The following is a 288,358-nucleotide window of genomic DNA, read 5'->3' as shown; positions in this document are numbered from 1 at the left end:
AGACTGGCTGCTGCTGAAAAATAGAAGGGTCTTAGAAAGAAATGATGTCAGATTTGTGTGTAATGGATATTTGTGATATCAGAAAGTCAAGGTTACTGTGAATTCTAAAAATCATTGTTAGGGGTGTCATATGGAGCATATGGAATAGTTATCAAGCCTGAAACACTTTTGTGACTCTCAGTACAAGACAGTTTATAGACAAACAAAAACGGTTAACAGATCATGAGATACATGTCAATTTACAACTACAGTTGAATCAATTGTGTGGATGGCAACAATGGATGTAAACTAAGCAAGAAGAGAAGCAACTTAGAACTAAGGAAAAATTTCCTAACAGTGAGAACAATTAAGTAGTGGAACAGCTTGCCTTCAAAAGTTGTGAGTGCTTCATCACTGGAGGCTTTTAAGAAGAGACTGGACAGCTATTTGTCTGAAATGGTATAGGGTCTGCTGCTTGAACAATGATCTGGAGTAGAAGACCTCCAAGGTCCCTTCCAACTCTATTATTCTGTATTCTAAGTGTTTGAATTGTTAAATTATCCCGCAGCAAGTTGTCCCGCGGAGAGTTAGCCATGGCGAGTTGTCCTGTAGTGAGTTGGCCATAGCAAGTTAGCTGTGGCAAGTTTTCTTATTCCCATCTCAAGAGGGCCAGGATTGATTCCCACTTAAGATCTATAGAATCTTATCTATCAGTTCCCATGCTAAGACTGACAGTCAGGTGAGTTTATGTAATATAATAAAGTAGTGAAATATAATAAACTAGTGAGCTTGAACGTTTCACATGCGGGCCTGGTTGCTTGTGCCTGCTATGTAAGAATATAATTTATAATGAAGATAATGGAATTTTCTGAGATTGCTAAAATGACCTCTTTGATCAGAGAGAAGACAATATCTACATTTATTGCTGCCTGGAAATCCCTTATAGACATTTCTTGTAAAACAAGGGGGGAAATGGACTTGTATGGTTTTGATGATAAGATGAGATAGATTATAGAAAGAAGTGAGTTATTTTATAATCATACATTAAGAGATAAATTTATAATTGTACTTATAACTACTGTAAAGAAGATTGAAAATTGGTTTCTTTTTTTCCTTTTCCTTTTTCTTTTTTTCCCTGTCTTGCACTTTTAACGTTCTCTTTGGCTTCTTTTTTTTTTAATGTTAGTTTTGTTCATGATAATTGCAGCAAGATTATTTATTTAATTATTTTATTTACGCATAAATAAATTACGCAGGTAATTTCCCATACCTTTATATTAGTTTGTATTAGTTTTCATCTTTCTTTTTAAAAATCTGTATAAAAGTCTACTATGCCAGCATTAAAAGAATGTTCTGGTCTGCTTGCAAGCCATGTTGCATAAGAATGACACTAGACACACTGTTTGAAGAGGAGGTGGGGAATTTTATTTGAGAGCATAGAAACAGAACTTAAAAATAGCTGCAAATGGGAGTGCAGAGACTAGAACTATATATAGGAAAGGTATTTTTTTGTAGGTTATGGGTGCATGTGTGAATGTATTCTCTGTAAGGTTTAATTTGGTAGACATACAGCTCTGGTGGAAATGTTCTTATCTTACTTTACTGAATGGATAGATCTTTTCTCCTTGATGCATCTCTATGAGGGGGTGGGGGGGTTTGATGCCACGACATGACATTTCCCCAAAAAACAAATTTATTTAGATGCATCATGTTGGCACTATTGGTGAAAAACCAGTACTAATGTTCCTGGGCTTTTCACTCCAATATAAGTTTCAGTTTTCTCAAGTTTCCAAAACAACTGTCGCATTGTCCAACTGAAATGGGAGCTGGTTGTTCAGCGACATATCTCCTCCTTCTCCTCTGGTCAACCAGCAGTTGGAATGTGGCTGACTCACTGGTTAGGAATCCTGTTCCTAACATACTTCTCCCCCCCCCACCTAAAAGGGGGTGAAAATTTGGGTGTGTCTTATACACCGAATGTAGCCCCGTCCATCCACTCGCCCCCACCCTTTGGCCTCTGCCTCCCAGCAATTTACCTCCTTGCAGCAAGCAGCAAGAAGAAACAGCCCATTTCAGCTTCAGCCCAGCCTAATTAGCACAAGTTGATTGTCCGTTAGATCAGCCTCCCAACTCTCAGCTGTTTCAGGCTGCAGAGATTGTCATTGCCTATTGCTGCATGGGCCTGTGCTGCTTTCTGCAAGGAGGTAAATTGCTGGGAGAAGTATTTTTTTTCTTGTGCTAATCAAGCTATGCTGAAAATGAAAATGAAAATTAAAGTAAAGCAGGCTATTTGCTGTTTGCTGCAATGAGGCAAAATTGCTGGGAGGCAGAAGCAGAGGCAGAGGCAGATTTTTTTTTATTTTATTTATTTTATTTATTTTAATTTGATTTATATGCCGCCCTTCTCCGGAGACTCAGGGTGGCTTACAATGCGTTAAGCAATAGCCTTCATTCTTTTGTATATTTTATACAAAGTCAGCTTATTGCCCCCACAAACTGGGTCCTCATTTCACCTACCTTAGAAAGGATGGAAGGCTGAGTCAACCTTGAGCCTTGGAGAGATTCGAACCAGCAGAAATTGCAGGCAGCTGTGTTAATAACAGGGTGCACTAAACCCCTGTACTATCAAGGCTTTCTTGTTTTCCTCACCAAAAAAAGTAAGTGTGTCTTATAGTCCGGAGCATCTTATACTCCAAAAAATATGGTAGGTAAAATGTTTTAGAGCAAGTATACCAATTCTAGAGTTCTAGAATCCATGATGTAATAAATATAGCACTATAGTATCTGTTTGAAGTGAAGTGAAGAAAGTGAAGTGGAACCAAGAGTCTCTTGATGAGGATGATAGAGGAAAAATGCAAAAGCTGGCTTGAAATGCAACATTAAAAAATTAAGATCATGGCATTCAGTCCCATTCACTTCCTAGCAAATAGGAGAAGAAATGGAAGCAGTGAATATTTTATTTTATTGGGCTCCAAGATCACTGTAGATGTCGTGTATCAGGAAAGTCATTCTGGAACACTAAGAAAGTTGCTCTGTATCTTCTTCCTTAGAGAAGCTGACTGCAGCCATGAAATTAGAAAGTGCTTGCTCCTGAAAGATTTTGACAGCATGTTAAAAAGCAGAGACGTTATCTTGGTGACAAAGGTTCGTATGGTCAATGCTATGATCTTCCCAGGAGTAATATATGACTGCGAGAGTTGGACCATAAGGAAGGCTGCGTGCCAAAGAATTGATGCTTTTGAATTGTGATGTTGCAGAAGACTCTTGAGAGTCCCTTGGACTGCAAAGAGATCAGATCATCAATCTTAAAGGAAATTAACCCTGACTGTTCTTTGGAAGGACAGATACTGAAGATGTAGCTCAAATACTTTGGCCATCAAATGAGAAAAGAAGGCAGGTTGGAAAGGACCCTGAGATTGCAAAAGATTGAAGGGAAAAGAAGAATGGGATGGCAGAGGATGAGATGGTTAAATAGTGTAATAGAAAATTATCAGTTTAGGCTATTAATCAAGATTATCAGTTTTGGCAATTGGTCAAGACGATCCAATGTAATGTATTAGTTTCTTAAAATCTTGGCTTCAAAACCTGATTTGAAGTTTCTGTACCTTAAAAAACACATACAGCTTTGATTGAGTTTCAGTGGCTGAGATGGTTGCTTGTTGGGGAAAATATTCAAAAAATTCCGTACAAAATTCAAGAAAAACAGGAGTGGATAAGATGCACGTAGCATGAAAAATCGGCACTGAAACTAAGATTTCTGAAGACATCTAATGATTGTGTGAGTTTCCCAGGATACTTTGTAGGGATAAGAATCTGTAGGAATCTGAATAACATGAATTTTTCATTTTACGCTCAGTCATCTATTTCCCCTTTTTAGTAAAACTAAATGTTATACAGTTCTGATACTCCTGAAACTTCTCACTATTCTGACATTTCTAGATATTTTCAGGGGTCCTGACTATTTTGCCATCCAAAACATGAATGCTGCAACAAGTTAAGCATAGTTAAATAAGATCATCCTTTCCCAAATTTAGTTAAAGGAAGATTCATTGCCAATCTGGTATCAACATCTATAAAGCTTAAATGACTTGTTAATGAAAAATGTGTTTGAACTATTGTAGGGGTGGGTTTCAAAACCTGTTGCTACTGGTTCATTCATGGGTGTGCATGCACTTGCGCGCACGCGCGACACTTCCACGCATACACAGAAGCATCCGGGTGGGTGGGCGGAGCCTCACCGCTATTGGTTTGCCTGATCCGGTAGCAACCCACCACTGAACTATTGTCAGAAAAGTTGGATGACCTGAAGAAAATACAGCATCTATAGGAATATCATATAAAGGATTGCCAATTTTTATGTTTTTTTAAAAAATAGGAAGTTTAATATTGAGAAGCAATTTTAAGTTTGGGCCCCAGATGCAACCATATAAACATCAGCTAAAATGATAGGGGACCCTTATATAAATACTATGAATGTTTGCCTGTTTTGTTTTCTTTCCTGCTGCTGAATGCATCTTAGGATGAAGGTCCTGAATTTTAGAAATAACTTGGAAATCAGGAATCTTTTGTTATGAGAACAGAATTCATATCATTTGTACATGACTCTAATGGGTCAAACCTACTGTTTTGTAATGATTATTTCTTACAGTAGGACATTCCAGATTTTCATGTAATCAGTAACAAGTTACACTGTGAACAAGTTGGAGGGGTTATCCTTCCAAGCAGGCAATATTCCATTTTCCACATTTCAAGCCCATGGTGTGAAAGCTTAAATCTCTTTCTGTCCTCAAATTTAAGTTCCTTTTCCCTTCACAGTGTAATTCCTCTGCACTGTCAGGTAGGTGTGATTTGCCTTTCTTACTGAGATCAATTTCACATTAATTGGCATATAGCTCTTAATGCTATTATTTTGCTCGTCACGAGTGTCCTTTAGCATTTAAATCTCTCCCTTTCATCATAGAGCTATTTCAGCAATTCATAAATCTCTTTGCATGCTGCCTTGGAACAAAACAGTCATTTTACAGATGGGGAATTCAGGTTGACAGATAATTACTTCTCCCCAAGCTGCTCTCTGAGTTCTTAGATGATATAGTATTTGGACCAGACCACCCAGTTCCAAATCCAACAAACTCTCCAGAAGTAAGCAGTAATTACTTCTAAAGAAACACACAGAAGACTGGAGCTCAGCAAAATACATTGCTTTCCAATAAATAAGGAAAGGTATATTTATAGGATTTAGGCACTAAGATCTTAATGGCGCAGGCTAAACAGAGCTAAAATTTCTGTTGTTTTAATAGGATAGTTAAACAAATCTTTAAATCCCTTATGTTAAAATCAGTAAGAACTGAATGAAGTAAATCTGAAGATGATATAGTGCATTTATCAGATTTTTCCTGTCTCTCCTGATTAATAAAGTTGTTTCAGGATTGGGTTTATCCTTCTCTGGAAAATCCTCTCCAAATTATCAATATATAAATATATAGAGTAGGGCTGTCAAACTCCCAGCCCGCAGGCAAGACTGGCCACACCCACGCCTGGTTTAGGTGTCAAACTTATGTCACAGTGGCATCACATCATTGGTGGGTTGCTCCCGGTTCTGTCCGGTTCTTTAGAACCGGTAGTAAAAGCGGTGGGAGGCTCCGCCCACCTGCCTGGACATCATAATTGACAATCTGCGCATGCGAAGCAAGCGCAAGCATGCTCTTGTTGCGAACCAGTAGTAAAGGTAAATAGAACCCACCCCTGCATCACGGGACGTCCTGATACCACTATGACGACATGAGTTTGACACCCCTGATACAGAGTTTGAAAATATATTTTTTTGAGTATAGAAAATATTGACTTGCTGGATTTCAGAAAGTTCAACAATGATATTTATCAGGTTCTGGAAACCCCTTCTAGAGTCTTTTTGCTGGAAGAAGGAGAAATTTGAATAAGATTTATGGTTCAAAAATTAGAAAGAGTAATTTATGGAAAGAAGGAAATTATGGTGTAACACAAAGTTAAACTAAGCAGAGGGTAAAATATAAATTGTCAAAATTATTTAATTTATAAAATGCTATCAAAAAGATTAGAAGCCATTTACTGTACTATCCTATTAAAATAGTAGAAATTTAAAATAGTTTAGTTCTGATTAGGTTGCATCCCTCTCTCTGTCAAGTTTCTATCCATTGGCTCTTGCTCAATATACAAGACAAGCCCATATCTTCTCTCCAACAGTTAAGAAATAATGCAGTGAAATAGTTACCAAAACTATTTTTATTCATTCATTTATTTATTTATTCAGAAAAAACTTTATTGTACTTTATGTTGTATGCATTTCATGAGTAAGAAAGTGTTTACAACAAAATGAAACCAATGTGCAAAATTAGCATAATTTATATAAGAGGATTGAATTTTAGAGCACTCTGTATATCCCAATTATTATTGTGAATAAGAAAGGATCTTGCATATTGTTTTTTTTTCCTGAGGAAAAATGGGATATAAATCATGCTCCATTCATAATAATAAGATGGAATATGTGAAATACTTAGCTCATGTGAAAATTTATTTAACTGTGCAAAATTAAAAATAAACAATGAAATTACTGAGAAGTTTTTCTGGCTTTATGTTATAGCAAGGCATGCAACCTCTTTCCCTTCACTGTATTTCTTTGGATGTTTGAATTGATCCGGCTTCAAAGTTTCACAATTCAAGATCAAAGAGGTTTAGTAATACTCATGGCCCCATTAATCTGATAGGAAATTCATCGAAATTGTTATAATTTTATGATGTATAAGTCTATGTCTTATATATGGTTGATTTAAAAAATGGACCCTGCTCTTGGAGGAAACTAGGAAGATATTTATAATTTGTATGCAATATTTCCAATACACCTCTTTATGCAGCCTTCCATTTTATATATATGCATATCTGTATGTACACACACATCCTCATTATTAAGGATGTGAAAAAGACTAAAAAGAAATTCCTCAGAACAAATTTTAGCTTAAATTTGGCCCCGTCCATTAATGCTTTTTGTGTGCTTTTTATAGGTCCTTCAGTGACTTCTATGAAAGCTATATTTGCATACAACAAATCTAAACGAAACTCTCTGCATGTGCATGTACAGTGGAGACATCTGGGAACCATGTTGTAGCAACTGCATAGGTTTTAAAAAGACCAGGCTGCTTGTTATTTGTCCCTTCTAACGCACATTGTAAAATACCTTTTCAACTGCTTGACATTACCTGCAGAACATGATTGTGGATGCACTTTGTGTATCCATGTTTCCCGAATATGAGTAGTTTTCTATGATACGTTTGTGGCCAACATGAAGGACATTTATATACTGCATATATTATGGTTATGAAGTCAGTTTAGTGTGGTGATTAAGGCATTAGGATACAAACTGAAAGACTGTGACTTCTAGTCATGCCTAACTCGGTGATCTTGGGCCAGTTCCTCCCTCTCAACCCTAGAAACTACTTCTAAAGGACCTTGCTAAGAAAACTGTAGGGACACATCCAGGCAATTGCCAGGATTCAACATTGAATGAAAGAAAAAAGAGGTGGGGGGGGAGAAACAAGAAAAAGAAAAAATACTGTTGTCAGTAGTATGATGGAAATCAGGTTTTCCTACTTTTATCAGAGACATTCACAGACTATAGATGTGGCATTCTAATCAGCAAACTCATTGCCTTTATCAGCCATAATATTTCTATTTCTGTGATATATGTTATAATAATTTATATTTTGAAGATACCTTCAAGACACCGGCAATTCTGGTGATTCCAAATGTCAAAGTTTTGGACTTTTTTTTTAAAAAAAAAATTTTTATGTGTGGTGCCTAGTTTCCGGGAATAATTAAATAGAAAGTGAAGCATATCAAGTATGAAATGCTGCGACTTCCGGTTTCCTTGTCTTCGGCGTCGGCGGTGCTCTTTGAAGCTCCGCCAGCCCCGCCGCCTGTAGAGCCGCTTCGAGACGAAGAAGCGGCTCGAAAACTTCTAGATCCTAAAGGATTGAAGAAGAGAGATCGCAGGGCACAGGTTGAGCCCCTGTAACCCCCCAGGGAAGTTTCTGGGGAGAGAACAGGCGTGGCTCCCTTCCAGCCTGCTGAAACTCCGGGCGACGTGGGACAATTCTGCCTTTGCAGAACAAGCCGGCTGCAGGAAACTTAAAGCGAAAGAACCGGCTCTAATAAACAGCGAAACTACCTGAATCCTGAAATTTGGAAACGCAAGTATCAGCACTTTATTGACTTTCAATTTGAGAAATGTGAGTGAGTGAAAGTGCTTTGGAAAAAAAAATATGGCGCCTAGCCTCAGAGTTAACGAGCCAGTGAATGTGGATTGGTGAAGTTATCTTGTTTTGTTACAAAGTTTCCAAGTTGCTACAAAGTTGCCTTGCTTGTTATAAGAGAAACAACAATTTCTCCCCCTTTAATACTGGACTTTGCTTTATTTTAGTCTTTATTTGATCAAATCTGGGGGACTTTTTTAGAAGTCTTTGTGCAGGAGGGAAAGGAAAAGGAACTTCCCTCTTTAGAAAAACTAGATCACGAGCCAGGATGGCTTCAAAGAAGCAGGAAGGGAAGGCATCAGGGGGGGATCCCCCACACACAAACATGAAACGCAACCTCCCCCTGCTCAACAGTTACAAACTCAGAAAAAAGAATTTGATGTGGGAGATTTAAAAGAATTTATTTCTAAAACTTTGGATGATAAATTTCAAAAATCCCAACAGGAGATAGATGATAAACTTCAAAAATCACATCAAGAATTTATGCAGGAAATTAATGAAGTTAAAGATATGGTGAATCAGAATCAAAAAAAGGTGACCAAAAAAATATCAGAAGTGGCGTCTGGCCTGGTAGAATTTATTGGGAAAGTTGATTTTAAAGTTGAAGAATTTAAATCAGAAGTTAATGTTAAGATGAAAGACAATGATTATAAAATTGATGAAGTTGACAAGAAAATGCAGAGAATTGAAGATGAGATTGTTATGATACAATTTCGGGCGATGGAATTTGCCATACGGCTTCGGGGAATTCGAGAGGAGGAGAGACAGGATTTGAGACAAGTTTGGTCTGAAGCCTTGGCTAAGATTTTACAAGCTAATCCTGATTTGGTATTTCATAAAATAGATAAAATTTACAGAGTGAACTCTTGGGTGGCCAGACAAAGACAACTGCCTAGAGATGTGGTGATATATTTTACTGATAGAGAAATTAGAAATCATATCCTGCAAAAATCTTTTCACACTTCTGTACAAGTGGGGGGTTCACGACTTGAAATTTTTAAAGAATTACCTCCTAAAATGCTGAAAGCTAGAAAAGAATTTGGTTTTCTTGTTAAGGAATTGAAAAATTTACAGATACCCTTCCGGTGGGACGCACCAGCTGGGATAATTTTTAGATACAAGGGAGAAGGATATCGGTTGAATACCGTGGAGAAGGCACAACATTTTTATAGTACTATACTTAAGGAAAGAACTCCATCTCCACGTACATCTACAGTTTTGGAGATTAAGGAGAGTGAAGAGAGGCAATTGAAAGAACAGTCTAAGCAGGAATTAGAAACAGTGCAAGGTGCAGAAGGAGGTTTTCTGAGTGAGCCCTTGCTGGATTCTTCTCCAATTTTGGATTTGATTCAGTTGGCTGAAGTTAAAGATCAACGTATAACTAGAGCTCAATCCAAGCTATTTAAACAAAAGCAACAACAACAACAGGAAAGACAAGACAAGAAGGCAGTTAAGAGTACCGTACAAGAGAGTGGCGCTATGGGAGGAGCGAGATCGAAGCTTTCGGAGGAACTTCAAATATATTGCTCCGCGCTCCAGAAAGAGGCTGATGACCTTTAAGTGTCTATCTTGGAATGTCAATGGGTTGAATTCAGCACAGAAAAGGAAGAAATTATTTACATATTTGAAACAATTTAATAATGATATAATATGTTTACAAGAAACGCATATAACCACTCAAGATCAAAAATATTTGATAAACTCAAAACTAGGAGCACATTTTATATCTTCAACTTCGCAGAAAAAGAATGGTGTGGTTATTTATGTAAATAAAAAATTAACAGCGAAAGTTATAGAAGCAGATCAAGATGGTAGATTTGTAGCAATTGAATTGCTTACAGCAAATGGCCAAATTCTTTTGATTGGAATTTATGCTCCCAACCAACAACAGGACTATTTTTATAAGATGTTACATACTAAAATATTGCAATGGGACTATAGATCTATTTTAATTATGGGAGACTGGAATGGAGTAATTGATTCTAAACTAGATAAAAAGAGCTTGGCAAAGTCTAGAATTAGACTACCACAGACTTTTTTTGACATGAAAGAAGATATGGAATTAAAAGATGTTTGGAGAATACATAATTCAAATGTATTGGATTACACTTTTTTTTCTGATAGACATAGATCCTTTTCTAGGATTGATTTTATCCTGTTGTCAAATGATCTACTTGTTAAGACAAAAAGAACAAAGATTTTTCCAAGAACTTTGACTGACCATAGCCCTGTATGGATAGAAATTGAGATGGATAAGGTTGAGAGACGTTCTTGGAGATTAAATGAGAACTTGTTTAGATATGAAAAAAATACAATAGAACTTAAAAAGCATTTGAAAGAATTTTTTGAAATAAATTTGAATAAAGGTACTCCAATTGAAATTGTTTGGGACGCAAGTAAAGCTTATATGAGAGGGGTACTTATCTATATGAACTCTAAACATAGACAGTTTCGACAAAAGAAAAGAATTGAGTTGGAAATGGAAATAAAGAATAAAGAACAGCTATTTATTAAAAGTCCAACAGATGAAAGAATTCGAAGTGCTATAAAACTTTTGAAAGACCAATTTCAAATGCTTATGGCGGAACAAGTTGCAACAAGTCTACAATACGCGAAGCATAATACTTTTTGCAACGCTAACAAACCGGGCAGATGGTTGGCTTACACATTGAGGAAAAAACAAAGTATACGGACTATCGATAGTATTGTTATTGGCGGGAAAGAAATCTTTCAACAAAAATTAATTAAAGAAGCTTTTGTGGACTATTATACTAAATTATATGCTAAAGAAGAGGTGCAGAATGGACTTATAGAAAAATATTTAAATGATAAGAGAGTTACAAAAATTACTGATCAACAAAAGGAAAGAATGAATTATCCCATAACAGAGGAGGAGATAACAGCAGCAATTAAACAGTTAAAAACAGCCAAAGCTCCTGGCACGGATGACTGCAGTGTATTATAAAACTTTACAAGCTGAAATGGTGGGACAACTTAGAGATTTATTTTGTAACATTCAACAAGGGGGTAAAATACCCCCATCTTGGACAACTGCTTATATATCTTTGATACCAAAAGAACAAGTTGGTCCTAAAAAACCAGAGAATTATAGACCAATATCTCTTTTGAATACAGACTATAAAATTTATGCGAAGGTATTAGCCAACAGGTTGATGCCAGTAATCCAAAAGGTGATTCATGAGGACCAAGCGGGATTTATTGAAGGCAGATACATGAAGGACAATGTAAGGCAAGTAATAGATTTATTGGAATATCTTGATAAGAATAAACAGATTCCTGCAGTGCTGGCTTTTTTGGACGCAGAGAAGGCCTTTGATAGAGTGGATTGGAATTTTCTACTAAAGACTTTAAAAAAGATGGACTTTGGGGACCAATTTATACAGGCGATCTCAGCAATTTATCAAGAGCAAAAGGCACAAATTATTATTAATGGAAGTTTGACGACAGAGTTTAAAATTGAAAAAGGAACAAGACAGGGATGTCCGTTGTCCCCACTTTTATTTATTTTAACATTGGAAGTCTTGCTAAACACAATACGGGACTCTAAAACTTTGAAAGGCATAATGATAAGGCAAGAGGATTACAGAATAAAGGCATTTGCAGATGATCTGGTTGTTACCCTATCACAACCAATGGAATCAATAATCTTGATGAATGACATTATACAAGACTATGGTAGAGTCTCAGGCTTTAGACTGAATTCAAAAAAGACTAAAATGATAGTTAAAAATATGACACAAGATCGTAAACATGAGCTTGAAAGGAGGGCAGGTTTTGAAATTGTACCTAAGGTAAAATATCTTGGAGTTCAGGTTGCAGAATCAAATTTGAAATTGTTTCAAAATAATTATGAGGTGTTGTGGCGAGAGGTCCAGAAAGATATGGAGATTTGGAAAAAGCTGCAACTGTCTTTACTTGGAAGAATAGCAGCAGTTAAGATGAACATTTTGCCAAGATTTCTGTTTTTGTTTCAAATGATCCCGGTGCTTAAAAGTGATAAACAATTGAAAGTTTGGCAGTCTGGTGTGAATAAATTTGTCTGGAACGAGAAGAAGCCGAGAGTGAAACTGAAAATTATGCAAGATGTTCCAGAAAGAGGAGGTCTTAAACTTCCAAACCTACAGTTATATTATGATGCGGCAGCTTTAACTCTAACAAGTGATTGGTTTGGAAGTAAAAAGACTGGAATACTGAATGCAGAAAGTTTTGATCTTGAATTTGGATGGCATGCTTATTTATTTTATGACGACAAAGTAGATAAAGTATTTAAAAGTCATATACTTAGAGACTCCTTGATGAGAGTTTGGAAGAAGCACCGACTCAAATGGGATTACAAAATACCACTATGGCTGGATCTTGGTCATACTTTGTGGAATACAAATATAATGTCACTCGGGGGGTTTTTATACAAAGAGGTTCTTTTTACAGATGCGGGCAGATGGCAGCTGAAGACATTACAGACACTGTTGGATGAAGGGCTTAATCTAACTTGGCTACAATATAATCAATTACAATTGAGATGGAAAGAGGACCAAAAAACTGGTATTATGTTGCATGAGGAAGAATTGGTTAGACATATAAGAGAGAAAGGTCCAATGCATATTAAAAGGCTTTATAATGTTTTGCTAGAAAGGGATTCAGAAACTGAATTAGTTAAAGATTGTATGATTAAGTGGGCACAAAATTTTGAAGAACCAGTGATGTTGGAAACATGGGAAAATATTTGGGTTCAGAATGTTAAATTTACACAGTCCCAGAACTTGAGGGAAAATTTCTATAAAATGTTTTATAGATGGCATTTAGATCCCAAAAAGTTGTCATGTATGTACCCTAATGTTCAGCCAAAATGTTGGAGATGCGAATGTTTGGATGCTACGTATTATCATGTTTGGTGGACCTGTAGGAAAGTTAAGGCTTTTTGGATAAAAATTTGGTGGGTTATGCAGAATGTTTTGAAGAAAAAAATTCAATTTTCTCCACAACTGTTTTTATTGGGTATAGTTAAGGGTTTTACACGGGGTGAAACAAAACTAATATTGTATATGATAACAGCAGCAAGATTGTTGATAGGTAAATATTGGAAGAATGAAGCCTTGCCTACTATCGAGGAATGGACTTTGAAGATGGCTAGTTTTGCAGAGATGGCGAAGATTTCAGCGTATTTAAAAGACTGTTCACAAGAGACTTATGAATGGGAATGGAAAAGGTGGATAGAATATGTTCAGAACAAATATCAAACTAGAAAGTATCAAATAGCTTTTATTTGAAAATAATGTATTAGAAATATTTTAATGTAAAGAGATAAAGAGGAAAAATTATATAGGGGGAGGGACGGGTTCAGGCTTATATATTAGTGTTATTAGTTATGAGTATGTAATAGGGAAGTCTGGGGGGGAGGGTTAGGGAGGGTTAGGGAGGATGGGAAGTTTGGGGAGGGAGGTGGGGGGTGAAAAAGGGGGTGAAAATGTAATTGTAAAACTTTTGCAATAAAAAAAAAAAAAGTATGAAATGCTGCATCACAATTACTTTTTCTAATCTATCTTGTATCTTCACACCATGTGGAAACTTTTGATGAACAATATTGCTTGTAGGATAATATTGAGATAGTATTGCTTCTATTGTCTGTTTCTATTCCATTTCGAAGATTAAAACAAAAGAGCATTAGAGCAGGGGTGAAATCCAGCAGGGTCTGACAGGTTCTGGAAAACCGGTAGCAGAAATTTTGAGTAGTTCGGAGAACCGGCAGATACCACCTCTGGCTGGTAGTGGGGTGGGAATGGAGATTTTGCAATATCTTTCCCCCAGGAGTGGGGAGGGAATGGGGATTTTGCAGTATCCTTCCCCTGGAGTGGGGTAGGAATGGAGATTTTGTAGTATCCTTCCTCTGCCACACCCACCAAACCACACCACGCCCACCAAGCCACGCCCACAGAACTGGTAGTAAAAAAAAATTGGATTTCACCACTGCATTAGAGGCTTTGGCACAGGTCTGTTTTAAACTGTATCATGCAACAACATTGTTTAATTCAATAAGGTGTCATTTTAAAGAACAACAACAAAATCTGTGTGCTGAATTAACTATTATGTATTGTTTTCTTGGGTGCTGTGCTTAAGCAGATCTAATAACACATCTCTCCTCCCTGTTCCCATGTGTGTACCCACTAGTTTACACTCAGATGTATGTGATGCCTTTGAATTTCAATATTTAAGCCCTAAAGCTATTTTATTTTATTAGAGGAGAAATAATAAAAGATGTTGTGTTATTTGCTATCCTGTTGCTTCTGCTTGTTATTACTGAAATGTGATTGTGTAGTCATCACTATTTGTGAAGAGGTGGAAGGTAGCCTTGATGCTTGTTTATGTACATTTATGTGGCTATAGGGAGGAATGCACTTGCCTTATTATATAATTTCAGCCTTTGTTAGTACAGGCTTGGGAAATACCCTTTGTCTAGGATACTTAGAAGTATATGATTTTCTTCATTTTCGATGATATGCTTGTTGTCCAGTAAGTGTATGTCTTTGGCTTATCGAGTAATGTCAAACTTTACAGGAAGTGTTTTGGAAAATAATTCTCTGTATTTGTGTCCACCAGAATAGGTTTGGGTGGTAATGTTCATTTTATATATATTGAGCAGTTTCCTTCATCCCACTAAAATAAAGGTAAAGAATAGAACAGAGTATTTGAAGCTCAGGGTTGAACTATGGGGGCCTTGATGCTCTCTGAGTTTGATTACTTTCTTGCATTGATGATGTTACCTAGTTAGGTAATGACGGATCTGCAAGAAAACAACCAAACTTAGAGAGCACCAAGGATAAAGAATGGTTGGTTTTCTTCTATGTTGTAAAATAACAGCTTATCCTCAGGTAAATCCCAGCAAGTCACCAGATCTGAAGGGTCCTTGGTGCTCTCTGGCTTGGTTGTTTTCTTGCAGATGTTTTACTACCCAAACTAAGTAATGTTATCAGTGTTTTCAACACTGAGCTACAAATATTCTCTTTTATTGGCACCAGATCTATTGTTCTACTTTAAACACTGAAAAATGCCCTTGGAGGATTTCCTTTGAAGCAACAGGTTAGCAAGCTTTGGCAGATGTATAATTTTAACTGTTTGTTTGACTCCCCAACCCCTTTACCTGATGACTATGAAAAGTTACTTGACTGGCATATATTATCATCTATGGTGGATTTGTGCTAAAGCAAAAGCAAAAAAAAAAAAATGGGCAAAAATACACATGTGGCTAGAAAAGATATCAGGAAAACATGTCAATCTTAAACCTGAACTTTTTCTATTAGGTATAGTACCAGGAAAAAAAAGAGAAACAAGATGTATATTTAATATTGCAAGTATTTACAGCAGCAAGGATTGTATTTGTGCAGCATTGGAAAAATGAATAAGTACCACTAGATGAAGAGATAATTAAGAAAATATTGGCCTGTGCAGAAATGGACAGACTTACATTGAAGATTAAACAGAAAGAAGATATAGAATACTACCAAACATGGAATTTATTTTATCAATGGTTGTAAAAAAGGAATAAAGATTAGGAATATAATTTGTATTGTTACAAAATAACAAAGTAACCCAGACAACACAATGTTTATTAAGCACTAATTTAATGCAATAGTAGAAAATTAATAAAACTTTATTTTTAAAAAAATTACTTGACTTACCACTGGTCATGGACATTGGAAGTCAAATTATTGCCTGATCTAATTCCGTGTTGTCTGCAATGATTGGCAATAGCTTTCCAGAGGACTTGTAGAAAGCTAGTTTTCGTTTGAAAGACACTGTTGAGAAAGACTGCAGGTGCGTTGACAGGTGGAATGGGATGGTAAAATTTTAGATGAAGCTAATGTAAACTTTCATTAAGATGCTATCAGCACAATGAAGTTTTGAATTAGTTCTCCTGTATTTCATTTAAGATACAGGTAACAGAGCCAGGAAATAAAATTATAGCATATAAACCACCAAATTCTTCAGTAGAGATTTTACAAGAAAAAATATGCTAAGCCAGAAGTGTTCCACTTCAACTTAAATATTAAAAATGTTAAAAATTGAAGGAAAATTTGGCAACCCTATAAGCTATAGCTTTTCATTAGCTATACTACATGTCTCCTATGTACTTTCAATATTTCTCAGAATATAAAAGTTTCAAATAGAACTAATGTCATGAAAACAACTTAAAACTGAAAGAAATTGGTATCTTGCCATGGCATTTCCAAAATACATAAATATTGTGGGAACTTCTACCAATCAATAGTATACTATGGATTGGCAAGGAGACAGAGAAATGATAATAAAGAACTTTTAATTGATTGCTCTTCTAATCTTGTTTCTTTTTTGTCTGCCAAAAAGTTTTTGCACTGCTAGTGAATCTGTGTCCTAATTGATATTTTGGCTGCTTATTTTGGCTGCCTTACACTCTCCCCCACCCCCCAATGGATTAAGACTGAGCTTCAAGTTAGGATTATCAATTAATGGTTGACAACCACTGCAAATGTATATACTCACAATGTAATCACAAAGGTATTACACCAATCGATTTCATCCAAAATGGGCAAAAACTTTATGGACATGAGATTTTAACAGTAGTGATAGGCAAAAAAAGAACAAGAGCCCACTCTTCTTCTTGAATAAATAGTAAGTAGACACTGTGGAATACATAAGTATGACCTCGGTTCTATTTTACAGATCTTTCATGTAGCATCTTTAAAACAATCAACAATAAATATAGCACAAAGGGGAAATAGTGGAAATGGGGGATCACATTAAGGTGGAATTGTGAGAAGACAAACATGGAATACTGGAAGCATTTAAGAGTATCTGAGTGGCTTTTTCCTTTGTATCTGTAGTAATGATGGGGTTGTTAGATTTATCTTCTCTTCTAGTTGTATACATACTGTCACCCATATCAGAATAATTTCTGTTCAGGGGGAAAGGATTTCAGTTGCTTGAGATGGGGCAAAACACACACCTATAAATAACATTCCAATGCCTGAAGTTCATGTTCAAAAGTGACTGAATGATAGCAACAAGCAACAAGTCTTACATGGGAGTACATACATACATTTATATATACATATACATATACATATACATATACATATACATATACATATACATATACATATACATATACATATACATATACATATACATATACATACACATACACCAGTGGTAGGTTTCAAAATTTTTTACTACCGGTTCTGTGGTTATGGCTTGGTGGGAGTGGCATGGCTTGGTGGGAGTGGCTTGGTGGGCATGGCAGGGGAAGAATACTGTAAAATCTCCATTCCCTCCACAATCCAGGAGAAAGTTACTGCAAAATCCCCATTTCCTCCCAATCAGCTTGAACCTGGGAGGCAGAGAATAGATGGGGGTGGGGCCAGTCAGAATTTTTACTACCGGTTCTCCGAACTACTCAAAATTTCCGCTACCAGTTCTCCAGAACTGGTCAGAACCTGCTGAAACCCACCTCTGACATACACATACACATATACATACATATACTGTCTCTCTCTGTGTGTGTGCATGTACACACACACACACACACAGAGAGAGAGAGAGAGAGAGAGAGAGAGAGAGAGAGAGAGAGAGAGAGGCAAGTTTAGCAAAATAGTTATTTGTGGTTACAGCAGCTGTCAACACTTGTCCCATAATAAAGTTAATAACTTAGATCACCAAGTAAACAAAAGCAATTTAGAAAGAGCTATAATAACAAAACAAAAAAAAAATGGTTATGTTTTCATTAGGTTAAGCTAACTAAGGAAACAGGAAGAGGAGCTGGTAGAAAATTTTCAAAGAACTGTAGCACAATCGTGTTTTACTTCAAGACAGACAGTTTCTCAAAAAAATGGATTACTTGAAACCGCAATAGATTCTTATCTTAAACGTAACTTGAAGATGAGGAAAAATTTGATCAGGTTCAATAGCATGAGAGTAAGTTGGAAAAGCTATTAGCGACAAGTAGGTCTGAAAAATACAACATATACAATACATTTGCACAAGATAAATGCAAGTAGGCAATAAGGAAAGATAGTCAATCTGAAGCCTTAGGAATGAGTTATAGGTCACTCTATTGGTCATTGAAAGTGACCAAAAGACTGATATTGAATGTATCTGGGCATAGCATGCTGAATGATTGCCATGTAATTTCTCCACTTATACTACAGCTTTGCAGACAATGGAAAATTGATGCCAATAAAAGGCCAAGATAATACCTCTGCTTTTCATGTGGTTGCTGCATTTGTGCAGGATACATTTATTGGGATTTTATTTAATGGGCTTTACATGATGTTATAAATATGTCAATTAATGTTCATTAATTGTATCTTCTTGTTTTACCATGTACAAATTTCAAATATACCATTCATATTGGACTTAGCATAGTTTTACAAAAATAACATACAGTGGTACCTCAATACTCATCCTTAATTGGTTCCAGGAGGTGCAATGAATATCAAACATGATGAATACCAATTTTTCACATATAGAATAATGTACTGACTCACAAGACAACCAACTAGTTCTAGCTTATGTATTCAATACCAAACAATGAGTACTGAGATAAAATTTTCACAGTAAAATGTGTTGAGTAACAAATTTGATGAGTTTGTAGTAGTTGAGTACCAAGATGGCACTGCATCTATTTTCTTTCTTTTTTACATTTCATCTATTAATATCTATCCATGAATACCAACTGGCAGTTAGAAGACATGATGAAAATTCTTAAATTTCACAATGTGTAGATTTAACCATAGCTTCAATTGGAAAAATGTGACAATCTTAGACCTAGGTCAAGTCTAAAAATGCCGGGGAATTTCTAGAAGTCTGGCATTCTGACAAATCAGACATCAATAGACACTAACAACATCTATTGACTATGCAAAAGAGATAATCAACCAGCCCAAAAGAGAAAAAGGCTCAGCACCTTTCCACCAGTAATCAAGACTCAGATCACCAATATTTGTCTTAGAGTTGGAAGCGACCTTGGAAGTCTTCTAGTCCAACCCCCTGCCCAGGCAGGAAATCCTACATCACTTCAGACAAATGGTTATCCAACATCTTCTTAAAAATTTCCAGTGTTGGAGCATTCGCAACTTTTGCAGGCAAGTTGTTCCACTGATTAATTGTTCTAACTGTCAGGAAATTTCTCCTTAGTTCTAAATTGCTTCTCTCCTTGATTAGTTTCTACCCATTGCTTCTTGTTCTACCCTCAGATGCTTTGGAGAATAGCATGAGTCCCTCTTTTTTGTGGCATCCCCTGAGATATTGGAATACTGCTATCATGTCTCCCCTAGTCCTTCTTTTCATTAAACTAGACATACCCTGTTCCTGCAACTGTTCTTCATATGTTTTAGCCTCCAGTCCCTTGATCATCTTTGTTGCTCTTCTCTGCACTCTTTCTAGTGTCTCAGCATCTTTATTAGATATGGCGACCAAAACTGAATGCAGTATTCCAAGTGTGGCCTTACCAAGGCATTATAAAGTGGTATTAAGATTTTACGTGATCTTGATTCTTTCCCTCTGTTTATGCAGCCCAAAATGGTGTTGGTTTTTTTGGCAGCTGCTGCACACTGCTGGCTCAGCATAGCTGAGATCAGCATAGAGTAACTTCAAGGTTAACTTCAGACAACAATCAAGTCAGCAATACCCCAATCAAGAAATCATCAGTAAACAAGCCCAACCAAAGAATCTCTGAGACTACCTCCACCCACACAGACAGGCAAGATACCAAAATAGCAAACAGCACTCTTTACTAGCACTGATGACATTACCTAGTTAGGGTAATGAAATGTCTGCAAGGAAGCAAGCAAGCTCAGAGAGCACCAAGGACCCCTAATCCTGTATTTCTCCTTCTACAGTACTTCTCCTATATTTCAGTTCATAATCTTCACGCCCATCACAGGAAGGAGCCCTATATACTAATTTCCACTATTATTTATGTTTTAGTTATCCCCCTGATACCTCTGACAAAGTAGGTTATCAGCTGTGACCACACCTGTGTCATATGCAGCATTCCCTGATAACTATGAACACAGTGCTTGTCATTTTTTCCCATATTTTGACTCATAAAAATTATTTAAATAAATAAATGCATTTTTATACAAATACAATTAGTAATTCTTTTGTCCCTCTTGCACATACACCCCCACACACATCCATGCACACTGCCCCCTTGCCAAAATCCGTTAATTCAAAGAAGATCAGTATATCAGTGACACACAGTCACTCATGCCCTCGTTACTTCTCGTCTGGACTACTGCAACGCTCTCTACATGGGGCTCCCCTTGAGGTGCACTCGGAGGCTCCAACTGGTGCAGAGTGCGGCCGCGCGGGTGGTGATGGGAGCGACATGGAGTTCCCATGTGACACCTCTCCTGCGCGAGCTGCACTGGCTCCCGGTGGTCTTCCGAGTGCGCTTCAAGGTTCTGGTTATCACCTTTAAAGCACTCCATGGCTTAGGACCTGGTTATTTACGGGACCGCCTGCTACCACCAATAGCCTCCCACCGGCCAGTACGCTCCCATAGAGAGTGGGCTCCTCCGGGTGCCGTCGGCCAAACAATGTCGGCTGTCGGCCCCTAGGGGGAGAGCCTTCTCTGTGGGGGCACCTACGATTTGGAACGAGCTCCCCCCGGAGATACGTAGGATCCCGGATCTGCGCACCTTCCGCCGCGCGCTTAAGACTTTTCTATTTTATCAAGCTGGCCTGGCCTAAATCTTCCCCCTTTTTAAATGTGGAAATTTTAAATTTTTAAATTTTAAATTCGTCTTATTTATAGGGGTATGGGTAAGGCGTTTTAAATTGGGGAGCCATTTTAGATTTAATTCTGTTTTAAACGTATTTTAATTGTTTATACTGTATGTTTTTTAATTTTGGCTGTTCACCGCCCCGAGTCCTTCGGGAGAGGGGGAGGTATAAAAATCTAATAAATAAATAAATAAATAAATAAATAAATAAATAAATAAATAAATAAATATACCTGCGCGACTTGCATTGGTTGCCGGTTGCCCTCCGGGTGAGATTCAAGGTGCTGGTGATGACCTATAAAGCCCTACATGACTTAGGTCCAGGATATTTGTCGGACCATTTGCAACCAGCAACAGCTCCCCATCGCCCGGTGTGTTCTCACAGGGAGGGCCTACTCAGGGTGCCGTTGGCTAGACAGTGTCAACTAGCGACCCCTAGAGGCAAAGCTTTCTCTGTGGGTGTTCCCACCCTCTGGAACCAACTTCCTCTGGGGCTCCGGTTGGCCCCTGATCTCCCCACCTTCCGCCACGATTTAAAGACATGGTTGTTCAGTCTGGACTGGTGGGGGGGGGTTAACATGTATTTTAACACACTTTTATTCAGATATTTTGTTGTTGTGAGCTGCCCTGAGTCCTGCGGAGATGGGGCAGCATATAAATAAAAAAATAAAATAAAATAAAATAAAATAAAATAAAATAATAAAGTAAAATAAAATAAAATAAAATAAAATAAAATAACATAAAATAACATAAAATAACATAAAATAAAATAAATAAAATAAAATAAAATAAAATAATAAAATAAAATAAAATAATAAAATAAATAAATAAATAAATAAATAAATAAATAAATAAATAAATAAATAAATAAATATAGCAGGAACCATCTCATAAAGCCTGAGATTCTAACAAAAGGGGGAAGCTAAGTTGACATTATTCTTGTGTAACTATCAAAGAAACCTATGTTATATCTTAAGCAGCTTAGGCAATATGTGAGCATACAGTATGACTGCAGTAAAATATGTTCCTGAGAAGCTCTGTTGCATGGCTGAACTGTTCCTTGTGCTTGATACAACCACATTCAAAAGCTCATTTCAAAAGCACTGTTGCTTGTTATATTTATATTTGTGGTATGAATACTATTCAGTTCTGCATATTTCCCAGGTAGGTTGCTTATTTTTATCTCTTATTTTGTAAATGTGCTATAAAATTATTGAGACGTAACTTCTGCAAGAATTTTCAATTTTACAGCACCCTACAGAGGAAATATGTATTTTCCCTCTTCTTTTTTCATTATTGTATTCAAGCCAGTAGAGGGCACAAGCTGTTAAACCACATTATTATCAAAAAAACAATTTGTTATGACATGTAATACAGGCAACTCATATAGAAGAAAAATAAACAAGCCATTATATTTTTCACTATGAATGTATATTCAATGGGATTTGACTGTAGTACTTTCAAACTTATAATACTCCAATTAATTTCAATAGTATTATTTCTTCTTCCCCTTCCTCAACTGTACCTTGGATTTGCTTTGTGGTTATTTTAAAAAGTGCAACCATGAAACAATTGCTTTAGGACTGAATTTAGGATAGACCATAAATAAGTGTTAACGAGCTCAATTAAAGTAAAACAATTACATTTATTTCAAAGCTATAAAACACTTGTAGGCTTGTCCTTTAAATAATGGTTATTGAACATACCTTGTAGTAGCAGCAATTAGCATCCCAAAGTGAAAATTCAGAACATCAGACCTGTTAGATGATCCAGAGAGAAATTCCTTACAATTCTCCACTTCCAGAAAATTAAGATTGTTTATGGTGCTTTGAAACAGGCTTCTGACAAGACTATTCTTGTCCTTGGCGGCTTTCAGCAGGATATTAAAAACAAAACTGTTTCAGAAGGCATGCTAGTCAGTTAATGTGCTCCATCATTATTTTCTTCTTTATTTTTCTTGTCATTTTACTATCATTTTATTATTTTCTAGGGTTGGAGTATTATGGTACACTTTTGATCTTAAATTTATTTTAGACTTATGGTGGATGTTTTAATATAAACTTCATGTAAACCACCAAGAGTCACCAGATTACAGCAAGATACAAATATAACAATGTGCGAATACCTACAAAATTTTAAATACTTCTAGCAAATATATTTCCTGTGATGCTATATGGAAGTAAAAGCTAAACATTGAAGAAGCAGGGTGGAAAGAGTGTTTATTTATTTATTTATTTGTTTGTTTGTTTGTTTGTTTGTTTGTTTGATTGATTGTTTGATTATTTATTTATTTTATTTTATTTTATTTTATTTTATTTTATTTTATTTTATTTTATTTTATTTTATTTTATTATTTTATTTTATTTTATTTTATTTTATTTTATTTTATTTTATTTTATTTTATTTATATACCGCCCTTCTCCCAGAAGGGACTCAGGGAGGTGAACAGCCAAAATTAAAAAAACATACAAATACAAAAGTTAAGATAATTAAAAAGAATTAAATCACTAGCTTCCAATTTAAAACCCCCAAATCCATAAAATTTAAAATCCCAATTTAAAAACCATTTAGGCTAGGCCGGCTTGATGGAATAAAAATGTCTTCCGGGCTTTACGGAAGGTCCGGAGGTCCGGGATCAATCGTATTCCAGGAGGCAGTGTTGATACTTTTGAACTTTAATATTGGAGAAGATTCCTGAGAATATCATGGATAGCTAAGGAAACAAACAAATGGATAAGTGTCAGTCCTGTGTTCTGAATCAAGGCTCAAATTATCTTTCTTTGGACACATTATGTGTAGCCTAGCTCTCTGGAGAAGGCTGCAATGCTGGGAAAGATGGAAGAAAAGAGAAGAAGAGAAGACCAAAGACCAAAGTGGATAGATTCAGTTACAGTGGCAATGGGCGTATCTTTGGAAATGCCCATTGAAAGACCACAGTAGGAACAGATCATCCTGGAGAAGATCTGTGGTTGATAGCAGTTCAAACCAACTTGATGCCACATAATCATCAATTAATGGTAACAAACAAATTTAATCAGAAAACAAGATCGTTTATCAACTCCTTTGTATGGCCTGAATATTTCTAAACTATAATGATTCTAAGATTATCCTTTATCCTGGACTGTGTGTTACTGGGAGGGTGGAGGAAAGAGTGCAGGATAAAAAATATCCAGAAAAACTAGTTAGCTAATCATATGGATTTTAATTAATAAAATACAATCTATATTTTAATACTGGAAATATTGGAAGAGGCATTGTTTTCTGTACAAATTAAAATACCTTTTTAAATACAATTTAAACACATTTTTTAAAAATTGTGTCGTTCTGTTAGTTTGGTGACCCTTCTATATTTTATAGCTAGTTTATTTTAAGAACCTTTCTGTGTCTTTCTCAAGTTCTTTTGCATTATGGAAATCATCATCTGTGGCCAGAGTTTTTGTTAAGGAAGGTCAATCTCTTCCTTGATTCAACATACTCAACCAATAAAATAAAACCACATCACTGTAGTGAATGGAAACTGGTTTATTTTTAATTTTATTCCACTTTGTTACTATGTATTGTAGTAAATAAATAATAAAAATAGTAAAAAAGTAAAAAAAGTTAAAAAAAAGTAAAAGGTTAAAGCAGTATTAGATTGATTCACTTCCAGTAATTGTTAAATTGTTTTACAATTAAATAAAAATTTACCCTACTCGGTCCGCTGAGTCAGAATACAGAATAACAGAGTTGGAAGGGACTTTGAAGTCCCTTCTTCAACCCCCTGCTCAAGCAGGACCTTGATGGTGAACTTATGGCACGCATGCCACAGGTGGCATGTGGAGCCATATCTGTGGGCACACGAGTGTTGCCCTAACTCAGCTCCAGTGTCCATGCACGTGCCAGCCAGCTGATTTTCAGGCCTTCCAGGCCCACCAGAAGTCTGGAAATGGGCTGTTTCCAGCGTCAGGAGGGTCTCCGGGTGGGTGGGGAAGGCCGTTTTCATCCTCCCAGGCTCCAAGAAAGCCCACCGTGCCATTGCGTGCCAAAAGCGGGGTGAGTGTGTGTGTGTGTGTGTGTGTGTGTGTGTGTGTGTGTGTCATGTGCGCATGCACAGGGCACATTGAATTATGGGTGTGGGCATGCTCGCATGTGATCCTCCCGTGCTCCCCCCGCTTTTGGCACGCAACAGCAAACAGGTTAGCCATCACTGCCTTATACCATTTCAGACAAATGGCTGCCCAATCTATTCTTAAAAGCCTCCAATGATAATGCACCCATAATTTCTGAAGACAACCCATTCCACTGGTTAATTGTTCTCAATGTTAGGAAGTTTCTCCTTAGTTCCAGGTTGCTTCTCTCCTTGATTAGTTTCCATCAATTTTTTCTTGTCTTGCCTTCCGCTGCTTTGGAAAATAGGTTGACCTCTTCTTCTTTGTAGAAGAAGCGAACTGTACATCTTTTTATAATGAAGGGACCAAAACTGGATGCAGTATTCCAGATGTGGTTTTACTAACGTTTCCTAAAATGGTACTGATACTTCATGTGATCTTGATGCTACCCTTCTGTTCAGTAGTGGGTTTTAAATCCCGGCGCTACCAGTTCGCTATCGGTAGCGTGCAGGTGTGTGTAGTCGCTTCTGCGCATGCCCAGAGCATTTTTAATGACATCTAGGTGGGCGGGCGGAGTCTCCCATCACCGCCCCTACCAGTTCACCCAAACAAGGATGAACCAGGAGCAACCCACCACTGCCTCTGTTTATGCAACCAAAAAAGTATTGGCTTTTTTGGTGGCGGCTGCATATCACTACTCACTGTTTCATCTCTCTTTACTCTTTACCACAGTGAATGGAGGATTAGGCACAAAGGTTTATCTTTAATTGGCCAGCCTCATCATCTTTAGCTGGCAAATATTTGAAAGGCTTTTTACCATGGAGATTGAACCCTTATGGTCGCACTCTGTTGACTACTTTCCTATGCCTCTTCATTGGTTCATTGCCTTTCCTCACTCAGCCTCCTTAATTGCCCTTCTATTCTTAATAACTCATTGTCTTTTCCTTCCTTAATTGGTCCGGCTCTCTCTCCTCTCCATTACTCTTCTTTGTGTCTCCTTTTTACATCTTTCTCTTTGACTGGTCTCTCTCTTAGCTCCTTCTTTCATCTTGTCACTTCTTGCTCACCCATCTCTTGTCTTTTCTCTCTTGCTTTATTTTTCTTGCATCTTCATCTCAGAGTTTCTCTCCACTGTCCTTTCTGCTCTTTTCTTCTCATCAGTGTCTCATGTCACTTTGTCTCTTCTGTATCTCTCATTTGTCACATATTATTCTGACTTGTAATCTTACTTCCTTTTGACCCTTTCCTGCCTTTCTCTTTGCAGTCCACTGTTTTTCTCATCTCTCTCTTTCACATCGCTTTACTTTTGTTTTTTCTCAATATCTTTCATTTTCTTATCTAGTCTCTTGGTTTTTGGTTTCTTTAAAAGCTCTTTCTTAAAAATAATTTATGCAATTCCCAATAATAGATTGTATGCAGTACCTTCATAGATACTGTTTGAATTCGATTCATGTAACCATTTAATCAATTAAGTGTAGCAGTTCTATGATTTGTGAATGAACATATGAATATCTATAAAATGATTATAATCTAATGTAAGGCTGATTTTCCTTTAAGGGGTGTTTTATTATCTCCATAACTTTCCCCACATTCTCAAGTTCTTTGTTATCCTCAGAACAAGGACAACAACAAAAACTGCTAAGGTTAATTTAAAGTAGCACTTTTCCAGGATCTTGTTATTATTCTTGGGTTTAAATTCAAGTGTGATTCATTAGTGTAAGTAGCCATATATACATGAAATCAAAACACTTAAGATTTAATTATGTATTTAAAAGTGGCCTAATTCAATATGAACTGATAAGTATCTCTTGTAAAAAGGAGGAATTCATATATCATTATTTTCAATTTCACATTACAAAGAGAAGCACAAAAATATTCCCCTCATTGCATGAATGTTGTTGAAGCAGATGTAATTCAACTGGTTTTGATAATGTTTCATCAGCAGGAGATCAAGAGCTACAAAGGGTAAATTGGCCTCACCGGTCCAAAATTAATAAAAATAAGGCCACCACTGCATTTTATTAGTATGTTATGCCATTTACTCTCATTACAGTTTTAAAAGACACCAAATGGGATTGATTAAGGACTTAATTGCCAGTGTAAAACAACCAAGTAATTAACATGAAGAAAATAATGCTAAATAGTACCAGCTCCCATCAAATATAGAATATAAAAACAGTAACTCTTTTTTGGTTTAGTTTATAGACCAAAGCCTATATATGTTCACAGATATTTGGTGCTGTTTAAGGAAATACGATACAAGTGTGCTGATATAATGTCTTGAAAATTCCAGTGATCCAATAGAGCTGGAAACTCCATACTTCCATATAACTGCCAATGTAATATATTGTCATTGTGTTGCTGACCCTGGCCTAGCTCTTTTCATATCCTCTGGATGTTTGAATTACAACTCCTAGAACCTGTTGGACAACTTTTTTTATATAGCCTTCTTAAAGCCATAATTGCTTGCACCATTATATTTTAATTGTCATTGTCGTTATAACTACCTGGATTTACTTGTCACACCTGACTTCTTAATTTCAGATACCAAGGTAACAATTTATATTTCAAATGTATGTTTTTAGGTAATTTAAGATGGGAGAGCAGGTAGGAAGAAGACCTAATCTGAGCAGGAATCCTGACAAAAATGGCAGCAGGAATGAAAGCCAATAGAAAGAAAATGCTATTGGATTTGGCAATGGCAATGGGATGGAATGGGAACTGGAACTCAAAGTGAAGTCAGTATTAATCATATACTTCAAGGGTTTTGTAGTTTTGGCCCATTACAATTTTGGATAACATTAGATTATTATTTTCCCAAACATAAGCCATAGTTTGGTCTGTCAGTTTGGACTATGATTCATGCACTGAGGGGAATATTTTTATGCTTTATTATATATATTAGAAACCACCAGGAATCTCTGATTTTGTAACTCAGCCAACATGGAAAGCACCCAAATGATAGTTTATGATTTCATTAGCCATAGCAATAAATGAAAATATAACTCTTCAAATAAGAGTCAAGAGCTGACAGAGATCAGACAGAAATAAACAACTGTACCTCATACATGACCCTAAAGTGCCCAGTTCATTTAATAGTGCACATATAAATGTGGCTTGAATCAAGATTTGACCTTTGTAAGCATTAATATCGCCTAACAAAACAAGTCTTACTTCAACTTCCACACTTGCATTATGGACCTGCTGGTGTTCAGCTTCACCTATTAATGACTCCAAAGATGACACCCTTTGATGTTAGGTTGTTTTCTGAAAACAGCTAATTGGCATCATGATTTATCTTGAAGTGGTGAAGATACAGTATATCACCTTATGTTAGCACCTTAACAAAAAGCTGAAAACTTTTTCAAGGTCTTGAAATGTACCAACCATATGTACATTAACAGAAACATTATACAACAATGTCTCTGCTGAAAATGGTTCTGACAGATACCTAATCACAAGGACAACATTTGTTTGTTAATACAATATGACATTGTTAACTATTCATGTTGTTATACACTTTTAATACTGGAGTTCAGAATAATAGGAAGGGATCCAGTTTCTTGTCAAAAATTATATGATGACTTTGCAGAAAAATTCAACAAAAAAAACTTATCACAAGAGAACTGTTAGAGTTTGCAGCAATCCAGCCAGCACACTAGTAAATAATTCAACAGGATTCATGTAATAAAGAAACTTCTTTATGTACAATAATATAAAGCATGATGCATGTATATACTACCCATGCAGCAGAAGCCAGAACCAGAACTCACAGAAACACAGAATCAATATATTCACAGAAGCAATCTTAGATATACCGTCAGTCAAGCTAAGCCACGCCCATGTCTGAGCTGTCTGATATGGCTCTCAGTCACCAAACAGTTCCCATTGGCTGACTTGTTGTTATGGCTATCCCAGCTCATAATTACACTGACAAGAACTATAGTCCCTTCAAACACAAGCTGCTTAAACTATATCAATGATATGTTCATAGCAATTCTAGCAAACTGTAACTTAAAAACAAATGAACAAACAAGCATGACACCTGTTACCCTGTCAATCAACTTAGATCTAACACAAGTAAGATTGTTGGTCTCTTCAAGATGCTAACCTGGAGTTCATGCTGGCCCTTATCATAATAATGATTGATTTTATTTGATCTGTATTTGAACATTAATGGAATGGAGCATGGTGAAATCACAATAAAAGTCTTGTTATCAGTCTACACATAGCTGACTCATTTAAAACAAATATTTAAGAAAACACTGAAAGATAAGCTCATTGCCAGCCTGGACTACCTTATCCCAAACACCATCTGGTTTCTTGTCATCTATAGACAATTGCTGAATAGTATTAGACTGGCACACCAGCCATAGAAGCTAACATATTTGTTTGCTTGTTTAAAACATTGATATAGCCGCCCATCTTTCAACCAATTCTGGATGGTTTATTGAATAAGTTTGTGTAATGCATGAGGACCCAGATTGTTGGAGGCAATATGTTGACCCTGTAAACTGCTTAGAGACAGTTGTAGAGCACTGTGAAGCAGTATATAAGTCTAAGTGCTATTGCTATTACTATTTGCTAATTCTATATATAATGTCCAGATACACTATATTCACAGTCAATCACACTGGTTTCACAGTAGAACAATATACAGTATGTGCCCTAATTAGGTTACTAGGAAGGTGTTCTACTGATTTATTGTCAATTCCCATTGTCTTTAGGGACTGCATACTTCCAGTAATAAATTTTCTATTTTAAAATGGTCTCTCTCAAACTGCTGCAATTGAATTTCCTCATATGTTGTATGATCCTACAAAAATAAAGATTGAACTTTTTAATTACATTGACAGAATTCCTCAATAATTTGTTTTCAAAAAGAGGTTTTCATAATCTTCTAGCCTTTTCCTACTCTGTTGTAGCAATCCAATTTTTTAAAGAGATCATATATGTTTGTAGGTTTGTAGTTGTTTGTACATTATAAAAACTAATTATTTTGTGCAGTGTTTCTTTGTCAAATGAATTTCACCTCTCTTTGTATCTAATTACCTGGAAAACAACCTCTTTGCACTTCACAGTCAGTTAAAATCACAGCCAAAAACCTTGAGAAAAGATACATAAAACTCATTGTATTCGACTATCTAATACTTGCTGATGTCCAGGTTAAGCATTCATAACCAGGGTTAAAATTACATGGCCTGCTAATAAAGAAACGTTGAAGTAGAAATAGCACAAACCATTAAAAACTCATCAGTGAAAGTTCTTTCCTCAGTCACTTATCTCTGATATCCAAATGGCTGCAGAAAAAGAGAAAGAGAAAGACAGTGCTATCATCCTCTCTCCTCTTATAGTCGTCTGATTGCTTTTAAATTTCCATCTAACAGCCCATGAAATCATCCCACCATTTTCATTTATTTTTTTGTGTGCGATTTCATGGTGTCATATATCAGTTTTCAGCACAAGCCATCTTCTGGCATCATCTTTCTGTATCAAATTCATCTGCACATTATTCCAACCTTCTCATTTATTTTTATGGAAGCCACCCTGCCTTGCTCTATCATGTGTCTCCAGGAGGGACATTTCATCTTGTGCAGCTGTCTTGGCTTTCTACTTTTTTTTTTTTAGTACATCTAAGTATTTCAAAAATTGACTGTCTTCAGCTAGGACATTTATCCAATAGGTTCTTCATTATTTGCTCACTGGATGACTGTAGGCTACAGACAATGGAATGCTAGGCAATTGTTACATGTTTTTATGAAGACATTTGGCTTAAGGGGCATTTTGAAATCACATTTAGTCAAATGTGTGCAACATTTTCTGGATTGAGAGCCAGACTTGGCTTTGAATGGTACCTAGGACAAGCATAATCCCTAATAGTGGTTTGGAACAGGATGAAAATGAATTTAATTTCACTCTATTTGTCTTAAATTAAAATGGAAAACAATGATATTGTTATCATATATTTCATACAGCCATACATTTAATATTTACTCAGATTAAAAATTACAGGTTAGTACCACTTCTGAGAAATTGCTGAGGTTTGCATATGAAACTTATGAATAGGCCACATTTGCTCAGAGAATCCATTTTCAATTTCAGTATTTGTAAGTCAAATATATGTATCCACTTCTCAGTCAAGACGGCAACAGATGCCAACAGAAAGTGTTTTCACAAATTACTTTCTTGGTCTGGGTTCAGTTATCATTCACCCAACTTTTGCCTTGCTAGTGGATTTTTTCCTCTAGGGAGGAATAAAGAGGGCTATCCTCTTTATTCACCACATCCTTGAGTTTTTCCCTCAGGTTATCTTTGGCTTCCTTATGCTTGTGGAAGGAAAGCAAATATTATATTGTATCCCATATAATTAGGAGAGAGAGGGGGGAGGGAGGGAGAGGGGGAGGGAGAGGGAAAGGAGAGGGAGAGGGAGAGAGAAAGAGAAAGGAGAGAGAGAGAGAGAGATTCATGTGAAAAAGTAAGTACATCCTCTTTGACTTCTGTTATTAACCTACTTTAAGCTTCTGCTACTCACTGTACATTCTATGTGTTTATATCTTTGCAAACTGTACCTACATTCATTATCTATTATGTCAATGTCATTTCATATACTGCCTTCTGTGCTTTAATTTTCTAACCTCTTTCTTCTCAAGATCTCATCAAATTTTGCCAACCACCTTTTTCACACTTTCACCTCCTGTCAATCTATTCGCTTTTCTTTCATATATACGTTTTTCAGTTCAGTCTTCAATCTTTCTCTCTATATATCTCAACTTGCTTCATTTGTGTTGGCCATCCTCTTTTGTATTCATTCTGAATTCATTCACCCCACCTTCATTTTTGATCCTATCTCTTCTCACTCTACAGTAAAAGATTTCTTTTAAAATCCCATTCCTACTGCTTTCAACATACTTTCATGTTTCTGCTAGCACTTCTGTAGCAGAATTGCATGATTTAAACTTTCTCATTCATTTTCTCATCTTAGTAAATAGTTTACTAAGATACACAAATTTATCTTTTTGCTGTAGTTTTTTGCCATAACGTGCAATGTAAAATCTGCAATAATTCATTCCCTTTCCTACCACTTCCTTGGTCTCTGATACATTAATTTTCTTGTCCTATCATACAATCTATCTAACACTGGCTAACTGCAAATAACTTGGGTTTTCTGTCGCCAAAATATACAAATGCACATACAAATTCATTCACATCCCTAACCAGCAACCTGAATGTCAACTCAAATTTTTAATACATTTTTCCATATATTTATTAAACAATCAAGCAGACATCCACAATTTAACACTGAATGATTTCACAACATTCAACAGTCAACCTTTTGTAAAATATTCCATCAGCTAAATTTACTTTTTTTAAAATCTGTTTTATTGTTTTGTATTTATATTGTTTCTGGTAATGGGCAACTGCAATAAATTTTACTATTATTAATAATAATTTTCATTAGTTTTATCTGAATTTGCTTATTTCTTTTACTCACACAATCAAGAGATTCTTGGCAGCTTACAGTCTAATGATAAAATATTCATGATATAAACAATTTACATGACAGTAATAAAAATATAATAAACCTTTAGAGTTTCAAATATTTCTAACAATGTACCTCCCATGTTCAGTATGAACTTTGCTCATTGTCATTTATTCTATCCTTTCAGTCAGTATTTTCCCATTTTTAAAGATGTGATTTGGCGTCTTGACTTGTTATTGCACTGCATGCAGATTTTAGTCTCAGCCTGCATTTAAAAATGCAAAACAATCCAGCTGCTCTGATTTGATTGACTGCTGAGGTTGATGTTATTTATATTGCTTTTATGGCAGTCTATGACAATCTTATTCCTAGACTATACTGTAGAATAGGACCATCTTGCTTTCTATATCAGGAGCATGTTCCACCGTCTATGTTCTGCAATGTGTGAGTATATCCTTTTAGAAGCAAGGAAGCTAAATCACTGACAACTTTCCTTGTTCAACCTCCCATGACCACCATTTTTCTTTCTCTCATAATCCCTTGTGTCTCTAGGCCAGACACTTAATATTACATAGACCCTTATATCTTTAATTTCTGATTCTTGCTTCTGAAGCAACTTTGTTTCTTGTCAATAACCATTTTGCTCAAGGCACCAAGTGAGATTTTTCAGTCCATTGCTAATTCTGTCATCTCAGCATTTCTTCACCTCTGCAATTCTTCTCTACACAGTTTATCTTGTTAACACTTTCCACAAGTGTTGTTGTTGTTGTTATTGGTTAATCTTTAGTGAGATTCATAGCCTTTGAGGCTGGTTACTAGCTCAGCAGCTCGAGTCCTAACCAAGGACCTAGGAATTGTTAAGGTATCGTCGGAGGATGTAAGCTGTTCCGAGTAAGGTGGTTTTTTGTAGAGTCAAAATGTTAAGGTCCGGCAAACTTAGAATTTCTAAATAGCGGGGTAGCCCTTTGGATATTGCCCCAAGGGCTCTAATTACAATCGGGACAACACACAATTTCTTTTTCCACAGTTGCTCAACTTCAATTTGCAAGTCCCGCTACTTTGTGATTTTTTCTTGCTGCTTATCTTCAATCTGTGCATCACCAGGTTTTGCAATGTCAATGAACCATACTTTTTTCTTTTCAACTATTGTTATGTCAGGTGTGTTGTGGACCAAGTGCCTGCCAGTCTGAATCCTGAAGTCCCACAAGATCTTGTGTTGTTGTTGTTGTTGTTGTTATTGTTGTTGTTGTTGTTGTTGTTGTTCTTCTTCTTCTTCTTATTATTATTATTATTATTATTATTATTATTATTTAATTATTTTCCAAATTACTCTAGCCTACTTTAAGAATTATGGTCTAGAGCAGAATAAAATGTCTATGAAAACATTTTTCTGATTACATCTCTTCCATTTTGTCATCCATTCTGGAAAAAAAGAGACTATGCATAATTTTCATGAACATTCCTCCTCTTTTTTTTATTTGCTGTTTGTCATTTTCTCTCTATCAAATCCCAAAATGACATTAGATTCAGAAAAATATACAGAAATGCAAATGCTTCTGTTGCTATATCAGCAGAAAATAAATCTAAAAGAAAGAAAAACTGTCATACTGCTATTACTAATGAAGAACTCAAGTCTCCTGCCTGAAGTTTCTCTCCCTCTCTTTTTCTCTTTCTCTTTGGGAAAGTTTCAATGAATTTCTTTTGCATGCAGATTTATTTCATTCCCTTCTCATTCCAAAACATCCTAGAAATAAGTTATTACTGATGCTACTACAGGTAGTCCTCCACTTACAACAGTTCATTTAGTGACCATTCAAAGTTACAATGACATTGAAAAAAATGATTTTCACACTTACAACTGTTGCAGTAACCCAATAGTCACGTGATCAAAATCAGATGCTTGGCAATTGACTTATTATTATTTATTATGACTATATATCACCCATACTCCATACCATCCCCCATCCCAGTTTCCCACAGTAGTAAATGTGGCAGGTCTGAACGCCTAATAGAAAAGATAGCTTCCAGGTTTAACATGACTCATATTTATGACAGTTTCAATGTCCCGGGGTGATCACCTTTTTTGACTTTCTGACAAAACGGGGAAACCTGATTCACTAAATAACCAGCTTACTAGCTTAACAACTGCAGTGATTCACTTAACAAATTTGACAAGAAAAGTCGTAAAATGGGGCAAAACTCACTTCACACATTTCTCAATAACATAAATTTTAGGCTCAGTTGCTATCGTAAATTCAGGATTACCTGTAATCACAATTTTCTTCCACAGATATTGTCATGCTTTCCTATCCACCATCTTCTAAAACAGGCAAGTATATAAAAGTGATTTTAAAACAGCAATGACCTTGAAACTTAGGATTCTCTCATGTATATCCATTATCAAGTTTCATTGTTCTATCTTGATGTCAGTGGAAATCTTTTAAGGCATATAAGAAACTATGCTGAAAAAAGATTTTATGGGCTACATCTATATCATTTTTGAATGTGCTACATCTTGAAAGCACTTGTTCTATTGGATTTATATTAGTTTAATGTTAACAGTGAACTATCACATTACAAATAAATAAATCAGAAAACCTTGAATACAGTGCTTATACTTCAGTTTGCTATGAGAAAAAAAAACATTTTTCTATCAGCTTGGATAGAGTGATTTTTTTAAAAAAAAAATCTGGTGCTGTAATGCATTTGTAGCATAGGATGACATTGTTTAACGGCAATTATTACATGAAAAGAGAGCCAATTTGGTGTCATGATTAAGGCATCAGACTAGAAACCAGGAGAGTGTGAGTTCTAGTCCTACTTTAGGCATAAAAGCTGTCTTGGTGACCTTGGACTGGTCCTTCTCTCTCTCAGCCCTAGGAAGTAGGAAGTGACAATTCACTTCTGAAAAATCCAGCTAAGAAAACTGTAGGGATTTGTCCAGGCAGCTTCCAAAAAACATTCAGACAGACAGACAGACAGACAGACAGACAGACAGACAGACAGACAGAGAAAAAAATACATGAAAGCTATAGGGAGTGTAATTATCATTATAACAGAAATATAGGATGAGTAAAAAGAATAGTGATGGGTGAAAAAGTGAAAGTTGGATGCTTGAAAATTGAGTAAATAGAAATAACAGAACAGCTTGCAATTAGTTCCATAGAAATAGCAGTATTCACTGTCATTAAAGTTCTCTAATTATTTTATTGTTGTTCATTGTTTATTTCAGTATGCAAATTTACTTTTAAGAAGTATAAATGCATATAAAAGATGGATACAGCCACAATAATGATAAATGTGGTAATTTAAGAAATGGGGAGGAAAACAAGGCCCGGGAAATTATGCTTCCAAAAGAACAACTTTCAAACACTTGCCTTTATTGTGTGAAAATCTTCTTTTTTGCCCTTTGTTGAAAAAAGGCTAAATTAAATGAAAGTATAGCAAAAACATTGTTCCAAATTAAGTGAATATTTCTGCTTCTGGTGTATAATTATTTTAGCTAATCATTCGTGCTTCAAAAATCCATAAATCATATCATCTTGACAGATTCCAAATTAGCAGCATGTGCTGGTAGCAAGGGGCAAGATAATGGATACAGCATCATAACAAAACCCTCTTTTAAAAAAAATATGTATGTTATATTGATGTGAATACAAACAAGTGGTTCTTCAGTTGTGAACCATCTCCTACTGTAGATGACAATGTTCTAAATATCTAAACAAAGAGAAAAAAAAATCTTAAAATAGAGTGACAGACAGACAAGCCTGTTGATGTCAGCCCAACATACAACATTAATAGGAGAAGACAACAGCATAGAGCAGGGCTGACATTCAAAAATTTTCCCTACTGGTTCTGTGGGCGTGGCAGGGGAAAGATACTGCAAAATCTCCATTCCCACCCCAGTCCAGGGGAAGGATACTGCAAAATCTCCATTCCCACCCCACTCTGGGGCCAGCCAGAGGTGGTATTTGCTGGTTCTCCAAACTATTCAAAATTTCCGCTACTGGTTTTCCAGAACCTGTTAGAACCTGCTGGATTTCACCCCTAGCATAGAGGTTAGTGTTTCAGCTTCTCAATTACAATTACCTGAAGTAAAAATAACTTTATTAGATCATATCTGTGGCATCCAAAAGACACCTTTTTATTAACTTTATTTTATAGAAATCATGGAAAATTAGTTTGATTTACCAGAACATGACATTCAACTTGACCCTCCAAAGGTCAGATAAATAACAAGTATCAATCCCATCAAATTCTATCAGCTTTCCACAAAACTGGCTTGCCAGATCAGAACTCCATATATTTCTTTCAGAACCTCTCATCATTGAGGGCCTTCAGGCCAAATAAATCAAATTACAAATATTTACCTCCAGTATTTTGAAAAAAAGTACTATGAGGTAAATTAAATTATTTTTAAAAAAATTCTTCAGGAGTTTTTAAAACACCTTCTTGATAGTTGAGTTGATCCAAAATAATATATTTGAGCTTCAGACATGAAAGCTTTTATTGGGTATAAAGAGAGAACTACAATTCTACTTATCTTGCAGCATTAAGTATAGGAACCAAAGCTGATCCTAATAGAAATCCTATTACTTGCCATGTATTAGGATTTCAGCGGGATCAGATAATTCTTAATTTGAGACAAAAAGATGAGCTGATATAACCAATAACAATCAGGATTCTAAACTCTGAAATTGTATGCTCTGCCTTGCATAAAATAATAATCTAATATAACATAACAAGTTTTGTATAGTGATATTTTAGTTTAAATTTGAACCTTCCTTCTAACCATTAATAAAGTGTGTTTTTAACAGGGTTTTGATTGGCTAGTTTGAAAACTGTTTTTGCATGCATCAAATCAAAATGAAACTCTCTGCATGTGCACACACAGAGAAACATCCGGGTATGTTTCTAGCAGCTGCATAGCCCTGCAAAAGACCTATCTCAGGGGTCTGCAACCTTAAACACTTGAAGAGCCATTTGGACCCATTTCTCACAGAAAAGAAAACACTGGGAGCCACAAAACCCTTCCCATGCCTGACTGTTTCTTGAACGGCCACAAAATTAGCATATGTAGTTGAATTAAACGTTCTGTTTTCTACTGAAACTTTTATTTTCTTGGATTTATCCATGGTTGGCCTACTGGGGGTTAAAAGCTCAATAAATTGCATGCCGGTTAAGTGTTGCACATTGGTGCTTGTGACACATATTTTGAGTGACAGGGAGCCGCAGCAGAGACGTGAAAGAGCCACATGCGGCTCCAGAGCCACAGGTTGCTGACCCCTGACCTATTGTAATTTGCACCTTCCAATGCACACTGGGAAGCACCTTTTTCAACTGTTTGACACAACTTGAAGAAGACAAATATGCATATCTTATTGGTGGTATGCATGTTTCCCAAATATAAGCTGTTTTCTATGGCATGTTTGTGGCCATCATGAAGGACATTTACAGTATATGCTACATATATTATTGTTATGAAACCAGTTTAGTGTGGTAGTTAAGGCATCCTGATAGAAACTGGAAGATTGTGAATGTTAGTCATGCCTTAGGCATCAAAGCTGAATGATCTTGGGCCAGTTCCTCTCTCTCATCCCTAGGAAGCAATGGCAAACTACTTCTGAAAAACATTGCCAAGAAAACTGTATGGACTTGTCCAAGTAGTAGGATTCAGCACTGAGTGAAAGGCAGAAAGAAAGGAAAGGAAAGGAAAGGAAAGGAAAGGAAAGGAAAGGAAAGGAAAGGAAAGGAAAGGAAAGGAAAGGAAAGGAAAGGAAAGGAAAGGAAAGGAAAGGAAAGGAAAGGAAAGGAAAGGAAAGGAAAGGAAAGGAAAGGAAAGGAAAGGAAAGGAAAGGAAAAGGAAAGGAAAGGAAAAATACTATTATCAGTGGTATGATGGAATGTATGTGTACTTAATCAGAGACATTCACAGACTGTAGAAGTGGCATTCCAATAAGCAACCGCATTTCCTTTACCAGCCACAATATTTCTATTTCTGTGATATATGTTATAATTCATATATTCTAGATACTTTCAAGACACTGGTATAATTCTTGTGATTCCAAATGTCAATGTTTTGCAAAAAAACCAACAATAAACTTTTTTGTGGTTCCTAGTTTCTGTTTAAATAGAAAGTGAAGTATATAATGCTGCATCACAGCTGCTTTTTCAAATCCACTGTCTGTCTTCACAGTATGTGGAAACTTTCAATTAATAATATTGTTCATAGGATCCAAGGTATTGTTTCTAGGGTCTACTCTAACCCTACTTGGGTCCCATTCAGTGGTGGGTTGCCCCCGGTTCGCACGGTTCTGTAGAACCGGTAGTAAAACCGGCGGGAGGCTCCGCCCACTGACCCCGACATCATCAAAATGCTTCTGTGCATGCGCAGAAGCTTCTGCACAAGTGAAGCGAGTGCGCGAGCGCGGTCCCATTGCAAACCGGTAATAAAGGTAAGTAGAACCCACCCTTGGTCCAGTTGCTCTCCCTCAGCCTAACCCACTTCAATGGATGCTTGTTGTGGAGAAAATAGGTATGCTTGCAGTCTTGACTTATTTATAGAAATAATAAAGGCAAAATATAAATAAATAAATAATTCAATTGGTATTTTCACAAACTCTAATTATGTAAATAAAGAGTTCTAAAGCCAAATTAAAAAGTAAAGGTGAAAAAAGACATCAGAGAAATGTATCACATTATAAATTTAAACAAGCACAAAATAAGCAATAATAATTACTCATGATTTAGGAGTTAAATAAATCATACCAATACTAAATATAAAACCTTGGCTCCAAATAAATTTAAAGAAAACCTGCTTTAAAAATGTCAGGAGAACTTGTCAACGAAATCATCAACATTCAAATAATTTATAATTGTTAGTTTTGTCTGTTTTGAATTAAAATAAGAACATCAGTTAAAAACGGAAGCTTGGTGACCTATATAAATCCAGCCTTAGCTGGGTGCAGTATCTTATACTCTCTGCATCAAAGTACCAGTAACTTTAAAATCTATATTTAATCAAGAAAACAGATCTGTACAGGTAGTAAAGTAGTAAAAGCCTTTTCCAGTTTAAGAATAACTATAATATTTGCAATTCAGAAATATCTAATTAAAAGTGTTACAGTAGACCTCAAATTAAAATGTAAACCCAATATGTTTTATACTATTCAGCTGGGAAACCATCAGGAATCTTTCTCAATTTCATAAATTTAATAGTAGTTTACATTTTTGAAAAGAAACAGTGCAGTAAGATTCAAGAAGAAAATGTATTGATTAGTCATCCAAAATTCTAAAACTAATACAGAGAAAAAAGTAGGTTTTATAGTTTTTTAATGTAATCCAAAACAGTCATCTCTACAGTTAACCACAATCTGTTATAGGTAATTTTTGCTGCTCATTGACTGAATCAATAGGATTGTATTGTTCTAGATCACAGGTGTCAAACTTGCCACATCACATTGCTGTTATGTGATGCTTCATGATGTTTTTCCCATTCGTGGAGCTGGTGTGGGGGGTGGGCGCATGACACATCCTGCCCAATCCTATGACATGGTAGCCCTACCATTTGTGAAAAAGAATCTATCTTACTTTTGGTCTTGAAAAATTTGTATTACACAGTTTAGAATAAATATTAAAACCTGTTAATTGATAAGTCAATGTATGACTTACATCGGGGTGGGTTCTAAATTTTTTTACTACCGGTTCTGTGGGCATGGCTTATTTTGTGGGTGTGGCTTGGAGGTCATGTGGGCATGGCTAGCTGGTCAGAGTCATTTCTGGAAGGTCCTCGCACTTACGACCTGACTCATTTGTTTGCTTTTAACACTGATCAGCTGTAGGATGGCCCTTTGAAGCTCCGCGGCAAGAGTTTAAACAGTTTTTTTTCCCTCTAGTCATCAGCTGGGACTCAGGAGGCAGCAATAGATTGGGGGTGGGACCAAATAAAAGGTAAGAATAACATGGGTGGGGGGGTAAAACCGGTTCGGTGATGTCATATCGTCACCGCTACCAGCTCGGCCGAACCAGACCGAACCGGGAGGAACCCACCACTGACTTACATGAGTGTACCAAAAATGTCATTTCCCATAGTTAACAAAAATGGTTTAGCAGGAAATATCAGTGCTTTAACATTTCCTTAATGATCACCAGTAAACAACGTAAATGGCATATTGCATTATATATCCATCCATACCAAGGGTGGGTTGCACTTACTTTTACTACTGGTTCGCAACGGGGCCGTTTATTCTTACTTGTAAACTAAGAAAGTCCATAAAAAATGGGTGTGGATTAGCATATGAATAAAAAAGAAAATAAGGTTGGGTAATTTCAATAAATTTAAATAAATAAAATTAAAATTAATTTAAAAAAATTCCAGCAAAAATGGAATTAAATTTCTCTGAATTAAAGCTTTGATAAAATGAAGCAGTTGGCCTTTCTTGGTTTCCAGTTAGTAATTTAACCCACTGAAAGTAAGATCCCAAAGACATTATTTTAAATTGAAAACACTGAGCAATAAGTCAGGGGGTGTACCCAGTTACTTCCTATGGTTCAAGATATTCTGTTTTCTGTGGAAATCCATTTTGCAATGTATAGTGTTAAGACTGTCTTTAGGTGCTTTTATATAGTTTTTAACCTCAAGGAGAGCTATCGCATCTACCAATACTAGTGTCCTGAAAATTAAAAGACCTTGTAATCATTTGTTTTTGGCTCCATTAGCAACATTTATAAAGATTTATTCTAGGAGGTGCTAGACACTGCCAACAGCAATCTAACTATAGTATGATCCTAATGAGATGTTTTATTATGTTTGCTGAATTTTTGTGGATTAGTTTATATCTTATAATGCAAAAGAAGGAAAATTTAATGAAATGTTATATTGATTGGTGAAGAGGAGAAAGAAGAATCAATGCCTTATATGGTAAGGAACAATACAGAAGCAGCAGAAGTAACTGGTAATGAGTTGTTCTACTAAGAAAACAATGGACTGTCAGCATTAAATGTATTTTAATTATTGAAAATAAATAATAGTGCTGAAACTGAATGTTGTGGGTAATATAAAGAATAGCAATTCTAGGATAACAGTCCTATAAACATGGATGCAAACATATCAATTACAAAGTAGTAGTAATTTCAAAACCAGCTTCGCAATTGGTCTAAATTTCTCCTTAGAAAATGGATACATTTGGGGATAATTTCCTTGCTTTTATGTACATTCTCTATGGATATCCATTTTTTCTTTTGTTTCTTAAAATCAAAGCTTAACCCCAAGGGAGGGAGGGAGGGAGGGAGGAAGGGGGGGGAGGTGTGTGTGTGTTTTGCAAACTAGACTGGGCAAAAGATGGAATAAAAATCAATGGCACCTATTTAAATCACTTAAGATTTGCAGATGATGCAGATGATGTTGTTCTCTTCTTACAAGACCCAGAAGAGCTACAAGGACACATACAAGAATGGCACAAAGCAGGAGAACCATTTGGCTTAAAAATAAATCTGAAAAAGAGCCAGGCTACGTTTAATAAATTCACCAAAGAAAGAAAAAATATGTATCTGGAGAAGAACTAGATGTAGGAGGCCACCACATATATCTTGGCCAATGGATCTCAATGGAAGGTGATACAATAAAAGAATTTGAATGGCATGTTAAATGTGGTCGGTAGGCATTCGGCAAGCTAAGCATAATTTTCAAGAAGAACCTTCCCCTATGCCTGAAGAGAAAAGTTTTCTATCAGTGTGTGCTACAATTGATACAAAAACTAGGAGTGGTGCAAAGAGCCATGGAAAGATACATGCTCAGCATTACAAGACAAGATAGAAAGACCTGCACATGGATTAGAGACTAAACGAAGGTATATGATATCATCAAGAGAGCAAAACAATTGAAGTGGGCTGGTCACATAGCAAGAAGAATTGATGGTAGGTGGACCAAGACAGTCATAAAATGGATCCCAGTTGATAAAAAGTGTCCATGAAAGAGACCTAAAACAAGATGGATCTATGACATCAGCAAGTACTGCGGACCCAAATGGCAAAAGAAAGCCCAGGACCATATTGGTTGGAAACATGGGGAAGAGGCCTTCATCCTGCAGTGGACAGACAATGATGAGGAAGATGATCTATCTATCTCAAAATGTACAAAGTAAAACATGGGGGAGATATGAATAACACATTTATTATTTTCAGATTTCAACAACAAATAGAAAAATCTCATGTTGAGTAATTTAAAATGGGTTGTAAACAAACTCCCTTAAGAAATTCCCAATTTAGATTAATTTCTTTAGAGTATTCCCTTACAGCAACACAGTTTTAGTATCTTATATTTTACAAAGAATTAGTAAACTGCTGATCCTATGTATTCCTGAACCAGTTTCTCTGAGAATAATAGAATTTGCTTGGGCTAAATTTATAACCTACTCTCAGATTATATTCCTTCAATTCACACTTCCTAAACCCCACTCTTTCTGTTGGCATTCACTTTGAAATTTAATTATGAGATGTTTTATGTTACTATTCTTTGAGTGACAATTCTTGTACCCTGTTAACATTCCTTGATACACCTTTTTCAGTTCTTCTGATTCTACAGATGACAAACATAACTATTCAAAGGAGAAAAGAGATTTGAGATTAAATTTCCTAATTTGAAGTTAAATAAGTATCTCCAGTCCTGAAAGATAATGTCTGATCTGTCATCTGACTTCCCTAAGAACTAAGGCATCCTTTTAGTGACTGATTATTTGCTGTTAAAATCTAGGCTGAAGTTAACATAATTCCAGTTATCTTTTTATCTTTAAACTAGACAACTTGTAACCCATTGGGTCATCCTTTCAGAGGTGTTTCGTAAAAAGAAAAACAGAATGACCATCGTGAGGTCCTTATCCAAGTCTATAAGCTTCCCATGTCAAAACAGATTTGGAATATTGAATGTTTTTTTTTAATGTTACACAGAATATTTTCATTCATTTTGAGAAGTATCTTGAATCTGGTTGTGCTGTCCTTACCACTAGGCATCAATGTTGCTGCAATACCAGCAATACCAATATCACTATCTTCCCTAATTTTGTTGGTAACAAAATTGTGGTGTATCAGTGAAAATTATTGAAGAAAGATTGATTTTTAGGCATTTACAGACATAGTCATACACTATTCTTTGCTCATTTTTCAATAGGGGCTCATTGTGTAGTATAAATTTCAATTGTTTGTCTCTGTTGTATTGCAGTTCATGCAATAATTCCTGATTGGCACTAGTTTGATTAATTGTACCATTTGTTAGTTTTGACAGGTTATATTCCCCAAGTGCTTTTCCAAATTTCTCAGGAAATGCAGAAGAATCTGTTTACGTTGTCTCCCATTGATCGTACTAGGATCATTGATAGTTCTTCTCTTGATTTTGAAGGAAATTTTCAGACATTTCCTTCTTGAACTGGTTTCACAATTGCTGTGGTTTGTTGATTTCAGTGTTTGTTAGCAAGATGACAAACAAATCTATCATTGCTCTGGGGATTCTTCTTTCTGTGTCTTTCATACTTTGTTGCCAATGATCATCAGTTTGCAATAATTCTCTTGCTCTGCAGATATTCTTCAATAATGGAAGGATGTGTCCATTATGTGTCTTAATAATTTAAAAGATACTGACTCCTTTATGTGATGAACAAGCAGTCTCAAGTAGTAGAGATCACACCACTTCTTAGAGAATGATATACACTTAACTCAGAACATTAGTTGCAAAAATTCCAGATAACTTCTCCATTCTTTTTCCAATCCTCCTTCTTTCCCACCTCTTATTAGCCCAATTGTAGTATCTTGGAATATCTACATAGTACAGTGTTTTCTGTGCAAATGGATCGTGTTTGCAAAGGTTCATTAATTCTGTTAAAGTGGTTCTTGCCATATCATTACTCAGTTGCACAGCAGTATTATCTTGAAAGAATGCTTCATTCTGTTGTGGAAGGTGCACTTGAAGGTGAACAATGGCTGGTTCCCTCTCATGAATTTGAAATCCAAGTATTGATGCAACAGTTTCAGAGGGCCCAATATATCTGCCTGTCAAGTACTGTGTGATTTCATCTTCACCGCTCAATGCAAAAATTGCTTGATCATTCCACTTTATGCTATTCTTGATGGCAAATTTGATAGATTTGACAGATGAGCATATTTCTATATTGAGAAAGCAATTGAACACCTTCAATAGTTGTGCATTATAGGGTACTACCATTGAGAAGTTGTATTTTGACTCTGTCATTCTGCATGATGCCCTTCAAATCTTCCAATTTCTGAAGACAGTTTGTTGTAGATAGGATATGAATCATCACCACACCTTGCATGCTCATTGAATGGCTTTGGGTACTTCTTATTGTATGCATATGTATTTTCCAGTATACTGAACTTATGGTGCAGTAGGAACCATGGAACATGTTTTTCAATGCCAATTTATTCAGCTCTGGATCTTCATTGAAGATGGTCCTTCCTTCTTCAAATGATCTTCATTCATTTTGGTTTGCAGAAATGTATTATAATCTTGTGGCCTTGGCTTGAATCCTTACAAAGATTGCAAGCCACAGCAGAAAGTGCAAATGAGGCAGACCCCTCACACTAAACATGTAAGCAATAAATCTACCAAAAATATGATATGTTCCAGTGAGTTTCTTGATTAACAACTTTTTCTTCAAGTTGAATATTCTTGCCATTAAATCTAGGCAATCATTTTTTTTTTAAAATTTGATTTTTATGCCGCCCTTCTCCGGAGACTCAGGGTGGCTTACAATGCGCTAAGCAATAGCCTTCATTCTTTTGTATATTTATACAAAGTCAGCTTATTGCCCCCACAACTGGGTCCTCAAAGTAGTTTTTCCAATAATTCAACAAGTTCATGTTTAGTTCAATTATTGTGGAGTATACTCCTTCTCAATTTTATGCTGTCTTGAGGATCCATGAAGTAGACTTGAATAAAATTGGCTGCCTGCCTGGGAGTTTGATGTTAAATATCCAATGTAATGATGAATTTGCTCTTGAATAATCACAAAAGGATTCCAACCATTCTTCATTAGCACCAAAGAAGGTCATTTGGAAGAGGGAGTTATATTGTTGGATGTTCTTCCTGAATTTGTTTGCAATAGATTCATCATTGCTTTGTAAATTGAGGAGTTAATTAGGTAGGGGTGGCAAATTGCCTATCCTAACCTCTCCTTCATTCAGCAGAAATTGATGGTTTATCTAGGGAACAGGAATGCATAACGTTGAGGGCAGACTTTGGCCATGCACCAACTTCAGCGGAAATATTACATTGTGCAAGTCATGCATTTTGCCTTGCTCGTTCTCTGTTGGGGTCTTATTGTTGAAGGTGGGTATTTTTATGTTGAGGAACTCCCAGAATTTCCCAGCATTCTCAATCTTAATTTTGCTGAAGTTGAGAAACACTAGTGTAGACCTTTAACATTTACAACTTTCCATTATTGATTTGATACATTGTGAATAAGTTCTAGAAGGCAGTATTTTCAATACTAAACAAAAGTCAAGAACACAGGGGCATAACCTCAAACTGACAGAAGGGAAGTTCAAAAGTAATGTTAGAAAGTATTCACAGAAAGTGTAGTGGAAGCTTGAAACTAACTTCTAGTGGAGTAGTGGGTCAATCATCAGTAAACGAGTTTAAACATGTCTGGGATGTTTAAACACATGTCTATCATCTGACAAAAATTAAAAATATAAAATATAATAAAATTAAAAATAAATTAATAAAATTAAAAATAATCAAAATACAAAGACCTGCAAATAGAAATAGAACAACAGTGGCAAAAGAAAACAAAGATAGTAATAGTAATAGGTGTTTTACATGCAATCCCAAAACAACCGGAGCACCACTTGAACACCATCAACATTGAAAAATTCACCATCAGTCAATTGCAAATGGCAGCTTTACTCAGAATAGCTTACATCCTGGGACAATATATCTAACACCATAAACCATCAACCATAAACCATCAACATCTGCCTATTCCAGATTCTTGTGAAGGACTCTATAGATGGATAAAAATACCAAATCAAGTCTGAACTTGACTATGCAATGAGCAAAAATTAACAATTAAAATTAATAATAAAAAAAAGAAAACAAAAAAAGCAAACATAAAAACTCAAAGAGATTCAGTGGACCACTGGGTCTTTTTCTGCTATTTTCAATGTTTCTATGTTCCTCGGCCCTGACATATTTCTGGGATTTACTGAATAAGTAAGCTCTTTAAAAGAGCTACTATCATGGAACTTTTCTGGCAGATCTTAATTGTCATAGAACTTGCTGTAATAATGTACTATGAACTTTGAACACCAGATTTTATAAAAATCTTTATCTAGTTTTAACACCAAAGAGACATTATGAACTGGCATTTTTTTTCTCTTGGGCTTGCAGCCCAGAAATTGGTTAGAGTTCTCATTTATTCTCAAAAAGTGTGAACAATGTGTGTGTATGTATGCACAATTATGTATCCATGCTCAGTTAAGTGTGATTTTCAGATTTTCTTTGCAGTCTTTTAAGAAGTGATAAGTTTGATGCAGTAATGATAACCAGAGCAGATAGTCTTGTTCCTACAATATAAGCAAATGGTTTTTATCTTGGTATATAACTTTTGTTTATTGCATAGCTACAGCAGCAGGATTACTTTTTGAACTGATAAATTCTTACAAAGCTAAGACATCTGTGGCTACCAAATTTGCAATTGCATTAAATTCCTCCCAAGGCTAATCAGCTTTTCTCAGAGCACACAAGGCAAACAGCCACCAGCAGCCACCTCATTTTCCACACAGCTTAAGTTTTACTTTGTATTTCCCAGAAGGGCTAAGATCTCTCCCTCTTTTTAAAAATCTGTATTCTTCAATTGGCTCCATATAAATATTTGTTCAAAATTCAGGAAACAAGTCACAGCCTATAAATCTCAGGAGTGCTGCACTAAAGACTACTCAGACTGAAAGAGTGCCTCGTAGTATGGTATATGATAGATCGCTCTTGGTATAAAAAGGCAAATTTTCTCTTCCTAAACAGAGTATGTTATTCAGCACAGAGAAAAGACTTGTGCTGGATCAATAAACTATATCTGAGTTGTGTATCAGTCTGTAAAACAAAGCATGAAGTCTGATTTTTTAAAAATAATAGGTGGCAATCATGAAATCCAATAATCTAATACTAAATAATAGAAAGCAAGGCATTTTTTCCTCTATCCAATTGTACCACTGGATTTTAAGTAGTCTTTTAGGATTTGCAGCTTGCTTTCTTCCTTTATCCCTTCATCTCACGTACCCTCTTCATTCCTTTTCACCTGGACAGGTTTCTGCTTTCTTCTTCTTTTTCTCTCATATCTCATTACTTTAATTAGTGTTCCCATCACTTCTGTCCTATCACCCACAACTACTGCTTCCTCTATGATTCCTCCAGCTCTTCTCCTCCTCCTCCTCCTCCTCCTCCTCCTCCTCCTCCTCCTGTCATTGGACATTGCATACATCATCAGACATTGGCTCCTTACTATAGTTATATGAAAACAATGCTCTTTCAAATGTATTTATTTATTTATTATCTAATTTTAAAACTGCCCAAAACCGGGTTGACTCCTCTGCATGTGCTCCTCTGCATGCCCCATATTTTCACATCTTTCTGAAAGATCAGGACTGGGGCCTGCTCCCTTCTAGGAGCAACAGCAGAGAAGGCTCTCTTCCGGAACACCACAATTTGCTGATGGGGTCCGCAGCATACCTTCCTTGCCTAACCAAGTGCGATGGACTGATGTAATGGGATGAAGAAGTTAGATCAATCTGCAATGTAATTAACAGTGAAAGGTTACCTGGAAGAGTATCCAGAAGTTTCAGCCTCAGTGCTGAAACTTGAGTGCAGGCAATTCTTGAGGCTCCTAGAGCAGGGGTGTCAAACTCAAGGCCCGGGGGTCGGATCTGGCCCATGGGACCACCCTGGAAACAGTGAAGGACTGGCCCATGGTGCCTCTGCCAGTGAAAACGGAGCTCCCGAGCTCCGTTTTCACTGGTAGAGGGTTGCAGGAGGCCATTGCAGTTGAAAATGGAGCTTGGGAGCCCATTTTTGCTGGCAAAGTGCTCAGGCCACCACAAGCACCCCCAACATGAGTGACGTCAAGCTGGCCCTGGTCACACCCACCCTGGCCCCATGAGATCCAACACAACCCTGATGTGGCCCTCAATGAAATCAAGTTTGACATCCCTGTTCTAGAGTGTCCATGTTACACTGCTGTTCTACAAGCTGCACTGGCTGCCAATTTGCTTCTGGGTCCAATTCAAAATGTTGGTGATCAGCTTTAAAGCCCTTCATGGTATGGGTCCATGGCATCTGAGAATCCTGCTCTTTCTTTTTTCTTTTTTCCATTTTTCCAATTTACTTAACAATAAGCATTTTCTAACAGTACTATGTCATGTGTCTCTTACAGTTATCTACATTTATTTCTATACATTTTTGTTTCTCTGTTCTAACCACTTATACCACTTATCCCAAACCTCATAAAATTCTGTTTCTTCCTTGCCTTTTATTTCTAATGTGAGCTTCTACATCTCGGCACATTCTAATATCTTATGAATAATCCTCTCGTTGGCTGGTATATTTTCAAGTTTCCAACATTGGGCATAAACAATTTGTGCTGCTGTTATTATATGTAAAATGATATGTTGGAGTTGCTTCTTTATATTTTGATTAATTATTCCTAATAAAAATAATTCAGGTTTAAATTCAATTTGTTCTCCTGTTATCTCCTGTAACCATCTCCTTATCTATTCCCAATATTTCTTTGCTTTGGGGCATTGCCACCACATGTGATAAAATGTTCCGTCCTTATATTTACACTTCCAGCAGTCCGGTTTCATATTTGCATACATTTTAGCCAATATCGCCAGTGTTAAATGCCACCTATAAAACATTTTGTACTGATTTTCTTTATATGCGGTCAACAATGTTAATTTATAGTTTTTGATCCATAATTTTCCCCATTCCTCTAAATTTATATTACGGCCTACATTTTGTGCCCATGCTATCATTGGACCCTTCACTATTTCTTCTTCCATTTCTATCTCTAATGGATATTTATATGCTTTTGTTATATTTTTTTCTTCCTTGCCTGTCAATATTCTATCCAATTGTTGTGCTACCCCTTGAATTCCATATTCTTCCATATCTTTTCTATATCTCAACTGTGTCTGTAGATATGGCCACCAGTCTATAATTATACCCTGTTCTTTTAATTCTTCATTTGATTTAAGCTTCCCCTACTATCTAATAGTTCTTTATATCTTATCAACTTTTTTTTATCTAATGTGTTCGGATAAATTGTTGCCTCCATTGGTGAAACCCAGTTTGGCAATTTCATATAATGTTTTCTTTTAACATTTCCCCATGTCCATATCAATGCTAGAATCCTGCTCTTTCTTATAGGATTAGTCCGCTGGCAGAAGGGGGATGCTATGGATCACATCAATCAAGGAATTTTGGATCGCAAAATAAGAGCCTTTTCTGCCATGTCTCCCATCCTCTGGAACCTCTTGGTCCCAAAGGTAAGATCTGCTCCCACTTTTTTAGCCTTCCAAAAGGCATTGAAGATATGGCTATGCCAACTAGCCTGGGGCCCCAATGGGGTTGTTGCACATTGGAGGTGGCTAATGGAGTAGTGTACAACCCAACTCCTCCCTGTGCACACTTTGCTTCCCCCTCTCCATTCTGTTTTAGTTTTATTTTAATTGCATTTTTTAAATTTAAGATCTTTATTTAATGTTTTATACTGCATTTTATCCAATGTCTGTAAGCTACCTAGAGTAATCTTTGGTGAGATGGACAAGCTAGAAGTTTGATTGATAAAATAAGTAAGTAAGTAAGTAGGTAGGTAGGTAGGTTAGTTAGTTAGTTAGTTAGTTAGTTAGTTAGTTAGTTAGTTAGTTAGTTAGTTATGGCTCCTAGCTGCGTTTTATTCAATGTCTGTAAGCCATCTACGGTAATCTTTTTTTTTTTTTTAATTTGATTTATATGCCGCCCTTCTCTGGAGACTCAGGGCGGCTTACAGTGTGTTAAGCAATAGCCTTCATACTTTTGTATATTTATACAAAGTCAGCTTATTGCCCCCACAAACTGGGTCCTCAATTTACCTACCTTAGAAAGGATGGAAGGCTGAGTCAACCTTGAGCCTTGGCGAGATTCGATCTTACTTTAATTGCAGACAGCTGGTGTTAAATTACAGTGCTTCTGTCTGTTGAGCTACATCAGGCTCTTTGATCAGATGGACCAGGTAGAAGTTTGATTGATAAATAAAGTAAGTAAGTAAGTGAAGTAAATTTTGGCTCCTAGCTCAGGGATTCCAGATATGTGCCTAATGGTATGGGTCTAGCACTGGTTTAAGGAAAATAGAACATAGAATAATAGTGTTAGAAGGGACTTTGAGGTCTTCTAGTCCAAACTCTGCTCAAGCAGGAGACCCTATACCAGTGATGGCTAACCTTTTTGCCATCGCGTGCCAGGAGAGGGGGGTGGGGGAGGTTCGCGTGTGTGCATGCCCACACCCATAATTCTATGCGCCCTGCCCTGCGCATGCAACCCCCCTCCTCCCCCCACTCCTGGCACGTGATGGCCCAGTAGGCCTGTTTTTCTTTCTTATCTGGCCCCAGATCCTCTCTGGGCATCTGGGAAGAGCGAAAACAGCCTTTCCCACTCCCTCGGAGGCCCTCTGGAGGCCTGAAACGGTCCATTTCTGAACTCCCAGTGGGACAGGAAGTGACATTTTTTGCTGTCCCAAGCCTCCAGAGCCTCTCTAGTAGTCTACGCCCCCCCCAGGCCCTCCGGAGGCAGGAAACAGCCTGTTTCCCTATTTCTGGTGGGCCCAGAAGGCCCGAAAGTCAGCTGGCCAGCGCGCACGTGCATGCCAGAGCTAAGCTGGGATGACCACTGATATGGCTACGCATGCCACCTGTGGCACGCATGCCATAGGTTCGTCATCATGGCCCTATACCATTCCAGACAAATGTCTCTTCTTGAAAATCTCCACTGTATGGAATAATAATGAACAACGAAAATGACTCTGTGTTTACCCAGTATTCCCATCATTTAAAAGATTGGTCTTGAGGCTTACTTTCCTATCTGAATTTTTTTTTATATAAATTTCTGTTATAACTTCAACAATGCCACCCTGTTTCTTTTTTAAAAAAATATTTTTATTCCTGAATTTATCTTGCTTATAAAACAATAGTGTGAAAAACAAAATACATCTATACATTGATTTGTTGCCTAACATATATGATTGGAATACCAAAACTGGCATTTCAACTTTGGGGGGGGGAATCCCCCCATTTTCAGTATACGTTATTTGATTAAATAAATATAGCTCATTACTGATTTGATCTCATGGTTAATTCACATGGTAAAATTAGGATCAGAAGTAGGCCAGGCAATTAAGGAAATGCTTTTCTATGGAACCAAATTACTTTCTATTTCACAAATGATGGGCCTATTGCAAAAGTAGCCCAAATATGTTGCTCGGAATCACAATACATGTCATGGGGTAGCACCACAACTTTCCCAACAACTAAAACCACCTCAGCCTTGCAGCTAAATGACCTCTCCGATCAGGCAATGGGAATTATTTAATCTGTAAGATTTATGATTTCACAGAGACTGAAGCCATTAATGAGAAACGATGGTTTAATAACTAGAGAAGTGAGCATCTTATAGCTTTACGGTTTACATTCTGTGTTTAGAAATGCAAAATGAATCTGAAGCTGATATACTGCACACTGGTGGCTGCAGCAAGCCTAGCAGATTGCCTTCTGTAACTGTGTGGATGCAAGAATTCTTTTCAACTCCCTGGCTTTAGGCCAAGTCAAAGGCTATTGAAAGGTGGGAAGCTGCTGTTGCAAAAATGGAATATAGTTTATTTAAAGCAGTGCCCCCTTTCTCTAACCCTTCTCCCCAGCTCTCAGAGTGCAATCAGTACAAAGGGGAAAGATAGCACAGCTCAGCATCTCCAGACTGAAATGTAAGCCAAGGGAAAAAGAGAAATGCCCTGCAGCAACTCCTTGTCGATGAGTGCCAGTTACTAACAGGCTAAAAGGATGCTACTGAAAAGTGAGAAAGGGGAGGAGGACAACATCCCTCTACTTTCCTAAAGATTGCTCTGGATACAAAGAAACATTTTTCCTCTGGCCACGATCTTGGTCCTCCTCCCCCAAACCATGAAGTACCTGCAAGGATATGAAAAAGCAGCAGAAACAGCACAAAGACTGAGTCAATAACTGTTCTTCTGCAAATAAAGAAATCAAATAGATTGATGGGCCAGATTGTGTTGGTTTTATTTTTTAAAAAAAAGACATATGAAATGCAGCAAATTTAATGGGGCAAATCCTACCTGCATTTCATAAGGTCAGAATCCTACGTTTCTTAATGTCAAAATGCTTTCTTTCTGAATAGCTCAAGACTGGGTTTAAAGATGCTAAGAAAAGTCTGGTGGGCTTTTTAATTTTTACCTATTAGGAGGGGTAAGAAAGGAATGTCTGTAGGGATGAGAATTTGTCAAGCTGCAGACCAACTGTCATTCAGCACATATTTTACACATATTTGTAAATGTGTTTATTTTACACTTTTTACACATCTTAGAGCACATTTGCTTTGTTCCAATCATAAAAAAAAAAAATTGTTCCCGACTCTTAGGGGGCGGTGCTCATCTCAGTTTCAAAGCCGAAGAGCCAGCGCTGTCCGAAGAGGTCTCGTGGTCATGTGGCTGACATGACTCAACAGCAAAGGCGCACGGAACGCTGTTACCTTCCCACCAAAGATGGTCCCTATTTTTCTACTTGCATTTTTTATGTGCTTTTGAACTGCTAGGTTGGCAGAAGCTGGGACGAGTAATGGGAGCTCACCCTGTTATGCAGCACTAGGGATTCAAACTGCTGAACTGCTGACCTTTCGATCGACAGGCTCAGCGTCTTAGCCACTGAGCCACCGCACCCCTAATAATCATCAAAAAGGCAAGCCTAAATAAGAAGTTTACATATGTGTGTTCTGATCTAGGCTTCCTAAGTCAGTAAAACACCTTAGTCCCAAAAACCTCTTTTATTGCAACAGCTGTGAATTCTGTTCATTCACAGATGAGTCCCAAATAGTTGTAAACAGTCCTTCGGGATAAGGCTGATAATTACCCACCTTTATCTCCCTTGACACGCTGCCAAAGACCTAAGTGGCAAAGCTACACGGAGTCCAGAATCAAACAGAGCTTCAGACTTTAAACTGCACAGAAATAACAACATTGCTTCCTGCAAAGACTTATATGCCTTTGCTCCTCTTTTAAGTCTTACGGGAGGGGCCAATCATCTCCAAGCCCTACTCCTGAGTTGTCCCTTTTGTTTTAACTGTTCTTGCCTTCTGGTAGCTCTGCGCATTTGCGCACTGGGAACAGGCTCCCCCTGTTCCTCTGCCTTGCTGAGGTCCGACTCTGGAGGTTCCAGAGGCCGCACGTACCTCCCAGATGGCCCTTTCTCTGCCTCCAATGCAGAGCCCTCATCCGACCCTTCCCCAGACTCCAGGACTGGCCCATGTTCCTCCCCAACCTCCTTACTGTCAGACTCTGCTGCCAGCTCCGTAGGCCATTGGTGGACCACAACGTGTCTCTGCTGTGTTCCTCTGAATTGGGAGAAATGTGAGAAATGGCATACTATCCTACAAGATGAGAAACCAAAGCTTGCCTAGAAAAGTATGAACAAGTTTGGGGTAGAACACTAGTGGCATATTAGCCAAAATGTACCAGAGAATGCTTCATGGAGGGACAGATATGATTGATTCTGACAAATCTAGTCTACTTTTTCTCTATCTTATTAAAAGTATTACATGAAAGCTTTTATTGATGAAAACCATGATAGGCAGTGGAAATAAATATCCACAGTACATCTGGTATTTACTTTGACAAATAAAAGAATCAATAAAATTATCTTCCCACTAACCTTAAAAAACAAACATTTTTTGAATAATTTTATTAAGAATTATTTTAGATGCAATTCTAAAACAGATAAAACAAGTACATAATAGAAAATACATTAAAATATTTAAAAATGCAAACCCTTCTCTCCAAGTAAGAAAAAGAAACTTCCCTATTCATCCCCAGCAAGTATATTCAACATTAACAATGTATCATGTCTCTTAAAAACAAGAACAAAAATTAGGGTATTGGGTACGAATCTTCCCAGACATAAGAGGACAATGGGCACTCACTCTCTTGAACAAGTAACCATCTATTGATAATTCTGTCCCCTATTTACATTATCAGCCAACTGGTTGACTCATCACCACATACCCAAAATAAGATAGTTTCGCAATTCAATAATTGTTTAAATGGAAATATTCTGCTGGTGGTTACTTAATTCTATCAGCACTATGTTATATTAAAATAAAGCTTGCCCCATTTCTTATTTCTCCAGTGTTTAATTTGAAAATTTCAAAGCAATTTCTTAAGGTCCATCTTGACAAAAGTCAAAAAGGTATTCCCACACTTTCTTTGAGCAAAGACAGGCATTCAGTCTATCAGAACATCTATCTCTCTCAGAATTTTTAAATACTTGGTCAAATTCAAATCTCTTCTAGATTTTCATAACCCATCTGATTGAACAAATACTTCTATGATATATCCTTACTGGTTTACAATACTAAGAGGATATTTCTGCATGTGTGGACAGCCACTCAGTAGAGATTTTGACTCATGAGAGCAATTCAATAACTCTCCAGCCCTTAAAGAAAAGGGTAACAGATATTTCCATACAAGTTGATCTAAGTGCAATTGGAGATAACAAAGTAGCCCCTTGGTATGCATTAATAAAAAGCAGGGTGGAATGTGAGCAATACTTAAAATATATCACTATTCCCTCTTTGCTATTACCCTTAACAAAACTCTGGATGCAATATATGTCCTCTGCTATTTCTGAGAACATTATAAGAAATTCTTTATTCCAAGGGACTTTGCCCATGCTGGGATGGCAGTCTTGAAGACATTTCAAATTTTCTTCATTGTTCCATGTAGACTGATGCCTGCTCCAAACTTTTTGATCTTTTTCTTCAAATGAAAGCACACTGGCCAGATTGCTTTATGACTGAATTTTTGTTGAAAATTCAAGACCACTGTTCTCTGGCATTTGGGAGCTTTTGCCTGAAAAACAGCTCAGTGGTGTAAATGTTGTCTTCACTCCATTTGCAAAATCTAATTTTTGTCATCTATATGTGTTGGTGTGACCTTCAAATCAGTGTTGACTTTTGGAGATTGTCTGCAGTAGTCACTGCAGTTTCTTTTTTTAAAAAAAGTTTTTTTTTTATTTTTTTTTACAAAAGTATCAAATCAATGCGTGAACAGTGTGGCACCTGGGTGTCCAACATTCTAATATAAATAAAACTAGTAAAATTAATCATAATTATTAGATTCAATCAACTTATATATTTCTAATGATACACAATTATAAGTTGCAGTCTGTCATTATTCAATTATTCCATGTTTCTCTTTTTGTTACTTTTGTTTTATTATATAAGAGAGTATATACTAACATTCCCCTTTCTCTTATTTCTATCACTTATTCTAACTTTTAATTCTATCACCTTTTACTAAAAAGACCTATCTTTCTATCCTACCTAACTTCTAATCATGTCACCTATTCACTTATTCAGTCCTTAAGTTGCCCTTCAGGGAGTGCACTAGTGTCAGATGTTTACATCCCATAGATAAACAGTCAGTTCCATTTAGATAATCCCAAAAGTTATCAAAAGTCTCTTTACATCCCCTTTACAGGTTCAATCTTCTAGCATAACATTCAGAGGTCCCTTTAGTTAAGAAAACTTATTTTCATATTTGGATCTCCAGTATCAAAGGGTAGTTAAAAGTATTCCAATAGATATTTTAACAGTCCTTCATGTAGTTTTTCCTTTCGTCAGGAAGTGGCACTCTCAGCTTAAATTTCAGTATTGCCATTTTAGTTGTAGGACAATTATAAAAGCAAAATAAGTTTTGTAAGTAAATGATTCCAGCATTTTAAAATGCCTTCCCAGTACCTCTCCCCAAATTGAGAGTCAAATTTTCTGTACATTTCAAAGTTTGTTATTTTTTTCTTCTACACCCCTCACTGGTAGTTTATCAGAATGCTCTGACATTGCTTTAATAGATAATTCTGAGCAAATAGTTCTAAATTGTTCCTTGGGGTTGAATTTAAAGCAAAAGGAAATCCTCTCCCCCAGTTCCAGTCACTGTTCACCTACTTAGCACCAGCACCAGTCTTAGATCTTCATTGATTGTCCCAGCTTTGTAGCAGCCATCTTTAGCTGCCTCTTCTTCTTGCTCTGACTGAGAGGGAAAAGAAAACCCGGGTCAAACCGGAGAGCTGTGACTCGCCTCGACCTCACAGGGTGCCCCACTTTGCTTCACCACCCCTACAGGGCAGCTTTGGTTCCTCTCGGAGCCCACAAACAGGGAGAAGTCAGCACAGTGAACGCGGAGACCCGTTCACTGTGTCTGAGAGTGCTGCGACATCAACCGGAAGTCCCATCATTGCAGTTTCTTTAAGGGTTTCTTTTTGGAAGTGTCTTATTTCCAGGGCTGAAAGAGACTGACTGGCCTAAGGTCACCAAGTGTGCTTTGTACCTAAGGTAGGACTAGAACAAAAAGTGTCTTGGTTTCTAGCCTGATGCCTTAACCACTACACCAAGATGGTTCTCTTTGTAAATCTAACTCCCCTTGATTTTAATTACAACTTTTAAACAATTGCTAATTGCTACTTTTTAAATCCTTATAGCCTGAATTCTGTGCATTATTTTTTAATTACATATCTGAGAAAAAGTTCTAATAATTCTGTGTGCAATATGGAGTATTGTTTTTGACCCTTCATAGATGGGACCAGGCTATTTAAGGGATGCCTTTTCCCAATTATCTTTATACATCCCACCAGGTCAAGTGGCTATGCTGAAAATTATGTTCAGTTGTGGTATTCAGCCGATTCGGACTGGTTCAGGTGAACCGGTAGTGGTAACCTGCTGGTGAGCCCGGCCACCCACCCTGGCGCTATTCTGTCCTATTTAGCCACATTTTCTAAGCTGCGCACATGCGTGCAAGCCGCATGCATGAGCAAAGTGCACACTCACATGTTTGGTGCGTGGTGAACTGGTGGTAAAATGTGAAACCCATCTCTGGTTATGCTACAATTCCCATCACCAAAAGAGCTTTATCTGGGTCTCACCACCAAAAGAATTTCATCTGGTGGGATCCAGATGATGTGCCTTTTTTAATGTGGCTTCTATCTTCTGGAACTTCATTACCCTTGAAGTTGTTAGTCTTCCAGAAAGCCCTTAAAACATGGTTTTCCCATCAACCTTGAGATGAGGAGCCTGCGAGGTAGTTGTATGAAATTAAGTGGATGTTCTCTCCTTCAGTTTTGGGTTTTAATTCTTTTATTCCATTTTAAAAGTTTTTCCTGTCCAGTCATGATCTACTCAAGGGGGCAGTGCTCATCTCTTATCTCAGCCTAGAGAGCCTGTGTTTTCTGAGAGACACTTCCATCATCATGTCGCCTGCATGAAAAAATGGAACACACTAACCTTCCTTCCAAAGTGGTACCTATTTATCTACTCACATTTGCATGGTTTTTAACTGCTAGGTTAGCAGGAACTGGAGCAAATAATGGGAATAATTCACCCTGTTGTGCGATGCTGGGGTGCTGAACAAGGGCTGTCAACTTTCCAACTCATAAACTCAGCATCTTTAACTGCTGAGCCATTGCGCCACCCTTTATTTCAATGAAAGAGAAATAGATACGCTGTTGTGATTGTGAAACTAATAGAATGGAGAAAGCTTTCATACATCTGAATGGGGTAAATACCTGTTATTCTGAATCTGTTCTTGTGGGTTGGAGCATAGGAAGACATTCAGAGAAGTGAAGGTGTACATTCAGGGAAGTGAAGGTGTACATTCAATTGTAAGTGAAAGGACTAAATTTATTTTAAAGAGCATCAGCTGTTCCTATATAGATGGTTATGTTTTTGTTTATGAAAGAAGGAATCCATATGTTGGCAATATGCATGCAAGTAATAATCACAAAAGAACCAGACTGACTATGTGGGGAAAATATGCAATATTTTAAATGTGATCTGGGGCAAAATATTATTGTGGTAAATGATATGAATAGATGATTGCAAACCAGGTAAGATAATGCAGCTAGTTGGGCCATTCAGATAACCAAGGATGAAGAACAGTGACTGTTTAATAACTGCTTTGAAACAAGTCTAACACCAGCATTTTTAAAAGAAGTACGGTAAGTACTTCCATATGGGCATGTGGCAAATGAATATAAAACGATTGGAAGAAAGATATAAGGATGGAGAACCTGTATATGAGGTACGTTTTTTTGTAGTGTGAAGAATAATAAAGAGGTATGGAAGACATAAAAAAAAGTAAGTGTGAGGCTACAATATTTGCAGAAGAATACAATTGTTGTATGGAAAAATATATCGGTAGACAATAATATTCCATTGGAATGAATGAGAAATTAATGTAAGAAAATAAGATGTGACAGTTGCTTCCAATTAAATGAAGAAATATTTTAGTGTCATGAAGAACGTGTAGTTTGGCTGATAGGAAATATTAAAAAAGGTATTTTGGTGGACTGAATTTAAAAATCTCTTAGGTAAGAAAACGCTGAAAAAAATGAGAACGCACAACCTGGTTTGTCCTGAAAAGGGATTGCGTGACAAGTTATGACTTGTTTGCGCAGGGTTCATGGGTCGGGAAAGGGGAGGCAAATAGAGGCACGTTAATCACCAAACCGTCATATCAGTTGTACAATGATGTACGTGATATTATTTTGACGTCATCTTGGCTTCTTAAAGTTACTGGTGCGTGCAGAATGTACGTGTATTCCACACAGAAAGGCAAGAGCATAGAAAGGCAAGGTGCCTACGTGGAGAAAGGCTAGGATGCAGAATGCCTAGCACTTATTTAAGTAACTACAAAGATTCAGCCGACTGAGAAAGGCCCGTGGAAGAACTGCCGGGCTAGTCTCTTCAGAGGGAAAGAAGAACGCGCGCCTTGCCTCCCCCTACCCACAAACGCCACGGACTGGAGTTGTGTTACCTACACCCACACGCGCGTAGCGCGCTTCCTTCTCCTCTGCCAAATTTTCTTCGTGACAAGTGACACCACCTTGTGGAGGGGGTGGGGGGGGAGGCAAGGCACGTTGAGGGGCGGCGGCGCCCGCAAGACGGCGCGAAAAGAGAAGAAGCCGAGCTAGACGGGCGGCGCGCGTCAAGAAAGCCGGAGCTGCGCGAGGTGCATCAGGGAAGGCGGGCGCGCGAACGTGGGAGAGAAATTCCGGCGCGGCGCGAAAGCAGGTGCTTCCTCGCCCGCGCGCTCGTCCGCTCGCTCGCGGGTTTTGGAGGAGCTGGCTCCGCGCACTCCCGTCTCCGCCCCCGCTCGTCTTCCCTCCCGTCCCCTTGTTAATCTGCCAGCGCTGCGCTGCTTGAGGGCTCCAGAAGAGACGGCGGACGCCGCAAGGAAGAGCCGCTAGGATTATAAACTGCCCTTTGCGTAGTAGGGAAAGCAACGAAGACCCAGACGAGCCCAGCCGGAGGAGAGCAGGTGGGCGGCGGGAAAGGAGCAGAAGGGCAGGCGGAGAAGGGCTGAGAAGGCAAACTTTTTCCGAAGGGGCGACCCCTAGTGGGGGACGCTGTCCGAACCCGGGTTGCATTTTGCGTCCTGCGGGAGTGAGCACCTTACGGGGCTTCTTCTGGGTGAGTTGCATGGGTCGAGGGTGGGAAATCCAGGGTGAGGCGGATAGTACGTTTTATCACCTTCTCTCCCCCCCCCCCCATAAACTTTGAAAGTAAAGTTTTTTTGGGGAGGGACGGGGGCATTTACTGTTTGTTTTAATTAATTAATTCGTTTGCCCTATTTGGAGGCTGCCACCGCAGTCACTAGAGTTCAGAATGGGAGGCAGACTGCGAAACGTTTTCCCTCCCGACCTTATGCGACCGGCACGTACAGGGCAAACCCGTATCTTTAAAGCTGGGTCTTTAAATTAAAGGAGCTCAAGTTTTCTCTCCGCTGCATCTTTTCCTTCAGCCTGATCTTAATTTTCGGGAGGACCTGCGGATGCGTTATGCCTTGAAACGAGCGAATCGTTTTGAGTTCTGCCCCCCCCCCCGCCTCTTCTTTGGCTTCCGAAGCTCCCTTTTTAATATTGCCAAGGGAAAATGAAGGCTACCTAATTCCGTTCAGCAAGAAGGAAAAGACTGCAAGAGTGGTTCTTGGAGGCAGCATCTGAATGCAGCATTACAGTATCAGCTCTTGCTTTCTTCTCTTCCCCCCCCCACCCCTTGTCCTCACTTCATTATGTAAGAATAAATACCTGCAAAAACGAGATTCACCAAAGCTTTATATTGTCTTGAAGGTACAGTAGGCAGAGTATATAGAATGAGTCATATAAGAATGCCCAGATATCGTGGGCAGATGTCAATTGTAAAAGTACAATGGCATTTTGTCACTAAATGCCTTAGTAGTAAATCCCAAGGAAGCCCCATGAGGCGATACTTTTAATCAAATGTATGGTAGAGTGCAACTAATTCTATTTAATTGAAGGCATAAGATTTGGGGGACTTTTATCATTGGAATCCATCAGGGGGCTGAAATGCTACCCTGTTGTAAACAATGAAGTCCAGAAGGTTATGAATTTGAAATGGTACTCTGCGCTTTTACAGGCTACATTATCCTTATTCTTGTAAATAATGGCTGGAGTGTAGGGAAACTTAGTTAACTTGAAACCATAATGTACAGAGGAACATCTAACAACATGAAGAACCTTGATCATCTCTTGTTGCATTGTCAGTTTAAGCTCACCTAGAATTTAAGCTCACCTAGAACAGAATGGGAAAATTCTCTCTTCAAGTGTTTTTATCTTATCAGGAATTAGAAGTGAGAACTGTCCTTAGCCCATAGCATCATCTATGCATAAGAAGTGCTTGCTTTATTTTAAAACTTTAGAAGTGATTTATAAGGGAATAATAGTTCCCTCGTGGATGTATTTTTAATATTTATGATAAATAACAAGATTGCATTATCAAATATGTTTTATAAAAAACTTTTTTTAAAAAAATTCTCATTTCCTTATATACCACATTTTGCTAGCATGAGTTATACAGGAGGAAAATGTTGCTCTGCATGAATTCATTTTTTAATGCTAGCTTACAGACAGAATCTCTCTTTTGGCTTTAGCTTGATTGAGCACTAGGGGTCACATGTTTTCTGCTGTTGATTAAAAAAAACCTTTTCATGAACTGTGACTTTATTTTGTTGAATACAGTTGGGAAGGTTTGAAAAAACGGATTTGCTAACACTTGTCAACAAGGCAACCTGAGAGTAAATTAACTTTGTTTTGTGTTTTTGCCAGCTTTGGACAGGAATCACCAATAACATATTTGCTTCGGTAGTTTAGTATTTTTTTCATTCATTGCAGTTTGTTAACAGTTTGTATAGTTTTCAGATGAATAGCTCCAGTTACAATGTTCAGGAATCTTCCTCTGTGGTTTATGATTTAAGTCTTAAGCATATCCAGCAAGACATGTTTTTAAAAGCCTTCTTTATTAGATTATTTTTTTAAAAAAATATGGTTTTATCTGTTTGCTCATTTTTCTGCTGAATTTTGTTTTGCACTCTGCTACATTGAATTATATTTTGTTGCAATGGTAGATTAATTAGCATTACTATAGATTTTTAAAAAACTGCATTGGATAGAGTGGCTTTGAATAATTCATGCTTTCCTGGACTGGATCACAGTTGACTTTCTATGGCATTTTGTTGCAATTTTTATTTAAATATATGGGATCAAGGCCCATTTAATTCAAAAGAGATTATTTCTGGTTACCAAGCTTACCTCTATATGCATGGAATGGCTTTTATCTCTATGCTGTTACTTGGAGGTAAAGTCTGCTGAATTGTATAGTACTGTATTCAAAATATATAGGTTTGCACTGCTGTACATATTTTTCCACAGGTTGAGTATAGTTACAGCAACATTCCATCCTGATTTCTTCCTAAATTAGCAGATTCTGTTTTATATGCTGATAGTCCCAAACATAGTCTTTAACAATAGTAAAGAATTTCTGACTGGTAACTTGTTTGAATTCATGCAAAAAGTATGAAGAGCAGACCAGAATTTTGACTGTTCATATGGAAATTTTTCAGCTTGAAAACCCTCCATGCATTCCCATACATTGATATAGACTTGCAAATTGTAGATGTTCAACAATTGTAGATGTTGCAAATTCAACCTTCATTTGCTGCCCAAATTCCACTGATAGATGGATGGTTATATAAACCTATTTAATAAATACCTGTATTATACTATTTTGGGGTCCACATTTTATAGGCAGTTTGGAAACTTGTTGACTGAGAACATTGCACACAGAGTTTCCATATAAGAATTATCTAAAATTATTACAAGAATTGTTTCAAGAAGTAAGAATTTCTAACAAATGTTCAATCTCTTTTTTTATCCCACTGCAAATAACATTTGTGGGTTGCCTGCAGACAGGTGTGGAAATGTATTCTAAAGAAAGCTTGGCTTCAAAAGCTTATTAAAAAAATAAGCTTTAAAAATAGTGCTTGACAGAAACTGAAGCTAGAATATTAACTCTTAACTTGCAGGTAAATTATTAATCATTGAAAAATGTCATGTCTCAAAGTTGGGACACAACTAGGCTTTGTAGTTTTTCAAAGTACAAAGTAAGTGATTTAGGAAGACAGACTTTTTGGTATTTTCAGATCTGTTTCCATATGACTTTTAGAGTACAGTTCTTATTTAGAAATATGTAAGGCTTTAAATACTGCAATTTCTGAATATTTTCAATTAGCATTGAGATTGGATAGGGTACAGACAACATCTTGTGATTCTGTAGAACTGGGCACATTTCTGTGTGGGGAATAAAGTGAGTGGCATAATACTCTTGCCACTCCCTCCACCAGTTCTGGAGCATCAGAAATTTTTTTAGAACAGATTGGGAGGCATGTTCAATATTAAGGGAAAAGAGATAAGGCTTTGATAAGGTTTTGTTGAAGACAATGAGATTTCACCTGCATTGATTTTTTTTCAAGCTGTAGTAGCTTGAAAATCATAATTGCATTGCTTTCCTTTCCCCAAAACAAAAAATAGTTTGAGTTCTTATATATTAAAGATGCATAATGAAATCTATTTCTGAATCCCATGGGATTGAAGCCGAATAGAATTTGGAGTAGAGACCACTCAGTGCTCTTTAATATTCCTCTTGTTAGGATTAGCTGAATTTTTTTTATATAAGTTGGATTGCTTCCTAACTGTATTTGAACCTATACATTCATCATTATGGAATAGAATTATCAGATAAATCTGGCTGTAATTAATTAATCTCAGCTAAATTTACATTGGATTTGTGAAAAAATACTATGGTTGGGACTAATGGATATTTTTTAGGTTACTCAGAAATATATGAAAAAAACAAGTATCAATACGTATTTGTAAACATGAACGATCCACGTTGGTTTGCATGCATCAGTTTAATTTCTATGTATTTTTTTATCAAGTTATTCTGCTTTGTTTGCATGAAATAAGTATCAGCATTATATGCATGATTATGTAACTTATTGCCTATGGCTATCATAAAATGATTTGTTTCCTTGATATATCTCTGGTGGTTGTGAGCACTGAAAAATAATGCATGTTCAAATCTATATTGCTTGTGGTCTTACTGGGAAAATTAATTTTGTCTGCTAATATTTAAAAAAAATACAGAGTTACCAAACAGTTACATATAGATTACCTCTATATGTTTCTATCTGAAAAAAAATTATAGATCCGTCTATTTTTCCATCCATCCATCCATCCATCCATCCATCCATCCATCCATCATCACTCCTCTATCTATGCAACATTGCTGACAAGAACACATTTTCCTATCATTTCCTTCCCATAGCAACCATTCAGTGCTCAAAACTTATGCAGAAAATTGGAAATAACTGTTGAATGAAATATACTACAGTTCAGATGAGAATTGCTAAAAAGGCGTGGGGTGGCTTTGAAGGTACATACATTCTAGTAATAGCATGAGGAAGTGTACAATTCTATTTTGTTTTGTTTTATCACATCTTTTGTAAGAAGAAATCATTTTTATACTGACTTTTTCTCTTCCAAGACTACCTATTCAGCTTTGATTGTAGAATCTGTAGATTTAATAAGCATTCCTCTTCATCCAGGTCAGGTCATTCATAAAAGTATTAAAATGTATCATGGCATCCTATATAATATCACACTTTAATTTGAGGAGGAACCCAATCTTCTCTGTGCTCTTCCTATTCCTGTAATTCAGAAAATATGGCCAGTGTCTTCTTTGGAATTTAATCCAAAGAATTATACAAAGTTTTGAATATCATAGTTCTATCAAAGGAAAAATGGAAATACTTTGAAGAAAGGTGAAATGCAATATAACAATTTGGACTGGAGGATTAAAATAATTTTCTTTAATCTATTAAAAGTCCAGGAGCAAAGATCAAATCACTTCATATAACTTCAGTATCAAAGGACTAATAGCGGATTTAGATATAGATGCTCAGTTTCTGATAAAAGTTTTATTTGTTTAATGGAGATCAGGCTTCTTCAACTGCTAAATCAGATTTTGGAAGCATAAGAGAATTTGTAGTGCCCTGTTCATGCGTGTAATTTAAAACACCAGAAATATATAACAAATACAACTGAGCACAGTTCATTTTTTCTTCCTATATGTAGGAAATATTCTCTAGTTATAGGCTCGTATAAAAAAATTATATTCTTGTATTTTGAGTGAACAGAATATTGTTTGAAAGGCCTTTTTATATATTTTAAAGGATAAAATGCCGTATAGAACTTTAAGTGTTATTAAAAATTTCCTGGACTTTATTATCTTTAGGTGTGCACCATATTTACAAGTCTGTACAAATACATTCTAAAACAAATTGCTAAATGATATATTAAGCTGCAAGAACGAAGTGGAAAGCTTTTGATATTTAGTGGTTCAAAGAGTTGGTTCATGGATTTTAGGGCAATTTAAGAAGTTCCTTAATGCTAATCAAAACCTTTGGCATTAACATAAAGAGACAATTCAGTGCTTCCTAACAATAACACTTGATGGCACTCTCTGCAATTGTATCCCTTATTTAAGAAATAATAAAGGATCTGTACTGTGTGGAGAGTTAGCTTATGGTAGTAACGGATGATTGAATATAGTGACATATTTATTTTTATCCTGTCTTTATTATTTTTTAATAAATAACTCAAGATAATAAATTTATATAAAAAAGCACTGATTGAGAAATAATTTCAAGTATGAAATTTTGTACCCTGTTATTTTTTATGGGAGTTTAGCTCTGTCTGATGTGTTTATTATGTATTTTTATATTCGTTAAATTTTGTTTTTCAAAGATTCCCTAAGCAGTTTATAAAATAAATAAAATCAATAAAAATTGTCTATTACATACATTACAAACTCATGAAATACATTTTAATGAAAAAAATAGCAGTCAAAATTTGAAAAGTTCTTGACTGCTATCCAAATGGCAACATAATAGTTTCCTCAAAAATATAATTCTGCAGATACTACCATTAGTGAAAGCACTTTTCCTAGCATGTGAAGAAAAATGTCTATCAATTATTTAAGCAAAGGAAAATGTTGAGGTGAGAAAGGTTTCACATATGTAGTTTTGGCATTGCACCCAAGATTTCTATTAGTATTGGTACTACCTGAGCCGTGGTGGCGCATTGGTTAGAGTGCAGTACTGCAGGCTACTTCTGCTGCCTGCTGGCTGCCTGGAATTTGGCAGTTCAAAACTCACCAGGCTCAAGGTTGACTCAGCCTTCCATCCTTCTGAGGTCGGGTAAAATGAGGACCCAGATTGTTGGGGGCTAGATGCTGACTCTGTAAAGCCACTTAGAGAGGGTTGTAAAGCACTGTAATGTGGTATATAAGTGTAAGTGCTATTACTACCTTTGCTTTCTTTTACCATGTAAATATTACTAAATGCACATCAACACACTGGGTGTGAAACAAATCCAATTTGAAGAATTACAAGTCTTCTGTATTTTTAAATCAATGAAGTGCTTAAGTAGTCTTCTGTAGTATCATCATATGTAATGCAGTAAATCAGTTAACCTGGTATATATTAATAGAATTATCATAGTTTTAACCAAGCTTTCGTTTTCTGCTAGAAATTGTGGCTAACTGCAAGACTTCTAGGAGTCTTGTGGTTAGACTTGATTACTGATAGAAGGCCTTGATTACTGATCTCTTGTTACAAAAATATGAAGTCTTTTTTTGGAAGGAATGAAGATCAGAATGAGTGCTGTCTTCCTCAGCAGACAAATGGATCTATTTTACTGTCTTACTGGCTTACTGTCAGTTCATCTTCCATTCCAAATAATTACTGTGAAAGCAAAGGTAGTACTAATAGAATAACATATTGGAAGGGACCTTGGAGATCTTCTAGTCCAACCCCCTGCTTAGGCAAGAAACCCTATACCACTTCAGACAAATGGTTATCCAACCTCTTCTTAAAAACTTCCAACGTTGGAGCATTCACAACTTCTGGAGGCAAATTGTTCCACTGATTAATTGTTCTAACTGTCAGGAAATTTCTCCTTAGTTCTAGTTGCTTCTCTCCTTGATTAGTTTCCACCCATTGCTTCTTGTTCTGCCCTCAGGTGCTTTGGAGAATAGTTTGACTCCCTCTTCTTTGTCGCAGCCCCTGAGATATTGGAACACTGCTATCATGTCATCCCTAGTCCTTCTTTTCATTAAACTAGACATACCCAGTTTCTGCAACTGTTCTTCATATGTTTTAGCCTCCAGTCTCCTAATCATCTTTGTTGCTCTTCTCTGCACTCTTTCTAGAGTCTCCACATCTTTTTTACATCATGGTGACCAAAACTGGATGCAGTATTCCAAGTGTGGCCTTACCACACTTAGTCATAGGCACCTTGGGTGCAATCCCAAAACAATTGGAACACCATTTCAACACTATCGGCATTGACAGATTCACCATCAGTCATAGAAAATGACGTCTTAGAAAATGAACAAGCTAAATTGCTCTGTGACTTTAGAATCCAAACAGACAGGCACCTACTACATATTTACACACTTATCAGTTGTGGATATGAAAGACAAAAAAGTCTGGATAGTGGACGTGGCAGTACCTGGAGAGAGCAGAATAGAATAGAAAGAACTGGAGAAGATCACAAAATACAAAGGCAAATAGAGATAGAATGACTATGGCAGAAGCAAGCAGCAGTATTATAATAATAGGTGCCTTGGGTGCAATCCCCAAACAACTGGAATATCACTTGAACACTATTACCATTGACAAATCACCATTAGTCAGCTTTATTCAGAACAGCTTTCATCCTGTGATGATATCTGTAATACTATCAACATCCAGATCTGCCTATTCCAGTTCTTAGAAACGACTCGATAGGTAGACAAAAATGCCAAATCCAGTCTGAAATCTGGTTGACTCTGCAATGAACCATCTGGTTGACTCTGCAATGAACCATAGTAGTAGTAGTAGTAGTAGTAGTAGTAGTAGTAGTAGTAGTAGTAGAAGTAGTAGTAGTAGTAGTACCATGCCATATTTAACAATTGTTGATAAGAGAAAAAATAGTGGGCAAGGCAGTACTTAGACATATCAAAGTAGAGGAAAGAGAACTGGCAGAGATTACAAAATAGAATGACCTGCAAATAGAAATAAAATGATTGTGACAAAGGAAAGCAAAGGTGGTACCAAAATAGATGCCTTGGGTGCAATACCAAAACAACTGAAGCACCATTTGGACAATTGACAAAAATTACCATCAGTCAATTGCAAAAGGCAGCTTTACTTAGAACAGCTTACATCCTGCGACAATACCTTTAATACCATTAAATTTCCACATTTGCTTATCTCAGGTCCTTGCCAAATCCATTCTAAACATCTGTCTGACTGTGCAATAAACCATTTTTTTAAAAAAAACAGCCACCCAGGAATGTTATTGATAGCCTAGTTCCACATATTCAGATGAATATTAAAAAGGAATGTGATTTAGAAGAGAATTCTATGTACCTAATGATGTAAAATGCCATGGATTTAATTTAAGTTTTTTTTCCCTCCAAACTCCACTTGAAGTCAAATACCTCTTTCAAGTGTGGAGAGCTTTTTCAAAACAGAAATGAAAACTGAGGAGACATCACATAGAATTCAGCACTGATTTGTTCCTCTCTTCCTGCCTTTCACTTGCAGTGAAGTTATTTTGTATGTGTATATTCATTAGAATGATTATAAAAATTAATGTTCTTGATACAATATTTCAGCTTTTTTTTTCATTAAGTGTACAATTAGAGTTTATAGAACTAGTGTTTCTAGTTCATAAAAATTCTAAAATGCAATTTGTGACTTGACATAGCAGCAAATATTTTGCACTGACATTTATTATCCTGAATTATGCATTTAATAGAAGTTGAGTAAATTATTCTTGGTTTTATATAATTGTGTTGGCTATTTATGATTAGATGGCCAGTGTACTTATTTTATATTAATCAAATTTAATAAAATTGGCAAAGTAACAGAATGCTGTAACAATGTTTATTGCTTGAAAATGTAATATTTCTGGGACTCAGGTTTCTTCATATCTGATTATATTGATTTTTAAAATATATTTTATGTTTTGCTTTTTCATTATAATTTGTAAATACAAGGGCATTTTTTCTCTACTTCATAAATTGGTAATCTTGGTTGCAGAATCGAATTTCACTGTTTGAGTTGGGCAGCTAAATAAATTTGTTTAATAAATGAATAAATAAATAGTATAAGTAAATACTTTTTGTGCTGTCCCATGCGGAAACATTAATTGCTTCCCTTATCCCACTGGGTCAGTGTTCTATACCAAATGCTGATGTTCTTAGAAAATGAAACCTGTATAGGTGAAATTATCTTGAAAGTCAGGTGAGTTTAAGCTGAGTTTTTTTTTAAAAAAAAAACATACAACTATAAGCTTATAAAATGTATTTAAGACATAATAAATAAATAAAATTCCCAAGCTATGTTATTTATGAATTTGCAAAATTAACCCAACACATTTTAATTGGATTCTGTTCCATAAGCTTCTGAGGTTAGTAGCCTAAACTTTCTTATGGTATGATCTTGTTATCTATATTTTTGAGTACCACACCTGACATCTTTTCCCTAGCCCAAATTTATGAGAGATTTAGTGCCCTTGTACCCTGTGTTACTTTTTGGTAAATTAATAGAAAAAAATGAAATAAATTGCACATGTACTAAGCTTGTATAGATAACATAAGTACTACTGACAGTATTCAGTTCTAATACAAAAAAGAATATAACATTAATTTTAAACAACGTTTCTAAACATTTTTATCAATCATTTAAATCAGGGATCCCCAACACCCAGGCAGTGGCCCACCACTGGACCTTGAGCCAATTCTGGGCTGCAGAAATGGTAGGTGGCACATGCTTGCGTCCCCACTTGTGTGAGCAGTGAGCAAACACGTCTGTGTGCTCTATTTGAAAGAGTTTGTGCTGCTCGTGCAAACGTGCACTTACCCATTGCTGACATAGAACCATCCCCTTTTTCAATCCCCCCCCCCAATGGTCTGCAAAGCCAGAAAGATTGGGGAACTCTGACTTAAATTATTTTTTCTTCTGTTTCAATTATTTCTGTACTTTTCCAGGTATCCGAAAGATTCTAGTCTAGGTTGCTGGTGAGAGGAAATAAACCTAATACCTCTTCTCAAAGTTGGTTTCCAGCTTCTGCCTCTGTTTAAAATCATATTTTTTTCTGATGAACTGAAATAGATGTTTGGAGATTAATCTCCTTGAGTATATGATATCAGTTGGTTTGTAGTCTGATTGAGATGTAATGTTGATAGCGGTGAGCAAATGTGGAGTGGAGGCTTGGTTGCCAGTTCACTAATTCAGTGATCAGAATTTTCTGTCTTTGGTCCTTTTCACGTTGATTTTACTTTTTTGTTTTGGATCCTTTCATTCTAACCTGAATAACTGGATTTTGAACATGTAAATTTAATAAATAGCCCACTTGAAAATATAAACATATTGCTTGTGGTCATGAGTTACAATAAATTATATACATTTACCCATTCTTCATTGTTTATATTTCAAAAATCTCAACATCTGGCTAAAAGTGCATTCAATCATGATAATACTAAAGAGACAGAAGGGCTAATTCTGGCTGTACAAGGCCAAGCCTTAAGAACAAATGTATACAAAGCCAAAATAGAAAAGCAACAGATAAGAAATATCACCTCTGCAAAGAAGCTGGAGAAACAGTGAACTACCCAGTTGGTTGCTGCAAGAAGTTTACATAGATTGACTACAAACAACAGTATGACAAAGTAGCAACAATTAGATTATCTAATTAACATTATCTAATTAACATTAGAATATCTGCAAGAAATACCATTTGTCTATAACCAACAACTGATGGCACAGACAACATAGACAAAGTAATAGAAAATGAAAAAGCTAAAGTGTTCTGAGATGTTAGAATAAGCTCCTGCCACATAACATACTTGTCAATAGGAAAGACAAAAAAAAATCTGGATAGTGGATGTGGCAAGTACCTGTAGACAGCAGAATAAATGACAAAGAACTGCAAATAGAAATAAATCAACTAAGGCAAAAGAAATCAAAGATGGTACCATTAATAATAAGCACCTTGGGTGCAATCCCAAAGCATCTGGAAAACCACTTGAACACTGCTGGCATTGACAAAATCACCATCAGTCAATTGGAAAAGGCAGCTTTACTTGGAACAGCATTCATCCTAATCAATTAGGAATTAATACTATCAGACATGAACATCTGCCTATCCCAAATCCTTCAGTAAGGGAATAAAAATGTAAATCCAGTCTATTCACATGGCTGACTGTGTGACAAACCATAACAATAATGAGTTATTAATCATTTATCCAGGTCATTAATATGTTTAATATCAGTATGGAACCACTGGATGAAATCATCTGTCAGCTTGGTCATTAAGTCATTAATTCAGAACATATCCAATGGTAGATCTCAGTCCAGGCTGCTCAGGTGACGCTGTTAATGCCTAGACCCAATGCTTGGAGGCTGCTTGGTTATGGATGATGAGGAAAAGACTGTGTGATTGGACTCCTTGGAGATGGGATTGTTTTTTAACCTTTGGTCTTAAATGCAGTTTTTTGAGATACTGTGCAACTTGAGCCTTTTTCTAGACTTACAACTGCTAATCAAAGAGATTGTCACTCATATCCTAGACACCAACAGTTGAACCTCTTCATGACATTCCTCCAATCTGTATATTTAGGAACATTGTTAAAACATAATTAAGGGTATTCTGACAATTTTTTCCAGTGTTGGTATCAGGTTGCAGATGTATAATTTCCTGAGTCGTCTTCCCTCCATGTTTCAAAGACAGGGTCAGTAATTAAGACTTAGGAGAGCTCATTTTTGAGTAAAAATGGAAAGTGAAAATTATGGGTTAACATCAGCTGTTAAGTAGATAAGCATAGTATCAACCACCATGCATAGTAAACATATAATTAAATAGTAAATTAATGAAGATAAGAGGATTATTCTTTATTATTTAGAAAGAAAAATTAATAAATATATATTTATTTCCTAAAACATTTGCCTACTATATAATCTATATTTTTAAAATGACTGATTTAAAATAATCTGACCTAGACTTAAAACACATACCATTTTAGTCCCAAAGAATGTAAAAAATAAATATTAGAAACATCTTCAATCCAAAGGCATTTGAATGTGTTGGCTCACTTTAATGAAAATATAAATAAAATGTTCTTATCCATAATTAGTCAACAGAGGCTAAATTTGGACAGATGAGAAGAAAATGAATATTATAAATAATTTTATAATATTATGTAGAAAAGGATTTGAACATTTCCTAAAGAGCTAGAATCACATCTTCCATTTTCTGTGAATACATATATGTATTACATATAACTATTGCACCATAGTGATTGCATTATCTGACTTTTTTTCAACTACTTTCATATTATATTTCTGATACTCTGATATTGATACTCTGAGTCTTATAGCTAATTGATTAATTGCTAAACAACATAACATAAGAGTTGACACTTAGTAACTAGATGGAAAAATGGTTGTAGCACCTTTTTTCCAGTAATGTCTTTGATCCTATCAATTTTATCTTTTGTTTTCTTACTTTTTTCCTTTCTCTCATTTATAACAAGCATAATTGTTTTTTGAATCCATTATCTCATATACCCAAAATATGTGACTTTCTACTAATTGACCATCACCTCAAGAAAGCAATCAGTTGATATGATCCAGGAATGACTCTTTTTGAAATTCATTTCATTTTAATAGTTATTATAATTATAATTACTAGGCTGCATCTATTTACTTTCTCCCATTCTTTCTCAATGTTCATGCAGAATCAGACTTTGTTATCCCAGAAGTATCTTTAACCATCATAATCATGTTTAAATTTATGATTGCCTTCCTTCCTAGGATGATGATAATGATTGAATTATTTCTTCTGCTGTTTATGTAAAAAAAAAATAGTGTTGTTAACTTTGAAAAAATGAATTTCAGAACTGTAGGCTAGAATGGAAAGGTGAAAAAACATCAAATCAGTTCAATCTGTTTCCCCAGAAAAAAAAATGGATATGGATAATTAAAGGTGGCCTTTAATTTAAAAAAAAAACAACAACCCTTCTCTATTTTTTTTTTTTAATAATATAGGGGATAGTTGATAAATTTAAATTTGATTTTTTAATCTTGCCAAGCTTCATAAGCAGTGTAAAATTCTTAGGGAGTCAGGGACTCAATGTCATTTTTGTGAATTGTGAAAGGGCTACAGGTGTACAATATACAATGGAAATGATTTTCATTAAAATAGAACGTGCATGCATATATAAAAATTCTTAAAATTTATACATTGTTTACAATGTCCTGCTTTATCTAGTCTTAAAACCACTAATATGAATACCGTATTTTTTGGAGTATAAGACGCTCCGGAGTATAAGATGCACATTAGTTTTTGGGGAGGAAAACAAGAAAAAAAAATCTGCCTCTTCCTACCAGTATCCATCGGTATTCATCTGGCTGGCATCCTTGCAGCAAACAGCCTGGTCAGCTTCAGCACGTTATCGCAGCCTGATTCAGCACCAGCAGCTGATTGGTGGTTGAACTGGCCTCCCAGAATACCGCCAATCAGCTGTTCCAGGCTGCGGGGATTGTCACAGCCGCCGCTGATTCTCACCACCTGGAACCGGCCAAAAATGCAATGTGTGGAGGCAAAAAACGTGACACGCGGAGACGGTGATTGGTGGCGATGTGCTGTTGCAATCTCCCAGCCTGGAAAGGGTCTAAAATGGGGTGTGCAGAGACACGCGGAGGCCGAAAACGGCTGAAGGATGGGAGCTGGTGGGTGGATGGGGCTTCGGCAACATTCAATGTATAAGACGCACCTCAATTTTCATCCACTTTTAGGGAGGGGAAGTGCATCTTATATTCCGAAAAGTATGGTATATCAAAATAAGCAGCAGCTGGAGAAGCTGAAGACATCACAAAAATCATTGAGGCCATATGAAATCCTGAATATCAAATTTGTGGTTTTAACTTTAAGTAGATTTAAATTGTACAACACCTAATATTTTTGTATTTTTGATGATGCTGCCAGTGTTTGGCAAGATTAAAAAAAATAAAATTTAAATGTATCAACTAACACCCATATTTTATAGGAAACTAGCAAGGAAAACTAGCAAGGGAAATTTATTTTGGTAAAGGACATATTGAGTCAGTATTTAGTAGGAAGAAAATATTAAACAAGTGTTAATGATAGCTGCTAGGTAAGAAGTGACTTAATGAGAATCAATTGTTACATATGACTGAGTAGGATCTAGATGTAGAAGATGAGTCACTGTCACATCATAAGAATTCTTAGTGTAAAATGAAATGCATGTACAGTATATCAGCAGGTGCTTTAATATTATGAGGTCAGAAGAGATTATTTTTAAATCTGCAGAGCATATATTTTATAAAATGGAGTTTAGAAATTGGACCAACTCTGCAGTGTCCTGGATGATCTTGGAATAGTGGTGACCTTTAAGGCTGAGATATTTTCCTTACAAATTTAATGAACAATATGAAGACATAGAATAAATCTTTTATATACTATTCTGATCTCTTTTGTTATTTAGCTTCAAAAATTACTATTTCATCATTGTAAAAATAAAACTTATTAAAGAAAAGTGAAGCTGTGAAGAACAGTAATATATTTGTTTATCACAATTGTTGCAGATCACTTTAGAGTAGGAGTCCTTAACAATCAGACCTGTGATTTCTGCCAATTCTGGAGCTTCAGACTGAAGGAAGGTGATAGGAAATTATGTATAAGAGTAAAAAACAGTAAGATTCTTTGTGAGGGTTAAGGGGCAAAATGAATGCCATAATCCTTGAAAAGAATTCAGACATCCAATTTATACTTTAAAACCTCCCTGAAGTGGGATTTATTTTTTTATTTTTTGAAGGATGAAAGGAGTTTCTGAGATCTCTGCAAGACTTAAAGGAATTATTTGCCTTTCAGCTCTACTTCCCCAAAAATTATTAAAATTTTGATCCACTTTGGCTGCATGAACTACTAAAAGGATTCTTGGATAAAGGTAAAGGTTCCCCTCACACATACAGTATGTGCTAGTCGTTCCCGACTCTAGGGGGCAGTGCTCATCTCCATTTGAAAGCCGAAGAGCCAGCGCTATCTGAAGACGTCTCCATGGTCATGTGGCCAGCATGACTCAATGCCAAAGGTGCACAGAACGCTGCTACCTTCCCACCAAAGGTGGCCCCTATTTTTCTACTTGCATTTTTCATGTGCTTTTGAACTGCTAGGTTGGCAGAAGCAGGGACAAGTAATGGGAGCTCATCCCATTACGTGGCACTAGGGATTCAAACCGCTGAACTGCTGACCTTTCAATCAACAAGCTCAGCGTCTTAGCCATTGAGCCATTGTGTCCCTTTCTTGGGAGATTCTTCGGAGATACATGCAAATTGCAGTGTCATATAGGTAACCATTGGATTAGGACCCTAATTGGGACTGGAATTTCTGTCACTAAAGCAAAATGGTTGTTAAGGTAAAATACCAGGTGACTTAGGGGCAACAGTCATGGAAATACAGGTTGTGGTTGTAGACCAGGAGTGTGTGGTTGTTAGGCGAGCTCCTCACTTTTTTCCTATCCTGCTTCAACTGCCTCTGTTTCAGTTCCCTCCACCCACTTATCTCCTCCAGGCCCTTTTGGCTGCCTTGAATAGCATGGCTGAGATGAAGAAGCCTCTACATTCCACTGCTACAGTATGGCGGCTACCACTGCCCCCAGCTGCTTTTTTTTTGTCTTTGAAAGCAGCGGAGAGCCATGGCAGATAGACTCACATGTTGGTGACATTTCTTCGTAGAAACTGCTGCAGACAAAGAGTCTCCCCTGGACTTTTGCATTCAGGGACAGCTGGATCTGAAGCAGGCCTGCACTAAGCTCTTCTGGTAGGGCAGGTTATCAGCAGGACCCCTGGCTGGTTATTCAGGTTAGCCAAATGGACAGAGTTGGGGAAAGACTTGAAGCAGAGGCAGGTTTCACAGAGAAGGAGAACATGTCTGCAGGACACCACAGTGGTCACAGAGTAAATGCGGGTTGATTGCCAAGTGCCAAAATTTTGATCATGTGACAGTGAAGATGCTTCTATGGCTACCGCTTTGAGGACTTGTCATAAGTCCATTTTTACAATGCCATCATAACATCAAACACTTACTGAATAAATTGATGTAACTACTGTTCAGCAACAACCATTCACATATAGGAAGCAGTGTGTTCTTTTGATTTTGAACAATTAGGAATGCTTGCTTTAGAGCAGGTCTGCGGGCCAAATGCAGTCCCCCCCCACATCACTTTTTAAATGTTCTGCAGATGGGTGGCAGATTTCCAGGCTTGAACTCAGCTGAGCTCCCCAGGGACAGAGATAGGGAATCCTGTGCAATAGCAGCCTATTCATGGCTTCTTTGCTGGTCAGCCAAGCTGTGTAGTAGCTGCCTCACTCTCTGATCTTTATACCTGCCAGCTTCACTTCACTTCAGCTCAGCTTCATACTTGCCCACGGCGGAAAGTGGGATTTGGCTATTTAGAGAAAAAAAGTTCTTTGCTCTAGAGACTGCTAGGTTAGGAAATTTAATAATCTATAAAACACTTTGGCCATATTGGAGTTGATTCCAACTAATTCTCCAGAGGAGATTTTTATTATGAATCAACTTCTCTAGAATTCTTAGAGTTAAATTAAATATCGGGTACACTTATATACAAAAACACTTTTCCTCTGATTCCTCTACCCAATCCAAGTTTGATACTCATTTTCTATGGTGTTATAAAAGGTGGAACATGGAAATAAATTACGGAAATTGTTTCTTTTGCTGTTATAAATAGACATACCATAAATGCCTTATCAAGAGGTTAACAACTTCATGCAGTTAAAAATGTTGCTCTGGCTTACTTTAGGGCTATTAAAGTCTTAACCTTTCAGAATTTAATAAGAAATTCAGTTCTCCGTAAGCCATGTAGTTAACCACTTCAGCTTCAGAAAAAAAATACCCTAATCTCGGCTTGTGTAGCTTCTTGCAGAGTTTTAATATAAAAATCAGTCTAAAAAGAATATTTTTATATTGATTTTTTTGTATACATGAAACATGAAATTTGTGATTTTTTTTTTACTATCACATAGGCAAGAGAAGACACACATGTATATGTACATGTGTATTAAATTTAATAAAATATTGTCTAGCATATATGATAATATTTTAATTGTGGTAAGACTAGAATTCCAAATTGATGCAAATACTACTTTAACTGCTCTGTTTTGTTTGCCTCAGTAATAGGAAGGCAGGTAAAAAGCTGCTCTTCTTTAAACCAAGAATACTCTTACAAAATGAAAGTATCTGGGAAATATATTCTATTATGAGATGTGATGCTGATGACCACCTTTAACTGGCTTCAACAAGAGTTTGACCAGTTCATAAAAGTCACAGGGATCAACAGCCATTAGTCTTGATCAAAGTGCAACTGCCTCCAAAGGACATTTGTTAGGAAATCAGTGGGCTTCCTTGAGCAGTTGGTGTCCACTATGAGAACAGACTGCTGGACTAGATGGACTATGGGTCCAATCTTGCAGGGAACTGCTTATGTTCTTCTCATGACCCATGCCAGGTTATGTGTGTAATTTTATAGATGATTTTAATTGGAAAAAGTAGTAGTCAAGTTGCAAAATAAAACTCCAAAATACTCTATAATCTTTATTTTAAAGAATGCCTTTAGGCCCCATGTAGTCTATAGAGCAGTGATGGCTAACCTTTTTTTCCTCAGATGCTGAAAGCGTGCATGCATGCACTATAGCACACATGCATGTGCCCCCATGCGCCCTGCCCCCATGCACATGCATGTATGACCCCCTCACTCCCCTGCACATCCTCCCTGAAGCCTCCTGGGACCAAAAATGGGGCACGGGAGGGGGGGCGCCACTCCCTCAGCCCCTACACATGCACAAGACCCCGCCCTCCACGCGCTTGCGATCCCCCCGCTCACTCACCCATGTATGCGCATCTCCCACATGCACAGCAGAGACCCAAAAATCAGCTGACAGCAGGAGGTGTATGCGCAGTGGAGCTGACCTAGGATGATGGCTCGCGTGCCCGCAGTGATGGCTCCACATGCCACCTGAGCCATAGGTTCACCATCACGGCTATAGAGTGTTCTTGGAAAATAGAAATGATGTGTGTGATGTGCTTTATTTGTTTAAAGGTATGCTACCTCATCCTGTGGTTGATGGAGGGGTTAAACTGTGTGTGATAATAGCATGAAGAGTGAAGATGAACTTCATAAATTTACTTTTTGATCTTGAAGTGGCTAACGCTACCATGGCAAATTTTGGAAATACTTGCATCCCCATCTCTTCTCACCAGTGCACATTTCGTCTTTTTTCATAAAGTTGAGAGCTGGAAATAAAAGGAAACAAAACCTCCAGTGTTTCAGCGGTGCATCAATGAGCTTATTTTTCAAACTAAGGGAAACCCAGCTGTGGGTAGCTTAAAGAAAAAAAACAGTAGTAAAAAATTGCCAAGATTTTAATTAGTGACTCTCTCTGAATGTCAGGCAAGGGTTAGTAACATGCTGTTGGGATATTAATGCTAATAGAAGCTAAACCCGAGATTGGAGTACATCAGGGCAGTGACTCAGATGATGGGAATTTTTACTGCTGCCTGCAGTAGCCTAGTGATGAAATGTAGAGATTTGCCTAGAAGGAGCATAAACCAGAGAGCAACTTTTGAGCAGGCACAAACCAGAAAGTGCTGGAAAACATGGGTGGAGATCATATTAAAAAGTGGGGCTGTGGGAGAATTGACGGGCAGTTCCATTTGTTCCTCCCCTCCAGAAAGAGTTGATAACCTGGAGCAATGATTTTTTTAAAATAAAAATGGCCATAGGGAATAGAAATTATGATGTGTACAAGGGCAACATACAAAAGGCCATGTTTGAAATGGAATATTCTGTACTAGGGTAAAAAATGGTAGCTCTGTATTCCTTTCATATGTTAGTTGTCATGGATGAATTCCAGATTTTATGAGGTATGTAAAAGTGTGTGTGTGACTTAATGACTATCATACTTTGATTTCTGTCTAGAGGTTAAGGTTCCAGAGTGGAAACCAAAAGACTTAGCTCTAAGAATGAGTGAGAGGGTCAGTTACACTCTTGAAACCCAACTCACCTCATGGGTTTTTTATGGGAAAAATAGAAGGAAGAGTATTAGATATGTTCACTGCCTTGAGTTATTTATAAAGAATGATAAAAGTGGGATTTTAAAAAAATCCATCCCAAATTCTCTGCTAGTAGGGATATCTTTGTGTGTGTGTATGTGTATTCTTCCCAAAGTCCAACTTGTTTGAGATTGGCAGTCTTATTAATTAAGAAACAACATTAATCTTTAACATAGTAATATTGAAATATTTCCCAGAGGGGGAGATTTTATTAAAACATAATATATACATCACATGAACTGATTCCTCTATTAAACTGTTTCCTAAATAATATAAATGTCTTTGTCAATTAAGATTAATTTATTTTTGATAATTATTAGTGTAGCATACGTTGATTTCAAACAAGCCTGTGTGTGGTTTAAGGTTAAAGACTGTGCAGTCTTTAGTTAGTCTGTGTTTCCCAGACATCAACTTTGTGTAAATCAAATCTGCATTATTGGCCAAGAAACTCTGCTTTACTAAGTAATAGGATTGTGCGACAACCCTATTTGGAGGACAATTCATGAAGCCACCAAAGCATCCCTCAAGCAGTTCCACATGTTTATGTTGTGCATGGAATATTCTTCCACTTTTAATATGCTACTTAAAGTCTCCATGTTAAAAATGTCTATGGATTAGACATGCCTATCTGAAGAGCAACAAATATTTATTTATTTATTTATTTATTTATTTATTTATTTATTTATTTATTTATTTATTTATTTATTTATTGCGATTTATATGCCGCCTTTCTTCCTAGGGACTCAAGGCGGCTTACAAAATGATAACTTCAATACAAATCACAATACAATACAAAATTAAAATCAATAACCCAGTTAAAAATGATTTAAAATTATACAAAACGGATCAGTTTAATTAAATATGATAAGGGATCTGACGGCTAAATATACAATGAATGTCAAAGGGAAATAGAGAAAGCTCTCGTGAGAGAAGGCTCAGGGGAGGCTTGGTAGCAGTCTTCCAAGGAAGAAAGGGCTCATGGGTAGCAGTCTTCCAGGGAAGAAAGGTGTAGATTTTTTCCCTATAGCATAACACAGTGTTGGTGAACCTTTTCAGCACTAAGGACCAAAACGAGCGTGCATGCGCATGCGTGTTGGAAACTGGAAGAGCAAATGCCCGGTGCACATGTGCGCGCCGGGTGGCTGCTCTTCCGGTTTCTGGCAGGTGCACTGGCCACCTGGTCTTCTGGTTTCTGGCTTGCATGTGCGCGCAAAGACCAGCTGGCCAGTGCACATGAGCGTGCCAGAAACCGGAAGATCATCTTCCCGGCATGCGCATGCGCACTGGGCAGCTGCTCTTCCAGTTTCTGGTGCTCCTGCATGCTTGAAGTTCAGCTGGCTGACACGCCGGAACCCAGAAGAGCAACGGGCGATGGCTCACATGCCCAGAGAGATGGCCCTGCATGCCACTTCTAGCATGCGTGCCATAGGTTTGCCATCACGGGGATAGCATCTGAGAACAGGACAAAAACCAGTGGGTGGAAGTTTGTCAAAGGGAGACTCAACCTGGCAATAAGAAGGAATTTCTTGACAGTAAGAATGATTAATCAATGGAACAGTTTGCCTCCTGGATTATGGATGTTCCATTGTTGGAGGTTTTCAAGAAAAGATTGGACAGCCATTTTTCCGGGATGGTAAAAGGGCAGGGGGTTGGACTAGAAGACCTTCAAAGCCTTTTCCAGTCTTGTGATTCTATGAATTCTAAATAAATAATTCGCTCTGTTCTGTTTTGCCTTTCTTACTAAACCACACTATTATTATTAGTGATACTATAAATAATTTAGGACTGTATCAGAGTTCTGTAACTGCACATTCTGGATGCAGCCAAAGTTCCTTATTGTGGGATATGTTGCTATGGTAAGGAGAAAGACTTCTCAATGTTCTGTATAACATTTTGGTATTATTGCTTTTGAAGAAGGGATTAGTTTATCCGGTGATTATAATGCAATTTATTTAGTATGTCTTCCTTTTTTTATGAAATGTTAAATTGTGCTCAGGATATTTTAACAATAGCATTCAATTTCTGTGTGTGAAACAGTAAGGATCTACCCAGTCTGGTTTTATTTTTAGAATTACATATTTATTGACAATAATTTTATTGAAATTATTTTAAGATTTAAAGGAGCAGCCTGTTTTTTATTCAAAATGAATAAATACTTTTTAAAGCTATAAGTAGTCCTGGATTTATAACCAGTTTATTAATGACCATTCAAAGTTACAATTGACCATAAAGCTACCTATGAACCTTTTCAGTTATGAAAGCAGCATGCACATGTGCACACATTCACACAAATGCACACCATGGTCATGTGATCACATTTTGGATGATTGACACCTGGTTCACCCTGCAGCTATTTGCAATATCCAGTTACGTGACTGCTATTTGTGACAGGTTTTGTTGGTTCCCAGGTTTTTACTTCCTGGCTCTGACAAAAAATATTCCCATTGGGAAAATCGATTGGATTAATGAATACAGTGATTGCTTAATCACTGAATTGATTGGATTGACTGTCATGTTGGTCAGAAAAGAAAGATAAAAGAAACAGTTGTAACTTCATCATAAAAGAAACAGTTGTAACTTCAAACCCAATCATGTGATCCCTCAAACGTATGACCACAATGACCTAGGGCAACGATGGCTAACCTTTTTGCCATCGCGTTCCAGGAAGGGGTGGGTGGGGGAGGTTCGCATGTACGCATGCCCACACCCATAATTCTATGCGCCCCGCACATGCGCACCCCCTCCCCCCCGCTCCTGGCACGCAATGACCCAGTAGGAACATTTTTCTTTCTCATCTGGCTCCAGATCCTCTCTATGCATCTGGGGAGGGTGAAAACAGCCTTCCCCACCCCCTCGGAGCCCCTCCGGAGGCCCGAAATGGCTTGTTTTCCAACTTTTGGTTGGACAGGAAGTGACATTTTTTGTTGTCCCCAGCCTCCAGAGATTCCAAGAGAGGCTGAGAGCTGAGCTGGCGTACCAGGTGACATGGCTCAGCGTGCCACCTGTTGCACGCGTGCCATAGGTTCGCCATCACGGACCTAGGGCCATAATTCTGGGCTCAGTTACTTCATAAATTGAGTACTACCTTTACTCCACTAGTAGGACAATAAATTAGAACAATAAACATTAAAACTCAACTACAACCTTTAAACTTTCTACAAATCAGCAAAATTATCTGGCTTGAAAGAAAAAAATGTTTATCAATGAATTATTTAAATTTTGAATCAATATGGAGGTAATTTTTCCCCTTTCTCAGCATTATAAATGGGTAATTGTAATTGTAATTCTTCAACAAAAATGCAGATTTCATACAGAATATCAAAATATGTGTTTGTTTATTTGCTTTATTCAGGAAAACAGTAAGAACACTGTAAAGTATGTTGGAGTGACAGACTGATCCAAAGTCAACCTGGCAATCTACATGTCTCAAAGTAGAATAGAACCTGATTTTTTAAATTCCTAGTCTAGTCTCTTAACCACTACATTACACTGCTTGACATTGTTTTCCTTCAGATTTTAATTTTACTTCAGACATAATATCAACAGACATGCTGGGTCCAGTGATGAAAGATTACTAAAATGAACAAGGTAATTGTAAATGTGGAACTGTAGAAGGGATGGGGTGAGAAGGCTGCTGAGATGAGAATGAATCAAACAACAATAGTAGCTTAATTAAATCCATATTTTTCTTTAATATCCCTCAAAAAGAAATGTTATTTTTGAGCATGAGTATCTCTTTGGAATTTGGCAGAAAACTTTACCAATTATTTAATCATGCACAGATACCTAATCAAGAGTTGGAAAAGGGATGTACAAATCCTTCAAAAGATGTATTTTGGAAGTCACTAAGAAGGTATTTTGCATCATGCTAAAATATTTCTGGAGGATTTGTCTTAACCTAGGCCATTTTTCTTTCAGGCTTTGAGCTTTGAGCAGAGTAGTGATTTTTCTTTTTGTAGATTCAGAAAACTCAGGAGATTAAATAATAGACCTTGCTACAATATTTGGAACTTTGGCTGTTTGAAAGTGACTGGACAACTTCTGTGTTATAACTGAAGTACAAATAAGAATGTTTTGTGCACTTAGAATACATGTGACTCCTGAATATTAGGCATTCCTTCTAACAAGAGTATGCCTATAGTATTGAAGGTGCATAATATATAGATCTTTACTACAGCTTCTATTTTATGAAAAGCAGTGGGTTTGTATGGCTCATAGGAATGGTCATTCTTCAGACCAAGTCACTGAATTGTCACTAGAGTGAGTGATCAGTTTTGCCAACGAATAGTGAGATTATGGTAACTGTTTGGAATGAAATTGATTTGCTTCCCTCAGTCACTTTTCTGCCTGAGAATCTTGGTTACAATTTGCATGCTATCCTCTGCCCTTAAATAAATGAAGCTGCCTTTAGATTGAGTAGAGGACAATGGCAGGGGTAGGCTTCAAAAATTTTAGCAAGGGATTCTCAGCCCAGTTGCTGGGTGGGTGTGGCCATGGTGGGTGTGGCCAAGTTTGCACCATGGTGGTGGGGATTTTTTCCCTCCTCGGGCTCCCGAGGCTTTCTTCGAGACTCCAGGAGGATAAAAACAGTTCCTCAGGCTCAGGAGACCCTTTGGAGGCCAGAAACAGGCCCATTTCTGGCCTTCCTGAACTTCTGGTAGGCCTGTTTTTCGCCCTCCCCGAGCCTCCGCCCATTCACCTGCATCAAAAATGGGCCGTGTGGGGACTCCTGGGAGGGGTGGGATGGGAAGGCCCAGCCAGGAGTGGGATTTGGGGGTTCTCTGAACTGCACAGAATCTTAGAGGTTCTCCCGAACCCTTGTGAACCCCCAGCAGCCCACTCTTGGACACTGATCAGTGTTGCTCAATATGTTTCTGCACTGGCTAGCAGTAGTTATCCAGTGTTTTAAGCCTTTTACTTGAAGATCCTGGGAAGAAAAGGGCTCTTTTGTATCCAAAATGTATTGCACCTGTATGAGAGTATTGTGATCCTTGAGGGAAGAATTTATGTATTGATCATTGATACGATTGTGGAGACTTTCTGGTCTAATATATGGCGGCAAGCCTCCTTAGTCTTTCTGCCTTTCACTTTATAGCCTTAAAAAGCCTCATGTGGACATTAAGGCTTATAAACAAAGAGGAAGAGAGTTTGCTGGTAGTGTCTTAGATTTTTTTTTTATTTATTTGAGTTTTCAAATATTTTAAGACTCAGCTGGTGAGTTAACCTGGAAATATTTTCTCACCTAATAGTGTATTTAAAGATCAGTTATTTTTAATAAGTTAAAATCTTTGCTTGCAGGAAATGTTACATTTATTTATCTAAATTGGCATGCCAGCAGTTTTTTTCCCTTCATGACACGGTTTGGTATGTAATACAATTACTTGCTATTTTAATGTAACTTTTTCCTTACCATGAAAATACAGTAATAATGAGTTATCACACTATAAAGATGAGCATTATATAGTTAGTCCTCAATTTACAACCACTATTGAGTCCAAAATATCTATTGCTAAGCAAGGCCGTTATTAAGTGACTTTTGCCCCATTTTATGACCTTTTTGCTACAGTTGTTAAGTGAATCACTGTAGTTGTTAAGTGACTCATATTATTGTTAAGTGAATTTGGTTTTCCCCATTGACTTTGCTTGGAAGCTGACTAGGAAGGTTACAGATGGTGATCAAATGGCCCTGAGAAAGTGCAGTTGTCATAAATACATGTCAGTTGCCAAACACCTGAATTTTCATCATGTGACCATGAGGATATTGCAATGGTCATGTACGAAAACCGGTTGTAAGTCACTTTTTTCAGCGTACACAGCCTATATCTTCCTGCTATTTCAGTTTCACCATGTATCAATAATACTCAACCTTCTTCAGAGGAAATGAATGTTTGTGACATTGCCATTTTTTGTATGGCAACAATCAAACATTTTTCCGCCTCACTGTTCAGACACTCCTTAGAATGGGTTACGATCACTCCTATTTGCACAGCTGAGTGTCAATCAAATCCCTCTGGAGCTGGATCCACCTCACTTCCTGCTCCTTCCTCAGACTTTTTCACTCAGCCATTGCAATAGCATTGAGTGTCTGTTCTCTAGTTTACATTTCGTTCTTAATTTTGTCTTTACTTTACTGAATTGGCTCAATATTATTTATTTATTGTTTAAAGGTGCTGCGCTTCGTCTGCCTTCACTTGGAGACGTTTTAAGTGCGTATCGGCGGTTCGGGGCTCCGGCCGCCGCTAGCGGCTTGGCTTGGCTGGCGGTTTATTCTATTCTAGTCTTCCCGCCATTTGCCGCTATTGCCGCCATTTTGCTGCCAGTCACTTTGCGAGGCTCCGGTTTGCCTTAGTGGCCTTTGGATCGATCGGCTTGAGTCCCTGCCGGCTGGCATACTCATCAGCTGTTTTTAGAAATTGTGACTGCTCCCTTTTGCTGCAGCTTCAGTCCGGCCACAGGCGCTTTGTTTCGCCTGGCTTAGGACTCCTGGAAATTCGCCTCGCGGGCCGCCATTTTGGGCCCTGATCATCGGCACTGCTTTGGATTCTCCGCGGCCGTAGCGACTTGGGCTTTGGTTTCCAGGGTCGCTAGATTGCCGGCAGGTGGGGACGCTGTCCTGCTCGTACCTGCAATTCACAACTGCCTGCAGAGGGGTGCCTGAAAGATCCCAGGGAAGTACATATTCCTTAAATTGATTTACATTCCTATATAAAAAAAAAAAAAAAAAAAAAGGGCCGTTGCCTTGTTATATTGATGGACTGGTTTTGTTTGTAGATACTTATTGCATTTCTTACAAAAAAAAAAAAAAGAAAAATCAAAAAAGCATATAGATATATATATAGCACGATTTATATTGCTAATACTCAATCATATATATAGAATTGATAAGTTTCTATTTACAATTAATTAATCAATAAATACTAATTCATTGGGGTGATTGATCATGGAGGACAGGGAGGCAGGTGCTCTTTCTTCTGATATGGACAGGAGTCCCTCTCCCTCCCCAGTACCTTCCCCTAAACAGCTCAGGGGGAAGAAATCTAAGGCTTCCAGGCAGGTGAAGTCTCCAAATCTGCCACTGCAGATAAAGATGCCCAAAGGAGGCATAAGGCATTAGAAAAGCAGTTTGCTAAGGCTAGGCAACGGGCCCAGGACCCTGGTCAAGGACCAATTCCTGAAGGCTTGAGCCATGAGGTGACCTGTGAGCCCTCGGCCTCTCATAATGTAGAATTGTTGGCCAGTGGTCTGAGGGAGGATGGACCATCGACCTCTCAGGAGGTTCCAATTTCTGCGACTAATCAATCAAGGGCTAGTGTCAGGTCCCGCTCATCTAGTTTTGCAAGCCATTTTTCTCAAGCTTCCAGGTCAGGCCCTGAAGCTACCTTTACACCCACTGCAGCCGGTCTCCGCCCTGAAGCGAGCCCAGGGTTCCCTCAGCCTGTGGATTTTCAGTCCTTTTTTACTCAGGCCATGTCCCATATGTTTCAAATGGGGGTGCAACAAGCCATTGGTGCCTTACCTGCTCCTACGTGCCCTACCACTTCCGTCTTTTCCGTGCATCCCCCTGGTGCACAACATCAACAGCAATCTGTTGCCTGTAGCCTTGTGCCTGAATCAGCCCGGGAGGACGATTTCCTAGATGACTTTGAGATGTCAGAGGATGAAGAAGAGATTCAGGACAAGCCGGCCTTTCCGGGTCTATTTAAGCCTTCTTTGTTTCGCTCTCTCCTACGCAAGGCAAAAGCTGCCACTAATATGGATTCCATGCCTCTTCAGGGTTCCTCTTCTTCTACTCCATCTGGCCCCAATAATAACTTGTTCAATCTACCTCAACCTGATGAGGACTTTGTTCCCTGTCCGGATCTTTTCTGCCAGGTTGTTCAAAAGCCTTGGGACCGCCCTGCCTCGTTGTCGGGTCCGAATTCATTTGATCGAAAGCTCTATGCCTCGGCTCCTGCGCTGGATGCCCTCCTGCAGTTACCTACAATTGATGATCCGGTGGCGAGTCTCACATCGTCTTCCATCCTGGTAGGTGAGGCTGGGGATGGCCTCAAGTTTGAGGACAAACGAGCCGAAATGGGATTTCGTAAAACACATCAAGCGGCAGCTTGGGCCATTCGTGCTGCAACCTCCTCATCATTTTTTAATCGGGCATCGCTGGTGTGGTTGCGTCAATTGAAGGACAGACTTCCCCCGGAGGATGCACGATTACAGCAGGACCTGGCCAAACTGGTCGCAGCTGCTGAATATTCGGCCGACGCGTCCTTGGACGCAGCTAAGTTCGCTTCCAGGGCCTTAGCTTCGACTGTATCTTCAAGACGTCTCTTGTGGCTCCGTAACTGGAGAGCTGACACCAAGTCCAAGTGGCGCTTGACTGCTGCCCCTTACAAGGGCCCTGCCTTATTTGGCTCATCCCTGGACTCTGTGCTGGTCGAGAATAGGGATAAGAAGAAGGTGTTACCCACGTCTTTCCGATGTCAGGACAGGCGCTATGTTCCTTATAATCGACAGCCCTTTCGACAGGAGCAGGGCGCCGGGGGCGCCTCTTACTACAGATCTTCGCAGTCTCAGTACCAACCAACTTCGGATAGGGCGCCCTTTCGTGACCGCGGTCGCCGACAATCCAACTTCAGGCGACCTTTCAGACAGTCGGCGGGCCGTTTTTCCAGATGCGGTAAGTGACTCACCGCCTCTGGCCCCAATCGGGGGCAGGCTCCAGGCATTCTCTCACCTGTGGCCAACTACCACATCGGATGCCTGGATTGTCCAAACTGTCACCGAAGGGTTACGTTTGGAATTCACCACCATGCCACAGGACCTTTATCTTCAATGCCCTTGGCCACTTCAGCCGGAGAAGCGATCTCTTCTGTTGCTCGAGATTCACCATCTGTTGCAAATCCAGGCCATAGAACAGGTTCCATTGCATCAACTCAAAACCGGCTTCTATTCAACACTATTCCTGGTACCGAAATCCTCGGGCGATTGGAGAGGCATTTTGAACCTTCGACGTCTCAATCAACACATCTTGTACCATCGGTTCAAAATGCATTCCCTCAAGTCTCTGCTAGGCTGCATTCGTCGGGGAGATCTGATGCAATCTGTAGATCTAAAGGAAGCGTACCTGCACGTCCCCATTCATCAGTCGCACAGGAAGTACCTCCGGTTTGCATTTGGAGACCACCACTTTCAATATCGGGCTATGCCATTCGGCCTTTCGTCCGCTCCGAGGACGTTTACAAAGTTGCTACCGGCTGTATCGGCGTCGCTCAGAGAGGTTCCTGTTCGTCTGGCATGCTACCTCGACGACATTTTGATTCTGTCGTCTTCTCCCGAACAGGCGACCCAGGACCGGGAGCTAGTACTTCAGTCCCTTCAAGACCACGGGTTCACTTTGAATCTTGCCAAAAGCCATCTGGTTCCCACCTCGAGGATCCTACATCTCGGAGCAATAATAGATTCGACCCTGTGTGTGGTCTCCCTATCTCCCGACAGACAAGCCAGCATTCGGGAACTGTCATCTCAAGTCTTACTACGCAGGACTGTGACCTTACTGTCTCTCTCCCAGCTTCTGGGAAAGTTGATATCATGCATAGACATTGTTCCGTGGGCGCGTTTCCATCTTCGTCGCCTCCAATGGTTCCTGCTCCCTTACCAGAGACAAGGTCGAGCGGAGTCTCTTCTCAAAGTAAAGGTTCCAGCTCCCGTTTGCCTTTCCTTGAGGTGGTGGCTGTCTCCGGCCCTCAACAAAGGTTCCCCCTTTCTGGAACCAGCTCGGATGGTATTGACCACGGACGTAAGTCTGCGAGGCTGGGGGGCTCACCTCAACCGTCAGCTAGCCCAAGGTGCTTGGTCGTCGACGGAAAAGCTGCACAATATAAATTGGCTAGAGCTCAGAACGGTCCGACTCGCCCTGATACACTTCAAACGCCTTGTATATCGCCAGGACCTTCTGATTCTAACGGACAATGTGGCCACCAAGGCCCATATCAACAAACAAGGGGGGACCCGCTCCTGGACACTGATGCAGGAGGCGGCGCGTCTTCTGTCATGGGCGGAGCTCCACCTCTCGTTGATAAAAGCCGAACACATTTCGGGGACTCTCAATCGAGAAGCAGATTGGCTCAGCAGAGACCAAATAGATCACGCCGAGTGGAGGTTGGACCCCGGCCTGTTCCAGGACCTGTCCAGGAGGTTCGGCCTTCCCCTAGTGGACCTGTTTGCGACGGCTCAGAACACCCAGTTGCCGAGATTCTTCTCCCGCTATCCATGTCCAGCAGTGGAGGGGCTGGATGCCCTTCGAAGTCAGTGGCCCCGGGGCCTTCTTTATGCCTTCCCTCCCCTTCCTGTCATCTCCAAGATCGTGCGGAAGGTCATTCAAGAATGGGCGAACCTTCTACTGGTGGCGCCGTATTGGCCCCGTCGAGAGTGGTTCGCCGACCTCAAGAACTTATCGGTCGAACCACCGTGGAGGATTCCACCCGACAAGATAGTACTAACTCAAGGAGCCATCCGTCATCTGGAACCAGAATGGCTTCGATTAGCCGTGTGGCATTTGAGCGCATAAAGCTCATCAAGGACAATTTGTCTGACGACGTTATCTCCATTATTCAGGCAGCTCGCAGACCATCAACAATTCGTATTTATAACGCCTCTTGGGCTGCCTTCACGAGATGGTGCGGGGATCATCACGTAGATCCCACAACTGCATCTGTTCCGGACATTCTGTGTTTTCTGCATGCAGGATTCTCCAAGGGCTTGGCTCCCGCGACTCTACGCCGACAGGTGGCAGCTCTGGCAACTGTCCTGTCAGGGGAAGCTCGGGTTCCTTTGTCTCAGGACCCCAGAATCCGTTCCTTTCTCCAAGGGGTCTCAAACTAAGTGAAACAGTTAAGTGAGTTTTGCTCCATTTTACTACCATTTTTGCCACAGTTGTTAATCACTGCAGTTGTTAAGTTAGTAACATGGTTGTTAATGAATCTGGCTTCCCCATTAACTTTGCTCGTCAGAAGGTCACAAAAGGTGATCACATAACCCTGGTACAATGCAGCCATCATAAATACATGCCAGTTGCCAAGTGTCTGAATTTTGATCACATGACCATGGAATATGGTTGTAAGTGTGAGAAACAGTCATAAGTCAATTTTTTGATCAATAAACGAATGGTCATAAGTCGAGGACTACCTTTATAATGTTAGGATTTTGTACTAAGACCAGAAGACACAGGTTGAGGTTCACCCGTAACTCACTGAGAGAATTTTGGACTAGACATTGTGTACTAGCTCAGCCTAATTAATAGTGCTGCAGCCTCAATGAAAGTTAATTATCCATTAACTAGTCTTTATAAATTGAGTACCATATTCTGTTTATTAAAAATAATATCACTGTTTTAATATTCTGTCAAAATGTTTTGTTTACATTACCAAAAAACAGATATTCATACCTGAGGTAAGAAATAATTGTACTGCTACATTCCAAGTAATATTCATTGGGGTACAAAAAAGCTTGAAGTTTTAAACAACTTTCTCTGATTCAATTGTTCTTATGTTAAATTAATTTAAAAAGTATGTTGAACTACAAGAATTTGAACTACATGTATAAGCATGAGGCACATACTATTTCCCCAAACATATCTATCAATTTTCTCTAATTTTATAGTTTGCACTGTTTACTTCTTAACTTTTACTGCAAAACGTTTTGTGCTGCAGAAAACCCAACTGGGATAAGATTTTGGATCAGCCGTAGGCAGCTCTCAAATTCTGCTAGCTAAGTCTGTTTTCTAATGTTGACAAATATCTAATAAGATCCCCAAGGAATATATTTTGGTTTTGGAAATCATGGAAAGCATCTTACTTATATTGGAGGGGAAGGGTTACAAATAATGTCCAACATTTTGATCAGTATTAAATGATCCCCTCTGTCAGACTTTAGGATCCTTATGTATTTTGATTATATTTCTTGAGTTTTACCTGAGATTCAAATTAATATTACTTTAGGTTTGGAAGCATTACAGTCATAAATTGAGGTCTACCAGCAGGGGTGAAATCTACTTTCCTTCCCTACCGGTTCAGAAGTGTGCATACTGACTGAGTAGTTGCTGGCTGTAAATCCTTCCCATTTCAAACCTTTTTACAATGAAGAAATGGAAAAAGAGATGGGAGAGAAAAAAGGGGATATTTTTGGTGTTTTTCTTAAATTCACTTTTCTTAGATTCACTCAGTTTCATGGTATTGTCTCAGGACAACAACCCTCTGCAACTTCCCTGCTATTTGTAATCTATTAGATGGAATGAACATTAATGCAACCATCTATACTTGTAGGCTGCAGTCCTAAATATACATTTATTAAACAAGAGGCAATACAGTATTTACTTTTAATGGAGGCTTTTGTTGGAATCTGACATAAAACTAAGACTTTAGTAAGATTTCTTGGATTGCTACTGGATATGCGGAATACCCACTTATGTCTAGAAAAAAATATTGTATGCATGTTTAACTGACTAATGCATTATAATAATTGTGAGTGTTATAACCTGTAACTTATTTTTAGAAAAGATACACAATTGTGTTGACTTCAGTCTGGTTTCTACAATGTAGGCTTTGTAATCTGAAAACTATGGAAACAATTTTCAAAAAGGAAACCAACGTGAGTTTGGTCTGACTTCATAAAGGTCAAAGAAAGATAATTTCATTTTAAGTTTTACTTTCATGTTAGGTCAGAGGTCCAGGGAGTATGTATCTCTCTGAGAGAAAGAGCAAAGATTTTTATCCCATGGCTTTTATCCTCTACAAATCCAACTAGCTTTTTTTTTTTTTTTTGGTCAAAATGCCTCTTGTCCAGAGTTCTGAGAGTTAAAGTCGCCCAGTCTTAAAGTTGCCAAGGTTGGAGACCCCTGGTCTAGGACACTTTTAGGAGATTGCCATACATAAGCTATAAGAGAAGATATGTGTCAGAAAAATCATTTTATAAAGTATTTGAAAAACTACTGGTAACCAATTACCTTAAGCCCTGAACAATTACCATCAAAGAAGGAATTATTATTTATTTATTATTACCACTATCGCAAATCTGAACAATTAGTTTTAAATCATCATTTACTGTTATGTGAACGAGCCTGCAAATTTCAGAGGTGGTGGGGAGTTGTTTGTCTTCTCCTTTCTCTTCTACTGTATATATGAGCATAACATGCCTTTTTTCCCATGTACAGGAGAAAGAGAGAAGTTTTTGCCGCAGGTAATGATTTAAATATTACGTATTTAGATCACAGGAAGATGTATTCCCATAGGGATGTTTAACATGTGGTCGAAAATTTTGTTTAGTAACTATAAGATAATTGCTTAATTAAGCACACAACCAAGGGGAAGGGATCACATGTGCCGAGGTTCCTTTTAATATCTGGATCAAAATGGCAGCTGTTTCAAAATCTGGCACTTTGAAGAGAAGTTCCTCTTCAATTAATTGCATTATTTTTCCATTCATTTCATTAGTCAAAACTGAAAAAAAAAACTTCAAAGTTTCACACATCCCCAAGACTTAAATTCTTGATCAGACTCATGATAATGGCATTTTGTCTGGACCCGAACTGCAGGAACCAAAGTTATATAGTACAAGTACATAGGAATGTTGGGCTGGCAATTGTACAAGTATACAGTTTTTCAAATACATTTAAAAAATTAGGGTATTTTGCAGGTAAAACTAGAGGAAGAGGTATACTTATCAATCCTGCAAATATTTTTTTGACATTTTGGGAGTCAAATAGATCTTTTGTCCCAGTGAATCTCATTATTATAAGTATGTGGCAAGTCATTTTTAACAGAGGGGGAACATACTTGGAAGAAGTTAAATAGAATTGTAGTCCTCTGTTGAATGTCAGTGTAAGACAAAGATAATGGCCAACTTAAAAAGTCTTCCATCCTTGGATATTCACTGCTTTGAATAATTCAAGGAGAATCTTTGCACTGTAGTATTACCTATAATTGTAGCTCCAAAATCTAACAAAACAGGAGGATGAACAGCTGGTGACTCTGGGCAGCTTATAATTAGATGGAAGCATAAAAAGGAAAGGAACTAAAAGCAAAGCACAACAAACACCCAGAATCTAAAAAAAACAAAAAAAACAACCCCAGAATAATTAAATAATTTAAGCCAGCCATTGAATAGACCACACAGATATCTTTCATTCTGGCCAGTTTCATCTCACAATTTGGATCAGTGTCTGGGAAAAGGGTTATGGTCTCAGGGCTTTTAAAAGGTCAGTAGATTCGGAGCTGCCTGAATTTGGTAAGGCGTGGTATGCCATAGACGGTGCTAGAAGGCATATTTTCTGGATCCTGCTAGGTGGTTTTTCTTTTCTTTTTCTTTTTCTAAAAGCGATCTGAAGCATGCTCTACCCTGCCAGATCTCATGAGATGAGCAGAGATAATTGGAGACAGCTGGTCCCACAAATAATTTAGCCGTGTGCCATGTATTTCTCCCAGATGTCTGTAGAAAGCAATACAACTACAAATATGTTGTGAGGACTCAGGAAATCTACCTCATGGCAGCTATTTTTATTATTTGCAATTTCCCTTATGTGATTACTTTGCGAAATTAATCCTAAGATTAGAATAGCTTGATTAAGTTTGTTGAAGGGATTATGCAGTGTGGCTGAACCATGGCTTCATTGAAAATATTTTAGGGAGACCACTGTACTCCTTTTATATTTTTAATAAAAAAAGATTTGAATGCATACCTGGATGATTTTCATTTTGCAGGCTGAGTACTACTAAATGCAATCTTATTATGAATATTATGTTTGGAGTCATTCACTGTGGGTTCAAGTAATAGAGGGTTTTTTTTTTTAATTCTAAGATTAGATGTTTTATGAGCAGCAAACAGTTTATCAGCCAGACAATGATTTTAGTTGCTAGATATTTTCTTGAGCCCTTTTAATATCTAGCACTAGGAAAGAGCTTCAAATTTGCCACACTAAAATATAAAATTAACAATTAATTAGAATTACTTTTTTTCTATATGGTAGGACATTAAATTAGAAAAAGTTGCATAAATTGTTTTATAAAATTAATACTGAATATAGATGCAAACCATCATGAAATATTTTGGTTTTTATACCTTCTAAGTGTCTTGATGAATTTGCACTAAAAGTAGGGCTTCTCTTCGGATCAACATCTGTCACAAATAAAACATTGAAATGTATTATCAATAGGTTTTATTTCAATTAAATATGAGGATGAAAAGCCTAACATATCACAGTATTTTCCTGTATCTTGTACCATAAGATTTTTGTAGTATTTGTTCCCAAATTATGTTCAATCTGAGAACATTCTGGGTTTGCAAGAGTCAGATTGCAGTCATATTTGCATTTCAACCTGCTTTAGGCAATTGCCTGATTATATTAACCATATTTCTAATGAATATTACTAATATACTGCATTTGACATTCAAATTAATGTACAACCTGAACTCATCCATCCAGTCCCAAAGGATGTACTTTCTTTCCATCTTTGAAGTAAATATTTTATTTTTCTCCACAAAACCATTTTCCCTCTTACTATCATTCTCTTACTGTGCCTCAGTAAGAATTAGTCCAACAGAATCACTGCCCTCATGTGGCTGGTATTGCTGCTTGTGTTTTCGTGTCAGAAGCAATGAAGCACTTCTGGGTTGAAAGGATTAGATGGTGACATCACCATTGCCCAGTTGAGGGTTCTTTCATGTCCCCATTAATTGCCCACCAAAGTGGTACTTATTTATCTACTTGTGATTACTTGCTTTCAAACGGTTGGTGGGCAGGAGCTGGAATGAAGGCTATCTAACCATATGAGTCACCAAGGTTTACCGCAGAACTAGCATTACATGCTGCTGTTGTTGAGGAGTGAAGAGGGTGAAAAGAAAAGGGATTTTATTCATTCTCTCTTGCCTACCTTCCCACCCCCACTGTTAGCTAACAGCAGTGCTCCACCTTCCCAACTCTTATCACCCTTGTTGCACCTCCCTTATTTCTATGTTTTTTTAGAGAAAACTACCATCACCCTTAGAAGTATTCATGATTGACCTCCATGTACAAATGGCTTGTCCCATACTTGCCCTTTCTTATAGCTCCTACAAAGTCAGACAATACAAATAGCATAAGGAAAAGTTAAATTAATTCATGCATTCTCAGCCCAATCTTGTGCATGTTTGCAAATAGTATTACTTGGTAAATAGATACTTATTACCAAGTAAAGTAAAAACAATCTAAATAATCTCATCCTTTGGCCATGGATTATTTTATTTTTCATTAGGATCCAGTCCCGATTCATAGTTTTATTTAGGCATCATTATTTGTTCAGTTTCAGTGTTGCCCAAATCCAAGTGTTTGGTTTGTTTGTTCTTGAATTCTTTTTTTCTTTTTTCTTTTTTGTGAAGCATTACTGCATCAAATTGTTATTCTTAGGTCTCATCATGTTTATAAACCTCCAAATGATCCTCTTTGTTTTCAGTGAATATTCTTTTGTTTTAGTTCCATTTCCTTATAAAATTAATCAATTACAACTTGATTAACCCATTTTGCTTTCTTCTTCATCTCAGTTCAAAGTACAAGAAAGTGCAGTTTCAGATCATTCTCATTAACTAGGGCCCACTACTTCTTTTAGTTGTAGCTTAATTGTACCTCCTACTCATTTAATGACTGAATCATACTGATTAATTCCTAACTGATATTATTATGGTTCTTCAGACTGTGTCAGATTGTTTTTAATGGTCTTTTGTTTTATATCATTCTCCTACAAAGTTAGAGAAGATAATTAGCATTTCTTATAGTAGACAAGCAATGAGTAAAATGTCACATGAATTCTAACAATGTTCTTCAAGTTCTATCTTGTTGGCATGGCTGCTCTTTTCAATTTTCTGAATTTCCCTCATATGTTTGATATTGTTCCCTGATCTGCATCAACAAAAATAAGCTGCTTTATGGATTGTATTTTTTGTATCCTGTTTATCCTATATATAGTTTATTTTGATATTTATATTGCCCACCTACTAAGGTCCTCATATTCATGTTATTCATAGTGCATGTTGAAAATAAATAGAATATAGAAAACTGTGCTGCACCAGTCAATTTCTTCTGTAAATCCAAGATTTTCTATTTGTCTGTTTTTTGGATTTCAGGCGCTAATAGATAATCCTGTGCCCTTTTTTATACTTGCATTTTGCATCTTTTGCAAATTGTTCTTACTAAAATGGTCTTTGGTACAGTTGTTGGCTTTGCTTTTCCAGAGCTGTCTTCAGTTTTCCATAACTTCTCTGAAGGTCCAGCATTCAGTCTTAAATCACAATCAGCATAGTTTGCATACATGATGTTTCAATTTCAAATTGAGTTTGATTTTAAAATTCAACAAAGGTAGATAGGTAGGTAGTAGGTAGGTAGGTAGGATTTCATAATGTGAATGCCAAGACAGAAAAGGCTTTAGGCCCTAGGACCGTGATGGTGAACCTATGGCACGTGTGCCACAGCTGGCACGTGAGCTGTCACCAGAGCTCAACTGCACTGCACATGCCCACGCATGCCTCTCGCCGGCCAGCTGATTTTTAGGATGTGCAGGGGGTGGGGGCATGTGGGAGATGTGGGCACATGCGGAGGGGGTTGCGGGCGCATGCATGGGGGTGGGGGCACACACATGCCCGGGGTGGGGGAGCGCATGGGGTGCAGCACGTGTGTTCTGGAAATGCAGAAAAAGGTCCGTTTCCAGTCTCCGGAGGGCCTTCAGAGCCTGGGGGAGGCCATTTTTTCCCTCCCAGAGGCTCAAGGAAAGCCTCTGGAGCCTGGGGAGTGCGAACCCCCCCCTCCAGTCGTTGTGCGTGTTGCTAAAATTTTTGAATCCCACCCCTCGCACGTTTGCATGGGGGGCAAGGGGGCGCATGGGATGTCATGTGCGCATGCATGGGGGTTGTGTGTGCGTGCATGGGGGTGGACATTGCATTATGGGTGCTGGCATACATGCTCACTGTCTCGTGCACACGTGCGCTTTTGGCACACAAAGAGAAAAAGGTTAACCATCACTGCCCTAGGACTTCCCAGGTGTAGCTCCCTAGATGACTGAATCCATGATATACCCACTCTGTTGGATCTGGTGGGACAGGATGAAATTGGGAAGAGAAGGTCCTTCCAGTAATCCTCTAACAGTCCCATAACTCCATGTCATGTACAGTCATGGCCGTAAATGTTGGCACCCCTGAAATTTTTCTAGAAAATGAAGTATTTCTCACAGAAAAGTATTGCAGTAACACATGTTTTGCTATACACATGTTTATTCCCTTTGTGTGTATTGAAACAAAACCAAAAAAGGGAGGAAAAAAAGCAAATTGGACATAATGTCACACAAAACTCCAAAAATGTGCTGGACAAAATCATTGGCACCCTTTCAAAATTGTGGATAAATAAGATTGTTTCAAGCATGTGATGCTCCTTTAAACTCACCTGGGGCAAGTAACAAGTGTGGGCAATATAAAACTCAAACCTGAAAGCAGATAAAAAGGAGAGAAGTTCACTTAGTCTTTGCATTGTGTGTCTGTGTGTGCCACACTAAGCATAGACAACAGAAAGAGGAGAAGAGAACTGTCTGAGGACTTGAGAACCAAAATTGTGGAAAACTATCACCAATCTCAAGGTTACAAGTCCATCTCCAGAGATCTAGATTTGCCTTTGTCCACAGTGGACAACATTATCAAGAAGTTTGCAACCCATGGCACTGTAGCTAATCTCCCTGGGCGTGGACGGAAGAGAAAAATTGATGAAAGGTGCCAACACAGGATAGTCCGGATGGTGGATAAGCAGCCCCAAACAAGTTCCTAAGCAATTCAAGCTGTCCTGCAGGCTCAGGGAGCATCAGTGTCAGCGCGAACTATCCGTCGACATTTAAATGAAATGAAACGCTATGGCAGGAGACCCAGGAGGACCCCACTGCTGACACAGAGACATAAAAAAGCAAGACTACAGTTTGCCAACATGTACTTGAGTAAGCCAAAATCCTTCTGGGCAAATATCTTATGGACAGATGAGACCAAGATAGAGCTTTTTGGTAAAGCACATCATTCTACTGTTTACTGCAAACGGAATGAGGCCTACAAAGAAAAGAACAAAGAACCTACAGTGAAATATGGCGGAGGTTCACTGATATTTTGGGGTTGTTTTGCTGCCTCTGGCACTGGGTGCCTTGAATGTGTGTAAGGCATCATGAAATCTGAGGATTACCAACAGATTTTGGGTTGCACTGTAGAGCCCAGTGTCAGAAAGCTGGGTTTGCGTCGGAGATCTTGGGTCTTCCAGCAGGACAATGACCCCAAACATATGTCAAAAAGCACCTAGAAATGGATGACAACAAAGCGCTGGAGAGTTCTGAAGTGGCCAGCAATGAATCCAGATCTCAATCCCATTGAACACCTGTGGAGAGATCTTAAAATTGCTGTTGGGAAGAGGCGCCCTTCCAATAAGAGAGACTTGGAGCAGTTTGCAAAGGAAGAGTGGTCCAGAATTCTGGGTGAGAGGTGTAAGAAGCTTATTGATGGTTATTGGAAGCGACTGATTTCAGTTATTTATTCCAAAGGGTGTGCAACCAAATATTAAGTAAAGGGTGCCAATGATTTTGTCCAGCCCATTTTTGGAGTTTTGTGTGACATTATGTCCAATTTGCTTTTTTCCCTCCCTTTTTTGGTTTTGTTCCAATACACACAAAGGGAATAAATATGTGTATAGCAAAACATGTGTTACTGTAATACATTTCTGTGAGGAATACTTCATTTTCTGGAAAAATTTCAGGGGTGCCAACATTTACGGCCATGACTATAGGTTATTGTAGTCTAAATTTTAGGATCTTAACAGGGAATATTCTTCATTTATCTATAATATTTAATAGTACATTTAATATACATTTTTTCATTCTTTACTGTGACTCTGGCAAATAAAATATTTTTGTATTCATGTTTTAACAGATTAAGGATTTTGTGTGGACAAATACGTGTACATTTGAGGCTGGACAACAACCAACCTCATAGTCAGATATGTTATTCCCATGGAAACAGATGTTTCTGCTTTTCTCTGTTGGCTGCTTTGGAGGTAAGGATATATGCTAATCATGTTTTTCCAATGAAATTATTAAAATAATAAAACTAAGGTCTATAGCCTAATAAAATGTGCATGGTAACAATAAATATTAATGTGTTATTAAACTAGGTTAATCATTTAGATTTCAGAAGACTGGGAGCAAATGTGTGTGGTTCAGAGACTCTTTAAAGTACCACTGAATAAATGGTGGAAATATGACATCAGGATATGAATGTAAGACGAGATGCTGTAATATAAACAGTGACTGACATATATTTCCTTAAATCAGAGTAATCCTTGCAATAAGGCTACCATTGGTCACTTAATGGACAAATAAAATTTTAAGCAATATTTATTTATTTATTTATTTATTTATTTATTTATTTATTTATTTATTTATTTATTCATTATTTATCTGTCTGTCTATCTATCTATCTATCTATCTATCTATCTATCTATCTATCAAATTTGGAGACCATCCATCTCATGCTCAAATGGAGACAAATCCTTAATATTCATATTTATCCCATGACTCAACTTACTTCATTCTTTACCAATCTTATTCTAAGTATTTAATAATAATACTCTTAATTTAAATTAATTAACAATATCAATTTATTTATATTATGAAAAAGGCGGTTCTTCTGCAATAGCTTCCTATTACCAGGTTTTTCTGCATTTTCCTTTCATAACTGCTTTAGATACACATAACCCCTTGAAAATGTATGTCTGAAATATGACCCATTGGTGTTCTTTCTACATCTAATCCTATTTTATATTGAAACCCAAATTTTAAGAAAAAATACTTCAAAAACCTCTTCACTGATTTTAGTGAAGTTTGGAAGTCCAGGAATCTGTACTTTCAATTTCTTTTAATTGCACATACATTAAAAGTACTCAAGCCTTTAATCATTTGAAACTCTGAAAAACTGAGCAACTTTCAGATAGCTTGCCTTTTCACAATTACTAATATATATCTATTATTCATCTGATAGAACATTGCTTTTAATATTGTACATAAGTAGTTTGATATGAGAGGGTTATACTCTCATTGCTTGTTTTTATATTTCCATATATGGAAATTGAGACATCTGCTAACAATTTACTGCCAATCAAAATATGCATCTCATTCCACTTTTTCCCATCATTACATTTAAACATGTTTTTAACTATAGTTCTATACTATTACTTACATTATTCAGGACGGTTTATTGTATAAATTTACTCTAACTTTATACTTCACTCACAAAAATGTTAAAATGAACCAAGTGAAGGAATAATTTAAATAAATTCCCTATCAAAGCTGAAGGAAACCTTCCTCTTGAGGCTAATTATTTTGTATATTTAACCAGTAGGTTTTACTCATTCCAACTATCAGTTGCTCTTTCCTGTCATGTTTTTTTATCTCAAAAGAAGGACAAAGTTCTGATAGTTAATTTTGAATATCTTGAAAGTCCTCAAGTTTTTGGACATCAAACTATAAGAGCAAAACTGACTTTGAAAAGCAGCTGACTGTTTAAAAGCTGGAAGACATGATTGTAATGCAGCTCCAATTTTTAAATATATATTCTTGACGTACTGAGTACACATTAAAAAAGGGCAGAGTCCAGGTCCCTCCAAATAAACAAAGCCATCTATCAGGATCTAGATCTGAAACAGATCTTCTCTGTTATAGTCCCAGCCCTCTTGAATGATATCCCATCAGAGATCCATATCTGAAAATCTTTGAAAACTGAGCTCCTTCTCCAAGGCTTAGGGAGAGAGGCGAGAGTGATTTTTGAACCCCTATTGTTGTTTTGCAGAGGAGTGGGGCAGTAGTGGGTTTCAATTTACTTTGCTACCAGTTTGTGCATGCGACGCTTCTGCGCATGCAGAGAAGCGTCCGGGCAAATGGGTGGAGCCTCCTGCCGCTGCTGCTACCAGTTTGCCCGTCCCAGGTTGAACCAATAGCAACCCACCACTGGAGTGGGGCTTTCATTGATGATCTTTCTCCTTTTGTCTTATTGTTCTCATCTTTACAAAGTAACTCACTCAGAGTCATAAGGGTCAGGAGACTTCTAAATTTAATAACATAAATAAAATGTCTTTCTGTCTTCACCCATAATAGATATAATTTCATAAGTCTGTTTTCTTGTAGCTCTTTTAAAAACCAACAAACTGTGATGAAGACATTTCTTATAAAACTACTCAAATGAAGAAAGAAACATGTTTATTGATAATAATAGAAAACTGATAATAGTCTTTAGGCCAAATCTTAGGTGATGTCATAAAACAACAGTTTGTAATTCTGTAAAAAATGTCTTAACATATTTTGTAATCTGAAAGACATTCCAGAAGTTTTCCCAAATGCTGCCAAGCAAGCATAGGAATAAAACAGTAGATATTATAATTTACTGTACATAAAACACATTTACAATATTCTTGCCATTCAAGTATGGAGGATCATTAATTATAATGAGAAATAACCAAACTTCCTACAAACTGTGCAATCTAAGCAGTTTTCTTAGGGTTGATAGAAGGGTTGTCATTTAGGTTCAGTAATTTGTTTAGACTACAGTTTTCAATTGGATATTAATCTTGTTTTTAATCATTAGGCACTCTCTTTTATGTAAATACAGGCAGTGTATAAATGTCCCTCTTGTAATAAATCATATTTTAGTTTACCAACAACATGTAAATTATTTATAATTATTTACAAACTTATAAACTTCAACTTTTCTAAGTTAAAACCTATATACCGTATTTTTTGGAGTATAAGACACACCGGAGTATAAGACACACTTTAGTTTATGGGTAGGAAAATAAGAAAAAAGCTGATTGGCAGGTAGATGGTCTCCCATACCCCCAATCAGCTATCAGTGAATTTTAGCAACAGGTTCCTTGGTTGTGAGCTCTGTGCCTTGCTTTTTTTTTTTTTTTGTGCTTTTTTTTGCTTTTTTTTCTGCCTCTGAAACTTTTGAAACTCTGTTTCAGAAAAAACTCTTTCCTGCCTCTGAAAGCCTCCGAAACAGAACTTCAGAAAGAAAGCCTCTGAAGCTCTGTTTGGGAGCTTCTTTTCTGAAGCTTCGTTTCTGATGCTTTATTCAGCCTCTGAAACCTCCGTTTGAGAAGATGGGCGGGGCTACATTCAGAATATAAGACGCACCCAGATTTTCACCGTCTTTTTTTGGGGGGGAAAATCTTATACTCCAAAAAATACAGTATTCAAGTCATTCTTCTGGCTTAATATGTGTGTATCCCTTTTAACTATTAAAACGTCAGCCAGTTTCATCTTTGTCGCTATTATTCTTGTATTCTGTCAACTTTAAATCCATATCCACAACAGTCCGATTTTCATTAATATCCTATTCTATCTCTTCTTTTAAGCCCATTTTTATTGTATCAGGCAGTCTAGAGAAAATGTTCTGTGTACATGGTGGTCAAATATCCTTGAATTCTTCTGAGTTAAAATACTTTTCTCCATTCTGTAATATTTAATTCTTTCTGGTTTCCTTTAGTAACCAACCTTCAAAATCTCCTCTCATTGTGTTTTTCTCCCATCCAGAACATTTTGCCAGAAGACATTTCTTACACTTAAACTTAAAATCTTCATATATTTTTAATACGTTTTTAAACAAACTATAGGAAGTATTCTTATAAGTATTTCAAGATGTTACTTCCAGTCCATCTGTCCCTTAGTCCATTTAAAAGCTTTCTAAAATCAACATTCTAATCACCCTTTTGCTGCTTATTTTGCTGCAGAAAAGCTTTTCTTTAATTTATAAACTCACATAAAGATTATTTCACAGTGGGTTAAAGGAAAATTCCCCAGTGAAATGAAACTTGTCTTTCTGAAGGATCTTAATATCCAAGAAGCAATTTACAAGCCATTTCCAGTAAAGGTGATTCAAAGGGGAAGTGAGCATACCCAGCATCCTTTTAAAAGGTCTGAAAAATAGCCTGGAGGAAGATGATTCTCTCAGGTCCCAGAACTCTAAAATCCACTGGAGACAGCTGCTTCATAGTCTCATTGCAGGGAGCATCTGTAGGGAGAACTCTGGCCAATCCCAAGTAATCCCCGACTTCAGGGAACTGATTCATTCATCAGCTTTACTTTCTGCTATGGTTGTTGTTGTCCTTAAAAGCGTTGTTTCAGTCCACCATTGTTTCCCTGCAAGGGCTTCAAACATGGTTATAATTAACATACTTAAACATGTTAGTTAAACATTTCGTAGATTACTTTGCTTATTTCATCCATCTGTATGTTGTCTTTGGTTCTGGATAATTCCTGGCGGGGTGTGGCTGTTGGTTTGTGGGCTATTGTTATTCCTAGGGGTTGGAGAATTCTGGCAGTTTGAAAGAAACAATGTAATCTACAAAATCAACTCTAACCATTGCAACCAATTCTACGTGGATCCACAAACACCGGCTGGCAGTCAAACGTCACATTCCCAAATCCTTAATCTCTGTCCATACCGACACCAAACCAGTTCAATTGGAGCAACACAAAAATCATCAGCCACACTACCACTCACCACGCTCGTGAATTCATTGAAGCCTGGTATTCCACAAGCAATTCCATCAACAAACACATTGACCTACAATTGGCCTATGAACTCCTCAGAATCCAAATCAACTGCACAGCCAATCAGAGACAGCCTCAACCAACTCACATAATCCCCCACCAGCAGTTTACCTCCCAGTGACACTGATCTGATCATCCTTATTACAGGACCCATCACAAGACCCATCACAAGACTCATTGATGACTCACAACTAATCCACCACAACACTTGACACCTGAAGCCCTTTTAAACAGAAGAACACTGTCACTGACATCCCCTAAACTCTGCTGAAGATGTTACCTAGCCTGGTAATGAAATGTTCGGAAACCAACCCACAAACATGGAGAATGAACCTTCATACACCCAAGCTACAGATACACTATTGCAGAATTTCTCTCTCCCCAGGAAGTTCTCTGAGGATGGGTTCCAGCACAAATCCAAAAGCTTGGAAGACTAAACCTCTGGCCCTGGTGACTGACTCGGATTGGGACCTGCAACATTGTCCTGGGTCACCTATATTGTCCTTCATTCCTAAGAATTTTATCTAGATATGTGAGATACAATACACAATTTAGGGTATTGTCCTTTCCAAGAACCAGTATTTCTAGCAGCAAATTTTTATCTTGTAGTCAAGATTTTATGCCTATTTTATCTACTATATGATCATTATCATCACCATCATCATCACATGTTTAAGATAATAGCTCAAAGCTAATAAATAATTAATTTTGATTGATTTATCTGATGATAATAAGTTCCTGTTTTGTTTTAAATTGTTTTTTTGCTTACTCTTGTGTATATTGCTTCTTTACTGAATCTGCTTTTATATCAAATTAATTTCAGGGTGTGCTGTGTGTCGAGCTGAACTCCTGAATGTAATAATTTAAATTCTTGAATTTAAAAAAATCTGTATTTTGGTGTTATGTCTGCATATGAAACCAATATATATTCTTACACTTTTAAAAGAAGTACCAGTGTATTGTCATAATTTATAGTATTGGTTTAGTAATTGTGTGAAAGTAAGATTTGAATGATACATTATTTCAAGTGTTTATTATATGAGCCTGAACATGTTCATAACAATCTTTTCCATTTTTCTCATTAGATGAGGCTCAGGTGCTACCAAAACTGTGGTACCAATGAATGTCCACTAATAATATTATGCAGAACCAATTCAAGTGTGAAGCTGGCAATATTTCAGTACCAAGTTTTTTTATTACTGAATTGATAAATATGCCAAAATAACAAACTTCATTTCTTCCAATATGGATCTTTCTTTGTATTTGTTCAGTGTATCAATGCCTTACAAATTTACTTTATATTTATTCTGTATTACAGTCCCATGATTAGTTAAGAAAAAAGAAGGCAAAACTTTATCTCAATTTTTTAAACCAAGCTCATTAGAAAAATGGTTTGGTTTGTTCTTCATGTATATGCAGCATGTCATTGAACAAATATGTACCATCATTAGAGAAAGACACTGGTTAAAATGACTTGGTCAGTGATGTGAGAGGTTTTTTGATCATGGTACAGAATGGGCTTTCCTATAATGTAATTTCAATGTCTCATGAATTTAGTAATCAGGTTTTTCTTCATGTTAGAAAACTATGACAAACAAGAATAATAAAAAGTTAAAGTCTCCAAGTCAAGCTTGACACCTAATGACTTAAGGAACCTGTCCATTATGAGTGTGCAAAATTTTAAGTGAGTTGGTTTGAGTATGCTTCTGACTTAGAAACATCTGGAACTTGAAAAAGCACTGTTTTAAATTCAGAAAATATGTTTTGACCTTGAAATTATAGTTTCTTTTGAATTCAAGGTAGCGTTTTCAGAAGGAACTATTTCAGCATTGTAACATTTTGCATACTGTTAATGTCCATATAGTTGTCATGGTAACAGTATGTATTTGATTTGCATTGCTAGAGTTCAGGAAGATGTTTTAACTTCCCAATCTATTTTATGCAGTTATGTTCCCTCACCTACAGTATATATTGATCAGGTCAGTTCTGTTTAGGTTTTTGAGATCAGTTAAGGTTTATTAAGGTGTAATCACCAACCTGGAACAAATATACTATTTGCTGAAATCTGAATAATATATGTAGTAAGACCTACCACAGACTTGTTGAAAATAAGTTCAAGGCTTTAATCAACAAAATTATTTCATTGTACACTGTAGAAATTGATTTTTTTAAAATAGAATTAGAAATATTTTATATGTAGATGTTCTATGAAACCTTAATATCTCCATATAAGAAATCCAGTAAATTATACCTTGTTCTTTTTGGTGAAAATAATATACTAGGACTTTGGGTTTTGTCATGTGAAAATAATTCCTTGAAAATTTGAAAATAAATTGTGTTTTGATTTATTCATAATTTGTTATTTAGGCCTCTGCATGAAGTGAATTATAAATGGCTTTATGAGGCTGTAGTGCTTGTAATATTTATTTGTTAAATTTATATGCTGCCCATCTCACTATCTAGAGCAGCGGCCTCCAACGTTTTGGGCATCAAGGACTGGTTCTGTGGAGAGATGTTTTTCCACAGACTGGAAGGGTGTGGTTTCATGCGCTGCCTGCATTTCACAGATGGGACTTGACTTGTTTGCACGGACCAGTTTCTGGCTTGCCGTGGACCAGGAGTTGGGGGATCCCTGATGTAGACTGATTCTGGGCAGCTTACAATGCAATATACTGATATTAATATATTGTATGGACTTGGTAATTCTTAAAATATGGTTTTCGTAGTACTGTTGTACTGGCTAACTAACATAGGTTTCTTGTATTTTAAATTTGCCTTTTTTAAATGTATTGCTAATAATTTACCATAAGCCCTAACCTTCAAGAACAGTTTCCCTTTTATAAAGCAGGAAAGCATTCAGGACATTAAATGTAAAAGTTTCATTTTCAGCTCTTCTCAGGCCTCCATGAACAAAGCAAATATTCAAGGCCAAATTTGAGAAGTGCTGAGAATGTATCTTTCCCGTACCCATTCTAATATTTTTTTTCCCTTTGCAAATGTTTCTTTTACTTTTATTCAGAATACAATGCTCTTTTTCGCATCTATGCTCACATATTATTTGATGCTTTAATTTTTATGATGTAACTGGACAGATGATTGTTTCTAAACCAATCAACCTTTACTTTGAAGTTCTTTGTTATACCAACTATAAAAGTAAACATAAGCCATTTTTTCAGGTTCCCCTTTTCATAGGGAGACCCCACTTTATCAGAGTACTCTTTTAAATGATTTTCTGACTCAATTGCTTATTGGACATAGACAAGTATAGCCAACTTTATTTTAATCTCTTTCTGCAACCAAACCACTATTCTAAGATATATGATATGTGCCTTAAATAAAACATATAAATTACTTACTGAGTCTATAGTTATGCAAATTATAGATGTTAATTTATCACTTTTAATCTGATTAGGCTCCATATGAAATGTACAATTTACATGGAGTAATGAAATGCTAAAAGAAAGAAGCACAATTATTTCAGGTAGAAGAGATTTAATTTGAAATATATCACCTGTACGTGAGTTAATACTTCTTGCACATTATTGTTACAAATTATTTTTGTCAAAAACATTCTAGGCTATTAATTCATTGTCAACCACAGTAATATTAAAGTGTATTTCATTCCTTTTTTAAGAAGGAATTACTGTTAAACTCTTTGTTATTGTGGCCCTTGCCTTTAGCAACATTTTGGCCTTTTTCAATAAACTGACACTATTTTGTAAGTGCTTTTTAATTTATTTATTTCTCTAAAACATTTATATAGCTGCCCATCTTATAACCAACTGAGTGACTCTGTGACCCCCAAATAAAAAATATGCTTTGTTACAAAAGAAATGCATGAACATTTTTGAATTTCGTTTCATTATTTAAATTATACAAATCAGGTATCTATTGCAACTAAGTCACTTATAACACCTTCAGATAGCATACATTTTGAATATACATTACTATAAATATAGAAAAAAGAGAAGCTGTCCAAAATCTAGGAAGATTCATGACAAAACCATGAGATTATAACCATTATTTAAATGTTTTAAGATTGCTTCTGATCCAGGTTTCAGTTGTTATAAAGATTTTACCTAAACTTCTGGAAAACAGACTTATACACATGAGAACATAGACTTTACTTCCACAGGTCATTTGCATTAATGGCTGCTTCTACATTTTAGTTTAATGAAAAGAAAGACTAGGGGTGAGATAATAGTAGTGTTCTGATATCTCTGGGGTTGCCACAAAGAAGTGGTACCTGTTGGCTGAGGAAGACTTGATAAATCCTATGAATGTACATTGAACTGGGATATCTGAAGTTATACTGCTAATGCCAATACTGTCTGGTGATTACAGGTAGTCCTCAATTTATAAGTTCATTTAGTGGCCATTCAAAGTTATAACAGCACTGAAAAAAGTGACTTATGACCATTTTTCACACTTACAACTGTTGAAGCATCCCCATGGTCGCATGATTTACATTCGGATGCTTGACAACTGACTCACATTTATGACTGTTGCTGTGTTTTGGAGTCATGTGATTGCAACCTTCCGACAAACAAAGTAAAATGGGGCAAAATTCATTTAAAAAATTTCTCACTTAACATAAATTTTGGGCTCAATTGTGGTTGTAAGTTGAGGATTACCTGTACCTTAGTGTTCATATTGAGACTTGAATAAAGTGAACAGAAATTGATGATTGCCAAATGAATTAATAGCTCTGTCTTATAGTTCTCTGTGTGTATGTGTGTGTATGGTATATGCATGTGTGAATGTATGTATAACCCTATAGATGGAATGTTGGGTCATCAGAAGCAGTGGTGGTATTCAGCCGGTTCTATCTGGATTGTGAGACTTGGTAGGGGCGACTGCGGGATGACCCACGCGGATGTCTTATTTGAAGTTCTTTTTATTGTCTATGGATGGCCAATCACTCACCCAGCACCAACACTCTGTCCAAATCTCCACTCCTGCACATTGCTTGTTCCAGAGGCTCCAGCTTCATGGCGATTCACCCTGATGGCCACCCCCGTCACCGGATCGAAGAGTTTCTCAGGCTATCCAAGGGACTTGCCTGTCCCTCTTTAGACACTGAGCTGCCACTCCTTCTTCACTGTCCCTACAGGACAGTTTCGGTCTGAAGACCCCCTGGTGACAGTTCTTCTGGCTGGATTTTGCCAAGCTCGTCGGAGCCCGGCATTTTCTCAGACAGTAACACTGCGCCGCTTCCGGATTCTCTTACCAGCGCGGATGTCATGATGTCCCATTTTATCACATTTTTGAGGCTCTGCACATGCACGGAAGGCCTTGCACATGTGCAGAGATGGTGCATGCGCACACATTTGTGAACCAGTAAGGAAGATAAGTGAATACCACCCCTGGTCAGAAGCCTTGGAGTTTAAGAATTCTGCACAGTACCTTAGTTGTTCCTAGCACAGCAGTCTTCCGGACATAGAGCTCTGATGTTGTTCCTGGGATCTGTGAAGTCATAACCCCAAGTACTCCTACCACCATTTGGGCCACTTTGTCATTTAGTTTCTACAGCCTTTCTAATTCCTCTTACACGCACATACACAGAGAGGGGGGAAAGTGGGGGAAGACGGCGGGACTCATTCATTTAAATATTGATAGTTTGTCAAATGGAAGTAGATTCCCTCCCTAAAGAGATGGAAAGTTTCTGGCACCTATCTTGTGTTAAATAAAACTTGGATATTCTCTGTGTGACACAGCTGACAAACTGCAAGGCTGAAAGGTGGCTGTTTGGTTCTTCAACTCTGGAACATCAGGTGCTTCTTTTTTATCTATTCAGCTGATTAGGCCTCCCTGCAGGTACTAAAATTTGATTCTAGTGTTATTGATTCTAGTTTAATCAGCAAGAAAAACTGGAATCAGGTAGCTCAGAACTTGTAAGTAGCTTTTTAATGATGGAAAGTTAGAAGCCGTAGGAAACGAATTCCAAAGACAGTTGTTTCAAAAATCAAATCCTACTTATAGAATCAAGATTCAACCTCTTTTTTACTTTTACTTTCAGTGCCTGGCCTATGAAATGGGCTACCTGAATCCATGTTTTGAATAGAAGATTCAGGTTGCACCTGTCCTTTGTTTTGACAGCTGTCAAGTCCAGTATTAAGTTCTGAGAATGTTCACGAACATGATTTTGTTTTAAAATCCAGTTAAATTCTAATCTTGGAGTTTTAATGGCATTTTTAAAAATGTGTACGTGATTCACTCCTTTGAACTTATTTTAATGTTCCTGTCATGTGCTGGAATATGTACAACAGTTTTAAGCAAGTGAATAATTTACTCAGACAGGGAGTGTAAACTGGGTTTGAGGGCATTCTCTTCTTGTTTATAGTGCATAATTAACTCATTATTAGAACAATATGTTTTACATAAAGGCTTTATGTAACCTTTAAATTAAGCTTTAAAATCAATGCTAATTTTACAATACTTAACTTTTAATGAAATTATGTCCCTTTGTGAAGGGAAAAGGAAGTCTTAAGTGGTAATTTAAAGGTAGGAATAAATAAATAAAAGTTATATGACTGCACTTAGAATTTCCCCAAAATGTGTTTTTGCTGATGACTAAAAAATTGTAATAGAAGATTAGTTCCCAAATAATTAAAAGATGATTAGTCCACGTGTTGTAAGTTTAAGGAATTTCCATCCAGGGATGGTATTCACTTACCTTTGCTACCAGTTTGCAAATGTGAGCATGTATGTGTGTATATGCGTGTGTGTGCATTCATGCATCTGTCTGTTGGTCTGTCTTTCTGTTTATCTGAATGGAAGACCTCAAATGCTGATATTGAACCAATTCAGCATGGAAACTGATAGGGAAACCAGCTCTGGATAATAATTCCTATAAGCTCCATATAACATAGCCATTGTTGGGATTAGACAGTTACAGTCTAATGTGTGTTGGAAACACAAAATAAAGAATATGCTGCTAACAAATGAAGAATAATTTATTCTGGCATACTATATCAAATGGCATAATATCGCCAAGGTATCAGTACAAAAGGTTTTCCTTTCTGGGGAACAAAAGTTCTGGTAAAAAAAAAATCATTAGGATAAATAGAGAACATTAACTTTTACAACTTAAAGATACTAGAAATCTATAAGGGAAATAATAATACTAGACGGAATAAGAATCTTTACTGGGAGTGAGGAAAGAAGTTTTAAAGGTGTAATTAAATTGTAGCAGCAGAAAGACGCTAGCAGAGCAAAATCACAATAGGCAGCCAGTCTTTATAGTTTTCACCAAACAAAGCAACATTTATTGTACAACTATTCAGCATTTCCATCAACACCCCTACATGGAGATAATTTATTGGCAAACCCGAAATGAAAGATTTCTGACAGTAACTGCTATCTTGCTGCATAGCTCAAATCACTGCAGTGCAGCATCTCTGATGTCAGGAAAAAAAAAATATCATATGTTCCACTTCTTATGGAAATTATCTAAAAAAAAAAATTCTTAAAAAGACACATGGTTTGCAGTTATCCTTTGCATAGATATTGTCATTACAGCCAACAAAGATCTATGTCCAATCTTTCATCACTCTCTTTGGGGCAGCATAGGAAAATTGAAAACATTGTGAAATAAATAAATCAGAAGAGTAGCATCCTGTTTCCAATATCTGCTCCTCCATCTAAAGCTTCTGATAGGATCTACTGATTATGTGCCATCAAGCTAGGGGGAACTCTTAGCAACCACATAAGTAGACCTTTTTCAGGCTATGTCTCCCATCGAGCCTTTTAATTTTTTCAGTGGCACACCCATTAGAACAGTAATCGTATCCATCCACCTTACTGAGGCCCATTTCTTCTCTTTAATTCCATCATTCTTGGCATTATATATGGTAGTACCTTGGTACTCAACTGCTTTGAAACTCATCAAATTTGGTACTCAACACATTCTGATGTGAAAATTTTGTCCCGGTACTCATCATTTGTTTAGTATACAGTACTCAAGTAGAACTTGTTGCTGTCAGCTGCGTTGTGACTCACTATAGGATTCTTTATGGGAAAAATTTGTTTGGTATTCTTTGTTTTTGGTACTCATTGCACCTCTTGGATCCAATTAATGATGAATACCAAGGTATCACTGTACTGTACTTTTTAAAAGAGTTAGTCTTCACAAACCCTGGTTTGTAAAGCTGTGACCTACTGGATGAAATGAGTGTGGTAAATTAGGGAAAGCATGCAGAGCAGTTTCTGAATTCTTTCCAATATTTTATCTGCATGAATAAAATTGGGCTTTTATGTGCATGTGTGCATGTACTTTTGTAGGTATTTCTGGTCTGTGTTGCACAGTCTGGATAGAAGGATGCTGAGTATACTTGCTTGTACCAGAAGAATACATTGGGGAACATTATTGAGGAATATTTTCCTCCACAGCCCCTGACTGGATGTAGCATATTTTATTTAACAAGTTTCCACTACTATGCCAAATTTTGTCCTGTTTTATGTGTGGGCAGTTATCTGCTAAAAGACAGACAAAATGTAAAGAGTCCCGAGACCATTTACATACAACCATTCATTGGATTGAAAAATTACAAAAATATGCTTTGTGGTAGGATGAAGGAGAAACTAATTATTCAAGCTGGAATTTTTGATAAGCATGCAGTGCTATATGAAGAGATAGTGCATAAGCTTTAAAACTACTCAATGAATTGAAGAAAATAGGGCTTTATATTCACCTAAGAACTTTTTCCATTCATGGCATATTGAGTGAATGATAAAAAAGAATTGTTCATTTCATCATGTTACAGAATTTGAAAGAAACTTGTTATTCAAGTTGAGACAGTGTGTATTTAATTAATATTGTTGACTGTTAGACACCTCATAGATTTTCTTCAGGACAGTCTGCCCTTTACCTGGCCCCTCAGGTTTTCTAATAGTGTACTCATCACCTTTGTAACTGAATCCATCCAATTTGTTTTTGGTTATCCTTTTCTCTTTTCTTCCACATTTCCTAACTCTGAAGACCATTCCAGAGAGCTAGGTCTTCGCCTCGTGTGTCAAAAGTATAATTTGAGCCCTGCCATTTGTGCCTTAGGTGAGAACTCTGAGTTGATTTGTTTGAAGTTCCATTTGTTTCTTTTCTTAACTATCCATGGCATTCTCAGCAATCTTTTTCAACACTAGAGTTCAAAAATGACAATACTCTTTCTTCTTGTTTCTTTAAAGTCCAATTTTTGCTTCCCTAAAAATCAGAATTGACTGCCTGATATTCACCTTTGTAGATAAGAGATATGTCCCAGCACCTGATTTTTTTCCCCCAAGGCTTTGATTTTTTTACTTTCCCAAGGGCTCCTTTCTAGTATATTTCTTGACTTTTGGTTCATTGACTATTGAAACTCAACCCTAAAAGGATATATATATGTGTGTGTGTGTGTGTGTGTATACCACTTCAGTATGTTCATTGCCACCTCTAAATCTGGTTGATGCACCTGTTGTCATAAATTTAAATTAGTGACATTTTTCACTGTGCTCCTTTTTAATTTACTACAGTTTGCAGATCATTGCATTTTCAAGGCATTAGAATAGTGTCTTCAAGATGGTATAGGTTATTTATATTTTTTCTTTCAGTTTTGAAAGCATACTCATCTTTTCCAATACAACTTCCCTCAGAGATCCAGTATACAAATTAAATAAATAAATGGAGAATATAATAGCTTTGTCTCACCAACCTGAAACCAGTCTCTCTTGCCATATTCTGCCTAGACTTTGGCTTCCTGACCTCTATATGGGTTTCACATGAGGCAGTGAGATATTCTGGGATTACCACTTTTCCAAACATATGCTACAGTTTGACATGATCAACATAATGGACAGTCTTTCTTTAATCAATAAATGCATATTGATCTCATTTTGATAGTCTTTAGCTTTTTCAATTATCCACTGTTCATCAATATACATTTTTCCTGTTTCGCTATCCTTTCTAAAACCATGTTGAACATTTGGCAGCTTCCTTTTCACATAAGACTCTTAATAATTTGTTGCATTCTTTTGCTAGTATGTAAAAATAAGGGCATTGTACAATACAGGTAGTCCTTGACCTATGACCACAATTTATTTATTTTTATTTTATTTTATTTTTATACCGCCCTTCTCCAACAGCACTCAGGGCGGTGAACAGAAGAGATAAAACATAACATATAAAATTTAAAAAAATAGTTTAAAAGACATTAAATAGCCCTCAATTTAAAACTGAAAAATTAAAAAACTGAAATTTTAAAATTTTAAAAAAATTTAAAATTGAGCCCAAAATATCTTTTGCTAAGCAAGACAGTTGTTAAGTGAATTTTTGCCCCATTGCCACAGTGAACCTGGGTTCCCCATTGACTTTTCTTGACAGAAGGTTGCAAAAGCTGATCACATGATCCCGGGTAACTGCAACCGTCATAAATACATGCCAGTTGCCAAGCTTTCAAATTTTTATCATATGACCACGGGGTGCTGCAACAATCATAAGTGTGAAAACAGTCATAAATCCCTTATTTCAGTGCTTTTGTAACTTGGAAAGGTCACTAAATGAATGTTAGTCCTTGTTAGTCAAGGACAACCTGTAGTTTGCCCACATTATAGATACTCCTTCCATTCATCCATACTGTTCCAATTACCATGAGTACCATTACTTCTCTAAAAGTTCCTGAGTTCTTCTACAGTGGTATGTTGAGGGCCATCTGAGGGGCCCATCATCCAACAGTAGATAGTCAGTCAATTTATATTGTCTATCCGTGGCTGAGTAATTAGCGTTGTGGTAATCAGGGATGTGGTGGCTCAGTGGCTAAGACACTGAGCTTGTCGATCGAAAGGTCGGCAGTTCAGCGGTTCAGCCACGTAACAGGGTGAGCTCCCGTTACTTGTCCCAGCTTCTGCCAACCTAGCAGTTCAAAAGCACATAAAAAATGCACCTTGGTAGGAAGGTAACAGCGTTCTGTGCACCTTTGGCGTTTAGTCATGCCGGCCACATGACCATAGAGATGTCTTCGGACAGCGCTGGCTGTTCGGCTTTGAAATGGAAATGAGCACCGCCACCTAGAGTCAGGAACGACTAGCACATATGTGCGAGGGGAACCTTTACCTTTACCTTTAATCAGTGTGGCATATGCTTTGCTTTTGTCATTTCAATCACTGTTGACTTGTGAAAGGGCAAAGGTGTCAGGCCTGGAAGCCATCTTTTGCATTAGACCTTCAGACCTGCCATGTTTACTACTGTGGAAAACTGGGGGGGGAATTGTATGGAGCATGGGTGATATATAGTCGTAATAACTTTCTCAGAAAGTCAAGGACATCTGCCCTGCACCTGGAAGGCTGGAACTAGGAGGCATCTCCAGTTGGGACAGTGCTTTGATTGGACCATGTGATGGACTTGTGGGTGTTAAGCAAAGACTTGAACTTTTCTTTGGGTGGGAAAACCTGGAAACTTTCAGATTCGGGTTTTTCCAGATGTGCCAATATGACATCTCTAATAAAATGTAACTGAAGAAACTCAAGCCTTGGAGGTTTATTTTGTTGTGGGTGTTACTTGGAACTCTGACAAAAGGATCTTTACTTTTAACTGAAGATGAGACAACTTTGAATTGCTTTGAAAACATTAAACATTATTCTAATAGCAATAGAGTAAATGGTTTTATTGCCAGTACTGCAGACATTTTTTTTTCATTATTATACATAGATTCTTTGATAGATGATTTTACATAGATTCGCTTTAGATGATTTTGGAGGCCATTCCAGCTTGAAGTTGTCAACAAGCATTGTTCCAACAAATCTGATGGGCTGTAAAAACTGATTTAAGGGTAGAATTTATGTTTTTATTTTTGAATATGGAGAAATTAATTGGTGAGTTAATGAATCTGAGGATTGAGTCTTCTTTCCCTTCCTTTACAGATCATTGATCCCACTCTATCTTTGTTTTATTCCTCTAAATTCTTATTTCTAAACTTAATTCTGATTTTAACAACAGTATCAGATTGGCTCCAATTTTCTTTGAATTTTCTCTCCCTCAGCCTTCACATTTTATTTATTTTTTATTTTTTATTTTATTTTATTTGTCAATAACGTATTAAATAATATATATAAGTATAAGCATGAATTGAATACATAAAATAGATATGAAAAGAGGAAACATTAGGACAGGGACGGTAGGCACGCTAGTGCTCTTATGCATGCCCCTTATATTATAATTAATATATTATATTTTATATTAATTTCTATTAATATTATATTATATTAAATACATATATATATATAAATTAAATTATATATATATATATATATATATATATATATATATATATATATATATATATAATATTATATATGATAATTATGTAATATTAATATAAATCAATTTATGTGCATCCTAAAAAAAGAATCACTTATTTTTAAATGAGTTTAAAAAATTGAGTTATTTAAAAGAAGGTAAGAAAACTGTAGTTGTATTCAAATTAATCCCCAGTTACTCCCTTTTTTGCTCCATAGCTCTCAAGAACATCATAAACAATAAAAGAACATGTTAGGGATTTCTGATGTAAAAATCAAAAGAGATTTTGCAGCAATGACTAATCTCATTTTTCTTCTAAAGCTCACAATATTCTTACTCGTTTCCCACAATTTTTACATTTGAGGTGTTTCATAATAATAGAAAGATAGTTGGGTGATTTTTCTCAGTGAGTAAATAGAAATATTGATCTTACTGTACTGCATTTTTATTGCGATTCTGTTTGAGAACAAAGCCTAGGATTGCAGCACATAATTTTTGGTGTCCAAGTACTGATATTTCTTTGAAAACAGACAAAATTGGACAGGGAAAATAATCTTTACAAAAGCTTTAAAAATAGTTTATTTTTTTTTTAAAAAAAGAAAAAAAAACAGAAACCATGCCACACATAAAACTAAAAAATAAATAAAGTATTAACAGATTGAAATTAATAAATCTGAGATTAATAATGAATCATAAAACATTGCACCATTTTTTACTTTTTTTAAAGAGCCCATTTCATAAATGTTAAGAGAAGTAGCTAAAGATCAGATAATATTAGTGGAAAGATAAGATGCAAGACTCTTGAGGTTGTGTGCCATCATACACCTGTAATTTGCTTCTTTAGTTTACGCAGCTAGCTAATGTTGATGTTTTTATGTTTGGAGAAACTTTGGAGTTTTCTATTCTCTTCTGTTCAGAGAATAGGAATGTTTTGCCTTTACTAATTATTGGATTTTCCTAGAAAATGCCTTACCTTAGCTGGAAGGACTGTTGCTGTTATGTATTTGCTGTATAAGAGAGGGTTGGGACTGTATAAGTTAAGAAACTGAAATAAAGCAGGAGATTGACTTATTCAATTGACTTATTTCAGCCACTGTAATTTCCTCCTAGTTAACACTGTCTTCAAGCAACTAAAATGACCAGGTGGAGTCTATAGAAAGCGATTGAACCATAGTATTTCTAAAAGAAAGTGTAGGAGTTTATTTATAGCATCAAAGTCAGAGCTAGGTCTGAACAGATCACAAATTGCTCATGTGAAAGTTCCAAGATGAGCTAAAGAATAAGAAGAAAGCCAACAAGTTTCCACAACATGATCTTGAACATATATCCACCATTTTCAAGGAGAACATGAGGAATCGCTTTGAAGCGATAGAAAACCAAAGAAGCAGTGTAATGAACTTAAAGAGGTTGTTAAGGATGAATGTGAAAGGAGACTGCCAAAGATAAAAAAACAGAAGAAAACAAACTAGATGTCAAGAAACCATGGACACTGCCAAGAAGAGAAAATAATCCTGAAAGAGAAGAAAAAAAAGATATCTTGGGATGGAACTTAAAGGGTTTCAAAAGCTGTTAAAAGAAGTAAAAACAGTGTTACCACATCTGTAAAGACATCAAAGATTGAAATAAACATGGAAAAATAACAAAAGTATTTCAAAAGGTTTGTGAATTCAGAATGTGCTTCCAACCTCAAATTGGTATGCTAATTCAATGGAGATCAATAAACATTGAAGAAGATCAATAAACATTGAAATACTGTAAAGTAGAGATATTAGCATACCTTAGAAGATATTCCCAAGAATCTTTAGCATTAGGAGATGAAGTTAGATCACACTCCAATCATTACCAGTTAGAAGGCTACAAGAACTGGTGGAATATCCATAGAAGAAAAATCAATAAAGCTTCTAATCAAACTGTGCTAGAAAATCTGGAGAATGATACAGTAATCCATAGACTGGGAAAGGTGAATTTATATTTCTATACCAAAAAGGAGAGATTTAACAGTGTGAAAAAATATTATACTACTGCCTTTACATGCTAGCGCAATAATACTTAGGTCCCCAAAGTACTACATGAAAACAGTGATCCCAGATATTCAAATTGGGTTTAGAAAAAGCTGAGAAACTTGAGACATTGATGTTAATATTCATTGGATAACCAAGAAACTCCCAAGAATACCAAAAAAAGGTCATCATGTGTTTCATTGATTATAGAAAAACCTTTCTGTCACTCACATTAAACTGGAGTGTGCTCAGAAAGAAAATGTGTAGAAATCAGGACTTTGTATGTTTAATCTTTAATGGAATTGCACTTCAAAATTTGAAACTAGTATGCAATCTGGAGCTCTTGTTGAACTCTCATTTGGGCTCTCATTCCTCCTCAAATAACAGGTAGCACTGACCAAGAATTTTGCTCAGCTTCACCTTTTGTGCAAGTTGTGTCCATTTCACGACTGAAAGGCTTTTGAACTAATTACCCATGCCATGGTCTCATCTTGATTGGATCACCACGATGCAATCTACACGGGGTTGCCTTTCAAGACCGTTCAGAAGCTGTTCCAGAATGCATCAGCCTGGGCAGTGATGAGTGTGTCATGGTATTCACACATATCCCCTCTGCTTTGGAAACTGCACTGGTTGTCAGTTGACTTTCTGGTGCAATTCAAAGCTTTTTGGTTTCTTGGGGGGCTACCTATCTCCATATGTTTCTGCTTATCTAGTCAGATGAGTTGGAGTGGGCATCTATAGTCCCTATCAATTAAGCAGAGTCATCTTGTGAGACCTAGGAAACAAGCCTTACCTGTGATGACTCCTGTTCTGCGAAATAACACTGATTCCATCTTGTTGACTTTCTGCAAACATCTGCATATCCAGATTTGGATATCCACACCTGGATATTCTCTTAGGACTTGGCTTAGGATCACGATTGAGCCCTTTTTGTTTGCTTTGTTTTGTATTTTGCATTTGCTCTTTGGTCTTTTGTGGTTTGGCTTTTAGTTAGCTGTTTTCTTTTTCTTAACGTTGTTTTCTTTTATTTTTTATTGGTCAGATTCTTGTGTATTTGTGTGGCTTCAAAATTAATATAATAAATAAAATAAATAAACTGAAGCCCAGCTGGGCTCATTTCTGAGCAAGGAAAACCTTTCTTTATGACTCCTTAGACTTAGGCAGAACCTTTGTTATGTCCTGTTTTCATTGTGTAAAGAAAGAAGGCTAGATACAAGTAGTCATCATTTAAGACTGCCTCCTCTAGAGACTATTTACAGTTAGATCGATGAAGAAAAAGTAACTTTTGCAACCTAGACAATTTTGTAAACAAGAAAGCTGAGCTTAGATCATAAACAATCATGGTTTATTTAGCATCCATTTCACTTAATAACCAAATTGCAAGTCCCAATTATGATTGCTAAACTATGACAACCTGTATGTTGTATTAACTCATTTGAAAAGAAGAGACAATGGAAGTTACTTTTACTAGGGAAAATAATATATGAGAATTGTCATTGTTTGTGGATCTCTGCACTGAAAATCTAATTCAGCAAATCTGATGAAAGCATTAATTTAGTATCTTTAAAACATAATTGGACAGTAACACTCGTGAAAATTATTGCTTATGGCCCAGTTATTTAGCTCACTAGAGTATAGAATGCTAGAAGTGATATGATTATTTTCTTTAGTTTCCTTTGAGGAAATAAAAAAGTTATTGAATCTTATTTCTATTAAAATGCATATTCAATACTAATAGCATATCATATTTAAATTTGATTAGTTATTTCCTCAACACCCATATATATTACTGATAACATATACTGTATGTAGATGCTATTTTAAGTCAAAGTCATTATATACATTATAAATTTACGTTGTCCATAATACAATCACATAAAGATGTGTTTTTTTAAAAAAAAACAAAATAAAACATCAAGATATTCTATTTTAAGATTTAACTTTTGTCTTGGAGTTTTATAAAATAAGTAAATATATTAACTTTCTCTTATTATCATTATATGAATGAAAAATGTGCTTAGAGATTAAACTATGAAAGATCCCTTTGGAAAGTTTTTTTACTATATGCAAAGCATCAATCTTTAAAATGTATGTAGAAATGCCATGCTTCCTTTGAAAATCAAAAGCTATTCATTTCTTTTATAATGTGCTTTTTAATTAACTACTTTTGTCGACACTTCTGAAAGGAAGGCAAACAGAAACAGCCCTCAGGAGATGAATGCGAATTTACATTTTTAATTTTTTATTTGAAAATGATACAAATTAAGCCTCAACCATAATTGCCAAAAGAAAGATGACCAAAGAATTTTAATATAGCAACAGTAACAGATTATTTTAGCCATCACTTCCCTGTTTTCATTCCACTCTCAATTATAGAAACTTTCATGTTTGATCCTTAATCTGGGTCAAGAGCATGATTGAAGCTGCACTTTCATACTACTTATTTCTAAATATTTATTTATTAATGTATATAATTTATAGACTTTTCCTAAATATATAATAGGGAATTAAAATATACAATTAACTAAAAAAAATACCCACATAATGTTTGTATGGAATTTGGAATCACAAATAAAAGCATTAACAATATTAATATAAGACCCAGTCTTATAACTCAAGAGACCAAACCCTTTGGACTTCTGAAATAATTAGTTTTCAACTATCATTTCAAGGAGAATAATACTCCAGAGAAGGTAAGTGGTGACTGAAGAAGCATGCTTATGTGGCCTAAAAAGTGACACATTCGAAATGAGAGGACATGTAGTGAGCATTGCCCATCTATTTTTTTTTAATCAGGTGAGCAGATGCTCTGAGAAAACGAAGTTCCAAAGATGATCTAGGTGCTAATCTAGTCAGATGAGTTGGAGTGAGCACCTATAGGCCCTATCAATTAAGCAGAGTCATCTTGTGAGACCTAGGAAACAAGTGTTGCCTGTGATGAGTCCTGTTCTCCGAAATAACACTGATTCCATCGTGCTGACTTTCTGCAAACATCTGCACATCCAGATTTGCAGAAACATCTAGAAGTTTTTGCACACCTGGATATTCTCTAAATATATAATAGGGAATTAAAATATAAAATTAACTTTAAAAATACCCACATAATGTTTGTATGAAATTTGAAATCACAAAAAAGCATTAACAATACTAATATAAGACCCAGTCTTATAACTCAAGAGTCCAATCCCTTTGGCCTTCTGAAATAATTAGTTTTCGACTCATTTCAAGGAGAATAATACTCCAGAGAAGGTAAGTGGTGACTAAAGATAATCTAGGTGCTTATCAATAACCCATTCCTTAAAATGATATCTAGCAATTTAATAACCTATTCAGCTAAATGTAAAGATGTACAACTGAATATCATTAATGTACTGATTCCTTGTCAATGGGTAACTTTCCAGTCATGATTTCATTAGATTTTAAATTGGATGAAGAGACGGTTAAGCATTGTACCAAAGCTAGGTCTCTGCCCCTTCCAACTCGAAATATATTTCAGGAAATTGTTCCAATTTAATGCATTCATGCTTTTAATCCTCATAGATGGGTGACACAGATACCATGATCAATTCTATCAAGGCCACTGAGAAATCAAATAAGGGCAGGAAGATCTCACTACCCCATCCTGGCCTTCCCAGAGATAATCTATCAGTATGGTCAGTGCCTTTGCCATTGAAGGTTGAACTTGCACCTGAAACTGATCTAGACAGCATGTTTCCTCCATAGTCCTTTAAGTTGCAGCCCAACAACTTCCAAGCACATATTCAACACTGCCCTGGCCCAGGTCATTTTTCTTTCTTAAAGACTTTCCAGACCATTAAGGTACAATTCTGACCAAGTACACTGCTGCCTTCCTATTCCAACAAAATTATTAAGACCTAAACAGAACCATCTACTGGGAAAACTCCATGTATGTCAGGAGAGTTTTAAGGTGAATCAATTGAATAGGCATACTCTTTGTAGTTTTGAAATTGATTGAATATCTAAATAATAGTAAATAAAAAAATTAATTTCATCATGTTTAGAGAATGGAACATTGACTCTAATATTGTAGGCTATGCAATTGCCCATCAAAATCAAAGAGAAAACAGAAAGTCATATATGAAGGTGTTTCCATTTTAGTAGGCCAAAGTGGTTGGGAGAGATTTTTCCTTCCAAGTTATGTAATAAGCCTACATAATAGTTCTGTATCTTTCAGACATAAAATCCCATGCGAAAAACAAAAAAAGTTCCTAATATTAGGGAATTATTTTTGCTGATATTGGGTTATCACATAATAATGGCTAATTAATGAAGTTATTTAGAGACAAATGTATGTTATTTTGTATTTTGAATGTAGATTCTCCAAATTTTTTCTTGAAAAGGTTATTAATGACAAAGTGAAAATTTTGGAGAATAAGATAGAAGTTATAGACAGAGAATTGGAAACTAGAAATAAATAATCTGGCTGTCTTGAATTTGACTGAGATGCAATTTTATTTGAGATTTGGAACAATTCCAGATGATTCTTGTAGAAATATCAGATAAAAAGTTATTAAAGTCTTGGCAAACTTTTTGGACTCAGAAGAGGAAGATATAGAGGCAGAAATTGATGAAGTTTATGAAATAAATTTAAGATTTGTGAGAACAAGAAATGTTCTAAGTGGTGATTTGGACTGAGAAGAGGAAGATATAGAGGCAGAAATTGATGAAGTTTATGAAATAAATTCAAGATTTGTGAGAACAAGAAATGTTTTAAGTGGTGTTTTGGTGCACTTTGTCAGGAAGGGGTGATGTTTTGAAGCAGCTTTTTAATACAAGACTGAAGATTGATATTATAGATATAATTGTTCTTAAGGAAATTCCACCAGAATTTTACATAAGAGAAAAGAGTTATTTTTACAAAATACCCCATTTTGGTGGGAAAAACTGGAAGAAGTGATTTCAAGTATAGTTTCAATTTAATTCTGTCCAGAAGGTGAGAAAATTTCTGGAAATAATTCAAAGAATTGGCAATACACAAATGGAGACTGAATGGAAAGATATGGATATCGATTCAACAATTTTTTGGCTTGATTATGGATTACAAATGCTTAACATGGCATATAAATGGAGTTAGATTCATATTGATTCAGCATCAGTTTTCAGAAATAAGGTGAAATGACTTAACAAATGTATATAAATTATGATAACATTTGTATACCCTTAAGTATTTTTCTCAACCTATAGCTTTTGCTGTTATGCAATGCTCATTGAACTGAATGGATTTTTGATTAGATATGTATAGGAGAGTGTGATACCTGAGTTAGAATAATTGTACTCCTAAAAAAGAGAACATTAGAAATATGGTTTATTTGATTGTTTATGCAATGAAATGAACAGTGCATTGAGATTTTCATTAATAATATATGTTCCTCTTCTGCAGTGAAATTGCATGTAATAATTACTTTTAGTTCCTTTGGTTACTTCCATCAGAGCTAATTGAACCTGAAACATGTTTAAAAATAAAAATAAAAACTTAAGCAGTTATTTGTGGCATGTAAACACAAATTTTTGCCATTAAAACTAGTGTTTACATGAAATCAAAGAGATTTATCAATCAAACCAGTCACTGTAAAATGTAATAGGCTGTCCTTCAGTTCAAAATTATTCATCCATCCATCCCCAAACTACCCTTTCTGACATCTCCTGACCAGGATTAATTACTGCTTTACTTACATGTTTGCTGAATATTGGTGCTCTTCTTCATGCACCAATGAGGAGGTTAAAAGTTGTTCCCAGAGCTTGTGTTTGGGAAATGCTACCTTAAGATTGATGCCCAGTGCTGCTTCTCTCTTATTGTTTTTATCCCAGGCACTTTTTACACCTTAACCATAGAGAGAAATATTACCCTGGAATGGGGAAAATGTGTATTTGGAATCTGGACATTATTAATCCTTTGTTAATATATGGCTTTACCTAAAATTGATAGTGTATGTTTTTTTCTTGATTAGTGTGTGTGTGTGTGTGTGTGTGTGTGTGTGTGTGTGTGTGTGTGTGTATGTGTATGTGTGTGTGAGTGTATGTATGTATATGTATGTTGTGTATATATGTGTATATATTGGGTGGGTTCTACTTACCTTTACTATCGGTTCGCAATTTGCTCACACATGCGTGGGCTCTTCTGCGCATGCACAGAAGCATTCTGATGTCGTCGGGGTCGGTGGGCAGAGTCTCCCGCTGGTTTTATTACTGGTTCTATAGGATCGGTCCAAACCGGGGGCAACCCACCACTGGTATACACACACACACACACACACACACACACACACACACACACACTATTGGGGGTCAGGGATAAAAAGAGAAATGGATTATGATAATTGAAAAAGAAGTACTGTAGATAATTAAGAGGTATCTTTGTTTATGAGAAAATATTCTGACATTTCCTTACAAGCTATATTTATTTGGTTATCTGAAAATCTGTTTTGTAAAGAAGACACCCACCATATCAAAAGAAACCATCAATCATCGTCATCATCCTTTCTTTTTAGCTAAGAACTGAATTTAAAAATATTCTGGCACACTTTACTTTTTAGATATGCACTGTTCTATTGAAACAATAGCAGAACTTGCTTAGAAAACAAATCTTTGAATTAGTAAGCAATTTGTGGGCTTCTGTTTACAGCATGAAAGTGTATACTTTTATTAATTTAATTTACAAATTGCTTCATTTAAAGTGATTCAAGGCATGAATCACTAGCTACAGCTAGTGTCGTAAAGGCAACAAACTACAATAATAGCCGGTAAAAGAAATACAGAATTTAACGATGATTTGGAAAAATAATAATAATATAAGATTCCTGGACTGGGAACTCTACATTACTCAAGTCCCAAGAGCCTTCTGCATTTTTTAAGAGCCTGCAGAAGACTGAAAGAGAGGCACATCCCTTGCCATTGGGGTTCAGGCTGTTCCAAGAAAGGGAATGGCAAGATCAAGAGAATAAGAATGATATTCCTTTCAGCAAGGCATCTGTAATGCTAACCTAGGATAAACACAAAATCTTCAAGCGCTAATAGGAGGACTCCACACAGCATGATACCTTCATAGAAAATGGCCTCTGTCACATCTATCAGTAAGTTGGGACCTTCAGCTGTCCTTCATATTGTCCTTGGATTGGGCAGGCATAATCTATACAGAATAGATTGTTTTGAAGATCTCCAGCTCTGAACTTCATAGGCTTTGTAGGCAGTAACAGCACCTTAAATTGTATTCAGAAGTTCTATAGGCATGCTTTCTGCATGCTCATTAAGGAATTACATGGCAAATAATTGCAACAATGTACATCATAGCAAGGTTAGTATCTGAAAGTAGCAGAAAGGTGTAAAATTAACTTGTGTGTCCTGGATATTTATGCAACAGTTGTGGGATGAGGCTAGTGCAAATGTGTCGGTAATACAGGCACTAGAGAAGTACATGTTCTTTATTTCTCTGTGTCCAGAGTTATAGGGCCATTGTCTCTCCCAGTTGGAAATTTTCCTGTATTGGCCTTCACGGGGCAGCTGAAAGGAGCAAAAGACATGTGCCAGAGTAAAGGCCCTCCAATGGCTCAAATATGCTATAGAGAGACAGAATACCTGTTGGATTTATTGGCAATAAAGGAGCTAGATAGGTTGAATTGACACTCTGTGTCTTCTGCTTATTGAATGCTTTGGTCTGTTCTTATCTCATGCTGAGTAGAAGACCTTGACAGAAGCCCAAGGGTGAGATTTTAGTTCTTACAGCCTCTCCACATGGACTGAAAACCATCATTCAGGTTATTGGGGCAACACCAAGCGGAAAACAGATGGTAGTGAAGACAATGATTTATATTATTTATAGAACAATTTATTTGGCAAAATTGAAAATCACTGTATCACTTCAATGGGCGTTTGCATTTATGTTTGGTCCAAGAAATCCAAAGAATGCAATATTCATAGTTTTTTATTAGCCACAGTTACTCTTCATTGGGGTTGGGGGGAGGCAGAGGGATATATCTCTGTGTGTGTCCCCAAACTAAGCAATAAAAATAGAAATTCTGCAGGCTTTCCTTTTGTGAAGATCACTTCTTCAATAATACTTATTTATCATGTATTTTTTTCCTGACTTCATTATATCAGATCCCAGAATATTTTCTGTTTGTAGAATGAAAGTACAAGAAGTTTAACTTGTTTATCAGTGAAAAGAACTGTTTTCAAAGCAGCAGATTTCACTTGATTTTTAATTATGTCAGATGCATTGTTAATGTTAATGTACTTTAGTATTGTAAACTGTGATGTTCTTTCTTTATTGGTCTTTCTAGAACTCAATAGCAGTAGTTTATTTCTCTCTGGGTTTGTTATTCTCTTGATTTAAGCCCTCCGGTTATTACTACTTTTTAAATTTCACTGCCATACCATAAATTTGATTTTGTTCCTCCTTTTTTTGTTTTAATCCACTCTAGATATTTTTTCTGGTTTTTTTATTAGTTAATACAACAGCTATTACTATACTCCTTGGTTCGGGATACTGTTGAATTATTTTCTCATTATCTCTAATAGCTTTTTAAACTTTTCAGTCAATTTAAGTAAAATTTTACTTTAAATGCAAAATACTTCTAATCTAGATATCTTTGAAACCAATTGGAGTGTTGTTAAATCCATTTAGTTTAATTGCTGTTCATAATTACAATGGTGAACAAATATTTCTTTCTATGAAATCCTGTTCTTTTAGTGAATCACCAGGTTTATTGTGCTGATATTGCATTGTTATGTCCTTTTGTTATATATTTTATGCCTTTACTTAACTATATACAATTTTATATTCCTATCAATAAGCATAATATTTGCTTGCAGTGAATTGAAACATTGATAATTATTGATAATTATGTTTCTCTCATTTGAGGAAAGATATTCCAGGAAATTGTGGCTGTGCAATTGCAAGTACTTACTGTCTTAAACTATTTCATAGTCTTTCAAGAATTTGCTTTTGTGCTGTCAGTCCAAAAAAGTAATTGGAAACCTGTATTGTATGATCTGGATACATTTTTAAATAAGCATATATTCTCAGTGTTGGATATATACCTCTGGATACTAAGAAACTGTGGGAATTGATTTAAAACTTGGACAGTAGAGGTGTAAAATACAATGTTGAAATATAATGATAGCTAGGTTCCCAGTTTGACATGGCAAGTTATCAGGTTGAAATTAGACAATAAAAGAATTATGCCATATTTAATAAAACTTTCTCTAAAGCTTTTTACAGTTTTAAATTATAAATTATGACCATAGTAATATCAAGAGTAGATATTAACAACTTATCATTGAATAAGGAATTGGGCCTCAGATTCTCTGAGTCTGGATTTACAGCATTATCTTATATATTGCCCATTATATTATCAGGTGAGGAAAAATCTGAAAAAGCAGATGGACAATCTCTCAGCAAAAATAAAGCAACAATATGATTCCCTTGATCTGATTCTTGTATTTAAAATAGATTTTTATTAGAGTATAAATATTAAAAAAAAAATAACATACACACAACAAACATTTATACAACATATACACAAAAGAAATTTTGTTTCCTTCTTAAGCATTGTTTCAAAGTGACATTCTACTTGTTATATATTTCTTCACCTCTCCTTAGTCCCTTGATCTGATTCTTATGTCTCACAGATATTATCTTCGTTTGCCCTTGCTGTACCAGTAATATTTAGCTCTTGTAGAAATGGTATAAAGTATATAGCCTGTGTTGAATTAATATTTCCTGTTTTAATAGTATTTTGTTCTTTAGTTTTACTTTGTTCAGTGTTAATAGCCTCTTAAACATTGTATAAAGGAACTTGAAGCAAAGAGAGTTCAAAATTGGCAAGATTGCCGATGGTTTATTGCAGTGTAAGTCTGGTCCCTTTTGAACATGCAGATACCACTGAATGATACAATTACATCTATGGCTAGATTAAGAAATCATATTTGTAAGCAGTTTGACAGCCCTGGTCTAAGAGAGCATGCAATAAATACTAGGTGCATCATGCTTCCTGCAATAGGACAAGTAGTCAATAAGACAACTAGAGAATTTTTTTTCTTTTTAAAAGACCCACATCAAACAATAGGTTTTCCACTTTCATTAAATGTAGAATGGTTTCCTCTTTTACATACAAAACTTTTGTTCCCTTTTCTGTTCCTTTCTTTGAAATACTTCTAATCCTAATAAACTTTATATCTGAAACTTCTCAATTAAATGTTTAAAACACATCTGCTTTTTTAATGTTCATGTGTTCAAATGCATATGCATATGCATTTTGAACATTTTGTATTTGTTATCTTTTGTTATCTTTTCCCAGCCCATTAAATTATAGGCCTGAAGGAACATGTATTTATTTATTTATTTATTTATTTATTTATTTATTTATTTATTTATTTATTTATTTATTTATTTTATTTTATTTTATTTTATTTTATTTTATTATTTTATTTTATTTTATTATTTTATTTTATTTTATTTATTTTATTTTATTATTTTATTTTATTTTATTATTTTATTTTATTTTATTATTTTATTTTATTTTATTATTTTATTTTATTTTATTTTATTTTATTTTATTTTATTTTATTATTTTATTTTATTTTATTATTTTATTTTATTTTATTTTATTTTATTATTATTTTATTTTATTATTTTATTTTATTTTATTTTATTTTATTTTATTTTATTATTTTATTTTATTTTATTATTTTTTTATTTTATTTTATTTTACTTTATTTTATTATTTTATTTTATTTTATTTTATTTTATTTTATTTTATTTTATTTTATTTTATTTTATTTTATTATTTTATTTTATTTTATTTTATTTTATTTTATTTTATTTTATTTTATTTTATTTTATTTTATTTTATTTTATTTTATTATTTTATTTTATTTTATTTTATTTTATTTTATTTTATTTTATTTTATTTTATTTTATTTTATTTATTTTATTTTATTTTATTTTATTATTATTTTATTTTATTTTATTTTATTTTATTTTATTTTATTTTATTTTATTTTATTTTATTTTATTTTATTTTATTATTTTATTTTATTTTATTTTATTTTATTTATTTTATTTTATTTTATTTTATTTTATTTTATTTTATTATTTTATTTTTATACCACACTTCTCCCGAAGGACTCAGGGCGGTGAACAGCCATAATAAAAACAATGTACAAAATAGAATTTAAAAGCAGATTAAAATAATTAAATCATAGGCCCAATTTAAAACTCTCATTTTAAAACCAATTTTAAAACCCCATTAAAACCAAATTAAAATTATTTATCCCATCAGAGCGGCTTGCTGGAATAACAGGGTCTTCACTGCACGATGGAAGGCGCGGAGGTCGGGGATCCTTCGTATATCCGGGGGTAATTCATTCCAGAGGGCAGGGGCCCCCACAGAGAAGGCTCTCCCCCTGGGGGTCGCCAGTCTACATTGTTTGGCTGACGGCACCCTGAGGAGGCCCTCTCTGTGGGAGCGTACTGGTCGGTGGGAGGCAATCGGTGGCAGAATGTGGTCTTGTAGATAGCCAGGTCCTAAGCCATGGAGTGCTTTAAAGGTGGTAACCAACACCTTGAAGCGCACCCGGAAGACCACCGGGAGCCAGTGCAGCTCGCGCAAGAGGGGTGTTACATGGGAGCGACAGGTCACCCCCATTATTACTCGCGTAGCCGCATTCTGGACCAGTTGGAGCCTCTGGGTGCTCCTCAAGGGGAGCCCCATGTAGAGAGTGTTACAATAGTCCAGACGGGAAGTGATGAGGGTGTGAGTGACTGTGCATAAGGCATCCCGATCCAGAAAGGGGCGCAACTGGGAAATCAGCGAACCTGTATGGTTTTTATGTGTGTGTAGAATTTAGATTATAAGGAAATTTATTATAATAAGTATTATGGTAAACATCCCTACATGATGCACTGATACATTTGTAATAGTAGCAAGATTACAAGCTTTACCTTTTCTCTATAATGAGGAATAGGTTAAGAATGTTATTGTAAATAACACTGGCTTCACATTATTTACACAGAATGATTTTCAGGAACACTGCTGAGCCAGAGATCATTAGTATTGGATGGTGTTTGGTTTTAAGTTGTGTTCATCTAGCTTTAACAAAGATGGCTGTGCATATAGATCATTCTTCCTGTAGTCATCAAACCAATCTGATTTTAGTTGCTTCTGTTGTTAAATCCTTTGTAAACTAATGAGCACATCTGTATGGGCTTATCTACCCTGCCAGGTTACCTTGTTGTCAGTAGGGACCATTAGTCATTTTCCAATAGCAAGAATAGACAATTCATTCACTTCTTCACTCACCACAAAAAACACTGTCCAGGTGTGCTTTTCTGCTCTGCTTTCAAAATGCTACTTCTTGCTTCTGTAATCTCTTTCTGATTTTATCTATATATATAAAAGCGAAAACCACTCACACATTAATCATGAAATCTCCATAACTGTACAGCCTACAAACTTGAAATTTGCCACATATGTTCCTCTTGGCTTCTAGGTGCTCACTAAGAAAGGAATTTTTCGAAATTACCATCAGAGCATTAGTATTCCCTATATTATTATTAACACGCTCTGATGCTAAGGAGTTGTACGCCTCCTCCCCACCTGAAAAGAAATCTGTTCCAAATGCAAAACACAAGCAGAGGAGAGAAGTTTCACTTTCACTTTTCAGTTTTACTTTCACAGCAGTAAGCAGCTTTACTGTTGAGCTAAGCAACAGTCTCCTTCCTGTCTCCTTCTTGCTCACACAGCAAATACTGTTTGACTTTCCAAACACCCCTCAACTCTCACACACTGACAGGATGCTAACCAGATGAATACCAATGGATGCTGCAGGCTGAGACATTCTACTTCCCCTCCCCCTCTGTTCCAACTGCCAGTTGCATTATCTCTGATGCATACACTCTGATGCTACGGAGTTACACATTCTACATTAGGTTTCAGGCAGTAATTTTATCAAGCCCAAGCACATAGTTTTGTAACGAAGCACAGGCATACAGCTAGTTTATTTAATATGCAGCCTATCTCACTATTCAAAGTGACTGCAGGGTGTCTACTTTTTTCTCTTACTTCAGGTGACTGGAAAAATGATAAAACAAGCCACAATAGCGTAGGAAAATCCTCTTCAGACAAATGTTTAACCTGGATTAAAGGCTACTTGATTTACGCCACTGGATTTAAACCATACTTGATTTACTAATCTGTGCAAATAAGGAACTTAGAGAAAGAAAAGTAGTGTGTTAGGTTTTGAGCAAGCAACAGGCAAGGGTTGTAATTACTGTCTATTACACAACAACTGTTAAAAGTAACTCTAGACAACTTTAGAGACCAATAGGGCAGCAAGAAACGATTTTTAAATTTCACCCTGAGTGTACTAGGATATATATGTGTGTTTTGGTGATTTTATTTTGTATATATAACTTTAATTTATATGTTGTGTGTGTGTGTAAGATTCACAAACAGGAAAGAAAGTGATTTGAAAGTTGGAAGCAATACAAAAGCAGAGAATTATCCAGTGGGAAGATATGATAGCCTTTAGTCCAGGTTAAACGTTTGTCTGAAGCAGGTTTTCCTAATACATTGTGGTGTGAAGCCAGAATGAACACAAGATAGGAAAAGTTTAAGGGTGCAGCATGGATATAAATAGCTTCATGCCTTTGTCACTTTAATGACAGAGACACAACTAAAGCTTTGGAAGATAAATTTGCTGACCTCATTCACTGAATATGTAATTCATTGAATACAAGTACCGTATTATACAAATACTGTGGATAATAGTGTTAGATTGCTTCAGTTTGCCCTCAGCAATTTATCAAGCAATTGTAGTTGCTAGAAGCTGTTTCCAACTCTTTCAGTTACCATAAATTCTGCAACTGACATGAGGCCTACAAATGAAGTGAATTTCTTCTCACCTAGATTAGAATTGGGTCACTTCTTTAGGAAACACCTCATTGAAACAAGGGTAGCCATTCTTCATAGGCCTTATGAATAACAGTGATCAATGATTTTCAGAACAATTGCTGTAAATACTTCTCAGGAAAAAATAAAACAAAAATTGAATTGTTGCACAGGGATTCTGAAAAATGTTCAGGGAAATTTAGGTGTGTTTCAGTTGTATACATTTTTTAAAAATGTCAGTTTTGCAATTACATTAGCAAAATGTCATTTGTGTTATTATATTAAAGATTAAAATAACAGGAACAGTAAATTAGCACTACTTCTATTCAACAAACTGTCCTTTAAAATGGTGAGGTACTGAAATGGTAATTATTGCTGTTAAGTGGCTTGGGTAGACATCTGTTGTTGCTTTTTTTAGTATTAAAAATAAAATTACACTTTGGAAAATAACTATTTTTTTCTCCAAGCCATTTTCTTCATTATGCTTTGTTGTAAAGATCATTTACTTTAAAGTGTCCTTTGAGTAGCCCATTGAACATCTGTACCTGTAAAGTTATGTTTTAGAAAAATTATAAGCAAAAACACAGACTCTAAGCTCTTTTGCAACTTTCTGAACAAATCTTAAGGAGAAATAGGTCATATTCTTCAACTGTTTGTAATTAACTTGAAGACAGAATAGGGTGTATAATGTACATCTGGGAAGGTAGCACTGGCTTAATCATTATTTGAGAATGTCCAGTACAGTAGCCATCTAGACTTTACTGTATGAAAAGACACTGGATAGAAAATGAGCTATCTCGCCACCTTTTCTAATTTTGTCCCCAGCTTTCTAGATCACATTTGGATTCCAGATTTTACACCATTTACATTTTGCCCCATTTCCATTTCCATTTTTCTTTTTATTATAAAGAATGCTTATACATAATAGCGTAATTATTTAGACTTATATTCCACCCACATTACTTTACAACACTCTCCATCATTATTTGTAAATTGCCCCCAACAATCCTGGTCCTCGTTTTACCGACCTCAAAAAGATGGAGGGCTGATCCCCATCAGGATCGAACTCCAGGCTGTGGGCGGAGTTCACCTGCAATACTGCACTTAACCACCGCACCACCAAGGCTCCTCTCTAAGTATTTAGAAGGATAATTTCCAAATATTAAGGTTTTATTTTAAAAAAAGAATTATTGCATAGATCTCTACTGTGAAATTTCTGAAAATTTCTGACTAAATAGTTTTGAGTGCAGGACTATGTAATACGCATCTGTCCAGACTTATGATCCCATCAGCCAAGCCTTCCTAGCCAATTTTTGAAAGGCCATAGTTTCACCTTTATTTTAGTTGAATAATGGTAGATGTTGGGTCTGTTCTTCATGATTGCACTCTTCACAAGGAATAGTGCAGAACTGCTAAAATTAAGGGAAATGAACTGAAATACACATCAGTATTAAACTCAGAAATACATTTGTTTGCACTCCTTCAGGATGTGATGAAATGACTCTAAAATGGTCATAATGTATTTTCATTTTTAAAATAACACATAAGAACAAATTTTGTACTCCCCTTTAATAAAGGAATTTTTGGATTTCCAAACAAACAGTTGAGGATAACATATAATTTAAGACATTATAGGAAATGTTTTAGTATCACATGAAAGAAAAGAAGTAACTGGTTTCTTTTGTTTAGGTGTAACTTGACAACTAGATAATTAGATTAGAAATGGAGAGACTTCTATTCCTCTCTTGATATGAAGGCTACTGGGAGACTGTGAGCCGGTCATTTTCTTTCAGCCAACCTATCTTATAGAGTTGATGTTGTTGGGGAAAATAAGATGTGTGAGTATTATATGTACCACTATGAGATATATAAAATAAAGGTGGATTATAAATTAAATAAATAACATTTCTATCAGTTAAAGTTAGCCTTGATTAACAACTGCTTTTCAGCAACCATTTGAAGTTGCAATAGCTCTGAATGAGTGATATGATCTGGCTGTTGCACCACTCCTATAGTCATGTGATAATAATCTGGCCACTTGGACAACAGTTGATTTGGACTAGAAGGCTACAGAAGAAATATGCAGAAGCTTGTTTTTCAGTTTCCATATTAAAGTTAACTGCACGCCACAGATAGTGAAAGTCATTTCATATAATGGTAAAACAGGCACCAGCCATTTCCCAGCCAGTTAGCTGTGGATACTGAACCCTCTCCAAGCAGACAGATATGTTCTCTGTGGATTGAAAATATGTGTCACAGAGGGAGGTGGGGATCACACTTACAACTGTTTGAACTTAAAAATTACCTTAAATATTGTTACTTTGACATTCCTTCCTAATCAATATTACTGATCAGAGAACAGAGACACTTGTTGCTTTGCATTATACAGTATATCTAATTTGTTGCAAAAGACATCTGACACATTCAGCTTCCTTATTTTGAATTTGTGAATGACTTGGCATAAATACAAATGTGTATTCAAGTTTATAGAAAGCTGTTGGGTTAATCTTGGACCACATTTAGAGAATGCCAGTTTTGGTTCCCTTAGAAACTAATGAAAATTTACCAGTCTAACTGATGCATGCAACTCTTTCCACTTTCTAAGAAAATTTATTTGTTATGTATTAATTTTTATTATTTTTTCTTGTATTAGTTTTAATCCCATCCTATTTTTTTATAGCTACATTTTTTTAAATATATAATTATCATTTTTAAATGATTGCACACATAAATCATTTTTAAATTCTGCCAGATTTAAATCTAAATTGAATTGTAATTGACAATTATAAACAACTCTAGCATGCCTTTTGTTAAAGTCTTTTAAAGCGTCCTTTTTCTGGGAGTCATAGTAAATTCCCGGTGAGTTTTACATCTTGCAATTCTTTCTACTTCAGCAACAGAAGAAATCCTTCATCCTTCATTTATTCAAATGAATCCTGTCATTCTTTTGGATGTTTTAAGTCATTGACAAGCAGTTACAATTGTAATTTTCCTTGCTGCCTGACAGTAGTACAACTTTCAGATACTCTGTGAAAAGTAAAGTTCTCACAAATTATGGTCCCTTTGTTTTCCTTCTGCCAGAAAGGAAAAGAAAGGTAAAGAAAACACTTCGTTATGAGCTGAATAACATCAGTCAGATACTTGGGTTGGTACAGTTATTGTGGACAAGACAAGGTTGTAATGTTCATATTGAAAATACCGATTATGAGTAATAAAAGCTGGTTTGTATTCCAAATGAAGCAGATTTGCTAATAATATTTATTACAAAATTGGATTCTTGTAATGAATACTTTTATGGAAATTAATTTGAAAGTTAATGGAAATGAATCGATTAGGACAAATAGGTCTTTTTGTAGCTGTCTGCATATTAAAACTTCTGTCTCTTTTTTCTTTTTGGAAAAACATAGGTATTGAACACTTAAAGACAAAAATAAGAAGTACTGTATCTGTGCGGGAAGGACAAGGGGTTGTTCTCCTCTGTGGAGCACCGGTTCATTCTGGAGGTAAGGAAACAGGAATCTATTCCATTATTGGCCAAAATGATTGATGTGCAAATAGAGCAGCCTTTCCCTAGAAAATGTTATGAATCTCCAAAAGTCATATTTGAATCTATATTAGTGATTACATTATATAAATTGTGGTATTGTGCTATTTTGCTTATTTTTAAAAACTTTTAAATATAAATTTTAATAAACTGGCATGCTTATGGAAGGAAAGAAAGTATGGAAGAAAGGGAATGCTTTCAATAAAGGAGAATATTTGTAGCTCAGGGTTGAAATAAGGAGTCCTTGGTGGTCTCTGAGCTTGGTTGTTTTCTTGAAGACATTTCATTACCCAAACTAGGTAACATCATCAATGCTAGTCTTGATGACTAGTCTCCCAACACTGATATTACTTACCTGTGTTTTCCCGAAAATAAGACCCTGTCTTATATATATTTTGAACCCTGAAATAAGTGCTTGCACTTATTTTCGGGAATGTCTTATTATTTTGGGGCACGTGGAGCAAGACGGGGCTCCTCTTGCTATATTACCTGATTTCCAGCTCTGTCTCCCTAAATCTAACCAGAGGAAATGGCGGGGACCAGCTGTGCATACATTTAAATATTTTCGGGGGAGAGCTTATTTTAGTGCATGCGCTCAAAAGCCCGATTGGGCTTATTATCAGGGGATGTCTTATTTTAGTGGAAACAGAGTAGTTAGGGTAATGAAATGTCTGTAAGAAAATAACCAAGTTCTGAAAGCGCTAAGGACCTCTCAGGGAATGGTTTGAATAGAGATTGACTATTCTGATAAATGAGTGCAAGCTATTTCATGAAAGAAGTCCATGTAAGAAATCATAAGTAACATGTCCAATATTCCCCTAGTTCAGTGTAGCAGGAAACTAAAATCATAGAAACAAAGAGATCTAGTTAAATACACTACTGTCATTTCTACTGCATTTAAATTTATTTGTTTTAAACTTGGCACTAGATTCAGAACTATCAGGATTTTGTATTTTTATTACATAGATAATATTAATCTATTTTATAAACCTATTTCATACTGCTCAGAATTGAAAATTATTTTTTTCTGGCTACTAAAAGCTGTGTTCATATTATTGAATTGGGAATGCTTTCAACACCTGTAGGTATTGGCAGTAAAAATTCCATCTGTTCCTTAAAAAAAATATTTTTAAGGTCTTTAAGTTCATCTATAGAGGAAAAGGGAAAAGTGGTGAAGTGTTTGCTTTCAGAATAAGAGTATAGTGATATGTTAATCAGAATACAATCTTATGTAGGCCTACATAGAAACAAAGACATAGAATTTAATGCTAATCTTCCTAAACTTGATACCCTTTTCTCTTTGATAGAAATCAAAGATAAAGACCATGAAACCAAAAGATGTGTGAATGAGTATGTGTATGTGTAAATCAGTGTTGGGATTCAAGTAATTTAACAACCCGTTCTCTGCCCTAATGATTTCTTCCAACAACCAGTTTTCCAAACTGCTCAGAAAGTTAACAACCGGTTCTCCCGAAGCGGTGCGAACTGGCTGAATCCCACCACTGGTGTGCTTTTATACACAGTCTACTAGCGTGGATAGAAATATTATATAAATATAGTAAATAAAGTTTAATTGTAAAACCTCCAAGTTAAAATATGTGCTTTTTAATATCTTGGTTAGGAACATTCAACATATGAAGTAACAATAATAATAATAATACAATGTAATAATTTATTGTGGCATTGCCATAACAAGTTGAAAAGAAGGAAGTATAGATCATTACTGTATCAATATCAGGAAATAGTAGAACAGAAGACAAAATTTGGAGAATTTTCAAGATCTGAAAATCATGATTTTTCAAGACTGGAAAATTGAAATTGAAAGATTATGGCGTAAACTGATTATGGCGTAAACTGATACAGGAATTATCAGCACACCAGGTGCTGAACCAAAAATTCTTTAACAACACTTAAAAAATCTGTGTGTTGACAAAATTTTCATCTGTCAATTAATGTATATGTACTTGGAACCGCATGTATACTACACTAATACATTCCAATACCTTAGGTTCTGGGAAAAATTCAATGTATGTAAAGACCAACATCAACAAAAGAACTGACAGCTGTGATTTTACAAAGCAAAAATACTACCAATAATAATAGATGCCTTGAGTACAGTCATAAAACCTTTGGTGCACCACTTGAACACCACGGATAGTGACAAAAATTACCATCAGTCAATTATGAAACAGCTTTATTTGAAACAAGTTACATGTTGCAACAGTACCTTCAATACCATCAAACAACAGTTTCTGCTATAATATGTCCTTTGGAAAGACTCAATAGGTAAATAAAATCCAGTTTAGACATCTGGCAACTATGACAAACCATAATACTTTTGCACCACCTAACAACATCTGCCTATCCAGGTTCTTGGGAAGGACTCAATATGTAGATAAAAATGCCAAATCCAGTCTAAAAATCTGTCTGACTGTGTGACCAATAAAGGAATTTCAGTAACTATTCATCTATATTGGAGGCCATAATATTTATTCTGCGTAACAAGAAATACAATCAAAGCCAAACATTGTGAATTATTTATCACAGAATCAGGATCAAAATGTGTCTCTTGGTGCCAGAGTCTCTAAAATATAAATCTATGTGGGGAAAAAAATCTCATATAGTTTCTCTTGTTCATGTAGAAGTCAGTTTCTATAAAGTTGATCATATTCTAAATAAACTTGTAAAATTGAACACAATCTAAAAATTATTTGAATTAGTAATTTAATATATGAGGAAAGCTTATATATCCACAATTACTTAGATTGAATTATGTCTACATAGTTATGGACCCAAGCCAGTTTTACCTTCAGTGCACATTTCCTCACATATTATTAAATTCATTGTGACCTAATTAATTTCATACAGATATAGTTTATATTCTCCGTGTTGTGATAGCTCATGGTGACTTCTTGATTATGTTCATTACTAACACACTGATTTCAGCAGACCTCGTTCTGTGTTTTACTTTATACTGTGCATTGTATTAGGCAAATGTTGATAATAATTAAAAGAGCAAATTAAAACCTCATTTTCATTTGGAGCTTTCCATTTCATTTTAAAATGTTTCAGGTTATTTTGTTGACAGTTTTCTTTATTATATACAGCCTCCTATGCCTTACATACAGCTTTTTTATCAGATTAAAAAAAAGTTCCCTCTCATGAGGAATTAATGGACAGTTAAATGAAGGACTAAATATTTCTTTAGTTTATGTATGCATGTTTTTTCGTCTATACAGATTTGTATGTGCGTGCTTATATCTCTATATATTTTACCTATAAATAAGTTTATTGGATGAAGCTCTCTCAGTTTTGTAACCAAGCTGGCTGAATTAAAACTCAAGGGAAAAAGGAATAGAATTGGAGAAATAAACTCACAATGGGCTTCTAGACAAAAAGCTGCTGTTCTTACAGTTGGAGAACAATAGTAACTGTGACTAGACTTAAAAAGCGAGGGAGAAAGGGATACATACATACATACATACATACATACATACATACATACATACCAATGGTGAAATTCAGCTGGTTCTATCCGGTTCAAGCGAACCGGTAGTAGCAGCTGTGGGAGGCTCTGCCCACCCACTTGGACATCATCACGGCCCGTTTTTTACCCTCTGTGCATGCGTGGAAGGCTCTACGCATGTGCACATTTGTGAACTGGTAGCGAAGGTAAATGAATACCACCCTGATACATACATACATACATACATACATGACAAGTCTCAATACAGAAGATCAGACTTAAAAGGTAAGTTTCTCTCAATCCTTATACCAAACAACAAACTATATCTTGATATTTTAATGGGGTGGCACTGTATGCAATTTGGGAATCTTTCTGGATAATCATCTCTGATATAATCAGCAAGACTTTTGAACAATATCATCTTGTATGTTATTTGCCTCTGTATCTGGATTGTGTGGTCCTTCTCACAATTGCTGGTCACTTCGTGTCTGAAAGTATCTGAGTGATTTGCAATACTGAAAACCACTTGAAAGCCACAATTGCTCCAGAATATGGTAGCAGAATAGATATGGGAGGCTTCTTATTTGACCCACATGACAGATCTGCTCTGATTGCGTCATAAGCTTCTAAGTCAGGGATGTCAAACTCAGGGTGTCACGTGATGTATCATGACTTTTCCCTCTTCACTAAACCAGGGATGGGTGTGGCCAGTGTGTGATGCAACTGGTCTGCGGGCCACAAGTTTTGACACCCTTGTTCTAAGATGTTGATTGTCATATACAGTACAAAGCAATTCATGGCTTAATACTTGGCTCCCTTGCTCCTGTATCTGCTTGATAAGTAAGATGTAGATCAATTGGCATTGATCTTATGGGGCTTCAATTTTAAGGATCTTAAGAAAATTCTCAGTAAATATGCCTGCAGTCAGGAGCAGTGTTCCCCCAGATGTGTAAATATTTCCAACCTTGTTGAGCTTTTCTAAAAAAAATTGGATTTTCCAACAGGTCCCAGGCTAGAACATAACAAATTGTTCTCTTGTGATGACTGGTTAGAAATATATTTGTTTAGTTACCGTACTTTTTGGGGTATGTTCTATATATTGCAGCTTTCTGACTTGATATTGCTGGACTGCTGATCTAACTATAATATTTAGTACCAGAGGTTCTTGTAAGTAGGGAATATCTGGACTGCCAGTTGTCAGAAATGGTGTAGGGTCTCCTGCTTGGGCAGGGGGCTGGACAAGATCACCTACAAGATCCCTTCCAACTCTGTTAATCTGTAATCTTCTAAGATATCTTGGATGTTGACATATCTTCTGTATGGTATTTCAATATACTCCTCCCATCTTTCTTTCATCTATTAGATTACTATCTTTCCCGAAAAAGATTTTCCTTGAACAGCTGAGATAAGCATGTCCTCTAGAAAATGTGAGGACTTTCCTAGATCAACTCCACAGATGTGTGTATGTATATAGGCAAGACAACACTTCTGGCTTTCTGCTAGTTAAGTAAAATAACTCTCATGCAAGTGAGACAGTCCTCAAAGTAGCCATATTGACCCTTGCTGAGAATCAAAATAATGAAGATAGATCATAGAGGAAATCTATGTGTTTGCTAGGAGTTGAAAATGACTTGATGTACATAATCAATAAAAATCACATATTATTTGCACTACTTTAAATTCCTACTACATTATCACTTTAAAGTGGAGCAGGTAATGAGAACTCACAGTGAAAAATCTATTATTTCACAACTACTTCATAAGTAAGGAAAAATAATTTGAGACTTTTTTTAAAAAAAAAGACTGGGAGAAAACAAAAAACTAAGATTTCTCCGTAACCAGTAGCAGATGATGTCAAAACACGTTTTTCAAAATCTCAATACCTCGAACTATCCTGAATAAACAATTTTTACCTGTAAAATATAGTAAGATAGAAGGTTGTATGTACCTATAAACAGTGGTGGGATTAAAAAATTGGAGTTCTGTAGGCTTGGCTTGATGGGCATGGCTTGATGGGTGTGGCAGGGGAAGGATACTGTAAAATCTCCATTCTCACCCCACTCCAGGGGAAGGTTACTTCAAAATCCCCATTTCCTCCCAATCAGCTGGGACTCGGGAGGCAGAGAATAGATGGGGGCGGGACCAGTCAGAGGTGGTATTTACCGGTTCTCCGAACTACTCAAAATTTCCACTCCCGGTTCTCCAGAACTGGTCAGAACCTGCTGAATACCACCTCTGCCTATAAAGTATTACTGTGATATAAGACTAATTCACCATTCATTTAAAAGAAAGAAAACAAAATATTGATATGAAAAGCAAAAACAGAATGAACAGAATTTCCCTTCCAAATGTAATATGTAAAGAATGGCTTTTAATCTTTGGTGAGACAGTTTTTCAGAATTATTCCTCATAATGCTTTGTAGAATATACAGTTTTTCATCCCCCCCCAAAAAAAATCCAGAGCAATATTATCAAAAAATCAAACAGAGCTGCAACATCTTCACTGTAGTAGAAATTATTTCCTTAGAAGGCATCTTCTAGAATACACACTGTAAAATGTAAACCAAACGAAAACAACAAGGCTCAACTGTGAAATCTGACAGGGAGGTTTATAAGTGCTAGCCTAACTGTGGACAACTAAAATGCATGAGGGATTGGCAGGTTTTTACAGGTTATACCTACAGAGATTCTTTAACTGTCCATTTCGGGTTGCATTGCCAATTTTACATGATATCCTATGGGAAAAAATTAAAGGAAGTTTGAAGTTCAATCCATGAACTGGAGCCCTGAGGAATCCAATGATACATACAAAATAACCTATGAAATATTGCTCAAGATCAACAACAGATATTTTTTTTAAATGCAATAGAATAAAGTTTGCTCATAGTATGAAAAGTTTATCTAAGATTTACTCAACTGACAAAACATGTTTGTTTTTATTAAAACCTTGAGATCCATCAACTGGAACTAGGAACAAAAGGCATACACTTACAATTGAATAGTTATATTATTAGTAGCAGAAAAATGCTACATTCTTTAGTTTTAGTCATTTCAATAGGAGAATAATTGTGTGGGAGAAGTACTTTCACTGTAGCTGTGGTTGGAGGAAGGGGAAGATAAGGAATCATTGAAAACACATAGAGATTTACAAATAAATTCTGATTTATCTCTCATTGTTCCTATTCCTCAAACCTCAGACAATTGGCATTTTCAAATTCAGTTACAGCATTTGTTAAAGATATATTGTCCTTTAATAAAGATTGAAAATTATTTGTATCTTTTGTGAAGACAAAAAATTATTTTAACCATAAGTATATATTTATTACATAATAATTAAAATCCTTAACTAGTAACATGAAAAATCCTTAACTATTACATGAAAAAGTATTTCTACATATTACTTATTTATCAAATCAACTTAAACATCATTTCATTCAGAGAGTGACTTTTGTTAACGTATATAATAGGAATAAAAGTAAAAATAAAATAGGATAGAATCAACATGAAACAAACAAAATGTTAAAAAGTTATGATATTTATGTACTTACAAATCACATCTAAATTATATTAAAGGAACCAAAATATCTTTACAGGAGCTGATGAAATACGACAAGCAAAAGAAGAAGAATTAGTAGAAGTCCTAACCAAGTTCTGTCAGCAGCTAGAGAATGATACAATGACCAATAGATCGGAAAAGGTCAATCCACATGCAAAGTATCATAAAATATTTTTACTTTTCCATGTTATCAAAATTAGAAATCGAATTGGATCAAATAATAATTAAATCAAGTTAGAACCCTACAAGGAAAAGGCAATGCCATGTTAGAAAAATAACAATTTAGAAAAGGCTCAGGAATATGAAGCAATGATGCTGATGCATGCCAGATAATTGAGAAACTCAAAGAATACCAAAAAGAAGTCACTGTGTTTCATTGATTATAGAAAATCCTTTGATTATGTCAGTTGCACCAAACTGTGGAACATGCTCAGAAAAATGAGGTTCCCAGAATAGCTCATGTGCTCATGAGAAACATATATACTGTTCTGACCTAGGCTTCCTTAAGTAGCAAGAAGCAGAGTCTTAGTCCCAGTAAAACCTCTTTTATTTACACGACTGTGAATTACGTTCGTTCACAGTCAGCATGGCTTTGCAAACAGTCTTTCAGAGGCATATTACACACCTTATCTCGCTGGGAAAGCTGCCAGTTTCCAACCACAGACAAGGCAAAACTTGGCACAGAGTCTTTTAAAGTCATGAACAGAAGTTTCTACTTTGGCAATGACCGACTGAATGAATTGTTTCCTGCAAAAGCGCCCTCCCCGTTCGCTCTTTTGTTTCCTATGGGAGGGGCCAATCACCTCCAAGGTGTGGCTTTACTTCCGGGTCGACCCTGCTTTCTCAGTTGTTATTGTCTTCTGGCAGCTCTGTGCATGTGCACACTGGGAACAGGCTCCAACTCTTCTTCTGACTCACTGATGTCTAGCTTCCCCTCTGCCTCCGATGCAGAGCCCTCACCTGAGCTTTCCCCAGCCCCCAGGGCTGGGCCATGTTCCTCCCCAACCTCCTCACTGTCCAACTCTGCTGCCAGCTCTGCAGGCCACCGGTGGGCCACAACATATACATGGAAGGCATAATATGGACAGAAAACCATGAAATAGAATGGCTACAGGTTAGCAAAAGTGTCACAAGGCTATATATTCTTTCCTTATTTATGAGTCTATATACTAAATATATAATAGAAGCTGGGTTGGAAGAAGATGAGGATAAATGTGGGGGCAATAAGCTGACTTTGTATAAATATACAAAAGGTATGAAGGCTATTGCTTAACGCATTGTAAATCGCCCTGAGTCTCCGGAGAAGAGCAGCATATAAATCAAATTAAAATAAAATAAAATAAAATAAAATAAATATTTTTAAAATTAGAGAAGGAAACATCAGTAACCTGCATTATGCTGATGACACTACCCTGATAACTGAAAATGCAAAAGATCTGTAAAATCTAGTAATAATACTCAAGGAGCATAGTGAAAAAATGGCACTAAAATTACATATATTTACAAACATGTAAAAAAGACAGCTTTAGGATTTATAATGTAAATCTATACACTATAAAGTAGTGGACAGCTGGTGTGTTTTAGGATCAACCATCAATAAAAAGAACTTAGCAGTCAAGAAATAGTACCGTGTTTCCCCAAAAATAAGACCCTGGGCTTATTATCAGAGGATGTCTTATTTTGGGGAAAACAGTATAGTAGAATGATTGTTCTACTAGCAGGTCTACCTGCTGCATTTTGTACCAATCTCAGCTGCCAAATAATTTCCCAAGAGAGTCCTATGAAGTGCACTAGAGACAACTAGTCAAGTGATGATCAGGACACAAGATAGCATCATTAGCAAATCTGGTTGAGATAGGGTTTTACCAAGCATATCACAACATTCATGAAGGCCTTGGAAAATATATTCAGTTACTGTTATGTGACTATATCCCTGTGAAGATCAGAATCATACAAGCCATGGTATTCCTTGTAATTTTCCATGGAAATGAAAGTTGGACTTTAAAGAAGCAGGATAGGAATATTGATGTTGTTGAACTTCGGTGTTGGAGAAGACTCCTGAGAATACTATATACCGTCAAAGACCCTAAACTTGTTTATGTGTCATCAAGTTGGTATTGATTCTTAGTGGCCACATAAATTTTCTCCATATCCTAACTTGGTTTTTCAGACTTCCACTATAAGTCATTATAACTGAGTCCATCTATCTTCCTCCTATGAAAAATTCCTGATTTGAATCATGGAGGGTTGCAGTCCCTTATCATTGTCAGTGCCATCTTCCTCATTTTCTTACAAAAGTTCTATTTTATAGTTCTATGTTAGATTTATTATTTTGTTGGCTTTATGTCTATTTTAATTTGTTTTGGATTTTATTCACTTGATAATTAGCAGGATGTAAATTGAATAAATGAATTTATAAACATCTCAATCCTTATAAACATATTTATAAAATATTCTAAATTTAAAGAGATAATTGCAAAGCAAGTAGCAGATAAGCCTTGAGGCAAGGACTATAGCAAAACCTAGGTAGAATATCTGTCTTCCTGCCTTGTTTATTACGACTCACAAATTTTATCACAACAGTATAAACGAAACATAAAGTGTATATGAATTTAATAAAATAATTGAAAACCTGAATATTTCAGCAAGCTAAAGGGAGACTTGTTCTAATAAAGAACATAATTATTTTAAGGTATTTTCCATTAATGACTTTTTCTAAGAAACATACCAGTGTTTTATACAGCTTTATCTTCCTTTGTTAAAAAATTTAGCTGACAAATTATCACAACTCCTATCTTTTTATTATCAACAGGACACAGTTTGTAATTATTTCAACCACTGTATTGAAAACAACACAATTGTATTGTTAAAAAGATTCAAAACAATTACATGCAGAGTTCTTGGGAGGAGATTAAAACATTCATTTGTCATTTGAAATAAGCTATAGTTAATGTGATTGTATTTTTAAATTTTGCTTCTTAAAGAAGTTTTTCACTTTCAGGTTAAGAAAACAGTGGAATAGACTTTGAATACCATTATTAGTCTGGAATAATTATCTCAGGAATAAGATAAAAGAGAAATAATCTATTAGCTCTGCCCGGTTGTCAGAGAAATTAAATGGGCATTATTTTCATAGTGAGCCCAAATATATGAAGGTGTTTGGTAAGAGATTACCATTTTAAATATAGCATTGCTCAAAACAACAAGGAACATTCAATCTAGTAGCTTTTCTTTTATAAGGTTTTAAGTCCTGCCTGTCCTTGTTTAGTTTTTGCAATATTCCAATCTAGAAATGATGTTCTGGAAGTGCTGAAAACCTACAGTGGTACAAAATACATGTACCATATTTTTCAGATATAAGATCCACTTTTTTGTTTCCCAAAAGGGGGTGAAAATGTCTGTGTGTTTTATAAACCAAATATTGCTGAAGCCCCACCCACCCACTGGCCGTTTTTTTACCTCTGCATGCCCCATTTTGGGGCCTTTTTTGCCGCTTTTCAGGCCTTTTTTTTTTTTTTTTGCCCATTTCCGTGGATTTTTTCAGCCCGTTTTTTAGACTATTTTTGGCCCATTTTTGACACTTTTTACATCCCATTTTGGGCCGAAAAAGCCTCAAAAACAGACTGAAAAAAGTCTGAAAAACGGGCAGAAGAAAGCCTTGAAAATGGGCTGGAAAAGGCTGGAAAAAGCCCAAAAAAAGGCCCGAAAGTGGGGGGCGTGGAGGCCAAAAACTTTTTTTTTTATTTCCTCTTCTAAATTTAGTTGAGTCTTATAGTCGGGTGTGTCTTATAGTCTGAAAAATACAGAAAATAACATTGCACAGATTTAGCTGGAAACTAAGATGTGGTTGATTAATTAGTGACCAGAGTCACTTGGTTGAATTGGCAGCTACAGAAATCAAATAAATAAATAAACCATTGGTGAGCTTCAGAAGGAACATAGTGCCTTCTTTCCAAGAGAATTAATGAAAATTTGAGATAAGCATCAAGAGTGAAAATGGGGGCTAGATTCATTTATACACTGTATATACATCAAAATCTATAATTCATGACAAAAGTTCAGGATTTTTAACAGTCTAATTTAAAAATAATTTAACAGTTTCAGGAGATGAAAGATAACCTTGATAACCTCCTAGTAATTTGCCACTAGTTTATGATTTCTCTTCTCCCCATTAGATATTTATCACTGTAATAAGACAAGCTTTCATGTAAGTGTGTATAAATGTAAAGTTTCCATTGCAGCTCTAAATGGAGTTAAGAGTTGAAAAATAGCACTTTGTTGTTACTTTCAGCATGTATTTGGCAAGGTAAGAAATGAGGGCAAGACTCCTGCTGTATTATGTTTCCCCTGCTTCTCCCATTTTATTTCAGCAGAGTAAATCAGTTATATCATCAAATGAAATTGCTACACTAGGGACACTGATACTAGAATAACCATGAGAGAATGAAGTAGCTTTAAAGTTAATGAATGAAAAGTCATTCCATCTCATTCTCAAAATATCTCATTGGAATGTCTGTGGAGATTCTCAATTATCCATGTCATGGTTGTCCCAAAAGTCCCTTTTCCAAAAGGCAACTGGATCTTCTTGTCCTTTTTTTCCTTTGAAAATGTTTTGCTTCTCATACAAGAAGTTTCTTCAGAACTGTTCTCTCCCCTCACCTGCAGTTAATCAAAACTGGAAGAGGCAGTAGTGTCCCTGTCCTAGTTGTTCATAGCACACTCCTTGCTGTGGTCTGGATATGATGTAGGAATTTAAAAAATTGCTCACAATATAGATAAAGGTATGATATGTTGGCTGCGATGCCTTTCTTGCTTACTTGCTTTTTTGTAACCAGATTCATGTAATTTATTTTCCAAGGTTCATCTTCTCTTTGCTGCAAAAAATGGTCATCAGTGCATTATTAATATCAATTTTTAGCACTGTTAATATCACAGTGCTCATGGAGACTATCTTACAGCAATTTATTGAAAAAAACAGACAAACTGAAAGAGAAGAATGAAAAGAGGAGGAAGTTTTAGCAGGTGCTAGAAAAATGTGTGCTATCCAGATGGGCCTGCTGTTGGCATCTTCCTGTAAAACAATTGAGAGGGTAAAAAAAGTTACGCATCTATCATAAAGCATGACTGATGATAGATTTGTAACTATTTTTCTTTGTCTCTGAATCACAGCACAAACTAGAAAAAAATAACTGACAATTTTTATAGGTATTCTATTTAGATTTTGTTTAATTTAACAGAGGTGTAGATGAAACAGCTGCACTACATCAATACAATGCATGCAGGCTGGCTTTGGGTATTGTGTAAAATTACTGTACAGCTACTAAAATTTTAACTGGGAACATATCATTTTATTGACAGCCAGCTAGAAATGGACCAAGAAATGTTTCTGCTGAAAAAAATGTTTAAATGCATTGGTGTCCAAGAGGGAAGAGAAATCACAAAATGTCATGACGTGATGCGGAACTCATGACTTATTTAATTGCATCCTATGTCAAGACACAATGCATAAGGGCAATGTTTATGCTTGTGATATTACAAGGCATATATGTGCGCCCAATATAAGCTCTACCCCCAAAATAAACCCGAATTAAGACCCCACCCACTCTGGGGTGCAAGGGTATGGATGGGGGTGGGGATGGAACTGTCCTACTACTTACTTTCGGACAGTTGTAGCCAGGCCTCACACACCACGACACCTGCCTTGCTAGACCATTTCTTCTGCCTGCAAGGCTTTCCTGATGGAACCAGAGCTCTGTTATTGGCTGCAGAGGCCTTCAGGAAAGCCTTGCAAGCCTTACTGGCAGCAGAACTTCCTGAAGGCCTCTGACAACAAAGAGGAGGCAGGGGGCAACGCACGCAAGTGAGATGAGTCAGTGGATGACATCCCACCCGAAAATAAGACCTGGTGCCTTTTTTTGGTGGCAAAAAAATATAAGACCCAGTCTTATTTTCAGGGAAACACTGTGTTCTCTCTCTCTCTCTCTCTCTCTCTCTCTCTCTCTCTCTCTCTCTCTCTCTCTCTCTCTCTCTCTCTCTCTCTCTCTCTCTCTCTCTCACACACACACACACACACACACACACACACACACACACACACACACAGTGTATATGCCTTGTAATGTCACAATATATATATATATAGTATGTGTCTTTTCAATCTCGAGTCAACTACCAAAGGCCTAGGAGTTTGAGGGTTCTATGTTGTTCCTAGCACTTCACCCTTCTAGACAGAAAACTCTGATGTCATTCCTGGGATAGGATAGGATAGGATAGGATAGGATAGGATAGGATAGGATAGGATAGGATAGGACAGGACAGGACAGGACAGGACAGGACAGGACAGGACAGGACAGGACAGGACAGGACAGGACAGGACTGAACTGAACTGAACTGAACTGAACTGAACTGAATTTTTTTATTGGCCAAGTGTGATTGGACACAGAAGGAATTTGTCTTGGTGCATATGCTCTCAGTGTACATAAAAGAAAAGATATGTTCATCAAGAATCATAAGGTACAATGCTTAATGATAGTCATAGGGTACAAATAAGCAATCAGGAAACAATATCAATATAAATTGTAAGGATACAAGCAACAAAGTTACGGTCATACAGTCATAAGTGGAAAGAGGGATCTATTGGATTTTCCAGTTTAGGAGTGTCTTTTAGTTTCCATATTCTTCCCAGTTGCTCTTTCAGGTCCTGGTACTTCTCCTACTCTTCTCCTACTCTTTTTTCCTGATGTTGCTGTCACTTGGCACTAGTACCTCTATCTCTACTGGTGTCTTCTGATCCTTAACTACCACTATGATGTCTCATGATTAGCCAGTACCTGCCTGGCCCATCAACTAGACATCATAGATCTATAAGTCTTACGGGATCCTATCCTATATTTTATACAATTTCCTATGTGGACTTTGAAAGGTTTAACTTATACAGCTGTTCCTGTATAATGCTAGTTCTAATTTTTCAAAATCATTCTATCCCAATCATAAATGCCTCAATCCTCTGAAGGTTAAGGGACCTCCAGTCCTATTCTGGTTCTGAGCTCAGTATAAAGAATTGGTTTCTTCTTTCAGAACTCTTAATTAATGGACATGAAAACCACATACCTGAAAAACTATTTTTTATACCAATCTGTTTGCAGCATAACATTGTGTTGGATATCAGGTTAAGAGCTTTTAACTAAGATGAAGTCTTAATTATGGTATGGCACCAGCATCATAATGATTTATTTATGAAAACTCTATTCTTGCAGGTACCATTAGAATGGCTTGGTACCATTAGAATGGCTTAATATTTATCATCCTTGCACTTATATCTTCATGCTTTACAGTGAATATTATGTGAATCCATTTTAATAGTTGTATTATTATAAAACACCATATTTTTTTAAAAAAGGATGCTAAATTAAATATTTAAATATGTTTTTAGAAAAAAACAAAGAATGCTCTTCAGCTCCTGCTATTAACATCTTATAAATTTCATGATTTTGATATTGTAAATATGGTATTTCATATTCAAAATAAATTCAGTTTAACCTAGTACTTAAAATTTCTCACCAAAACACTGATTCAGAAATAGGTTATTCAAATCACTTGTTTAACAAGAGCACAAATCAAGGCCATTTCTTTTGCACAAAAACACCTGCAGTTATCAATCTGAAATTAGGCAGACAGAGGCAACTATTCTTTCAAACTGAAAGGCCCATAATTGTCATTTTAGAAAATAGACTCAAACACAAAAACATCTGCAAATATTTTTTTCTGAGACAGATTAGCATTATCATTTCAGAAAGATCTACTGGGAAGAAAATACAGCAATTTGAAAGTTACCTACATGGATCAACAAGATCTATGATTGATGTATATTCCTAAAAATAAATATAACTTGCATAATAATTTCTCCTCTATCATATCAACAAAGGAAATGTAATTATTACCATAGCTTGTAATAAATAATAGTAAAAGAACATTAGCATCATAAATATACACCAAACAGTTTTATTTGATGATAGTGATAATGTACTGAATACAAATTTAACAAATTATTTCTTTTTCTGTAACTGCAAATAATTTTCTAGACATAGTGGCTGTGTGCATTTTCACCTTATATTTGGACAAAAAAAATACAAACTCTATTATTCTAACGGCAAAATATACAGGTAGCTGGGTTTATGTATTAATCCAAACGTTAATTTTAATACAAACCCAGTAAAAATTCATTTAAAAACTATGGGAATTCAGGAGCTAGAAACTCAATCAGATCATGTTTAGAAAGTAAATAAGAGGATGTATTTGGGTTTAGGGTGGGGAGGTTGGTTGTGAAGAATTTGGGAGTTTGTATTTTTTATTTGGTCCTAAACATTCAGAACATATGTTGTGCAAGGAAATTATAACCATAATCCACATACATGAGGTGGTTGGTGCATTAACCACCTCATGTATGGTTACCCCAATCTCTTTCCACCAAACTCTTGTTCTTAGTTTAATTTTTGTAATTGTAAGCTGTTTTTATAGTTATGATTGTAAAATGTTTGTGTTATATCTTTCTGAAAGCTACTCAGATTTGCCTTGAACTGTGAGATGGATAGATTCATATTCATTGTAACTCTGCAAGGGTTTTTAGCTAATAAACATTTATTTTCAATCTGACAGAGGCAGAGAAGGGTTAGGATTTCATATCCCATATATTCCAATATATGTGATAGTATTTTAGAAGTTATTTCCAAAATGAAACTTGGGTTTCATTTCCGTCTCCCTTATGTTTCAATATGTATTTTGTGGTAAATGTTTAAATTTGTCTAAAAGCTACTAGATTATCTGCATAATTTTGTATAAACATTTCAGAGGTTATTTTTAAAGAGTGCACCTTTATTTTTATAGAAGTTAATATTCAAAAATTGAGATTTCAGTTTGTGTAGCTAATGGGCATTGTTTAGAGCAAAGTCTGTTGTGAATTCCTTTGGCAATTGCTTGACTTGCTCTTTCCTCATAAAGAATGTATTGACAAGGAAGAGGCTAAAAAGGACAGATGGTTTGATTCCTTATGCATAATAGAGAATAGCAATAGCACTTAGACTTGTATTCCGCTTCATAGTTCTTTGTAGCCCGCTCTGAGAAGTTTACAAATGTCAGCATATTGCCCCAACAATCTGGTTCCTCATTTTATTGATCTGGGAAGGATGAAAGGCTGAGTCAACCTTGAGCCAGTGAGGATCGAATGCCTGGCAGTGGGCAAAATCAGCCTGCAATACTGCATTCTAACCACTGCACTACCACAGAAAAGATGTAGTAGTTTTAGTTTTTCAACTTTTGTTTTTAGAACCCATTTAAAGATGTCATATTGTAACTATTTGGGGTTGTTTGTTTTGCTATTATTTTTTACTTTTAGTTTTCTTCTCATGTCATCAATTTTTTATTTGTTTGTTGGGTTGTTGCTGTTCAGTCTCTCAACTTGTGTCTCACTCTTTGCAACCCCATGGACCATAGCACGATAGGATCTGTGAGCCTGAACTTGTCCTCTTGTTCTTTCTCATTATTTCAGTGTCAATCTATCATATCTAATGGCTTTGTGAGACTTTCGGGACTTGGTTAGATTTAGAAAATCTCTTTCAAACAATGTGTTTATTAAACAGGATTAAAAGTTAAGATATGTAGATAGGTTATTTGCCAAAACAAATAATCATATGAAGCTTAGCAGGAAAGCTTCTGCTCATTGCCATCTTCTTGTGATACGTATTGAATGAACAAATATTGAGATAAATATGGTTGTGTGGCCTTATTAATAAATTTTTAAAAAGTGTTCTAAAAGAACGTTAGGAAACAATCCTAATTTATAAAAATTGAGAAAAGTTGTGTGAAATTCTCCACTTAATGTGGAGAATTGTACATTGTAAAATGTACATTTTATAACACATTTTATTTGCAAGTAGGTAATATTCAGATTTAACATCTTAAAAGAAAATATTATTTTGTGGTGGAATTATGCATATATATATTTTCACTTATTTTCAGAACTTTCCTATGCTTGGATTTTTAATGAATACCCAACGTTTGTGCAAGAAGATAGTCGGAGATTTGTTTCTCAGGAAACTGGACATCTCTACATAGCTAAAGTAGAGCCATCTGATGTAGGAAATTATACCTGTGTCGTGACTAGTGCTGTAGCTAACACCAACACTCTTGGATCACCAACACCTTTGGTGCTACGGACTGATGGTATGCATTTATACAAATGTGGTGTAATCAAGTGTATATGATTTTATTGCCTACATAAATTTTTGGAAACCACAATTGTGTGGATATGTATAATTCTGAAACACACTCTGTAAATTTCCATAATATTTACTGTTGTGTTTTTTTCTAGCGAATCTTATTGTACCTCCTTATTCCTATTTATAAATAACTTCAATTGTAGCATGTATAATTAAGTGTGGAATTTTTCACTGTGCATAACACTCATAGACACTTTACTATAACCAATTAACGTCAAGGAATGATAGAGTGCAGCAAATGAAACATCACCTGCAAATTCTACTACCAGTGTGAAGGTATAGAGCAGGAATGGGATCATATGGAAAAAAAACTAAGTATGCCAATTCTATGGTTGATTTTTACTTACTTTTCTTGTTCATGCAAAGGGAGGGCCTCCCTTACTCCACCTTCAATACATCTTTCTCCCTTCACGACAACCACACAAATCCTTGATGATGGGAATTCAGAGATATCTAGATGTGCATTTCCATACACCAAAGGATTGTATACCATTATGGCTTGTCATTTATACTAGCTGTTATTTCTATGTGTATAATAAATTACTTTTTCCACTTACTCAAAATTGCAATCAAGATCTGTAACAGTTCATCAGAGTTTTGCTGCTATTTCATTTTTACAGGCAGATGTGTTTATACATGCATGAAATATCAAGAAGCAGTTGTGATGCAACAGAGAACCTTCAAAGTTACCTAGTTAATTGTTAAATTTTACTGCATTCTCTATTTTCTTATACTACATTTTCTAAAGTTAATAGGAGGTAAATTGCGTCATGTCAGCTGTCAATCTAGGGATAAAGCAATGATTATAGAAGCTGTAATCTATCTCTACTTCAGTAGAACTCTTGTACAGATGCTGATCAAGATGTTAAGTTTCTATCTATCTTTCCCTTTTCTGGTATAAAAGGTGTGATGGGGGAATATGAACCCAAAATAGAAGTTCAGTTTCCTGAAACAGTTCCTGCTGCTAAAGGATCAACTGTGAAACTAGAATGCTTTGCTCTTGGAAAGTAAGCATATCTATTTTATTTGTATAGAAAGAATTGGACATAGAATGTGCTTTTGCATATGTTGTACTTATTTGAACCAATTTTAAATGAAATACTGTAATACCGGATTACAAACTGAGGAACTTTTTATGAATGGACTATTTATTATATAATTATTCTAGATCACACTGTGTAGTAAGAAATGAACATAGATTTTATACTGTGCATTCAATATTAACTTTATATAAGAGAATCTTGAAGCTGGTTTAAATGGATTAACTGAGATACCAAAAAGCTGCAATAATTGATACTATTGGCCAAATTTATGTTTGATCTATATAAATTCAGAGAAATTAGCAGTAAAATTAAAATGAAACAGTGCATATTAGAAGATTTGATAAATGAAAAATTGAAAAGTTCTCAATTTATTATTAGCAAAGTTTATTCCTGGGACCAGACCAATAGAAGGATGAATAGGAGATCAATTGTTCAGTGACATCTCTGTTTAAGCATAACATGGCTTCTCAAGGAGCAACAGGTGATTCAGAAAACGGCATACTGCTGGGGACATAATGGGCTTCATAGGGCTATTGATGCTGATAAAAAACATCTTGTAAACCAGGAGTGTCAAATTCAATTTCATTGAGGGCCACATCCGGTTGTGTTTGATCTCAGGGGGCCAAGGTGGTGTGGCCAGGGCATGGCCAGCTCGACGTATTACAGGTGCCTGTGGTGATCTGAGCACTCTGCCAGCAAAAATGAACACCCGAGCTCCATTTTCAGCTACGACAGCCTCCTGAAACCCTCTGCCAGTGAAAACGGAGCTTGGGGTGGGTGGGGGGGGGCTGCATGCAGCCCGGTGAGCTCTGTTTCTGGCTGTGATGGCCTCCTGCAACCCTCTGCCAGTGAAAATGGAATTCAGGGGGCAACGCACAGGCCACCCAAGCTCTGTTTCTAGCTGTGATGGCCTCCTGCAACCCTCTGCCAGTGAAAACAGAGCTCAGGAGGTCACATGCTGTCCTCTTGAGCATCGTTTTCTCTGGCAGAAGCACCACGAGCCAGGGTGCTTCTGCCAGGGCAGCCCTGCAGGCCAGATCTAAGCACCTCATGGGCCGAATCCGGCCCCCGGCCCTTGAGTTTGACACTCCTGTTGTAAACAGTCTTGTTTTCTCTTCCTCCTTTCCTTCCTTCCATCCATAATGTAGTAGATGGAAAGGGTGATTTCAATTATACTTTCATTCCATCTTTTTGAAGGCTTGAAGAAGTTTGTCTAAAAAAATAAAAATCACCCTTCGGCAGATTTAAACAATTAACTGACAACTTTCTTCCAAAAGCATACCAAACACTGTAAATTTCTTTCTAATATGTAAATTGTGATATTTTGCTTTTTTCTAAAAAAAAATCAGATAATAATAATGTACAACATAATCTTTAAATTTCATTGCTGTAGTCCAGTTCCTCGAATTAACTGGAGAAGAACTGATGGGACACCATTTCCAAGCAAAGTAATGTTGAGAAAATCCAATGGCATGATTGAAATTCCCAATTTCCAGCAAGAAGATGCTGGTCTCTATGAGTGTATCACTGAAAATACTAGAGGGAAGAACGTTGCAAAAGGACGTCTCACATATTATGGTAAGCATTAAAAAAAAAACAACAGAGTTCTAAAAGTATTTAAGGAATATTCATTTGAGAGGTGCTACTATTTTTCATTTTTTTCCAACTGCAAAAAAACCCTTAGAAGGAATTTCAGCTAAAAGAGTGTGCAGCCCAATGTTATCCTGTGAGGCTTTGTGATTAAAGTTGGGCTTGAACCTGATCTCTCTAGAACCTGCCCAAAACTCTAACTCTGCAATGACATATAAAAATAAATGTGTTATATCAGTGATATAAGTGCGGATTCGCTTTGAATACTAATTCACTATTCGCTTTTGATCCTCTTAATTTATCCTTTTTGTTCAAACGTTTAGAAGTTAGAGACTTGGTGAGAACTTCTATACACACACACACATTGCAAGCATTTGCAGATGATGATGTTGTGGTGTTGGAAGTTCCATTGAAAGGGATAGAGTTAATGGGAAATGAAGTTGGTATGCTAGCTGAAGTTAAGATTAATAAATAAAAGACAAATATATGGACATAGGAGCAAGCGGAATTGAATAGGATGGGGTTTAACATAGAGGAAAAAGTAAAATATTTGCTTGTTAACATATATATATATATATATATATATATATATATATATATATATATATATATATATATATATATACATACATACATACATACATACATACATACATACATAAACACATATACATACACGTATATATATACATACATACATACATATATATTATATATATATATGTATATGTATATGCATATGTATATGTATATATATAATTATTTTTTGCCAAACATATTATATATACTGTAGGGGGTAAAAATTTGGGTGCGTCTTATACATCGAATGTAGCCCCGCCCACCCACTGGCCTCTGACTCCCAGCACTTTACCCCCTTGCAGCAAGCAGCAAGAAGAAACAGCCCATTTCAGCTTCAGCACAGCCTAATTAGCACAAGTTGATTGTCCCTTGGATCAGTCTCCCGACTCTCAGCTGTTTCAGGCTTCTATTGCCTATTGCTGTGTGGGCCTCTGCTGCTTGCTGCAAAGAGGTAAATTGCTGGAGCAGATTTTTTTTTTTTTTTTTTTTTTGGTGCTAATCAAGCTATGCTGAAAATGAAAGTAAAGCTTGCTTGTTTGCTGTTTGCTGCAACGAGGCAAAATTGCTGGGAGGCAGAGGCAGATTTCTTTTTCTTGTTTTCCTCACCAAAAAAGGTAGGTGCGTCTTAGAATCCGAAAAATACGGTATATAAACTAGTCTTACCAGATTTGAAAATGTACTTTGCAGCTTGTTGCTTAATTTGGTTGAAGGAACGGGTGATGCTGAGGGATAAAAGGTTATTGGACTTAGAAGGGCACAATTTGAGATTTCGGTGGCATGCCTATTTATGGTATTACAAGATTTCAAAAATCATTTCATTAGATGTGCCATCCTGAGAATTTGGAATAAATATAAACCTAGTTTATATCCAAAAATACCTTGCTGGATTTCCGAACAAGAAGCACATTATAAAAAAGAAATGGCAACTAGACAGAAGTGTTTAAGTATAGTGAATTGCTAGAATACTCCCAAAGTGTGGTTCTATTTAATTTTTTAAAAAAATAATTTTGAAAAACTTAATAAAGCTGTTTTAAAAATTGAATTTGCCTTAACAGGGCAGAAGTTTTGATTGGTATGAAATTTCTAATATTTTCACTTGGCATTTCTTTGCTTTTTCTTTCTATTACTGAAAAATGACAGAAAAAAATTGCTTATACACTAACTTTCTGACTAAAGATTCTGGATCTAAGATCTGTGTCAACCCATATAGGAATAAGAAAAAAATGAAATAAAAGACAGAACAAATTAAAAATATTTGTTACTTCAGTTGTCTACATGTTTGGTGTCTTGCTTGCTATTGCTTCTCCCAGCAAGGGCTTCAACCCACATCTGTAGGTAGTTCTCAGCTTATGACCAAAATTGTGTGCAAAATTTCTGTTCCTAAGGAAAACAGTTTTTAAGTGACTTTTGCCCATTATGTGGCCTTTCTTGCCACAATTGTTAAGTGATTCACTGCAGTTGTTAAGGTAGTAACATGGTTGTTAAGTGAATCTGGCTTCCCCGTTGACTTGGCTTGTGAGAAGGTTGCAAAAGGAGATCACATGACCCCAGGGACACTGTAATCGTCATAAGTACGTATCAGTTGCCAAGCGTCCGAATTTTGATCATGTGATCACAATGATGCTGCAGCAGTTGTAAGTTTGAAAAATGGTCAGAAGACACTTTTTTTCAATGCCGTTGTAACTTCCAATGATCACTAAACGAATAGTTGTAAGTAGAGGATTACCTGTAGTTGTTCAATAGGTTCAGAGTATAGTGCTACAAAGTTCCTCCAGCCTTCTATAACTTAACTTCTTTTAATAGGCGGCTGCTAGATTTAATCTCTATTGATAAAAACAGAATTTAAAAGACCTATATTATTATGCTGCAACAGAATAATTAATTATCTGAAACTTTAATTTTATTTGCTTATTTTAATGCAAAAATCATACTTTCACAATTCCGCTACAAGACTATTGCACATGATCTGCTTTTTCTAAAACATTTTTTTGCAAATTATATGGGCATAATGCCATTTTCTTCCTATTTTCTTCAATTCATTTTTGCTTAATAAAATATGAAATAGGTACTCTACAAAAATCCTCCTGCACATTTTAAAATATGCACCCACTGGATGCTAACAAAGTATATTGTTATTTTGTTGGGGGAAAAAAGCTGAAGTACTAGCTAAGTGTTAATTAGCAATTTTTATAAAACATTACTCCCCCAAAATGTAATTTTCCTTGTGAAAACTGCAAGTTAAGTTATTTCACTTCCAGTTGAAAAGAAAATGCATAATGCAAGGAAGGCATATAGGAATATTTTAATATTTTTATTCTATAAAGCAGTATAGCAATGCAATATGTCTTGTATTCTGTAAATTAAAAAATAATTAATATAAATAAATTTAGCATTAAAACAGAAAAGCATTGCCAATCACAGCTGCTATTTAAGTAAATAGCATAAAACTGTTCATCTGCTGCTTGAAATAATAATACACAAAACAACAAAGATTAATTACCAGCAAATTTATCAACAATTTTAACTGGGGATTCAGGTGCATCATTGTATGCCAGTCATATAGTATTTTCTAATTTCTTAAGGTGATTATTTATTTTATTGGCCCTGAACTATGGTTCATGTCATAGGACCAATGCATTTCAATTATTTTCTTGTTTTGATTGCAAATATCAAATATTGATGTTGCCCCCTTCTCCAATTCAGTGCAAATATTTTCCTGGGAATCAACCCACCTTAATGTAACCCAAATTGTTAAATCTAAAGTTGGAAAGCTTTCTTTCTTTCTTTCTTTCTTTCTTTCTTTCTTTCTTTCTTTCTTTCTTTCATTCATTCATTCATTCATTCATTCAGCCACCCATCTTATCAGATGGTAGGTCAACATTGATATGCACAATGTAATAAAGGCCTAAATCTCTGACTCTCCCTTTTATTATACAAGATGTATTAGTTCAATTGACAATACAAAGGATATAGGAAATAATTTAAGGACTGATTCTACCCATCAGCTGGAAACTTGGCCAAAAATTGATGTATTATGAATTTGTTGAATATTGACCTATTCAACAAAACACAAAAGCAATACATATCCTTTTTATTAAAATCATACAGATTCATAATAAAAACCTATTTTTTGTGTAGAAATTCTACAGGATTCTGTAGAAAACTGCCACTTTAGATGATGTTTTCTTTATTAAGTGAACAAACAGCATCTTATTTGGATTTGGATTTCCCAACTAAACTTTGCAATTTAATTTAAAAGTCTGTGTTCCATTGCTTCTCCACCCACATTTTAGAAAATTTAAACGTACCACTTCCCTTTGTTAAGCAATCTTTCACACTACATTATTTTTCTCTATTCCAAAATTTTAATAGCCTATATTCATGTTTCTAAATATTCTTACCCATCACTATCTAAAATCACAGGAAGGCTTGGAGATATTGGCCCAGCAATTCCCTCTGTCACTTGGTCTGGCAGCTGGCTTTTCTCTGCTTGGTAAAACTTTTGATCTCTTGTCAACTTCAAAACCTCTAAGGAATCAAAATTGCTAAGTGTGTCTCGGGATCACCAGGCATTTTTTTCCTTTCTTAATTCATAAATCTTCAACAGCCTTCTTGTCTAGAGTCTATCTGAGACTGTGCAAGCCAATATGCCTCCCAATTCTTATTCCCAGAGTTTGTCTGAGAAAGGATTCTGCCTCTTAGGACAGTACAACAGCCTTTCCCCCCCCTCTCTTGCATACATTTTCCAATGTGAAAGTAGACTAAGATAATCTCAATTTTTCCTCTCACTTAAGTAGCACAAAACTTTGGGGTTTCTTTGTGGATGTCTAACAGCCTGGAAGAATCCATAGTGAAATGGAAATATCATGTAGCTTACACACATATTTTAAAAAAGAAAAGGCTGGGGAAGAATCTTTTAGTGGTGTCATAGTTACCTCTGTTACAGAGCAATTACCTGTGTTACAGGCTTGGAGACTAAAATATGAAGAAGAGTTGCATGAATTGGGTATGGCTAGTCCAGAGAAAAGAAGAACTGGGGTGACATAATAGCAGCATTCCAATATTAGAGGAGCTGCCACAAAGAAGAAAGACAAGAAACAATGGATGGAAACTAATCAAAGAGAGAAGCAACCTAGAAATCAGGAGAAATTTTCTAACAGTGAGAACAGTCAACCAGTGGAATAACTTGCCTACAGAAGTTGTGGGTGCCCCATCACTGGAGACTTTTAAGAAGAGACTGGACGTCTGCTTGTTTGAAATGGTATAGGGCAGTGATGGCTAACCTTTTTGCCATAGAGTGTCAAAAGTGGGGGTAGCGCGGGGGGGGTCACGTGTGTGTGTGCCCACATCCATAATTCTATGTGCCCCACCCCCTGTGCATGCGTGCACGACCCCCCCACAGTCCCCCTGCTTTTGGTACAATGGCACAGTGGGCCAGGTAGGCCCGTTTTTTCGCCCTCCCCAGGCTCCAGAGGCTTTCTAGGATCTGGGGAGGGCGAAAACAGCCTCCCCCCCCCCGGAGGCCCTCCGGAGGCCAGAAACGGCCCATTTCCCAACTTCCAGTGGGCCCAGAAGCCCCAAAATCAGCTGGCTGGCACGTGCATACGCGCTGGAACTGAGTTAGGGCAATGCTCACGTGCCCATAGATATGGCTCCGCATGCCACCTGTGGCACGCGTGCCATAGGTTCGCCATCACGGGTATAGGGTCTCCTCTGTTTGAGCAGGGGTTGGACTAGAAGACCTCCAACATCCCTTTTGATTCTATTCTGTATTCTGTAATTTATGGGTCACTTCCATGTCTATACACAAAATCAGCAGGTCAGTGCTGTTTTCCTATCTGATGTTGAACCACAATTTTGTGTGGTTGCAAGGTAATATACCAGTATGTACTCTTCTGTTAGCCTTCATTTTTTTTCTGAAGGTCTGTGATTAATGAGAATCCACAACCCCACAAGACTTTTTACTACTTACTTTAAATCATTATTATCTTACTCTGTAATGCTATGTACTTTTCACTTGGAAAGATCCCCCCCCCCCGAAAGTTAAAGAATTAGTACTTTTGTACTGATCCATCTTCTAGGCCCAGATCAGAAGCAGCAATGTACAAAACAAATGGAAAATTAAAACATGGCCCTCTTAACACAAGGTAACAATACAAAGCAGTATTTAATTCTTTCACACTCAGAAGTTCAGTGAACTTTATTCAATTCTCTCTTCTTAGTTATAATAATGAGGATTTTTGCCTTGGAAAAAAAATGAAGTTTAAATCATCTTTAGTATCCCATAATTCCCAGGAGAGAGGCTGCATCTGTTGAAGAGCTTACATTTCTTGTTTTCTAGTCTGAGATTTTGCTGACCTGTAATATGTACCTAAATTTACACAATTCAGAAAACCCCAGAGGACATCTGGCTGGGATAATAGTTAAACGTGTTTCTTGAACTTTAGAAATAACATCTTTTAGCTAATGCAAGTTATTCTTCACAGAAAATATTATAAATAAGAATATCACCCAAAAGGATTTCACAACACTTTCCTTTGCCTTCTTTCCTTTATGTTTGGTCCATGAATGACTTTAGTAACTTTGGAAAGGAATGGAACCTGTTTCCCTTAAGGTTTAATATATTGGCTTTCTGGACAGGATAATCATGATTCTCCGCACCTTTGGTCCATCCTGGCCAAAATAATTTACATCTTGTTAGAGTTTTTCATGCCCCATATAATAGGAAAAGAGAATCAGGTTGTTCTAGTGGTTAAGCCCCCAGCTAGAAACCTGGAAACCCTGACTTTTATCCTGCCTTAGGCACAAAACCCGCTGGGGGACTCTGAAGAAGTGAAACTGGGATTGTTGTCTGCACTTGGGAAAAGCAGTGGCAGCCAGGCAGAAATTATTCCCTTTCCCCCCAAGGCCAGGGTTGCTAATGCTTTTTCCCCAAAGTTTACAGCCCCAGAAAATTGAGAGGAGGTGGCCTTGTTCATTTATTAATTCCACCCACTTGCAGTTTACTCACAAGCTTACAGAAGCAAATTCTAAGATAAGAGTGAGGGAGGGAGGGTTGTAGGAGAAGAGGAGATAGGAAAAAAGCAAACAGGTGGGGAAGTGGGAGGAAACTGGAGAATAATAATTATAGAGAATGACAGACAGGGGACTATCAGTCAGAATCTGTCTGACTCTTGACTATCAGAGGCAACTGCCAAGACTACAACCTAGGTGTCAGCTCCAGCGCGCTGTCGGCATGGAGCTGCCATTCTTGGGGGGAGAAACTCACAAACCTCGTTTCAGCCCAGCATCTGCTTCATCAGGCCTCCCAGGAACTGATAGGATTGACAGGAAGGAATAGCTGGGGGATGATATCATCATGGCCAGCCAGAAATAACAGGTGGATTAACTGTTTAGATGCTAGTTGTAAATACTCAAGAATTAAACATAACATAAACATAAGTCAACTTCCGGGTCACATGGGAGGGAGCAGTGCACGTGATTGGGTGGGTGGTGATAACTAATGGATAAATGGTGGTGGGAAGCACAGGGCAGTAGCCCTAACAAGATTTTCATCTGTGATTGTCAGTGAGTGCCAAGAAGTGATTAAACTAAGGTAGTAGCCATCCAGGTTTGTCTCCTTTTATTTCCTTCTGTTTGGAACCTGACACTAGGCTAAGCAACCTATCCTGGTGGGAGTCCTGCCTGAAACCTGGCCTGGAGCTCCACAGCAACCACAAAGGAGCATTCACACTGAGACAGCATCTCATTACAACTAGTGCTAGAACTTTTAGAGGGAGGCAAAGGTTGTATGCCATTTAACAGACTGCCATTTTGTTTGCTTGAAGGACTGAGTATTGAAGATGTATTTATGTGGCTACATTGACTTGTAAGGCCTAGGAGGATAGAGTTAACCCAGAACAATAATCTGTGATTGGGGAGGGTAATGAAGTGTTGTGTACATACAGTAAGTGCTATGCTGTGGTGTGTCCAGTCCTTGGGAAGCAAAGAACCCTCACATGGACTTTAGGCCACTCCCTCTTTCGATACAGAGGAACAAAATTGGATACAGAGGAACAAAATTCTATAGCCAGATAACATATAACCAGGAACATTAATGACAGGTCAGATCTGAAATGGAGGCTCCAGGGTGAAATGATGTTCTCAATGACTGATAAGTGAGCCATATCAGAGCCAGGGAGCTGTGTGGATGACCTCCAAAGTCTCTTTGACACCATCTTTCTATTATTTCAGTGCCGGTCATAATGTTTTTTCTTTGCTTTTATTTCTGCAGATATTGTATGTAACTACCTTATGTAGGCAGAGGTCTGTGGTTATAAACTTTCCATTCGTTGTGGCAAGATCCATAGCATTAGCAATTAGACATAAAAACATGCTATAAATGAAATGTTTGTTCCATTCCCTGCCAAAGTGATTTAAAGGTTAACTAAGTTTAGTAGATAGTAATTTCAAAGGCAGTAAATTATGTTGAACTTTGGTTCAATCATGTGTCTATATTTATATCTATAGTACATCTGTATCCATACCTTCTCCTCCTGGATGTTTGCATATTAGTTAAGCAAGACAGTGAAATTACTACCTTACTTACCAGCATGTTAAAAATGTTTACAGGATGGTGCAAACGATGTTATGAGATGAACATTTAGAGAACATTTTTGGTTGAATTTCTTGTGTTCACTTGTTTTTGCTTTTTCCCGTTCCCAAACATAGTTTGTCTTTATTAATTGTCTTAATTTCCCCTTTTATTATTTAAAGCCAAGCCTCACTGGGTTCAATTGATAAAAGATTTTGAAGCTGCAGTGGAGGACAACATATACTGGGAGTGCAGAGCAAGTGGCAAACCTAAGCCTTCCTACAGATGGCTGAGAAATGGCGAACCTCTAGCATTAGAGGTAATGTGTTTTTGTTTGTTGACCTTGTTTTGAAAAAAAAATATTGTCCACAGTTACATTGACTGCACATTAGTAGCTTCCTGAGTTCATCCAAGTAATTTTAAATAAGGTAATTTGTAATACTAGTCAAGCAGTCTTTGGGCAATTAACTAGTTATTAATAAAAAAACAGTGCCATGGCAAATTTCTTCTGCAGTTTTTTTAATTATGCATCTTCCTTTTGATTGAAGAGGGGAAAATCAGGAATTTTCAAGGAAGCTGAGAAACTTGCATGTGAACGTCTTGTTTTTCATTATTTCATCTTCCCCGAAGTGTGTTTTCAAATTATTTGTCTTCCTGTGTTAAAGCATGAGAGAAGAAGACATCTTAAGGGAATTCTTCCATGGCTGTCTTTCAAAACAGGAAGCATGAGCAGTCAGGGAAGCTCCCATATATAACAGAATACAAAAACACCAGCTGCTTCTTGCCATGTTGCAACATTGTTCAGATGCAGCACTGAGGCAAGCTGAAAAAAAATCCCCAAAAAGCATTCTGAAGAAAGATTTGTGCATTCTGAAAATACCTGTAACATGAAAAAAAAATCCCATAACTTTTTTGCAGTGGGAAAAAAATACTTGTTCAGCATGCTTTAAATTAAATTAGTGAGCTAAGCAGGGTGGTAATCGAACTGACCCCATTCAAATCTATCATGATATAATTTAGAGATATTGATAAACAGCTTTAGTTTTAAAAAATAAATGGGAAAGAGGAAAGACAGAGAGAAGGCCATCTGTTAAGCCAACATTTTGGCATCAGTCATGAACATCACAGTATTCCCAAGATAGCTGTTTAGGCAACTATTTATGTGCTCATGGTATGTAGAACAATAGCGAGTTGTTTTAAAACTTTTACAGAGTCATCGGAACTCCCTGTCCCTTCTCCTGTGTTTATAAGTCTAAGATTAAAGTCTTACGTGATATTGCACTTTTTAATTATATTTTTACCTGTATTTGTAGCATGATAAAATAAATCTCTTTTACAACAAAAAAATGTTAGCATTTTGAAATAAAGTTGAGAAGTTACGAACAAAGAAATGTCAGGGCATCCACAAGTTGAAACAGTGTAAATCACTTCTACTGTGATTAAAATTTTAAAAAATTGTTTAGTTCACTAGCAACAATAAAGAATGCTGCTCTTCCAGAATAACACAGGAATAAACAGAATAACCCTTCTCCAATCTCTTCAGCTGATCAACCTCTGCACAATATGATCTTTGGATAAATTTGATACATCAAAACTAGTATCATTCTCATGTCTTTTTTCAGAAAATTATGTCGCTAGTATTTAAGGACATATTTAGCTCCTTTCCATGACTTCTGCTTTTATTCAAAGAATTATGGAATGCAAGATTGTAAGTGATCTTGGACATTATGTAGTCTAAACTCACTGGTCAGTACAAGAAAGTAGTTCTATAACATATTCAACAAATGTCAATCTATCCTCTGTTTATATCTTAAGCAAAGGAAACATAGGCTCCCCAGGGAGACATTGTTCCACTGTTGAATAGCTTTTACCATTAGAAAATTTTAGCTGAAGTGCATTCAAAATCTTTTTTTGTGTGTGTGTAATTTAAACTCATTCTTTTTTGCTCTGCCTTCTGAAACTACTCTGAACAATTCTGCTCTGTCTTCTGTATGACACCTCTTCAAATATTTGATAGCAGCATCGTGTCTCTTTGCAATCTTCTTTTCTCCAGGCTAAATACACACAATGATTACAGGTATTCCTTATAAGTTTGTCCTAACTGGCTATTTCCTGATTGCTGTTGTCTGGACATATTTCAGTTTGTCAGTGTCCTTCTAAAAATGTAGTGCCCAGAACAGAATGCAGTATTCTAGATGTGGCTTGGTTTATGAGGAATAGAGAGGGATAGTGATTTCTTGACACTACTTGACACTGTTGATGAAGGCTAGCATTGCATGTGCTCTTTTTGCAGCTTTGTTGCAGTCATGGATCATAGTCAGCTTGTGAGTCACTCAAATACTTTTTGTGTGTATTACTGCCCAGTATAACTTCATCCTTTAGTCATCCTTTAATTTTTTTTCTATCCAAATGTGGATTTACATTGAAATTCATCTTACTAGCTCCGTCCATTATTACAGTTTCTCAACGTACTCCTGAATCTTGATACTATCTTCTGATACTTGCTATCCCATTATTTTTGTAATACAGTTTGCTTCTGGTTTCAATTCAAGGTGTTGGTTATCACCTTTAAAACCCTTTATAGCATGGGAACAGATTATCTGAGGAACCATGTCATTCCAATTGGATTAACCTCCCCACTAGGAGAAGAGGCTTTCTATAGACCTCATCAGCCAAGGAATTCTTAGTGGGGTCTAGGAAAAGAGCCTTCTTTGCTGTGGCCCCTGCCCTCTAAACATCTTGCCACCAGAAGTGTGATTTCCCTCTACCCTTCTGGCTTTCCAAAAGGGTCTTAAAATCTAGCTCTGATGGTTGGCTTGGTGCCCTGGTGGGGGTGCACTCTGCTGCTTGGTTGAGTGAGAGACAAAAGCCTACCCCTATACCATCCATTATCATGATTTTTAACCTTTATTTAGTTGTTGTTGTTTTTTTAATTTGATTTATGTGCCACCCTTCTCCGGATACTCAGGGCGGCTTACAGTGCGTTAAGCAATAGCCTTAACGCACTGTATTACGTAAAATTGACAATAGTTGTTGTCAATTCTAATGCTTTTATATTATGCTTTTATTCCATTGTAAGCCATCCAGAGGCTCTCTAGATAGACAGATGGATGGCATATAAATGTAATAAATAAATAAATAAATAAATAAATATCTGTAAACTGATGATCATATTTTTAACTTTTTGTTCAAGTTATTTATAATTGGGTTGAACAACACAGGGCCTAAAATGGAGGCCTGCAAAATGGCCAGTCAACATTTCCTTCCAATTCAGTGCAGAATCATTTATGTTTAATCATTGTGTATAGTAGTTCAACTCGTTCTATTGTATGTCTGACTAACTCTCATAAGGTAGCCTCATATCGTATTTTCTCTACTAGAATCTCATTGAAAACATGTCAAATATTTTGCTGAAGCTCCATGCCCACTTCATTCCAATGGACAATTATACTTATGACTCTGGAGACCTTATTGATCTCTGAGCTTGGTTGTTTGCTTGCAGATTTTTCATTACCCAATTATGTAACATCAGTGTGAGTGTGAAGTTTGTTTCATGCCCTGCCAGTTTTGATGGGGTGGGTGTACTTTTCTTCTAGTTCTTTGGTTAGGGTATTGTTTTCTGCTGGATTGTTTGCCTGGTATTAATCCCTGAATATTGACTGCTGGAGAAGATGTGTTCTAGTTTGTTTCCTTCTTAACTTTTTCATTATCTCTTTTAAATACTATATAAATATGATTTATTTTTATGTGTCCACTGATAGCCGATTTGTCTGAATGCCAAGCTTCCAGGAATTCCCTGTGTTTTTAGTTTAGCTTCGTCTAGGATGGTTGCAGGCTCCCCATTGAAACTATGGTTGAATCTGTCCAGGATTGTGAGATTAAATATTTTTCATCCTGTCTTTTGACTGCTAGTTTTTGTTAATAGATGTGCTCTGCTGGTCTTCTTCCTCACCACTCTATCAAAGACTCATCACTATCAAAAAAGTGAGTTGATTGGCATCATTTTTCATAAACTCATGCAGCCAATTGTATTCTATTCTAAATGTTCACAAACTCATTGCTTAATAATGTATTCCAGGATTTTGTTTGCAATTTACATCAAACTGGGTCCTCCCCCCACCCCCTTTTGCAAAGAGGAACAACATTTGCCCTTCTCTAGTCCTCTGGCACTATACCCATTGTCTTCTGAAAAATGCTCATCCTCCATGATTTCTGAATGATCGTACAAAAGTCTATGATACAATAGCTGCAAGCTCCTTCTAGACTCTTGGATTTTATAGTTGATTGCATGAATTCCTGGTTTTCTAACAGAATTTATATAGCTTGTCTTTTTATTCTTTGCCAGCAGCATCTGTCAACATTCCTTTACACATTGACCATTATGTGACCTGCTGCATGGCTGTTAATTCTAATGTTCTTATTCAGTATTTGTCTGAACTTGATGGATTGGTTCCCTGTGACCTGCTATGTGTAATTTTTATCTCTGGCAACTGATATCCAGACCTGATCAGGTTATTTCCTTTTTGCCTTTCTATGTATGTTTACATATTTCTTAGGTTCAAATTCCTTTAATCTATTTCTCCCCCTACATTATTTCTCATATGCAGAAATAATCAAAAGATATGCATCTGTTCTTTAATGATTCTATTCCACCATTTCTTCAATATTATGTAAGTCTTGTCCTATGGTGAGTTGGCTGTCTTGAGTTGTCCAATGGTGAATTGGCCATGGTGAGTTGGCTGTGGTGAGTTGGCTATGGTGAGTTGGCCATGGCAAGTTGGCTATGACTAGTTGACTGTGATGAGTTGGCTGTGTTAAGTTGGCATTTACTTACACTGGATTGCCACTCCCTTTGTTTTTCAGTTGTTCTGCTTAGTTACATTACTTTTTTAAGCTTATTATAATAGATTCTGCAGAGAAGAAAACTGAAGCAAACAGTTCTGCCCTCATTTCAATATTTTCTCTTAGAAGCAGACCCATCCCTCACCCTTTTCCCTCTTTTACTACAGGGTAAAGTCCAAACCCCTTTTGTGACAATTTTCTTCTTTTATTATAACTTCTTTGGATAGTTTAAATTCCTTTTGTGCTTTAGCCTACTTTTTTCCCTGCAGATATTAACTACTTGGCTGTTACATCCATCTCCCATTTTGTATGCAGAATAACAGAGTTGAAAGAGACCTACCCCCTGTTCAAGCAGAATATCCTATACCATTCCAGGCACATCTCTTTTTAAAAACTTCCAATGTTGGAGCACCCACAAATTCTGGAGGCAAGTTGTTCCACTGGTTAATTGTTTTCACTGTCAGGAAATTTCTCCTTAGTTCAAAGTTGCTTCTCTCCTTGATTAGTTTTCATCTATTGCTTCTTGTCCTGTCTTCAGGTGCTTTGGAGAAAAGTTGACTCCCTCTTTGTGGGAGCCTCTTTGTGGCTAGCCTCTCAAATATTGGAATACTATTTTCATGTCACCCTCTAGTTCTTCTTTTCTCTAGACAAACCCAATTCCTGCAACCATTATTCATATGTTTTAATCTCCAGCACCCTAATCTTTGTTGCCCTTCTCTGCACTCTTTCCAGAATCTCAGAGAAGAGCAACAAAGATGATGTATGGTTCTTTAAATTCTTGGATCAGTCAAAACCGTCTTGGCATCCAGAATAGATCATTAAGCTACTTCCTTTCAAAAAGAAATGAAATTGTGTGCAATTGCTCTCCAAGTATCAATTTTTGAGGATGAAACAAACTTTATATTGACTTCAATTTTTTGTCAGCCATTTTTCTGTTAAGTTTTATCAAAGCATCTATTCCCATGAAATATACTGAATTGGCTTTGTATATGAGAACCACTGGTAAGATATTGTTTCTCACTGAACATTATGTTTAATTCTTCATTAGAGGATTCAGCTTCCAGCGTACACATCAATGCCAAAAACCACTTTAAATACTAAGTCTGGTACTAGCTTTATCTCCATTTAGAAACAATTTATAAACTATATTTCTTCACATACCCTTCTGCTATGTAACTTTAAAATGCCTGATTTTGATTGTTGGCCATAAAGTTAAGGAGGTAAAGGAGTCCCTGCGGATTTTATTCTGCTAATCATTGCCCACTATGTGGGTGGAGGTGATCATCACTGTTTCAAGGACCATTGAGACAGTACTGTCTGAAGATGTTTCTGCAGTCAAATGGCTAGCATGATATCATGGAGGATTGTTACCCTACCGAAGAAGTCCCTGTTTATCTACTCGTATTTGTATGCTTTTGAACTGCTAGATTGGCAGGAGCTACTGTGTTTCCCCAAAAATAAGATCCTGTCTTATATTTTTTTGAACCCTGAAATGAGCGCTTGGCCTTATTTTCAGGGAGGTCTTATTATTTTGGGGCACATGGAACAAGATGGGGCTCCTCTTGCCGTCTTACCTGATTTCTAGTTCTGCGTTTAAATATTTTTGGGGAGGGCTTATTTTTGGGGGGAGGCTTAATTTAGCGCATGCGCTCAAAAGCTGTATTGGGCTTATTATCAGGGGATCTTATTTTTGGGGAAACATGGTAGGGAGAGAATTTGGAGCTCACCCTGTCACACCATACTCGGCATTCGAACCTTGTCTTAATCTCTGATCCATTGTGCCACCCCTTTAGTTGCTATAGATTAGTTAAAAATTCCAATCGATATAGTTGTTTTTCATCAACTTCTTTAAAATAACCTTTATATAGGTAACATTTTTTTTATATAAAATATATGTCAAGAATAAACTTTGGAAAAGTTGATTTCTCTAGGCAACTAATGATCAGAAATAAGAGGGGTGTAGTCTAGGGAATGGGATCAGTGCTTTGAAAATGGGTAGAGTGGGAACCTTGATAAAGAAATGCAGTACTTCATAGGAGATATACAGGGACTACAGTATGTGATATCTGGGGGATGGAGGTTGCTCTGCTAGAATTAGCTTTAACCAATATTTTGACTTGGGCTGCCTTTAAACAATACAGTATATATACTACAGATGTGTAAAGCTTAAGAAAATGAGTTAATCAAAAGGAGATTTGACTGAATCATCCTTCTAAATCAAGCCAGTTTTCTCAAAAATCAGACATTCTGTGTACTTTTTATTCTTTCTAGCTGGAGTATTTGTATTCTAGTCTCTGTCTGTCCAAAAGGGCCCATTTCAGTCCCTTTAAATATTTACATTCGGCCCACTTCTTCCCAAATGATGAAAATAACAAAAAACACATCAAAATGTTTGTTTTCTTTCTGTTACTTATCTTTCTTTTTTCTTGCACTGAACAGCATAAATATTATCACTGAGTGAACAGATCTGAAATATTTTATTTGCTGCTAGGTTACTGCATAATAAATTCAGACAAAAGTGTTTGGGCAAAAGTAAATGAAAGTAAAACAACAACAACAACCCAAAAAAACCCTATCGTGGTAGTATGTTATAGACTACCAAATCATATAAAATATTTGTAGGTATCTTCTTGTGTAAGTTATAGAACGTTTAGCAATAAACAATCAATTGTTTGATTGTTAACAACAATCAATTACTTAGACTTTTTAAAAATAAATAAGTAGTCTTATGACTATATCAAATCAAATAAAAATAAAATACAGGATCTAAATCCAGGATAAAGTAGATAAAAGAAAATATAGTAATAAAATGTGTATGTGCTAAATACAAGGAATCAATATTTAGATAAATATATCACCTTTATATGAAATAGAAGGAATCAGCATTCAGATAAATACACCCTTTAGTCTTATGTTTTCTTTCAGGAATAATCCAGGCTTTAAAGCCTAGTAAATGGATCTTTTCCACATCTGTAGTCATCCATGTACCTTTGACGGCTATGAAGTCAAAGTTAGAGAGGAGCTTCGTTATATCCCAATCTGTTACTCTGTTCTTCCAGCCAGTGATATTCAAAGTTACTACTTAATGTTACTGGGGTGATTGAAAAGGTACTGGAATTTTGGGTTAAAAAAACATGTTTTTCAATTATTCAACTAGAGTGGCGCTATCCAAAATTCCTTCAGGGTCAAAAAAACCCACACAGGTTTGTAATATGTTTACCTTCATCACTGCCTTAATGTTGCATAAGCTCCAGTGGGTTTTGAGGTGAGCAGAAACTTGGTTGGATATTTTTTCAGGTTGACAACTCAGAATAGTATCTACATCTGAAGTGAAGTGTTGAGCTAAGGGTGATGTTTTTATAACTCTTCCTATTCCAAAGTCCTCCTCAATTAGTAACTCACCAAGATTTGGGCCGCAGCTTACTTCCTTTTATCTGTCAGCCTCTATTTTGTTTCTGTCACTTACATTTTCTGCATGCTGTGGTGTTTTATCAAGGAGTAGAGGGAATAAGATGGAAACCACTCCCAAGGACTCTTTGCTCTCTTTTCCATGTCTATATTCCATGTTAAAATAGGGGATGAATCACCAAATTGTTTCTCAAAATAGGCTGTATTTTCTTGGGCAGTTGGGGTGACCAGCTCTATTAAAGGTCTAACAACTTTACATGTTGTTGCTAATAAATTCTCTTCATATCATTTAGCTCAGGGCTGGCAAACTCGTGGCCCGCAGGCCGGATGCGTCATGCACTGGCCACATCCACACCAGGTTTGGCGAAGGGGGGGAAAGTTGTGATATGCCACGTGACACTGCCGTGACGCCGCAAGTTTGACACCCCTGATGTAGCTTTTTTAGAATACTGACTTGTTCAGGTATCTGTCAAGGTACTGAAAGAGTTAATCAGGTTCATTCCTCAGGGTTCTTCAGAAAACTGACCTTCTATGGGAGGTATAGATTATTTATTCAAGCTATCTCTTCTCAAGGACAGTAATGATAGAACATCCTTGGAGTTACCTACTTTTATGTTGCTACAATTAAACTTTAAAGTGAAGCACTCTTATTGCCAAGATCAGTTATTACTTACTCTCGCTGTGTGAAACCTGACAAAGTTCTCCCTAATCTTAGATCGTTTCCTTTTTTCCTTTCTTCCAAGACATGCACATAGAGGGCACAAGCTATTTTACTCTCTTCCTGGTAGGATGTACTCAGCAAACTGCTAGAGTTTACCTATCCGTTTAATGTACAGTACATCCTATAAATAAATCTCTTTTCAGTTAAAATTGTCAAACGTGCTTCACTATCATTGATCACATCAATTCTATGTTCTTAGGAATGTTCAGTTATACAAAGCAGATACTTCAACATCAACCAATCACAATTTTATCCCAAAGAAATTGTATATTAGGTAGAAAGCTTGACAAGTATTTGTCTATGTGAGTATATATGAGTATATAAGTATGTATGAAAGACTACAGAGAACAAAAAAGATTCAAATATATAAGCCGAGCAAGAATTAGACCTCAAAATGAGTTGTCATTTTCAAGGGGGGGGGGAACCTACTTTTTTTCCTCCCATGTAAAAGCATTTTGCAGTAGACAAGCTTGTAAGCCCCAAAATTAAAGTAAGTTGATTCCAGGATTGTTAGGAATAGACCTCACTGACAAGCAAATCCAACTCAATCCTTTCAGAATTTGAAATAGGATTTTCAAAGCTGATGTTTCAGTCCAATGCTTATATCTACTGCAAAGCTCTATAAAGCTTTGTCTGTCATAAAAACCATTATTAGCATATCACTCACTTTGGTCAATGCATGGAAATTCCAGAGTTGTCTTAAACATCAGTTAAGCTATGTATGAATTCTTCAAATGAAGTTTAATGAAGGCATGAGATACTGCTGTGCAGCCAAAACACCCTCGCTTATCTGTTTCTTCAGTCACGTAAATATATTCCTTTTTAATGTTTTGCTTTTACTATCCAGGGAAGAATACAAATTGAAAATGGAGCTTTGACTATAACAAACTTAAACTTGACAGATTCTGGCATGTACCAGTGTATAGCAGAGAACAAACATGGTACAATATATGCCAGTGCCAATCTCCGAGTTGTAGGTAAGTCACAACTTTGCTTTCTGTGTTGTTGTTATTCATCAGATATTTTTCCTCCTGCTGCAGTAGCTGTCATGTTTTTCTACACCATCTTGAAAATTTAGCAAAAATGTTTTCACACAACTCAATTTATCAGCATTTCTGTGTAATTTTCTCAATTGTATCTGAGAGATGTGGTGGAGGGTAAAGAAGAAAGAGCTATATTTTATAGCTCAATCATTCATTGATTTAAAACAAGGACACCAAGATAAATTATTAATTATGGGAAGAAGAGACACAAAGCTTGGATACCAGCCCAGTGATTAAAACTAATCACACAATTGGGAAGCAACATTGGCTCAGCATATTACTTCATGGCACTGACCTTCTGCATTGTAACTTTGGTATTCTTGAGAATGCAATGTCATTGGAAAATGACAGTTAAGTTTCTCTGACTTTTTTCTTGATAATGTAGGTGCAAGGACCCATTATTAGTTATGAAGGTGATATAGGTAGTTCTCTACTTATAACAGTTTATTTAGTGACTATTTGAAGTTACAGCGGCACTGATAAAAGTGACCTATGACCATTTATCACCATTGCATTTAATCATTGTGGTCACGTGATTAAAATTTGGACACTTAGCAACTGATTCATATTTATGATGGTTGCAGTGCCCCGGGATCATGTGATCTTCTTTTGCAAACTTCTGACAAGCAAAGTCAATAGGGAAACCAGATTCACTTAAAAACCATGTTACTAACTTAAGAACTGCAGTGATTCATTTAACAACTTTGGCAAGAAAGATCATAAACTGGGGCGAAAGTCACGTAACAACTATCTCTCTCAGCAACAGAAATTTTGGGCTCATTTGTGGTCGTAAGTCGAGGACTAACTATCCTAGTTTGCTTTTAGAACAAATGACAAGGTTTTATCCTCATGCAGAGGATAATTGGCAAACCTTTGCTATGTTCAAATAGTAACCAGCCTTGCATTTTAGTAACCAGTTTTGCATTTTTTATATTGTTTCTTAAATACGAGTTTAGAAGCCATATTGCGTATCCTTTCAGTTAAGGAGCCATATTGGCCTCTTTGGGTGTTGTGCATTCATGCATCCATTCCTCAGTGAATTGCCTTGATCTGCTCCCACATACATAACTGCTTATGTGATTAGCAGAATAGGGGATATACCATAACAGTAAAATAATAGTGTTAAGGTAGTTAATAGCATATAAATACAAATCTGAACAAAGCTATTAATTAGACCATTGATTGCACAGTTACCAGTTTTGATGCCCAAATCAATTTCTGACAATTTAACTCTTAATATAATTTATATGGATTGTTGAAATCTAGATTGGCCAGTGAAACTGAATTTTGAATGAAATTAAGGAGTCATTTGACTCTGTCCAATCTTGTGCCAGTGATCATTCTTCTACCATGTTAATCTTCAAACATCTAAGGTTCTCTTCTTTTTTTTTAGCAGAAAGGCAGACTAAAATGTATCTAACAAAGCTGGACAAAATCTCCTGAAAAGTTCTCCAATAGTAGTATTATTTGGAAATAGATGAATAAAAGAAAACTCCTAAGTCATTGAATGAGTATAGCGGCAACACTTTTGGGCGACTAGAAATAGTTGTGAAATACTAAGTATCTTTTCTAAGAATTGTTTTAAATTTTATCTATAACATACAGTAGGCTTAATTCATTTTTATGTAGTAAAATGCAACTTTTATTTATTTATTTTATTTACATTTTTGAACTCAACATCTTCCAGGAATTTGTTCATTTTTAATCTGGATACCTGAATTTTAATTTTAATTTTGACACGTTATTTAAAGTTTTTACATTGATTTATTGCAAGCTCTAAAGAACTTTATGATCTATATTGGCATAGAAATGTGATAGATAGATAGATAGATAGATAGATAGATAGATAGATAGATAGATAGATAGATAGATAGATAGTGTGTGTGTTCAGAAGGGTCCTTTGTGCTCTCTGAGCTTGCTTGTTTTCTTGCAAGCAAACAGACCAATTTGTCCAGCTAAAATTATAATGTTCCAGACCCATTCTTTCTTGCTGAACTTCATGTGATTCAAGTACAAGTCTTGTTGGAAGAAACTCATTTTCACTCTATTCCACATCTCCATTCTATAATATAAAGTCTTACAGTAGCCAATGAAACCAGCTAACTGGCAGTGCCTTCCCAATTGTGGCTGATCTCAGAGTAGAATTGGACCTAGTTAATGAAAGGAAGTAGCAGAAATTTGGCTAGACTGGGAAATTTTCCTGCCAGAAAAAAAATATTTATTTGAGTGTCTCAATGAAGATATCTATAGTCAAGCTCCACCTGAAGGACATTTGTCAGTGAAAATATATTTACATGTTGTTTTTGCATTTTTGCTAACATTATCCCCCATAGTCCTTTGAATATTTTAAACAGAGCATAAGGAAAGAAAAACATTATTTCTCTTCTCTTTCTCTCCCTTAAGTCTTCCATCTTCTCCCTGTCTCCTTCCCCAAAGTCAAAGATATCACCAAGCAGTCTCCTGACTGAGACTGAGTAGTATTTTGCTACTCTTCTTCTATCTCTAGGACAGTTTTCACAATAAATTATTAAACTGCAATTTTGTTATAGTTCCTGAAAAATCAATTTATGGAAGAGCTCTAATCTAATCTTACATCTGTTCTTCCCCTGTATATTTTCTGAAAACCTGTTTCCAAACATAGCAAAACAGCTTTTAGTTATGTATAAAAAAACATGTTATGAGAACATGTGGTAATGAGAAAATGTGACAATGCTTCATCATTAGCACCACTAATAATTTACTAATATTTTCTTGAAATAAACCCCTGCAATTGAAATCTGAACTCTGACTTGAGTTTGATTCAGTTCAGTTAATGCCTTTTTCCTGACTACTTCTAAAACTAGTGCCAAATCACTTTAGGATATTTCTTTCCATCATCCTATGTCAAAACAAGGTTCATTGGCTTATTTATTGGGGGAGGGGTAGCAGTACTTTCACAAAATGGTGGTTGTACTTTAAATGCCTGCCGTGGGAAAAATGGCTGGTAGAGTGGTCATGACCAGTCACATAATGCTTATTTACCATAAGGTAAAATAGTTTCTCAAGATACTTTGTACCATCTCATCAGGATTTTCATGGAATACAAAGACATTACTGCAAATAAATATGATGTGAGATGTCTTTGCTTTCTTTTACAGCATGTCAGCAACCTGCATTTATAAAAATAAAGTTGGGGCAGAGAGACTCACTGAAAGCAAAGGAAGTGTTTGGGGCCTATTGTTACCACTAATGCAATGTTTTAATATCATATTGTATTAAATATTGTGAATTCAGCCAGGCAAATGGGTATCAAATCAATACCAATTGTTGGAAAGTCACAGCGAGGGAGAAATTGGCCACTGTAAAAAGACAAATGCTGGAAAATGTAGGTCTTTGGAGTCTTCTTACAATCGGTGAACTGAAAGTAAAGCCTTTGCTTAATCCCAGTTTAATTCAGTGGCATTTTGATGTACAATTTCTGTTTCAGTGCTATTTTGGCTGAACTAGAATGAGAATTTCATATTCTTCAATGGTTAACGAAAAAGAAAAAAAAAGTAACATGAATTGTGGAACTCACTGAGGACATGCTGGAGAAGTTGTGTTTCATAGTTAATGTGTTTCTTCTGCTGCTAGCTTCTGCTCCTGACTTTTCTAAAAGCCCAGTGAAGAAATTGATTCAGCTTCTAAAGGGCAGCACAGCTCATTTTGAGTGCAACCCAAAAGCTTCCCCTAAAGCGACAACTATTTGGAAAAAGGGAGGTGAGCTGCTCCACGAAAATGAAAGGTATTATGTTGTGAATGTCTTCCTGTTATAATTTAAATATTGTCATATTTTGAAAGAAAGAACAACGCTATTTAAGTTAGGTGGCAAATGTTGCTGAGTAAGCCATCCAATTTCATCAAAATATATAGTACAGATGAAAGAGGAGGTTTCTACTCACTTAAGAATAATATGCCACATAGAAGTATCTTGAGTGAAATCTTTTCCCAGGTGCTTATTCAAAATTGTGTTGGGACTATTAATGGCAGACTTAAGAAAAAAATCTACCACCTTTGGTCTTTCCAAAATTCAAAACAAATGGCTTGGATTTGGCTTTAGAATTGCCGCATCAATTTTCACACCTACTCTCTGCAGAAACTGAGCTACTTGCCTTGTTATGAATAAAAGTTAGCTGTTGGTTGACAAACCTAATTATAAAAGTATTTTACCACTGTCTTTAGCACTATATTAGCATGTGTGGTGCATTTTATTTCGTGTTTGCTTCTTCCATGCCAGTGTTGTTATGGTTTTGCTTCCCAGTATGTTCATTATGTTTGAGAGTTCTGAAAGAACCTCTTATGCAGGTGCTGTAAATAATGGATTTGGAGCCGTAAAGAGAGTAAAGAAGCAACTAAGTATTTTCTATGGACTCAGATATTTAGGTCTCAGTCCCACTTGGAGGACTGAAGGAGTTATCATATGTCCAAATAGTAAGGTGATCCATGTAACTCTATGATTTGCGTGCTCCTATTATCATGGCCTAGATGTTGAGTTTGGGCAAAGGTCAGACTACATAATGATTGAGTTCAAGTTGTCTCTCCAAGCTCTTTGAGTTGTAGCCAATGTTCAATTTACATAAATTCTTGATTTCTTCTCATGTCCTTCTCATTGTTGCAAGCAAAAAAAATATACTAAAAATAGAAGGAGGTTAGTCCACTGAAGATTATCCAAATATATACACATCCACACACATGAGTAAATTTTATTTTATATTTATATATTGAAACTTTAGAAAAGCTATAATGATAGCACATATCCTAAATGAGAATATGAAGATTGGGTGGAAAATGAAAAGTATAACAGTTAAATAAGGTCCTGACTCAGCCTATTGTTTTTGAAACAATTCAGAAAATTAAGAGTTTCATACCAGTGGTGAAATTCAAAAATTTTTATTACCAGTTCTGCGGGCGTGGCTTGGTGGGCATGGTGTGGCTTGGTGGGTGTGGGTGTGGCTTCCCCCCTGGCAGGGGAAGGATACTGCAAAATCTCCATTCCCACCCCAATCCAGGGGAAGGATACTGCAAAATCCCCATTCCCTCCCCACTCCTGGGTGAAGGATATTGCAAAATCTCCATTCCTACTTCACTCTGGGGCCAGCCAGAGGTGGTATTTGCCGGTTCTCTGAACTACTCAAAATTTCTGCTACTGGTTCTCCAAACTGCTCAAAATTTCTGCTACTGGTTCTCCAGAACCTGCTGGATTTCACCCGTTTCATACCCATCTTTTACATACTTGTTCATCTGTTCAATTATAAGCACTGTTTCATTCACATTCTTTGGGGGTGGGGACATTGGGATGGGGTAGAAATGTCAATATACAAAGCCCATGAATGACAAGTAGCTGCAAATATGTCTGGAAGAGGAGTAAGAAGAGAAGGTTTACATATTCTTGACAGGTACATTCCACAATGACTCTGCCATCGGTGCTTAATGCTAAAGTTTATTGTACATTCCAATTGCCATCTAACTGATATAAACTCAGTTTATTAGACCAGAAGGAAAAGGAAGTCAGCATTCTGATATTAATGTAGTCTTTCTTATTCTCTCATCCCTAATAAACTGAGTAAGGTGATATATTCTGCTATTTCATCCATCCATTCATCCATCCATCCATCGAGAGAGAGAGAGAAGGGGGTGGGTGCGAGAGAAAGGGAAGGAGGGACAGAGGGAGAGAGCTAATAAAACCCAGAATAATATAATGAAGCAAAATAATGGGAGATTCAAGACAGACATTTCATATAGTACAGTATGTAATAAATTATACAAAAGTCATTTTTGCAGGTTATACCAATGACTATCAATTTGAAGGATTTTAGAAACTTTGATAACATCTTTGCAGGTAAAGTTATCAATGGCTATTAATCATGATGGCATTTAATTATTTCTAGGATCAGAAGTGCATTCTTCTCAGTATCAATTGATGGGGATACTCACAAAGAGAAAGCTGCTGTTCTCAAATCTTTCTTATTGGGAGATGGATCAGTGTTACAGAAGAGAGAGTGGTGGATTAAACTGATTTTTAAAATCTAAATAATGATACATATTTTATAAGAAAAGACTAGTTAATGAATGACACAAAAGAAAATATACTGAAAACCAAATCTAGTAGATTTCTGTAGCATTCTTAGGATGACAGGATAGAATTACAGACGATTGATAATGACGATAATATCTGTTCTATCAGGTCCAATTCTCAACAAGTTTTTGGATCATCTCCATATTTTTCAATCCTATATAGTTGTTGTTTTATGTTGTTTTATGCTCTGTCTGGTGTCAGTTTTGATGTTGTCTAGTCTTTGTGGATTTGAGTGACCTCATTTCCTTTTACTGCTGGTCACTCAGCATAATTGCCTTTCCTGTGATTGCATAAAATGGCTGAAATAAGGTGGAATTTTGTGGTTTTGTCTTCTAGCAATCTGGTTTATATGCTCCAGCCCTTGCTTGTTTTTCACCTTTGTTATCCAAGGAATGTACAGAAGACTTCTGTAATACTACAGGTCAAATATGTCAATTTTTCTCCTGTTTAGTTTTTCCGACTTACGCAACAACAGATAACTGTAGGAAATATGATAGTGCAGACTAATCTGCACTTCCTTGCCAGATTGGTGGTCTTGCTTTTCTATACACAATTCATGCTTATCATTGTTGTGTGATTCAGTGCAATTCAACACTTTTATTTCTGGACTGTAATTATTGTATTAATCAATTTGTGTTCCTAGGAGAATGAATTCTTGTGTGCCTTCGATCTCTTCACTGTCAAATGAACACCGTTGTTATTTTGACATTTTCATTCAGAAGGTTGTGTTATCAGCATACCAAAGACTGTTGATATTCCTTTTTAACAAACTCATGCTGACTTCTAGTTATTACTTTACTCATTTCTAGATGTTGGCAGATCTGGTTTTTTATTATTATTATTATTATTATTATTATTATTATTATTATTATTATTATTATTATTATCTTTTCCAGTATTTCCCGGGTATTGATGTTAGGCTGATTGGTCTGTAGTTTCCTGGATCTATTTTTTTTCCCCTTTTTTTGAAGCTGGGAACCACATCAGTTCTTTTCCAGTCCTCTGGTAGTTCCCTGGTGCTACCAGGATTTTTGGAAGATGTGGTACAGTGGTTCTGAGATGACATCTGCCAATTCCTTTAGAACTCTAGGATGTAATCCATCAGGTCCTGGTTATTTGTATTCATCAAGATCAGATAGGTGTTCTCTTACCATTTTTTTTTTTTTTTGCTTATTTTAACTTTTATTTCTAGTCTTCTTTTACAGTTATGTTTTTGGTAGGCTGGATTATTGTTTCTTTTTACATTAAGACCGATGCAAAGAATGAGTTAATACATACATGAATAAGGAAGTTTAAAGAATGCAGTTTTGCTGCACTCCTTTATGTACAGTATCTTCAAACAATCAATGTTCCCATGTGGTATTTGCATAATGGCTTCTTGATTTGTGAATAGCAGCCGTACCAACTTGACCAGACCTATTGAGATCCCCAGGTCTACTAGGGCTGTCCCCAGCCTGTTATGATCAATCCAATGAAATGTTTTCTTGTAGTCAATAGAGCAGTTGTAGATGTTCTTTTGATATTCTTGAGATTTTTCTATGATTCAGTGGGAATTTCCAGTATGGTTAATCCTCACCAGACATTATTGTATGATTTTAAGAAAAATCTTACTAGTATGAGGAATGAGGGAAATTATGCAATAATTGGAGCAATCCTTGGAGGAATCATCTTTTGGCACTGTTCGTTTTTCAAATTTTCTGGCACCAAGTTTTGATGGTTGTGGGGGGTATAGGCCTCAGCAATTCTGCAGAGGTGGGTATCAACCCCTCACGTATTGTTGTTTGGCAGTTGGCTCATTGCTCACATAATATCTTCCTGAAGGATGACTGATTCTATTTCTGCTTCCTTTTCCTCATCATCCTTTGGAAACTGGGCCTCTTTGTTGCTGGCATACAGCTGTTCTCTATATTCTCACCAGTGGTGAAATTCAGCCGGCTCTATCCGGATTGCGTGATCCGGTAGCAGCAGCGGCGGGAGGCTTCACCCACCCGCCCAGACGTCATCACGTCCCATTTTTTACCCTCTGTGCTCACATTTGCAAACCAGTAGCGAAGGTAAGTGAATACGACCCCTGATTCTCCCACCTTGTTGGTCAAAAAGTTCTTTCTCATGTTTGTTTTTGATGATGCTATTACAAGCAGTAAATGCTATTGGGATCCTTTTGACTTGCACAAATGCATTCCTGATGTGACTCTTCCTAGCTGTTTGCAACACTAGTCCCAATAAACTTCGTTGTCTTTCCTTGCTGCTCTTTGGAAATCCACATTTTGAGTTTGCCTGATGCTTTGACTGATTTTCTTTGCTTTCTGATGGTTTCATCTGAGAACCATTTGCACTTTTTGTCTGGTTTCTTGTATCTTCTTGCAACTTCTCAGCAGTGTCTCACAGTTCAAATCTATTTTTTTTTAACCTCACTGAGTGAAAAATATAGAAGGGATGTCAAACTTCTTTGGTGGTGCTGCCTTTGATGTTATATAATTTGACTCTGATCTTAGTCACCAACAATTCATGGTCTGAACTGCAGTCAGCAGTTCAGTGAGGACTGAACTAAATCATCAATAGCAGGGTAGGACATAGTCTGATTACAGTAGAGTTTATTTGATGGGTTCAAATGCTTATGCTATTTGAACTAGATATTCATGATAGGAAAATGATTTTCATGGCAAATTTGAACCAAACAATTCCCTATATATCATTCCCTTCACCAAGTCTAAAGCTTCCAGTGATACCTATTTCTGCTTGGCTGCCAATTTTTGCATTGAAATCACTTAGTATGTAACCAGTGTCTTTTTTGGGCACTTGCGCCAGAGCTTTTTCAATGCTGACAAAGAAGCCCTCTGTTCAGTGATGAAATGTAATATTTGTTACTACCGATTCTGTGGGCATGGCTTGGGGGGGGGGGGGTAATGTGAACGGGTGGGCGTGGCCATTTATTTATTTTTTTTTACTTTTAAAAGCATTTTTTCTACAATCTCTTCGGCCGAAGAGGTTGTAAAAAATGCTTTTAAAAGCCTCTGATGATCAGGCAACTCAGCTGGATCGTCAGAGGCTTTTAAAAACATTTTTTTTCTACAACGTCTTTGGCTGAAGAGGTTCTAGAAAAAACGCTTTTAAAAGTAAAAAAAAAAACAGCCTCTGATGATGGCGCGGCTCAGCTGGGCATGGGGGGGGGCGCAGGGATTTTTGCTACTGGTTCTCCGAACCACCCGCGATCCGGTCCAAAATGGGAGCATTTCACCCCGCCTCTGTTTCAAATTCCATTGCATTAGTCATTGGGGTGTAGACTTGGACAACTGAAAATTTAAGGGGTTTGGTACAGACCCAGATGGTCATAATGTGATCATTAACTTACTAGAAGCTTTCTACTCCCTGGGCAGATGCCACTCAATTTGTTTCCCTGGTGTCGTGTCCCAAGTAATAGATAGTTAATTCCTCAGACTGAAAACAGTCATTATCTATCCATCGTAGCTCACCAACTCCAAGTTGGTTGATTTTCAACCTGGCCATTTCCCATTTGATAATATCTAATTTACCCTGGTTCATTCCTTGGACATTCCACATTGCTGTCCAAAGTATCTCTGTACAGCACAGATCTTTTGTTTCAACAATGGCTGCATTAGCAATTGGGATTCCTGCTACATTTGCCCCAGGCATGCCGTTAATCCCTTAACTACTCACTGCAGGTTCTTGCTCTTCCCCAATAATTTGCTAAATGCCGTCTGACTTGAGTATCCAACTATGCTCATCATATCTGATTCATTTGAGTTTTTTAAAAGGAAAATCACCAGTTCTTACCTCAACCCTCTTTATTTATTTGGGCTTGGGAATGGCTGGGTTAGACATTGATTATCTATGTGTGAAAAAATATAAATTGGATTTAGAACAGAAGATGCAATATAAACTATTTACAGAAGAAGAAAAAAAGGTCACTACTTCATTTAAGACTACCAGATCACATTGTTCACACACACACACACACACACACACACACGTATGTATGTATGTATGTATACATAAATGCATGTTTCGGTGCACACATAGAAACATCCCGCCAGATGGTACATACTCAGAGGAAACCACATAAGGGATGAGGTGAAGAGATGGAATCTCTGACACTTAGAGAATACCTTAACATGTGTCTTAGTGATATCACAAAAAATATTCTCAAAATAAAATATGCACACAATAGGGAGAATGCATGGTATCTATTCAGAATTGCTGATGCTTAACAACGGGTTGTTACTGGTCCCTGCCCTACTTGTTTACTAGCAAATCGGTAGACAATACAAATTATTCAGGAAATTTGATGTAGTGCCAAAGGAACTAATAAAGCCAAGCAACCTGGCAGCACTATGACAGTTTAGAATCAATGCTGACAAATGCAATATAATGAATGTTGGAAGGGAGATATTGAACTATCCAGGTATAAGAGTGGGTTGTTATAAATTAACCTGTAACTGCTTAGATTGGAGCCTCATTTGTGGAATGTGTTCAGTCTATAGCTGCAGTCAGAATAAAATGAACCAAGATATCAAGATAGAAAAAGATGTGTAGTAACTTGAATTGTTGTTACACAAATTGATGTTAATGCCCTTAGACATTGAATATTCTATCGCAGAAGGGGAATGAGCAAAGCCAAGTGACAATTTAAAAGAATTGAGAATACTTTCAGATGAATAATAAGGATGAGAAATGGTAATTTATGGCTTGTGAAAGATATATATAAATTGGTAGAAATCTTTAAAGCAGAAAAAAAAATATTTATCACATTTAATATACCCTGAAGTCAGTTAATATCTAACATCTTTAAATGGAATAATAATGCAGTAGTGGTGAGGAACTTCAACTTTGAGAACAAATTGCCCCTATAGTTCTTCCAGGAAATCTATGACCTGTCTTTCTGACAATTTGCTTTTTCAGAGATAGAGAAAGCAAAAAGAGACCAATTATTCTTGGTTTGATCCTAATTAGAGAGAGACCTTTTGGCTCTGATGCTAGAATTCATGACATGGAAGAATGGATTTAAATTATAGAAAAGCAGATTTCATTCAAATGCTACCCAAAACCTCTTTCTTGGTTCCAAGTAGAAAGTGGACAGCCAGTTGCCTTGGTTGCTTTAATTTGGACTCTTTCGCTGTACAGCAGCTTAAACACGATGACCAAAATGGCTCCTTACAGCTAATTCTTGCTATGACTCTAATCCAAAAGGTCTGTACTGTTGGGCAGAATTTTTGCCTTGGAAGCCTAGACCTTGCTAGGATATGACAAAAATGTGATGCTAGGAGGGAGGTGTTACGGTAGTGTCCCATTTTGTGTTGAATATCTATACCAGTGTCCTGTACTGTTTCACTGGTCTTCCCCATACTGAGGGGAAGCCACTTGGAGATTTGAATTCTTTAGCTCAATTCTATAGAAATAACCCTGCTAAATTTGATAGCAAGCTGGATGAAGGAAAATAAGTTGAAATTGAATCCAGACAAGATAAAAGTTTCTGTTGATAATGAGAAACTGGATTTGAGGATTGATGTTTTTGACAGGATTACATTTCCCATGAAGGAGTAGCTTTGCACTCTAGGAGAGTTGCTTCATTCTCAGATACTGCAGATGGCAGCTCTGATGAGGCACGCCTTTGATTAATTACACAATGAGCTACTATTTAATTTAATTTAATTTTAATTTAATTTCGAATTTATATACCGCCCTTCTCCCTGAGGACTCAGGGCGGTGTACAGCCAAGATAAAAAACATAGAATACAAATATTAAAACATTTAAAAATATATATAAAATTTGGCCCAAAAAATTAAAATCGCAGACTAATTAAAAGGATTTAAAAATTTTAAAAATTTCTTCTTAAGCCAACCCGGCTTGCTGAAAAAGATAGGTTTTCAGGGAACGACGGAAGGCATTGAGGTCCTGGATTCTTCTTATCTCCGTGGGCAACTGATTCCAGAGGGTGGGAGCCCCCACAGAGAAAGCCCTCCCCCTGGGGGCCACCAGCCTACATTGTTTGGCTGATGGCACCCTGAGGAGGCCCTCTCTGTGGGAGCGCACGGGTCGATGGGAGGTCATCGGTAGCAGCAGGCGGTCTCGGAGATATAACTTTTTCATTCCTTTGGTGTTGATTATTGACCCTTTGATTAGATCTAATATTGATTACTGCAAGGCTTTACCATGGTATCTTACTTGAAAACAGGTCCATGTTTCAGATGTCTTATGTTGCCTTTTTGGGAAAATATATATATATACTAATGCTAGTTGCTTATTTGGCACAATGTAAGGTCTTGATATTAATTTTTAAAGGGACCACCTTGTATATGACATTTATTCAAACAATGGGAGAAATTGTGGGGAGGCAAGGGGAAAAACTGAAAGGGAAATTAGACATAACCAATCAAGAAATAGAAAGAAAGTCCATTGGTAGCTTATCTTATAAATGACAATTGAGTCCAGGTGGCAGGACATCTAGAAAGAAGTATTTCATATCAGTTAAATAGACCTTGCCTTAATGAACTCAATATAAATGAGCATTCAAATGTATCCCAAGACAAACATCAAGGACACTTTGTTGTACCCTATAAAATTCTTGCTTCCTTTGTCTTGCCAAACTGTGTGGAACTTAACAAACAGACTCTTTTAAAGAAAAGAGTAATACAATTCAGGAGTAATCTCTGCAGGGGAGGGCTTTCCGATGCATTGATCATTGACTCTGGAATATACCCTCTTCATGCTTCTCCAATCTGAGCATTTAGAATATCTGTGAAGACAAGCCTCTTTGATCAAGCTCTTAACTGAAATTAAAATGATTTAAATTACATTCATTCATTCATTCAATTTCTGTAGCTGCCCATCTGGAAGCAAGTGACTAAGTGGCTATAGAATTTTTTTTTTTTACTTTGATAGTTCATAATCTATTATTTCCCTCCCCAGCCCATTTTTTTAAAAAAATGTTCAGGAATCCTTCATGCCTCTCTTCATTTCATGTCATGGTCTGTGCTCATATTTTTTTCAGGAATTTATTTACCAGAAAAGGAAGAATAAAACACTTTATTTTGGTTCTGTCCTATCAGTTATGTCCATATGTTTTAAATTGTCTCATTTTCTGCAGATTGAGCAATTTGGGCAAGAAAAAAAAAACACTTCAGAACGAAAAGCATCAAACCAGGCTCTCATCCCATGTTTATAAAAAAACATCTGCATTCATATTATTGCAGATTCTAATGCCACAGTTCTAAGAACATTTATTTGAAATTAGTCCAACTGAATCCAGTGAACATTATTCCATATTCATAGGAGGGTAGCATAGGTTATATTGGAAATTTTTTATGCAGCTGGATTTTTCAACAGAGAAGAAGGAATAAGCAGCAGTGCCCAGTAAGAATTGACTTCACATTGTCTTCATGCACAGATGTTGTCAAATACCCTCTTGTCAAAAAATAGTTATTTTTTAAAGAAATGTTTGATTAGATTTATGCATCTTCTCAAGCATACATCAACGCCTTTGATAAGAAGACAACTATAGAGAAATTGTTTCTTGAAAATACAGCCTTGAATTTTTTACCTAAATCTTCCAAAGGTATCTAACATGAATGCATTAGATTAACCTAGGATTAGCTACTAAATTAAAAGTAATGTAAATTCAGAAAGGAATAAAATAGTTTGTTGGATGTATTCTAATTCTCTTCTTTGAAATGAATTATCTGAAGCCTGGAGTATAAAACTTCTGTTCTGGATGAAGGACTATCTCCCATCAAAGCAATACTATATAGTTTCTCATCTTTTCAGAGTTTCTTCATAGAACCCAGCCAGCGTTAATTTTTAAACGCCTATTGCTTCAATTTTATTCTTAACTTTCTTCCTCCCTGATTTTAGTCTATGAATAAATAACCAAGAAAGAAGATCAAGTGTCAAGTAGTATTAACAAAGGTTTAAGGGCATAAGAGAAAGTTAGTTAGCTTTTTCAGATTTTATTTTAAGTTTATAGTAAGTTGACAACTGTTGGTTTATTGAATACTGTCAGCAAAATACTGTGTTGTCACCATCTGCCATATTTCAGTCTGAGCTCTGGAGTTGCAACACATGGCTGGTTCTAAGGGCTAGAGTCTCTTGCCTTTTGGCAATGTCTAATAGCATCACAGATTTTCTTTAATTAATGGATACCTACCCCCTTGCCTTTCAGTTTGATTCCCTATTAGGTTTAGCAAACAAATGTTTTTGATGTAGGTTTGTTTGTTTAAATTTGCCATAGCTGCCCAACTCCATTTACTCTGGGCAGTGTGCAAAAACTAAAACATCCATCAAAACAAGATAAAATGTAAGAGCACATAGTCCAGCTCACAGCCCATGTTCACAGCATTACTATAAAAAGGCACAACATGTTCTAGCCTGCTCATTTCTCCATTCAGGGCAGATGGTAAATACTGCAACAAGTTTTCTATTAGATTGATAATTGGATTCAAGCTATTGCCAAGAAAAAAGTTAACATGTCTCACACTGAGCTCACCAGAGGTGTACTTGTGGGTCCGCTTCTCCAACGGATAGTCAGAGGACTGAAGACAGTCCAGGAAAATGTTTTTCTTCCAACTGACAGGTGTGAGTCAAGAATTGAGTTGATATAGACTTTTTTGTCTCCCTGCAATGAGTTTTTGACAATTTCAAAATAAATGTTCCATTAATATTTTTTCCGTAAACTACCCAAAGTCACCTTCTTTAAGTTAGGCAGCCATATAAAATGTTACATTAAAATAAATAAGTAAATAAATAAAGTCAGTTTTCAAGGAAACCATTTTATGTTAGTGCTGTAGAAATGTCTCATAAGAAGGAAAGTGGGGTGGAATAGCGAGAGATAGAGTTCTCTATATTCATTTTCCTAATAAATATAATTGTGTCCTCCCCAAAAGTTTGCCTCTCACTTTTCTATTCACCCAAATTTTTAGGGCAGCAATAAACCCCTCACGAATAAATAGAAAAATAAATAAAATATTTGTTATTCTTTGTTGGATTGTATCCTGCCTTACTGAAACAGCAGAATACCTTAAAATATGGGCAATGTTTGCACAAAAATCTAGATCATAATCTATAATTCAGGTGTTCTAAAATACTTTCTTGACATTTCCTGGAGAGATTTGGAGAGTTGTTGAAATGTCAGGTGCCTGAAAGATAGCAAACATTTCTATTTTCAGAAAGGGAAAGAGGAAGATCTGGGAATTTCAGGTCAGCTTTTTTGACATCCATCTGTGGGAAGTTTTTACAGGAGATGATAAGCAGATTGATCGGTAAAAACATTCAATTCCCAAGAACAAGTTTTGAGAGATTAATTTTAATTCATTATTTAACTAAGAGTTTTCTTGGTATGGGGGAGGGGTTTATATTATATCCTGATTTGACAAAGCAGTGTCACCTGTTTACCTCCTTGAGTTCTGTGTGAACTGCAGCAAAAGTTTATTCTGCAGCATGTTTAAATTTTGCAACTTCCTGGTTGCCTAAAGTTAAAGAAATGAGTTATGGGGATCATCTCACTCAGTGGGCTAAATTTTAAGGAGAGGGAGGGAGGGACGGAGGGAGGGAGGGAGAGAGGAAGGAAGGAAGGAAATCAAAACTCACAGAGCTATATACGTTCATAATCATATCTCATATTAATGTCATATACTTTGATCAAGTAATACTAAATTTTCTCAGAGTTAATTCAAGGAAATAGTGATAAAATCATATTAAATTTTAAAATGAAGAGGAAAAGGAGTGTTGATGAAAGTTAAAATGATTTTGGTTAAGCTCACTGTCTGGATAAGCGTTTAGCAGAATTAAATTGAACTTATTCTTAAATTTGTTTCATGGTTTAAAACTATAAATTGGAAAATAATATATTACCATATTATTTAGCATTAATACCAATGGAGGATTACTTTTGCAGCTTTTTTTCTTGAGTAGTTCAATTTAACTTAATTTAGTAAGCGATTAATATATCAAAAAAGCTTAACTCGCACTTATCCTGTCTGCTAAAATGCTGGCAAATGTTAGAAAGTAATACATCCCTATTTATTATCATATCAATAGGAACTTTAGGTTTTTTTTTAATTCTCTGAGAAAAGCCTGACAAATATATACAGCTATTTTTGAGTTACTAGCTATTTGAAAATAAAACTCTTTTTTCATAACCTATATGCCCCTTTTTTTATTATTATTACAAGCAATTTTAATTTCATACAGCCTGTACTTTTATGATGCTTTCCATTTAAAAACAATTTGCATACCAGTATATGTGCACAAGCATTTTTAGAAAATAGGCAAAAATATTAGTACCTAAAAGTGCTTCAGGTTCCACTTTTCTCAACTGTTCTATGAATTAAAAGACCCACAATCAACACGGCAGTAATAAATAAAGTGAGCATTTTGAAGAGTAATATTCTTGCAAATGACTGTTGTCTGATACTATTTGCCAGGTAGAATGCATATGATTCTTGTAAAGATGCACAGTAGGTAATAAAACCAAGCTGCGGGCTGGACAAGGCAGGAGGAGAAGCCCTGTGTCTGCTCTATTCCCATGTAAAATCATGAGACAGCAGTTTTGTACAAGAAGAGAACAGAATTCTATATGCACACGCTACCTGCATATAGCCTTTGACCCATTCAATTATCTGTTTCCCATTCTGATTTAAAAAGTGAGGCATGGATATAGAAAAGATATGATAAGAAAGATACATTTCAAGAAAGAAAAGAAATTTCACTGCCTCTCAGACCTACATACCTATTATTTTAAATGCTAAATAAGCTCTTTTTTTGCTTCCATTTCATACATGCAGAGATGGGAAGCTCTGTTATAAATGTCTCTAGTTTGACTTACCTCTTTAGAAAAATGCAGCATTTTGCTAGGCTGATTTCATTTTGCGGTCATCTTTTTTGCTAAGAAAGTAAAAGATTGCAAGTGCAAATCCCATGAGAAAGTTCTGAACAGAAGTAGATTTCAAATCATTGCATGTACTAAAACATAAAGGAAACCAGTTTTATAACACTTAACATCAGAATATTTCAAAAATTGCTCCTATTTTCATTAGAACTGAAAGTCAAATATGGACACAGCTTCATGATCTACAAATGTCTGTTTATATTATTGATTTTTTTTTAAAAAAATGGATATGCAGAAAACCACTCATTATGCAGGGTTACTGGCGGCCCGTAGGCCGGATGCCTCCCGCAAAGGCCACGCCCACCCAGCTCTGCGAATGGGAAAAACGTTACAAAATGTCATGTGACAGCAACGTGACACAGCGAGTTTGACATGTGTGCATTATTGTGACTACTTCATCAATAGTAGTGAAAATGATACTGATAAAGACTCCTCTAAGAGCTTCACATCAGCAATATTCAAGGAAACGGTTCAACCCTAAGCAGCTGATACCAAAAAGAAACTGCCCAGTAAACAGAAACAAACTTCAGCTAAGCACTATGGAAACCCATTTGGAGATATATCCACAGAGCTCAAAATCCATCAGATTATGAGCTATGCAATCATGCAGAAACATCACACGCACTTGTTATGGCCGTGCTCCGGAAAAGCCAAACTTCTGGGTTCTGACGCGCACGCGCACCCGACAATCAGCAGGGTGGTGTGCCTGCGCACACTCATTTTTGGCACTACCGCATGTACGAAGGACAGTTGAACATCGCGCGCGCATGCACTCCAGAAATCCAGAAGACAAACAGGCAAGGCCGCATGTGCCAGGTGACATGGCTTCGCGTGCCACAGGTTCACCATCATGGACCTATGCCATAAACCAATCCTAATGAGAATTAGTTTGTCATTCTAGACTTTGTCATGCTATATACTGAGATTTAGGCTGCCATATACTAACCTTTACATTCCCTAATACCCAGGCTCTTACCCTTCCTTTTATATTCCTTTTAAATTTGGGGGGGGGGGGTTATACAAATACCCTTTTATATATCCTTAGCTTTTTATAATTATTATTTTTTTAGATTCTGATATATTTTCTATGCTTTTTAACTGATAGTATCACACCCTCCTCATGCTGGTTTTTGACCATAATAAAAGTTAGAACGTTGCTATTATGACTTTTACCTGCCTATTTAAAATAGGTGGAAAGCAGGTAGAGGAACAGTTTATATGTTCACTGCTGTGTTTTCAGACATGCCCTGGCAATACTTGAGTTTCATGATGCCCTTAAAAATGAAATGAGGTTTCATTTTTAAAGACACTTTTTTTTTTTTAATTTGATTTATATGCCGCCCTTCTCCGAAGACTCAGGGCGGCTTACAATGTGCTCAGCAATAGCCTTCATCCTTTTGTATATTTATACAAAGTCAGCTTATTGCCCCCACAACTGGGTCCTCAATTTACCTACCTTAGAAAGGATGGAAGGCTGAGTCAGCCTTGAGCCTTGGCGAGATTCGAACCCTGCAGTAATTGCAGGCAGCTGGTCTTAATAACCAGCTTAATAACAGGGTGCCTTAAACCCCTGTACTACCAAGGCTCTTGAAAAACACTGCATCTAATAGAACACAGAGTTCATATAAACATAGAGCAAATGTAATAATTTCAAAAAGATTTATCTCTAACAGTTCGATTACTTGATTTAGGCTTGGCTCTTGTTCTTGATATTTAATATCTATCCTTGTGAAAGTACAAAGGTGAAGACTGCATTTGGTTTTGTTGAATGTTTGGTACTTAACTGTTATTTTAAAAGATCCTCTTGCACTATTTGGGGAATGATCCTTCAGAGTACATACAGTACAGTATATAAATTGAATTCTGTTAGCTTGGGTATTTTCTTGAGCTTTCTTGGGTTCTCTGTAAATAGTCTATGCTCCCTTGCAGCTGTTGATACGCTTGACAGTGTTGAAAATGCATGCTGGTTTTTCAGTCCTGTTGGAGCTTTAAGATAAAACCAAGAATGTATATTTTCATTTTTATTTAATTTGCATTTGTATTTTCATACACGTAGCAATATGTGTAGCTGTTTGTTTGTTTTTCTGCTTTGATGTTTTTAAAATACAAATGCGGGTAGGCTTTATTTTCTGGCCTTAATAGTGTCAGGCAGCAACTGAGGAGTATTTCTGGATTTACTCAACCCCATTTCTCTGGCCCTTTTCTCTGTTGGATGAATGATGGGCAGCAATAAGCATAGATTGCAGAGAAAGGCTACTTCCTGTGAACCTGGGGCAAAAAGTAAGAAAAGAAAGATTGTTCCGAGTACCCATTATTTCCTATAGCCATATCCTTCATAACACATGAGAATGCAGCCAAATTGTAATAATCCAGAATATTATAGGTTGGACCATTTTTTTCTAAGCTTATACAGTACAAGAGATAGGCCTTTCTCAATTTACAAATATGATCAGTCAATATATTTGGCTTTGTTTCTATATACAGTAAAAGTGTTGAAAAACAAGGATTTTTTTAAATAAAAAGTAAAGTCCTACTGCAATTTTGTTTTGTTTATATCAAGCCAGAGAAACTATTGCTGTATTTCTTGTTTCATCCAGAAAATCTTTTATCTCCTTTACATCATTATGAAGTTTGGAAAAATGGAATATATGTAATATTAATGTAACATTTCCTTGTTTTATTTTTTTATATGAGTTTCAAGGAAAAACCCTATCAATATCACTTGCATAAAAATAATTAAATAATCGCATGCACACAAGCGCACACACATACATATACATTCACATGATGATCTGAGCTTTATGCCGTTATATAAAATGTAAAGTTTTCAGTCTCCATTTAGAACAATTATAGCTGGGATTATAAATATTGTGGCATAGTTAAATTAGATTAGAACCCTCTCTGTCATTTTGCATTAGCCACTCTTGCTAAATCCCTTTACAGAGCTTTTGACAGACCATTTCAAAAAATGCTTCATTTAAGGAAGAATGACTTAATAGGGGTTAATGTAGAAAAATAGATTCATTTTTCTTTCTCTTTTATATTATCAGTTGGATAATTATTGACGCCAATATTAAGCATTCATTGCAGTTTTAATCAATGTCAAAGAGTACTCACAATCCATATGTGATGCTAAAACAACGAAATTGATATTTTAATAAATAAGTCATACTATCATTTGACAACATGAAAATGGAGAAAGCTGCAATGTTTCCATTTTCAATATTCAGTTTAAAAGATAGCCTATTTTAAGGGAGCCAGTCATTTTGAAAAAGGCTTGTTATTAAACAATCTGTGTGCTTTTTTTTTAATCAGTCCTCAATCTTTTTGTAAAAGTAGGCTGTCTACTGTTTTGACATATATTATTGTTTCTTTGCTATATGCATTTGCCTGTTTCGGTAATGATGCTTTTACTTTGTTTCTTATAATCCTTTTTTTTTTCTGGTATCAATTTGTTTCATGTCATTTTAGAAAGTAATTCTAAACATGTAGTTTTGAGCTGACATGATCCATTATTATCAATATTATTAATGCGGTTCATTTATATCTGAGTGTTTGATAATTGGTTTATTATAATTAGATGATATATATTGTTTTAATATGGTAATCCTTTTTTCTTTTGCAAAATCAATGGAGCTGTCAAGATTGTTTTTTATTGATACAGAAAAGTGGTGCATGTGCTGTATATCTGTAGAAATCTCCAAAAACAATTTGAGATTATAAAACAACCTTATTTAATAACGTTTGGATATCTCCTCCTCTTTCATTATTGCTTCCTCTACCAATGAAATCATAACATGCACATGGCAACATCAGTCATGTTTCAGTTTTGTAATCTGTTTTCCAAAGTGTCCTTGAGGGCAAAGACTGATCTTGCACCAAAGCAGAGATGGGTGTCATAGATCTCTTTCTCAGAGCAAGTTTTCCTATCTTGTCAAATGTTAATTGATGTAGTGGATTAGAAATCAAATCAAGCGTTTCACTTGGAAGGAGAAGAAGCAAAGAAACAGACTTCATATAATTTGAGACATAAAACAGCTTGCATGGAATGTGAAATGTCAGTAACTAATTTTTCAGAAGAACAAAGTTGATAAACCTTGGATCCACCATGTCCATCTGTTTAACTCACCACTCATTTTCCATTATTCTGGTTTCATTCTTCAGTATTCAGTTCCCCAATCCATGCCTGGGGGAAAAATTATTGCTTCCAGATTCCTACATAAAGAGTCCTTATACACATCCACTGCCTTTTCTCTCATCAACTTTTCCCTCATCAGCCTTTTCCCTCGTCATAATAATGTTCATTTACGCTGTGCAGCACCCTACAAGAGTCCCCTTTTTTCCCGCTCCTGTGTGGGCCTCTAGCCCAGGGGTGTCAAACTCAAGGTCCGCGGGCCAGATCCAGCCTGCAGGATGCTTAAATCTGGCCCATGGGGCCGCCCTGGAAACAGCAAAGGACTGGCCCGCGGTACCTCTGTCAGTGAAAATGGAGCTCGGGAGGGCCATGTACTGCCATCCCAGGCTCCGTTTTCAGCCATGACAGCTTCCTGCAGCCCTCTGCCAGCAAAAATGGTGCTCAGGGGGGCCCTCCCGAGCTCCATTTTTGCTGACAGACGGTTGCAGGAGGCTGTCGCAGCCAAAAATAGAGCTTGGGAGCCGTTTTCACTAGCAGAGCGCTCGGGCCACCACAGGTGCCCCCTAACACGAGTGATGTCAAGCTGGCCACGCCCACTTCAGCCACCGAGATCAAACACAACCCTGATGTGGCCCTCAATGAAATCAAATTTGACATCCCTGCTCTATCCAATCACTGATGAGAGTACTAGAGCAGAAAATAACTGGCAGAGTGCTGTCAACCTCAGTTTTCATTTTGCCACATTTCAGTTTTCAATGAGGAAAAGAAAATAAGCTGAGGAAGTAACAAGTCAGTCCTCATTCAATGAGGAAAAGTAGAGTGCCTTGGGTTCTGCAGGTAAGGGGGAGATCCCAAGAGTGGAAAAACCAGGAATTCTCAAGTTTCTGAAGCTGCTCCAGAAGAAGTGAAATTTGTACTATAACATTTTCTCTGGAGCAGAATCTAATTAATTTTTAAAAATAATCAGCAAGGCTTTTAATGATAGCTGAAAGTGTAGAAAGACACCCGATACATGTATCCCTTATTTCAGTTACCTTTTTAAACTAGAAGCTGCAATTATACAATGAAGAGCAGTCTATTAATGAGCCGGCGGAGACCAAATAAAGGTTTGAAGAATTTTCTAATTCTAAAGTTGTAAAAATGTAACGTGATTGCAGAATGTACTAATGATATTTGTCCACTACTTTTGGTATGTTGCTTTCATATGAATCATCATGATAAGATATGAATGGTGAAGTAGCAGGCTGGTTCAGCTATTCTTCTGGCATGGAAAAAGGACCACGGCACATGAGAAGTGCAACCTTTATTCTTCAGACAATTCCTGATTTCATATTTTTAATAATGCTTATGCTGTCTCATTCTTAATTGTGCTTATAGTGCATGCAAACGATCAAAGGAACAGCTTGTAAAATATGGGAAGGATAGTTACATATTAAGATTAGGGTTGATTCTCCAAGACACCTCTCTGATTCTGCTCCTTGCAGACACGGTGCAGCTGCAGCTACTCTGACGTTCGGGACAGCTACTTTGAGTCTTGTATGAATCTGTTTCTGTTTAAGTTAATTTCAGCTGCACCGTACCGTAGACAGTCCTTGTTAAAACACTCCAAACAAGGAGGGAAAGGACCCAATGTGATCATTTGTACCTTTGCCCTTCTCACAGCTTGAGAAAAGATTGCAAATGAAAAAAAAAATCTTATTGGTTTCTTTGGCGGAAGAACATACATTCTAATCATGTTGGGGAAGCTATAATCCTCCATTCCATATTGCTTTCTGGAAAGGGCATCACCCATAATAAAATAGGTAGTTGCATATTTTCAGAAGGTCTGCTTTCATTCACACTGAAGTGTGGAAATTTAGAGGGGACTCCCAAACAAATATCTTACTAGGTAATGAATTTAGTACGGAACATACTCTGTCATCTCAGGTACAGAGATATATTAGAATTGTTAGAACTATTTGTAATATTTTAATTGTTTAAACTCTTAAGTTGTAGACACACACACATCTCCCAACATATAACATTTTTCTACATCTTTTATTTTTAGAATATCATTCTTAAAAGATGGAAGCTTCCAAATAGCTAATGTGAGTAAATCAGATGCTGGAAGTTATACCTGCCTGGCAGAAAACAAGTTTGGAAAAGCTAGTAGCTCAACTACTTTATTAGTAACAGGTAATTAGATAGCTAATAGTATTTTATTTGAAAATTATATGAATTGAGTAATGTGTGAAAGAGATATTTCGATTTTGAATTTTCATCTTATGTTAGGATAACATCATAATTCAAATGAAATACGTAATTTGAGATCTTTCTAAATTGCTATGTGAATGCCACTCTACAATTTTTCAGAGGTTCAGAACTGCATGGAATAGCCATTAAGCTTCTGGAAACATCTATTAAAAGCAGGAAGGCATGAGAGGTTAAGATATGCCATCAAATGTTAATATTCTGAGAGGTAGTCATGGATCTCCCCTCCAGAATCTGAAGAAATGGAAAAAACAGGGAATTATCTTTTATTTATAGCCATGGAATGTTCCAGTAAATGTACAAAAGACAGGATTTTCTTGATCTATCAGTCAACAGAGAATAGTAGTCAATAACATAGCAATTTTGGCAAAGAGAAGATGTTGTACACAATTAGAAAATATAGTGCAGCAGGAGAGAACAAGGAAAATCATTCACAGAACCTTTTTGGTTTACTGAAGAAAATGAAATATAAATTTGTCTACAAATAAAAGAGGAAACTTGCTACATGTCAAAATGGTGGACACAGACACACAAAGTCCCAACTTAAAAAAAAAATGTATAGTACATTTCCCCAACCTTTCCCGCTTTGTGAACCAGCGGGATGGGTGTGAGAGGATGGTTCCACACAAGCGACGGCAAACATGCATGCGTAGCTCCTGCAAGGGGGGGATGCATGCACGCACTTGCTCACGACTTCCGTGGCCTGGTCTGGTTTCAAATGGCTCAAGTGCTGGTAGTGGGCTGCACTCTGGGGTTTGGGGACCTCTGATGTATAGTACATCACATGTAGAAAATTGATTTCCCAATTATACCCACCATTTTGAATCTATGTTTCTCATTATAAATACCTGTGAAAAAAAATTACTTGTAACTTCATTCTTTTTGAAAAGCCAGTTTATGTAATTTGCATATTAAAATAATAGATCAATAATGTTTTTTTTTAAGTTCCAAAAAATGACTTAGAGTTGTTTAAGTCCACTTCTACACTAATGAGCAACCTGCAGCTTGCAAGTTTCATGTACTATCAACATCCTTTTTGTGATGCCTGTAGGAGGCCTAGAGGGGCCAGGAACAATTTTTACACAATAAAATTATTCTCAGCTCCCTACTGCTTGACCATTTTCCCCATGGAGTTTGAGAGACAACATGAAGTAGACTCAGTTTTGCTTCTTACACCTCATATTAACCTTCCTCCCTCAATATATATATATATATATATATATATATATATATATATATATATATATATATATATATATATAAAGGAGGAAGAATATTATATCCTCCTTACATCCAAGTGGCAAACAAATGCCATAATAATCATATTGCATTATTTATCATATTGTAGGACAACGTGATGTTCAGTGGCTAAGACGCTGAGCTTGTCAGCCGAAAGGTCGGCAGTTCAGTGGTTCAAATCCCTAGTGCTGCGTAACGGGGTGAGCTCCCGTTACTTGTCCCAGCTTCTGCTGACCTAGCAGTTCGAAAGCACATAAAAAATGCAAGTAGAAAAATAGGGACCACCTTTGGTGGGAAAGTAACAGCGTTCCGTGCACCTTTGGTGTTTAGTCATGCTGGCCACATGACTACGAAAACGTCTTTGGACAGTGCTGGCTCTTCAGCTTCGAAACAGAGATGAGCACCGCCTCCTAGAGTCAGGAATGACTAGCACATATGTGCGAGGGGAACCTTTACCTTTACACTAGAACTATGAGGATTGGATTTGTCTATCGGGTTAAGCATTTCTGAGTAAGCCACATTGGTGTTCACACTTTGTGGTAACCAAAAAACACATTTTTACAAATTATGATTGCTTCAGTAACAGTGTTATGTAACAAAACAAACCACCCAGTAGCATACATACAAAAAGACCTATTGAATCTTTCTACGTGATTTTCTCTAAAGGATTACTGGACACAAGTTATCAAACTGTATCTAGTTTGACTTTTTAAAAAAATCTGAAAAATTTGAAATTCAGTTTTTGCAAATATAGCATGATTACAACATTATTAAATTATTTTTGTTGTTAATATTCCTGGAGTATAGATGGAGTTTGGAAAATCCAAGAGATAGCTTTGAGTTGACAGTTTCTTCAGTGTACTCTTAATGGAATAGAATATTGTTTTAAAAAAGCATCATGAATGTAACACATTAGCATAAGGAACTAGAATGTGTATGTTCTTTTTATGTTCTTTTCAGATCCAACCCGGATAATATTAGCACCATCAAATATGGATGTGACTGTAGGAGAAAGTATAATTTTACCCTGCCAAGTTCAGCATGACCCACTCCTGGATATAAGTTTCACATGGTATTTTAATAGTGCATTGACTGACTTCAGAAAAGATGCATCCCATTTTGAGAGAGTAGGTGGGGTAAGTTATAATGTAATTGTGTAAATTTGCTTTATTAGACCTGGAATCGTAGAAAACCAAATAATAATAATAATAATAATAATAATAATAATAATAATAATACCTCAATTATATTCCTCTTTAAATTGTATTCTGTTGCCTGTAGAAATAGCAATAGCATTCTCTAAGTGGTTTACAGAATCAGTATATTGCCACCAACAATTTGTATTTTACCTACCTTGGAAGGATGGAATGCTGAGTCAATCTCAAGCCCATCAAGATCGAACTCCAGACTGTGGACAATACTGCAATACTGCTTTCTAACCACATTGCCACCAGGCCTCCTTTAACTAGCATTAAGATTATAGTTTTGCGGTTAAATAAATTATGATAGTATGGAACTTATTTTATACAGGCATTCCTTGACTTATCACCACATTTGAGCCCAAATTTTCTGTTGCTAAGCAAGACAGTTGTTGAGTTTTGCCCCAGTTTATGGCCTTTAGTGCCACAGTTGTTAAGTGTATCACTGCAGTTGTTAAATTAGTAAAGCGGTTGTTAAGTGAATCCTGCTTCCCATTGACTTTGCTTGTCAGAAAGTTGCAAAGGTAATCATATGACCCTACACCTTACAACTACCCTGTTTCCCCCAAAATAAGACATCCCCTGATAATAAGCCCAATCGGGCTTTTGAGTGCATGGCAATACAGCCAAGCACTTATTTCAGAGTTCAAAAAGAATATAAGACATGGTCTTATTTTCAGGAAAACACGGTATTATAAATATAAACCAATTGCTAACCATCTAAATTTTAATCACATGATCATGGGGATACTGCAAGAGGCATAAGTGTGAAAAACGGTTATAAGTCACTTTTTCAGTTCCATTTTAACTTTCAACAGTCACTAAACAAATGGTTATACTCTGTATTCTGGATAGTTTGATAGGGGTCCTTGAAGTTTTGCTCAATATGGTTACATTTTCATTACAGCTTTCCAGAGTGCTGTGCACATTGCCAATGATGTTCCATTTTCAAATAGGGAAACATTTTTTATTTCCATAACTCCATTAGTTCTTTAGCTATGGCTTCTTGCTCCTTTGTTTCAACTTAAAGTAGTTTTTATTTCCATTAAGTTTTTTAAAATTACCTTGTGAGTTTTCAAAGTTTGCTGCTTTTAAGTATTACTATTATTTATTGTTTGTTTAGATGTTTGTTAATTTTGGATGGTAAAAGTCTTAAAAATGATGGGTTACTAATCATCTACTAATTTCCATAGGGTCCAACAGTATAAACTCAGATTATGCTAGGTAACTACCAAGATTCCCTGAATTATTAACATTGCAATTATGATTTGAGAAAGACTGATATCAGCTGAAATTGTGCAGATGTCAGTAGTATAATGCTGTTGCTTGTTTAATTCCACCCAGCCTGTTGACAATTTGTGTTCTATGGGTCAGCAAACTGCTCAACAGGAAAGGTGACCTTCCTGTCACTGTAAACTATCCACAGTAGCACAGATATAATTTTGCTAGCTGAAACTAAATAAAATCTCTTCCGCTGCCAAAACTACACGAAACATTGCCAGATTCAGAGCTTTCTTTCTCTGTTTTCATAGCATCCAAGATTGATTTACATGGATTGTACTGATTTTAGTGATATCATGAATTTGTCATCTGTTGACAAATGCTGACAGAATTATTAGCATAGATGGCCCGAAAAAAAAAACAACCAAAAAATATCCACCATCCTAAGAAACCCCAAAGACAAAATTGAGTTATGAGTATATGAAATCCCATGCACCGCCTGTCCCACCACATACATTAGACAAACCAACAGAAGAATAAGTGCACGCATTGAAGAACACAAGAACTCAGTCAGAAAAGAGGAATCAACTTCTTCCCTGGTCCAACACCTTAAAACCACAGGACATGAAATTGACTTTAAAAAGACCAGAACTATCGCCAAAACTGAACACTTTAACAACAGAATAATCAGAGAAGCCATTGAGATAGAAAAATGTCCACACAGCATGAATAAATGAGATACCTCCTGCCTACCAGCCATTTGGAAACTCGCCCTTATTGACAAATGAGTCCCTAACACAAAGAATGACACCAGACCCACACTCACGAAAACCACACAGGATGTCACCACCACACATCCACACAAAAAGCAAATCCAAACCCACACCAATGAGGCACGACCACAAACCAGAAGCCAGACCACAGCTGCATCATTAGCCACTTTAAACCTCTCCAATCCATACATGAAGCAAACTGACCCCACCATGAAGATGTGGCATGACCACGAACGTGAAGCCAAACAACAGCAACGCAGCTCACCAGCTCAAATCCCCCTGCAACTCAGACTAACCCAAGCACAATCAAGCCCCCACCTAAACAGAACACACCCCCATCCAATCAGAGCACAGCTAACCCCCCATCCAATCAGAGCACAGCCAACCCCCCAACCAATCAGAACACACTTCCACCCAATCAGAACACAGCCAAGCTCCCACCCAATCAGTTCACACCCCCACTGGCAGTTAAAAGGAAGAAACAGCTGCGATCACACATTGCTCCTAGAAGCCCAAAGCCGAAAACACCATCCTGAAGATGATAAATGAGACTTCGTCAAAACGTCACCAAGGCACTTCCAATTTTACGCGGGAGAAAACCCGAATAACCAAAGACATATATATATATAGAGATAGATAGATATATCTTTGGTTATTCGGGTTTTCTCCCGCGTAAAATTGGAAGTGTCTTGGCAACGTTTCGACGAAGTCTCATTCATATATATATATATATATATATATATATATATATATATATATATATATATATATATATATATTTTCTATTTGCATCAGGCTTTTATTTAAAGTAAAATTATTCTCTTTGACGGTCCCACTACCTAGTTTATATTTTGAATATTTAGAACAAGATTAATTTTACTGAATAGGTCACTGAAAGGGATAATAAATATAGGAGATATATTCACCCCATATTTATACACACACAGAGTGTTTTCTGTCTTGTGGCTTTTTTTACACTGCCATTTCTTACTTAATGCGAGAATTTATATGCTTTGATTCCAAACGCCTCGATTTTTTTATATAGTAAAAAAGAATGTGGTCTTCATTTATTTCTTTGCTTACTTCTGTAAAGGAATAGCCAATCATATCTATTCAGTTATGAAAAACAAATGCAAAGTCAACAGATTGGCTGAAGATATTTTGTATTGAAGATATAATTTAAAGTTTAAAACATTCAAACTGAATAATGTATGTTTCCTGGCCATAAACAGTATGAATATATGAAGTAAATTAAACTGGACATAAGAAAATAAGATTAAAATTCATTCTAGTGTCTGTTTTAAAAATACAACAGAACATGAAATATGATTGCAAACTGGAAAATACTTCCCTAAAATAAAGTCAATAACAATCTGGGAAAACATTATCATGGACATTAAGAAATGAGGAAAATGGTGTCACTTATATTCAATCGCTAGTACCATGATGGCAAACATATGGCACGCATGCTGGAAGTGGCACAAAGAGCCATCTCTCCGGGCACATGAGCCGTTGCCTGTTGTCTTCCAGGTTCCAGCGTGCCGGACAGCTGGTCTTCACGCACACGTAAACACCGGAAACCGGAAGAGCAGCCACCTGCTGGAAACCAGAACATTATCTTCCCAGCAAGTGCATGCCCACCAAGTGGCTGCTCTTCTGGTTTCCGCCGTACACATGCATGCCAGAAACTGGAAGACTAGATGGCTGGCGCTCGTGCACCCCAAAACCCAGAATATCAGTTCCCCAGCGCACGCATGTGCTCCAGGCAGCTGCTCTTTCAGTTTCCGATGGACATGCATGCTCCCGTTGCAGCACTCGGTGCCGAAAATGTTCGCCAACACTGCCCTATTACATGAGCCAAGGTGTTAAAGAGTCTTAATTTGAAAACACAAGTACAGACAGTCCTCGACTTATGACCATTCATTTAACATTCATTCCTAATTTGAATTTGTCCAGTTCAATATTACCTACATCTGTGTTACAATTTGAGCGTAACATTTATTTACCCCAGTAGTATCCATTTTCAAAAAGCAAAATTTGATTTCTTCCAAAAATTACTAGTAAACTACATGCACAAATATAATTGCATTTTAGATGTTAATTGCTTGAGGCAATACTGCCAGACAATACCATTTTCTTTCAGGTTACAGTTATGGATTATGTGGTAGCATGAAGTACCCCAACGCTTGGCATGGAAATCAGAAAAAAAAGTAGAGGCAATTGTTATTTTAGTTATGATTCTCATGGTTCCATGAGATTGGAACCAATTTTTTAAATTAATTTGCTTTCCCAGAGTACACTTGAAATTCTAAAAAATTAATATATTCATTAATCAGCAAGGGCTTAAAATGTGATCAGATAATTCCTACTTTTAAAATATGTAGATATACCAATCTTAATAACACTAACATTAATTTTGTTTTAAAACTCAATAGTTTAATGCCAAATGATACTACAGTACATATTCAAGATTAAGTCCTGGAGCTATGATAGTGATTGACCCTATTTTCTCCTTGCAGAAAATCCTAAATTCAATTCCTGGTATCTCCAGTTTAAATTAATCTTAGGTGCTAAAATGCAGAGCACTAACATGAATGATAAAAGTACCAGAAACTTCTAATAAAATTAAAGCTCTTAGAAAAGGGGTGACATTTAGCCTCTTTTATGACAATAGTCAATTATCATCACAATATAATAATAACAATCAGGTGGCAGACCAAAGATTAAATTGTCGAAAACAAATGAAGAAGCATTTCCTGAGGTGACAAAGGAGTATTTCCTCATAATCGAAATCTATTTTCATTAACTAGAAGCTAAATCTGGTCAAGGCAAATCATAGATGTTGGAGTATCTTTTTTCTCCTTAGACCTTTGACAGATTGATCAATAGCTTTAATGATCCTTAGAACAATAAAGGTGGGTTTATGGTTAGTCAGTTTGCTGATAAGGTCAGAAGGGAAGAACTGAAATAAAATATTATCTGCACTGGGAATCCAAACACTCAGAAGAAGGCAGTAGGAAACCGTTTCTGTATTGTTATCAAGAAAACATCATGGGCATAGCTGAAATAGTTAAACAAGTTTGGAGGCCAAATGTTGCTGCTCAGGTCAGAAGTTATTGCAGTCAATAATGATGCCAATATTGAAATAGGGGTTAGTGAAGGAAAGGAAGGGTGAGGGAGAAACTGAAGCTGATAAAGCAGAAATGAAATGAACAGGAATGAGATGCATTAAATCAGATTGTTACTATTAAGAATATGAGACCTTGTTAAGGTATGACAGACATAAAATTGACATTGCTAAGTAAGTTTTTGTCCATAGCTCATAAGTAACAGAATCATACCTACTAAAATTGGAGGCTAATTCATTTAGAATCAGTGTTATACAATTGTATGCTATTATTATAGATGTAGTGGTTAAAGGCTGAATAATTCTGTGACAGATTGCAGGAGATAATCTAGAAATGTAATACATCCACCACTCACTGTTAATTGCTTATTACAATAAAAAGTTGGAGAAAGATTAATTTCTAATTATAGGACCATTTCAATCATATAAATATAAAGACGGGAGTATAATAGTCTGGACATTTCCAGGAGATATCCAACCTGGAAATAAGGAGCAATTCCCTACCAGTTAGTCAATGGAACAGCTTGTCTCCTGAAGCCATGGCTACTCCATCATTGGAGCTTTTATGAAAATACTAGACAACCATTTATGAAGGATGGTATAAGGACTCCTGCCTTGAGCAGGAGTTGGACTAGAAGACCTCCAAGCTTTCTTCGGATCTATGATTCTGGGATTCTATCATATACAATTTAATCATAAGACCATAACAAGGAATAGATTTAGTACATTTAACTTGAGTGAAAAAGATCTGAGAAACAATGGGAAGAAATGAGAGATTTAAAAAAAACAAGGTAAGAAAAAAATCCCAAAATTTGAAAGAAAAAAAAAGATCCAAGTCAGGTTATTTTGAAATAACCTGTCATGATATCCAGGGGAAGTCAAGACGAAAGCCTTATATATCATAAAAAAAGTAAAACAGCCAAACATAGATGTGGTGGGAACCTAGAATAAAATCTTATACAGACTTTATAGATCATGCAAAAATAAAGTATGAATGGTAATTAGAGATAGAAAATAAAAATGCAACTCATGTAGTTAGCATCTTTTTACTTATCTTGGCTTGCCTCTATTTTTTTTTTTAGTTGTTTTGTTTTGATGCAGTTGCCTCAAAGCAAAATAGAAATTGAAGGGACTTGCATTCCTCTCCATGACTTTCCTATGTTTTTTTTTGTGTGTGAGTGTGTTTTTAGAATTGGAAACATCCTTTCTCTTTTCTTTCTTTTATTACTGATACAGTGGAGAAAGGTTTTTTGATTGGTTTTAGTTTCAGTGCTTTAGTCTTCTTTCTGCAGATGTTAGTCATTTTGCTGGTATAACACCTTGGTGATTATACCCGTCTTCCATTCCCTATACATATCCCCTTTTGTTCTTAATTCAATTGAAAGTTCCCAGAACATCCACAGCAGCTTCCTAAGGTATCTCCTCCATCTTTTCTCTCATTAGAAAGAGAAACATCCAATTATCTTTGGTATCTTGTTTTGGAGCATTTTGACCTGAGTATTTCTTTTCACGCAAAGCCAGCTGGTAAAATTGTTGAAATGAGCTTTCTCAATCTAAGGTGCAAGTATTGCTGTGCTCCAGTTTCTCCAATTTTCTCCTAAAAAATAGCACAGATTCCAAGAAAAGATACAACAAAACAATTTTTTTAACCTTTACATTCAGAAGCACTACAGTGTTGCTTATCACTGCACTGTATTACATTCTGCTTGAGGTCTCAGCTTCTACTCCACTCTCTTTTTATCTGAGAAAAAGAATGTTTTGAAACTGAACAATTAGATTGCAATGGAAGCTAATTGTTACCATTTTTATTCCTCCCAATAGAGTGCATCTGGAGACTTAATGATTAGGAATATCCAGCTGAAACACAGTGGAAAATATGTGTGTACAGTGAAGACTGAAGTGGATAGTGTATCATCTGCAGCAGATCTTATAGTACGAGGTATCTTTATTTAAGGAATACCATTTAGAGGTATTATATGTAATTTCTTCAGGTAGCGCATGTGAATGAATCTCTTTTAACCACAGTATATTTTACAGACATATACCACTTTTCATGTATTTGTGTGAATGAAGGCAAGCGATGAAAACATCACAACGTATTTTATTTATTTGTACCCCTCCTTTATTATTCTTACAAATAATTTCAGGCGAACATATCCAACACTTCTTCCTCCTCCTTTTTTCCCCACAACAACAACCACCCTGTGAGGTGAGCTGAGCTGAGAGTGAGTGACTGGCCCAAAGTCACCCAGCTGCTTTTCAGGCATAAGGCAGGACTTGAACTCACAATCTCCCGCTTTCTAGCCTGATGCCTTAACCACTAGACCAGGAGTGTCAAACTCACGTCGTCACAGAGGCATCACATGACATATCAGGACTTTTTTCCCCCTTTGCTAAACTGGGCAGGGCCAGTGCATGACGCATCCGGCCCACAGGCCAAGAGTTTGACAACCCTGCACTAAACCAAACTGGTTCTCTGACAAGTTCTCCTTAATAGTGAATTAAATACATTAATGAATTCTAAAATTAGAAATTAATGTAATTACAGGTGCTCAAATCTATGTATTTGAAATATTTTTCTACAGATAAAGCACCACTTTCGGTTCTATAGGACTGAAGGTCTTGCTATTAAAAATTGGCCTTGAACTGTACTTCCAAACATCCAGTACTCACAGTGTCCATATTCATTCCACTGTTTCCAGCTATATAAATAATACTCAGAGGCATTCTTTAATAGGTAGGGAAATTATAATTAAATACAAGATTGGTGAATAGTATGCTTTCCGGCTGATATATTAGCATTTTATAATAGTGCAAATCTATCATTGGTTACCATATAATACTTTCCGTTCAGCATTATTTTGTAAGATTTGATACTACTTTCATTTCTTAATATAATTGCCGCAAACCATAAGAGCATTCACGATAATTGAAGTGATTATTGCATTTATAAATACTACTGGCATCTTCAGAAATTACCTGTATGAAAAGCCAGTCATCTTCACTTTTGATTCACCTTGCTTTCTTACAGACACAGTGCTTAGTGTTTAGGTAAGAATAGTATTTTCCCCATCAAACTACCTGCATGTGTGAATTAATTTTGCAAGCTTTTTTATTTAAACATAAGTGTTCAGAATGGAACAGTGTTTAGAAATATAGTCTCCATGTCCAACCTGAGGCTGATAATGCCATTATAATAATAATTTGTAGCCTGTTTTCCGGTATAGAAAATAAAATATTTTTAAAAGTTTCAAAATATAAAGCCAATCCTATTTACAATGAACTCAGAAGAACATGACTTGGAGAATATGTTAAATGTGAACTTTCCAACAATAGAAAATCATTGTTTTTCAGTGGGGCTTTAATTTGCTCTGCTCTGTTCTGCTCCCAAAGACCTTCCCCTCCTAGAAGAAAAGTCAAATCCCTAGTGCTGTATTGCTGTCCATGGTGCTGATATTGCGTTAAGCTTCACAGCAAAACTGCTTTAGATAGCAACTTGTCAGACCCAAAACATTGACAGATTCAGGACAGGATATTACATACTAAATTAAAAGGCACAATTTAAAGGTAGAGAAATCTGAATAAACATCTCAGAAAGAATGCATAATCTAGTGTCCTTTTATTGAATTCCTATTTTACAGCTTCCTTTTATTACTATAAATAACAAATCAATGGTTTGGTGAATGTACAAATATCTCTTTTTTTGCTCTATCAATTGATTTATTCTTATTTACCGTGGTGGAAGAATAAAAAAGCATTTCGTATTGTATGGTAATGATTTTTAACTTAACAAGATCACAACCTACTTTAAAATGTGCTATCTTACTGCATTAGGTTCACCTGGACCTCCAGAGCATGTAAAAGTGGATGAAATAACAGCTACAACAGCTCAAATTTCTTGGTATGAGGGCTTAGATAATCACAGTCCAATCACTGGCTACACTGTTCAGGCCAGGACACCATTTTCAGTGGGTTGGCAAAGAGCCAGAACAGGTAAAGTTTATAGCTATCCTTGGAAATTTTATAACTCTTGGGAAAAAATGAGAAATTCATAATTTCTTCCAAAATGTTTTGTAACAGTTCCTGATGTCATTGATGGGAGAACATTCTTGGCTGCCGCAGTAGATTTAAACCCTTGGGTTGAATATGAATTTCGTGTAGTTGCCAACAACAAAATTGGAGGTGGAGAACCTAGTTTACCCTCAGAAAAAGTAAGAACTGAAGAGGCAGGTTAGTGGGTCTCTTTGTTTGCTTGTTTCATTTGATAATTTCAGCATAGCAAAGTGGGTCTTATTGCTTGCAACCCTTGTATTTTCTCACTTCACTACCCAATCTGGCTCAAGAGATGGGAGGAAGATGTGTTATTCAGCATCTACCAAAGCATTAATATTTTGATAGTGTATGCAAGGACAAGTATGCAAAATTATATTAATTTAAACAATCAAAAAAGAAGATTGAATAATGTAGTGTTGCTATGCTACTGAGATTCAGTCAACTCAGAGTCACCTATCCTTTAAATAAAAAAAATACTTCCATAAGAGAATGTCTTTAACACAGCTTTCTGCTGGCAAAGTTAATGCATTGTTTTTGGCACCAGTGAACAACTGTAGATGAGGCATAATGAGTGGATGTATCTTAAACCCTCAAGTTAAGGGAAACTAATTTCAGTCAGCAAGAGTTGGAGATTACTAGAGCAGGTCACTAAGTATTACTCTTGTTTGATGTTTAGCTCTGGAATATTATAAGAGAGAAAAAACCTATGTGGGAATAATAAAATTATTCTATATTGCAGTTCTTTTGTTAAAGTTTAGAAAAATAAAATTAAATGTAGATACAAGATCAGAGTTTAGCTCACAATAGTTAAAAAAAACCTTATTTTACAATTTTTAAGGTGTAAAGAGAAAAAGTAGATTTGTGTGATTATTGAACAGAAGTGTTATACACTTATTTATTGCATAAGAATAAGATTTCCTTTAGAATTTTTAGAATATGTTAGTGCCTATATTGCTTGTGTGTCTTACACAGTCTGTTTTGTAATATTTGTGCATACATATATTCTCGCTCTTTTTTTTTCAGGATAGCATAATATATGTAGTCCTTGACTTAGAACCTCAATTGGAACCAGATATGTCATTACGGCCATAAGTCGAGACATTCACATAACCAGTTGATTTTGTAAACATTTACAACATTTTTTTGCAGCAGTCATTAACTACATCTGTGGTTGTTAAGCGAATGCCACAATTGTAAATGCAAGTGCATTCTTCCAAATGTGTAGTTTTTGCTGGAAACTGGCAAAAAAGTCAATAAATTGCACAGTCACATGACCACGGAATACTATAACCGGTCATAAAGGCAAGGCAATTCCCAAGTGCTTGAAATGAATGTATGTGACTGCATTTCAAGGGATTTTTGTGGCATGATTTTTGACAGTGCCAGAAATTCTTTAGAAACTTTAAAGCACAAGTGCCAGGCCCTTCATAATTTTGAACAGTCATTAAATGACTGGTCATATGTCAAGGATTACTTGTACTCCCAATGCATGGGTTTTTTTTCCAGCTGCTTCATGTAGATGTTAAATAAAGGGAAGGAACTAAGCCCCATCACACCTCACAATTAATGTCTACTACATTGATATGTCCTCCTCTATAACTACTAATCAAAATAAGCCACTAAGGAAATACTAGAAAAAGTGCTTCTAATCCCCAACTCCTGTAAGTGGAGAAAAAAATATACCATTATGATACTAAATATTGATCAAAGGTTCAGAAGCAGTTAACTGTCCAGCTGCCTCACCCAGACCTTAACAAGGTTATCAGCATATGAGAACATATAATGTTGGTTTTCTTCTTCACAGTTCCAGAAGTACCACCATCTGAAGTAAGTGGAGGTGGAGGCAGCAGGTCTGAATTGGTCATAACGTGGGATGTAAGTCCTCCTCCTCTTCCCTAGTAATTCATAATTAACTAACATGTATCCATACATGCCAATATATTTAACTGTGAATGTGAGTAACTGACAAATACATATCATATCATATCATATCATTGGCTTGTTATGTACATATTCTGATTCTTTTTTTTTAATTTGATATTTTACTGTGGTACAATTTTTTATACATTTATTTACACAGTTAGTGTAACATTCCATAGTTTATCCATGGTTTTACATATTTTTATAGCAGTACCAAGTGGAGAATTCTGGGTCCATTTTCCTTAGCCCCACTGGCCATAGACGGCTACCCAAGCAGACACACAGAAGATTCTTTAAATTGTTTTACTAATACCACAATCTTACACAGAGAAAGAAAGAAAAAGGGTACTTCCAGCCACAATCTTTCCATTTACAAAGCTCCTGAAAGCAAACAATAGCATAAGAAACAGATGTCTGGAGGTTATTCTAGAGCCAAGATGGTGAACCTATGGCACACATGCCACAGAACCCTGTCTCTGGCTACACCAGCTGTTGCCCAGCCTAGCTCCACCGTGCATGTGCGCGCGCCTCCTGCCGACCAGCTGGTCTTTGGGTCTCTTTCCTGCATGCACAGGGCCTTCCCTGATCTTCACAGTTGTTCCCCCCAGTGTGTGCTAGCTTTCTCTTGCATTTTTGCCACCCGTACCTTCTCCAATCTCTGCAGGTTCCACCTTCCGCAGGTGCCTCTCCATGGCAAAAATGCAGGAGAAAAGTAGTGTGCGCTGGGGGGAGAAACTGAGGAGATTGGGGAAGGCACGGGAAGCAGAAATGCAGGAAAACTAACCTAGAAGCCAAAATGGTGGGGGGGCGGGCAGGGCACATGCACAAGGGAGCACATGCACAAGGGGCGCTTGCATTGCATTTTGGGGATTGGGGCACACATGCGTGCATTCGCGTGCGCACTTTGTGCACTCGGCACCAAAAAGGTTAACCATCACTGTTCTAGAGTAATGAGAAAACCTCATGTGGGAATGCCCTCCATTAAACTGAATGACTCATTTCATATATCCATACTTTGAATTATACTCCACCTTCCTACCATATGAATAACTCCAGTCTTTTTACAGTTAAAGCTTATTGTAATGCTACTCTGATTAGGTTTCAGTTCTATTTCACTAGTTACAACCTTCATCTTACACTCCTTTTTTCATTTTTATATTTTTTATTTTTTTGTAATTTTGTAATTAAAGTTATGTAATTTATTTTTATATTCAACAGTGTATTGTGTCTTTCAAATTATTTTTATTAATTTATATTAATTATTATATTAATTATTATTTATAAAGTTTCCTGGGAATGAAATATATGTTATCCATTATTCCTTTTACTCATTTTAACAACTCTTCCTTTTAATACATATGAATTTATTACATAGCAGTAATTAAATATCTATTTGGTTTCATATTAGTATTTTGTCTTCCTAGTTCATGTTAAAGAAAGGCTTAATCTGTTTTATATTCTGTATAGCACTCAGTTAACTACTGGTGCTTAATAACTGGTTGACAATGATCACTAAATATATTTATGCAATATATCTTGTAGTTGTATTTTGACTTTCATTGAAAAGGCATAAGATAATGCCATGCAACATTTAATTTCAGGTTTTAATAAAGGACAAGGTGAACAGCCAACCTGAAGTCAAGCACTTTATTAACTAACTTGATATATTTTTTTTGTCATCAAAAGAACAGATTTAAAAAATTCTGACAGATTTGAAGGCATTGTAAAACAAAGAGCATAGTCTTCAAAGCTTTAGCTAAAATAACTTGGAAAACATACTGTAAATCCCATAGAACTATATATGAAATTCCATGGACTTCAAGGTCCTAGATGCCATTCTTTCAGTTTTATTTAATATACTGTCTTAGCAGTAAGAGCCACTAAATGTCCTGGGAGCTATTGTCAAATAAGTAAGCTTACATGTAGAAGTTCAGTGTATTCTAAATTTTCATATACTGGAGGTCATTTTTTTCCTTAATTTTACTAAACTAAAATTATTAGCTTTCAGAAAGCTATGCTATTAAAATGATTGATTAGAGGTTTTATGATATCTCAAATATTGTCAAATTAGAAGGTTACATTTCTACAAGGATGATGTTGATGATTAATGATTAATAATGATGATTTTAGTATCTTATTTGCATACCATCTATGTGTTTAGCCAGTTCCTGAAGAATTACAGAATGGTGAAGGATTTGGTTATGTAGTTGCTTTCCGACCTCTTGGCATTACAACCTGGATACAGACAGTTGTTACATCACCTGACACCCCAAGATATGTCTTTAGGAATGAAAGCATCTTACCATTTTCACCCTATGAAGTCAAGGTTGGCGTATACAATAATAAAGGAGAAGGACCGTTTAGTCCAGTGGCCACAGTGTATTCTGCTGAAGAAGGTGAGTTACTGAATAATTTTATTAGGCATTTTATCTGCAAATGAATAAAAGAGGAATTTGTTTTGTTAATTTCAATGCAGGCATTTGAATTGACTGGAAAATTAGTCACCTTAGATTTCTCTTTTTTTCATTAGTATTTTTTGTTCTTTGTCTCCTAATTCAGAGCCTACAATAGCTCCTTCTGGTGTATCTGCAAACAGTCTCTCTTCTTCCACAATTGAAGTTACTTGGATTCCCATTCCTTGGAAAATGGGCAGTGGGAGATTATTAGGCTATGAGGTAAAATCATTTTTTGTTGTACTTCTTCCTTACTGTGATGGGATGCTTTTCGCTTTCAAATAATTATTCATTTGCAATAATAAGCCTATGTTTCCTATTAAGAATCAGCCATCCGGTCTCTATTTCGCATTAGAAAAATGAGTCGTGGAAACTTATAGAAATTTTATTTTTTTTCCCCATTCCTTCCACTCCTACTTTACTTAAATGGCTTCAGAGCCATTCAAAGTTGAAGAAGCAGCTTTCTGCTTCTGAACACATGGCATAGCTGCAAATTAATCTAATCTTATGGGGAATATAAAAGCCAAATGTAAATATTCACAGATTTTACACACAACTTGAGTTTTAGCTTTTTTGCTGGCATTACACCAGATCAATTATAGCAAGATCACAAAAACTGCACTGAGAATGAAAATTAACTGGCAACCAACTTCTATACGTGCTTGGTTGGTATCTGCTGCATCTATGACAAGCCCACAATATTTAATCTAAATGCATCCTATGTAAACCTGGTTGTATTTAAGTACACAAAGGTTTTGGTTTTGGAAAATTAAATATGAGTAAGGCCTTTTTTTGAAGTTGACTGCAAAAATAGGTGCAGAATTTGATGCTCAGGTATACAATTTGATTCTGCTGTTTTTATCTACACAGTAGAAAAACTGCTATGCCCATCCAGCTGTAGAAGTCTATTCAGTAAATATATCTTCCTTCAAATCAAAATAAAACTCTTTAGGATTTCAAAGAGGTATATACAGTATTTTTCTTCCTAGTGTTTTTTCCTCATGACAACCCGGAAACAACATTTCATTTCACTTGTTTTAATTAAGCAACATGATAAAGTATAGATCTGAGCAAGCAATGGTGTCAGCAATGTGATTTAAATTAATATGTTACTTATTCCCTCTAGGTAAGATATTGGAACAATGGTGGGAAAGAACAGTCTTCAAACAAAGTAAGAGCCACCGGAAAGGAGACCTCAGTGAAAATAACAGGCTTGATGAGCAACTTCGTATATTATACAGCTGTTCGAGCATACAACAGTGCAGGAGCAGGTCCTTTCAGTGCCACTGTCAATGCTACCACAAAAAAGCCACGTAGGTATCTTCAGGAACATTAAGAGCAGAAGTGGGAACCCATTACTTCCAAGTCAAAAATGCCCATCTCTTTTTAAAAAGCGTCTTAGATAGTGGTGGGATTCAGCCGGTTCTCTCCGGATCAGGCAAACCGGTAGCAGGGACCATGGAAGGCTCCGCCCACCCACCCAGACGTAATGCACGAACACTGCGCATGCGCAGAAGGCCATGCACATGCGCAGATAAGGTGTGTGCGCCCAATTTGTGAACCAGTAGGGAAGGTAAGTGAATCCCACCATTGGTCTTAGAGTTTTCTGTTATATTCTTTGGAAATGTATACATACTTGCTATCTCAGTGAATTAAAAATTACTTTGTATCTTCTGGAAAAGAAATAACAATTTAAATGTAATGCAGTGTATGCTACTTTAGGCATTGTGAGATACAAAAAAGCAATTAGACTTCAATACATTCCTGCCCCAATATTGTCAACGTATTAGAAACATTACTATTATATTGAAGGTAATTAGAAAGCTTCATTTGTTCATTAAAGCCTGAACTTATTTCATTTTTCTCTATATAAAGATGCTTTTGAATTTCCGTTGATTAAAAATCTGTGTACAAGTAGTCCTCAACTTACGACCTATTGCTTAGCAACTGTTCAAAGTTACAATGGATTCCCTTAAAGATACTTTTGAACTGATTCTGAAGTTCTGAGTCACATGACTACATTTCAGGCACAGCAGTCGGCCGTATTTATGGCTGCTTGCAATATCCCATAGTCAGATTTTTGCCAAAAACTTGTTTACTTCCAGTTTTTAGCAAAACCGCCCCATAATGAACAATTTACTTAATCCTAGTGTTGGTTTAATAACTGTATTATTGGCTTAATTATTACCACAAAGAAGGTTGTACATGTGATGATCTGGTCTGGTCATGTGAGGATCTACTTTACAGTGGTCACAATTTACAACCATAATGGGAAGGCTCCATTATGGTTGTAACTCAAGGACTACCTGTACAGAATTTTATATACCTATAGCTATATGTCAAGGGCTTTATATTGGGATGAACATGTAGTAGCATAAGTTATTTCAGCTTCCATTATCTCCAAGTTTAGAAGCGAAAAGTTAATTTCCATCTCTACCAAGCCTCAAATTCAGTTTAACTCCTTTCACTCTTGAGTAACTACAAGTAGGAGCTCTATAAGTTGTGTGAACAGAAATAGAAAATAAAACATTTTCTTTATTTTTCTTTCTCCTTTTATTATCCTGCCATGTAGTTTAGCATACCCAATGAGTCTGTCTAGGTATTACTTCCCTTTTGTCATCAACACACATCAAATTGGATTAGTAAAGTTCTGTTAGTGTTGTTATATTGTCACAAACCTTTTTGGAGAGTTGCTTGCCATTTTTGGATAGATACTCCAGAAATTTATGTAGACTTCCAACTTGGTAATGTCCAGAGTGCTGATCTAACAATATTTTTATTAATGCAATTTATATAGCTGCTTATCTATGCAAGAAACTCTCAGTAACAAACCTTATAATAGCAGAGAGTTTTGTAAATGGGAACTATCTTCTCAGATATTTAATATTTCCACGATACAGATTTTCAGTATACACTTTCATCTTTGTCTGATCTTTGATTCAGTTATCATCAGTCTACTAGTATCCTTTAAAGGAGCCAGTTTAGCGTAGTGATTAAGGCATGAAGTTACAAACCAGGAAACTGAGTTCTAGTTCCACTTTAGGCACAAAGCCAAAGATCTTTGGGCCAGCCACTTTCTCTCAGCCATAGAAAGGAAGCAATGGCAAACCACTTCTGAAAAAAACTTTGCCAAGAAAATTTTAGAGACTTGTTCAGGCAGTTTCCAAGAATCAGACATAATTGAATGGAAGAAGGAAAAAGAAACCTTTAGCATACCAATTAGAGAATGTAAATTCTTTCTTAAGTTCAGATTTTTTTAAGACTTCTACAACTTCACTTTTGATGTTTTTACAGATATCATTGTAAAACTACTTGTTTCTTCTAATAGTTCTTTGGAATTCTTTACAATCTTCTTTGATTCTTTTCATATTGTGTCATTGAAAATGGTAGGTATGTGGTCAAAATCATATTACAGTAATTGATTGGCTTTCATCTGCTGCTTTAGCTCATCTTGGGAATTGCAAAACTACAATAATAAATGTCAAGAAGCACAATGGAAAAAATGGGACTGAGAATAAATAAAAAGAAAATAAAACTACAGTAACCATCCCTAGAAATGAACAATGAAGGTACTGAAGTGGGGGATACTTTCTGTTTTTTAGGATTGACCGTTAATACTATCAGAACCAGCAGTCAAGAACTACCCTGCAGATTTGCCCATTGTAGATAGCCATGAAGGTCTTTGAAAAGATATTCAGATGCTGTGATGCATTTATTCCTACAAAGATCAAAATCATGAAGACACTCTGTGGAAGCAAAAGTTGGACTTTGAAGAAGTAGGGATATTAATGCTTTTGAACATTAGTAGTCAAGAAAACAAAAAAAATGAGATTATCAAACAAATCAGCCCAGATTTCTCACTTGAGGCATAAATATCCAGGTTCAAATAATCATACTTTGGATATATTGTGCAATGATCTAGTCGCTGGAAAAGTCTGGGATCCTGAGAAAGATAGAAGGATGCAATAAAGAGGACAGCTAGCAGCAAGTTCAGTGAACTCAGTTACAATAGTCATTGAATGACCTGAAAGACCAATCTGAAGTCAGAAATTCCTATGGAAAATCTGTGGACACTTTAACTTGGTAGAACATAATCAATCATCTCAATATAATCTCCAAAATTCTTTGCTCAGTACAAAATTGAAACCAGATAATTCTTTGTTCTCTCCCCCTCCCATTTTATCTTTTTTCCAGTCCCCAGTTTTGTCAATCTTTTCTGTTTCTTATAACTTTAGATTTGCACGGATATTTATAGTATACAGATGCTATCGTGTACCTGATAATTCATAGTAGTACCATCAATACCTATTAAATTGGAGGTCATCCTGAGAGCAAACTACACAACTGATCATTAGCATGCTTAGAAATTTATGTCCAAAGTTTAATTATTTATGACTTGACCAACTGCTAATCTAATTGTCCTGCAATTTTAGAAAATAGCAACTTGTGACTAATAGGTCTTTCCTGGCAATCAAGTAGGACTAAAATCTACTGAGTAATTTCAGCAGTATTTATAAGAGTGACTTCTCTATTCAGTTTTGCTGGAATTCAATTCAATTCAAGCTGGTGGAATTATCTTTACCATGTCAGCCTATGTGTTCTAGGATTCCCTGATCCCCATGGAATTCCAAATACATTGATTTTTTTTCTGTTCTATTATAATTGTAATTATTTTATTCGGTAATTAAATTATCAAGAGTTCAGATAATGCCTTCTTGCAAAATCCCAATGGCTGTTCTTCCATCATTTGATTCAAAATGTAAAGTGGTGTCTGTTTTTTTGCAGTCATTCATAGGAATATGAAACAAGATATTAAAGAAAGAAGAGAAAAAGAGAATAATGACAAAGAATTGTGTAAATAATTATGCAAAGAATCACCTGTACATGTGTGCATGTCTATGTGTTTGCATGTATTTCATCCTAGTTTGTAGTAGTTTATTTATGCCTGTTTGAAATGGCATAAGCATCACTTGCAGGCTTGGGTGTGAATTTCACTCAGCAGAATATTCAATGGAATTCAATCACTTTAAAAAAATTGTATCCTTCTAAATGTTTTCAAACACAAAAACAATGTACAAAGGATGTGGTGACAGTCAAATACCTGGATTATTTGCTTTGACATGAGAAATTTCAAATGCCAAGTAAATTTAAATCTTGTATTCATTATGTTTTTAAGCACCCAGCCAGCCTCCAGGAAATTTAGAGTGGAACATTACAGACTCCAGGGTAGTGCTGAACTGGGAACAGGTGCATGCCATGGAAAATGAGTCAGAAGTAGTGGGCTATAAGGTAAGTTAAAGCAAGGCAATACTGATGTAACAAAAACCGCACCTTGGAAATATCAACATTCTCTTTTTTCACTACAGCTATGTTATTGTCCATTTTAAAATCTAGGACTCAACTTATAGCAGTTCATTTAGTGACCATTCAAAATTACGGTGGCATTGTAGAAAGTGACTTAGGGCCATTTTTCACACTTACAACCATTGGCAGCATCCCCATGGTCACATGATCAAAATTTGAATGCTTGACATCTGGTTCATACTTATGACGATTGCAGTGCCCCGGGATCATGTGATCACCTTTTGCAATCTTCTGACAAGCAAAGTCAATGGGGAAGCCATTCATTTAACAGCCACATTACTAACTTAACAACTGTAGTGATTCATTTAACAGCTACAGAAAGAAAGATTGTAAAATGGGGCAAAATTCACTTAACAAATGTCTCGTTTAACAACAGAAATTTTGGGCTCAATTGTGGTCACAGGTCGAGTCTACGCAATCTTTTGCAGTCAACGCAGACTCAAAGACCAAATAGTTAGATAGATGGTAGGTAGGTAGGTAGGTAGGTAGGTAGACAGACAGACAGACAGACAGACAGACAGATAGATAGATAGATAGAAACAAAGATATATCATTTTAACCTGCAAGTACTCTGGGATAGATACCATGTTGATTCTTATTTATTCATATTCATATTGATGGTATGTAATTATATATTTACGTATTTTATGCTGTATAATTACTGTGATTATTGTGTACTGTTTAATTTGTATACCACTTTTCAACATAGATATGTCTTAGAGATTTCCAAAACAAAAATACAGTACACTGGTTATAGGAAGAAGTAAAACAATTTATTTCGCTCTCCTTTCAGAACATATAGCAATACAGCAAATAATACAATATCATCTGATAAGCAAAAATTAATCCTTTAGTATTCGTCATACATATTTAGAAAACTCAGCTATTTAGATGAAATTCCATACATTGGGTAGGCTATCCATGTCATAACCTTTGTGCTGTGAATAATCATATTTATCTCAACATATGGCTAGCACTGAATTGCAATCCCGTGCAGATGTGGGAATGAGTCCCACAGATGGCATAGTGTCTCTGTACTGAAATAGTACTTCTTTTCTTCAGTGTTTCTGCCAATCATCCTTATGACCTCCCAGCTTATTTCATTCCATTTACCCTCCAAATTTACATTTATCAACCTGTGTCTGATATGCAATATGGAGGATTGGGGAATAGCTAATTTCCCAAATTTTTTCCTAACATTTTTGTGTGCTTCCTTAAATCTCGTAAAAGTTATCTTAAGACTGCAGATATCTTTCTTTTTCATGTAGATACAGTTATATATTTTATTGAATTAAAAAAAATGTATTAGTACTATATAATAAATGGAAAGTTAAGATTTCTGAAGAAATATGATTAGGATTAGAATGCACATGATTTTGTTATTTCTTGCTACATAATATCATGAAAGTATATACTGCAAAACCTCAATTGAATAGAATCAAAAATCACATGAAGTATCACTTTATAAATCTTTAGTAAGACCATACCAGGAATACTACATCCAGTTTTGGTCATCACATTACAAAAAAGATGTTGAGACTTTGGAAAAAGTGCAGAGAAGAGCAATCAAGATGATTAAAGCTCTGGAGACTAAAACATATGAAGAACAGTTGCAGGAATTGGGTTTGGCTAGTCTAGAGAAAAGAAGGACTGGGGTGATAGGATAGCAATATTCCAGTATTTGAGGGGCTGCCACAAAGAAGAGGAGGTCAATTTATTTTCCAAAGCATCAGAAGGCAAGGCAAGAAAGAATTGATGGAAACTAAACTAAGGAGAGAAGCAACCTGGAATTAAGGAGAAACTTCCTAACAGTGAGAACAATTAACTAATGGAACAGCTTGCCTTCAAAAGTTGTGGGTACTTCACCATTAGAGGGGTTTTTTTTAAAAAAAAATGGGACAACCACTTGTCTGAAATGGTATAGGGCAGGGTTGTCAAACTTCTGGCCCATGGGCCGGATGCGTCACACACTGGCCATGCCCCCGCCCCCATTTTAGCAAAGGTGAAAAAAGTCTCGATACATCACATGATGCCGCCATGATGCCGCGAGTTTGACACTCCTGACATAGGGCATCCTGCTTGAACAGGGGGTTGAACTAGGAGACCTCCAAGGTCCCTTCTACCTCTATTCTGATTGATTGATTGAATATATTATTTGGGGGGAGGGGGACAAGATGCCTGTTAAATCTGAATATCTGTTAAATCCAAATGTAATACTTAGTTAATAGGCATAATTATTTAATTGCTGTTTTATATCTTTGTACCAATGTGCTTTAGTTGGCTAATCATACGATTATGCAAATGATGTAAAATGAAAAGTATATAATTATGCAATTACATTAATTGTCTGAATTGCTTTGGAAAACCCAAGATTTTGTCCATTGTTTGAAGTGAAGTTGTAATTAAAACTTTGTTGGTGCACCTGAAATTTATTGAATGAAGATCCAGACAATTGAGGTTGTACTGTGTGCATTGTTTTCTTACAGTTCCCACCCATTTAATTTTTCAGTCTTTATCTTTGAACATCATCCTTTCTTCAACAAATTCTATAGAGCATACAACTCTCTAACTATAGCCCACCTGTGAGGCAGTGGTTGTCCAAGACTATTCAATAAAGCAAATAATATGAATATAAGAATTAAAAGTGTTAAGTATCCCTTAAATAGCCTATTCCTGGGATGAGTTCTGGGAACACATCACTTGGACTTCTGGATGGGACCAGTTTAAGGAAATACACTATATTATGCCTTTCTCCGTCCCATTCTTTCAACTTCTGATTTACTATTAGGGGAAATTAGGAAAGATGAAATAAGAAATCTGAAAAAGTTACTGTATGCATAACTCTGACTAACCATCAGTAACATTAAAGATAATATTTTAGAATATGCAGAATAAAATCAGTTAGAAACTGCTTTTAATTAAGCTTCTTACCAAAGTTGCTTAGAACAAAATCTCTATTCCTTCATTCCATATATTATGAACAGTTAAATAAATTATCTGGACTATGGCCAATTGTATGTAAATTCTATTCTGAAGAATGTTTATTATAATGGAATTCTGCATGTTATTCTGAAATAAATAATAATTTAAATATAGCATGAAAGACAATTAAGTTTTATCCAAATTAATTTCTTGCTATATGCAAGCTTTCTTTTACCACGGTTCATAAATATTCACCTTTTTTTTTTGTTTGCTTTAATATCCATACTCCTAGTTCCTTAGATACTTACCTGAATTCTTGGTACAGGTAAAGTCAAATTCCAATAGAATAATCTATTTGTTTGAAAGATCCCATGACTGACAAACCAAAATATCCAGCCTCTTTTTCACCCTTTTTCAGGAATCTTTTTTTTCCCTTTTATCTAAAAATGATGTTAAATGATGATTAAGTAGTATCACTAAAATCATCATTTTTCTTTTTATGCTGCAGGTTTTATATTGGACTAGCAGTCAGAACCAGCTCAGTATCCTGGACACAAATAGAACATCTGCTGAACTTTTGCTGCCTTTGAATGATGATTATGTTATAGAAGTGAAAGCAGTGACTGATGGTGGAGATGGCATTAGCAGTGACCAGATTAAAGTCCCCAAATTAGCAAGTATGTTTACAGGATGCTAATGCACAACGTTTTGTTAAAAGATGGTTTATCTTCAAGATGAAACTTAATATAAGATGTGTATGTTATTTGATGAAAGAAGTTGATCTTGTCTTTCGGGTGAACTTGCTTCCAAATAAAGGGCTGTGCTGAGGTTTTCTACTTTTAGCATATCATTTTGCATAATATGGCCAAAATAGGAGGTGAATGTTTAATTTAAAAAGCAAAAGATGTTTCATTTACAATCTTCCAAGAATAGATTTTTACAAGGAAACTGCAGGAATTGAATAATCCTTAATTTAAGAAAATATACTTAATTTAAGAAAATAAGGAAAAATATCTTTAGTGAATTTAGCAATAGCAATAGCACTTAGACTTATATACCGCTTCACAGTGCTTTACAGCAGGGGTGAAATGCTACCAGTTCGCAGCAGTTCAAGTGAACCGGTAGTAAAAAAATGCTATCGGTGATGCTACGATCAGCTGTGCCGCACAATTTATATTCGCTAGAAAGCAGGAAATCCTTCTTTCTAGCGAATCTAAATCGCGTGACACAGCTGATCCCCCCCTCACTGTTCTACTTACCTTCTTAAGCCTCGTTTTTCCGCATGCAGCGTGCATTTGGCAGCAAACCATGGAGGATTTCACCACTGCTTTACAGCCCTCTCTAAGCAGTTTACAGAGTCAGTATATTGCCCCCAACAATCTGGGTCCTCATGTTCCCCACCTCAGAAGGATGGAAGGCTGAGTCAACCTTGAGCCTCGTGAGATTCGAACTGTCAAATTTCAGGCAGTCGTTAGAAGTAGCCTGCAGTACTGCATTCTAACCACTCTGCCACCACAGCTCTTATTTTTATAAATATCTATATTTCCATCTAGTTATTTCTGATAGATCAAACAAATATTGTATTCTTGTAATGTATGTATGAACTCAAACCTCATTTTAAAAGTATATTGTGTGTTTCAGGAAAGATACAGTAAGTGATACAGTCTGGCTAACTGTGGCTGATCCCAACAAAGCTAGGAATAATCAGACCTTCCTAATACTTGGTTAAGAGACTACCAAAAAAAATCCCAGGGTTGTAAATTACATTATAAAACTTTGGATGGATGGATGGATGAATGGATGGATGGAATCATGGAAGTATGCAATGACAAATCTCTTTCTTGGTACTGCTCAAAAAAAACCAATATGAACAAATCCAAATAGTTACCAGGAACTAGGCCAAACTTTTCAAAAGAAAGTTACATTTAACATATAATGTGTTTGGGAATTTATAATATAGGTATACTCTGTTTGCAAACAAAACATAAAAGAAGAAGTAAATGATGAAAAGCCAATATTCAAACAACAAGGTAGCATTAGAAATAAATTCCTGTGTTTTAGACCCATAAATAATTTAACTGAAAAAAATGTTTCTCAAAGTCCTAAAATCTAAAAACTTATTGAATGCCAGATACCTGTGCTTAATTGGAGAGATGAGATTTATTGGCTGCATAAACATAATCAAGCCCAAACACATAATCAGCATTTTCTATCTAGCTTCCACAGACAATTATTTATGTTGAACCCACTGGCTACTTTCACACCGTAAATAATTTCCAAACAAATTAATTAATTTGATTGTTATTTTTAAAAAATTGAATGTCGGAGCCTGAATCAGTAATTATGTTTTCAAAGAATGACAAATTAATCTTTTCATTGGTAGAAACAATTAATATTTACCAGAATTACAATTTGAAAAAACAGTGGCAGACAAAATATGTGTACCAATAGAGGAAATATTTGTAGTTTAGGGTTGAAATGAGGGGTCCTTGGTGGTCTGAGCTTCATTGTTTTCTTTCATTACTAGCACAGATGATATTACACTAGTTTGGGTATTGAAATGTCTGCAAGAAAACAACTGAGAGACCACCAAGGATCCCTCAAAAGATATGCATTTATTAGGAATGCTACCCTCACTTAGGTCTGCATCAATATTTCATCCATGGGAATTTTGAACAACTTATACAGGCTCCAAACTCTAATTAAGTACACTTGCTTTTTCAGTAGTCTCATCCAATTGGATGTTATCAAGAACCAGAAGAATATAGCTATCTTATCTTGGAATGGTTTTCCCTTTTGCCAAGAGTGAAACCATTAAGGTTGAAGATTCTTATCAGTAAAGATTTCATCAAGTCTAAGGAGTCTTTGTTCATATCAGATGGATAAGATTCTGATTAATTGTTCTGTTGAGAAATTTCTCCTTAGTTCTAGGTTGGTTATTGTTATTGGTAAGATGTTTCTCATCTTCAATCCAATTAATTATGAGAAACAATTAGGGAGGTTCTGTTTCTCATAATTAATTGGATTGAAGAGAAATTTCCCAACAAAACAATTAATCAGTGGACCAACTTGCCTCCAGAAATTCAGGGTGCTCACAATCTGGAGGTTTTTAAGAAGAGATTGTGCAACCATTTGTCTGAAATAATACAGGGTTCCTGCTGGTGTAGGGATTTGGACTAGAAGACATCCAAGGTCCCTTCCAAGTCTGTTATTCTGTTATTCTCAATATTCAGCAGGAACAGGGCAGAATATATAGCCTCATTATGAGCCTTTAGTTATTAAAATAAATGCTTACCTAATTCTGTATTACATATTCAACCGCTACCATAATAAAAAGTAATTCTATTGTTTTATTTTACACAAATTGGAGATTCAAAATAGTGCAATGTCAGTGGTGTGCATAAAACCATCAAATAGTAAAATATAACTATACAGTACGTATACAATGCTAACACTAAGAAAAATAAGAAATTATCCATTTAAAAAAACTTAGCAAGAAATAGAACACCATGTTTCTATCAGACAGTGGGAACATATATTATTGAATTTGCATAGGACCCTTAGTAAACCTTATATATAAAGTTCCCAAGAGCCCCCAAAAACTCAAGCATTTCCATAACCTCACAGTCCCTTTTAAATATTTCTTTAAAAGCATGTCTGTCTACATTTCTTGTCCAATCATTGCTAGGTTCCTTCTAAGCAGCTAGGAATATATAATATACCAGAATGATACCCAGAGCAATTTCAAACATGTATTTTAGTTTTAATATTTTTTTCAGTTGTCTGGAGCTTCCCAATGAGTTCTACAATAGTCTTGCAAGCAACTACAGAAAAATAGGGATGAATCACCTGTAAGAATTTTTTTTAAATGCCATTGAAGGGCATCTTAACTCCTGGCAACTACATAGAATTTTTAAGCAACATTTTTCAGAAGAAGTTTGCCCTTAGTTTTATCCTAGGGCAGATGAAGTCACCCAGCTGTTTTCTTGCCACAGGCAGGACTATAATTCACAGTCCCCCAGTATCTAGCCCAGTGCACCAAACTAGCTCTCAGGGAATTGAGAGTTTACTGTATGAAGTTGTGATTGAAGGCAGGTAAAAAAAAACCCTGCAAAAATCACAGAAGTTTTATAAATCCAAAGAACATTGAACGGAATAGCAGGGTACTGTTAAAAATACACCTTTTTTTCTTCTTCCACTAATCTTTTATTTTGTTTTTCATTTGTTTCAGGTATGGATGCAAGAGGAAGTTGTGCAGAAATCCTAAATTGCCTCTCCAGCTTGATGTCAATAACTCTGTTCTTGATTTTCAATGCAATATTGTGATAGTGTATTTTCAGATAGTGCAAGACCAGGTGTATCATTTACTTTGAAGTGCTTTTTAAGACAACCATTACAAGACCAACAGAAATAATAGGTGGGAGTTAATATGCATGCATTTACTACCAGTCTGCATTTAAACATTTTTTATCCTTTCTGATACTTCATTCTAAAGAAATAAAGATCATGTCCATCTCAAACAATTCCTTCTAAAGGAATATAAAATGCCTTAAGACTTAATGAACCAAAGGACTTTTTACATTACATATTTCTGAAGTGACAAAAATAAGAAGATGAGCATTGGAAAAATGCTTTGAGAGTCTTTATGTTTTCCAAGTAACAAGAAATTATTTTAACGTTATCTGAAATAAAAACCTTCTAATATTAATTTGCATTAATTATAAATTATATTTCACCACTGCTTGATGAAAAACCTTGAATAATTTTCTTAAAGCCCCTCAATGCTAGACTACATTTGAATAAATGATTATCTCTGTTTATATTCATATAGACTGTACATATTTACTTTTGTTGTAAACTTGTTAAGTATAAAAAAAACTGGTTTACTAAAAAGTTCAACATACTTCCATTTTTGTTTTATTTTTTTGCTTCATTAATTCTTCGACTAGTTTCTCCCCCCCCCCATTTTTGTTCGTTTGTTTTATTTGTAGAAGCTGTTCAAGGAGATAGCATTCTTCTCTGTTCTAGACTGATGCAATCTCCTAGAATGTCTTAGTTGAAAAAATGTATTTTTTTTTAATTTGATTTATATGCCGCCTTCTCCGGAGACTCAGGGCGGCTTACAATGCACTAAGCAATAGCCTTCATCCTTTTGTATATTTATACAAAGTCAGCTTATTGCCTCCACAACTGGGTCCTCAATTTACCTACCTTAGAAAGGATGGAAGGCTGAGTCAACCTTGAGCCTGGCGAGATTCGAACCTGCAATAATTGCAGGCAGCTGGTCTTAATAATAGGGTGCTTTAGACCACTGTACTACCAAGGCTCTTGGTATTTACAAATACAACTGTATTTGTACAGTTTCAAAATTTCAAAATGGAAAATCCCAGGATTGGCATTTACATTAGAGCACTGAATGATATCTTATCTTTTTCATGTTTTTCCATCCACATAAAAAAGGAACTGTGCTTTTGGGTTCAAAACCATTTTAATCTATGAAGGTACTTCAGAAGCTTTACAGGACAAATTCACTTGCAACTCTTTTCATCCATGCAGCTGTCAATTGAGTACTCACCATTTAGGATCCTCTTGATATATCAAACTCTAAAAGTATCTGCACTTATTTTATTTGTGCTTGCACATCCCTTTAGTAAGCTACTGTCACTCTTCTTGTTCTCTTAGTTTTACATTGTGTTTTTGTCTGTATTAGTATTTTGCTATGCTTTTTTTTAGATACAGATAAAGTGCCCAGAATAGTACATCACACTTCCAGTACAATGCACCAGAGCCTTATAGCCAGGAATAACTTCCTAAATTATATGTAATGTGTTTGAATATGCAACCCTCAATTTGTTGCTGTCCTAAATGCCAGGTTATACTCTCTTTGGATGTAGGTCCAATTGCAATGTTTCTATCCCATTGTTTAGAATTATTCTGGATGATAGATTCATTCCTGTTCTCTTATTTATATAAACAAATTTAATTTTCTTTTTGACCAATGTTTTCATTGCCAATAATGTATAAACATCCCTGTTTGCCATACCTTGTTTACAGTTGCAATGCTTCTAAAAATAATTCTCACTCCAAATACAATTTGTATGAATTCACTTTTTCTGACCTTTCTACTAAATACTTGAGGTAGACTCTTGAACAAGATCTGTAAAAATTCAAACATTGCTCTATATTTTATTAGGTTTTCAGAACAAATCACATGACTACAGCTTTGACAGTTTCTCCTTTTTGGTGTCTGTATATAATGTACATAAGTAAAATAACACTGTAGCTACTGGCTCCTCAACATGGAAAATGGGAACTACTGATGCTTCCAAATAGTTGTCTTTCAATGAGAATAAAGTTCCTTTACATAATACATAGCAAATGTTCATCCACTGAATGGTAACTTTACCATTCATGTTACAAAAAAATTCTACACCATGTTCCTATTACTACCATTTTCATGATCAACTTACTGAATTTACCTTCTACTGCTATTGTCTCCATGAGATGTTTAGAATATACTAGTTTCATATTGAAAAAGTTTTGCCTAATTTTCTTTCAACTATTAGCTGTGTGTATATATCCTATGGCTATCTGTATGTATTTTTTTATTCTAATAAAATATTTATAATATTGAAAATTTCTAGTTATGTCAGAATTTCAAATATTTCAGTATAATGGTAAAACCATAGATAGTTATTCTTTCTAAGTTTGTGTCCTTGTTAATACATATAGTAGTTAAGCTAGAAGCCAAGATTAATTTATGCTTTTAAAATTATTAAAGTTGTTTATGCTTTTTATCAAATACATAGATATTCTTTTTGGGATAGAATATCTATATATTTCATAATTTGGGGGGAGGATAGAGTCAGGGTGACTGAATGGAGCTAAGTGTTTACTGGGATCTGGCCAGAATAAACGCTCAGCTCCATCCAGCCATCCTGATTCTACTCGAAAAATAATTAAAAAATACAGGGTGGTTAAAAGGGAATAATAAATATTCCATTTCTAGAAAAATCCAAAATATATTCTGGTTTGAGCTCAATTCATGAAATGCACTATATAAGGCTTATCAAATTTAGTCATTAATATATTTATATAATCAGAAGTATAAATTAGAAGATAGGATCTTCTATAATTTATAGAGGTTCCTTAATATATATTTTAACTAAATAGGCATCCATTAAGATAGACAATTCTTTAAAAATCACTAAGGTGTGCAGACAAAATTACCTTTCATCAAATTTTATTTAATATCTTCATTTTATTCCTAAAGCAGATCCAGACCTTCCAAACCATAAGGCTAAGCTTCCTTGGCTGTACTTTTTAAATTAGGACAATGCGACATGAGACTTAATTATGTTCAATATCAACTTTATGGGATTAAAGGATTTGTGAACTAAAGAAAAGTGTGAAGACTGCACTGTGGTAAATTATATAAACATTGGGCTGGTTCCAGAGTTGTCCCTCTATGAATAGAATAATGTGGAAAACAGAAAAAGGCACCATCTGAATGTTTCAATTTCTTTTACCAGTCACTATGCTCTAATACACTTTATAGAAGGGTTTTCAACAAATAAATGCATAAAGTGCTTGTACTTGCAGTGAAAGTTTTTAAAAATGAGAATCCCTATTCTTGCACCATTCCATCATGTACCAAAACAGCATGAGTCTCTGTACACTGCCTTCAGCATACTCTAAACTATCCCAAAAGTGGTTTTAGAAATTGTTCTATATATAATTGCTCTCAAATGCTACCATGCAGCTCAAACCCATTTTCTCAAGCCAAATGTGAAAGAAATGTAATCCTTTTCTGCCCTGTTGCAGACTGGAATAGGGAAGTAACTGGACCATATTATTAAGAAACAATATATTTCTGCATGTATTGCTGGGTGCCAGGAAGCCACTTATTTAATCCATTTAAAGAGCCAATTGTGGATCAAATGTGATCCATAATTTCCACATGAGCTCTGTGATTCTGATCCAAGAGCTGAAAATAAAATGAGGCGGGAGTCCTTCATCAGTACGCAAGTTGGCATGACAGGATACCTCCCAATGTTTTAGATACTGAAGAGCTGGAAAAAAAAAAGAATGAAGATGTAATACTTGTTGCTACGTTTCTTGTTCTGAATTAGAAATATTGTTTAATTTTATAGGTGAGGATGGAAGACTAGATTTATAACATTGCCAGCTAAATACACTCTACTCAGTGAGGAAGATGTGCTTGATTTATGTAATGTCTCTTGTACAACATAATCCAGCACTAAAAAGACATGGACTAGGTCAGGAGTGTCAAATGCAAGACCTGTGTGCTTAAATCTGGCCCATAGGGCCAGCCTGGAAATATTTAAAAAAACCAGCCTGCTGTGCCTCTACCAACCAAAACAGGGCACGGGGGCTGCAGCCTCCCCCCCCCCCCCCGGCAGCCTGTTTTCATCTGGCAAAGTGCTGCAGAAGACCTCCAAGGTCCCTTCCAACTCTCTTATTCTGTGAATTCTGCTACGATGATGATGATGATGATGATGATGATGATGATGATGATGATGATGATTTATGGACTAAATGACACAACAAAATATTGTTGATTTAAGATACAGTAAGCTAGAACCAAGATCAGAATGCAGATTTATATATTGTCTCGTAATGGTTGTGTTGCTCAGAATATCAGCACCCTCAAAATTGGATACTTGCCATATCTGATAGAATATGCAGGTTAACTATAATTTGCATAGAGTGCACAGAAATAATTTAAAAGCTATAGCTGAGTCAGAAATTTCTCCCTGCTTGGCTCCAAGCAGAAGATGCAGCATGGAATCTATGGGGTTTAGATGGTGATACAAATTCCAGAGCAAAGATTTGTATATATGAACTATGCACTATGCATATATGAACTGGTACTTTAAAATCAAGACAGTAAAACACACTGCTTTCAATATTGGTTATTGGAGATCAATCATAAGCACACGTTTGTTTATTCTGCCTTTTTGGAAGGAATAAAAGTGCTGGGCAGTTCAGCTGCCAAAAAGATGACATAATCGTATGAATTTTACATATTTTGTTCAAGTTAAACTATTGTGTTCCAAACACACTGAAACATGTTTTAGTTTGCAGATGGGTTTCAACTATTTTTTTCTATTTGTTTTAGTAATCCAAAGAGTAGGGAATGTATTCACTAACACCAATTATTTGTTTGGTCTTTTGACTAAAAAAATCAAGAATGCATACTGTATAATTTCTCGGCTGATGATTATTACAATCAGTTTTTTTACAAGGGAAAGAAAATGAATAGAAAATTATATATCAACTAGATATGTAATATGAAAATTACATATCAACCAGAATCATAGCAATTCTGGTTGGGAATTATGGATTTTATAGTCACACTACACATCTGGAGGTCCACGTCTGGTAATATTTATCTCATTTTGGTCTATAAACCAAAACCTGTCAACGAACAAAATTGCCTGTTCTTGCTTTGATCCTGAATCCATTCATGTTAGAACTGCATTTAAGAGTTCCTCATAAAATTAAGTTGATAATTAAAAACAATTTCCCTTCAATTTAATGGGGGGGAAAATGCACTCACATTTTTTTCATGAGAAAAATTCACCACCACCACCCAAAAAATGTGATGATATTCTCATGGGAGGGTGTGATATTCTTGACTTGGCTGAATGACATGGCCAGAGGCATTCAAAGGTACTGTAGTCATGTTGACACCAAAATGACAACATATGGTTATAATGTCATGATGAAAGCTCCACCCCTAGCATATTGTCTGTGATAACATAAATTACAAAAGAGGTAGAATTTGTGCCTCACCCCTGTTGTTCTGCTGGAGAAATATTGAACAGGCTGGAGAGAATTAACAAAGTACAGCTTTACTATGCAGAAAATCATGCTGATCATTGAGAAAAGACACTTGGGTAGAGACAAGTGCAAAATATATATCTTCTGAGTATGTATATATGCTTGGGTGGAGACAAGTGGAAAATACTGTATATATCAGAAAATAGAATTAGAATAGAATAGAATAGAATAGAATAGAATAGAATAGAATAGAATAGAATAGAATAGAATAGAATAGAATAGAATAGAATAGAATAGAATAGAGTTGGAAGGGACCTTGGAGGTCTTCTAGTCCAACCCCCTGCCTAGGCAGGAAACCACTTCAGACAAATGGTTATCCAACATCTTCTTAAAAATTTTCAGTGTTGGGGCATTCACAACTTCTACAGGCAAGTTGTTCCACTTATTAATTGTTCTAACTGTCAGAAAATTTCTCCTTAGTTCTAAATTGCTTCTCTCCTTGATTAGTTTCCACCCATTGCTTCTTGTTCTACCCTCAGGCGCTTTGGAGAATAGTTTGACTCCCTCTTCTTTGTGGCATTCCCTGAGATATTGGAACACTGCTATCATGTCTCCCGTAGTCCTTATTTTCATTAAACTAGATATACCCAGTTCCTACAACCATTCTTCTTCTGAGTATATCTTCTGAGTATTAAATATATTATGTATATTTAATAGATATTCATATGATTAATTATGAATACTCAAGCACAATTACATCAAGTTGCATGCATATTGTTCTTCTGGACAATTCATAGCCTCTCTGTTCCATCTCTTTATCTGGAAATAAGAACCAATTCTGACCATTTTAGGACTAAGTTGGTCAAACCAACTCATAAAGTATATCTTCCGTTTCCACCCCTTTTTTGTAGTGAAATTCCTTCTCTGAAGCTTTTTCAGATGAGTCAATATGAGCAGGTACACACACTGATGCAGAATCACAAGTTTGAACCACGACTAAAACAAATTATTAAATAGTTAAAAAGATTTTTTTAAAAAAACCAGAAGTCTTTATTTTTAGAAACTGAAAGACAGATTTCAGCACAGTATTACATTGCCCCTTTAATTAGACTCATTAATTATATTCCTGCCAATCTTTATAGAGGCCCAGCAGGAAATATTTCATGAGGAATTTATCCAGTTTATTGAATTATTATTTACAGGAGCTTGAACTGAAATTATTAAAGACAAGCAATTCATTGTTGCTTCTCTGGGAATTGGCAGATCATAGTGAAGTAGCAGAATACTGATAAAAGCAAAGAACCATTAGAACCAGAAGTAGTTGGATGGCAAGGAATCTTTGTGTTAAAGAAGTAAGGGATTCTAGAAACTGATTTAGTTTTTCTTTTCTCTCTGTCTTCATTAAAGAAAATGAAGATATATTTTTCACAAGACAATCTATCGAGCTAAAATGAAAATAATATTCTAGACAAATGGAAAACAAAACAAATAATTTAGACTAGCTAGCATCCATCTGAGAGTGTTTAAGGTACTCAAAGAAGAAATTACTGATCGTTCACCAAAACTATGTATCATTTAAAGTTGGACTCTATAAGTAGGTTAGAAAGTTCCCTTTAAAATGATAAATTTAAAAAAGGAATTGAAAAAAAAAATCCAAGAAATTGTAGGTAATCTGTTTTAACATTTTTCCAAAGTACATTGGTGAAAAGGATGATTAAAGTTAAAAATTACATATAGCAAAACAGATCTCGCTGAAGAAAAGATGGTTTAAAGAAAGATACATTTTCAGAAAATGTAGTTTGTTGCAAGTTATCTAACCTTTGATTACTCGGGACTTACTCCTTAGTAAAATTACTAACCTGACATGCATTTCAAAGACTTGGCTAAGATGGGGCAGAAGCAGAGGCAATCCTTCCCAGGTCTCTCCACCAAATTATTCCCCAACACAGTAACCTAAAAGTGGAAGGAAGGTGGTAGGGCTATAGTCTAGAGCTGAGATGGGGAACCATGGACCTTTTATGACTTGCTGGCTCAGGAATTCTGGGAGTTGAAGGCCACAAATCAAAAAAGGGCCATGGTTTCCCCCACCCCACCCCATCCTCCCCACTCCAGTCTAGACTAGCAGTCTACCCACTTTGCTGCTTTGCTGCTGCCATCTCTCTTGCCTGGAATCGGTTGGCCTTATGAATCTGTTAGTGATCATTCAGCTTGTTGCACAACACTCTTCCTTTCTTAGCTAGATAAAGTAATATCTGATGTGACCTAATTTTCTTTCCTTAGTGGCAACCCCCCCTCAAAAAAACAAACAAACAAACAAACAAACCAGGAAGATCTTTCAAATTATAAGCCACTTTGAAATATTTGATTCTTAAATAAGGTTATTGAGAAACTCATGGCTCCAGAAACTCATGGCTCCCGAAATTCATGGCTTCAGAAACATCTGCATATAATAGATTTTCTGGAGTCATTTTAATCAGAGTTAGATCTAGAACAGGGGTGTCAAACTCACATTGTCATGGCAGTGTCACATGATATATTGGGACTTGTTTCCCCTTCGCTAAACCGGGCATGGTGTGGCCAGCGTATGATGCATCTGGCCCGCGGGCCAGTGGTTTGACAGCCGTGATCTAGGATATGGGTACTGCTCTGCTCACCAGATGGACCTATGACAAAAACTAGGCATGCTCTAATTCTTTTAGGCCTCTCAGTAGCTTTCAAAATCATCAACCTTTCTGGCCATCTGGTGGGATTGGTCCCTGGATATCCTTTTCCAAAGGTTATGATATGCCCAGAAAATGATGCCGAGGGAGTATTCAACACATAGGTTATTCATTTATGGTCTTCTACAGACTTCTAGCTTGTTTCCTAGAACAAAAATCTGGACTAGATAGTCCATTTTTCCAATCCAACTTTTCTTATATTCTCCATAGCAAAGATAGCAATTATATGGTATATATAAAGGCATAGCAATTATACGGTGTATATAAATTAGAGCTAAGTAATTATTTGTGGCCTGGATATATTTTGGTAGTGATGCTATGGTGGTTAATCCAAATATATTTTGATTAAATATTTGTAATCTGTCTCGTGTATCATCATGTCTCCTTTTCCCTAACCTTACCCATCACAATCTAAATCCTATGCCAGAATAGAATAGAATAGAATAGAATAGAATAGAATAGAATAGAATAGAATAGAATAGAATAGAATAGAATAGAATAGAATAGAATAGAATAACAGAGTTGGAAGGGACCATGGAGGTCTTCTAGTCCAACCCCCTGCTTAGGCAGGAAACCCTACACCACTTCAGGCAGATGATTATCCAACATCTTCTTTAAAACTTCCAGTGTTGGAGCATTCACAACTTCTGGAGGCAAGTTGTTCCACTGATTAATTGTTCTAACTGTCAGGAAATTTCTTCTTAATTCTAGGTTTCTTCTCTCCTTGATTAGTTTCCACCCATTGCTTCTTGTCCTACCCTCAGGTGCTTTGGAGAATAACTTGACTCCCTCTTCTTTGTAGCAATCCCTGAGATATTGGAACACTGCTATCGTGTCACCACTAGTCCTTCTTTTCATCAAACTAGACATACCCAGTTCCAGCAACCGTTCTTCATATGTTTTAGCATCCGGTCCCCTAATCATCTTTGTTGCTCTTCTCTGCACTCTTTCTAGAGTCTCAACATCTTTTTTTACATCATGGTGACCAAACTGAATGCAGTATTCCAAGTGTGGCCTTACCAAGGCATTATAAAGTGGTATTAACACTTCACATGATCTTGATTCTATCCCTCTGCTAATGCAGCCTAGAACTGTGTTGGCTTTTTTAGCAGCTGCTGCACATTGCTGGACATTGCTGGATCATATTTAAATGATTGCCCACTAGGACTCCAAGGTCCCTCTCACAGTTACTACTATTGAGTGAGGTACCACATATACTGTACCTGTGCATTTTGTTTTTCTTGCCTAAATGTAGAACCTTACTTTTTTCATCATTGAATTTCATTTTGTTAGATAGCATCCAATGTTCAAGTCCATCAATATCGTTCTGTATCTTATGCCTATCTTCTGGAGTGTTGGCTATTCCTGCCAGCTTGGTGTCATCTGCAAATTTGATGAGTTCCCCAACTATCCCCTTGTCCAATTTAAATCTTTCATGCATGTGATAAAATAGCTCATGAGAGCTTATATCTTTTAACTATATTTGTCAGTCTAAAAAAGGGCTACCTAACTCCAGTTCCATCTGAGAATGCCTAAGAGTCTATCATTTATTGAGTACATTATCCCAAAAGCAATATTACCAGTAGATTTACAATTGCTGAAACTGCTTCTTTACCAAGAATACATTGAAAATATCATCAGGTCAGTCCATCATCTCTTCTTTTGAAGAATTAATAGGCTAAGATGAGTGAATGTTAAGTATACAAGTGGCTAAGAAGATTTTTCAAGTGGTTTGGATGCCTTTTCCTTTTAACAATGCAATTCATATAATAAAACTGGCAGAGACATCTATTCATATGATAACTGTACACAACTGAAACATGTCAGTTGTTCAAATAATTTGAGCCTCCGAATGTCTTTCTTATGTGTAAGAAAAGAGAAATCCATCAAAATCTTTACTGGCATGTTAACAAATGGCCACAATTTTCTTAACAACTCGCTGAATGACAGTGACAGAATCAAATTCACCATGATTCCATCGAGCAGGTTTGATAATGAAGCTTTCTTTAAGTTAGTGTACTCATTCCACTGGTTTCTAAACCTGTGTCCCATCTGTTTATCTGTTATTCATTGGCTTTTATTTAAGGATATACTTAGTTTTCATGGGTTTCCTTCAGTGGGGGAAAAAATGTTTGTCTCAAAACAGACAACATTTGCATGATCCCTGCCTCCTAAAGAAAAATCAGGATTTCTTCATGTAAGCTACTCATACTAGCCTTAAATATCTGTATCAAACGTTCATTGCAGTTTATTAGCTTCCAGGAACAAACCTTTTTAAAAGCCTACGTTTTAATAAGATTAGAACCCTTGCTGAGACCATGACAGTACTATGGCCCCATTTTTGTGTCTTAACAAAACTACCATATTTTTTGGAGTATAAGACATACTTTTTCCTCCATAAAAGAGGGTGAAAATTTGGGTGCGTCTTATATACCGAATGTAGCCCTGCCCACCCATCGTCCACCCGTAAAATGGGGAGCATGGAGGCGGCAATAGGCTATGGCAATCCCTGCAGCCTGAAACAGCTGATCTTCAGGAGGCCGATCCAACTGACAATTAGCTGCTTGTGCTAATCAGGCTGTGCTGAAGCTGAAATTGAAATGGGCTGTTTGCTGCAAGGAGGCAAATTGCTGGGAGGCAGAGGCAGAGGCAGATTTTTTTTTCTTGTTTTCCTCCCCAAAAAAGGTAGGTGCATCATATAGTCCGGAGTGTCGTATACTCCGAAAAATATGGTAAGTAGGCAGGATCTTTTTTAAGGAGTTGAAATCTCCAGATATTCAGTACCAAAGTGGAACAATGATTCTATTCTTATCCACAAGAAAATGATTAGCAGAATTTCCACTTTGCTACCAGAAATTAGAGACTGGATACTTTGTATTTGCTTTACAATCAAAATAAAAAATCTATGAATATATCATTGTATTATAATAATTTCCCTATAGATGCTTTCATTGAGATATTTTTCTTTAAGATATGCTGGCTTTGTATTATTTGATTTTGTTTAAAATTCAATATTATAAATGAGTTTTTTTTTTTTTTTTTTACATTTTTAAATCACACTCCTGGGATGAATATGCGTCTCTTCTTTGATGCTCTTGGGATGAATTGACCTATTTGACTTACATGTGAAATTCTCATCTTACATGTAATTCTGTAAGAATAAAAACAGCACAGTACAATTTTGTTCCATTTAATTGAACTAAATGGAACAAATGGCTGTCTTCAGTAATAAAAAGCTAGGAATGAATTCAGGAAGCAACTGACTCAGGTGTCTTATGTTAAGCAACATAAAATTCAGTGTTTTGTTTTTAGACAATTAACATATGCATTAAAATTTATTTATTTATTTATTTATTTATTTATTTATTTATTTATTTATTTATTTATTTATTTATTTTCAAATTTAAACTGCCCATCTTGCTATCCAGGTAAATACAGGTGACTCTGACTTACAAATACAAATGATAAAACTATATAGGAGGCATATAATTAAGAGTTGAATTAAAAACAGGCTGAAAAATAAAATAAGGACAAAGTTAAAAGATGTGTTAAAAAGACTAAAGTCTGATTAATATCAATACATACCTGATTAACATAAATATACAAATACATTTGGTTGTTAAACCTTCCTTAGATAGTTTGGAATTACAGTTTGGCAGAAATACTGCCAGTCTTTTCATAACTTTGTTTTTAAAGGAATTATTATGTCTGTGTGTTTTTTATAGCTTTGTTGTGGTCCGCCAGCAGCCTGCGGAGCTGGCAGTGGAGTTGGACAGTGAGGAGGCTGAGGAAGAACATGGGCCAGTTCTGGAGGCTGGGGAAGGCCCGGATGAGGGCTCTGCATCGGAGGCAGAGATGGGGCCAGGGCCATCTGGGAGTGATGTGTGGACTCCGGAGCAGAGAGGCAGAGGAACAGGAGGTGCCTGTCCTAGTGCATGCTTGAGAAGAGCTGTCAGAAGGCAAGAGCACCTAAAGCAAAAAGGACCACTCGGGAGTAAGGCCAAGAGTTGATTGGCCCCTCCCATAAGGCTTAAAAAAACAGCAACGGCTCTTGGGCTCTTTGTTGGAAAACAACGTTGATAGATTTGTTTCTTGTCTTGCTGCATTTATTTCTTGTTGGCATCTTCTGCTTCTGAACTTTTGCCAAGAAAAGCCTTTGGCAGTTTGCCACAGTAGACCAAGGTTGGTGATAAGGCTGCAGAATTGTGTTATGAAGAATTTGTTTTGAATAAGTTTGGACTACGCTGAGAATGAGTTAAGTCTCAGCTGTTCTAATAAAGTCTGTTTGTTTAGAACTGATTGCGTCTGATAATACCTACTTGGACCTGGGTCACAACAAGCTTTAGGCTATACTAAGAAGCTGAAAAGCATTCTAGGAAAAAAAACAATGACAAAGTCTTCAATATTGCTACTAATGCTGCAATGTTGATACCAGTGGTGGGTTTCACTTACCTTTGCTATCGGTTCACTCACACACACGTGCTCACTTCGCTCGCTCACATGCCACTTCTGCACAGGTGCAGATCGTATTTCATGACGTCTGGGCAGGTGGGCAGAGCCTCCCGCCGCTGCTACCGGTTCGCCCAAACTGGGATGAACCGATAGCAAGCCACCACTGGCTGAGACCCACAAGGTTTCCATAAGTCCAATTCAACTTCAAGATGTTTTCACCTTGTTATCATTATATCCCTTTCTCAAACGGTCTCATTATATTTAATTTTCCCAGCCTTCCATTCGATTCATAGAAAAATTACAGCTTTTGCTTCATGGCAATGGAATGGTTGAGCTTAAATCGTCTCTGGAGAATGGTAGAGGACAGGAAGTCCTGGAGGAAAGTTGACCATGGGGTTGCGATAGATCGGACACGACTTCGCAACTAACAGCAACAACAATGGAATGGTAACCAGATCAGGGTTATTACAAGATTCAGGTGTTGCTCACTTACTGCTATTCTTTCAAGCTTCTTAATTGGTAGAGATATGATATCCCACTTTGTCTAAGCCACTTATCTGATGTTGTCTTCTCCACCACTCCTTTATTTTCATGCATTTAACTGCCTGGAATAACTCGATGGGTGGCCTATAAATTAAATAAATAATAATTTATTTCAATTTCAGGGAGCAGAGTGAAATTTTCTTGCTGGTCACTTATTAGCCATCTATCTTCATTACTCTTATTATGGGCAATTAATGTGTAGAGTCTGTCTTCCAAATTTATGCTGAGAGTTCATTATCCTTGACCTCACTATATGGACTTAGAGTATACAAGTTCCATGTGGCTATCATATTCTATCATTTAGTTCTGAACAAATTATAAAGAAGCTTTTTATATACCACTGCAGAGGCAGCCGCTCTGTTTGTATGAATACATATGTATCATGCTTCAGTACAATGAAGTTTCTATTATGTGTTGTGCCTCCCCCCTCCATTTCTATTATCCTTCTTTCACAGAAGACAGATGTTCCTCAACAGATCAGACCAGTTCTGGGAATGCATCTTACATATGATTTCAATATCCTTGCAAGTGATTGCTTTGTTTGTCTCATCTAACACTCATGTACTTTCTCACTGTCTTTATTTATCATCTCATGGCAAGAAATAGCAAATGTCTTCATACACCATAAGATTCATGAGCCTTAAATTTATCAATTTCAGTCCAGATTCCTATGCCTCTTTAATGGAAAGGCTTAAAGTAGAAATATCTGACTTGTGAGGCAAGTTCTAGCAGTCCTAAAATAACAATCCTGTGCCTTTTAATTTTTTAGTTTTCAAGGTTTATTATCAGGGTATGAAGAACAGTTGGGTCCAGGGCAGTCGACTCTCAACAATGCCACTTAAAAAGTGTAATTCCTAAAGCAACAAAGACATTCATTTATTAAACAATATAACACTGTCTAGCCCTTGAAACAAAAATATTTAAACCCGAGGATTTTACAGCACATGTTCAAAAATCACAATTTGGAGAAATAGTTTATCCACTTGATCTCTATAAAATGTCTTTGAGACTTTTTTACTGCCTGCAGTCAAGATTGCCAACAATAAGAAACTAGATAGATAGATAGATAGATAGATAGATAGATAGATAGATAGATAGATAGATAGATAGATAGATGTTAGATGTTAGATGTTAGATGTTAGATGGATGGATGGATGGATGGATGGATGGATGGATGGATGGATGGATGGATAGATGATAGATGGATAGATGGATAGATGGATGGATGGATGGATGGATGGATGGATGGATAGATAGATAGATAGATAGATAGATAGATAGATAGATAGATAGATATGACAGAGGAGATATATGATGAAGAGATGGATGACAGCTGATGGCTGATGACAGATGAGAAAGAGATAAAAACGGAGACAGAGAGACAGAGAGAGATTCTACTTCCATTCCAAGGATCATGCTACTTTGGCCTTAGTGGGAAGAACTACAACTCCCCAAATTCCCACTATTAAAAACAATTTCCAGAATCAGTACCAACAACAATATTAGCAAGCACTTTTTTCCTCAATACTTTTTTGGGGAGGCAAGGGTGGGGGATTTATAACAGAGCATGGATTCCCTGCCAAATGATTTTGTGCCATTAGGATTTGAAATTACTCTCTTATGGAAACTCTTGCAACTATAAGTAGTCCAGGCGGTGTGAGAATACACTGTCTTTTATTATACAATATTCTGCATAACAGATAAAAACTTTTCCCTTGTTTTTTTAAGCAACCCTAAAACAAATCAGAATAGAAGTTTTCCAATCAGCAGCCACAGAAACTGTAGAATGATGAAGAAACATGAAACAAACAAACAAAAAAAGTATCTTTAGTCATTTTAATACAACAAAATTGTCTTAAAAATGCCACATAAAGAGTAGAAAACATTCTCATGCCTCCCTAGAGTGAAACAGAAAAACTGGAGACTCTTCTACAGAAGAAAACTTTTAGGAAAATGTAGAAGATATTTCAGCATAGTATTACTCTGTACTGTTATTCTGTTGTCCAGCCTTCCTTACAGAACTTAGTTTTCATTAAAATGTCATCCTTGAGTTCATAGAAGCACTGGTTTTTTTTTTTTTTTTTTTTTTGCAAACAGTGTGCTCTAAGATTCTCAATTGCAGAACAGCTGTCCTTAGCTGTTTTGCCAGTTTCAAACTGAATCTTTTAGACAGATAGACCAACAGGTATTTATGGATAAAGCTTTGCAATAACCCCGCTGTCCATATAAGTCAATTAGAGAGATAGATAAGAAAAAAAAGTTGGGAAGTACTGATTGTGTCGTTATGACAGATAGTGTTGAATCCAGGCCTAAGTCCAGAAAATGACACTTAGTCACAATACTCAAATGGATCGAATTGATTGTAATGTTGATAATGACAGCTAGATTAGTGATGGCTAAATATTGGGGATGAAATTGGGATATTCAAAGAAATGAGTGGTATAATGAAATTTGGAGTATGGCAACACATGATAAATGAACAACAGAAATTAAATTTAAGAAAAGGGAAGGATAAAACAAAAAATTATAATGAAATATGGGGGGATTTTATAAAAACAGTGCTGATGGAAGGGAATAGACCTACTAAAGAATATTTATTTATTATTTATTAATCAAATTTCTATACCGCCCTACTCCTGAAGGACTCAGGGCGGTGAACAGCCAAGATAAAATACAGACAATACAAATATTAAAAATCCCTTAAAATTATTAAATATTTCGGCCGAAACACAGATTAAAACACCCAATTTATAAAATCACGAATTAAAAAATTTAAAATTTAAGAATTTAAAAGAGGGGAGTTAGGCCAGGCCAGCTTGCTGAAATAGAAAAGTTTTGAGAGCACGGCGAAACGTGCGCAGGTCCGGGATCTTCCGTATCTCTGGGGGGAGCTCGTTCCAGATGGTAGGTGCCCCCACAGAGAAGGCTCTCCCCCTGGGGGCCGCCAGTCGACACTGTTTGGCCGACGGCACCCTGAGGAGCCCCTCTCTATGGGAGCGTACTGGTCGGTGAGAGGCTATTGGTAGCAGAAGGCGGTCTCGTAGATACCCCGGTCTGATGCCATGGAGCGCTCTAAAGGTGGTAACCAAAACCTTGAAGTGCACCCGGAAGACCACTGGGAGCCAGTGCAGCTCGCGCAGGAGGGGGGTCACATGGGAGCGCCACGTCGCTCCCATAACCACCTGCGCGGCCGCATTCTGGACCAGCTGGAGCCTCCGGGTGCTCCTCAAGGGGAGCCCCATGTAGAGAGCATTGCAGTAGTCCAAGCGGGAAGTAACAGGAGCATGAGTGACCGTATTTAACGAGTCCCGATCCAGAAAGGGATGCAACTGGCGAATCAGGCGGACCTGATAAAAAGTCCCCCTGGCCACGGCCGTCATATGCTCTTCTAAAGACAGCCGTGAGTCCAGGAGGACACCCAAGTTGCGAGCCCTCTCCGTGGGGGGCAATGACTCGCCCCCAATAGTCAGTGATGGCGCCAACTGACTATATTGGGATGTCGGAAACCACAGCCACTCGGTCTTGGATGGGTTGAGCCTGAGTCTGTTTCTCCCCATCCAGATCCGCACGGCCACCAGGCACCGGGACATCACTTCAAGGGCATCATTGGGGTGGTCCGGGGTGGAGATGTACAGCTGAGTATCGTCAGCGTACTGGTGGTACTTCACCCCGAAACCACGGATGATCTCACCCAGTGGCTTCACATAAATGTTGAACAGAAGGGGCGAGAGGACCGACCCTTGTGGCACCCCACATACAAGGGGCCTCGGGGTCGACCTCTGCCCCCCTGTCAACACAGACTGCGACCGGTCAGAGAGAAAGGAGGAGAACCACCGTAGGACGGTGCCCCCCACCCCTAACTCCTCTAGCCGGTGCAGCATGATACCATGGTCGATGGTATCAAAAGCCGCTGAGAGGTCTAATAGGACCAGGACAGAGGAACAACCCCTGTCCCGAGCCCTCCAGAGATCATCAACCAACGCGACCAATGCCGTTTCCGTGCTGTACCCAGGCCTGAAGCCCGACTGGAACGGATCCAGATATGACAATTCATCCAGGTACTGGGGGAGCTGTCGCGCTACCACACTCTCAACAACCTTCGCAATGAAGCGAAGGTTGGAGACTGGACGATAATTTGCCAACACTGCCGGGTCCAGGGAAGGTTTCTTTCAAGGCGGCAGGGAAGACACCCTCACTCAAGGAAGCATTTATAATCCCCTGGAGCCAGCCTCGTGTAACCTCCCGAGAGGCCAGCACCAACCAGGAGGGACACGGGTCCAGTAAACATGTGGCTGCGCTCAGTCTGCCCAGTATCCTGTCCACGTCTTCGGGCATCACAGAATCAAACTCTTCCCAGATAATACTCACAAGACCTGCCTCTGTCCTCCCCGCTGAATCTACCCAGTCAGAGTCCAGATGTTCCCGAATCTGAGCGATTTTGTCATACAGATACTGTACAAAATCCTCGGCTCTACCCTCCAAGGGGTTCTCCCGCGCTTCCTGGTGGAGCAGGGAGCGGGTCACCCTAAACAGGGCAGCCGGGCAATTATCTGATGACGCAATAAGAGTGGCAAAATAGTTATACTTCGCCACTTTTATCGCCACCAGGTAGGTCCTAATATGAGACCTTACCTGATCTGTCCCCGTCCCCCCACACACACACACAGCCAGTCGAGGGTTAAGGAAACACTTTGGAACGCACCCAGTTCTTATCTCCGACTTGGCAGCGATAGACACACCGTCTGCCAAGTTACTTTATTTTCACAAACAGACAGATAAGATACGAACGTTCAAGAAAGTCCAAACAGAAATAATATTCCTCCCAGCAGTTCCAGACGAGGCTTGACTGTCCAAGGTTTTGCTTTGTTCGTCACAAAAGATCCTTGACCACCACTCTCTATTATATAGTCTCTGGGGTGTGGTCTCTGGGGTGTGGTCCAGTGACTCAGTTCTAATCCCTAGCACGCCTCCCAAGCTGCTGCAAACGTTTATCACGCCTTCGGAGGCGTGCGTCCAGGAATGATGTGTCATTATCACTTTGACTCGAATCAGCTGTCTCCTCTCCCTCGGCCGGCACTTGAGACAATGCCAGAGGGGAGGGGCCTGGAGAGGGAGGCCTGGCTGACTCCTCTTCCTCATGCTCGGAGCTTTCTTCCTCCGATGGGACAGGCTCAGAGGGCGGGGCCACAACACTACCAGTGTTCGGTCAGATTCAGAATGGCTGGCCCTCCAACCACTCTCCAAGCATCTTTTCCAGCGCTTCATCTCCCTCAGCTCCTCGGTGAACCAAGGAGCCAGGCGAGATCGACGCCGGGTCAGAGGCCGCAAAGGCACGACCCGATCCAAAGCTCCAGCAGCCGCCCTATCCCAGGCGGCCACCAGTTCCTCAGTCGAGCCGTGTGCCAGAGCCTCAGGAAATGGCCCAAGCTCCGTCTGGAACCTATCAGGATCCATCAGGCGCCTGGGGCGGTACCACCTCAGTGGTTCCGCCTCCCTGCGGCGGGGTGCGGTGGTTCGAAGGTCAAAGCGAAGGAGGGAGTGATCTGACCATGACAAGGGCTCGATCACTATATCCCCTATCTCAAGATCACTCAACCACTGACCAGAGACAAAAACCAGGTCTAGCGTGTTTCCCCCCGTGTGAGTAGGGCCATGAACTAACTGGGTCAGGTCCATGGCCGTCATGGAAGCCATGAACTCCCGAGCCAACTCAGACGCCTCACCGACGGATGGCAGGTTAAAATCCCCCATGACCATAAGCCTGGGGGTGTCAACCGCCACCGCGGCTATAACATTGAGCAGCTCGGGCAGGGCTGCCGTCACGTGGCAGGGAGCCAGGTACGTAACCAGCACACCCATCTGCACCCCATGACCCCACTTCACAAGGAGGGACTCACAACCAGCCGTCTGAGGAACAGCGACCTCCCTCGGACCAAGACCTTCTCTAATAACAACCGCCACCCCCCGCCCCTCCCCTGTGTCCTCGGCTGATGGAATGCGTGGAAACTGGGTGGGCACATCTCAACGAGGGGAACCCCCCCTCCTGGCCCAACCAGGTCTCCGTAATACCCGCCAGGTCCGCTCCCCCCTCCTGAACAAGATCACAAATGAGGGGGGCTTTATTTACCACGGACCGGGCGTTGCACAGCATCAGCCGAAGGCCCAGGGCCTGAGGGTCTGTGCAACCTGGGGAACGAGAGGAGCATTGGAGGCCGGAGCGCGCCACCGCTTGGAGCCAGCGGGCGCGTGCTCCCACAACCTGATGTGGCCCCCTGCTCCCGCCATATCTGCTCCTCCCACCCACAGTATATATGTTGTTTTGGAGGGGATAAGGGCACAAATGGAATATATTGTTTATCTTTTAGTTGTTATAGAAGAAGAAATATAAGAGGGGGAAGTCTTGGGGGAGATGCCCTGTATTTTTTCTTTTTTCATTTTTTTTTTTTGTATTTACATGTATATGTACTATGTTTGTATTATTTGTATTAAAAAAAACAATACTCATGGATCCTTAAAACTTTTTATGGTTGTCCTCAAAATAAGTGGTGATGGTGTTAAAATGATTTGAGCTCCCTAATATCCTGTCACTTGTATGACTTGTAATACTTTGAGAAACGCAGTAACAGGAGATTGTACTGTTAATCAAGTCAATAATTAATATCTATCACTTTGTATACTCTGTCATCTCATATATCAGCAGTTGTCCTAGTAGAAGAGCATAAAAGAATCCATTTTATATACAGCAGAAGCTTAAATTGTGAGATTTATCTGCAGACATTGTGCTAATAGTAGTAAATTAGAAAATATATATATATATAATAGGACTGGACAAATTCATGGAGGATCAGATTTTTAATTCATGGCTGTTTAAAAGTCTTAAGTAGAATGTTTATTACTTAGAAATGACTGGAAGGGAACGAATAGCCTCCATCGAGATTTCCAAAGGCATAGTGGACAATGAGTGACACGGAATCCTGGACTGAATGGATCTGCAGGATCTAGCATGATTTTTCTTATGTATGGCCACAAATAGATTTAATGACTAAAAGAATGATCTCGATTATGTGTTTACTCTGAACTGACTGAGCAAATCATCCCCAAGCTGAGATACAAGATGAAAGAGTCACAATATGGAGGAAAATGTCATAATATTTTGCTATAGGGTAGCAAAATTCATGACTAGATGGAATTCATTTGACTTTCTGGCAAATAAACAGGATTTGCATTGGAGTAAGATATTAAAATCTGAGCGTGTTTAGGCTTGAGAATAGAACACTACAAAGGCAAGGTTAAGTCCAAATATTTTATGCCCTGTCAGAGAGATAATGGAACAAATTTGCTTTCTGTTCAGACTTCAAAGAAGTTCAGACTTCAGTACAAGGGAGACTTTTTTTTTTTATTGGTATAAGTTACCATTCAACAACGGGCCACAATTTAAAAGTTTTTAAGTATAAATTGAAGGGCAACTGTCAAAAAATTCCTGATGTCCATACATTGCCACAACAATTCATTGTCAAGGGGTAGAATTCCATGATTCAGATTCTTCCTAATACTATACTTCTCCCAGTATTAGTGCTGTGGCCTGCCAGCAGCCAGCAGACCTGGCAACAGATTCCAACAGTGAGGAGGTTGGGGTGGAACATGGGCCAGTCCTGGAGTCTGGGAAAGGCTCTGATGAGGGCTCTGCATTGGAGGCAGAGAGGGGGCCAGGGCCGTATGCCAGCTATCAGCTGCCTTCGGTCAGACATCAGTGAGGCAGACAAACAGCTGGAGCCTGTTCCCAGTGTGCGCATGCACAGAGTTGCCAGACAAAGGGAACAGCTAAAGAACAAGGGTTGACTTGGGAGTAAGGCCACAGGTGGATGATGAATGGCCCCTCCCAGATGGAATAAAAGAGGAGCAAAAGGGGAGTGGAATTTGCAGGAGACAATTAGTTCGCTTAATTGGTTTGGGACTCCTTGCTAAGTTTTGAAGATATCGGCCTGGCAGCTCTCCAAGCCAGATAAGGTCTGTGACTGTAAATTCTCCCTTGAAAGACTTTGCTGGATGTGAATGAGAAGAATTCACAGTAACTTAATAAAAAGGGGGTTTTGTAAGGACAAGGAGTCTGCTTCATGCTCTTGGGAAGCCTAGGTCAGAACAATTAGCCACTATATTTCTCTGGTATTTTGAAGGCTATACTAGAATTTTTTTCTGCTCTGGAAGGATTCTTAAGGAATTTTGCTGAACCTAGTCCTTGGGCAGTTAGGTGAACTGGCACCTAAGCCTGACACAAGTCATGCTATTTTTAGAATTCCTGATTATTATGTACTTCCTATGCATTAAATTCCATTATATCCCTGAAAATTTCTCATGCGCAAGGAAATATCTGAAGCCAAGAAGGCTATGGCTGCCCTGAGCCTTATTGTAGATTCTCAACCTCAAGAATAGTAAGAAGAATGGATTTCAACTCCCAGAATTCTGCAGCCAGCAAATCAAAATAGCTGGAGAATTTTCAGGAAGAGATGTGGAGAAGGAGGCAAAAGTATAAATGAAAAAAGGAGGCAATCAATCTGAACATTTATACTTGTTTATTTCCCCAATGTTTCTTTACCTGGATCAGTCACACATATTTGACAGCAAAATAAAGATATTTAGCTTTGCTGTAGCATTAAGTGCTGATAGATTTTAGACTATTATACTTAATTACATTTCAGTGCTGTTGCTCATGGTGACCATCTCCAAGGAAGATGGTTGCTATGGTACTTATGCATGTTTTCAGTAACACCACAAAGAACAGCCTAAAGTAAAGACTGCTCTTCAACTTACTCTGAAAGTATTCCATCTTTTACAAAGATTTGTAAAATTTTTGGCTTTGAACACCGAGAACAAATATCTGATTTCCATCCATTCCTTTTCCTCAAAGGCAATTTGGTTCAGGGAAGACAAAGGTGGACATTTCCATAATTGTATGGAAGGAAGGAAGGAAGGAAGGAAGGAAGGAAGGAAGGAAGGAAGGAAGGAAGGAAGGAAGGAAGGAAGGAAAGAAAGAAAGAAAGAAAGAAAGAAAGAAAGAAAGAAAGAAAGAAAGAAAGAAAGAAAGAAAGAAAGAAAGAAAGAAAGAAAGAAAGGGTTTTGAGTGTTTGATATGTGCTAAGTTTAAGGTTAATATATATATTACACTAAGCAAATTAGAATACTGAATTAACTTTGTAGGAGGCAGCTTCCTATGTTTCTCTTGACATAAATAGGAATTCTATAAAAGAATATTTTCATAAAAGAACATTTTTTTCTTAAATAAATAGGCATTTTTTTCAAAAAAAATTGAACAATTCACACAATTATACCTCAAACTTGAAAACAAGTCAGCATAATATGTATGTGAGTCCATATAAATACTAGAGCCTGATTGTTTCAGAACAAAAGCTGAGATGCTTTTTGGAATATTTCTGCGTATTAAAATTGAGGTACAATACCTGCTTAAAATAGTACACATTTCTTTTAAAATAGAAAAACAGGGGGGGAACCACAACAGAAGGAAAGTGAAATATTATAGCACTACTATTGGGTTACTTTAGAGCTTTATTTGAAAAACAGTTATGTGCATTGTGTCCTACTGACAAGATTATTATTTCACTTTGAGTCAATTTTTTGCAGTAAACAAAATTAGGTTGTGTAAATCTTTAGAGAAGTTTGGTTTCAAAGCATGTAGGACAAGAAGAAAATTCTAGAGAGAATAAATTCTGCCCAGTCAGCATTCCAAGCAACTTTAGAGCAGAAAAGAAAACAAAATGGAAAATCAGCAATGCAGAATGAAAAAAAAGTGTAATAATAAAGTATTGAAAACAGCAATCGCATATTTAGTAGGCCAAGAAATACCATATGAAAAAAACCTGTTGAAAGTGAACGTTTTTCTCTTACAGTAAATTATCTCCAGCTGTGGCAACACAACCATAGAGAATGTGTTTGTGGGCAGGTAGTCCTCGACCTGGAACAGTTTGTTTAGTGATCATTCAACCAATTTTCATACCTATAACTGTTGCAGCTTCCCCATGGTCATGTGATCAAAATTTGGATGCTTGGCAACTGATTCATATTTATGGTGGTTGCAAAGTCATGTGAACAGCTTTTGAGACCTTCTGACAAGCAACGTTAATGGGGAAGCTAAATGTCAGTCGTCCAGGCATAGTTGTCCCAAAGGTGCTTTTTCAAAAATAATGAATGTGTCAAAACTGAAGAACCCTCTCTCAACAAAGGGGAAGGGATACAACATCATCTATCTTCAGTTTACAACACAGTCCTTTCAACAGTTTCAAGAAGACCCCACAACTATTTGCACTACTCAGGTGACCCTGACAACACAGATAAACCTCCAAATGGCCTCAATGTCTCACTAAAAGAATGCAATTAACCAGCTGTGTGCAAGGAATATCAATCCTTCCATTCCCCACCATCCAGTCAGAGCTGAAGAAGCTTCTTGGATGAGAAACAAAATGTCTTCAAAGAAAAAGCAAGGAAGTTCAGTTGCTTCTTGAAAAAGCACCTTTGGAACAATGGGATAGCTATATTCACTTAACAGCTAAGAAACACTGAACAGTAACTAACTTAACAACTACAATGGTTCACTTAACAACTGTGGCAAGAAAGGTCATAAAATGCAGAAAAAGTCATTTAACAAATGATTAACTTAGCAACATCAATTTGGGGCTGAATCATGGTCGTAGTTTGGGAACTACATGCATACTTTGAAGAATCATTCATTGAAAAGTACTTATGCACAGAATAACTTTTCTTTAAATTAGAAATGTTCAATTAAGTTTCTTTAAATTAACTGATCCCAATGCTAAAGGACGTGGAAGCTTTTTGTCTATGAAGTTTGCTGTGACTTAAGATTCCCCATTTTTTGGTCCTCCTTGTATGATATCCCCATTTTTGATGCAATTTTCCCCAATGTACTTATTTTTGCAAGCATTGCATCTAGGAGAAAAATGCATCTTTGTTTCTGTAGGTATGCATTTTGGGGTTTATGTTTCCCAAGTGCAATATGTCTGTATATATTTCTTTGAGTGGCAAATCATTTTTATATCCCTCAGCGCTCACTGAGGAAATCTAATGGTCATATCGAATTTGGATTGCACAATTTAAGCAAAACAGAAATAAGAAGTGAAATAGATGCACTATATCTTGAGCAGGTTTGAGAAGCCTGTTTTTACTTTGAAAGTTCCTACTGCTGAAGAACCACTAAAAATGTCAGCTCTCTAGAAACATCATCTTTTCACCAACCTATCCCATGTCACCTTTGTAAGTCCATTAAAAAAAAAAAATCAACCTGCAACCCAGTGGTGGGTTTCAAAAATTTTTACTACCGGTTCTGTGGGCGTGGCTTGGTGGGCGTGGCAGGGGAAGGATACTGCAAAATCTCTATTTCCTCCCGATTAGCTGGGACTCGGGAGGCAGAGAATAGATGGGGACGGGGCCAGACAGAGGTGATATTTACTGGTTCTCCGAACTACTCAAAATTTCTGCTACCGGTTCTCCAGAACTGGTCAGAACCTGCTGAAACCCACCTCTGCTGCAACCTATCTCTATTATAGATGATTAAAAAAAAACTTTGGAGAGATCATTTTCATTGAATGAAGACTGAAACATGTAAGGCAGTTTTGTGTGCTTTTTCTTAAATGTTAAGGGTGCTGCATTGAAGAAAATGAAAATCCTGACCACAGCACAAACAAGAAAAATGAACCAATGACTTGGAAGTGTCTTCACTTTATTCTCCCATTTTTGATTCTCTTTAACGCATTTCAGGTTGTCCTGGATTTACAAAAGTTCATTTAGTGACCATTACAATGGCATTGAAAAAGGTGAGTTATGACCATTTTTCACACTCAAGGCCGTTGCAGCATGCCCATGATCATGTGATCAAAATTCAGATGTTTGGAACTGACTCACATTTATGATGATCACCTTTTGTGACCTACTAACAAGCAAAGTCAGGTTCACTTAACAACCGTATTGCTAACTTGACCACTGATTCACTTAACAACTGTGATGAGAAAGGTTGCAAAATTTGGCAAAATTCACTTAACAAGTGTCTTGCTCAGCAATAGAAATTTTGGGCTGAATTGAGGTCATAAATCAAGGACTACTTGTACCAGAAAGGACTACCTATTTGCTTGTATAATCAAATAATAGTTTACTTATCTCTGTGATGGAAATCTTAGAGCACAAGAGGAATGGCCAAAATGCCATCAACAATGTAGAAGGCCACCAATGAATTTATCAACGGTTTCAACATCACCATAGAACAGTGTTTTCCAACCCTGGCAACTTTAAGTTGTATGGCTTCAATTCCCAGAATTCCCCAGCCAGCCTGCTGACTGAGGGATTTTATTTATTTAATTATTTATTTATTTATTTATTTATTTATTTATTTATTTATTTATTTATTTATTTTCAATTTATATACCGCCCTTCTCCCTGAGGACTCAGGGCGGTGCACAGCCAGAATTAAAAACATGAAATACAAATATTAAAAACAATTAAAATCTATATAATTTGGCCCAAAATTTAAAAAACCACAAACCAATTAAACATTTAAAAATTTTAAAAAATTTCTTCCTAAGCCAGCCCGGCTTGCTGGAAAAAGTGGGTTTTAAGGGCACGGTGGAAGGCACTGAGGTCTTGGATTCTCCTTATCTCTGGGGGCAGCTGATTCCAGAGGGTAGGTGCCCCCACAGAGAAGGCTCTCCCCCTGGGGGTCACCAGCCTACATTGTTTGGCTGATGGCACCCTGAGGAGGCCCTCTCTGTGGGAGCGCACAGGTCACTGGGAGGTCGTCGGTAGCAGCAGGCGGTCTCGAAGATAGCTAGGCCCTATGCCATGGAGCGCTTTAAAGGTGATAACCAACACCTTGAAGTGCACCCAGAAGACCACTGGGAGCCAGTGCAGCTCGCGCAGGAGCGGTGTTACATGGGAGCGCCATGCTGCTCCCATCACTACCCGCGCTGCTGCGTTCTGGACCAGCTGGAGCCTCCGGGTGCCCCTCAAGGGGAGCCCCATGTAGAGAGCATTGCAGTAGTCAAGGCGAGAGGTGACGAGGGCGTGAGTGACTGTGCACAGGGAATCCCGATCAAGAAAGGGCCGCAACTGGTGAATCAGGCGAACCTGATAAAAGGTCCCCCTGGTTACAGCCGTCAGATGTTCCTCCCTTTCTGCGGGGGCCAAGGACCCGCCCCCAATAGTCAGTGATGGAGTCAACTGACTATATTGGGATGCCGGGAGCCACAGCCACTCAGTCTTGGAAGGGTTGAGCTTGAGCCTGTTCCTCCCCATCCAGATCCGCACAGCCTCCAGGCACTGAGACATCACTTCAAGGGCATCGTTGGGGTGGCCTGGGGTGGAGATGTACAGCTGGGTGTCATCAGCGTACTGATGGGATTCTGGGAGTTGAAGTCCATTCATTCTTCTTAAAGTCAACAAGGTTGGGAAACATTGCTATAGAGCCGTGGTGGCGCAGTGGTTAGAATGCAGTACTACAGGCTATTCTGCTGACTGCTGGCTGACTGCAATTTGGCAGTTCAAATCTCATCAGGCTCAAGGTTGACTCAGCCTTCCATCCTTCTGAGGTTGGTAAAATGAAGACCCAAATTGTTGGGGCAATAGGCTGACTCTGTAAATACTTAGAGAGAGCTGTAAAGCACTGTGAAGTGGTATATAAGTCTAAGTGCTATTGCTATAGACCAGGGGTGTCAAACTCAGGTCATTATGGAGGTGTCATATGATGTGTCTGGACTTTCCTCCCCTCCCTTCGCTAAACCGGGCATGGGTGTGGCCAGCATGTGACACATCTGGCCCTCAGGTCATGAGCTTGACAGTCCTGCTACAGACTGTGGGCAGGTATACACAGAGTGAAGTCTCCTTTCTAAACAGCTAATGTGGGTCAGACAGTGTCCTTGATAACAACAATAAGCACTTGTAATATTCCATACTGCTCAATATTTCAAAGAGCCGGTCACACATTTCATTTATTTGTTTACAGATGATGTCACACGATATCATTGCTTTCCTTCAGAACTTTCTACAATATCTGTACAAATACACGAAGTGAAACCCACCCAGGTAATCATCTCTGAGTTGAGGTGTATTCTTTAAGAATCATTCAATGGAAATAATTACTCTTAAAATACAGGAAACTAGAATTGTTTCATGCTGGGCCACCCTGGAATTCTCCGATTTAATTTTAGCTCCATCTTCTAATAATGCATGCATTGTTAAATGAACTCATGCATGGGGTTGAAAATTACCAGGTAGATGTCTGAAAAACTTCCCTAAGCAATTTGATTGTAGTCTAATTAGTGTTCTAATGTATTTTACAATGCACACACATCATTATTTCCTCTTCATTAACTGCTGATATACATTTTTTTATTTAAAAAAGCACAGCAGTTTCAGTCTCCTAAAATAACAAAATTGGGTTTGTCCGCCTTTCAATTCAAAGACTCTAAGAAAATAATTAATACAAATAACTTCAGCCACCTGCATAAAATCAACACGCCACCCAGTTTAAAGTTGTTTTCAAGTTGTGACACTTGTCAAACTGATAATTTGTAATGCTTGGAATACTAAACTTTTATTAAATATGAAATTCTATGTAGGTAGGTCAGTTGTAAGCCACAGTGCATTTGGGCCATTTATTCCCCCCAAAAATCCATAAAATAGAGTGGCTAATTTTTTAAAGCAAAAGACACACTTGATTTTCAGGTGGTGAATTAAGATCCATGCTCCCAAAAGTGGATTGGGACCGAACAAAAAAGTGGATAGTGCTGTTATAATTAATTTTTGAACAATGTAATTGAAATGTAAAATTAATTATGCTTAGTTACAAGGAGAGGTTCATTTCACTTTCTTCCTAAAGTTTTGCTGATTTGTTTACTATAATGAGGTTATTAGACTTATTTATCTTTGCCTCTTAATTATATGTTTGTATTTATTTCTGTATGATTTTGGTTGCAGGGAAAATGTGTATAAATTGCAATTTCTGTTTCCTCTTTTTGGCCTTTACTGTGTTTCCAGTAGCTCTTATTTTTGGGGAAATATGGTACTTAATGCGCCCGTCTGGCCAATGATCTTCACTGGGGCTTATTCTGAGGGTAGGGCTTATATTATGCACATCCTGGAAAATCATGCTAGGGCTTATTTTCCAGTTGGGTCTTGTTTTAGGGGAAACATGGTACATTAAAGATTAAAGATTGCCTTCTTTATTAAATGCCTTTTACTTGTCTTTTTCAATTAGGTTTATATAATTAACAATAGCAGCCTCCTGATTGTTTATTCCTTTGTGTTGAGTGGAAGAGGGTTGCAAAGCAATGTTTGACAAACACCAAACAGGATTTAGAAATGTTAGAAACATTATCACTGCAGGGGGCATGCACATGTGTTTTTAACTTTATTTTTCCTACTTTATGGGAATAAGTATTTTGCATGTTCAGATAGAAATGGTTTTAATATTAATTGTATCAGATGGCATTTTCCTTTGCAGCAAGGAAAGGATTGGGATCTCCTGCTAAGCATAGACAAGTTTTACTGAAATGAAATAATTTGAAAAGTTAAATTAACTGGATTTTCTTTTTTAGGAGTCTGATGTTTTTCCTTAGGGTAAACAGCTCTTAGAGGAAACTTGGATAAAAGACATTTATATAAATGGTAATTCTGAATGTGGAATGTGAGTTGCTATTCTAATTATTAGGATTTTCTATTGAGTTTATATATTGTAAAATTTATTTTTTTCACATTTGCTAAAATGCATTACTGAATTTAATTAGGGGATATATACTCTGTTTCCCCCAAAATAAGACATCCCCTGATAATAAGCCCAATCGGGCTTTTGAGCACATGGCAATAAGGCTAAGTGCTTATTTCAGGGTTCAAAAAAATATAAGACAGGGTCTTATTTTCGGGAAAACATGGTAGCATTCCATTAATCCTTGCTTTTAAAAAGTGCATATTTTTGTTTAAATGCAGAAAAATAAATTTGACTATGTGTTTTTTTTTTCTGATTTCTAATTCATTGATATCTGAAATTAAAGTACACAATACAAGGGCTGTTAAAATTTCAAACCATGCTTCTGGGAAGCTTATTACTATTTATGTATATTTTAAAGTGATCTTGAACGAAATTCCTATTATAGTTAAATCTCTAAAATTGGGGGAAATGCTTAATCTTGGTGATTTTCCAATTGATGGTATTCAAAGAACATACGGTTTTATATTTTATTAGAAGACTACAGTAAACCTTTTTCAAATAAATCCCTATCTTTCCATTTTAATGATATAATCTCAGTTTAAAAGTAGCATCTAAATCTGATTTGGGAATAAACCAAGCTTCTTACAATGCTATTAATTTTCCTCAGCTCCATTGGAATCTGATGTATTATTTTCAACATCTAAATTAGCCTTCTTTTTACAAAGAGCAAGGAAGAAGACTTTTGAGCAGGTTGAAAAATATTTTTGGAGTTTTATTCCAGACATATTTTTAGGCAGCAGTGTCCAAGGTGGGGATAGTCAGTCAAAAAGGCAAAACTTCAGTAGCAAATATGTGATTGAAGCCCCACTCCTTTTATATATGTGTCAACATTATACAAAAGTTCAGTCGCCTGGCTTTGACCACTTCTTGGGTTTTCTTAAATTCCTCTCCACTCTCCACTACTACTTGGATTCCGCTGGTCTTAAGTTTTTCTTTCTTTTTCTCTTGCAATGCTTCTCAGTTCTGAGATTTCCTTTATCAGTGAATGCTTTTAAGTGCACTTGCATTTTTATTTATTTGATCAGTTTAACAAACCATGATATTTAGGGGAAAAAAATACTTGACTACAAATCCATCGCACTTTTTGAAAATACTCTATGCCTACTTTTACTTTACTTTTATTTGATTTGTATATCGCCCTACTCCCGAAGGACTCAGCCCCCCATCCCTCACCCTCCTCAAAAAAATAAAGATAAGCTAAGTAATAAAGATCAGAAAGTAAGAAAAAGAAAGAACAGGGGCATGGATATGTCCCAGTGTGGCTTGCTGTACACCAACATTGACGGTTTTTATTAAATGATATACAAATAGAATGAATGGATAGAAAGAGAGAGAGAGAGAATTTGTGTTATGAATTGGCAAGTCTTCCACTTCCAACATTCCAAATATGTCTATTTGGTCCAAGGTCCAAAAGTTTCCCTGTTGATATAAACACTTGGGCTCATTCAGTGTTCAATAAGATCCAGTAAGATGTTAATGTCTCAGGTTCTAACAGGATACTATTGTATAAGCCAGGGGTGGGTTCCACTTACCTTTACTACCGGTTTGCAGCAGGAGCGTGCGCGCTTCTGCGCATGCGTAAAAGCTTTTGCACATGCGCAGATCACCCATAATGATGTCATGGTGGGTGGGTGGAGCCTCCCACCGGTTTTACTACTGGTTCTATAGAACCAGACCAAACCGGGAACAACCCACCACTGGTATAAGCCCAATGAAATAGTTGTGGTTTATTTTTTACATTTAGCACTTAGCAATAGTACTCAGACTTATATACATTTTAGAGTACTTTACTGCTCTTTAAGCAGTTTACAGAATCAGTGTCAGCCCTGGAGGCATCTTTTCTTTGGATCTTCAGGGCTGCCACATTTAGTGCTGTGAGAAACTGGGAGGGGGGATTGTAGGGAGTTGGGGAGATATCTAGCCATAGTAACATTCCTTTCTTTGAGAGTCAAGGACATCCTGCCCTGCACCTGGAGTGGTGTGACTGGGAGGCAACTCCAGTTGGCACAGTGCATTGATTGGACCATGTGATGGACATGTGGGTGCAGGGGAAAGGGACTTGGACTTTTTTTTAGGTGGGGAAAACCTGGAAGCTTTCAGATTCGGGTTTTCCCAGATGTGCCAATATGACATCTCTAATAAAATGGAACTTTGAGGAACTTCTAGCCTCGGAATGTTATTTCATTGGAGGTATTACTTGGAATTCAGCATATTGCCCCCAACAATCTGGGTCCTCATTTTAGTGACCTCAGAAGATAAAAGGCCGAGTCAACATTGAGCCTGGTGGGAATCGAACTCCAGCATTCATTTACTTCATTATGTTGACTTTTTAGAGATCATTTTTAGGAACAGCATCAAGGGGCCACATTCCTCCTTGTCCTCCTCCTCCTCCTCCTCCTCTTCCTCCTCCTCCTCCTCCTCCTCCTCCTCCTCCTCCTCCTCCTCCCTCTCCCCTAATAAGCATAAGTTGTTTACGCCTTCCACCAGCAAGCCTATTATATTGAGTTGCAAGAGTATTGATTGAAAAATCTGCTTATCTGCAGTCCTGTTCAGAAATTATTTGGATTTAGCATAGCTTATTCCTTGGTAAGTCTGTATAAGATCATAGATTTACTGAGTATTTGAAAAACAGTGCTGTGCATAATTCAAAAATATTTTTGGAAAAAAACCCTCTGCATCTCACATGAACACAACATCTCTTTGCTATTGATTAAAGCACTTCCCAAGAATAGATTCGGAGTCACATGATAAACTTAGATTGACTGGGTTAACAAAATGCACAAGACTGTTGTAGGCAGATAACATAAACACAGCAGGCAAAGAGAGTAGTCCATACTCTTTTATATCATTAGAACTAGATAAGCAGACACAATTTCAATTTTATCTAGTCCAACCTTTCTCAATTTGTTTTCCTTGCAAAAACCCTTGAAATAACGGTTAGGCCTCAGGGAAACTTTGCATAAAAATTATTGTATCGGCAATTCATAGTTCATTAGCAGGATCAGTAAGATTAGTTGCAGGATATAAAAATTCCCACCACTGAGGCAATTCCCCAACACACAAAGTTTTTAAAAAAGTTGTTGTTTTTTTTTTAAAAAAGGTGTGGTCTTGTATAATTCATATTAAAAAAAACTGATCTAGGCTATCAGGGAGATTTTACACTATGACATACATAAATTACTGTGTGCTTCTCAATAGTTACATATTAATGGCGTTATATTATAAGGCATGGGTGTCAAACTGGATTTCTTCGAGAGCTGCATCAGCATTGTAGTTCTCCATTTTGGCCCATTTTGGCCCATTTTAGCTGGCAGAGTGCTGCAAGAGGTAGTGTAGGCCACAAACGGGGTGCGGGGGACACGTATGGCCCCGTACCCCATTTTGGCTGCCAGAGGCACCGCAGGCCAATTCTTTGCTATTTCCAGGCTAGATTTAAGCACCCTGTGGGCCGGATCTGGCCTGCAAGCCTTGATTTTGATACCCTGTTCTAAGGCATCTGTTACCAGCACTTATTTTTATGAATTACTGTACATAATTTTCCAATGCTACAACCTAAATTACTAAAGGCAAAGAGTGTTTTTATTCCCATTTTCCACTATTTATACCATAGATATTCTATTTTATTCTGAATATTTCTGGTTACAGTGGGAAACTGTTTTATGAAATTTTCTTAAGGTGCCTAAGAAAAAAGTTGTTATAAAGAATCATACTAAAGTGAAGGATAAGGATTTCATGGGAAGGGATGAAGTTGTTTTTTTTTTTAATTTTTTATTATATTTTTATTGTTAAAGAATAACAAAAAGGAAAAAAAATCAATACAAAAATCAATAATAAGAAAAGAAAAAAAAAATTTCCCCCAACGTGCTATACAAACGGAAAGGAAGTTTTAGGAAATTGAAGTCTTCAATTCTTCCAGAAATCTCTTTGATAAGGTACTGGTGCCGATTCATCCAATCTCCCAAGTGCAAAGTCCACAAATGGTTGCCAAGTGTTCCAAAAAACATTTTCTTTATATATACCACTTCTAATTTTAATATCACAAGTCAATTTATCATTTAATGCAAATTTCCATGTTTCATTGTACCATTCTTCTAATTTTAAGTCAACATTTAATTTCCAATATCTAGCAATTATAATTCTCCCCATTATAACCAAAATCCTCACCAATTCTCCAGTTGTTAATGTTAATTCATTCAATATTAATAATAATATGGTTTCCAATTTCAATTTGACCCTCTTCTTAATCATTTCAAATATTTCATTTTCTATCCTAGACCAAAAAAGTTCAACCCCATTACATTTACACCACATATGAGCATATGTCCCGAGTTCCACTTTACATCTCCAACACATTTTATCCACTTTATTATCCATTTGAAAAAGTCTTATTGGGGTCAAATACCACTTCCAAATAACTTTATAGTTATGTTCTTTAATCCTTATTGATAATGTCCTCATTATTCTACTAACCTAGGTCATATTCCAATTTTGATCAGAAATTTCAATACCCAGTTCTTTTACCCAATTCTCTTTCATTACCCTTTGTGAATTATTATCAAAGTTAATAATTTTATAAATTTTACTAACTAATCCCTTTGGCCCAATTTCATCTTTTATTATTCGAGATGTCAAGTTTTCAAATTCCATTTCCTTTCTACTCTCATCATTCCTTTCTTTGCATTTCCTATTCCATTTATTCATTTGAATTCTTTCAAACCAATTAATATTTAATTTTCCATAAATTTCCTCTTTCCTCATTTCATTTTCTATAAATTTCAACCATTCACTAATTGTTTCCACTTTCTCTTCTATTATAATCCTCTCTCTGTTACTATTTAATTTCATTGGGCAATTCTCTTTCAGTTTACCTAAATACAATGTGTCTGGTATTAATTTTTTTGCTACTCTGTCCCAATTTTTAGTCAAACTATTTAACCAATAATTACAAATTTTAACCTTACCTTTAAGATTTTCCAAAAACCATTTATAACCAAACTTCTTTATTTCCTTCATTTCCAAGTTACCCCAAAGTTTAACATCTCCTTTTAAAATTTTTACTACTGTTTTTATATTAAATGCTCTATAATAGTTTAATAATTTTGGAATTCCTAAACCACCTTGTTTTTGGTTCTGATACCACATTTTCTTAATCAATCTTGGTTTTTTATCCCCATTACAAAATTTATTTAATTTTTTTTTATATACTTCAATGTCCTTCTCGGTTAAAAAAATCGGAAGCATCTCGAATAAAAAGTTAAATTTAGGAAGTAACATCATTTTACATAAAGCTACTCTACCAAACCAAGATAACTTAAGGGATGAAGTTGTTGGAAGATAAAGAAGAAAATAATGGGAGTTGAGAATGACTATTTAATATGGCTGGGCTTCACTGAAATTAAAGCAATATACTAAGCACATTATGGATACTAAAAGCATATTCAATGGGCTGAAAATAATAAATAAAAGTGATTTTCCTTTACATCATTTTGAATGTTAATTCTTATTTTTGTTTTTTATTTGTGAATTATGTCACAGACATAAAGAACATTCTTTGTTCTGTATAATCAGATCCTCTTGATTGAAGTCATGAGTAAGAAAATTAATTATAAGAGAGAGACAGAGAGAGAGACAGACAGACAGAGGAATATATGGGTACTGTTGCTGAATTATGTTCTGTGACACAGAGAGTCTGGCTCCTTGCCTTGACTTAGAAAGACAGTGTTGAATGATAGAATGACCAACATGGGACTGGAATAGCAATGGACTGTATTTCATGAATACACAAGGACAAATCAGAAACTAGAATGTCACTTCTTGATGTAGAGTGATTGATGTGAGAATAGTAGCGATCAGAACTGAAAGATTCTTCAAGAACTAAAATGAGAGGCTTATGGATCTGTCAATCTACTTTTAGGGGTACAAGAGTTGACCCTGAAACACAAATCAAAGGTCTGGAAATCAGGAAAGAAATCTATAAACTGCAAGCCTTCGCAGGCGCTCTGGTCTTTATTCTTGAGGAATCACTACAATCGGGCATGAAGCTAATGGAAGTATTAGCAGAATATGGAGATGTAGCTGGACTGAAAATTATTAAGGATAAAACTAAAATGATAGTCAAAAATATGACAAATAAACAGAAAGATGAGTTGACTAAGAGAACAAATATACAAATAGTGAAGAAAATGAGACATTTAGGAATTCATATAACTGCAAGATGCACTTCAATCAAAGAAGATAACTATGTTAAATTAATGAACCATATAAAAGAAGATCTGGAGAAATGGAGAAATTTGAGGCTATCTTTGATGGGAAGAATAGCGGTGATCAAGATGAACATCCTACCAAAACTACTCTGCTTGTTTCAGAATATCCCTATAAAATTAGATAAAAAATATTTTGGAAAATTGAACAAAATGACATCGGAATATATTTGGCAAGGGAAGAAACCAAGGATTAAATTTAAACTTTTACAAGAAACAAAAGAAAGAGGAGGGTTTGGAGTACCAGATTGGGAATTATTTACAAATACAAACATGTTATTTGAAAGACATGAAAGAGTGGGGCATTAATAGGATATTAATGACAATAGTTAAGATTTTTCTGTGGACAAATGATAAATTGGTAAAGAAAATTTATAAATTTTTATTGGATTACAAGATGGAGGAAGAACAGGTCAAGGAAACGATGGTGGCATGTGCAATAAATTTTGGGTATAATATACAATTGGAAAAATGGCAAGAATTATGAGAAAAAAACATGAAAATAACATTGGCAATACCGTACAAAGAAAATTTATATAAAATATTCTACAGGTGGCATCTTCCACCAGCGAGATTGGCAAAAATGTTTAGAAATTTATCACCAAAATATTGGAAATGCAACCATGATTGGTGGTTTTGGAAATGCAACCATGATTGGTGGTTTTGTAAAAAAGCAAAGGAGTATTGGTGGAAGATTTATTTATGGTTGGTGGAAATAACTGGAGAAGAAATCGAATATAAACCAGAACTATTCCTATTGGGAATCACAAATGGGAAATACAGTAAAGCGGTAACTTACTTAATAATTCATATTATAACAGCAGCAAGAATGAGTTTTGCTCAAAATTGGAAAACTAAGGAAACTCCTCTAGAAGATGAAGTGATTAAAAAATTTTTGACATGTGTGGAAATGGATAGATTAACCTTGGAATTAAAAAATAAAGGTGAGTCAGAATACCACGAGATATGGAATAAATTTTACCAATGGTTGGAACAGAATAGAGGGTCGAAAAACAAGAACTGACTAGAATTCATAAAATGGAGATTTAAAGCTATGTATGTAACTACAATAGAATGATAATGAATAAAACAAATGTATAAGTAATATAGACAGAAGAAGGATGTCTTTGTCTTTGTATATGTAAATACTGAACAGACTAACTGTATATAAATAATAAGGTATATATGATACTTATCTTTCATTTAGTATGTATGGCAAAGAGAAATGCCAGGACGGTTACACCATGTCCAATATTTTAATATGTGTGTAATAAAACTTTATTTTAAAAAAAAGAGTTGCCTCTAAATATATGGTAAGTTGACCCATGTTGAAAGATCTAAAAAGAGGGACTTCAGCTTTTGTCCCCCCCCAAAAAAAAAAAAATCATGAATAAAATCTTTTATGCCATGGCACAATTAGATTGTACAATTAATTCAATTCAGGTTGATTAGGAAGACGGATTCAGACATCAGACAATTTTATAGAACTGTGATGTCATACATTTTGTTTGATTGGTCAAAAAACCAGTCACTATTTTCACTCATTATTTGTGTGTTAATATTTGATGGGGAGGGCAGGGGATGGGAGAGAAAGGGAGGAGAGAAGGAGATTCAGGTTATCTTTCTCTATCCTCTCTTTATGAGCATAAGCTGAAATCCAATTCTTATTCAAAGAAGCAATTTATAAGTAATTAATTAATTCAGTAAATGTGACTGAATTATTGATTTTGTTCCAAATTCTATAGGTGGTAGCTGTCCGTATCTTATTTCTCTGAACTTCCTTCCCCCCCCCCAATAATTTTATTTTCTATCTATAGATTTGGATTCATTGCTTTATTGAGTCATCTACAAGATTGCATGATTTGTACAACTACTCTTGGTGTTTAAGCGAGAACAGACACTTTTCTTATTCTCTATTTTTGATTGGAGTCAGGAAGAGCCAAAGCACCTTTCTTTCATTTTTCCTAAGGCTGAAGGGAGAAATGCAGAAAGAAAGCCATCTTGCCATGCACCTGGATGGCTGGAACTAGGAGGCATCTCCAGTTGGGATGGTGCTTTGATTGGACCATGTGGTGGACATGTGGGTGTTGGGCAGGGACTTTAACTTTCCTTTGGGTGGGGAAAACCTGGAAGCTTTCAGATTTGGGTTTTCCCACATGTGCCAATATGACATCTCTAATAAAATAGAACTTTGAGGAAACTCAAGCTTTGGAGTTTTCTTTCATTGGGGGTATTACTTGGAACCCTGACAAAGATATCCCTAGTGTGATAGATGTGTGTGTGTGTCCAACAGAAAGTTGAGCCAGAGTGATGGCTGCTTATAATATCTTTTCCTGGGAAAACCGTGGCAGACAGGATCTGCTTAGTAAGGTTTAAATTACCGTGATTCCAAGTTTGCAATAAAGGACCATTCCAGTGCCTATCTTCAGATGGCAACTGTTTGGTAGCTTGCCTTCCTGAACGGGTTGTGCACAGCATATAAAAGTTATTTAGACTATCATTTTATGTCCAATAAGCTTGCATTGGTTTACATAATAATGAAACAAAATTTACCTTAACAAAAATTTTTTACATGCAAATTCACATTAGCAGCTGTAAACAAAGAGCCAGTTTGATATAGTGGTTAAGGCAGTAGTGGGTTTCAATTTTTTTTACTACCGGTTCTGTGGGTGTGGCTTGGTGGGCGTGGCATGGCATGGCTTGGTGGGCGTGGCAGGGGAAGGATACTATAAAATCTCCATTCCCATCCCACTCCAGGGGAAGGTTACTGCAAAATCCCTATTGCCTCCCGATCAGCTGGGACTTGGGAGGCAGAGAATAGATAGGGGCGGGGCCAGTCAGAATTTTTACTACCGGTTCTCCAAACTACTCAAAATTTCCACTACTGGTTCTCCAGAACTGGTCAGAACCTGCTGAAACCCATCTCTGGGTTAAGGCTTCAAGCTAGAAATCAGCAAGGCAGGAGTTCTAGTCCAACTTAGGTGCAAAGACAGTTGGATGACCTTGGGATGGTCACTTTCATTCAGTCCTAGAAAGGAGGCAAGGGCAAATCATTTTTGAAAAACTTTGCCAGGAAAACTTGTCCAGGCAGGGATTTGTGTAGACATAACTGAATTGAAGGAGGAAAAAAACATTTTAATAGATTTTTGCAGATCCATTAAAATGGAAAGTTGCAGATCAGTTGATATAAGAATTTTTGGATTTTTCCATACTGCTAGAAGACAGCTGAATAAACACAGCTGCTTCTTCACCCTTTGTCTTGATTACTCCTGCTACCCTATCAAGTTTGTTGAACAAAAATCCAACTGTCCATCTCTCTGTCTGCCTTGTGCCCCAACCCATTGCCTGGGTTGTTGTTGTTGTTGTTGTTTTGTACCCAGAATGCATCAGATTACTGTGTACTTCATTTTAGGCATCAAAATATTTCAAGCCAGCTTTTTTCAAAGCCAACAAAATGGGTTTTCACTTAATAAGGCATGTTAATGTAATTACAGAATTTAAGAAGATTTATATTTTATATTGAACAAACTATTTAGCATCAGTTAGGGTAAATGTAGCTTTATAATTGGAGTTGGTTTTCTTAAAGCACGAGAAGCAAGCAAGACACTATATTCAATCGAACGAGTGTAGATTATTACCTCAGCATTAGCCTTCTACCATATGTGGGCCATCATCAAAAACATGAATTATGAAAACAGCAGGAATCTACTAACTTTTCTACAATTCTGCTGTACTGCAGTGGATCTATTCAAAAAGACCACACTCTGAATAGATGCTTCCTAGGTTGCAATAACAGAGGGATAGAATCAAGATCACATGAAGTATTAGTACTGCTTTATAAAGCCTTAGTAAGACGACACCTGGAATACTGCATCTAGTTTTGGTCACATTATAAAAAAGATGTTGAGACCGTGGGAATAGTGTAGAGAAGAGCAGCAAAGATGATTAGGGGTCTATGAAGAATGGTTGCAGGAATTTGGTATATCAAGCTTAGTGAAAAGAAAGACTAGGGATGACATGATAGCAGTGTTATGCTTGAGGGGCTGCCACAAAGAAGACTGTGGTCCACCTATTTTCTAAAGCACCAGAAGCCAAGATAAGGAACAATAGATGGAAAATAATCAAGGAGAGAACCAACCTAGAACTTAGAGACATTTCCTGATAGTGAAAACAATTAACTAGTGAAATGCTTGCCTTCAGAAGTTGGGGGGTGCTCCATCATGGGTGGTTTTTAAGAAAAGACTGGACAGTCACTCACTTGTTTGGAATATTATAGATTTCCTGTTTGAGTAGGGGGTTGGACTAGAGGACCTCCAAAGTGCCTTCCAACTCTGTTATTCTGTTATATATTCAAAGCAACACACTCTCTCTTAAGACTATGTATTCTAGAGGAAGTTTGACATCCAATGGACATCCTTGTCATTTCGTTTTTAAAAGTTCAAATATTTTGAATAGACAAAGCTGTCCAGATCTATATTAACAATTCGCTCTCCCTCCTCCCCCTGCTCTCCTGTTTCTCTTCTTTTTCCTTTCAAGACCAATATTGCAGATTTCCCCCTGCTCAGCCTCCAAGCTTTTTGACATGTAAGCCATCACATTCTCCACTGTTTCTATGCAGCAACTCCAATTCGTTCATAATTTATTTTGCTATTTATTGAAGACATTTGTTTGCCTTGAAATAATAGTGTTTTCTGGATTCTTTATCATCAGTATTTTTTTTTAAAAAAAATAAAAAAAAACATGGATAAAATAAAACAGAACCCTAAAATAAATTTTAAAAAACCCCACACGCTTGACAACAATATAAAACAAAATTGACAGCAACTACAAAGCTGAAATAAAGATGTTAAAATTGAAAGACATGAAAGGAAGCTCACTGTGTTTAGAATGCAGCCGCTGATTATAAAAGTTCACTAAGAGGAGAACAGTTCTAAAGAGCTATTTCCAGATGCATAACCTGTTTCCACCGGCCCTCTCTTCTGTTTTACCTTTAGTTCATTCTTTGGGTCACCGGTGTTTTTGCTTTATTGCATGTTGAAAGGGATACTTATTACATTTGTAAATTACAGGAGAATGGCTGGATACCTAATAATCTAAAAAAAAATTCAAACCCATCTTGAAAGATAAGAAAAAGCATTTTGAAAATAACAGAACAAATTTAATATAGGTAAATGCAAAGCTCTTCGCTTAGGAAAAAGAAATCAGGCAGATATACCTGACTTGGTAATATTGTATCAAAAAAGCTCAAGACTGTATTGGTTGGAAATATGTGGAAGAATCCTTCATTCTCCAGTGAACAGATGATGGTGATGATGATGATAATGATGATGATGATGAGTATTTCATCAAAAATGGAATCGTAATCAACCACATATTAAAAGTCACTAGTCCTCGACTTATGACCACACTTGGGACCAGAATTTCTGCTGCTAAGAAAGGCGGTAGCTAAGTGAGTTGCACCTAATTTTATGATATTTTTTTTGCCATGGTTTTAAATTGAATCACATGGTGGTTAAACAAATCTAGCTCCCCATTGGCTTTGTTTGTTGGAAGTCCTCTTAAAATACGGGTGTCAAACTTACGCCGTCATGTTGCCGTCACATGACGTATCACAATGGTTTTTCCCTTCACGGAGCTGGGGTGGGCTGTGCATGATGCATCTGGCCCGCGGGCCACCAGTTTGACATCCCTGGCTTAGAAATGGCAAATGGCAATCATGTAACCCAGTGGTGAAATTAATTTTTTTTTTTACTACCGGTTCTGTGGGCGTGGCTTGATGGGCATGGCAGGGGAAGGATACTGCAAAATCTCCATTCCCACCCCACTCCAGGGGAAGGATACTGCAAACTCCCCATTCCCTCCCCACTCCTAGGAGAAGGATATTGCAAAATCTCCATTCCCACCCTACTTTGGGACCAGCCAGAGGTGGCATTTGCTGGTTCTCTGAACTACTCAAAATTTCCACTACCGGTTCTCCAGAACCTGTCGGTACCTGCTGGTTTTCACCCCTGATGTAACCCCAGGACACTGTAACTGTTGCAAATATATGGTGGTTCCAAGCATCCAGATTTTTGTCATGTGGTCATGGAATTTCTGTGAGAGCCATAAGTGCGAGGACTGATCATAAATCACCTTTTTAAAGTGCCTGTAAGTTTGAACCATCTCTAAATTGGGCCTGGTGGCTCAGCAGACTGATAGCATTGTGATTAACACCAGCTGTCTGCAATTACTGTAAAGTTCGAATCTCACCAGGCTCAAGGTTGACTCAGCCTTCCATCCTTTCTAAGGTAGGTAAATTGAGGACCCAGTTTATGGGGGCAATAAGCTGACTTTGTATAAATATACAAAAGTATGAAGGCTATTGCTTAACGCATTGTAAGCCGCCCTGAGTCTCCGGAGAAGGGCGGCATATAAATCAAATAAAAAATAAAATCAAATAAAAAAATGGGTGGTTGCAAGTTGAGGACTATTAGTAGTATGACATGGCCATTAAAATATAGATTCAATTTAGGCTAAATCAATAAAATATGCTTTTTAAAAATTAGTAGTAGTTGTTTTAACTGTTTAGTCATATCTGACTCTTGGTGACTTTGTAGGCAAGTGCTCTCCATGCTACTTTGTCAAGCACAGCTCTTTTAGTTGTTGGATCTTTGTATCTTTGATGGTATCTAACCAGAGAGTTATTTGCTTGCCCCTTCTTCTTGATCCACTAGCCATTCCTAGAATCATTGACCTCTCCAATGAATTTGCACATGTGACATGGCCAAAGTAAATCAGATGTGGTCTAATGAATAAGATGAATTTGCTTTGGCAACCCAAGTTGGACGAACTCTTTGAAAAAGTATGAGAGTAATGATGATTCAGAACCCATATAAAAATTTAAAAAATTACGAGATATAATATTGCCGTTAGATAATATTAACACCAGAAACATGAAAAATCTGCCATTCTAGGACCAGAACATTCTTGAAAATCAATAAAATGTTCTTTCTATCCTTTGGATTATTCCAATCCATCCATCATGGATGTGGCCTACTAGTTATCCAGAAGTTAATAAACTGATACTGGAATGTAGTGGACCTGGTCTGGCCCTGAAATACCTATTTCATTTAGAGCACAAAGTCTGAGACATTACAGGTCAGAAATTAACTTCTAAAAAACCAGCAGATCAAATCTAGAGTGGCTTCCAGCATGGGTTTCCAGAGAAATACTGATTTGAAAACTGCGGCGGGGACGGAGGTGGTATTCAGCAGGTTCTGACCAGTTCTGGAGAACCGGTAGTGGAAATTTTGAGTAGTTCAGAGAACCGGTAAATACCACCTCTGACTGGCCCCACCCCCATCTATTCTCTGCCTCCTGAGTCCCAGCTGATTGGGAGGAAATGGGGATTTTGAAGTATTCTTCTCCTGCCATGCCCGCCAAGCCATGTCCACAGAACCAGTAGTAAAAAAAAAATTGAATCCCACCACTGGACCGGGAGGGTGGGAAGGGTGGAGAATCCTAGCAGTAAGAGCAGTTCAAAGTGAAATTGGTTATCCAGAACATGGGGATATCTCCTTCGTTGTATGCCTTCAAGCAGAGACAGGACAACAATTTGGCAGCACTGAACAGCAGGTTTGACTTGATGCCTTAACATTTGTTTCCAATTAAGAGTCCATGAGTTATTTTTAAAACTTCCAACAAAACCAAACATCGAGCAATAATACAATTCTTCATATCCTGTAATAATTACCACTGTGCAAAATCATTCTCCCTGGGCATGAAAGACGCCAATTCAATTATGGCTTTCATTGAAAACCCGAGGCTGAAAAGTTGTAGTACATATTCAACTTAGGGGTAAAAAAAAAAAAGATATAGCACTACATACTTAAACAGTATTATTACAAAAATCTGGGCATCTAGCTAACAAATCCTAATATGTTCCTTTGTTACCGTCTAATTTATATGATTCATATAAGCCTGCAGCAAGAAAGCACTTGTACTAAATTCCATAAGAGATTTAAAAAAAAAAAAAAGAAACCAAAAATTCATGTAATGAATTGTAGAGGTATTAACATTCATGTCTAGTTGTGTTATTAAGTTGTACACATCAAATCTGGTAGTACAAGTAGAAAATGTCATAATGAAGTAGAACAGTGTTTAATCAGAAAAAAAATTCTAAAGGTCATCAAAGCATTATATAAAAATCATCTGTGCATGTCAGCTTTCCAAAATAAAGAAGCAAAAGCATGCTAAGGATAAATGGGATGGTCTAAGCTTTCAGTATTTTCTTGAAGCATATAACCCAGTTTTCATCCTGGCACAGTTGTGGTCTTTAACCTACCTCAGAAGGAGCCCTTAGTTATAGGCTTATCAGAGAGTACATGTGTTCCTATAAATCGTGGATAATCAAAAACACCTTTGTTTGTGGCAGATGAAATCATGGTGCTGGTGATCTCTGCTCATTAGTTGCAAGAGACGAAAACTGTTCCCTGTAAATAGGCAATGATTTATTTATGCCTCCCCATTTTCAATAGCAAGAGTCTTACCAATCTCATACTTGGCAGCTCTTTGAGTCCTTTAAATATTTCATAGGAAAGTTCTAAAGATTTTTTTTTTTCATTTTTTGAAGATCTCAGCAACAATACAGCTACAGCAAAAGGGAATTGCAAAACGAGCGAAGCTTCTTACAGCAAAATTCATAGTCTCCCCCCCCCCACCCATTCCTTCCCATATTCCCTTCCATCCTTCCATTTCTCCATCTTTCCATCTTGTCCAAAACTAGTTCATAAAAATTCTAACATATATCAGGCTTCTCCCCCCTCCCTTGCGATTCGAGAACAGTTCAGAGCATTTTAACCCCAAGGCGCTTAAAAGTTCACTTTTATCAGATACAACATCCTCAGGGTGTAGTTAAATCTGCCTCTAAGAGCCTGTCATGGAAAATATTATTCCTATGATGAATTCTCATCCTTTTGTGCTGTGATCACTGATGACATGAGGTCACATCTATTAGTGGCAGCTATTGATGTGAAAAAGAGTGACATTCAGAAAGAGTTTGGGGCAGGTACTTGACCTCCTATTGTTTCTTATTGTGAATGGTTTTAATCAGAAGTTATTAGATTCTATCTGCCCATGTCAATTTCAAAACTTTACAAGAGTGGATAGCTGTCCTACATTGGACTAGATAATGTAGAAACAAGAGAAAGAGTGTGAAAGAGTGTGGAAGGAGGGAAAAAACAGTTAATGAAAGTGCAACAATATCCACCTTGGTTTAGGTTGCGCTAAAAGGTCATCAGTGGTTGTATTGCTCTAGATGAGTCCAACAGAGTTATCGATTCTTTGGAATTTAGAAACAATAACCAACAACAATAACTTAACTATGAGTATTTAAGACTTGATTCCAAGGCTGTATAAGAAGATATCAATATAACATGACAAGCAATAGAAGAATATTCAAAAATGCTGAAGAATATAATAAGACAAACTAAGACCTTACATCCCTTCTGCCAGTCTAATAATTCCAAAGAGATGCTGACAGAAGAATCCCTTCAAAAGCAGCAAACATGTGGCATATCATGTTTGGATCTGCATTGGAGTTTCATGCCATGTGTGTCCTTGACTTACTTATATGGATTCTGAACCACCATTTCTCACACACTTTTTCAATGGTCATATCTCACTTGAGTTGCCAAAGCAAATTCATTTTAATCTTGTCCTTGGAATGCTTTGTCTAGTTCTGTCAAAATGAGACCAAGATTAAGGAGTACTTAATATCATGTGTGTCAGAATATTCATGACTGGGAAGACATGGTAACAAGGTCAGCCAATGAATAAGCATAGGAACTAAGTCAGCCAATTGGGACCTGAGACAGACTGGAGCCAGGGCGTGTCTTAGTCTGCAGCTTCTGATTCTGTGCAGAGAAAGAGAAACTGAAACCAGTGTGTGTGTTAAGCTCTGAGCTGTGAAGCTCTGTGTGTGAACATTTTTGCTGATCTGAGTTGAAGAATCAACTGTTCGTATTATAAATATACTTTATGTGTTATTATGAATATAAAGAAGTTAATAAGTCCAGCTGATTCAGTTATCTGTCTGTGCTTCTGGATTTGATTTTTGCAAGAAACTCTGACAATGTGGGGATGGACCATTTCAACCTGTTTTCCAAAGTTTTTGGGGTGACAATGAAAGAGTATCTGACTCTTCACAAAGAGCCCAGCAAAGACAGGGGAAACAACATGTAGTCAAGTATAAACCTTTAGTGACTAAAATAAATGTTTATATAATTTTGCATTGCACTCTTAACCTTTACATGAAGATACACAACCACTATCCTACTTGTCGTCCCCCCCAATCTTCCAATAAAACCACTGACACTATAGTGGTGCATTTCAGATGTCAGATTTCCTTCATATAACTGCATAGAGGATTGCAATATTTTTTTTTTGAACAGAGAATACTGGAATACTGTCAACTTTCAGCAATAAAATATAACACAAGTGTCCCCTGAAGGATGCTTCACTCAAGCCATCTGCATTTTTGATTTACATGGCTTAAAATGCCTTCATTAGTTTCTTGTAGGAATGAATAAACTATGTATGTGTATGTTGATGTCTGCCTGTGTATATGTCTGTCTCTGTATCAAGCTGTACAATATTATTTCCAAAAGGATGGAAATAAAATGAGTTTTAGAAAGTAGGAGATTCATTCTTGAAATCAGAGGACTTAACAATGGTTAGTTCTTAACTATCTGAGTTTGAATCTCTGTAGGTTTTGCTAGGTTCATAGGGCTAAATTGATTCTTCAACTTTAATAGCTGTACGGCCATCCATATAGGAACCCCAATAGTTTTGCTCAAGGAATTCAGTGGATGCAGACGGAATATAGTTTTATTCCATTTCTCTTTAATAAAATATATTAAAACTCTACATTTATTTAAAAATCAGGCATAAAGGATGAAATCTGTAACAATAATTATCCAACAATTTTCAGCAGGGTCAATGGATGAGCCACTCAGAATGTTAGTGCACAAGATAGGGATACATTTCTCAGTATGTTTTGGGATGCAAATGCAGGACATTCAAGCTCTTTTATAATGGAATAAACTTTTTTTCCTGTCACATCCATGAAGCTTACTAGATGTCTTTGAGCTAGTGATTATCTGTCAGCATCAATAACTTCATAAGGCTATGGAAATACGTACAGTAGCTATTTTTTTTTATTATTATTACTGTATTCTAATACACGTGCTCAGAATGGCCTAGATAGCTTGACATGATTGGCAAGCACTTTTTTCTTCTTTTAAAAAAATATTTTGATGTTGAAAGAGAGAGCTCTATTGTAGTTTAGCAAAACCAGAGGAATAGCCTGTCCTATATTTTAAAAAAATCAAGGAAGATGGATGGGCAAGTATGTGAACTTTTTCCATTGCCTTTGATGGGTGATCCACTCCCATGTTAATATTTGTTAACATTGTAGACACTGTCTGCAGGCATGGGATAGAGGTAGTTTGTTTAGTAAATGTTGATTATAGCCTTCTTTTTTAAGTTGAAAGGACAGAAAAATCCTTGCAGTTAGTCTTACTGTGTATAGTGATGTATACAGACACGATGTGTATATTCATCTTACTGTCATATGATATTGAATTTTATGTGGAAAAAAAGAAGACCAAATCTTGAGGCATAGGAATAATTGTCATTCCAAAGGTTAAGCTCATCATATTCTGTTGATGGTACTGAATCTGTTCATCTGATTAAAATCCTTTGTTTATGATAAGCACTGAGAGATTGTTTCTCAAAGCTGACATGTAAGAATATGCATGTCTTTTTTATGTCAAATGAGATACAATTTGCCTTATACTCTGCTTCTTATTCTCTCCCTTGTATTTGCCACTCCAGGCAAAGGATATTTTAATTATGAGGTATTTTCTTCTTTTACACTGTCCCCTTAAGAAAGATTTTGTAAATCTAAAGGACTCTCTTCAAAAAACTTTATTATTATTATTATTATTATTATTATTATTATTATTATTATTATTATTATTATTATTTGCTAAACCCAACAGAAAAGGCATTTCTAGGCTTTGGGGAAAGGAGATTCTGAAAACTGAAAACATGAATAGCCAAGAAAATAATTAAAATGGAACATAGAACAAGTCCATTTGGGTTTCTTATTTGAAGCACAAATGATCAGGGTCAAAGGATTGGTGTGAAACTCTAACTCTCTAGTAAAGTCTATAATTCAGGAAAGGGTGGAAGAAACAACTAAAACAGGATAGTAAATTAGAAGATGGATGTACTTAATTATATTGCCAGTGGGTATACCATTGGGTGACCTGAAGGACCACATTGGATATAAATAATCCTCCCACTTATGACTACATGACTGTAACTTTGTTGCTTGTATCCTTACAATTTATATTAATATTGTTTCCTGATTGCTTATTTGTACCCTAGGACTATCATTAAGTGTTGTACCTTACGATTCTTGACGAATGTATCTTGTCTTTTTATGTACACTGAGAGCATATGCACCAGGAGTATGTTCTACTTACCTTTACTACCGGTTCGCAATGGGAGCACATGGCAGAAACTTCTGCGCATGCGCAGATTGTCCATTATGACATCCGGGTAGGTGGGTGGAGCCTCCCACTGCTTTTACTACTAGTTCACAAAAACCGGACAGAACCGGGAACAACCCACCACTGGTCTGCACTAAAGACAAATTCCTTGTGTGTCCAATCACACATGGCCAATAAAGAATTCTATTCATTCTATTCTAACTGTGAAAGAAACCTAACAGCATGATTGCTATGTGGTTGATGACATTGAACTGATGTGACGTAATCAAACCTGGGTTCAAAATCATCAGAATCATGATCTAAGAAGATTTTGAAGCTGGTTTTTTTTTTTTAATCTAAATGACTACATATTGTAAATAGCAAACCCAACAAGTCAACATCTTTTTTAATCAGTGGGAGTATAGTGTAGCATATTGAAATAAATGTAAAAGTAAAAGTTAGTTCCATTCCTTAGGCCAAAATCCACATCTTTTGTGATAAAGGTAACAAAGCCTCTATACACCAGAAAATATTTCAACTGATCCAATATCACAGATTCGATATTGGCAATGCAGAGAAATCTTCTCTGGGATGTATGAAGTGGAAGAAGGTAATTTGTATTCATCCAAGTTGTTTAGACTTTTATAAGTGATAAATAATACTTGACATACTCTGGAAAGGGCATAGTAAGCAGTAAGTATCCTGGCTACTGAATACATAAATGTTGTTGAAATGTAATCAGTACTATAGGATTTTCCCCCCCTGTCAGCTGTCAGTCCAGTATGTTATCTGAGGCAAGAGAGGCAAGAGAAAAAGCAAGAGGGAAAAAAAAAACATTAAATGAAATATTTTCAATATTTCTGTCATTTAATACACATTGATTGCTGCTTATGTGGAGGCAACAGTGACTGATATTGTTTCGGTGGATTCTGTGAAGGAGGCTGTCGCTGACGCTATGCAAACTTTATTTTTTTAAAAATAATGCTATTGCTGTAATCTTCTCTGAGTCTTTCTGCCTCTCTCTCTCTTCTTCTCTGCTACTGTGACAGCCTCTAAGGGCTTGAGCACATTGGCATTCATCACAGGGTAAACGTAACTAGCAAAATTAGAATAAAGCATCAGCTTCTTACCATGAAAATAACTTCTCTTGGCATCAGTGTCACTTGTCTTTCAGAGAAAGCACTTGGCAAAAGTCTATTCCAGACATGATAATTTTTTTAAAAAAATATTCTCTATGTATATTTTCAAATAAACCCAGCATTTGTTTGTGGATGATTAACCTTTAAAGTTTTCCTTTATCTCTCTGTCTCTGTCTCTCTCGTCTCTCTCTGTCTCTCTCCCTCCCTCCCTCCCTTTCCTCATCCTCCTCCTGCCTGCTTCCTCCTTCCTCCTTTTTCCTTTCCTCCCTCCCTCCTTCCCCCCCCTCTCTCTCACACACACACACACACACACAGTGAATTAAAGCACAGTGGGAAAAAGGAAGGAGTAGGTCCCATTCTTAATCTTATTGCTTCCCAAGTTCCCACTTGAACAATTGGTTTGAGTGCTTACATCTTCCCCTGCCCTTCTTATTTAATGATTCAAGTTGATCTTATAGATGTAATCTCATCGTATGAAAGAGAACAGGATGCTTCCTGATTGCACATTCTCTTCCAACTTTCTCCGGTGTATTTCATGGCAGGCAGGCAAATGCCATTACACAACAAATTGTGTTCCAAACATCCAAATGCTTGTTGCATGTTTCCTTTCATTCACCTCTTTGCTTGCTTTCATCTTAGACGCATAATAGCTGCGTAAAGAAAGAAAAGGCAAGGAAGCCCTGCCATTTCGAGATTTCCCTGACCTGCTGAGAGAAGGGGAAAGGATCAGGTTGAAATGGAGTAATTTCCATTTTACAATAGCCCCATTTCCACCTTATGTTTTTGTGCCTAGTTCTCTATCATAAGCATGCCAATGTGGCACTATACCCTGCATGCTATCTGGAAAGTAGTTACCAAAAAAAGAGATTTCCTGCCTATCCAAGTGGAGTTATTAACTTATTGCCATAACACAGCAGTTGATTGCTTCATTGGACTAGATCTATTCACTGGAGGTCATGTTATGATTTTCCATTAATGACGATATGAAAAGCTGAGTATTGTGCCCACAGTTAAAGATTCCTTGGCTGAAGGTGTGTAGAAATTGGACTTACGAAAGAAACAATCTAGATTGAACTAAGAGGTAGGGATGACCTCTTCTGGATGACTAATTATCAGCTAATTAGAGCTCTGTGAACTTATATACTGAAAGAACAACTCTAGGGAGATGCCTACGGAGATTTTCAGTCATCCAGGTCATGATTGTTCCAAAGGTGCTTTTTCAAGAGGAAACTGGACTTTCTTGTTTTTCTTTGAAGATGTTTCACTTCTCATCCAAGAAGATTCTTCAGGTCTTCAGAGAAGCCTCTTAAAAAAGCACCTTTGGGACAACTCTAAGGAGAAAGTGGCTACATATTATTTTCAGCTTTTAAGGCTTTGGTGCAAAAAATTATTCTAAGTGCATTATTCAGAATAGCAATATTTTTTTTTCCCATTCACTTGAAGAATTCATTATGTTACTGCAGTTCTTCAGATTCTTTAAGATAGTAACTCTTACAAGATAAAAACAAAAGAAGGCAGACAACAGTAACAGTCACAGGTGAACACAGGTGGACAAAGTCTTTTGAAGTCTTTGAAAGGTTTCAAGGCAGAAGCCTCCAGGGTATTCTCTCCTATTGTCTTCTCACTGCATCTGATATTTGTGCACTTTTTCCATTGCTTTTGCCTATTGAAGTCACATCTCAGTAATTCAAACTGGACAGGGGAACCTGAATACTGGGCGAATTACTGGGATTATACGTTAAATCACTAGTTGTAGCACTTTTGAATGTAGTTCTATGTAGGGAACTATCCAGAGGTGGGTTTCAGTAGGTTCTGACCAGTTCTGGAGAACCGGTAGCGGAAATTTTGAGTAGTTTGGAGAACCGGTAGTAAAAATTCTGACAGGCCCCGCCCCCATCTATTCTCTGCCTCCCAAGTCCCAGCTGATCAGGAAGAAATTTGGATTTTGCAGTAACCCTCCCCTGGATTGGGGGGTGGAATGGAGATTTTACAGTATCCTTCCCCTGCCACGCCCACCAAGCCATGCCCACCAAGCCATGCCACACCCATCAAGCCACACCCACAGAACCGGTAGTAAAAAAAATTGAAATCCACCACTGGAGCTATCCATGGGATGAGGACAAGTTCACTCTGTTTTAGTCACTTGGTAAGGATTCTGTTCAACCTATCAAGGCTATATAAACTAAAGAATTATGTTCAACCTATCAAACTGTAAGCTGGAGGGAAGGTAATAAATAGCTCACACTCATTGCCATTCTTTTCATATTGAAGGCTCCCTCAACAAGACTTCTAATTTTTTTGTAGCAGGTAGGAGGAAGACAAGTATTCACTTTATGGGGCTGTCATTATTTCAGAATTCAGTTTGTATTTTAATTGCACTTCAGTTCACCTTCTTGAATCCTCTGGAAGCTACTTGTGGTTTGTCAGCTTTTCCAGCTCTAGATATAAAAATCACTGGAGAGGGAACAGAACTACAGTAAACTAGAACTACACTAAAATGTACAAAGCAGCACCAAAGGAACCCCTTTTATATCCAATCTAATTATTTGATCAATGCCAAGCAGAAGCCTCATCTAAACCTGTGTCACCAGATTTTCATTTTCCTTTAAAGACTAGTTAGCTTTCTGGATCAGTCATCCTAAATCTTCTGCCTGTTCGTAACTGTTCTTATTATTTAACTTCTTCAAAGCTCACATTTATTATGAAAAAAAAAATCCCGATTTTACTATATCTTCAACTAGATCTGAGAGCTTTATATAGTTATTGTTACACATTTCAACTTGTCTTTCTTGGGATTATCTTTTTTTTTTTAAATAGTCATTCATTCTTCTTATTTTCAGCCTGGATTTACCCTTTCAGATGAGGAACAGAAATCATTTGTGGGTGTTACCAAGATTTGAAAAAGACACATTAGGGAGGTATTCATTTAAGACTATTCATTAACAAAAAGAGCCTTGATAGTACAGGGGTTTAGTGCACCCTGTTATTAACACAGCTGCCTGCAATTTCTGCTGGTTCGAATCTCTCCAAGGCTCAAGGTTGACTCAGCCTTCCATCCTTTCTAAGGTAGGTGAAATGAGGACCCAGTTTGTGGGGGCAATAAGCTGACTTTGTATAAAATATACAAAAGAATGAAGGCTATTGCTTAACGCATTGTAAGCCGCCCTGAGTCTCCGGAGAAGGGCGGCATATAAATCAAATTAAAAAAAAAAAACCATCTCAAAGTATGCCATCCAATATTTGTGTGGGACCAGGCATTCGTGTTAAAATCATCTCTTCAAAAGAAACCATTATTCTCCCATTGTCAATCCACAGAAAATAACGGCATGTAAATTTCTGAGAAAAGCAAAATCTGACATGCAACTGGTAGAAGATCATGTCATAGTAGCAGGATGAAAAGGAATTTCCCCCCCAAAAAATCTATTCTGGTACAATGAATATTTGAAAACCTGACTACAAAAAATAAGCTCTGTAACACAATCAACAATATTATCCTTCCAAAATGAAGGGACCAAGCAAAATTGATTATAGTCTGGGCAGAATAATGAGAGAATAAATTGGTGAGTAAATGATGCACCCAACAGAATTTTTCAGTTCATTGGAAACCAGTGAACTATTTTCCCATCCAGTTACACTTTAAAAGAGCACAGTTCTAATATGTTTCAACAATATCTATCCAAGCAATGGGCTAATGATTGGAGCATGCAGCAAATATAAAATCAGTACAAAACCAAAATAGAAATAGATAATTATAGAGGCAATATCTGATACTTCTTCCAAGACTGGTTCTTCAAACAATTCATTTCCTTTCAAAATGCAAATATGATCATTTATCATTTCCTATGAAATTAACATTTGCAGTGACAATTTTTCAGGATCAAGGGCAAACACTGAATAATATTAAATAATTAATATAGGCAAGAACCAGTGATGGTTCATGGAGTATAATACATTAGCAAAGCTAGCTGAATGAAAAGAGAAGAGGGAGAGGAATAAGGGTGTTTTTTGCAAGGTGGGATCAGAATTGTCAGGATGGTAAACAGAGTGTTTGAAGAAGATCCTTTTGAGCCTTCTCTCTTTTATCTAAAGGATTGGCATCCCTGCCAGCTTACTGTCATCTGCAAACTTCAGAAATATTCCCATAAATCCTATGTCCAAATCATTAATAAAAACATAGAAACTCCACAAGTGGAGTTATTTATAAGCATTCCTTTCATGATGTCATTCAGCCAGTCTATCTGATAATGGTATTAGCTAGCCCACAGTTGATCATTTTATTAAGTGACTAACATGAGATACTCTAACGGAGATCTTTTTTTGGCCTCTAGTGGTTAAGGCACTAGGCTACAAAAAAAAAACTTAACCATGAGTTTAAGTGCAACCTTAGCCATCAAAGCAAGCTGCTTGATCTTATTTGTAAAAAATAATAAAGGCAGGAAATAAACAAACAAACAAACAAACAAACAAACAAATAAATAAATAAAGGCATACATTATCCATAACATTCCACTGATATACTAATTTATTTATTGTTAGATTTTTTTTTGCCACCCATCTTGCTTTGAGGTAACTTTATTGTTGTTAGTTGTAAAGTCTGTCCAACCCATTGCGACCCCATGGACAACGTTCCTCCAGGCCTTCCTGTCCTCTACCATCCTCTGGAGTCCATTTAAGCTCACACCTACTCCTTCAGTGACTCCATCCAGCCACCTCATTCTCTGTTGTCCTTTTCTTGTTTTGCCCTCAATCTTTCCCAGCATTAGGCTCTTCTCCAACGAGTCCTTCCTTCTCATTAGGTGGCCAAAGTATTTGAGTTTCATCTTCAGGATCTGGCCTTCTAAAGAGCAATTAGGGTTGATCTCCTCTAGGACTGACCGGTTTGATTGTCCTGCAGTCCAAGGGACTTGCAGGCATCTTCTCCAACACCATAGTTCAAAGGCCTCAATTCTTTGGCGCTCAGCCTTTCTTATGGTCCAACTTTCAAAGCCATACATTGCAACTGGGAAAATCATAGCCTTGACTATTTGAGGTAACTACTAAGCGACTAATTTCACCAAAGGAGTTTAAAGTTAGTCCAGAATATTTTGCTTGTGACAAATCCATCTATCTTCTCCTTCCCCTTTTTGAAGATGAACACTGCGTTGGTTTTCCTCCTGGGATTTCAAAAGCATTCTAGAGATTACCAGGTATGGTTCTGCGATTTCTTTTGCTGTTTTCCTTCAGCACCAGGATGTCAGGCCTAGCCCAGATCATCAGCACTTAGGCAGGAAAAACCAAATGCACAGTTATAGAACAGATAATACACAGTTCTAGGCCCCATTAACAGAAGGATAGAATTAAGATCACGTGTAGTGTTAATACCACTTTATTTTGATGAAATAAAACTATGCTAACAAAGAATCCTGACATATATTTTGCCTTACAGCATACTTCAATGTTTTTTCCAATAATATTAATATTTAATATTTTAATTTTCCACAATCCCTGTTGTAGTCTTGCTGTTATTGTTACTGATCTCTGTTTTGTTTTTATGTGTTTTTAAACACAAGGTACACCACCTTAGGTCCCTTTGGATTAGGTAGCCTTGTAAATCAAAATAAATCAGTAAACATTCTAGTTTGTAACATTTTTCAATCAACTCTCATCTGAGGGAGGGGTAGTTAACTTGCCATCGGTTCTTCTCACATCTGCTCTTGAACTGAATTACTTTATAGCCTTACTTTATTTTACCATGGTGGAGTATGAGTATTTTTTTTTTCATGGTATCTCTCACCAAAAAATTACAAGTAGAACACACAAATTTGCTTGGATTGAAAGAGTGACATAAGATTAAAAGCTGGAGAAGCTGAAGTCCAAATGAAGTAGGATCCACATCAAGGCCTATGAACTAGGAGATGTCCACCAATTCTGAATGTTAGAATTCAAATCAAGACTGGTCATAATAACCTACATTTTATTGGACAGAACATATTTTCTACCAAATAATCTATTACAGTTCGGCTCAAGCATCTGTAGCAATTTGTTTATCTGACTTTGCAGTGTAATGATCCAATGGCAGAGGTAACCTGGTGGCCCATCCTTTCAGTAACAAATTGCCTTCACTCAAGCACTATGAAGAATAGGAACTGTGTGGGGAAGTGCCATGAATGATTAAAGAATTCTGCTCTATCTTGTTTTGACCTCATACGCTCTTCCTGTTCTGCACTAACTAACATGAACTCAAGCAGCTAGCCTCCTTAGAAATGGGAAGACAATAAAACATTGTCCTATTAGCTTCAATAAGCATTCCCGAAAGCAGGACAGATGGCTTGTGAATATTTCTAGGCAGTGCTAGAACTGAGGAAAGTGTTCTGCAACGTGATATTACTTTCATATAATAAGTGCTGGCCATGTCCTATTAGCTTTTCCTGAGACATTTTCTGACCTGGATCTAGAGTTGAATGGTCCAACAAAGAAGTGATCCAAGCAACATATTTTAAAAAGAAAATAAAAAAAAACCCAGAATGGGTGCAGAGTAATATGACGAGGATGATAAGGGAACAAAAAGTAAGTTCAATGAGTTGGATGAAGGCAACTACAAATATTTAGACTTGTAAGATGCTTGAGAGACATCACACAAAAGGAGGACGTAACCTCTCCTTCAGTGTTATAGAATGAAGAACAAGAATAATTACCTTATGTTACACAAATCAGGTTCCTGTTAAATAATTTAAAAAAGCACTCCCTAACAGTTTCATAGAAGAAACGAAGTCAAGGAAGTATTGGGTTCTCCTTGAATGGAACAGAATGTTAGATTAGATGGTCTAACTGATCGCTTTTTACTTGGTCTTTCTCTAGAGATAGTAGCCAGTTGGGAATGGGAGTATTCACAGGCTTCAGGGACCAACCTTTGCTTTGTTGAAAAGATAGAAAGAAAATGAGGTGCCTAAACCCACATGTAATAAGGCACAGATTAGGAAAGTCCAAAATTAGTTCATTTGAAAACTTAAAAAGAAAACCTTATATACTTATAGAAGGGATATTTGCAAAATAATATGGAAATACTTTTTCAAATCTGATCTTCAAACCTAACAGCATCCTACATTATTTTGGAAAATAAAAAATAACAGAAAAAAAAACCCTGGCAAGAAAACTCATACTGTGTGTACACATTGCAGAAAACGTTACTTGAAAAGTCTGTTCATTGGATTTAACAGTGAACACAGTAGAGATAGAAATAAAAGCATTTTTTGTATATTAAGAAAAAACACGGAGCATCTTATTATTTTATTGTATCAAACCTCAACAGTCAACCTATACAAATATTTCTACCTATTGACTAACATTAACTACATATTAAGTAGTGAGTCCTTACTTAAGGTCCCCCAGCTATACAGTTCACCTCTCTATTATTATCTTTCTTAGAATTAACTCATGAACTTTCAGATTTGATGTGATGTTAGTGATTTAGGATTCTAGTTGTTCTGGTTAAAAAGGAGTCTTGGAATGCTAATTTTCCTACATTTCTTCTGAGGTATTCTGTGACATTTTTCTGATGTGCGCTGTTCATAAAATTTCATCAAGAGTTGAGTGAATTTCTTTCACTCTTCTATTTACTGAAGATTCATGATTCTTCACTAGAGAAAATTGAGTTCTGCTCTTTGAAAGAGCCTGCCAAGGTTATTTGTGTTTCTTTGGTGAAGGAGACTGAAGTCCAGAGTGCTCCTTTGGAGATGCATTGTGTTCAAAATGTGAGTTTTTCTTCCGTTTCACTCTGCAGTGAAGCTTTCAAACTGCTTCTGAATTTTGAGAATGGTTGCCCTTCTGCTGAATGGAACAAGAGATACTTGCTTGGGAACATGGTGGCTGATTAAAAAGAGAGTCATTGTGATTCGTCTGAAAAGGCTTCTGCTACCTTGAACGAGAGATAGTCATATACCCTCTAAAGCATGTTTAATTCAGAATAATTCAGGGCTTTTGTTTCTACAATAACATATAGTGGGAGGTGCACCTGTAGCCCTTGTACTTTGAACAAATGAATGCGTATTTACTATATTTCAGGGATTTGGACAATAAAATCCCCCCCCCCCCCAAAAAATCCCTATTTTTTCCAAGGACTAGTTGAAGCTACAAGCTACAAGTCCTGTCAAAAGACAAGACAGAACAAAACCTCTCTGTCAGATAGTTTAGATCTGTCAGGATCCCAACTGGTAGGAATCTTTCATAAATAACTTTTACTGGGACACCCTGGGAAACAGGAATCTGTCAGGATGATTCTAATCATCCAATAAAAACATGTGCATGGGTAGGAAAGAACTCAAATATCAGACATTATAATCTATTGTGTGATTCTCCATTGATGGCTTGGTTCACAGCACACTCATCCACTAAGACAAAAAATCCCATTTTGATTTAGTGTTATACTATAAGACAGTGTCATCTTTCTTTCTTTCTTTGCTATCTACTTGATCCAAACCTGCCCTCATTTATTGTGCCAGTTTCTGATGAGTATGAGCAAGTTCTGACAAAATAACATTTGTGAAATCAATCATATAATAATTTTAATGCTGCTAAAAGTGACCAGGCTGTGTTACTATGATTCCACCTCTGTCTGTCTGTCTGTCTGTCTGTCTGTCTGTCTGTCTGTCTGTCTGTCTGTCTATCTATCTATCTATCTATCTATCTATCTATCTATCATCTCATCTGTCTGGATCCTGCACTGCATATTGGACATTAATACAATTGAGCAAGTCCAGAAATATTTCACGAGAAGAGTCCTCCACTCCTCGGCTCACAATAGAATACCTTATCCCACCAGGCTTGAAATTTTGGGCTTAGACAATTTAGAACTATGCTGCCTTCGGTCTGACCTAAGTGTAGTACATAAAATTATCTGCTACAACATTCTACCTATCAATGACTACTTCAGCTTCAACCACAACAATACATGAGCACACAATAGATACAAACTTAAGGTAAACCACTCCAAACTCGATTGCAGAAAATACGACTTCAGCAACAGAGTGGTCAATGGAATGCACTACCTGACTCTGTGGTTTCTTCCCCAAACCCCCACAACTTTAACCTTAGACTGTCTACTGTTGACCTCACCCCATTCCCAAGAGGTCTGTAAGGGGTGTGCCTACCCTCCCTGTCCTAATGTCCCCATTTATGCATATCCATTTCATGTATTCATAATCATGTTTATACTTATATATGTAATTTTATATATGCTTGACAAATAAATAAATAAAATAAATAAAATAAATTATCTATCTATCTATCTATCTATCTATCTATCTATCTATCTATCTATCTAATCATCTCTAATTAACTAATTTCCCCCAGAGTTATGGTTGGCCTTATCACCCTTGAGCTTTCAAAGATCCCTCCTGATCTCATTATCCCAGCAGGCCTGGGCAGCCCAGAGGAAGGTGAACTCATAAGGTGCATCTTTATTATTAACATCCCTCAGTCTATTATTTTCCAATTTCAGCTTTGGTTTTATAATTTTTATTTTCCATATTTTTATAATAATATGTAATGATTTTAACTAACAATTAATTGTTTACTGTTTATTTACTATATAGTGTATTGTATTGTATATTATTTATTTACTGTTTTTACAGGATTCTTGTACATCACCCAGAGTTACTTTCTATGAGATAGGCAGCCATATAAAATTGATTAATAAATAAGCAAAAATAGCTTATATGATAGCTAATTCTATTCTGCAATACCACCAAATGGTATTCAAAAATTGTGGCAGGGATAGAGTAGGCACTCAGGGTTCCTTCAGACAAAACACAACAAGATAATTATAAATCAATAATAATACAATTGCTAATGTATGGGTTCTACAACATAATTATATTTGCAATTTGTTCTTTTTATCTCCTCCCATTGAACATTATTTTCTGGACAATGGGCAAAAGTCACTCTGCTTTTCAAACAGTTTTTACATTTCCATAATGGAAGATTTGTTTTTCTCAACACATGGCATTACTAAGTTTATTTTCTTAACTTTTCACTTTTTTTTTTTTGGCTGTAAATATATACAGGATTATGAATGCTGAATCAAAACCTTTTAATCATCTGTTCAATAAATGCCTTTCACTTATGCTCTGTATTATTTAGGGATTCTAGGGAATTAGGGAATATATAAGAGGTATTTTCATAAAAATGTGCAAAACATTGTGAAGTAATAAAGATTTTTGTAGTACTTGCAATTTACTATTCAATCATTCCATGAACAATATAGGACAAAAGTTGGTTCTTATTTTTTATAAATTTCTTATCCAAAATCATTTTACATACAAAGGCAATACTGCACACTTGTGAGTGCATTTTTTATACTCTCATGCTTATAAAAGGAGCATAGAAGAATAAATAGTAAATATATGTCACAACACTTACTAGACCCATTGAATGATTTCATAAGATATGCCACATGTTCAAAAGAGTGGATTTTGCATCCTGATGTCATAAAAAAAATGTGTAATGGTTTGTATGCACACAGAAGGCTCTAACTAGCAGATCTTGAAAACTTTTCTTCTACAGATCTTAAAATCTTATTTCAACAAAGGGTAGAGTGCAATTGGAGTTGACAGTGTTCGCCACATCAAGAGAAAGTGGTACCAGATTTCTTTATTTCTGTATTTACTGTTTTTGCTTCCATTTTGTGTGTGGTGCTTGGTTTTATTTAATAATTGTGAGTCACTCAGAGTTGCAGTTCTAAAATTGATGGCCAGACAAATCTTTTAAATATATATAAATGAAATAAATAAGTAGGTGCTTATCAACAATTATCTATTGGGTGCTATCTAACAAAACGAAATTCAATGGTGAAAAAAGTAAGAATCTACATTTAGGGAAGAAAAACAAAATGCACAGGTACAGTATACGTGGTACCTCGCTCAATAGTAGTAACTGTGAGAGGGATCTTGGAGTCCTAGTGGACAACCATTTAAATATGAGCCAGCAATGTGCAGCAGCTGCCAAAAAAACCAACATAGTTCTAAGCTGCAGATACAGTGGGATAGAATCAAGATCACATGAAGTGATCACTTTATACCACTTTATAATGCAGCCACACTTGGAATACTGCATTCAGTTTTGGTCGCCACAATGTAAAAAAGATGTGGAGACTCTAGCAGAGAAGAGCAACAAAAATGATTAAGGGACTGGAAGCTAAAACTTATGAAGAACAGTTGCAGGAACTGGGTATAACAAAAAGTTTAACAAAAAGAAGGACTAGGGGAGACATGATATCAGTGTTCCAATATCTCAGGGGCTGCCACAAAGAAGAGGGAGCCAAACTATTCTCCAAAGTACCTGAGGGTAGGCCAAGAAGCAATGGGTGGAAACTAATCAAGGAAAGAAGCAACTTAGAACTAAGGAGAAATTTCCTGACAATTAGAACAATTAATCAGTGGAACAACTTGCCTCCAGAAGTAGTGATTGCTCCAACACTGCAAGTTTTTAAGAAGATGTTGGACAACCATTTGTCTGAAGTTATATAGGGTTTCCTGCCTAATCAGGGGGTTGGACTAGAAGACCTCCAAGGTCCCTTCCAACTCTGTTATTCTATTTCTAATTCAACTATCTGTTGTTACATCTGTCTCCAGAAATACAGAGTGTAGAAGATTGGTAAGTACTACTAGTATACTGTGGTACTTTTTTTTCCTATTGGAGACCCTCAATGATTTGTCTTTAAGCATTTTTTTTTAAAAAAACGATGTACTTATTCCCTAGGCTGCCAGAGAAATAAATTAAAAAATTTATATCTATGAATTTTAAAAATTGCTATTACAATTGTTGTTGTTACGTTGCAGCATTATTTCAAGGGATATTTTTAGTAATGAATATGTGAGCTGGGCATTGTATTAATCAATCAATCAATAAAAACACATATTTATCATGGCAGAAAACTTTGGAGGCAAAAACCTATTTTAACAGTATGTCAAAGGCAGGGTTTCAGCTTTAATCTTTGTGCCTCTTCTTTTTGGAAGCATTCTGAATTGTTGCAATATTAGTTCTGAATGGGTGATTCATCTACAAAATGAACAAAGCACAGATGAAAAAGAGAATTTAAAAGCCAAGATTAGTCAGCTGAATTTGTCATTTTTCCTCACCATTTCAGACTTCATCCCTGTTGTGTCCTTATCTCTTGTTCTAGAGAAGAAATAACTAAGGTTTAGAACTTGTTCTATACAGGGTCAACTACAGTCAACTATAGTGACTGTATGAACAATGCCTCTCATCAGAAGTGTTATCAGTTGTAATCAAAATATGAAGCTGAAGCAAGGCATTGATTATGTGGTCATGGCTACCATATTGATTTTCTGGATCCCCTCCTGGGTCATTCCATAGCCAGGAACCACATGCCATGTTCTGTTCTCCCTGCCATCATAGGAAGCAAGGGTGCAATATATCGAATAAAAATGGGGTCATTCAGGTTATACTTTGTGTTATGTACTGACAGGTTGGAGCATGCGTGTCAGCCACCGCCAGGCGAGGGCGCTCTTCTGGCGGGAATGAGGAGAGCGCTCATTGGATAAGACGCTGACAGCTTGAATATATTAAGAGCTGTCAAACCCTGTCAGATTTGCTTAGTTCCTCAGTTAGTAGTTGTTGTAGAGATCCAGCCGTTGCTGTTAATTGTTCTAATTAAAGGAATGGTTATGGTTAATTGAATTGGCCTCGTTTATGCCTCCCCACCTCAGTATTTATCACTGGCGACGAGGATGGGATTGTGAGGCAGCAAATCGAGCAACTACGTTTCAGCTGTCACCGAGCTGTTAACCATACCAGAAAGCAGAGTAAGAGCCTCAGGCAACCGTCCAGGCACCATGGCCACCCTAACGATGTTTGCGCCCTTTAACCAGACGCAGGAGATGTGGGACTCTTTCCTAGACAGGTTTGACTGTTTCTTAGCAGCTAATGACTATAAGGCTTTACCGGGTGATCGGAAGCAAGCCGTTTTCCTCAGCGTTTGTGGTCATGAGATGTTTGAGACTGCGAGAGCTCTATTAGCGCCCCTGAGGGTTCAGGACGTACCCTGGGATACTCTGATGGCCAAGTTGAAAGGACATTATGCCCCACTGCCTTCCCGTGTTGCTAGGCGTTATGCTTTTCGCCACAGATATCAGGCTGAAGGGGAAACGATTAACCAATACATGGCCGCATTAAGGACAGCCGCCTTGTATTGTGAATTCCGAGACCTAGATGACCTCCTGCTGGATCAATTAATTTGCGGGGTACGAGATCTTAATCTACAACGCCGTCTGTTGGCCAGAATGGACGCCACCTTGCAGTGGGCAATTGATGAGGCCCGTGCATCCGAGCTGTCCGATAAGTCCTCGAACGAAATGCAGAAGACTGCTAGCCCCTCTTTAGCGAAACAGGCGTCAGCTGTTCACCATGAAGACATCGACTCAGACCACTCCACAGATGACGAAGGGGTGAGCCGTTTGAAGGCAGCGCCTAAGAAGGATCG

The 288,358-nt window shown here is 36.7% G+C and overlaps 1 protein-coding gene across 1 annotated transcript; it reads left to right on the top strand.

Moving 5' to 3' along the window:
- The first annotated feature begins 99,568 nt into the window (after nt 1-99,568).
- Nucleotides 99,569-225,969, top strand: CNTN3 (contactin 3). The gene is made up of 20 exons (XM_070933563.1): nt 99,569-99,623; nt 135,761-135,856; nt 152,934-153,137; nt 154,098-154,200; nt 155,630-155,814; nt 164,161-164,297; nt 173,797-173,926; nt 177,605-177,755; nt 197,170-197,297; nt 199,572-199,747; nt 206,753-206,870; nt 208,766-208,924; nt 209,012-209,161; nt 210,789-210,859; nt 213,066-213,300; nt 213,464-213,579; nt 214,484-214,670; nt 218,534-218,646; nt 222,152-222,320; nt 225,875-225,969. The coding sequence occupies exons 1-20, from the start codon at nt 99,569-99,571 to the stop codon at nt 225,967-225,969; spliced, it is 2,778 nt and encodes a 925-aa protein (XP_070789664.1).
- The last annotated feature ends 62,389 nt before the right edge of the window (nt 225,970-288,358 follow it).

The sequence above is a fragment of the Pituophis catenifer genome, unplaced genomic scaffold (genome assembly GCF_029215685.1).
Source record: "Pituophis catenifer annectens isolate HBS135680 unplaced genomic scaffold, rPitCat1.0.hap2 SCAF_2, whole genome shotgun sequence".
Classification (NCBI taxonomy): domain Eukaryota; kingdom Metazoa; phylum Chordata; class Lepidosauria; order Squamata; family Colubridae; genus Pituophis; species Pituophis catenifer.
This window is presented reverse-complemented; position numbering and strand designations above follow the sequence as displayed.

Excerpts from the sequence above, each read along its gene's own strand:
- CNTN3 (XM_070933563.1), top strand. The coding sequence starts at position 99,569 with ATGTTATTCCCATGGAAACAGATGTTTCTGCTTTTCTCTGTTGGCTGC. Across the intron at positions 209,162-210,788 it reads AGTAAGAACTGAAGAGGCAG|TTCCAGAAGTACCACCATCT; the intron begins GTTAGTGGGTCT and ends TCTTCTTCACAG. Across the intron at positions 213,580-214,483 it reads GGAGATTATTAGGCTATGAG|GTAAGATATTGGAACAATGG; the intron begins GTAAAATCATTT and ends TATTCCCTCTAG.